The sequence below is a fragment of the Ranitomeya imitator genome, chromosome 2, assembly GCF_032444005.1.
Source record: "Ranitomeya imitator isolate aRanImi1 chromosome 2, aRanImi1.pri, whole genome shotgun sequence".
Classification (NCBI taxonomy): Eukaryota; Metazoa; Chordata; class Amphibia; order Anura; family Dendrobatidae; genus Ranitomeya; species Ranitomeya imitator.
The window spans coordinates 630,302,302-630,587,081 of NC_091283.1; the positions used below are offsets into that span (position 1 = coordinate 630,302,302).

General features: G+C 43.7%; 4 protein-coding genes across 15 annotated transcripts; 2 read left to right on the plus strand and 2 right to left on the minus strand.

Moving 5' to 3' along the window:
- Window positions 1-5,423: 5,423 nt before the first annotated feature.
- LOC138665248 (zinc finger protein 585A-like) lies at window positions 5,424-42,360 on the minus strand. Of its 7 annotated transcripts, XM_069752554.1 has the most exons (12): window positions 42,041-42,360; window positions 15,138-15,292; window positions 13,875-13,999; window positions 13,571-13,750; window positions 12,043-12,166; window positions 11,857-11,948; window positions 11,367-11,495; window positions 11,060-11,251; window positions 10,853-10,976; window positions 10,667-10,752; window positions 9,192-9,294; window positions 5,836-7,815 (listed from the first exon to the last, which is right to left on the minus strand). In XM_069752554.1, the coding sequence occupies exons 3-12, from the start codon at window positions 13,938-13,940 to the stop codon at window positions 6,485-6,487; spliced, it is 2,427 nt and encodes an 808-aa protein (XP_069608655.1). In that variant the 5' UTR covers window positions 13,941-13,999; window positions 15,138-15,292; window positions 42,041-42,360; the 3' UTR covers window positions 5,836-6,484. The 7 variants fall into 7 exon arrangements, with proteins under 7 accessions (XP_069608657.1, XP_069608655.1, XP_069608660.1 ...); XM_069752556.1 differs by lacking the exon at window positions 15,138-15,292 and having other exon boundaries at window positions 5,424-7,815; window positions 11,872-11,948; XM_069752559.1 differs by lacking the exon at window positions 15,138-15,292 and having other exon boundaries at window positions 11,320-11,495; window positions 11,872-11,948.
- Window positions 42,361-42,505: 145 nt separating this feature from the next.
- Window positions 42,506-74,731, plus strand: LOC138665247 (zinc finger protein 271-like). 6 transcript variants are annotated; one of them, XM_069752546.1, is made up of 14 exons: window positions 42,506-42,668; window positions 48,765-49,000; window positions 54,133-54,263; window positions 54,349-54,484; window positions 54,579-54,676; window positions 54,848-54,962; window positions 58,843-59,003; window positions 59,508-59,684; window positions 59,770-59,893; window positions 64,228-64,340; window positions 64,437-64,518; window positions 68,078-68,175; window positions 69,565-69,673; window positions 72,571-74,731. In XM_069752546.1, the coding sequence occupies exons 4-14, from the start codon at window positions 54,388-54,390 to the stop codon at window positions 74,256-74,258; spliced, it is 2,862 nt and encodes a 953-aa protein (XP_069608647.1). In that variant the 5' UTR covers window positions 42,506-42,668; window positions 48,765-49,000; window positions 54,133-54,263; window positions 54,349-54,387; the 3' UTR covers window positions 74,259-74,731. The 6 variants fall into 6 exon arrangements, with proteins under 6 accessions (XP_069608647.1, XP_069608648.1, XP_069608651.1 ...); XM_069752547.1 differs by having other exon boundaries at window positions 42,506-42,643; XM_069752550.1 differs by lacking the exon at window positions 54,349-54,484.
- A 17,760-nt stretch (window positions 74,732-92,491) lies between these two features.
- LOC138666763 (zinc finger protein 850-like) lies at window positions 92,492-239,297 on the minus strand. Its single transcript, XM_069754938.1, has 20 exons — window positions 239,158-239,297; window positions 190,547-190,667; window positions 190,251-190,436; window positions 190,042-190,165; window positions 189,803-189,915; window positions 182,250-182,355; window positions 178,632-179,965; window positions 139,205-139,267; window positions 137,752-137,928; window positions 136,273-136,396; window positions 136,084-136,181; window positions 135,920-135,995; window positions 135,715-135,812; window positions 135,212-135,323; window positions 130,170-131,176; window positions 96,177-96,206; window positions 94,656-94,722; window positions 94,262-94,546; window positions 93,633-93,742; window positions 92,492-93,548 (listed from the first exon to the last, which is right to left on the minus strand). Exons 2-20 carry the CDS (start codon window positions 190,622-190,624, stop codon window positions 92,580-92,582), a joined length of 5,157 nt encoding a protein of 1,718 aa, XP_069611039.1. The 5' UTR covers window positions 190,625-190,667; window positions 239,158-239,297; the 3' UTR covers window positions 92,492-92,579.
- On the plus strand, window positions 104,906-106,272 carry LOC138665274 (uncharacterized). The gene is made up of 2 exons (XM_069752602.1): window positions 104,906-105,206; window positions 105,341-106,272. The coding sequence occupies exons 1-2, from the start codon at window positions 105,091-105,093 to the stop codon at window positions 106,071-106,073; spliced, it is 849 nt and encodes a 282-aa protein (XP_069608703.1). The 5' UTR covers window positions 104,906-105,090; the 3' UTR covers window positions 106,074-106,272.
- Window positions 239,298-284,780: the final 45,483 nt, after the last annotated feature.

Here is a 284,780-nt window from a genome sequence, read left to right on the forward strand (position 1 = left end):
TGGCCCCTGAAAATAGACAAACAGAGACCTCCCTTTCCTACACTCCCTCGTGGCTGATATATATTGGGTGAAACATCTCTTCACATCTAGTGTGTGCAAGGTTTTTCCCCTTTTTATTTATTTATTTATTTATTTTATTTTTATTTTTTTTTTGGGGGGGTTTGGACAAAAGCATGGTAAGGATATCTCCTAGGATCTATGGAAGCGTGATGCCACTTTAGGAAGGGAGGATGGATCAGTTTTAAGGACTACGCGGTCCTTTTATATCTGGGTTAGAGGCAGATAAGCTGATAGAGCCTGAAAGTCACGGATCCTGCAAGTCGAGGTTAGTGCTACCAGTAGGAAGGTTTTCAGGGAAACTATTTTTAAGGAAGCCTGTAATAAGGGTTCAAAAGGTGCTTGGTTAGTGCAGAAGGTACTACGTTCAGATCCCAGGAAACGTAGTATGATGTACAACTGGCCTAGATCTAGTTAAAGCTTTAACAAACCTTTAAATCTAGTGGTTCCCTTCCCAGTCACAGTTATAAAGGGCACCCAATGCTGCGACTTGAATTTTTAGATTGCTCGTTGTCAAGCCTTTCTCTAATCCTTTTTGGAAGAATTCTAGTATTTCCTGAACTGGGGTCTCTCCCGATAAGCTGATACCTGAATTAGAGAGGAATCTTTTCCAGACTTTGCCATACGCTCTGGTAGTTACTCGATTCCTACTGGTTAACAGAGTTCAGACTAAATTTGGAGAAAACCCTTTCCTGGTCAAAAGTTTCCTCTCAAATTCCAGGCTGCCATATGCAAGTTTTTTTTTTTTTTTGTGTGTGTATGGTTTATTGGCCCCTGGCGCAGAAGATTCTGGATATCTGGGAGGACCCAAGGGTCTGTTACCGACATCAGGCGTAGCCATGGGAACCGCGTTCTTTTTGGCCAAAAAATGGGCTATCATGATCATCTTTGCTCTGTCGTCCTGGATTTTCCTCAGGACTAACGGAATCAATGCTATCGGGGGAAAGGCGTATGCTATTTGGAAATTACAGGGAATTAGAAAGGCGTCTAGGGTCACTGGATTCCCCCGTGGATCTATTGGACAGAAGTTCTCTGTTTTCTGGTTTTGACTGTTCTCGAATAGATCTATATCCGGGGTCCCCCAACGGTCCACTATGTGATTGAATATTTGCTGGCTTAATTCCCATTCCCCTTGTTTTAGCTGTGTTCTGCTAAGAAATCTGCTGTCTGATTTTCTGTCCCTTTGATATGAAGGGCTGATAGGGAGGATAGGTTAGATTCTGCTTGTAAAAGAATGGATTTCGTTACTTCCATCAGGGATTGGGACCTCGTACCCCCCTGGTGATTCAAATACGCCACTACCATCCTGTTGTCTGTCAGTACCCTTACGTGATGGGAACGGAGGGAAACTAAGAAATGGTTTGGCGCATATTTACTGCCACAAAACTCTTTCATGTTTGAAGTGACGAGCTTTCCCCCTCTGACCATGGGCCCTGGGCAATTTGATCTTTTAAGTGAGCTCCCCAACCCCATGGAATTGCATCCGTGGTGAGGGTTACTGAGACCGGCCATATCCATGGAACCCCCCTGGCGAGATTGGTCGAGTCTATCCACCAGGCTAGGGAAGTCATTGTTTGCGAGGAGATTTTCAAGCGTTTTTCTAAATCTCCCTCTAGGCGGGATTTCCCACTGGAGATCTCTGGAATGATACTGAGCCCCCTGGACCGCTGGGATGCAGGCTGTCATCAATCCTAATATGGACATTGCTTTCCTTAAAGAAATGACTGGAGAATGTTATAAGTGCTCCACTAGTTGTGTCATGTTGGAAATTTTTAACTCTGTTAGACGACTCTGGTTTTTTTTGTTTTTTTTGAGTCTATTATTGTCCCCCAGTACTGCTGTACTTGTGTTGGGATAATTTTGGATATCTCTAGGTTCAAAAACCAACCCAGATTTGATAGGGCTGTCGTCACTTTGTCCGACTGCCGACTGCAATGGCGAGAGGATCTGCCCATCACTAGGAGGTCGTCCAGATAAGGAACAATTAACCCATCTTGTTCCCTTATGTGAGCCATCACTTCTGCCATTAATTTTGTAAACACCCTCGGGGCTATGGCAAGACCAAAGGGGAGAGCTTTGAATTGATAATGCCTCAGTTCCCCTCGCATCACTACCGCCACTCAGATATTTTCGGTGATCCGGATGGATCGGCACATGGTAGTATGCGTCTTTTAGGTCTATTACAGTCATAAAGCAAAACGGATGAAGGGTTCTGACACATGAGTTTATTGTTTCCATCTTGAAGCTGTCTATCACCAGGTATTTAATTTCTTCAGGTTTATTATTGTCCTGAAAGTCCCATCTGGCTTTGCCCATAGAAAAAGAGGGGAGTAGAAACCTGTTGTCTCCTCCTGCTGTGGGACCTCCTGTAGGACGTTCTTTAAAAAGGAGACTGTAGACTTACTTTTGAACGGCCAGCTGTTTGATCTCTGATTCCCTCTGTGGTGTTGCGACAAATTGATGATGTGGCATCGTATGGAAATTTAACTTCAGACCCGTCTTAATTATGTTTAAAGACCATGTGCTTACTGATTTTTTTTTTTTCCTTTTCCCAGGCTTGGAGAAAGTATGTCAGTCTCCCTCCTACCTGAGGCGCACCTTTATTGGGGCCACTTATTATCCAGGTAGCGAGTAAATTTGTGGAGCAAAGTGGCCACACTTCCTCTTCACTGCCTCTTCCCTGCACATTCGTACAAGGCCCGCCGACCCCGGATTGTGCCTTTAGGGAGAACCTCCACCTACAACCGCGGCAGGGCCCCCCGCTGCCTGAATTCGGCCAGATGGTCCCCGGTATCCCGCGACGTCAGGTAACTGTGGATTCCCCGTCAGGGACAGGAAACCGAACTGAGGTGGAAGAGAGGTCCCGCCTTTTTAACCTGTGGGTTTCCTGTCCCTGAGGGCGGATCCCTCTCTCTCCGTGGTGCCGTCATGGGAGTAAGAGAAAATATATATTTTATATTCTGCTCTGTGATTCACTATTTTTTTGGGAAGATATATTGATGTGTATACAGTAGTGATGAGCGAATATGTTCTAATAAGATGTTATCTGAGCATACTCATGTGCCGAGTGTCTGCGGAGTGCTCGAAAAATATGTTTGAGTCCCCATGGCTGCATGTCTCGCATCTCCTGTTGGGCAGCTGCAACACATGGAGGCATTGGATGTTTCTTGGGCAATCCCTGCATGTGTTGCGGGTGTCTAACAGCTGTGAGACATGCAGCCGCAGGCACTCAAACATATTTTTCGAGCTCGCCGCAGACACTCTGTTAGCACACGAGCATGTTCGCTTGTTACTAGTACACGCAGTCCCAGGTTCCCCTATGCGATTTAGTCATGGCCAAAAGTATTGACACCACTGCAATTCTGTCAGATAATACTCAGTTTCTTCCTGAAAATGATTGCAAACACAAATTATTTGGTATTATCATCTTCATTTAATTTGTCCTAAATGAAAAAACACAAAAAGAATTGTCCTAAAGCCAAATTCGTATACATAAAAAAGGGGGTGGACAAAAGTATTGGCACTGTTCGAAAAATCATGTGATGCTTCTCTAATTTGTGTAATTAACAGAACCTGTAACTTACCTGTGGCACCTAACAGGTGTTGGCAATAACTAAATCACACTTGCAGCCAGTTGACCTTGTGTGTACCACAATGAGCATGGAGAAAAGAAAGAAGACCAAAGAACTGTCTTAGGACTTGAGAAACCAAATTGTGAGGAAGCATGAGGAATCTCAAGGCTACAAGTCCATCTCCAAAAACCTGAATGTTCCTGTGTCTACCGTGCGCAGTGTCATCAAGAAGTTTAAAGCCCATGGAACTGTGGCTAACCTCCCTAGATGTGGACGGAAAAGAAAATTTGACAAGAGATTTCAAAGCAAGATTGTGCGGATGTTGGATAAAGAACCTCGACTAACATCCAAACAAGTTCAAGCTGCCCTGCAGTCCGAGGGTAGAACAGTGTCAACCCGTACTATCCGTCGGCGTCTGAATGAAAAGGGACTGTATGGTAGGAGACCCAGGAAAACCCCACTTCTTACCCCGAGACATAAAAAAGCCAGGCTGGAGTTTGCCAAAATTTACCTAAAAGAGCCTAAAACGTTTTGGAAGAATGTTCTCTGGTCAGATGAGACAAAATAGAGCTTTTTGGGCAAAGGCATCAACATAGAGTTTACAGGAGAAAAAAAGAGGCATTCAAAGAAAAGAACACAGTCCCTACAGTCAAACATGGCGGAGGTTCCCTGATGTTTTGGGGTTGCTTTGCTGCCTCTGGCACTGGACTGCTTGACCGTGTACATGGCATTATGAAGTCTGAAGACTACCAACAAATTTTGCAGCATAATGTAGGGCCCAGTGTGAAAAAGCTGGGTCTCCCTAGGAGGTCATGGATCTTCCAGCAGGACAATGACCCAAAAGACACTTCAAAAAGCACTAGAAAATGGTTTGAGAGAAAGCACTGGAGACTTCTAAGGTGGCCAGCAATGAGTCCAGACCTGAATCCCATAGAACACCTGTGGAGAGATCTAAAAATGGCAGTTTGGAGAAGGCACCCTTCAAATATCAGGGACCTGGAGCAGTTTGCCAAAGAAGAATGGTCTAAAATTCCAGCAGAGCATTGTAAGTAACTCATTGATGGTTACCGGAAGCGGTTGGTCGCAGTTATTTTGGCTAAAGGTTGTGCAACCAAGTATTAGGTTGAGGGTGCCAATACTTTTGTCTGGCCCATTTTTGGAGTTTTGTGTGAAATGATCAATGTTTTGCTTTTTGCTTCATTCTCTTTTGTGTTTTTTCATTTAAGACAAATTAAATGAAGATAATAATACCAAATAATTTATGTTTGCAATCATATTCAGGAAGAAAATTGAGTATTATCTGACAGAATTGCAGGGGTGTCAATACTTTTGGCCATGACTGTATATACTGCAGACCTCCCACTGCTTGAGTTCTATGTTACATAAGCAGTGATTAATTTCCATCTTTAAAGAAACCTGCAGAGCTATATTCTTCGGTGTTCAGTACAACTTAATGCTGTGATCAGTTCTTTACAAAACTTATCGCAAAGAGTCAACTGTACTCTAGCCCGACACAAAACTGGAAAATCAGTTACGAACAGTAACATCATCTGTATCACCGCCGGATCAGAGAGAAGCCACTCCGGCCATCACATTATAGGTGAGCTCACTGTTTGGCCAAATATAGCAGGATCATTTTTAGGTTTATAATTCTGAAAGGCCTGAGAATGCTGTTATAAATATCCAACTGACCATTGGCATAAAAAAGGTTTCTCTCCCTGATACATAACATGATTACACTGGGTTGTTTTTGTTTTTTTCTTAAAAATAAAATTTAAATAAAACAAAAGGAAATTTCTGTGATTTAAATTTTCTTTTTTTCACTGCGTTTTTATTTTTAAGTAGCTAAAAATGCCACAGCAGTCCCAGTCCTCAGCCATGACAATTGTCATTACTAGGGCTTTACTAAATTAAAGGGGTTATCTAATCTAATTCGGTAAGTCTGCTGTCGCTCTGTGTGTCTGCAGACATGAATCCCCCAGGGCAAGTTCTGTGCGCTGCGAGGATTCCCCAGTTTCTAAACCGGGACCGGAGGGCATGTTTGCGTTAGGCTGGGATCACACATACGCGAGATACGGCCGAGTCTCGCAGGTGAAAACCCAGCTCTGGCGCCCGCACCCCAGAGCGGAGCATGCAGCCGCACAGCAAAATATGGAGTTGCACGCTCCGCTCTGGAGTGTCGGCGCCAGAGCTGGGTTTTCACCTGCGAGACTCGGGCGTATCTCACGTATGTGTGTTCCCGGCCTTATACATCGGCCAGAACCCTTCTAGTGGGTGTGGAATACTCCATACACTTGCATGGAACGAGGCCGTGCCCACTGGAAGGCTGCATCACTAGACTGGGATCGGCCTTGCTCAATACAAGATGTATGGAATGAGGCCTCGCCCACTAGACTGGCTCTGGCTGCTAGTATGCATAATGCCCATGTACCCACCAGTCCCAGCTAAGGAACCGGTGAATCCTTGCAGAGAACAGTGTGTGCGCAGGGGGAATTCATAAGTCTGCAGTCACACAGAGTGACTGCAGACTTCTCAATTTAGACTGAACAAGCATTTTAAGCAGCAGTCACCAATGGAGGGATCAGCACCGATTTGAGCACTGTGAGCAAAATGATCTTAAGGTGAACGTTATAACCACATCATATGTCTTCTCTTGTGCCTAGTTATCTCTGATCCTTAGTATGAAGTTAAGGTGGGGCATTATGCTTTTTTTGTGGCCATCTAGAAGACCATCTTAATGAAAGTCATGCAAAATTACTGTAAGTTAGTAACAGGTTAAATGTATAATAGACCGGGTTAACATAATGATTGCGGTATTAAAAATTTAGCTTGTAAAAATCCAAACCGACTTCCCATTACAGTTTATGAGTCTTCTCATGTCGTCTAAGATTCCGTTTCTGTGCATAAGATTTTCCACATTCAGAACATGAAAACTGATTTTCACCTGCGTGAAATTTCTGATGTGCAATAAGCTCTGGTTTCCATGTGAAACCTCTTCCACAAATTAAACAGGAGAAATGTTTCTCAGTCAAGTGGATTCTCAGATGTGTTCTGAAACCAGATTTATCTGCGTAGAATATCCCACATTCAGTGCAGGAAAATGGTGCCTCCTCATCGTGAATTTTGCGATGTTTGATAAGGCCAGAATTCTCTCTAAATAGTTTTCCACATTCAGAACAAGAATACGGTTTCTCCCCGGTGTGAATTCTCATGTGTATTGCAAGAAGGGACTTGATGGCAAAACATTTCCCACACTCTGTACACAGAAACGGCTTTTCCCCCGTGTGAGTTCTTTTATGCCGTACAACTTCTGATTTGGTTGCAAACGGCTTTCCACAGAAAAGGCATGAAAATGGCTTCTCACCTGTGTGAATTCTCTGGTGTTGTGTAAGGACCGAAGAATTGGTAAAACTTTTTCCACATTCAGAACAAGAAAATGGCTTTTCTCCTGTATGTATTCTTTGATGTAATACAAGATGAGTTCTGCGTGCAAAGCACTTTCCGCACTCACAGCAAGCATATGGTCTCTCTCCAGTGTGAATCCTCTCGTGCTGAACAAGTTTGGATTTGTGAGAAAACACTTTTCCGCACTCAGGGCATGAAAATGGCTTCTCTTTCGTGTGACTTCTTATATGATCGATAAGACTGGCTCTTATCACAAACTCTTTTCCACATTCAGAACAGGAATACAAATTGACCCCTGTGTGTATCCTTTGATGTATAACTAGACTTGACTTCTCAGCATAACATTTTCCACACTCTGAACAAGAGAATGGCTTCTCTCCTGTGTGATTCCGCTCATGTCTTACAAGGTGATGTTTGTTTGTGAAGGATTTTCCGCAAGTAGAACAAGGAAATGGCTTCTCACCCGTGTGAAGTCTCAAGTGCGTCACAAGATGACGTTTGTGAGCAAAACATTTCCCACATACAGAACAAGGAAATGGTTTTTCTCCGGTGTGAATTCTTTCATGTTCCACAAGGTTCGATCTATACGGAAACCATTTGCCACACTCAAAGCATGAAAATCTCTTTTTTATTGCATGAATTTTCTCAGGTTCATCAAAACTAGCCTTATTTTCCAAACAAATGCCATAATCAGAACACCGAAACTGCAACTTTGTGTGCATTTTCTGATGTTCAATACTGTTCATATTCACAGATATAGTCTTGATGTTGGGTTGACCTGCTGAATACACACACAAAAAAAATATTATTCAATACATTTTCCACTGATAAAAAACATAAAATGTCAATGTTATCTACACTAGTCCTGTGCAACCCTTACCCCTCATAATTATTAGAATAGGCTTGCAATTCCTTTATTCCACCTCATTGAGGTGCACAGGAGTTTGAATAGCGAGTTGAGAGTCAGTCAAGTTGTGTACCACTGCTCTATTCACAGTCGATGGGGCTGACATAACCAAACACTGCACTTGTCTGTCTCATTTAGACCTATAGATTCATTCAGATTGACCGCCATTACATTCAAATTACCGTATTTTTCAGACTACAAGACTCACTTTTTTCCCCAAATTTTTTTGGGGGGAAATGGGGGTGCATCTTCTAGTCGGAATATACTTACAAATACTGTGGTGGCAGCAGGAGTCAGGCGATTCTGTGGCGGTCCCGGTCCAACGCTGCAGGGCCATGATCACACTCCCTTCCCAGGCTGATGCGGCGGTGGTGCCCTGTGGTGTGGCGGTGGTGCTCTGTGGTGCGGGGGGCTCCGCCGGCATATTGTGAAAGCTCAGGGGCCCCGCACATCCATTGCTGCGATGTGGTGACCTCCGAGATCTCAATCTGTGAATGCGCTGTCCCCGGCGGCTATTTTCCCAGAGGCCACCGCATTGCAGCAATGGATGTGTGGGGGCCTCCTAGCTTTCACAAAATGCCCCCGCAACAACACTGAACCTGCCGCACCAGCCACAGATGGGATTTCCCGGAGGCCACCGCACCAGCCTGGGATGGGAGTCATGTCGCCGAACCACCGAACACCCTCTGTGACCACGCTCCACCAGCGCTGCCAATCCCCAAACGAACATGCACAACATCTTCATTAACTGATACATATCTGGCATTTGTATTACTAAAGTAACAGGAATAACTTTCATCAGTTGACCTGGCTACAGCCAATCCCAGATATGTTGAAATCATAATTAGCTTATTAAAAAAAACATAATTAAAGACCTTCCTAAAATTTCAGAAAACAGTTCCTCCAAATTGGTGATACATTTAATGTATATTCACAGTGTTATTTTAACTTTGCTTTTAAAACGGATTCTTCTGAAAAATCCATGTTAACAAAAAAAAAAAACCTTCAAAACGCTTAATAAGTTTCCTTACTGATTTTCATAAACCAACCTCCTATTGTGCACACAGTGCTGACTTTTTTCGACATGTTATAGAACATCAATAGAAACCTTACCTTGAAGAGTATTTGAAGCAGAATTCTAGTCAAAATTGGCATACAAAAAGTCGGTGTGAACCCTCCCTTACAAAAATTATACAACTGCAATGCAAGATAAATGTAGAATAAGGAGAATCTTCTGTTTTAAAACTCACCTGGGCTGATAGCATTAGGATATTTCTCACCATCATATTGCTGGCCAACCTCAAATTCTTCATCTTCTGGATCTTCAATTTTAATAATAATTAGTTCTTCATACTAGAATAATCAAAGCAGAAACTATGGTGTGAACTTACGGGTTATCATCCATCGTCATGATCACAACGCTCCTCAGTCATCGGACTTTCTGCTTGGTGAGGGTGGGGTATTCCTTCTTGGTTGACTGTTTGAACCAGCAGCATGGTTGGGCCACTGTCCCAAGTACTATATGGCCATATGAACACCTTTTCCTCTACCGGAGGAGCGCAGCGGCACTGAATCTGGTCAGATCCAGCAATTCATCCAGTGCAGAGCAGCGCTTACATGCTCTATACCAAAGATCTTCTAAGCACTGTGCTCTTTGCCTAGGAGACCAGCCACTACTTATAGAGTGTGGTAACCTATGCAACGAACAGTAAACAATACAATTAAAAATCCCTTTGTCCTTCAGAACAAAAATAGTTTTTTACAAGAACTTTGAAATTTCAAGATCTTGAAGACCCTTGATGGTGGTTGCATTCTTGCATATTTTGGCTAAAATATATAAAAAATACATCTTTGTGGGATGCAACCACATACTATAGATTTGTGGGGAAAAATAAGATATTTGTTCTTTTGGGGTGCATTACACAGTGCAGGACAGCCTGCCTGATCCAATAGTATGGGCATGACCAATAGGCGTCTGTATGGTGCACCACACATATTTCTGTGATGGCCACCTCACACAAGCCTTATCTGCAAGCCTTATTATCTATAAGCCTTATTATCTATAAGCCTTATTATACCAAGCAACCGTACCCCTCATGAATGGTAGGAGTGTGAGTGATTATTCATCGGTATTTTGCAAATATGCTGCCTACGCCTTTTATTCCTGTGGTCCGGCTCCATTCTGCAGCGCATTAGTTATGTCACCTGGTATTGGCACATATGGCTTTTTTTCTGTGATTTTTTCCCCCCCATTTGATGTCCTTCTGCAAATTTAGGCTATGTGCACACGTTGCGGTTTTTGCTGCGGTTCCGCAGCGGTTTTGACGCTGCGGATCCGCAGCAGTTTTCCATGCGGTGTACAGTACAATGTTAACCTATGGAAAACAAAAACCGCTGTGCACATGCTGCGGAAAAAAAACGCGCGGAAACGCTGCGGTTTATTTTCCGCAGCATGTCAATTCTTTGTGCGGAATCCGCAGCGGTTTGGCACCTGCTCCAGATTAAAAATCCGCAGGTGTCTAAAACCGCAGTGGAAACCGCACAAAAAAACGCGATAAATCCGCAGTATTTTTTGCACTGCGGATTTAATCAAATCCGCTGCGGAAAAATCTGCAATGGAATCCGCATCGTGTGCACATGGCCTTAACCGTTTTATAATATTGAATAAATAAACAAAACAAACAATCCCTTTAAATAAAGACTTCACTTTTTTAAGTTCTATTACCTGGTTCTGCAAACCCTCTTCTGAACAATCTGGGACATGCAGAGTGCAGGGATGTCTTTCTTGTGAATTAGTCTTCCATGGTCCATCTAAAATAAATAGTGACTAAATATAAGTACAATCAGATGATGGTGTTCCCAAAGTGACCTTCAAGACTCTTAATCATGAACTAAAGTCTCCTCCTCTTACCCGGTGATGTTGGAGGCTGCTGGTCCTCCATCATGACGTCCATGTACAGATCCTTGTATCCTGCTATATACTCCCACTCCTCCATGGAGAAATGGACAGTGACATCCTGACACCTTATAGGAACCTAACACAATGATACAGTCATCATCCAGACACATCATGCCTTGTGTTACTGTATAACGCCCCAGTATTCCCAGCAGCGCTCACCTCTCCAGTCAGCAGCTCAATCATCTTGTTGGTGAGGTCCAGGATCTTCTGATCATTGTATCTCTCAGGTATCAGTGAGTGAGGTGGAGGCTCCATGATGGGGCTGTGGCTCCTGTTCCATCCCCCCGACACATGTTGACAGCTTCTAAGTGTCACATATTCTCCAGATGTCTTCTTCACCGCTGTATAATCCTGTGCATGAAGACAAACATTAGTGAATAATACTATGTATTTCCAGCATCAGATCTACAGTCATGTACCTGTTTTATCAATAGACATAAGAAGGGCGTCATGCCTCACAATTCACCTCTCCAGATAGCTGCTGGAAGACCTCCCGAACAAGGCTTAGTAACTTCTCAGTCATGTGATCGGCATGTTTTTCACTAACAAGCAATATTTCTGGTTTCATTGAGATTGGAAGACTCCAAAGTGGCTTCTGGGAATGTGAAAGAAAACAAACGGTTATTAGTCTGGAGCCATCATTCACTACTATTGACAATATAACATACCAGTTTTCTGAAGTTATGGGATGTCCACAGCATCAACAACACATTCAATAGCTAAGCAATAAAATATTGTAAGGAAATGGTTACTAGCCCTCTTTGATCCAAACAACAAACTGACCACTAGATGTTTCTTATCCCAAAACAATGGTCACCAGATCAAAATCATTACCAGTCTGAGACAATATTGGATTTTACTGATACAAACAAGAGCTTAAAGGATTTTTGGGATCAGGTATAAAATTATGCAGGAAGTATAATACAGGGACTCCTAATTGGGTGCAGTATACACACTGCAGATCCATGTACCGGATGATCCTGTGCCCAATTCGTGGAATACAGAGGACTAGGACATCTCCCTGGTGATCTTCTCACAATGGATCCATCTGTAGGAAGCACATATTGTGGTCGAATTCCTTGTTTATTGGTGTTAATCAAATAGGGGTATTGAGCATATCCTCAAAACTACTCTTCTCTTACCTGGTAAAGTTGGGGTTTGGTGGTCCTCCATAATGATGTCCTTGTACAGATCCATGTGACCTTCTACATACTCCCACTCCTCCATGGAGAAATGGACAGTGACATCCTGACACCTTATAGGAACCTGACACACAATGACATGTAATCAATCATCATCCAGACACATTGAAGGGAGTCTGTCACCCCCAAAATGGCAATTAAACTACATAAACATTTTTTTGTAGCCCATATTTAAATCATACTAGGTATGAAATGAGGGCACTTCAATGTACTGTCTCGCCTTCCTATTTACATTACTAGTGATGAACAAGCGTGCTTGGATAAGGTGTTATCCGTGCATGCTCGGGTGTTAATAGAGTATCTTTGGCGTGCTTGAATAATATATTCGAGTCAACGTGGCTGCATATTCCACAGCTGCAACACATGCAGGGATTGCCTAACAAGCGAGTAATCTCCGCATGTGTTGGGGCTGTTGAAGAGTCGCGAGACATGCAGCCACAGGAACTCGAACACCTTATCCGAGCAAGCTCGCTCATCAGTAGCCGATACCTTACGGCGATTGACATTCCTCTAAAGAGGAGAGCAAACGCTGCGTCATCATTTCACGTGTCAGCGCACCGACACTGAATGACGGTGGTGGAGCGTTCACAGCATTAGTGCGGGCATGCATCCAATGTGGCTATGGGCATTCTCTGATGCCCGAATCCTGCCTGCAGCAGCTGTGTCCGGAAGTGTCGCGAACAAGCAGCTTCAGTGAGGACAAGGTGTTCTGACTCTACGCTTGCGTCAATCATCATAATGAACCAACCGCTCCATTGTGTACGCCCGCACTGACATATTGAGGCCACCACCGCACTCATGCAGTGTCAGTGCATTCACAGAAATGTAAAGTTACATCACTCAACGTTCACTCTCAGCTTCAGAGACATGTCAATCATTATAAGGTAACATTTATTATTGAAAGGTGTAATGGTGCACCAAGGCATAGGCCACACCAAGGCTGCATCGAAGCACCCTTACTTGCATATCAAGTAAAAGTGGATTTTCAATAAATTATTAACTGACATTTTACATGCCTGGTATGATTTGAATAAAGGTCAACGCCCTTATAGAAAGGTTTAGGCAGCTTAATTGACATTTTAGGGTTGACAAATTCCCATCTTCAGAAATCAGTGTTGCTTGCATTTATTAAAAAAAAAACAACCCACACTTTTGGGGTTCACAAATTACTTTTGTTTACAGGATGCCGCCTAGGAGACCAACCACCTTTGCTGTATAACTGCAGTGGCTGAGAATGTGAAACACAAGCTCTTTTCTATTGAGCATTGGTGGTCGGTCTCCAAGGATGCAAGCTGTAAACAATAGAAATGTTACTTTTTCAAAAACGGCTGCAAGTTTTATGAAACCGTAAAATGCAGAAGTGCTTGTTTTCACAAGTGCTAGCGAACAATATCCATCTGTGAAGATGGGAATAATCTTTAACCATTGTGTTACTGTATAATGCCCCAGTATTCCCAGCAGCGCTCACCTCTCCAGTCAGCAGCTCAGTCATCTTGTTGGTGAGGTCCAGGATCTTCTGATCATTGTATCTCTCAGGTATCAGTGAGTGAGGTGGAGGCTCCATGATGGCGCTGTGGCTCCTGCCCCATCCTCTGTATATGTAGGATGCCACACACTCTTCAGATGTCTTCTTTATTACTGTGTCTTCCTACATGTGGAGATGGACCATGATAAATCTTATATAGAGATACCTTTAAATATCCCGTCATATCCCTGTTAATTAAATGGAAATTAAAGGGATATCATGTGACAGAATTGCCTGAATCTCTCACCTCTTTGGTCAGTAGGGTCAGGATCTCCTGCGTGAGGTTTAACATCCTCTCAGTCATTTTATGCATGCTTATGCTCAGTAGTTGGAGACTGCATACCAGGAGAGGTCAGCACACAAGATCCAGTTCTGGAATAACATTAATGGGGATTATATAATAATATATATAATATAGAGCAGGTTAAGCTCCATCTACATGTACACCGGGTTCCAAATTATTATGCAGATTGGAATAAAGTGTCAGAGATGTAACTTTGTTTTTTTAAATAAACTTATTTATAGTATCTTAACTCAAAGTACTTTGGATCACTGAAACCAATCTCAAATACCTGTGATAACTAGTTTGCTAGGTGACCCCAATTAACCCCTTAACGACCACCGATACGCCTTTTAAAAGGTGGCAGTTAAGGGTACTTATTCCTCAGAATCACTTCTTAGTGGCGCTGAGCAATAAGGGTATAGCGCCACCCCCCCTCCCAGCATCGAAAAATCTCCAGGGTCATCTGAGACCCAGGAGAACATGATGAAGGACGGTTTTTATGGTCCCCTGTCACATGATCACCATTATTCACCAAATAACGGCGAGCACAAACAAAAATAAAAAAAAAAGATGATTTACAATATATTTCTCTCTCCACTGATGTGATCTAGCATATCAGAGAAGAGAGACATGGGGTTCCCCATGATCCCCTGGTACCTCTGCCGTCCCCAGGCGCTCCTGCTCCGTCCCCCCCGCGTCATCTTCCTGGAAGAAAATGGTGGGCGCATGCTCAGTGCGCCCGCTGAGATCTGCCGGCCGCTACCCAGCAACAACAGGAAATTTATCCTTTTTATCACGGTGATAGGGTCTATCACAGTGATCAAAATTAATTTTTTTTTTAAAAATGTAGTAAATTAAGTCCCCTTTACAGTTTTGCACACATTATCATCACTGTCCCCGATGGGGCTCACAATCTAAATTCCCTATCAGTATGCCTTTGGAATGTGGGAGGAAACCGGAGTACCCAGAGGAAACCCAAGCAAACGTGGGGAGAACATTCAAAGTCCTTGCAGATGTTGTCGAATGTGGGATTAGAACCCAGGACTCCAGCGCTGCAAGGCTGCAGTGCTATCCATTGAGCTGCCCCATTTATTTATATAGCACCATTAATTGCATGGTGCTGTACATGAGAAAGGGATTACATACAAACTTATAGATATTTACAGTACACAAATTTACGATGACAGACAGTACAGAGGGGAGAGGACCCTGCCCTTGTGGACTTACATTCTACGGGATACTGGGGAAGAGACAGAAGGTCGGGGATGCGGTGGCTCTGGTGGTAATGCGGCAGCTCGGGCAGTTGGTGAGGCGGCAGCTCGGGCGGTTGGTGAGGCGGCAGAATGGTTTTTGCAGGCTGTAGGCTTTCATGTAATGACCATCTAATGATGACATATTTAGTATGACGACCTAATGTTATCAAATTCTGTGACGCACTTATCTATTCAAAATGCTCACTATACACCTGGATAAAGTCCTTGGGGGGTGTGGTTTCCACAATAAAAAATTGGGGGCGAAAAGATCATTTGTGAAAAAATATAATTTTTTATTTTTACGGCTCTACATATAAACTTCTGTGAAGCACTTGGTTGGTCAAAGTGCTCCCCACACATGTAGATAAGTTCCTTAGGGGATCTACTTTCCAAAATGGTGTCACTTGTGGGAGGTTTCCACTGTTTAGGCAAATCTGGGGGTTTCCAAACACAACATGGTGCCCGTCATCGATTCCAGCCAATTTTGCATTCAAAAAGTCAAACGGTGCTCCTTCCCTTCCGAGATCAGCCATGCTCCCAATCAGTGGTTTACCCCCACATATGGGGTATCTGCGTACTCAGGAGAAATTGAACAACAAATTTTGAGGTCCCTTTTCTTCTGATACCCTCGTGAAAATTAAAAAAAAAAAAAAAAAAAGTTTGGGTCGGAAGTAAATTTTTTGTGTAAAAAAAGTTAAATGTTAATTTTTTCCTTCCACATTGTTTTCGTTCTCGTGAAGCACTTGAAGGGTTAGTAAAGTTCTTGAATGTAGTTTTGAGCACCTTGAGGGGTGCAGTTTTTAGAATGGTGTAACTTTTGGGTATTTTCTATCATGTAGACCCCTCAGTCACTTGAAATGTGATGTGATCACTAAAATAAAATTGTTTTGTAAATTTGGAAAAATGAGAAATCGCTGGTCAAATTTTAACCCTTCTAACTTCCTAATGAAAAAAAAATATCTTTCAAAAATTGTGCTGATGTAAAGTAGACATGTGGGAAATATTATTTTGTGTAACACCTGATTTATGAGCATAAAAATTAAAAAAGTTTTAAAGTTGCAACATTTTCCAAATTTACGTTTATTTGTGAGAAAAATGGAAATCACATCAAAGAAATGTTACTACTATCATAAAGTACAATATGTCATGACAAAATAATCTCAGAATCAGTGGGATGCGTTGAAGTGTTCCAGAGTTATTACCACATACACTACCGTTCAAAAGTTTAGGGTCACCTAGACAATTTTGTGTTTTCCATGAAAACCCATACTTTTATTAAATCAAATGAATTGAAAATCTAGTCCAGACATAGACAAGGTTTGAAAAAAAAAAGATTATTTGAAATAATAATTTTCTCCTTCAAACTTTGCTTTTGTCAAAGAATGCTCCCTTTGCAGCAATTACAGCATTGCAGACCTTTGGCATTCCAGCAGTTAATTTGCAGAGATAATCTGGAGAAATTTCACCCCATGCTTCCAGAAGCCCCTCCCACAAGTTGGTTTGGCTTGATGGGCACTTTTTGGGTACCATACGGTCAATCTGCTCCCACCACAGCTCAATAGGGTTGAGATCTGGTGACTGCGCTGGCCACTCCATTACAGATAGAATACCAGCCGCCTGCTTCTTCCCTAAATAGTTCTTGCATAATTTGGAGGTGTGCTTTGGGTCATCGCCCTTTTGTAGGATGAAATTGCCTCCAATCAAGCGCTGTCCACAGGGTATGGCATGGCGTTGCAAAATGAAGTGATAGACTTCCTTATTCAATATCCCTTTTACCTTGTACAAATCTCCCACTTTACCAGCACCAAAGCCATCCCAGACCATCACATTACCTCCACCATGCTTGATAAATGGTGTCAGGCACTCTTCCAGCATCTTTTCAGTTGTTTGGCGTCTTACAAATGCTCTTCTGTGTGTTCCAAACACCTCAAACTTGAATTTGTCTGTTCATAACACTTTTTTCCAATCTTCCTCTGTCCAATGTCTGTGTTCTTTTGCCCATATTAATATTTTCCTTTTAATAGCCAGTCTCGGATATGGCTTTTTCTTTGCTACTCTGCCCTGAAGGCTAACATCCCGGAGAGTCGCCTCTTCACTGTAGACGTTGACACTGGCGTTTTAAGTGTATTATTTAATGAAGCTGCCAGTTGAGGACTTGTGAGGCTTCGATTTCTCAAACTACAGACTCTAATTTACTTGCACTTGTCTTTTTGCTCAGTTGTGCAGCGGGGCCTCCCACTTCTCTTTCTACTCTGGTGAGAGCCTGTTTGTGCTCTCCTCTGAAGGGAATTGTACACACCCCGCTGTAGGAAATCTTCAGTTTCATGGCAATTTCTCGCATGGAATAGCCTTCATTTATAAGAACAAGAATAGACTGTCGAGTTTCACATGAAAGTTCTTTTTTTCTGGCCATTTTGAGAGTTTAATGGAACCAACTCTCCAGATTCTAAACTAGCTCAAAGGAAGGTCAGGTTTATAGGTTCTCTAATCAGCCAAACTGTTTTCAGCTGTGCTAACATACTTGCATTAGCCTTCTTACACAGTTAGCAAACACAAAGTACCATAAGAACACTGGAGTGATGGTTGTTGGAAATGGGCCTCTATATACCTATGATGATACTGCATTACAAATCAGATGTTTGCAGCTAGAATAGTCATTTACCACATTAACAATGTATAGAGTGCATTTTTGAATCATTTAATGTTAGCTTCATTGGAAAAAACTGTGCTTTTCTTTCAAAAATAAGGAAATGTCTAAGTGACCCTAAACTTTTGAACGGTAGTGTAAAGTGACAGTGGTCAGAATTGTAAAAGATTAGCCTGGTCAGGAAGGTGAAAACAGGCTTTGGAGTGAAAGGGTTAATCAGGAGCTACCATTGCAAAATATTAGTCTTACCGAAGTCTGAAGAGAGAAGGCAGCAGCAAAACGAATGCCAATGGTGACACCCAGATCAGACCTGTTGGCAAGTCTAAAATTTTCATACCAGAGTTACATCATGAAATGAAGGATATAAGGTTGCACATAGAACGCGGTCCCATAAGAAATATGAATAACATTTTGCACTCAAGATTGTGGCTAAAACCTTATGTTTATTGTAGGCCATTACGTTTCAAAGGAATGGTCCAGGATTTTTAAAAGTTGGGCTAATGATGTGAAATAATAAAGAAAAACACTACTCATCTATTGCGATGAGGTCTTATACATCATACACATGATTGTTACTGTGATTGGCTGCAGTGTTTGCGTAGATGACAGATGTGACGTCATTGCTATAGGGATATGTATAGGGGGTTTAGCTAGAGGAGTAATATTTGTTTAAACCTGTTCCGATTCTTGGCCCAGTTTTGAAAAATCCTGGATAAACTCCCCAGAGTCACATGAAACATTTTAGAACCGAATATAGGGAAAACACAAGTAGATGGAGGTGCCAGGATCGCTCTGCATCCTATAAAGGAAGGAGAAAGGATAACAGGAGTGATACATTGAATGGTCCGCACAGTGAAGGAGAGGTGATAAGAGGAATACTCCCGATTAGTGATGGGCGAATCCGAACAGTAAAGTTTGGGGTCCGTACTGAACACCTAATGTTTGTGCACGGATATCGACAGGGCTGTGGAGTCGGTAAGCCACTGTTGCAACTCCGACTCCTGGATTTTATCAGGTTCCGACTCCGGCTCCTTCATAAATGGCCAATTTGTAACAATAAATTTACTGTTGTCAAATATTAACATCGTGATTATTCAGTTTCTCACCATCATATAAGTAATCAGACCACTTAGAGCAAAAACTATATTTATTAGAATATAGCAAATAACTTTGAGAGAGAGAGAGAGAGAGGGAGAGAGAGAGAGACAGAGACAGAGAATAATAATAAATTATAATCTTTATTTGTAGATAGTGCTAACATGCAGAAATAGATATATAGAGAGAGAGAGAGAGACAGAGAGAATAATAATAAATTATAATCTTTATTTGTAGATAGTGCTAACATGCAGAAATAGATATAGAGAGAGAGAGAGAGAGAGAGAGAGAGAGAGAGAGAGAGAGAGAGAGAGAGAGAGAGAGAGAGAGATATATTACACAGTACAGACCAAAAGTTTGGACACACCTCATTCAAAGATTTTTCAGTATTTTCATGACTATGAAAATTGTACATTCACACTGAAGGCATCAAAACTGTGAATTAACACATGTGGAATTATATACTTAACAAAAAAGTGTGAAACAACTGAAAATGTCTTATATTCTAGGTTCTTCAAAGTAGCCACCTTTTGCTTTTATGACTGCTTTGCACACTCTTGGCATTCTCTTGATGAGCTTCAAGAGGTAGTCACCGGAAATGGTCTTCCTACAATCTTGAAGAAGTTCCCAGAGATGCTTAGCACTTGTTGGCCCTTTTGCCTTCACTCTGCGGTCCAGCTCACCCCAAACCATCGCGATTGGGTTCAGGTCTGGTGACTGTGGAGGCCAGGTCATCGGGCGTAGCACCCCATCACTCTCCTTCTTGGTCAAATAGCCCTTACACAGCCTGGAGGTGTGTTTGGGGTAATTGTCCTGTTGAAAAATAAATGATGGTCCAACTAAACGCAAACCGGATGGAATAGCATGCCTCTGCAAGATGCTATGGTAGCCATGCTGGTTCAGTATGCCTTCAATTTTGAATAAATCCCCAACAGTGTCACCAGCAAAGCACCCCCACACCATCACACCTCCTCCTCCATGCTTCACGGTGGGAACCAGGCATGTAGAGTCCATCCGTTCACCTTTTCTGTATCGCACAAACACACGGTGGTTGGAACCAACGTTCTCAAATTTGGACTCATCAGACCAAAGCACAGATTTCCACTGGTCTAATGTCCATTCCTTGTGTTCTTTAGCCCAAACAAGTCTGTTCTGCTTGTTGCCTGTCCTTAGCAGTGGTTTCCTAGCAGCTATTTTACCATGAAGGCCTGCTGCTAAGTCTCCTCTTGACAGTTGTAGAGATGTGTCTGCTGCTAGAACTCTTTGTGGCATTGACCTGGTCTCTAATCTGAACTGCTGTTAACCTGTGATTCCCGAGGCTGGTGACTCGGATAAACTTATCCTCAGAAGCAGAGGTGACTCTTGGTCTTCCTTTCCTGGGGCAGTCCTCATGTGAGCCAGTTTCTTTGTAGCGCTTGATGGTTTTTGCCACTGCACTTCGGGACACTTTCAAAGTTTTCCCAATTTTTCAGACTGACTGACCTTCATTTCTTAAAGTAATGATGGCCACTCGTTTTTCTTTACTTAGAATTTGTATTATGGCAAGAAAAAAGCAGCTAACAGTCTATTCAGTAGGACTATCAGATGTGTATCCACCAGACTTCTGCACAACACAACTGATAGTCCCAACCTCATTTATAAGGCAAGAAATCCCACTGATTAAACCTGATAGGGCACACCTGTGAAGGGAAAACCATTTCAGGTGACTACCTCTTGAAGCTCGTCAAGAGAATGCCAAGAGTGTGCAAAGCAGTCAAAGCAAAAGGTGGCTAATTGGAAGAACCTAGAATATAAGACATAATTTCAGTTGTTTCACACTTTTTTGTTAAGTATATAATTCCACATGTGTTAATTGATAGTTTTGATGCCTTCAGTGTGAATGTACAATTTTCATAGTGATGAAAATACAGAAAAATCTTTAAATGAGAAGGTGTGACCCAACTTTTAGTCTGTAATATCTATATATATAATTGTCTAAGGGTTTTTCCGTCCGTCTGTCTGTCTGTCCTGGAAATCCCGGCTCTCTGATTGGTCGAGACCGCCAGGCCTCGACCAATCAGAGACCGGCACAGCATCGACGTAGAAATCCCGCGTCTCTGATTGGTCGAGGCCGCCAGGCCTCGACCAATCAGCAACGGGCACAGCAACAATGATGTCATAAAGGACGTAGACATCCCGCGTCTCTGATTGGTCGAGGCCGCCAGGCCTCGACCAATCAGCAACGGGCACAGCGACGATGATGTCATAATGGTTGCCATGGTGACGATGATGTCATAAAGGTTGCCTCGACCAATCAGCAACGGGCACAGTCTGCCGCGAATTCTGGAATCATCATTGTCCATATATTACAGGGACATGCATATTCTAGAATACCCGATGCGTTAGAATCGGGCCACAATCTAGTATATATATATATATATCTCGTATATACTCGAGTATAAGCCGACCCCCCTAATTTCGCCACAAAAAACTGGGAAAACTTATTGACTCGAGTATAAGCCTAGGGTGGAAATGCAGCATTTACCGGTGAATTTCAAAAATAAAAATAGATCATTATTTCCCCATAGCTGTGCCCCATATAGTGCTCTGCACCGTTCATATTTCCCCATAGCTGTGCCCCATATAGTGCTCTGCACCGTTCATTTTGTCCCATAGCTGTGCCCCATACTGTGCTCGGCACCGTTCATTATTGTCCCATATCTGTGCCCCATATACAATGCTCTGCAGCGTTCATTTTGTTCCATAGCTGTGCCCCATACTATGCTCTGCACCGTTCATTGTGCCCCATAGCTGTGCCCCATATACAGTGCTCTGCACCGTTCATTGTGCCCCATAGCTGTGCCCCATATACAGTGCTCTGCACAGTTCATTGTGCCCCATAGCTGTGCCCCATATACAGTGCTCTGCACCGTTCATTGTGCCCCATAGCTGTGCCCCATATACAGTGCTCTGCACCGTTCATTGTGCCCCATAGCTGTGCCCCATATACAGTGCTCTGCACCGTTCATTGTGCCCCATAGCTGTGCCCCATATACAGTGCTCTGCACAGTTCATTGTGCCCCATAGCTGTGCCCCATATACAGTGCTCTGCACCGTTCATTGTGCCCCATAGCTGTGCCCCATATACAGTGCTCTGCACCGTTCATTGTGCCCCATAGATGCTCCACATAAATCTGTGCCGCTGCTTCTGCTGCAATAAAAAAAAAAAAAAAAAACCACACTCACCTCTCTTGCTTGCAGGTCCCAGCGTCCGGTCCCGGCGCCTCCATCTTCCCGGCGTCTCTGCTCTGACTGATCAGGCAGAGGGCGCCGCGCACACTATATGCGTCATCGCGCCCTCTGACCTGAACAGTCAGAGCGCAGACGCCGGGAAGATCGAGGCGCCGGGAAGATGGAGCGACGCCCGGCGGCTGGAACGCGGACAGGTGAATATTACATACTTACCTAGTCCCAGCGATCCTGACGCTCCCTCTGCCTGGTCTTCGGTGCCACAGCCTCTTTCTCTAGCGGTCACCGGCACCGCTGATTAGAGAAATGAATACACGGCTCCACCCCTATGGGAGGTGGAGCCGCCTATTCATTTTTTTAATGAGCGGTCCCACGTGACCGCTGAAGAGGGGAAGACGCTGCAGCACAGAAGACCGTGGGACGGCAGGGACAGCGCCAGGATCGCCAGGACTAGGTAAGTATACCTCAGTGCCCTCTCCCCCTCACCCGCCGACCCTGCCACCCACCTTGACTCGAGTATAAGCCGAGAGGGGCACTTTCAGCCCAAAAATTTGGGCTGAAAATCTCGGCTTATACTCGAGTATATACGGTATATATATTTATATTTAATACAGCACTAGATAGCAGAAAAGCCGGTAATTCAATTGCTGGCTTTTGCTATCTCCTTATCAAATCCGACAGGATATGAGACATGGTTTACATACAGTAAACCATTTCATATCCCTTATTTTTTACATATTCCTCACTACTAATGTTAGATTTATCTGTGTGCAAAATTTGGGAGCTCTAGGTGTTAAAATAAAGGGTTAAATGACGGAAAAAACTGGCGTGGGCTCCAGCGCAAATTTTCTCCGCCAGAGTGGGAAAGCCATTGACTGAAGGCAGATATTAATAGCCTAGAGAGGGACCATGGTTATTGCCCCCCCCCCCAGCTAAAAACATCTACCCCAGCCACCCTAGAAAAGGCACATCTGTAAGATGCAAATATTCTGGCACTTAGCCTCTCTCTTCCCACTCCTGAGTAGTGGTGGGATATTGGGTAATAAGGGGTCAATGTCACCTTGCAAATGTAAGGTGATATTAAGCCTGATTAATAATGGAGAGATGTCAATAAGACACCAATCCCTTATTAACCCCTTTCTGACCTTAGACGTACTATCTCGTCGAGGTGACCTGGGCCTATCTGACCCTCGATGGGATAGTACGTCATAGCGATCGGCCACGCTCACGGGAGGAGCGGGGCCGATCGCGGCTGGGTGTCAGCTATCGCAGCTGACATCCGGCACTATGTGCCAGGAGCTGTCAGGGACCGCCCCGTCACATTAACCCACGGCACACTGCGATCAAACATGATTGCAGTGTGCCTGCGGTATAGGGAAGCATCGTGCAGGGAAGGGGCTCCCTGCGGGCTTCCCTGATACCCTCGGAGCAACGCGATGTGATCGCGTTCCTGCGAGGGTCTCTTACCTCCTCCTCCCTGCAGCAGGCCCGGATCCAAGATGGCCGCGGCATCCGGGTCCTGCAGGGAGGTGGCTTCACTGCGCCTGCTTAGAGCAGGCGCCGGGAAGCCAGGAGAAGTGCACGTCAGATCGCTGATCTGACACAGTGCACAGCAAAGTGTCAGATCAACGATCTTGCACTATAACATGATGCCCCCCCCTGGGGCAATGTTATAGTGTAAAAAAAAAATTCACTTGTGTAAAAAAAATCCCCCCCCCCAAAATAATCTTCCTATAAATACATTTCTTTAAATAAACAAAAAAAACAATAAAACTACACATATTTAGCATTGCCGCATCTGTAAGGACCCCACCTATAAAACTATATCACTAGTTAACCCCTTCAGTGAACACCGTAAAAAAAACCTGAGGCAAAAAACAACGCTTTATTCTCATACCACCAAACAAAAAGTGGAATAACACACGATCAAAAAGACTGATATAAATAACCAAGGTACCGCTGAAAACGTCATCTTGTCCCGCAAAAAACGAGCTGCCATACAGCATCATCAGCGAAAAAATAAAAAGTTATAGTCCTCAGAATAAAGCGATGCAAAAATAATTATTTTTTCTCTAAAATAATTTTTATCGTATAAAAGCACCAAAACATAAAAAATGATATAAATGAGGTATCACTGTAATCGTACTGACCCGAAGAATAAAACTGCTTTATCAATTTTACCAAACGCGGAACGGTATAAACGCCTCCCCCAAAAGAAATTAATGAATAGCTGGTTTTTGGTCATTCTGCCTCACAAAAATCAGAATAAAAAGCAATCAAAAAATGTCACGTGCCCAAAAAAGTTACCAATAAAAACATCAACTCGTCCCGCAAAAAACAAGACCTCACATGACTCTGTGGACCCAAATATGGAAAAATTATAGCTCTCAAAATGTGGTAATGCAAATATCGTAGTTACTTACCGATAACGGTATTTCTCTGATCCCATGACGGCACCACGGAGAGAGAGGGATCCGCCCTCAGGGACTGGAAACCCACAGGTTAAAAAGGCGGGACCTCTCCTCCACCTCAGTTTGGTTTACAGAGCCTTGCAGGGAATTTCTGCTGTAACTTAATTGGTTATTTATACACAAAAAAAATCATAACTGTACATATATAACTTATATAAACTCCTTTTTTTTTTTTTTTTGACACCTCGTGACTTAAAATATTAGTAGTGTGGACACCCATACGTGAAGGGAGGGAATATACGGGCGCCGTCATGGGATCAGAGAAATACCGTTATCGGTAAGTAACTACGATATTCTCTTACCCCATGACGGCACCACGGAGAGAATTTCAAAGAATGAGTATTTAGGGTGGGACTACTGCCTCAAGAACTCTCCTACCAAAAGTTAAGTCTGAGGGAGAGGATAGATTAAGCTGATAGTGCTTGAAGAATGTAGAGGGGGAAGACCAAGTGGCTGCTCTACATATTTGATCTATTGATGCTCCACCACGTTCTGCCCAAGAGGTTGCCACCGACCTGGTTGAATGGGCCTTAATTGTGTCTGGAGCTTGTTCCCCGGATGAGGTATATGACATCTTGATGGCATCTCTTACCCACCTTGCCAACGTGGCTTTCGATGCTTTGTGACCCTTATTTGGTCCCTGAAAGCAGATAAACAGAGCCCTCCCTTTCCTACACTCCCTTGTAGCTGATAGTGTGTTAGACATCTCTTTACATCTAGTGTGTGTAGAGCTTCCTCTTTTTTGTTTTTAGGATTAGGGCAAAAAGATGGTAAAGCTATCTCTTGAGCTCTGTGGAATTTTGACGCCACTTTAGGGAGGTAAGAAGGGTCAGTTTTAAGGATTACTCTGTCATCTAATATTTGGGTTAGAGGTGGGTAAGCTGATAAGGCCTGCAGATCACTAATCCTGCGAGCTGAGGTTAGGGCTACCAACAAACAGGTTTTCAAAGATATTATTTTTAATGAAGCCTGAGATAAAGGTTCAAACGGTGCTTTAGTGCTGAAAGGACTAGGTTCAGATCCCAAGGAGGAGCAGTGAGATGTATAACTGGTCTGGACCTAGTAGATGCTCTAATAAACCTTTTTACCCAGTGATTCCCCGCCAAATCCTGGTTATAAAGGGCACCCAATGCTGCAATCTGAACTTTCAGAGTGTTTGTTGCTAGGCCTTTCTCTAATCCTTTTTGAAGAAATTCTAGAATTTCTTGAATTGGGATCTGTTCTGATAGGATAACCCCTGAAGTGGAGAGGAACTTTTTCCAGACTTTACCGTACGCTCTGGTAGTTATTGGTTTTCTACTGGCCAGCAGGGTAGAAATTAGATTTGAAGAAAACCCCCTTTTTGTTAACAGTTCCCTTTCAAAAGCCAGGCCGTCATATGTAAACTTTTTATTTGTGGGTGATTTACTGGCCCTTGATGCAGAAGGTCTGGGATATCTGGGAGTACCCATGGATCCGCTATGGACATTAGGCGTAGCCATGGGAACCATACTCTTTTCGGCCAGAACGGGGCTATCAATATCACTTTGGCTCTGTCCTCCCTTATTTTCTTCAAGACTAAGGGAATAAGAGCTATCGGAGGAAAAACGTAAGCTAGATGGAAATTCCATGGAATTAACAACGCGTCTATAGCCACTGGACTCCTCCGAGGATCTATCGAGCAGAAGGCCTCCGTTTCCCGATTTTGGTTGTTTGCAAATAGATCTATATCCGGGGCCCTCCAACGATCCACTATGCGTTTGAATATTTTTGTATTTAACTCCCATTCCCCCTGTTTTAATTGAGTTCTGCTTAGAAAATCTGCAGTTTGATTTTCTGACCCTTTTATGTGAAGGGCTGTCAGGGAGGACAAGTTGTCTTCTGCTTGTGACAGGATGAGATTTGTTACTTTCATTAGGGATTGAGACCTCGTCCCTCCCTGATGATTTAAATATGCTACAACCACCCTGTTGTCTGTCAGTACTCTCACGTGGTGAGAACGGAGGGATGTTAAAAAATGATTGACGGCGTACTGAACTGCTAAAAGTTCTTTCATGTTTGAAGTAAGGTCTTTTTCTTCCCTTGACCAAGGACCTTGGGCAATTTGACTGTTTAGGTGGGCCCCCCACCCCCAAGGACTTGCGTCTGTGGTCAGGATTACAGAGACCGGCCACACCCATGGAACCCCCCTTCTGAGATTGGACGGATCCGTCCACCAAGCTAACGAAGCTTTTGTCCGAGAGGATATTTTTAATTGCTTTTCTAAATTTCCTCCTGCGTGGGGTACCGCCTCTAGTATTTCCCACTGGAGATCTCTCGAGTGGCTGAGCCCACTGGACCGCTGGGATACAGGATGTCATTGACCCCAGTATGGACATGGCTTTCCTTAGAGTGATCAGAGGAGAGAGACTCAAATGATCCACTAGGTGTATCATGTTGGATACTTTTTCTTCCGGCAGACGACACTCTTGCTTTGTTGAGTCTATTACTATCCCCAAGTACAGCTGCACTTGGGACGGGATAAGCCTGGACTTTTCCAGGTTCAAAAACCATCCTAGATTCAATAGGGCTACCATCACTCTGCTTAGTTGCTGGCTGCAATGTAGAGAGGAACTGCCCATCACTAGGAGGTCGTCCAGATAAGGCACAATCAATATGTTTTGTTCCCTTATGTGGGCCATTACTTCCGCCATTAAATTTGTAAACACCCTCGGGGCAATGGCTAGACCAAACGGAAGAGCTCTGCATTGGTAATGTTTTAGTCTCCCTTGTATCATCACTGCCACTGAGGTATTTTCGGAACTCCGGATGGATTGGCACATGATAGTATGCGTCTTTTAAGTCTATAACAGTCATGAAACAAGACGGGATAAGGGATCTGACACATGATTTTATTGTTTCCATTTTGAATTTTTCTATTACCAGGTATTTGTTTAATTGTCTCAAATTTATTATTACCCTGAAAGTTCCGTCTGGCTTCGTTCGACGAAAGAGCGGAGAATAAAACCCCCTCGTCTCTTCCTGTTGCGGAACTTCCTGTATAACTTTCTTTTCCAGAAGACTGAGAACTTCTCTCTGGATACTCAGCTGCTCGATCTCCGACTTTCTTTGTGGTGTTACCACAAACTGATTGTGTGGTATTGTGTGAAAAGTTAGCTTTAGGCCCGTCTTTATGATGTTTAAAGTCCAGGCACTTCCAGAAATTTTTTCCCAGGTTTGAAGAAAGTGGGTCAGTCTCCCTCCTACCTGGGGGGCACCCTCATTGTGGCTGTTTTTTATTATCCGGTTTGTTAAACATGAAACCTCCTCTTTTGAATTTTCTGTCTTCCCACCCCTCCTTTTGGTTTTTTTGGGGGGCGTCTTTGTGTGAACCTTCTCCCTCGAAAGGGCCGCCTATAGGACTAATTTGGGAATCCTGGAAAGGCTTTCTTTTTATCTACCGCTTTTTCGAGGACATCGTCTAGGGTGGGACCAAACAAATATTCACCTTCGCACGGTATAGAACATAACTTGGCTTTAGTTTGCAAATCCCCCGGCCAGCACTTCAGCCATAGTGCTCTCCTGGCCGCATTTGAGAAAGAAGCTGATCTTGCCATTAGTCTAACCGAGTCTATTGAGGCATCTGCTAAGTATGCAGAGGCACCTCTCATCGCTGACACGGAGTCCAATATAGACTCTCTCGGGGTTTTATTTTTTAATTGAGTTTCTAAGTGGTCTAGCCAGACCATCAGCGCTCTAGCTGTACAAGAAGCAGCTATACCGGGTTTTAGCCCCCCGCTGGCGGCCTCCCAGGACCCTTTTAAGAAGACATCGGCCCTCTTATCCATAGGATCCTTGAGGGTCCCCATATCCTCAAAAGGCAGGGCGAATTTTTTAGAGGCTTTCGCAATAGCGACGTCTAATTTTGGCGCCTTTCCCCATGAGGCGCAGGCTGGGTCATCAAATGGATATTTTCTTTTAGGTGTTAACAGTACTTTTTTATCCGGTCTCTTCCACTCCTTTTTTATTAGGGCTTGTATTTTTTCGTTTAATGGGAACACTCTGTATTTCTTTTGTTCCAGGCCACTAAACATAAGATCTTGCACAGATTTTTTGGAACGAGTGTCTGCCAGACCCATAGTCGCCCTAACCATTTTTACCAGCGCATCCGTTTCGTCTATTGGGAAACAGTTGCGGCCGCTTTCTGAAGATGCGGAGGAGGACGCTGAAGCTGTAGAGCTATCTGAATCATCACTCGTGCTATCTTCCTCGCTGGAGCTGTAATCTGGAGTTTTTTCTTTACGTTTTCTTTTACGGCTTTTTAGTGCGTCTGCCACTTGGGTTTTAATTAAGTCTTTTAGTTCAGACGTGAATCTCGGAGTCTCCTCATTAATGGTGTTCTCAATACATAACGCACAGAGTTTTTTAACCCATGAATCCGACAGATCTGCTGAACAAAGCGGGCACACTCTATGCTTACTTTTCACCTGGCATTTCTTTCCCTAAGAAAACAATAAATCCCTATTAGAATATATACTTTCACGGAGTGTCACTTACCCTCCTAACGTGAGGAAGATACCGGTTCGGGTCTTGAGGACGCCTCCTCCACTTGAACCACCGTTTTCCTCCTGGATCCACCAGAAGCTCTGCTGCGCTGGGATCCTGAGCTGCTGCGCTGTGTAGGTCTTTGCGAAGAACGGCGCTCCTTCGGGTTTTTTGTCACAGGGGCCTGTGAAATTCTTCCACCGACTGCTCTATTCCACTCATGGTGGTATCTTCTGAGCAGCGGTATGCCCCTTCCCTTCCGGATATATACTAACAGTGCGGCGCAAGGCAACTTCCGGATTACCCAGAGGTATCCTGCGCCGCCCCGGAAGTGACCCCCGCGCCTGCACAGTAAGTCGCGCTGGACCTCGCGCGCGCTCCATTAGCTGCTGCCTCACAGAAGGGACGGAGGGATCCCCGCAGCCGCCGCTGCCCATACTAGAGCCTCCTGTTGGTGACCGGCGTCACCTCCTTCTGCGAGCTCCTCAGACCGGCGGTTTTACCCAGGTAACCGCCGCTACCTATTACCGGCTGTCTGTAAGAAAGAGAAGAGGCAGACTTGGCTCCTCTTCACTGCCCCATCTCCACACATATCAACAGGGCCCGCCGACCCCGGAATGTGTCCTCAGGGAGGATATCCACCTGGAACCGCGGCAGGGCCCCCCGCTGCCTGTATTCGGTCCGATGGTCCCTGGAATCCCGCGACGAACGGTGAGCTGTGGGTTCCCCGTCAGGGACAGGAAACCGAACTGAGGTGGAGGAGAGGTCCCGCCTTTTTAACCTGTAGGTTTCCTGTCCCTGAGGGCAGATCCCTCTCTCTCCGTGGTGCCGTCATGGGGTAAGAGAAAAACATATTTTTTGCAATAAAAAGCGTCTTTCAGTGTGTGACGGCTGTCAATCACAAAAATCCGCTAAAAAAAACCATTATAAAAGTAAATCAAACCCCCCTTCATCACCCCCTTATAGTTAGGGAAAAAAATTTAAAAAATGTATTTATTTCCATTTTCCCGTTAGGGTTAGGGTTGGGGCTAGGGTGAAAGCTACAGTTAGGGTTGGGGCTAAAGTTAGGGTTGGGGCTACATTTACGGTTGGGAATAGGGTTGGGATTAGGGTTAGGGGTGTGTCAGGGTTAGAGGTGTGGTTAGGGTTACCGTTGGGATTGGGGTTAGGGGTGTGTTTGGATTAGGGTTTCAGTTATAATTGGGGGGTTTCCACTGTTTAGGCACATCAGGGGCTCTCCAAACGCAACATGGCTTCCGATCTCAATTCCAGCCAATTCTGCGTTGAAAATGTAAAACAGTGCTCCTTCCCTTCCAAGCTCTCCCGTGTGCCCAAACAGGGGTTTACCCCAACATATGGGGTATCGGCGTACTCAGGACAAATAGGACAACAACTTTTGGGGTCCAATTTCTCCTGTTACCCTTGGGAAAATACAAAACTGGGGGCTAAAAAATAATTTTTGTGGGAAAAAAAAGATTTTTTATTTTCACGGCTCTGCGTTATAAACTGTAGTGAAACGCTTGGGGGTTCAAAGTTCTCACAACACATCTAGATAAGTTTCTTGGGGGGTCTAGTTTCCAATATGGGGTCACTTGTGGGGGGTTTCTACTCTTTACGTACATTAGGGGCTCTGCAAACGCAATGTGATGCCGGCAGACCATTCCATCTAAGTCTGGATTCCAATTGGCGCTCCTTCCCTTCCAAGCCCTCCCATGCACCCAAACGGTGGTTCCCCCCCACATATGGGGTATCAGCGTACTCAGGAAAGATTGGACAACAACTATTGGGGTCCAATTTCTCCTGTTTCCCTTGGGAAAATGCAAAACTGAAACTAACAAATAATTTTTGTGGGAAAATTTATTATGTTTTATTTTACGGATCTGCATTATAAACTTCTGTGAAGCCCTAGGTGGGTCAAAGTGCTCACCAGACATCTAGACAAGTTCCTTAGGGGTCTACTTTCCAAAATGGTGTCACTTGTGGGGGGTTTCAATGTTTAGGCACATCAGTGGCTCTCCAAACGCAACATGGCGTCCCATCTCAATTCCAGTCAATTTTGCATTGAAAAGTCAAACGGCGCTCCTTCCCTTCCGAGCTCTCCCATGTGCCCAAACAGTGGTTTACCCCCACATGTGGGGTTTCGGCATACTCAGAACAAATGGCACAACAACTTTTAGGGTCCAATTTCTTTTCTTACCCGTGGGAAAATAAACATTTGGGGGCAAAAAGATCATATTTGTGAAAAAATATGATTTTTTATTTTTACGGCTCTGCATTATAAACTTCTGTGAAGCACTTGGTGGGTTGAAGTGCTCACCACACATCTAGACAAGTTCCTTAGGGGGTCTACTTTCCAAAATGGTGTCACTTGTGGGGGGGTTTCAATGTTTAGGCACATCAGTGGCTCTCCAAATGCAACATGGCGTCCCATCTCAATTCCAGTCAATTTTGAATTGAAAACTCAAACGGCGCTCCTTCCCTTCCGAGCTCTGCCATGCGCCCAAACAGTGGTTTACCCCCACATGTGGGGCATCGGCGTACTCAGAACAAATGGCACAACAACTTTTGGGGTCCAATTTCTTTTCTTATCCTTGGGAAAATAAAACAAATTGGAGCTTAAGTAAATTTTTTGTGAAAAAAGTTAAATGTTATTTTTTTTTTTAAACATTCCAAAAATTCCTGTAAAACACCTGAAGAGTTAATAAACTTCTAGAATGTGGTTTTGAGCACCTTGAGGGGTGCAGTTTTTAGAATGGTGTTACACTTGGTTATTTTCTATCATATAGACCCCTCAAAATGACTTCAAATGAGATGTGGTCCCTAAGTCCCTAAAAAAAATGGTGTTGTAAAAATGAGAAATTGCTGGTCAACTTTTAACCCTTATATCTCCCTAACAAAAAAAAATTTTTGTTCCAAAATTGTGCTGATGTAAAGTAGACATGTGGGAAATGTTACCTATTAATTATTTTACATGACATATCTCTGTAATTTAAGGGCATAAAAATTCAAAGTTGGAAAATTGCAAAAGTTTCAAAATTTTCCCCAAATTTCCATATTTTTTCACAAATAAACGCAAGTTATATCAAAGAAATTTTACCACTATCATGAAGTACAATATGTCACGAGAAAACAATGTCAGAATTGCCAAGATCCGTTGAAGCGTTCCAGAGTTATAACCTCATAAAGGGACAGTGGTCAGAATTGTAAAAATTGGCCTGGTCATTAACGTGCAAACCACCCTTGGGGGTAAAGGGGTTAATCCAATAGTAAGAAAGGGTTAAAAAAAACAGACACACATAATAAAGTTTTTTTATGAAATAAATACACATGGAGTTTTAACATCTTTAGGCTATGTGCACACGTTGCGGATTGGGGTGCAGAATTTTCTGCACAAAATCAGCATCTCCTGGCAGAAACCGCAGGTGCAGATTTGCCGCGGATTTTACCACTGCGGATTTCTATAAAGGAAGGGTGCAGAAATGCTGCAGATCCGCACAAAACTAGTGACATGCACTTCTTTTAAATCCGCAGCGTTTCTGCATGGATTTTTCCGCACCATGTGCACAGCTTTTTTTTTCACTATTGATTTATATTAAAAATCCGCTGCAGATCCGCACTAAATCCGCATCGTGTGCACACAGCCTTATTGTACGATCAATCCAACTGATGACCCTTGTCATCTGAAAAAAAGGGAAAATAAAAAAGCAACAATATCCCATACCTGTCCGCCGTACAGTCATGTCCCATGATGTAAAGCCATCTGAAGAGGTTAAATAATTTTACAACCAGGAGCCTGCTAATGCAGCTGCCCCTGGCTGTCAAAACTGGGGAATGAATGGAATGCAGGGGAACGTAGCTTCGTAAACTTCCGGTGATGCTCCCCCTTGGTGGTATTAACTCATATGAACTGTAACGTGGGAATTTTTCTGAATATTTTCCCACGCTAGAGTTCATATGAGGTTATGCCACCAGGGTTATTTAACCACTTCAGATGGATTTACAGCGTGGGACATGACCGTAAAGGCGGACAGGTATGGGATATTGTTCCTTTTTTATTTTAATAATAAATAAAATTATTTAACCACAGTGCTCGGACAAGCGGTAACTATCTTAAAGCCGATCAGAGCCCATGTTTGTCGTGCTATCACGCAGGTGATGGCATCACAAACAATGGATGTTTGGGCCCCCCATTCATCAGAATTCATACTATTTTGGTACCCAAACTGAACTTTTATAAATTTTTGGCCTAACTTGCCGGATCCGAACATCTACGGCTAAACTACTCCCAAGTAAAACATGGAATGGGCTGCACAGTGAAGGAGAGGGGATGATGGGGCTAATACTCCTGTGTAATACTTGGAATTGGCCGCACCATGCAGGAGGGGATGATGGGGGTAATACTCCTGTATAATATATGGAATTGGCCGCACTGTACAGGAGAAGGGATGATGGGGGTAATACTCCTGTGTAATACATAGAATTGTCAGCACTCTACAGGAGAGGGGATGATGGGGGTAATACTCCTGTATAATATATGGAATTGGTCGCACTGTACAGGAGAGGGGATGATGGGGGTAATACTCCTGTGTCATACATAGAATTGTCAGCACTCTACAGGAGAGGGGATGATGGGGGTAATACTCCTGTGTCATACATAGAATTGTCAGCACTGTGCAGGAGAGGGGATGATGGGGGTAATACTCCTGTGTAATACATAAAATTGTCAGCACTGTACAGGAGAGGGGATGATGGGGGTAATACTCCTGTGTAATACATAGAATTGTCAGCACTGTACAGGAGAGGGGATGATGGGGGTAATTCTCCTGTGTCATACATAGAATTGTCAGCACTGTACAGGAGAGGGGATGATGGGGGTAATACTCCTGTGTCATACATAGAATTGTCAGCACTGTGCAGGAGAGGGGATGATGGGGGTAATACTCCTGTGTCATACATAGAATTGTCAGCACTGTACAGGAGAGGGGATGATGGGGGTAATACTCCTGTGTCAGTCATACATAGAATTGTCAGCACTGTACAGGAGAGGGGATGATGGGGGTAATACTCCTGTGTCAGTCATACATAGAATTGTCAGCACTGTACAGGAGAGGGGATGATGGGGGTAATACTCCTGTGTAATACATAAAATTGTCAGCACTGTACAGGAGAGGGGATGATGGGGGTAATACTCCTGTGTCATACATAGAATTGTCAGCACCGTGCAGGAGAGGGGATGATGGGGGTAATACTCCTGTGTAATACATAGAATTGGCCGCACCGTACAGGAGAGGGGATGATGGGGGTAATACTCCTGTGTCATACATAGAATTGTCAGCACTGTGCAGGAGAGGGGATGATGGGGGTAATACTCCTGTGTAATACATAGAATTGGCCGCACCGTACAGGAGAGGGGATGATGGGGGTAATACTCCTGTGTCATACATAGAATTGTCAGCACTCTACAGGAGAGGGGATGATGGGGGTAATACTCCTGTGTCATACATAGAATTGTCAGCACTGTGCAGGAGAGGGGATGATGGGGGTAATACTCCTGTGTAATACATAGAATTGTAAGCACTGTACAGGAGAGGGGATGATGGGGGTAATACTCCTGTGTCATACATAGAATTGTCAGCACCGTACAGGAGAGGGGATGATGGGGGTAATACTCCTGTGTCATACATAGAAATGGCAGCACCGTACAGGAGAGGGGATGATGGGGGTAATACTCCTGTGTAATACATAGAATTGGCCGCACTGTACAGGAGAGGGGATGATGGGGGTAATACTCCTGTGTAATACATAGAATTGTCAGCACTCTACAGAAGAGGGGATGATGGGGGTAATACTCCTGTGTAATACATAGAATTGTCAGCACTGTACAGGAGAGGGGATGATGGGGGTAATACTCCTGTGTAATACATAGAATTGTCAGCACTGTACAGGAGAGGGGATGATGGGGGTAATACTCCTGTGTAATACATAGAATTGTCAGCACTGTACAGGAGAGGGGATGATGGGGGTAATACTCCTGTGTAATCTATGGAATTGGCCGCACCGTACAGGAGAGGGGATGATAGGGGTAATACTCCTGTGTAATACATAGAATTGTCAGCACTGTACAGGAGAGGGGATGATGGGGGTAATACTCCTGTGTAATATATGGAATTGTCAGCACTGTACAGGAGAGGGGATGATGGGGGTAATACTCCTGTGTAATATATGGAATTGTCAGCACTGTACAGGAGAGGGGATGATGGGGGTAATTCTCATGTGTCATACATAGAATTGTCAGCACCGTACAGGAGAGGGGATGATGGGGGTAATAGTCCTGTGTAATATATGGAATTGTCAGCACTGTACAGGAGAGGGGATGATGGGGGTAATACTCCTGTGTCATACATAGAATTGTCAGCACCGTACAGGAGAGGGGATGATGGGGGTAATAGTCCTGTGTAATATATGGAATTGTCAGCACTGTACAGGAGAGGGGATGATGGGGGTAATACTCCTGTGTAATATATGGAATTGTCAGCACTGTACAGGAGAGGGGATGATGGGGGTAATACTCCTGTGTCATACATAGAATTGTCAGCACCGTACAGGAGAGGGGATGATGGGGGTAATACTCCTGTGTAATATATGGAATTGGCAGCACCGTACAGGAGAGGGGATGATGGGGGTAATTCTCATGTGTAATATATGGAATTGGCAGCACCGTACAGGAGAGGGGATGATGGGGGTAATACTCCTGTGTCATACATAGAATTGTCAGCACTGTGCAGGAGAGGGGATGATGGGGGTAATACTCCTGTGTAATACATAGAATTGTAAGCACTGTGCAGGAGAGGGGATGATGAGGGTAATACTCCTGTGTCAGTCATACATAGAATTGTCAGCACGGTACAGGAGAGGGGATGATGGGGGTAATACTCCTGTGTCATACATAGAATTGTCAGCACTGTGCAGGAGAAGGGATGATGGGGGTAATACTCCTGTGTAATACATAGAATTGTAAGCACTGTGCAGGAGAGGGGATGATGAGGGTAATACTCCTGTGTCAGTCATACATAGAATTGTCAGCACGGTACAGGAGAGGGGATGATGGGGGTAATACTCCTGTGTCATACATAGAATTGTAAGCACTGTGCAGGAGAGGGGATGATGGGGGTAATACTCCTGTGTAATATATGGAATTGGCAGCACCGTACAGGAGAGGGGATGATGGGGGTAATTCTCATGTGTAATATATGGAATTGGCAGCACCGTACAGGAGAGGGGATGATGGGGGTAATACTCCTGTGTCATACATAGAATTGTCAGCACTGTGCAGGAGAGGGGATGATGGGGGTAATACTCCTGTGTAATATATGGAATTGTCAGCACTGTACAGGAGAGGGGATGATGGGGGTAATACTCCTGTGTCATACATAGAATTGTCAGCACTGTGCAGGAGAGGGGATGATGGGGGTAATACTCCTGTGTAATACATAGAATTGTCAGCACTGTGCAGGAGATGGGATGATGGGGGTAATACTCCTGTGTAATACATAGAATTGTCAGCACTGTGCAGGAGAAGGGATGATTGGGGTAATACTCCTGTGTAATACATAGAATTGTCAGCACTGTACAGGAGAGGGGATGATGGGGGTAATACTCCTGTGTAATACATAGAATTGTAAGCACTGTGCAGGAGAGGGGATGATGGGGGTAATACTCCTGTGTAATACATAGAATTGGCCGCACTGTGCAGGAGAGGGGATGATGGGGGTAATACTCCTGTGTCATACATAGAATTGTCAGCACTGTGCAGGAGAGGGGATGATGGGGGTAACACTCCTGTGTCAGTCATACATAGAATTGTCAGCACTGTGCAGGAGAGGGGATGATGGGGGTAATACTCCTGTGTCAGTCATACATAGAATTGTCAGCACTGTGCAGGAGAGGGGATGATGGGGGTAATACTCCTGTGTCAGTCATACATAGAATTGTCAGCACTGTGCAGGAGAGGGGATGATGGGGGTAATACTCCTGTGTAATACATAGAATTGTCAGCACTGTACAGGAGAGGGGATGATGGGGGTAATACTGTGTCATACATAGAATTGTCAGCACTGTGCAGGAGAGGGGATGATGGGGGTAATACTCCTGTGTAATACATAGAATTGTCAGCACTGTGCAGGAGAGGGGATGATGGGGGTAATACTCCTGTGTAATACATAGAATTGTCAGCACTGTACAGGAGAGGGGATGATGGGGGTAATACTCCTGTGTAATACATAGAATTGTCAGCACTGTGCAGGAGAGGGGATGATGGGGGTAATACTCCTGTGTAATACATAGAATTGTAAGCACTGTGCAGGAGAGGGGATGATGGGGGTAATACTCCTGTGTCATACATAGAATTGTCAGCACTGTACAGGAGAGGGGATGATGGGGGTAATACTCCTGTGTAATACATAGAATTGTCAGCACTGTGCAGGAGAGGGGATGATGGGGGTAATACTCCTGTGTAATACATAGAATTGTCAGCACTGTACAGGAGAGGGGATGATGGGGGTAATACTCCTGTGTAATACATAGAATTGTCAGCACTGTGCAGGAGAGGGGATGATGGGGGTAATACTCCTGTGTAATACATAGAATTGTCAGCACTGTACAGGAGAGGGGATGATGGGGGTAATACTCCTGTGTAATACATAGAATTGTCAGCACCGTACAGGAGAGGGGATGATGGCGGTAATACTGTGTCATACATAGAATTGTAAGCACTGTGCAGGAGAGGGGATGATGGGGGTAATACTCCTGTGTCAGTCATACATAGAATTGTCAGCACTGTGCAGGAGAGGGGATGATGGGGGTAATACTCCTGTGTCAGTCATACATAGAATTGTCAGCACTGTGCAGGAGAGGGGATGATGGGGGTAATACTCCTGTGTCAGTCATACATAGAATTGTCAGCACTGTGCAGGAGAGGGGATGATGGGGGTAATACTCCTGTGTAATACATAGAATTGTCAGCACTGTACAGGAGAGGGGATGATGGGGGTAATACTGTGTCATACATAGAATTGTCAGCACTGTGCAGGAGAGGGGATGATGGGGGTAATACTCCTGTGTCAGTCATACATAGAATTGTCAGCACTGTGCAGGAGAGGGGATGATGGGGGTAATACTCCTGTGTCAGTCATACATAGAATTGTCAGCACTGTGCAGGAGAGGGGATGATGGGGGTAATACTCCTGTGTAATACATAGAATTGTCAGCACTGTACAGGAGAGGGGATGATGGGGGTAATACTCCTGTGTCATACATAGAATTGGCAGCACTGTACAGGAGAGGGGATGATGGGGGTAATACTCCTGTGTAATACATAGAATTGGCAGCACTGTGCAGGAGAGGGGATGATGGGGGTAATACTCCTGTGTAATACATAGAATTGGCTGCACTGTACAGGAGAGGGGATGATGGGGGTAATACTGTGTCATACATAGAATTGTCAGCACTGTGCAGGAGAGGGGATGATGGGGGTAATACTCCTGTGTAATACATAGAATTGTCAGCACTGTGCAGGAGAGGGGATGATGGGGGTAATACTCCTGTGTAATACATAGAATTGTCAGCACTGTACAGGAGAGGGGATGATGGGGGTAATACTCCTGTGTAATACATAGAATTGTCAGCACTGTGCAGGAGAGGGGATGATGGGGGTAATACTCCTGTGTAATACATAGAATTGTCAGCACTGTACAGGAGAGGGGATGATGGGGGTAATACTCCTGTGTAATACATAGAATTGTCAGCACCGTACAGGAGAGGGGATGATGGGGGTAATACTGTGTCATACATAGAATTGTCAGCACTGTGCAGGAGAGGGGATGATGGGGGTAATACTCCTGTGTCAGTCATACATAGAATTGTCAGCACTGTGCAGGAGAGGGGATGATGGGGGTAATACTCCTGTGTCAGTCATACATAGAATTGTCAGCACTGTGCAGGAGAGGGGATGATGGGGGTAATACTCCTGTGTCAGTCATACATAGAATTGTCAGCACTGTGCAGGAGAGGGGATGATGGGGGTAATACTCCTGTGTCAGTCATACATAGAATTGTCAGCACTGTGCAGGAGAGGGGATGATGGGGGTAATACTCCTGTGTAATACATAGAATTGTCAGCACTGTACAGGAGAGGGGATGATGGGGGTAATACTCCTGTGTAATACATAGAATTGGCAGCACTGTGCAGGAGAGGGGATGATGGGGGTAATACTCCTGTGTAATACATAGAATTGGCTGCACTGTACAGGAGAGGGGATGATGGGGGTAATACTGTGTCATACATAGAATTGTCAGCACTGTGCAGGAGAGGGGATGATGGGGGTAATACTCCTGTGTAATACATAGAATTGTCAGCACTGTACAGGAGAGGGGATGATGGGGGTAATACTCCTGTGTAATACATAGAATTGGCAGCACTGTGCAGGAGAGGGGATGATGGGGGTAATACTCCTGTGTAATACATAGAATTGGCAGCACTGTACAGGAGAGGGGATGATGGGGGTAATACTCCTGTGTAATACATAGAATTGTCAGCACTGTGCAGGAGAGGGGATGATGGGGGTAATACTCCTGTGTAATACATAGAATTGTCAGCACTGTGCAGGAGAGGGGATGATGGGGGTAATACTCCTGTGTAATACATAGAATTGGCAGCACTGTGCAGGAGAGGGGATGATGGGGGTAATACTCCTGTGTAATACATAGAATTGGCAGCACTGTACAGGAGAGGGGATGATGGGGGTAATACTCCTGTGTAATACATAGAATTGTCAGCACTGTGCAGGAGAAGGGATGATGGGGGTAATACTCCTGTGTCATACATAGAATTGTCAGCACTGTGCAGGAGAGGGGATGATGGGGGTAATACTCCTGTGTAATACATAGAATTGGTCGCACTGTACAGGAGAGGGGATGATGGGGGTAATACTCCTGTGTAATACATAGAATTGTCAGCACTGTGCAGGAGAGGGGATGATGGGGGTAATACTCCTGTGTAATACATAGAATTGGCAGCACTGTGCAGGAGAGGGGATGATGGGGGTAATACTCCTGTGTAATACATAGAATTGGCAGCACTGTACAGGAGAGGGGATGATGTGGGTAATACTCCTGTGTAATACATAGAATTGTCAGCACCGTGCAGGAGAGGGGATGATGGGGGTAATACTCCTGTGTAATACATAGAATTGGCAGCACCGTACAGGAGAGGGGATGATGGGGGTAATACTCCTGTGTAATACATAGAATTGTCAGCACCGTACAGGAGAGGGGATGATGGGGGTAATACTCCTGTGTAATACATAGAATTGTCAGCACTGTGCAGGAGAGGGGATGATGGGGGTAATACTCCTGTGTAATACATAGAATTGTCAGCACTGTGCAGGAGAGGGGATGATGGGGGTAATACTCCTGTGTAATACATAGAATTGTCAGCACTGTGCAGGAGAGGGGATGATGGGGGTAATACTCCTGTGTAATACATAGAATTGGCAGCACTGTACAGGAGAGGGGATGATGGGGGTAATACTCCTGTGTAATACATAGAATTGGCAGCACTGTACAGGAGAGGGGATGATGGGGGTAATACTCCTGTGTAATACATAGAATTGGCAGCACTGTACAGGAGAGGGGATGATGGGGGTAATACTCCTGTGTAATACATAGAATTGGCAGCACTGTACAGGAGAGGGGATGATGGGGGTAATACTCCTGTGTAATACATAGAATTGTCAGCACTGTGCAGGAGAGGGGATGATGGGGGTAATACTCCTGTGTAATACATAGAATTGGCAGCACTGTACAGGAGAGGGGATGATGGGGGTAATACTGTGTCATACATAGAATTGTCAGCACTGTGCAGGAGAGGGGATGATGGGGGTAATACTCCTGTGTCAGTCATAGAATTGTCAGCACTGTGCAGGAGAGGGGATGATGGGGGTAATACTCCTGTGTCAGTCATACATAGAATTGTCAGCACTGTGCAGGAGAGGGGATGATGGGGGTAATACTCCTGTGTCAGTCATACATAGAATTGTCAGCACTGTGCAGGAGAGGGGATGATGGGGGTAATACTCCTGTGTCAGTCATACATAGAATTGTCAGCACTGTGCAGGAGAGGGGATGATGGGGGTAATACTCCTGTGTCAGTCATACATAGAATTGTCAGCACTGTGCAGGAGAGGGGATGATGGGGGTAATACTCCTGTGTAATACATAGAATTGTCAGCACTGTACAGGAGAGGGGATGATGGGGGTAATACTCCTGTGTCATACATAGAATTGGCAGCACTGTACAGGAGAGGGGATGATGGGGGTAATACTCCTGTGTAATACATAGAATTGGCAGCACTGTGCAGGAGAGGGGATGATGGGGGTAATACTCCTGTGTAATACATAGAATTGGCAGCACTGTACAGGAGAGGGGATGATGGGGGTAATACTCCTGTGTAATACATAGAATTGGCAGCACTGTACAGGAGAGGGGATGATGGGGGTAATACTCCTGTGTAATACATAGAATTGGCAGCACTGTACAGGAGAGGGGATGATGGGGGTAATACTCCTGTGTAATACATAGAATTGGCTGCACTGTACAGGAGAGGGGATGATGGGGGTAATACTCCTGTGTAATACATAGAATTGGCAGCACTGTACAGGAGAGGGGATGATGGGGGTAATACTCCTGTGTAATACATAGAATTGGCAGCACTGTACAGGAGAGGGGATGATGGGGGTAATACTCCGTGCAGTAAACCTAATGGGCCGCAGAGCGGGTCTGAATGGATGATACTATGGGCCTCCACGGGGAGAGGCTGCAGAAAGTAAGCAGGAGCCGCGGTCACACCAGCCACAAACATGGTCTCCGCACGTTACCTTTTGTATGTAATCCTTCCATCTTCCCTGCGGTAATAACCGAGGAGTGCGAACACCGACCAGCAGGAGGCGCCCTCAGCACCTACCAGCAGCCGCACACATCTCATACACAGCGCACTCCGAGTGGGACTGCTCCAATCTCCACTAATCTAATCGCATTGAGTTGTCATTATGTATGGACTACAACTCCCGCCGTGCATTGCACCACAAAGTTCTGCTTGAGAGAAAGGAGGAAGATTGATGGCACCGCGCCTGCCGGGAAATGTAGTCCAGATGCACGGTGAAATCAGCACTTAGAAGACACCCTGAACTACCATTCCCAATAATGCCAATGATAGTGATACGTCACGGCAGTGCTCTGAGGACGAGGCTTGGAACGCAGGCCGAGGATTTGCTGTGGTAACGTCGTCCTGAGGAGATTTATTCACAATTCCTGTAGTCGTCATGGCTCATGCGACTGTTGTGATCTAGGTGCATCCAAGATGAGAGAGAGACACGCCCCACAGCCGAGGCCACGGTCCTCCGACTGATCACGTGGTCGGTGACATCATCAACATCCTTAGGCCGTTTCCCAGATTTCCGGGTTGAGATCCGGGGCTCCCGGTGAGTCGCTGAGGACGGGCTCGGGGTACGTTATCATGTATTGTGTGTTCCGTCCCCTGCAGTGCTTGTCCCCGCCAGCCTGTCTGCGCTCTTCTGGGCAGTACCCCGGGTAGCTGAGGGCGGTGTGCGGATGCCGGGCGGACCGGGGGCCCTTTATCCTCTGGAGATAACTGTCTGACATGGGAATGCCCCCTGAGGTGACACATTACTTACCTCACGAGTGTCCCCAGCCTGTCTTGCTCCCCAAAAGTCTAAAATGTCCTTACTGCTTATATATCTGGTTTTCCAGTGGAACTTCACTGTGAGCAGAGGTGTGGGGTGAATGATGTACGTCCTGTGTCCGCACCATACAGTCACCATGCTGGGGAGTATGTACTGAGCGCCAGGCAGACGTCTGCCCTGCCGCTGCGTGTAACCCTCTGTACATCTACCCTGCCGCTGCGTGTAACCCTCTGTACATCTACCCTGCCGCTGCGTGTAACCCTCTGTACATCTACCCTGCCGCTGCGTGTAACCCTCTGTACATCTACCCTGCCGCTGCGTGTAACCCTCTGTACATCTACCCTGCCGCTGCGTGTAACCCTCTGTACATCTACCCTGCCGCTGCGTGTAACCCTCTGTACATCTACCCTGCCGCTGCGTGTAACCCTCTGTACATCTACCCTGCCGCTGCGTGTAACCCTCTGTACATCTACCCTGCCGCTGCGTGTAACCCTCTGTACATCTACCCTGCCGCTGCGTGTAACCCTCTGTACATCTACCCTGCCGCTGCGTGTAACCCTCTGTACATCTACCCTGCCGCTGCGTGTAACCCTCTGTACATCTACCCTGCCGCTGCGTGTAACCCTCTGTACATCTACCCTGCCGCTGCGTGTAACCCTCTGTACATCTACCCTGCCGCTGCGTGTAACCCTCTGTACATCTACCCTGCCGCTGCGTGTAACCCTCTGTACATCTACCCTGCCGCTGCGTGTAACCCTCTGTACATCTACCCTGCCGCTGCGTGTAACCCTCTGTACATCTACCCTGCCGCTGCGTGTAACCCTCTGTACATCTACCCTGCCGCTGCGTGTAACCCTCTGTACATCTACCCTGCCGCTGCGTGTAACCCTCTGTACATCTACCCTGCCGCTGCGTGTAACCCTATGGAGGTCGTGGTTTGGCCTTCTGTGCTCACTTCTTAAGGTACCGTCACACTAGACGATATCGCTAGCGATCCGTGACGTTGCAGCGTCCTCGCTAGCGATATCGTCCAGTGTGACAGGCAGCAACGATCAGGCCCCTGCTGTGCTGTCGCTGGTCGGGGAAGAAAGTCCAGAACTTTATTTGGTCGCTGGATCTCCCGCTGACATCGCTGAATCGGCGTGTGTGACACCGATTCAGCGATGTCTTCACTGGTAACCAGGGTAAACATCGGGTAACTAAGCGCAGGGCCGCGCTTAGTAACCCGATGTTTACCCTGGTTACCATCCTAAAAGTAAAAAAAAACAAACACTACATACTTACCTACAGCCGTCTGTCCTCCAGCGCTGTGCTCTGCACTCCTCCTGTACTGGCTGTGAGCGTCGGTCAGCCGGAAAGCAGAGCGGTGACGTCACCGCTCTGCTTTCCGGCCGCTGTGCTCACACAGACAGTACAGGAGGAGTGCAGAGCACAGCGCTGGAGGACAGACGGCTGTAGGTAAGTATGTAGTGTTTGTTTGTTTTTTACTTTTAGGATGGTAACCATGGTAAACATCGGGTTACTAAGCGCGGCCCTGCGCTTAGTTACCCGATGTTTACCCTGGTTACCGGCATCGTTGGTCGCTGGAGAGCTGTCTGTGTGACAGCTCTCCAGCGTCCAAACAGCGACACTGCAGCGATCCGGATCGTTGTCGGTATCGCTGCAGCGTCGCTAAGTGTGACGGTACCTTTAGTCACAACAGATGGGGATAAATGTTTTCACTGGATCAGACTTGTCCGTCTTCAGAGGTTCCTGTTTTTACAAGGATTATTTGTGCTGCTGTCGGATGAAAGGAAATAGGGTTCACAGTTAAAAATGTTCATAGTCTTTCACATCCTGTATAAGCGCGCAGGAAGAGGATGTTGTACTAAGAATAAAAGGTTAAGCCAAAGACCCCCAAATGCAGTTTGACCCAATGCTCCCTTATTGAGCTGGCCACAAAAATAAAACCTCCGATATGGACAATTTTGAACAATTCGGCTGACCACTGCTTGGCATCAAAACTATGAATTAACACATGTGGAATTATATACCTAATTTCGGTTGTTTCACACTTTTTTGTTATGTCTCATATTCTAGGTTCTTCAAAGTAGCCACCTTTTGCTTTGATGACTGCTTTGCACACTCTTGGCATTCTCTTGATGAGCTTCAAGAGGTAGTCACCGGGAATGGTCTTCCAGCAATCTTGAAGGAGTTCCCAGAGATGCTTAGCACTTGTTGGCCCTTTTGCCTTCACTCTGTGGTCCAGCTCACCCCAAACCATCTCGATTGGGTTCAGGTCTGGTGACTGTGGAGGCCAGGTCATCTGGCATAGCACCCTGTCACTCTCCTTCTTGGTCAGATAGCCCTAACACAGCCTGGAGGTGTGTTTGGGGTCAATGTCCTGTTGAAAAATAAATGATGGTCCAACTAAACGCAAACCGGATGGAATAGCATGCCGCTGCAAGATGCTATGGTAGCCATGCTGGTTCAGTATGCCTTCAATTTTGAATAAATCCCCAACAGTGTCACCAGCAAAGCACCTCACACCATCACACCTCCTCCATGCTTCACGGTGGGAACCAGGCATGTAGAGTCCATCCGTTCACCTTTTCTGCGTCGCACAAAGACACGGTGGTTGGAACCAAAGATCTCAAATTTGGACTCATCAGACCAAAGCACAGATTTCCACTGGTCTAATGTCCATTCCTTGTGTTCTTTAGCCCAAACAAATCCCTTCTGCTTGTTGCCTGTCCTTAGCAGTGGTTTCCTAGCAGCTATTTTACCATGAAGGCCTGCTGCACAAAGTCTCCTCTTAACAGTTGTAGAGATGTCTGCTGCTAGAACTCTGTGTCGTTGACCTGGTCTCTAATCTGAGCTGCTGTTAACCTGCGATTTCTGAGGCTGGTGACTGGGATAAACTTATCCTCAGAAGCAGAGGTGACTCTTGGTCTTCCTTTCCTGGGGCGGTCCTCATGTGAGCCAGTTTCTTTGTAGCGCTTGATGGTTTTTGCCACTGCACTTGGGGACACTTTCACAGTTTTCCCAATTTTTCGGACTGACTGACCTTCATTTCTTAAAGTAATGATAGCCACACATTTTTCTTTACTTAGCTGCTTTTTTTCTTGCTGTAATACAAATTCTAACAGTCTATTCAGTAGGACTATCAGCTGTGTATCCACCAGACTTCTGCACAACACAACTGATGGTCCCAACTCCGTTTATAAGGCAAGAAGTCCCACTTATTAAACCTGACAGGGCACACCTGTGAAGTGAAAACCACTCCCGCTGACTACCTCTTGAAGCTCCTCAAGAGAATGCCAAGAGTGTGCAAAGCAGTCATCAAAGCAAAAGGTGGCTACTTTGAAGAACCTAGAATATAAGACATAATTTCAGTAGTTTCACACTTTTTTGTTAAGTATATGATTCTACATGTGTTAATTCATAGTTTTGATGCCTTCAGTGTGAATGTACAATTTTCATATTGATGAAAATTCAGAAAAATCTTTAAATGAGGTGTGTCCAAACTTTTGGTCTGTACTGTATGCATCGGTGTTTTGTAAGCCAAACCTCCAACTCCTCAATTTTCCTGACTCCACAGCACTGCCTCACTACTAAGCATGTACATACCCCGACTCCACAGCACTACATGACTATTAAGCATGTTCATATCCCGACCCCACTGCACTGCCTCACTACTGAGCATATACATACCCCGACTCCACAGCACTACATGACTATTAAGCATGTACATACCCCGACCCCACTGCACTGCCTCACTACTGAGCATGTACATACCCCGACTCCACAGCACTGCCTCACTACTGAGCATGTACATACCCCGACTCCACAGCACTGCCTCACTACTGAGCATGTACATACCCCGACTCCACAGCACTACATGACTATTAAGCATGTACATACCCCGACCCCCACAGCACTGCCTCACTACTGAGCATGTACATACCCTGACTCCACAGCTCTGCCTCACTATTGAGCATGTACATACTCCAACCCCACAGCACTGCCTCACTACTGAGCATGTACATGCCCCAACCCCACAGCACTGCCTCACTACTGAGCATGTACATACCCCGACTCCACAGCACTGCCTCACAACTGAGCATGTACATACCCCGACTCCACAGCTCTGACTCACTACTGAGCATATATATACCCAGTCTCCACAGCACTGCCTCACTACTGAGCATGTACATGCCCCAACCCCACAGCACTGCCTCACTACTGAGCATGTACATACCCCGACTCCACAGCACTGCCTCACAACTGAGCATGTACATACCCCGACTCCACAGCTCTGACTCACTACTGAGCATATATATACCCAGTCTCCACAGCACTGCCTCACTACTGAGCATGTACATGCCCCAACCCCACAGCACTGCCTCACTACTGAGCATGTACATACCCCGACTCCACAGCACTGCCTCACAACTGAGCATGTACATACCCCGACTCCACAGCTCTGACTCACTACTGAGCATATATATACCCAGTCTCCACAGCACTGCCTCACTACTGAGCATGTACATGCCCCAACCCCACAGCACTGCCTCACTACTGAGCATGTACATGAAGTGCAGCACAGATTCATGTCAACTAAAGGCCGAGATCCTTAGATCAGGAACAGAACAGACATCTATAGGAGATTTCATAACTTTCCCAAATTCTTAAAGGGAACCTGTCACCCCGAAAATCGTGGGTGAGGTAAGCCCACCGGCATCAGGGGCTTATCTACAGCATTCTGTAATGCTGTAGATAAGCCCCCGATGTTACCTGAAAGAGGACAAAAAGACGTTAGATTATACTCACCCAGGGGCGGTTCCGCTGCTGGTCAGGTCAAACGGGCGTCTCCGGTCCGCTGCGGCGCCTCCCATCTTCATTACAAGACGTCCTCTTCTGGTCTTCATGCTCCGGCGCAGGCATACTTTGCTCTGCCCTGTTGAGGGCAGAGGATAGTACTACAGTGCGCAGGCGCCGGAAAGGTCAGAGGCCCGGCGCCTGCGCACTGCAGTACTTTGTCTGCCCTCAACAGGGCAGAGCAAAGTATGCCTGTGCCAGAGCCGTGGCTGAAGATCAGAAGAGGACGTCTTGTAATCAAGATGGGAGGCGCCGCAGCGGACCGGAGACGCCCATCCGACCGGACCAGCAGCGGGACCGCCCCTGGGTGAGTATAAACTAACGTCTTTTTCTCCTCTTTCAGGTAACATCGGGGGCTTATCTACAGCATTACAGAATGCTGTAGATAAGCCCCTGATGCCGGTGGGCTTACCTCACCCGCGAATTTCGGGGTGACAGGTTCCCTCTAAGAAAAAACATTTACTGCGCATCCTGCATTGTACTACTGAACCCAATTTATTTATTTTAGGAGTCCATTTTATACTGACTCTAACTCTACAAAAAAGGACGCAGTCTCCACAGCCCTGGTATTCATCATGGTCCATTACAGTGATATTCCATAAAATTAGGATCTCATTGTGTTATAAAATTAACTTTAACCCCTTTCTGATCAGGTTTATTTTTTGTAACAAAAAATGTTCCTCTTCTTTTTGTAAGAGCAATAACTTGTTTTCATCTTTGACAAAGATACAAGTACAAAACTTGTTCTTTATTTTTGCAAGAGGAGTTGTAGTTTTGAATAACACTTCGCTTTACCATATACTGTACTGATAAATATGGAAAGAGACATTCTAAATTGGGTGACTTCTTGTTTTGTTTTTTTTTTGTTTGTATTCTGTCTTTACAACATTTATTTTGCTATAAAAATGACTTGGTAACTCGATTCTACAAGTCAGTATGATTTACGGTGATAACGGATTTATACGGTTTTGTCTGTTTAAACAATAGTCATATATTAGACATGTTTATTAATAATACTTACTTATTTATTCTTATATAGTGCCACAGTGCCGTACAGACCTCATCATCACTGTCCCCCACTGGGGCTCACAATCTAGATTCCCTATCAGTATGTCTTTGGAGTGTGGGGGGAAACCGGAGAACCCAGAGGAAACCCACGCAAACACGGGGAGAAAATACAAACTCCTTGCAGATGTTGTCCTTGGTGGGATTTGAACCCAGGGCTCCAGCGCTGCAGAGAGTGCTGTGGATTTGGAAGCGGTGTCCATTTTTGTGGTCGGTATAAAATGTACTGACTCAGACTCCTAAAATGTATAATACATTGGGTCCAGTGCAGAATATGCTGTAAATGTTTCCGTAAGAATTTGGGGAAGTTGTCCTATATGTCTATAAATGTCTGTTCTGTTCCTGATCTAAGGATCAGCTTCCAATCTGGGAAAGGGGCAATTGTAGATCAAGCCAATCTGTGAGACAGCACCTACCGTACTTTATGATTGAGCGATTGTTTGAGTTGAAAACCTTTCTTGTAGACATTTCCAACCCTCAGTTAACACTACATGAAGGTTAATGAACACAGGTGGCTGAATTGACGTAATTGTTCATCACTAGTGATGAGCAAATGTGCTCGGATAGCGTGTTATCCGATCATGCTCGAGTGTTATCTGAGTATCTTGTGCGTGCTTGGATAATATATTCGAGTCCCTGCTTCTGCGTATTTTGCAGTGGTAGACAACAGCAACACATGCAGGGATTGCCAAACGGACAATCCGTGCATGTGTTGCTGCTGTCTACTAGCTGCTAGTCTCCCTTTATTGAAGCAAGAAACTATTGAAGCTAGTAAATATATTGCATACAATGTTATCCAGTTAAATGGATAGGTTTGCGGGTTGCCGCTGGCCTATGGGTTCTGGTGTCGGCTTTGTGGCAACTGTCTGACATGTGCATTGGTAAGCTCCTGTGATGGAGGTGCAGTCCCCGATAGGCACTTGTTTCAGAATGTTGGTAGACAAGCCCCAGGCCATGTCAAGAGTCCTGACCAATGTTCTTATGAGCTCAGTTCTGATGAGCAGCCTCCTCGGGGGCCTGTTTGTGTAGCTCGGGATGACCCAACAAGCAAAAGTTCAGATGCCCTAGGGTGCAAAAACCGTTATAAAAATCAACCTGTTCCCACTTTTAGGGGAATATTGTTTTAGCTAACTAACACAAAAAAACCCTTCTAAAATATAACTTTTATTTAGTGTTACAATAAAATACCGTATGTATTTACCCAAGACAAAGGTGAAAGTGCAATGTGAAAAGGAAATAAATCTATGTATAAGAATTAGAAAAATGGCTGGTGTGAACAGGAGGTTGGCTAATGTATTGTATAGAGAATTAGCCCTAGACATTCCTGCCCACTGCAGTAATTTATTAGATGTAAACTAATGTCTTAAATTGGGCTGTCGCCAGAGCCCAGTTTATAACTAATAGACATTAAAAAATCACTGACAAGCGGTGACTACGTCCAGCAGCCTCACCCAAAGGACACCGGTCCTCTGCCATGTGCCAATGTGTATACATCTCCTTATGGACCCAGTCATGGGAGAAACGCGTCGAGATCCTGTTTGGCAACACCTTTAAACCCTGAGCTGTGCATCTCAACAGCTAAGTTATCGCACTTTATATTGCTGCTATCTTATTCCTGCATTGTGCAGGCCATGTGACTTGTCTGTTTGGGCCCTGGGATATTTTAGGCAATTATGCTTGTGCTATTAATGAGCAGTTTAGTCTGTGTGCTCATTAATGAGCAGTTTAGTCTGTGTGCTCTCACTCGCTTTCTCTTTTCTCTCTTTTTCTTTCTTTCTCTCTCCCTCTCCCTCTCCCTCTCCCTCTCCCTCTCCTCTCCTCTCTCTCTTTTTTTTTTCTCTCTTCTCTCCTTTTCTCTCTTCTCTCTTTCTTTCTCTCTCTTTTTTTCTTTTTCTCTCTCTCTTTTCTTTCTCTTTCTTTCTCTCTCTCTTTTTTTCTCTTTTTCTCTCTCTCTTTTCTCTCTCTTTCTTTCTCTCTCTCTTTTTTTCTCTTTTTCTCTCTCTCTCTTTCTCTCTCTCCTCCTCTCTTCTCTCCTCTCTCTTCTCTCTATATATTCTATATATATAATTGTCTAAGGGTTTTTCTGTCTGTCTTTCTGTATGTCTTTCTGTCTGTCCTGGAAATCCCGGCTCTCTGATTGGTCGAGGCCGCCAGGCCTCGACCAATCAGCAACGGGCACAGCGACGATGATGTCATAAAGGACGTAGACATCTCACGTTTCTGATTCAGCGACGGGCACAGTATCGACGTAGATGTCATAATGGTTGCCATGGCGACGATGTCATAAAGGTTGCCTCGACCAATCAGCGACGGGCACAGTGTGCCGCGAATTCTGGAATCATCATTGTCCATATACTACGGGGACATGCATATTCTAGAATACCCGATGCGTTAGAATCGGGCCACAATCTAGTCTATATATATAATTGCCTAAGGGTCTTTCTGTCTGTCTGTCTGTCTGTCTGTCTGTCTGTCTGTCCTGGAAATCCCGGCTCTCTGGTCGAGGCCGCCAGGCCTCGACCAATCAGAGATCGGCACAGCATCGACGTAGAAATCCCGCGTCTCTGATTGACACTTCTATATTGATCAGTCCTCCCGATACCTCTATATTGATCAGTCCTCCTGACACTTCTGTATTGATCAGTCCTCCTGACACTTCTATATTGATCAGTCCTCCTGATACCTCTATATTGATCAGTCCTCCTGACACTTCTATATTGATCAGTCCTCCTGACACTTCTATATTGATCAGTCCTCCTGATACCTCTATATTGATCAGTCCTCCTGACACTTCTATATTGATCAGTCCTCCTGACACTTCTGTATTGATCAGTACTCCTGACATTCTATATTGATCAGTCCTCCTGACACTTCTATATTGATCAGTCCTCCTGACACTTCTATATTGATCAGTCCTCCTGATACCTCTATATTGATCAGTCCTCCTGACATTCTATATTGATCAGTCCTCCTGACATTCTATATTGATCAGTCCTCCTGACACTTCTATATTGATCAGTCCTCCTGACACTTCTATATTGATCAGTCCTCCTGACACCTCTATATTGATCAGTCCTCCTGACACTTCTATATTGATCAATGGGTTGTCTAATTGTCTAAGGGTTTTTCCGTCTGTCTGTCTGTCTTTCTGTCTGTCTGTCTGTCTGTCTGTCCTGGAAATCCCACGTTTCTGATTGGTCGAGGCCGCCAGGCCTCGACCAATCAGCGACGGGCACAGTATCGACGTAGAAAAGCCCACGCCTCTGATTGGTCAAGGCCGCCAGGCCTCGACCCATCAGCGACGGGCACAGCAACGATGATGTTATAAAGGACGTAGACATCCCGCGTCTCTGATTGGTCGAGGCCTGGCGGCCTTGACCAATCAGAGACGGGCACAGCGACGATGATGTCATAAAGGACGTAGAAATCCCACGTTTCTGATTCAGCGACGGGCACAGTATCGACGTAGATGTCGTAATGGTTGCCATGGCGACGATGATGTCATAAAAGTTGCCTCGACCAATCAGCGACGGGCATCTGGAATCATCATTGTCCATATACTACGGGGACATGCATATTCTAGAATACCCGACGCGTAAGAATCAGGCCACCAACTAGTGTATGTATATGTGTGTGTATGTGTGTATATATATATATATATATATATATATATATATATATATATATATATATATATATATATATATATATATATATATATATATATATATATATATATATATATATATATATATATATATATACATATATATATATATATATATACATATACATATACATACTAGTTGGTGGCCTGATTCTAACGCATCGGGTATTCTAGAATATGTGTTTAGGTATGTATATAGCAGCCACACAGTATATAGCACAGGCCACGTAGTATATAGCAGGCAAATACTACGTGGCCTGTGCTATAAACCAGAGGTCCCCAACTCCAGTCCTCAAGGCCCACCAACAGGTCATGTTTTCAGGATTTCCTTAGTCTTGCCCAGGTAATAATTGCATCACCTGTGCAATGCAAAGGAAATCCTGAAAAGATGACCTGTTGGTGGGCCTTGAGGACTGGAGTTGGGGACCTCTGCTATAAACTATGTGGCTGATATATACATACATATTGTAGAATACCCGATGCATTAATATAGGCCACGCAATATATAACAGTGGGCACACAGTATATAACACAGGCCACGCAGTATATAACACTGGCCACGTAATATATAGCACAGCCCACGCAGTATATAGCAGCCACGTAGTATATAACACTGGCCGCGTAATATATAGCACAGCCCACGCAGTATATAGCAGAGACGTAGTATATAACACTGTCTATGTAGTATATAGCAGCCACGCGGTATCTAACACAGCCCACGTAGTATACAGCAGTGTGGGCACCATATCCCTGTTAAAAAAAATAATTAAAATAAAAAATAGTTATATACCCTCTGGGATCCAGCGAAGCTCCGGCGATACTCGCGCGGCTGCCGCCATCTTCCGTTCCCAGGATGCATTGCGAAATTACCCAGATAACTTAGCGGTCTCGTGAGACCGCGAAGTCTTCTGGGTAATTTCGCAATGCATCTCAGGGAACGGAAGCTGGCGGCAGGTGCAAGCGCATCGTCGGACGACGGAGGGTGAGAATAGCAGGTTTTTTGTTTTTTTATTATTTTTAACATTAGATCTTTTTACTATTGATGCCGCATAGTACCAAGAACCAAGATGACTTATTATATCTGTCTGAGGAAGAGAGGAGGGGAAAGGGAAAAGTTGGAGCTTGACACGCTGAGACATGCATTTGTGAGCCGCTACAAATGAATATAACTGGTGGGTGCCGTACCTGCTGGTGATTTCAGCTGAAGTGAGAAAGGAGGAAGGGAATTTCCAGCACGTCCATCCAGTGTAGGTAAAATTTCCAAGTTTATTAGAACATTTTAAAAAACAGTTTTTAAAAAAGAAGCGAGAAAGACTCTCTGCCCGATGCGCTTCTGGCGCACCACGGCGCCCTTAGTCATTGGCTCCTATGACTAAGGGCGCCATGGTGCGCCAGAAACGCGTCAGGCAGAGAGTCTTTCTCGCTGCTTTTTTAAAAACTGTTTTTTAAAATGTTCTAATAAACTTGGATATTTTACCTACACTGGATGGACGTGCTGGAAATTCCCTTCCTCCTTTCTGACTAATTATATCTGCAACCTAACCCTAGAGATTACTTATCCGTTGCTCAGAAAGATGAGGGGGTGCTAGGAATTGTCTCTTGAGTACTGTGTAATATAGCATGACCTCCGAGATTTTGGTGATTTGTATTCATTAGGGTTTCTTTTTATGCACAGGATTATACAGTAGTGAAGAAATCCTCCAGAGGGTGTGCAACAATCCCTGTGAACCAGGGCCAAATCACACAGAGAGAGATACAATGAGCGGAAGATCCTAGACCTCGCCAACCAGATCAGTGACTGGAGAGGTGAGCGCTGCTGGGAATGCTGGGGCATTATACAGTAACACAAGGAATGATGTGTCTGGATGATGACTGTATCATTGTGTGTCAGGTTCCTATAAGGTGTCAGGATGTCGCTGTCCATTTCTCCATGGAGGAGTGGGAGTATATAGAAGGACACAAGGATCTGTACATGGATGTCATGATGGAGGACCACCAGCTCGCCTTATTACCTGAAGACGTTCATGGTAGAAGAGTGTTTTCAGGGTCAGCTAGATGCCCCTGTCTGCTGATCACATGTAAACAATGTGTTCAGTCGCAGTGTGTGTGTGTTTCTTACAGATGAATCTAGTGGTGAAAATCCACCAATGAGATCTCCCAGTCCTCTGGATTCCCATGACTGTGGCAATGAAGATCATTATGCCACAGAGGATAATCAGGTAGATAAACTTATTATAAACTCTCCCCCCCCAAAAAAAAATGACGTTACTTTTCTATGAGACAGTGTAGTTGGGCATTACCTAATCTACCCATGAATTATTGTTCTGATTTATTGTGTAACCTTACCCTGCTTTCTCTCAATATCCTCTTTATTAATCCATCCACATAAGAATCTGGAAGAAGGCTTGCTTGCTGACAAGTGTGATGCAATAGTGGGAAAAGATGAGACCTCTGTGGCTGAACCCTGTTGTAAGGAAGAGGAAACTCCTGAAGCTATAAGTCCAGGTGAATTGTAACGGCTACACATAGAGAGAAAAGTCAGTTGTTGTGTTTGGTCTTTAGAACGTTTTTTTTTCCATTACCGGTATCTTCTCTGCAAAACAAAAAAAAAAATCAAAACAAGAGTTTGCCTGTTGTAGGTGATGAAGGCTCCTGTCACCTCCAACACAGTAGTTCCCCTCTAATAATGGCATTAGATGAACATGGGCATAAGACTGTGCTCGCTTCTCGTTAGAGCATTGTTTGCTCCCGGCATATGCATCAAACATATCCACAGGGTTCCTTTCAGTCGGCAAATTTTAACTGTCCTTTTTACAACCATTATTCTGGCATATAGCCTCAATATTAAAGGTGTTGTCCCTTATTTAAACCACATGTGGTTGTGTCCTTAAGAAGGAGGTGTATATACTTTGAAACGTGTCGACAAAATGCATTTTCTTTTGTCTTTCCTTGACTCCAACCCTCACCCGAATTGGCAGCGCATGATTAGCCTCCATCTCTTCCCCCCCGACATTGCTTTTCTCATTATTGCTATAATACTTCTGTCATCATTGGGCAGAAAAGTATTCACACTCATTATTACACATAATTTATGGATATCTAAGGTTGAACAATGAATTACTTGTTTGCCCTGCAAATAATTGGCTCTCCTACAGCTGCATCAATGATAAAATGTACATCTTAGGCTGGGTTCACATTGTGTTATGGCGGTACGTTTAACGGACTACGTTACACCGCGGCATAACGCGGTGTAACGTAGTCCGTTAACGCCGCCATAGACTGCAATGTCAGACGCATCGCTAGCGCATGCCCACAATGGGCGTGCGCTAGCGATGTGCCGTCATTTGAGTGACGGACCCGAGACGCGGGCTGCAGCGTTTCTGGGTCTGTCACTGCTAGCGCAGATGGAGCTAGCAGATGCTCCATCTGCGCTAGCGCTGTGCAAAGTCGGCACTTGTGTTAGCGCAGTCCGTTTAATGTATGCGTTGAACGGACTGCACGAACGCAATGTGAACCTAGCCTTATGCTCTCAGAACATGGTGACACAGTTATGTGCAAAAGCTTTATACCGCTGTGGGAAACGATGCTTAAAGTGAAGAATGCTTTCAAGGATAAAATGCAAAGTGAATGAAAGAAAAATTCAAATCAACATTTGGTGTGACTTCTGTTTGTCTTTGAATCAGCATCAAAGCATAATTTCTTGGGGTACACTTATACACATTTTTTTTTTTTTTTTTTTTAAATTCGCCAGGAAGGTTGTTCCAAACACCTGCTACAACTGACCACCTATCTTCTGAATTCCAAACAGAGTTGATGATGTTGAGATGAGGGCTCTGTGGATGCGATATCACTTCCAGTACTCCTTGTTTTATTTTTATTTTTTTCCCCTGAAAATATTTCTTAATGACATTGGCTGTATGTTAGTAGTTGTTGTTCGGTTCTAGAATAAATTTTGGAGCCAATCGGACAACTCCGTAATGTTATTGCATGACGTAAAAGTATCTTCCTGTATTTCTCAGAATTGAGGACTTCAAGAAATGGTCAACACTGAGGATGACCACAGTGGTCGGCCAAGCTGACACACATCGGCCCTGATTCATCATTGCTAATCCTGCCTTTCTATGAAATAATTTTTAGTGGTTTTTAGTAGTTGTACTTTTATTTTTAGTCGCTATATGTCCTGTACCATTTTTTTTAAGTTGTCATGCTTTTCCATTTTTGTTTTTCTTAATCTTCCTTGACAACTTTGTTTATCCAGGTGTGACTATTACATTTTTTTTATTTTTTTTATGTTGGAGGGGGGGGGGGGGGAGGTGAAGGGGGGCACATCTCACTCCTGTCCCACTATTGAGTAAGGTTTATAGAGGAGTTTTAAATTTGGTGCATATTTGCTATTTTTTTTTTGTAAGGGATTTGCAACTTTTGTTCTTGAAAAAGTTAGACAAAATTAAATGGCATTTTTGATTTTTCACTAATTTTGGGGATGTGCGTCATTTTGACGAATCTGGCGCCAAAAGAGTCGGAGAATATCACAAGACAGAAAAAGCTGCAAATCATGAATTGGTATTTCCAATAGTTTTGGGCACAAAATACTAATTCTCCTAAATCAACGATTAAATCATCCTATCAAAAAAGCTTGGAGAATTTCTTAATAAAATCAACAATTTTTTATTAAACACAATAATTAATAAAACACAGATTGTAAGTAACACATGATTAGACAAATAAACAAAGAGGAAAGTTTTGCAAAGAGCAGTGTAGTAGGATTACATTGGTGCAAGGCAATCCCCATAGCAAAAAGATGCATATAACCCTTAGGGTGACATACTACTGAGTCAGACTTGAAGGACCACGTGTGGGAACCCCCTAATGCACGTTTCGTGTTCTTGCTTCTTCCGAAGGGGTACATCAGGGGGCCGCCATTGATTCCAGCCAATTTTGCGTTCAAAAAGTCAAACTGTGCTCCCTTGCTTCTGAGCCCTGCCGTGTGCCAAAATAGTGGATTTCCCCCACATATGGGGTATCTGCGTACTCCCGAGACATTGCACAACAAATTTTGTGGTCCATTTTCTCCTGATATCCTTGTGAAAATATAAAAAAAAATTGGTTCCAAAGTAATTTTGTTGTGAAAAAAGTAAAAGGTTCATTTTTTTTTTTCCTTCGACGTTGCTTTAGTTCTCATGAAACAAGCACCTGAAGGGTTAATAAACTTCTTGAATGTGGTTTTGTGCACCTTGAGGGGTGCAGTTTTTGGAATGATGCCACTTTTGGGTATTTTCTGTTATATTGACCCCCCCCCCCAAGTAAAATGTGAGGTTGTCCTTAAAAACAATGGTTTTGTAAATTTTGTTGGAAAAATGAGATCGCTGATCAACTTCTAACCCTTATAACTTTCTAAAAAAAAAAAAAAAAAATTCTTTCCAAAATAGTGCTGATGTAAAGTTGACATGTGGGAAATGTTAACCATTTTGTGTGACACCACTCTCTGATTTAAGGGTAAAAAAAATTAAAGTTTGAAAATTGCAAAATTTTCAAAAAATTTTCCAAATTTCCGTTTTTGTTTTTTTTTCATAAATAAATGCAAGTTATATCGAATAAATTGTACCACTAACATATGTCATGAAAGACAGTCTCAAAAACGGTGGGATTCGGTTGATGCATTCCAGAGCTATAACTTCATAAAGTGACAGTGGCCAGAATTATAAAAATTGGCCTGGTCATTAAGTACCAAATTGGCTCTGTCACTAAGAGGTTAAAATAACTGACTCCTGAATGCAATGATGGGGTAAAGTAAGAAAAACTATTTTGAGAACATTTAGGCCAAACTAGGTCTTGTCTTTTTTAAAGGGTTATTAAATGTGTCTACAATGAACACAATGTCAACACTATATTTGCATTACACTGTTGTTCAATTGAAGCCAGTGTGTTTGTATATAATATTTCGCTACGGCCCCTGATAGCTTTTGCGAGTTTCAAAAATCAGCTTGTCCCACTCCTTAAAAAAAATGTTCATCTCACCATCTGCCTTTTTTAAAGAAAAAACAATGCCCCAGTTATATTTCATTATTGGAGTGAAACTATTTGATTGTCAAGTACCAGCAAACTCAGTTGCCAGGGCATTTTGTGAAGTGGCCCCAGAACTGCCCCAATTTGTATTTACCGTATGTTGTAAGTAATGGCTTCTGTTGGTGACTTTGTCATTATCTTATGCTCTTGGTTTATATTTGATGCTGCCAGGTTCTATCCTTATTTCTTGTATATAGCAGAGCAAAGAAAAATAACTTTCCCTTACTGTCTTACAATGTTTTCTTTATTATCCAAAATTAGTATGATCTCCCATGTGGGATTGTTTCTCACTGTGTGTTTTATGCTTTCCACTATTTAGGTTCTTCTGGTGCAGACACTTTTCAGCTGAAGTCTTGTCTTCTCCACAACACAGTAGACCATTTTCTGACAGATCCCCTGAGGATGGACAAGCAGAAGAACATGCTTCCTGTCAGTATTGTAAACCTTACGTTGGAGATTCTGTACCTCCTTATCGGAGAGGTGAGGATTATTTTGCATGACATCACTAACTTGTGAATAAAACACTGGGGTGGTAAGGTGTTCTGGAAGTGTGGCCTAAAAAAACGCATTTCTTTAGACTGGCCTATCACCCCTCTTCACTTATCTAACTATCCCTGTTTGGCCCATACAACATTTTCTTCAAAATCATGACGCCCATGGCATCTGTTCTCACACCCTCCACGCATTTAATAGCACTCTATCTGTACTGTACACATACTGGCTGGCGACCAGTTCATGCAGCGTTATGGGCATACCCTATTTAGTATACAATGCCTGTATTGTCCAATATAAGCACATTTTACCATTTACCTTTCATATCTCGCCTATTTCCTCATAGATTGTAAGCTTGCGAGCAGGGCCCTCACTCCTCTTGATATCTGAGTTATGTTTATTCTGTAATGTCCTTATTGTTTGGCACTAAATAATTATATTTTTTAGTTTTAATTATATGGTGATATTAACCATAGCTTTTTCCATAAACAGCATTACACTGTAGTGAAGAAAACACAAGGGGAGTGTGTGATTCCTAGTAGTCATCAAGTGTTAGGAGGCTGTAGCAGGACCCGGAGCCCCATCCTAGAATATTTACCTCGATCACAGATAAATGATCAGAAGATCCTGGACCTCGCCAAAAAGATCATTGAACTGCTGAGTGGAGAGGTGAGCGCTGCTGGAAATACTGGGACATTATACAGTAACACAAGGGATGATGTGTCTGGATGATGACTGTATCATTGTGTGTCAGGTTCCTATAAGGTGTCAGGATGTCACTGTCCATTTCTCCATGGAGGAGTGGGAGTATTTAGAAGGACGCAAGGATCTGTACAAGAATATTTTGGTGACGGACCACAAGCCACTTGCATCCCCTGGTAAGAGGAGTTCTTATTTATAGTTGATAAAGGATGTCAAGGAGGGAACACTGGAGAGATCTCTCAGAATCTCCCCACTCCCACCAATTTGTCAAGGATCGCAGCCCTGGAAGGTCATGCAGAACCACCCGCTGTTGTCTTTGTTTCGAATAGTTCTCTGCTGCCCTGTATCGTCCAGACAATTACTCGATTAATAGAGAAGGCCACAGTTTGCTTCTACTAATAGGCTGGTTATTGGGGAACTAACAGAGAGCGTATGGTATATACAGTACAGATCAAAAGTTTGGACACACCTTCTCATTTAAAGATTTTTCTGTATTTTCATGACTTAAAATTGTACATTCACACTGAAGGCATCAAAACTATGAATTAACACATGTGGAATTATATACTTAACAAAAAAGTGTGAAACAACTGAAAATATGTCTTATATTCTAGGTTCTGCAAAGTAGCCACATTTTGGTTTGACTGCTTTGCACACTCTTGGCATTCTCTTGATGAGCTTCAAGAGGTAGTCACCTGGAATGGTTTTCACTTCACAGGTGTGCCCTGTCAGGTTTAATAAGTGGGATTTCTTGCCTTATAAATGGGATTGGGACCATCAGTTCTGTTGTGCAGAAGTCTGGTGGATACACAGCTGATAGTCCTAATGAACAGAGTGTTATAATTTTGTATTATGGCAAGAAAAAAAGCAGCTAAGTAAAGAAAAACGAGTGGCCATCATTACTTTAAGAAATGAAGGTCAGTCAGTCCGAAAAATTGGGAAAACTTTGAAAGTGTCCCCAAGTGCAGTGGCAAAAACCATCAAGCATTACAAAAAAAACTGGCTCACACGAGGACCGCCCCAGGAAAGGAAGACCAAGAGTCACCTCTGCTTCTGAGGATAAGTTTATCCGAGTCACCAGGCTCAGAAATCGCAGGTTAACAGCAGATCAGATTAGAGACCAGGTCAATGCCACACAGTTCTAGCAGCAGACACATCTCTACAACAACTGTTAAGAGGAGACTTTGTGCAGCAGGCCTTCATGGTAAAATACAGTTAGGTCCATATATATTTGGACAGCGACAACATTTTTCTAATTTTGGTTATAGACATTACCACAATGAGTTTTAAGCAAAACAATTCAGATGCAGTTGAAGTTCAGACTTTCAGCTTTCATTTGAGGGTATCCACATTATATTTGGATGAAGGGTTTAGGAGTTTCAGCTCCTTAACATGTGCCACCCTGTTTTTAAAGGGACCAAAAGTAATTGGACAATTGACTCCAAGGCTATTTCATGGACAGGTGTGGGCAATCCCTTTGTTATGTTATTCTCAATTAAGCAGATAAAAGTCCTGCAGTTGATTTGAGGTGTGGTGCGTGCATTTGGAAGATTTTGCTGTGAAGTAAACATGCGGTCAAAGGAGCTCTCCATGCAGGTGAAACAAGCCATCCTTAAGCTGTGAAAACAGAAAAAAACCCATCTGAGAAATTGCTACAATATTAGGAGTGGCAAAATCTACAGTTTGGTACATCCTGAGAAAGAAAGAAAGCACTGGTGAACTCATCAATGCAAAAAGACCTGGGCGCCCACGGAAGACAACAGTGGTGGATGATCGAAGATTAATCTCCATGGTGAAGAGAAACCCCTTCACAACAGCCAACCAAGTGAACAACACTCTCCAGGAGGTCGGCGTATCAATATCCAAATCTACCATAAAGAGAAGACTGCATGAAAGTAAATACAGAGGGTTCACTGCACGCTGCGAGCCACTCATAAGCATCAAGAATAAAAAGGCTAGACTGGACTTTGCTAAAAAACATCTAAAAAAGCCAGCACAGTTCTGGAAGAACATTCTTTGGACAGATGAAACCAAGATCAACCTCTACCAGAATGATGGAAAGAGAAAAGTATGGTGAAGGCGTGGTACAGCTCATGATCCCAAGCATACCACATCATCTGTAAAACACGGCGTAGGCAGTGTGAAGGCTTGGGCATGCATGGCTGCCAGTTGCGCTGGGTCACTAGTGTCTATTGATGATGTGACACAGGACAGAAGCAGCCGAATGAATTCTGAGGTATTCGGAGCTAAACTGTGTGCTCAGATCCAGCCAAATGCAGCCAAACTGATTGGTCGTCGTTTCATACTATAGATGGACAATGACCCAAAACAAAGCCAAAGCAACCCAGGAGTTTATTAAAGCTAAGAAGTGGAATATTCTTGAATGGCCAAGTCAGTCACCTGATCTCAACCCATTTGAGCAGCATTTCACTTGTTAAAGACTAAACTTCAGACAGAAAGGCCCAGAAACAAACAGCAACTGAAAACCACCGCAGTGAAGGCCTGGTAGAGCATCAAAAAGGAGGAAACACAGCATCTGGTGATGTCTATAAGTTCAAGACTTCAGGCAGTCATTGCCAACAAAGGGTTTTTAACCAAGTGCTAAAAATGAACATTTTATTTAAAATTATTGAATCTGTCCAATTACTTTTGGTCCTTTTAAAAACAGGGTGGCACATGTTAAGGATCTGAAACTCCTAAACCATTCATCCAATTTTAATGTGGATACCCTCAAATGAAAGCTGAAAGTCTGAACTTCAACTGCATCTGAATTGTTTTGTTTAAAATTCATTGTGGTAATGTCTATAACCAAAATTAGAAAAAGGTTGTCTGTGTCCAAATATATATGGGCCTAACTGTAGCTGCTAGGAAACCACTGCTAAGGACAGGCAACAAGCAGAAGAGACTTGTTTGGGCTAAAGAACACAATCCGACCTGTGACGCCTATGTGGCGTCATGGAGGGATCGCGTCCCTGCAGATTGGGTGAAAGTGTTAACTCCAATTTCACCCGATCTGCTTTGCCCCCACCCCCCCGTGACTACGATCGCTCTGATTGGCTGTTTCACTTTGAACATCATTTTTGAGGAAAGAAAAATGATTTTTTATTTTCATGGCTCTGCATTGTAAACTTCTGTGAAGCATTTGGGGGTACAAAGTGCTCACTAGGCATCTAGATAAGTTCCTTGGGGGGTCTAGTTTTCAAAATAGGGTTACTTGTGGGGAAGCTCCAATGTTTAGGCACACAGGGGCTCTCCAAACGCAACATAGTGTCCGCTAAAGATTGGAGCCAATTTTTCATTGAAAAAGTCAAAATGCGCTCCGTCCCTTCCGAGCCCTGTGCGCCCAAACAGTGGTTACCCCCCACATATTTGGTATCGGCGTACTCAGGACAAATTGTACAATAACTTTTGGGGTCCAGTTTCTCTTTTTACCCTTGTGAAAATAAAAAAAATTGTTGCTAAAAGATAATTTTTGTGATTTAAAAAGTTTAATGTTAATTTTTTCCTTCCATGTAGCTTCTGCTGCTGTGAAGCACCTGAAGGGTTAATAAACTTCTGGAATGTGGTTTTGAGCACCTTGAGGAGTGCAGTTTTTAGAATGGTGTCACTTTTGGGTATTTTCAGCCATATAGACCCCTCAAACTGACTTCAAATGTGAGGTGGTCCCTATAAAAAATGGTTTTGTAAATTTCGTTGTAAAAATGAGAAATCGCTGGTCAAATTTTAACCCTTAAAACTTCCTAGCAAAAAATTGCAAAATTTCCATTTTTTTCACAAATAAACGCAAAAATTATCGACCTAAATTTACCACTAACATGAAGCCCAATATGTCACGAAAAAACAATCTCAGAACCTCTAGGATCCGTTGAAGCGCTTAGTAGCACGTCACCACTGTGCTCTGCTTTACGGCCGGCGCTGACAGTCAGTGCGGTAAGCCGATGGCGGGGGATGTGACAGACATTGGAATGTGAGTATGTAGTGTTTTTTTTTTTTTTTTTACTTTTACAATAGTAACCGGGATAAATATCGGGTTACTAAGCGCGGCCCTGCACTTAGTAACCCGATGTTTACACAGGTTACCCGGGGACTTCGGCATCGTTGAAGACAGTTTCAACGATGCCGAAGTCTTTCCCCTGATCGTTGGTCGCTGGAGAGAGCTGTCTGTGTGACAGCTCCCCAGCGACCACACAACGACTTACCAACGATCACGGCCAGGTCGTATCGCTGGTCGTGATCGTTGGTAAGTTGTTTAGTGTAACGGTACCTTTACACATTCCCTAGATGTAAAACTGTGTAAGTCACATAAAGGCAGCTTAGATTGCCAGCTCTTGTTTCGTGCTGCAATTCTGTATGACAGAGGAGCGGAGAAGGGTAAATACCTCCTTTCTAGTGTGGCTTACAGATATTATTTTCTATGATAGGGGAGGAAATCTGAGGGGCACCTAGATTTTGCCCAACCACTCTGCCACGAACCATGATCAAAAATTTACACACTGTTTGTTTTCTACAGATGGATCCAGTTACAACAATGCTCCAGACAGTTGTCCCAGCACCCTGTATTCCCAGAATTGTCCAGAGGGAAATCACAGTGTCCCACAGGAACAAGAAGAAGATGGTGCTGAGGTCTCGCCAAATATTAGAAAATCATAACTGACTGGTCATTAGACCATTGATTTTTGTTTGTTATAACGATTATGATTTTTTATTTTGCCCAACTAGAGTGAAGATCTTCTTGATATCAAAGTTGAAGTTATAGATGAAGAGGAAGAGGATATGAATATGATGGCTGCCCATCAGCAACGTAAGTGGAGGGCATTTTTATTAAAGTTAGAGATTACCTGTTTTTTTTTTTGTTTTGTTTTTTTGTCACTTGTCAAAATATACACAGTGAATGCTTTCTTTGCATTCGATCGTTTTACATGTGAAGACATAATCAAAATTAAATAAAACCACCTGGCCCTGAGAGTCTTAAAATGAGGCAAATACAACCTCAGATGAACAACAAAGCATGACAAACTAGTGTTACATAAACTTTAACAAAAACGACGGTAAAATGCAAAAGCGGTTTGTGAAATATTAAGTACACTCCATGAATGAATAGATGGTTGAATTATGCTTGGCAGCAATAACTTGAAGTAACCCTTTTCTTTACAATATTGCTTAAAGGGGTTTTGCTACAAACAAAGTACATTTTCATCAATAGATCTTAGAATAATAAGTACCGCAATTGGATGTGTTAAAATCATTTCAGCACAGAAACATTTTTTTAATTTTATTTTGAAATTTTGTCTAACCATGCATTTTGCATATGCCACTTCTCCTGGACAGGGGAGGAAGGAAAATGGTATACAGGCATTAAAGCAGGGGATCACAAATGATTCTTTTCTTTTAGGTAGAATATTGTGTAAAAACGGATACCATATCTTTTGGATTTGTGAGGGAAAATTGGGGTGCATCCTATAATCTGATGTTGTTTAGTGGGGTCACAGGATGGAGGGTCGCTGCAGGAGGCTGGCAGCGTCAGGATTGGGGCGATGCTTCGGGCCCTTGAATCTCATAAGATATTGTCACTAGTGAGCAGAGTCCCCTATCCCATATATTTCCCTGCAGTGGGCATTGGGAAGATGGCTGCGGGAGGCGGCACATGTGTAGATTGAGATCTCGGGAGACTAAATCTTGTCTCTGAAAATCTCAATCTGCGCATGCGCTGTCTTCGGCGGCCATTTTCCCAATGCCCACTGCTGGGAAATCATTGGAAAAGGTGACTCCGCTCACGAGCGCCAAAATCTTATGGGGGCCCGCAGCATCGCGCCACTCCTTAGGCTGCCTTCTAAACAGCGACTCTGCCTCTTGTGACCTCTCTCCACCGCTGCCATCATCCTTGTTGAAACAGACTATGTGACGCACTACCGTTTTAGTTAAACAAATCCCTGTGTTCCACCCCAAAATATGGGGTGTGTTTTATGGTCCAGTGCATCTTTTACAGTCTGCAAAATAAGGTGTATAAATGTCTTGTTTTTTTTTTTCTTTTTAACCTCACAGAAAGAATCAGCTGTGATCTCCTGCTGCCCTGTCAGTATACTCTTTTGCGTCCTTCCATGCCCAGGAGATTAAGAATGATCACCGCCATAACACAGGACATAACAAGGGCACATTTTATAAGATATCGCGGCACAGGAACATTTTTTTTAACCCCTTCCCAACATGTGCTACATATAAGGTGCTGCAAAAGCTGTGTTTTCAAAAACCGCCATATATATACGGCACCATGATCACGTGGACTTTCGCTGAGCGCCACGCTATAAAATGTGGGTGTGAGCTTTATATGCGAGTTGACATCGTGCAGCAACGCCCACGATCTGTGCTAGCACCGATTTGCAAGCGTTCAACCCCTCTTATGCCTCTGTCAATAGTGACAACGGCATAGCGGGGCATCGCATAGGGAGGGAGATCCCTCTGTGCTCCCATCAGCAGAGTTCAAGGTGATCGCATTATGCCGATGGTCACCATGATGATCTCAGGCCGAAAGATGGCCGCAGGGTCACCCAGGGACAACGGCCTTTCAGCTCATGCTCAAAGCATGATCTTATACACCACCTACCTGAATGTCAGAAGCATTGCAGAGTATTAGAACAGTGATCTGTCAGTGTGAAGTTGATGTCCCATCCTGGGACAATGTAAAAAAAAAAAAAATTACCGGGAGTTAAGAAAAATGCAAAAAATATTTAGAAAATCAAAAAATAAAGACCAAAAAAATATTGCTCCTATAAATTTATGAAGACCCTTGTCACTTGGAACAAAGTTAAAAAAAACAAACAACAATATTCCATACCTTCCGTCGTTCAGTCTTGTCCCACGCTGTAAATCCATCTGAAGGGGTTAAATCATTTTACACCCAGGAGCCCTGCTAATGCCGCTGTGCTCGTGGCTGTAAAAACCCGGTGAATGAATGGAATGTAGGTGAATGACCTGTAGTTACCTCGAGTCGCGGTGATGCGCCCTCTGCTGGATGTCCTCATATGAATTCGAGCCTGGGAACTTTTCAGAATATTTTCCCAGGCTCGAGTTCATATATGGCAGATAGGAGCTGGGCAATAGAGAATCATAGTACCGTATGCAATCCGTATTTTCTGCACCTCTCATACTTCCGTAAAACTCGCTAGTGTGAGGCCGGCCTAATATGTTCAAATACCTCCGCCTGCATGTCTTTCGGCTGTCAAACAAATGGACATGCAGCCAGGGGGACTCGCACACTTTTCAATCACGCTGAAGTCACTCTGCTAGCGCCTGAGCGTGCTCAGATTACCCCTTCTCTGAGCATGTTCGCTCATCACTATTTGTTAGCACTAGCGCAGCTTCTTAGTCCCTAGGAGATGGCATGGTTATGCTGAGAATGGAGTTTAGAGCCGAGGCAGTGAAAGTGCACTGTCCAGCTCTGAGCATTTGCAAACCGTTTACATATCACTTGTGAAGTGGAATCCTCAGCAGTACAAGGAGCTTTTGTTTAAAGGTACCTTCACACATAACGATATCGTTAAGGATATCGTTGCAACGTCACGCTTTTTTGTGACGTAGCAACGATCCCGCTAACGATATCTGTGTGTGACAGCGACTAACGATCAGGCCCCTGCTGGGAGATCGTTGGTCGTGGGGAATGATCAGGACCTTTTTTTGGTCGCTGATCACCCCGCTGTCATCGCTAGATCAGCGTGTGTGACGCTGATCTAGCGATGTGTTCACCTGTAACCAGGGTAAACATCGGGTGTCACCGCTGTGCTCTGCTTTACTGCTGGCACTGACAGTCAGTGGAGGGAAGCTCTCGGCAGCAGCGCGTGCATTAGCAGCGCTCCTGCCGAAAGCAGTTTTAACCCGGGGGACGTAACAGACATCAGAATGTGAGTATGTACTGTTTTTTTTTTTTTTTTTTTTACTTTTACAATGGTAACCAGGGTAAATATCGGGTTACTAAGCGCGGCCCTGCCCTTAGTAACCCGATGTTTACCCTGGTTACCCGGGGACCTCGGCATCGTTGAAGACAGTTTCAACGATGCCGAAGTCTTTCCCCGGATCGTTGGTCGCTGGAGAGAGCTGTCTGTGACAGTTCTCCAGCGACCACACAACGACTTACCAATAATCACGGCCAGGTCGTATCGCTGGTCGTAATCGTTGGTAAATCGTTTAGTGTAACGGTACCTTAATAAAGGCATGGAGTCACTTATTCTTATATATATATATATTTTTTTTTCTCTTTTGTTTTACTATGTCCTGGTGTGTAAAACCATAAAATGCAAAGAGGGTGCTCTCAGTTTTCTCATGACTATACATTATATAGACATTCACTTTATATGTATTTTCTACAGATCGATCCAGTAAGCAAAATCCAAAAGAAAAATATCAAAGTCCTCTGTATTCCCAGGATGATTCAGAAGAAAATAACTTTGTCCCACAAGAACATCAGGTATTGGGCACAAAGGACGCTTAGAAACCTGTAGATAATCTGCAGGTTCTATGGATCACATGTGTGGCCTATTGTTTAATCTGATTTTTTTTTAGTTACCGTATATACTCGAGTATAAGCCGAGATTTTCAGCCCATTTTTTTGGGCTGAAAGTCCCCCTCTCGGCTTACACTCGAGTCATACCCGGGGGTCGGCAGGGGAGGGGGAGCAGGGGCTGTCTAGTTATACTTACCTACTCCCGGCGCTGCAGCTTCTTCCTGTACTGAGTGGTCACATGGTACCACTCATTACAGCAATGAATATGCGGCTCCACCTCCCATAGGGGTGGAGCAGCATATTCATTGCTGTAAATGAGCGGTAACTGTGACTGCTCAATACAGGAAGAAGATGCAGCGCCGGGAGAAGCAGGGGCCGCGCCGGGAGCAGGTAAGTATATGGGGAGGGGAGCGCTGCGCAATATTTACCTGCTCCTCGCTCCGCTGCTGCGGCTCCGTCTGCAGCGTCCTCTAGCAGTGACGCTCAGGTCAGAGGGCGCGGTGACGTAGTCAGTGCGCGCCCTCTGCTGAGCGTCAGTGCTGGAGACGGAGCCGCACGAGGAGCAGGTAAATATTGAAAGCACCGGCGTCCTGAGCGAAGAGAGGGGAGTATGTGATTTTTTTTTTTTTTTTTTTTTATTGCAGCAGCATTATATATGGAGCATCTATGGGGCCATAATCAATGGTGCAGAGCAATATATATGGGGCACAGCTTTCTGTGGAGCATCTATGGGGCAATAATGAACGGTGCAGAGCATTCTATATGACACAGATTTCTATGGAGCATCTATAGGGCCATAATGAACGGTGCAGAGCATTATATGTGGGGCACAGCTTTATATGGAGCATCTATGGGGCCATCATGAACGGTGCAGAGCATTATATATGGGGCACAGCTTTATATGGAGCATCTATGGGGCAATAATGAACGGTGCAGAGCAATATATATGGGGCACAGCTTTCTATGGAGCATCTATGGGGCCATAATGAACGGTGCAGAGCATTCTATATGGCACAGCTATCTATGGAGCATCTATGGGGCCATAATAAACGGTATGGAGCATCTATTTTTATTTTTGAAATTCACCGGTAGCTGCTGCATTTCCCACCCTAGGCTTATACTCGAGTCAATAAGTTTTCCCAGTTTTTTGTGGCAAAATTAGGGGGGTCGGCTTATACTCGGGTCGGCTTATACTCGAGTATATACGGTAGTTATTTTTTTAATTTTATTTACGGTAATACTAGGGGAAGCAATAAGAAGTTTAGTTTTACTTTCTTTCATTTTACTTAAAGGTTCTGTTTAATGTCTCCTGTTTGTTGAATTGGCCATTATTTGTTCTGAATGTTGACTTAGGGTGAAGATTTGATTGATACTAAAGTTGAACTTGTAGATGAAGATGGCATGTACGTGACGGATAATAATCAGTGTAAAGATGAGGAAATTCCTTTAGATCTCAGTCAAGGTGAGTTTAAAAAAACCTAAACCCTTTAAACCAGAGGTGTCAAACTGCATTCCTCAAGGGCTGCAAACAGGTCATGTTTTCAGGATTTCCTTGTACTGCACAGGTGATAAATTAATCATCTACACACATAATGATTACAGCACCTTGTGCAAAGCTAAGGAAATCTTGAAAACACGCATGGTTTGCGGCTCTCGAGGAATGCAGTTTGACACCCCTGCTTTAAACAGTTCTCTTTTGTCTAATGAGTTCATCAGTATATTGGTCTGTGATGGGACAACCCACCAGATGAGGTCCCTTACTCCAATCAATGGCCACCCTTTAGATATTATTTTCAATATTTTAACCATGTTATCCAGTAGCTACACAGCCTCCTGCTCTTTAGATCTTCTGCCATTTTTCACCTATTCCTACTCTAAGATCTAGGATCATAAAAGTGTATGGAGATCACTTGAAACCCCACTGCTTGGGACCTCCACTTGCCACGTATCACTTCCAGATAGAAGCTTGTATTGTGTTTGAATATTTTGTTGAGTTGAATCTGGTCGATAAGGTTTCTTTGATTTGAGGTTTTCCTTGTTAATAAATATATCAATGACACAATAAGTGTATACATAAGAAGAAAACAAAATTACATTAGTGGCAGTGTTTTCTTTTCCAATATTTTTATTTTGGTTTCATTTTAATAACATAACATGATTCGTGATTATAGGCATTGTTTGCCATTACGTAATATATAACATATAATACAATATTTGCTATTTGACATATAATCATTGTCTATAATGCTTAATTTTGTTATCAATTTTCAATTTTAAGCATTTCAAACGCTTTAACGCTTTAAAGTTATAATAGAAATACAATAAAAATAATATACTAAAATATAATAAACATTTTTAAGGTACGTATGTTATATTTGTATCTTTGAGGACAGAAGCTAGGGATAGATATTGTCCCAGTGAGACCATTTATTTGTGAATTTGACTAGCTGGTTATTCGCTAAAGCGAATGATATTTCATATGACCTATGGAGAGATAGGTTTTTCTATTATATCTGAAAATGAAGGGGGAAGATGATGTTTCCAGTTAAAAGCTATGCTGTTTTTTATTACCAGTGGTATTTGTATGATCGTGTTTCTTTTATCCGGACTAAGGTCCTCAAGGCCTAAGGAGAGCAAAGCTACAGTATTTGGGGTGTTAAGTTAGTGGCGGTGTTTTCAAAGAAACCTATCCATTTCCCAAAACTCGTAATCTGTAGACATGGAGTTAATCTGCAGGTCAGTAGCATTCTAAAGCCATGTGGCCTCGGCATTGAAAGACCGGCTACCGTGAAGAAATTATCTCCCCCTACTCCCCACAGAGGCTTTAGTCACCCCAAAGTACATAGTGAGCGGTGGCTTTAGCCATATCCTGTCACTGATTAACAGCTGGCTTAGCAGTGCATCAGTACTGAGCCGGCTGTCAGTCAGCGCTGGGGTGTGGTTACAGCTGCCGCTCATCACTGTATACTGAGCAGTGACTGAAAGCCGGAGGCTGCCAGGAGGAATAAAGTTAATTTTCTTCCAGTTGGCATGCTTTCAATACAGCGGCCACACAACTTTAGAACGCTATTAACCTTCACCTCTTGGTTTAAATAGCAGTTTGGGACATTACAGTTCCCTTTAATTGTGCCACTTTCAGATACCTGTAGCGTCTCCATTTTTCGTGACCTCAGGTTGGGTGAGGGCCTATTTTTTTGCGTGCCAAGCTGGCGGTTTTAATGATACCATTTTGGTGGAGATACAATCTTTTCATCGCCGTTCTTTCATTGTAATGCAATGTAACGGTGACCAAAAAATGTAAGTCTGGCGTTATGACTTTTTTTTTTTTTTTTTCTTGCTATGCTATTTAGCAGTCAGGTTAATCTTCTTTTTTTTTTTTTTTTTTATTGATCAGGTGATTCTTAACGCAGTGATACCAAATATGTGTATGTTTTTATTTTATTTTTTATTTTTACTCTTGGCATGGTTTAATAGTTTACAAAGGAGACTAGAAGCGGGTTGTCATGCCAACCCATCGGTGACCCGCGATCACTGATGGGCGGATCTCCAGCGTGATTTATAGCGGCATTTACGGGTTAATAGCCGCAGGTGGATCTCAATTCCACCCGTGGCTGTTGTGAGCACGTCAGCTGTTTTGAACAGCTGACATGTGGCAGGAAAGATGTGGGCTCATGGAAGTGGAGAGCAGTGGAAATTCATTGCCTTAAGTAGCGAGAACACGCGATCGCCCAGCAGTTGCTGGAAGCTGGCGCCTGCATCTAACAGTGTGTCTGCGATTAAAGAGAAATGAATGCTTACTGCCCAATATTTCTCTTTAGCAGCAGGTACGGGAGTTAGCCGCAGCCGCATGCTCCTGCATCCTGTGATCCACTGCTCTGCCGCTGTGGCTCCCCCACCTCTCCACCTCAGCCAGAGTTCATCTAGAATTCCCCAACTCCGGTCCTCAAGAGCCACCAACAGGTCATGTTTTCAGTATTTCCTTAGTATTGCACAGGTGATAATTGCATCACCTGCACAGGCAATAATTCCATCACCTGTGCAATACTAAGGAAATCCTGAAAACATGACCTGTTGGTGGCTCTTGAGGACCGGAGTTGGGGACCACTAAATTCTAGACCATAAGACGCATCGCCCCCCACCCTCTCCCCCTCCCCCCATTTTTCTCCACATTTTTGGAGGAAAAAAAGTGGATCTTATAGTCTGAAAGATACAGTACTTTGAAAATCTGTATGTCCTTACTGTCTTTGCCTTGGTTTATAATACAAAATGCAATGGAAAACATTAAATTGCATATTTTGCAAAACCTATTTACACTATGTTTTCAAAATAATAGACCATATCCCTTTTAATTTCTATTAGGTTGCCATAGCTTGGATGGTCGTCGCCTTTTATCTCCAGAAGATACTATCCCTCAAAACTTTTCTTATGAAGACCCACTATTGTTGAACATGCGTTATAGTTCAGATCTGTTCTCTGATCCCTTGTATCTTAAAGAGCCTTCTGAGAAATCCCATGTTCTTACACAAAATACAGATCAAAGGGTGTTTAAAATATTTCCATGTTCTGAATGCGGTAGACGTTTTACAAAGAAGGCAAATCTTTTCAGGCATAAGAGAAGTCACACTAGACCTTTTTTCTGTGCCGATTGTGGCAAGTCTTTTACATTCAAGTTCCGTCTGATAGAGCATCAGCGATTTCATACAGGAGAGAAACCCTTTGCTTGTTCAGAATGTGGAAAGTGTTTCATGCATAGAGAGAATCTTCTTAAGCATCAGAAAATTCACAATGGAGAGAGACCTTTTTCATGTGCAGAGTGCAGCAAATCCTTCTCACAGAAATCCTATCTGATAGAACATCTGAAATTTCACATGGGAGAGAAGCCATACTCGTGTTCTGAATGTGGGAAACCTTTTAGCAAGAAATCTATTTTAGTAAAACATTTGAGAATCCACGCCGAGCAGAAGCCATTGCTATGTTTAGAATGTGGGAAATGTTTTACTAAGAAGTCGTTGTTAATTAAACATCAAAGAATTCACACAGGACGTAATCCATATATATGTTCAGAATGTGGCAAGTGTTTTAAGAAGAAGTCCGTTCTTGTTGATCATCAGAGAACCCACACTGGAGAGAGGCCATTTCCTTGCATGGAATGTGGAAAAAGTTTTACCAAGAAATCTGTTCTTGTTGCCCATCAGAGAATTCACACAGGGGAGAAGCCTTATTCATGTTTAGAATGTGAGAAATGTTTTACCCAGAAATCGGGCCTTATTGCACATCAGCGAGTTCACGAAGGAAAGAGAAAAAGGTTTTCCTGTCTGGAATGTGGGGAATGTAAATGTACTTGTTTAGATTATGTTGACATGCAACAGGATGCTGAAAAAGAAGAAAAACCGTTTTTATGTCTGTATTGTGGCAAATGCTTTACCCAAAAAGCTGGTCTTGTAAAGCATCAGAGAATTCACACAGATGACAGGCCGTTTTCATGCTCCGAATGTGGGAAATGCTTCACCCTAAAGGATAGACTTGAGCGACATCAGAGAAGTCACTCGGGGGAGAAACCATTTTCTTGCTCTGTCTGTGACAAAGGTTTTACTCATAAATCAAGTCTTGTTGACCATCAAAGAACTCACACAGGAGAGAGGCCTTTTCCATGTTTGGAATGTGGAAAATGTTTTATTCAGAAATCTGATCTTGTAAGACATCAGAGAATTCATTCTGGGGAGAAACCATATGCATGTCCTGAGTGTGGAAAGAGGTTTATACATCGATCAGATCTTGTTGTACATCAAAGAATTCATACAGGAGAGAAGCTGTATTCTTGTGCAGAATGTGGGAGAGGTTTTACACGTAAAAGTCAGTATGAAATTCATCAGAGAAGTCACACAGGAGAGCGTCCATTTACTTGTACAGAGTGCGGAAAATGTTTTAACCAGAAATCAAATCTTGTTAGACATCAAGGGACTCACTACATTTCCAAAGCTACCCAGATGTCACTTATGGATGGAATTACCATTGATGTCCCCCACTCTCAAATTATTGTTACCTGAAGTCCACAGTGACACAGCTCTATGACTGATAAAAAAGGGAACTAGATCGAACCCATCCATTCTATTAGTCTGAAGAGAATGATGGGAATTGCTTCTTTCCCTGCCTCCATCGCGGCTGCTGTGAAAATGAAATGTATTAAGATTGCATCTTGCAGTTTTATTTTTTTTTTCAAACTCCTAAGACACAACAGACTCTTTTAAAGCATAATTTTAAACACTAAGTGAATATACACAACATGCAAACTAATTTTAAATGGGTGGGAACTTAAGTATTACTGCACCAATAAATGTTAGTTACATGGAGTTTGTCTATGACGTGTTTAAATAAATAGTATGTTTTCCTCTGCACAAGTCAATACTGACTGCTCTTCCTTCTCCTTTTTCCCCCTATATTATTTTATTTCAGCTTCCTTTTATTATGATTTTTCTGATGTCGTCTGTAAGTGATTGTAATATATGCTTGATGAAATTGATTTTTGGCTTCTTTATTTATTATATATTCTGTAAAGGCAATTTTTATTATAATGAATGTAAAGATTGTCTACAGGAGAAGACTTCCTGCATCCCAGCATGCATGTACATTAACGTTCTGTTCAATCTCTATAGAACTTTTGGATAAAGTGTTTTGACCAGTGCCGTCGTGAGGCTCCCACCGATCTACTAGTCATGACCCATCCTGTGGATAAGTGGAAACTTGTAGTGCCTGCAATACTCCTCACATCTACTATGAAGACTGGTAGATTTGAAAGATACTCTAAAGGTACCGTCACATTTAGCGACGCTGCAGCGATCTAAACAACGATCCCGATCGCTGCAGCGTCGCTGTGTGGTCGCTGGAGAGCTGTCACACAGACAGCTCTCCAGCGACCAACTATGCGAAGTCCCCTGGTAACCAGGGTAAACATCGGGTTACTAAGCGCAGGGCCGCGCTTAGTAACCCGATATTTACCCTGGTTACCAGCGTAAACGTAAAAAAACAAAAAAACACTACATTCTTACATTCCGGTGTCTGTCCCCCGGCGCTGTGCTTCTCTGCACTGACTGAGCGCCAGCCGGAAAGCACAGCGGTGACGTCACCGCTGTGCTCTGCTTTCCGGCCGGCGCTTACACAGTGCAGAGAAGCACAGCGCCGGGGGACAGACACCGGAATGTAAGAATGTAGTGTTTGTTTTTTTTTACGTTTACGCCGGTAACCAGGGTAAACATCGGGTTACTAAGCGCGGCCCTGCGCTTAGTAACACGATGTTTACCCTGGTTACCAGTGAAGACATCGCTGAATCGGCGTCACACACGCCGATTCAGCGATGTCTGCGGGAGTCCAGCGACGAAATAAAGTGCTGGACTTTCTGCTCCGACCAACGATGGCACAGCAGGATCCTGATCGCTGCTGCCTGTCAAACTCAACGATATCGCTAGCCAGGACGCTGCAACGTCACGGATCGCTAGCGATATCGTTCAGTGTGACGGTACCTTAAGTAGAATTTACATTTACATAAGATGCTCCATAGTATATGCACTGTACACTGCTCCATAAAGGTTTATGGCCCCCATAAGATGCTCCATATTATATGCCCCGTACACTGCTCCATAAAGGTTTATGGCCCCCATAAGATGCTCCATAGTATATGCCCCGTACACTGCTCCATAAAGGTTTATGGCCCCATAAGATGCTCCATAGTATATGCCCCGTACACTGCTCCATAAAGGTTTATGGCCCTCATAAGATGCTCCATAGTATATGCCCTGTACACTGCTCCATAAAGGTTTATGGCCCCCATAAGATGCTCCATATTATATGCCCCGTACACTGCTCCATAAAGGTTTATGGCCCCCATAAGATGCTCCATAGTATATGCCCCGTACACTGCTCCATAAAGACACTGCTCCATAAAGGTTTATGGCCCCCATAAGATGCTCCATAGTATATGCCCCCATACACTGCTCCATAAAGGTTTATGGCCCTCATAAGATGCTCCATAGTATATGCCCTGTACACTGCTCCATAAAGGTTTATGGCCCCCATAAGATGCTCCATATTATATGCCCCGTACACTGCTCCATAAAGGTTTATGGCCCCCATAAGATGCTCCATAGTATATGCCCCGTACACTGCTCCATAAAGGTTTATGGCCCCCATATGATGCTCCATATTATATGCCCCGTACACTGCTCCATAAAGGTTTATGGCCCCATAAGATGCTCCATAGTGTATGCCCCGTACACTGCTCCATAAAGGTTTATGGCCCCCATAAGATGCTCCATAGTATATGCCCCCGTACACTGCTCAATAAAGGTTGATGGTCCCCATAAAATGCTCCATAGTACATGCCCTCGTACACTGCTCCATTATGGTTGAGGGCCCCATAAGATGCCCCATAGTGTATGCCCCGTACGCTGTTCCATAAAGGTTTATGGCCCCCATAAGATGCTCCATAGTATATGCCCTGTACACTGCTCCATAAAGGTTTATGGCCCCCATAAGATGCTCCATATTATATGCCCCGTACGCTGTTCCATAAAGGTTTATGGCCCCCATAAGATGCTCCATAGTATATGCCCCCGTACACTGCTCCATAAAGGTTTATGGCCCCCATAAGATGCTCCATAGTATATGCCCTTGTACACTGCTCCATTATGGTTGATGGCCCCATAAGATGCTCCATAGTATATGCCCTCGTACACTGCTCCATTATGGTTGATGGCCCCATAAGATGCTCCATAGTGTATGCCCCGTACACTGTTCCATAAAGGCTTATGGCCCCCATAAGATGCTCCATAGTGTATGCCCCATATACTGCTGCGATATATAAAAAAAAATACCATTCTCACCTATCGTCGCTGTGCGCCGAGTGCTGGGGGGCCTGAGCAGGCGGGGACACCGGCGCGCTGTGGGGGTCAGGTGCCGATATCGCCGCTAGCTCAGGCCCCCGACACTTGCTATATTCACCTGGCCCTGATCCAGCGCTGCGTGCCGCTCTCTTCCGGGTCTTCTGGCTGTGACTGTTCAGTCAGAGGGCGGCGCGCATTAAGCGCGTCATCGCGCCCTCTGAACTGTGAACGTCACAGGCAGAGGACCTGGAACATGGAGCCGCACGCAGCGCTGGAACGGGACAGACAGGTGAATATAGCTCATACTCACCCTTCTGGCGCATCCCTGCAATCCGTTGGAGATCGCGGTGTGCGTTCAGTGCTTACGCATACCGCGATCTCCTGGGAGCGTCACTCTGTGGGGTCCAGACTGCGCCGGCGCTTGCGCAGTCTATAAAGGCTTCGGACAGAGTGACACTCCCAGCGTTATATTATAGATACTTATGTGCAACAATGAGGCCTAAACCAGGTCGGTCAAATTTTAGCAATTTCAATAAGGCTGTTAAATTATCTTCAAAGTCGCAAAATATAAGTTAAATGCATAGCCTTGAGAAGATCCAGTGTTGTCGTCCCTAAACCCATATGATTCAGCCTTTCATGCCCATGTACTGAATTCCAATATGTGTCAATTGATGTACAAAACCTTAGACTGGATAGATGCAGGACTTTAATATTTGTATAGAATAATATACTAATAGAATCAATACACATATAGAGGTGAAAGTTCACAAAAGAAAGGGACAGTGGCTACCTGGTCACGGGAAATAATTATGTATAGAGAAGGCCACTGCAGAGGGTGCTGTGGACAATAAACATAGGCAGTGACTGTTCGAAGTATATAAGGAAATGGGAAAAGTTGTAACGACCAAAGCAAAGTTTAAGTAGGAAAAAAAAGAACACCGCCAGAGCAGCATAGGTGCATGTTCCACAACCACTTTGAGGCCGCAGGTAGCCCTCCACGGTTCACTTATAGCATCATCCTGGTGCTGCTACATGACTTTTGCTGTTATTTAAATGCAGTACAACCAATGAAAGTGATATGGTACATGGGTGAAGCTGTGTAGCCACCAGTCCTAATGCATATATATATATATATATATGTGTGTGTATATATATGTGTGTGTGTGTGTATATATATGTGTGTGTATATATGTATATATATGTGTGTGTGTATGTATGTATATATATATATATATATATATATATATATATGTGTGTGTGTGTGTATATAGTAACATAGTTAGTAAGGCCGAAAAAAGACATTTGTCCATCCAGTTCAGCCTATATTCCATTATAATAAATACCCAGATCTACGTCCTTCTACAGAACCTAATAATTGTATGATACAATATTGTTCTGCTGCAGGAAGACATCCAGGCCTCTCTTGAACCCCTCGACTGAGTTCGCCATCACCACCTCCTCAGGCAAGCAATTCCAGATTCTCACTGCCCTAACAGTAAAGAATCCTCTTCTATGTTGGTGGAAAAACCTTCTCTCCTCCAGACGCAAAGAATGCCCCCTTGTGCCCGTCACCTTCCTTGGTATAAACAGATCCTCAGCGAGATATTTGTATTGTCCCCTTATATACTTATACATGGTTATTAGATCGCCCCTCAGTCGTCTTTTTTCTAGACTAAATAATCCTAATTTCGCTAATCTATCTGGGTATTGTAGTTCTCCCATCCCCTTTATTAATTTTGTTGCCCTCCTTTGTACTCTCTCTAGTTCCATTATATCCTTCCTGAGCACCGGTGCCCAAAACTGGACACAGTACTCCATGTGCGGTCTAACTAGGGATTTGTACAGAGGCAGTATAATGCTCTCATCATGTGTATCCAGACCTCTTTTAATGCACCCCATGATCCTGTTTGCCTTGGCAGCTGCTGCCTGGCACTGGCTGCTCCAGGTAAGTTTATCATTAACTAGGATCCCCAAGTCCTTCTCCCTGTCAGATTTACCCAGTGGTTTCCTGTTCAGTGTGTAATGGTGATATTGATTCCCTCTTCCCATGTGTATAACCTTACATTTATCATTGTTAAACCTCATCTGCCACCTTTCAGCCCAAGTTTCCAACTTATCCAGATCCATCTGTAGCAGAATACTATCTTCTCTTGTATTAACTGCTTTACATAGTTTTGTATAATCTGCAAATATCGATATTTTACTGTGTAAACCTTCTACCAGATCATTAATGAATATGTTGAAGAGAACAGGTCCCAATACTGACCCCTGCGGTACCCCACTGGTCACAGCGACCCAGTTAGAGACTATACCATTTATAACCACCCTCTGCTTTCTATCACTAAGCCAGTTACTAACCCATTTACACACATTTTCCCCCAGACCAAGCATTCTCATTTTGTGTACCAACCTCTTGTGCGGCACGGTATCAAACGCTTTGGAAAAATCGAGATATACCACGTCCAATGACTCACCGTGGTCCAGCCTATAGCTTACCTCTTCATAAAAACTGATTAGATTGGTTTGACAGGAGCGATTTCTCATAAACCCATGCTGATATGGAGTTAAACAGTTATTCTCATTGAGATAATCCAGAATAACATCCCTCAGAAACCCTTCAAATATTTTACCAACAATAGAGGTTAGACTTACTGGCCTATAATTTCCAGGTTCCCTTTTAGAGCCCTTTTTGAATATTGGCACCACATTTGCTATGCGCCAGTCCTGCGGAACAGACCCTGTCGCTATAGAGTCACTAAAAATAAGAAATAATGGTTTATCTATTACATTACTTAGTTCTCTTAGTACTCGTGGGTGTATGCCATCCGGACCCGGAGATTTATCTATTTTAATCTTATTTAGCCGGTTTCGCACCTCTTCTTGGGTTAGATTGGTGACCCTTAATATAGGGTTTTCATTGTTTCTTGGGATTTCACCTAGCATTTCATTTTCCACCGTGAATACCGTGGAGAAGAAGGTGTTTAATATGTTAGCTTTTTCCTCGTCATCTACAACCATTCTTTCCTCACTATTTTTTAAGGGGCCTACATTTTCAGTTTTTATTCTTTTACTATTGATATAGTTGAAGAACAGTTTGGGATTAGTTTTACTCTCCTTAGCAATGTGCTTCTCTGTTTCCTTTTTGGCAGCTTTAATTAGTTTTTTAGATAAAGTATTTTTCTCCCTATAGTTTTTTAGAGTTTCAATGGTGCCATCCTGCTTTAGTAGTGCAAATGCTTTCTTTTTACTGTTAATTGCCTGTCTTACTTCTTTGTTTAGCCACATTGGGTTTTTCCTATTTCTAGTCCTTTTATTCCCACAAGGTATAAACCGCTTACACTGCCTATTTAGGATGTTCTTAAACATTTCCCATTTATTATCTGTATTCTCATTTCTGAGGATATTGTCCCAGTCTACCAGATTAAGGGCATCTCTAAGCTGTTCAAACTTTGCCTTCCTAAAGTTCAATGTTTTTGTGACTCCCTGACAAGTCCCCCTAGTGAAAGACAGGTGAAACTGCACAATATTGTGGTCGCTATTTCCTAAATGCCCAACCACCTGCAGATTTGTTATTCTGTCAGGTCTATTAGATAGTATTAGGTCTAAAAGTGCTGCTCCTCTGGTTGGATTCTGCACCAATTGTGAAAGATAATTTTTCTTGGTTATTAGCATGTGTGTATATATATGTATATGTGTGTGTGTGTGTGTGTATGTGTATGTATGTATATATATATATATATATATATATATATATATATATATATATATATATATATATATATATATATATATATATATACTAGACTGTGGCCCGATTCTAACGCATCGGGTATTCTAGAATATGCATGTCCCCGTAGTATATGGACAATGATGATTCCAGAATTCGCGGCAGACTGTGCCCGTCGCTGATTGGTCGAGGCAACCTTTATGACATCATCGTCGCCATGGCAACCATTATGACATCTATGTCGATACTGTGCCCGTCGCTGAATCAGAAACGTGAGATGTCTACGTCCTTTATGACATCATCGTCGCTGTGCCCGTTGCTGATTGGTCGAGGCCTGGCGGCCTCGACCAATCAGACGCTGGATTTCTACGTCCTTTATGACATCATCATCGCTGTGCCCGTTGCTGATTGGTCGAGGCCTGGCGGCCTCGACCAATCAGAGACGCGGGATTTCTACGTCGATGCTGTGCCGGTCTGTGATTGGTCGAGGCCTGGCGGCCTCGACCAATCAGAGAGCCGGGATTTCCAGGACAGACAGACAGACAGACAGACGGAAAAACCCTTAGACAATTATATATATAGATATATGTGTGTATATATATGTATATGCGTGTGTGTGTCATGGCCAAAAGTATTGACACCCCTGCAATTCTGTCAGATAATACTCATTTTCTTCCTGAAAATGATTGCAAACACAAATTATTTGTTATTATCTTCATTTAATTTGTCTTCAATGAAAAAACACAAAAGAGAATGAAGCAAAAAGCAAAACATTGATCATTTCACACAAAACTCCAACAATGGGCCAGACAAAAGTATTGGCACCCTCAGCCTAATACTTGGTTGCACAACCTTTAGCCAAAATAACTGCGACCAACCGCTTCCGGTAACCATCAATGAGTTTCTTACAAAGCTCTGCTGGAATTTTAGACCATTCTTCTTTGGCAAACTGCTCCAGGTCCCTGATATTTGAAGGGTGCCTTCTTCAAACTGCCATTTTTAGATCTCTCCACAGGTGTTCTATGGGATTCAGGTCTGGACTCATTGCTGGCCACCTTAGAAGTCTCCAGTGCTTTCTCTCAAACCATTTTCTAGTGCTTTTTGAGGTGTGTTTTGGGTCATTATCCTGCTGGAAAACCCATGACCTCTGAGGGAGACCCAGCTTTCTCACACTGGGCTCTACATTATGCTGCAAAATTTGTTGGTAGTCTTCAGACTTCATAATGCCATGCACACGGTCAAGCAGTCCAGTGCCAGAGGCAGCAAAGCAACCCCAAAACATCAGGGAACCTCCGCCATGTTTGACTGTAGGGACAGTGTTCTTTTCTGTGAATGCCTCTTTTTTTTCTCCTGTAAACTCTATGTTGATGCCTTTGCCCAAAAAGCTCTACTTTTGTATCATCTGACCAGAGAACATTCTTCCAAAACGTTTTAGGCTTTTTTAGGTAAGTTTTGGCAAACTCCAGCCTGGCTTTTTTTTTTGTCTCGTGGTAAGAAGTGGGGTTTTCCTGGGTCTCCTACCATACAGTCCCTTTTCATTCAGACGCCGACGGATAGTACGGGTTGACACTGTTGTACCCTCGGACTGCAGGGCAGCTTGAACTTGTTTGGATGTTAGTCGAGGTTCTTTATCCAACATCCGCACAATCTTGCGTTGAAATCTCTTGTCAATTTTTCTTTTCCGTCCACATCTAGGGAGGTTAGCCACAGTGCCATGGGCTTTAAACTTCTTGATGACACTGCGCACGGTAGACACAGGAACATTCAGGTCTTTGGAAATGGACTTGTAGCCTTGAGATTGCTCATGCTTCCTCATAATTTGGTTTCTCAAGACCTCAGACAGTTCTTTGGTCTTCTTTCTTTTCTCCATGCTCAATGTGGTACACAAGGACAGAGGTTGAGTCAACTTTAATCCATGTCAACTTGCTGCAAGTGTGATTTAGTTATTGCCAACACCTGTTAGGTGCCACAGGTACGTTACAGGTGCTGTTAATTACACAAATTAGAGAAGCATCACATGATTTTTCGAACAGTGCCAATACTTTTGTCCACCCCCTTTTTTATGTTTGGTGTGGAACTATATCCAATTTGGCTTTAGGACAATTCTTTTTGTGTTTTTTCATTTAAGACAAATTAAATGAAGATAATAATACCAAATAATTTGTGTTTGCAATCATTTTCAGGAAGAAACTGAGTATTATCTGACAGAATTGCAGGGGTGTCAATACTTTTGGCCATGACTGTATATCCCATGTACTTCTGTGGCTCCCCAGGGGTCTTGTTGCCAAAATGGCATTGCCTTCCTCACAGGGGGGAGGTTATGTCATGCCTGGAAGCAAAGAGGGATCCCTTAATTAGGTAATACTGACATGCAACACCGTCCTGGCTCCAGACCAGAAGGGGGAGCTCTAAGCCAATTGCAGGGGAGCTTCCCTATAAAATTCTGGCCTGGGGGCAGGGTTTGGCAGTCTGTTAGTGTGTAGGGACAGTGAGAGGAGCCTGGGGTCTGGAGGCATGGTTAGTGAGTTTAGTGAGAGACCGTGAAGGGAGAGGAAGCATGTGAGGAGAGTCTGGAAGTGGAGCTGCGACTGAGCTCACCCCAGGAGTGCCACCTGGAAAAGCCTCATGCTGCCTGCCATGCAGGTAGTGTTTCACTAAGTGGACAGACTGAGAGAGGGACTTGAGAACTACAAGCATCAGGAACCCAGAGAGCAGCGCGGTAGGGACCCTTCCAACCTCACCTGGCTAGGGGAATTCTGAACTGCTTCCAGGCTGCCTGGATCTCTAATATCACCTGTTACCTGTGTTCCGGACTGCACCTACATTTAAAGGTAAAGAAACTACAGTCCCAATTATTCCTGTGCCCCAACATCCACAACCCCTCATAGACTGGTCTGGTAGCCCTGGGGCCCCCCACTCTGCCTGTGTGGAGTAGAACCATCACAGCTGTATCACCATCGGCCCCAGCAGACTCCCTAAGCAGTGTTGGCCATTTATAGCCAAATACCACAGGTGGCATCACGAACAATCCCCTACTAACATTTCCCTCATCCCATTTATTGCACGCCCAGGGCCACAGATCGGATCCGTTGCTCCAGTGACCAGCCCTTTAAGAACCGTCCGAGTACCCCGTGGCCCTAGCGGGTGTTTTACTTCCACCTTAGATCATTGCTGACCTACTATCTTCGTTCCAATCTATCTTACACTCTGAGCTCTCCAAAATGTCAGATTGCTCATTGCTGGCCACCTTAGAAGTCTCCAGTGCTTTCTCTCAAACCATTTTCTAGTGCTTTTTGAAGTGTGTTGTGGGTCATTGTCCTGCTGGAAGACCCATGACCTCTGAGGGAGACCCAGCTTTCTCACACTGGGCCCTACATTATGCTGTAAAATTTGTTGGTAGTCTTCAGACATGGTCAAGCAGTCCAGTGCCAGAGGCAGCAAAGCAACCCCAAAACATCAGGGAACCTCCGCCATGTTTGACTGTAGGGACCATGTTCTTTTCTGTGAATGCCTTTTTTTTTTTTTTTTTCTCCTGTAAACTCTATGTTGATTCCTTTGCCCAAAAAGCTCTACTTTTGTCTCATCCGGCCAGAGAACATTCTTCCAAAATGTTTTAGGTTTTTCAGGTAAGTTTTGGCAAACTCCAGTCTGGCTTTTTTATGTCTCGGGGTAAGAAGTGGGGTCTACCTGGGTCTCCTACCATACAGTCACTTTTCATTCAGACGCTGACGGATAGTACGGGTTGACACTGTTGTACCCTCGAACTGCAGGGCAGCTTGAACTTGTTTGAATGTTAGTCGAGGTTCTTTATCCAACATGCGCACAATCTTGTGTTGAAATCTCTTGTCAATTTTTCTTTTCTATCCACATATAGGGAGGTTAGCCACAGTGCCATGGGCTTTAAACTTCTTGATGACACTGCGCACAGTAGACACAAGAACATTCAGGTCTTTGGAGATGGACTTGTAGCCTTGAGATTGCTCGTGCTTCCTCACAATTTGGTTTCTCAAGTCCTCAGACAGTTCTTTGGTCTTCTTTCTTTTCTACATGCTCAATGTGGTACACAAGGACACAGGACAGAGGTTGAGTCAACTTTAATCCAGGTCAACTGGCTGCAAGTGTGATTTAGTTATTGCCAACACCTGTTAGGTGCCACAGGTAAGTTACAGGTGCTATTAATTACACAAATTAGAGAAGCATCACATGATTTTTCGAACAGTGCCAATACTTTTGTCCACCACCTTTTTTATGTTTGGTGTGGAATTATATACAATTTGGCTTTAGGACAATTCTTTTTGTGTTTTTTTTTCATTTAATGCAAATTAAATGAAGATAATAATACCAAATAATTTGTGTTTGCAATCATTTTCAGGAAGAAAATGAGTATTATTTGACATAATTGCAGGGGTGTGAATACTTTTGGCCATGACTGTAGCGCCAACATATTCCGCAGCGCTTCACAGTTTAACAGTTTCAAACATAACAGTCATAAGTAACAACGTTAACATTACAATAATTAAAGCGAAATAAGACGACCCTGCTCGTGAGAGCTTACAACCTACAATGAGGTGGGGGAGATACAAAGTACAGGTGTGTATTTACAATGATGGTCCAGCCATCTTCAGTGGGCGGGGGATAGATGGAGATAGTGAAAGGGCTACACACAAACATAAAATGACTTTGATTAGTGAACGTGGTAGGCCGCTCTGAACAAATGTGTTTTGAGCGAGCGCCTAAAACTTTGCAAATTGTGGATGGTCCTAATATCTTGGGGTAGAGCATTCCAGAGGATTGGCGCAGCCCGGCAGAAGTCTTGGAGTCGGGAGTGGGAGGTACGGATTAGTGCAGAGATTAGTCAAAAGTCATTTGCAGAGCGCTCCGGTCAGTTAGGCCGATAGAAATGAAGGAGGAGATGTAAGGGGGTGCCGCACTGTGGAGAGCTTTGTGGGTGAGAACAAGTACTTTGAATTGTATCCTGTAATGAATGGGCAGCCAGTGTACCGACTGGCGAAGAGCGGACCCGTCCGAGTAATGATTAGCCAGATGGACGACCCTGGCTGTTGCATTAAGGATGGACTGGAGAGGGGAAAGTCGCGTGAGGGGGAGGACAATTAATAGAACGTTACAGTAGTCCAGGCGGGAGTGGATCAGGGCGACAGTGAGGGTTATTGTTTCCATGGTGAGAAAAGGGCGGATTCTAGAGATGTTCTTTAGGTGTAAGTGGCACGAGCGGTTGAGATTGTAATTGGGAGGTGAAGGAGAGATCGGAGTCAAACATAACACCCAGACAGATCACCTGCTGCCGAGGTGTTATTATGGTGCTACCCACAGAGAGGGAAATGTCAAATTTAGGGAGGTTAGTAGATGGCGGGAGCAGAAGTAGTTCAGTTTTGGAGAGGTTGAGTTTCAGATGGAGAGCAGACATGATGTTAGAGACTGCAGACAGTCAGTGGCGTTCTGTAGTACAGCAGGGGTAAGGTCAGGGGATGATGTGTATAGTTGTGTGTCATCAGCATAAAGATGGTACTGAAAGCCAAATCTGCTGATGGTCTGTCCAATTGGGGTTGTGTAGAGGGAGAAGAGAAGGGGGCCAAGGACTGAGCCCTGAGTTACCCTGACAGTGAGAGGAAGAGGAGATGAAGTGGAGCCAGTGAACAGAACACTGAAGGAGCGGTCAGAAAGATAGAACCAGGAGAGAGCAGTGTCCTTAATGCCTAGTGACTAGAGCCTAGAGTAGGAGAGAGTGGTCAACAGTGTTGAAAGCTACAGAAAGGTCGAGAAGAATGAGCAGAGAGTGGTCACCATTATGTTTTGCTGTCAGAAGGTCATTGGTCACTTCGAGGAATGCAGTTTTTGTCGAATGAGGGGGGCGGAAACTGGACTGTGAAAGGTCTAGGAGGGAGTGGAGAGGTAACGGGTAAGGCGGGAGTATATCAAACGCTCCAAGAGTTTAGAGATGAAGGGGAGATTGGAGACTGGTCTGTAGTTGTGCAGGATGGGTCGAGAATGGGTTTCTTTAGTAATGATAGAGTGTTTGAAGGAGGAGGGGAAAATGCCAGAGGAGAGATTAAAGATTGTAGTTAGGTGAGTTGTGACGACTGGAGAGACAATGGAGGACGTGTGAGAGAATGAGGTCGGTGGTGCATGTAGTCAGGAGAGGAGCCTGGAGTCTTCTTCTGTGATGGGATCGAATGTGGAGTGAGCCAGGGGAAATGCAGGGAGGGATGGGAGTCACTGAACTTGGTGGGAGTGGATTTCCTGATGGATATTGTCTATTTTCTCTATAAAGTTGGAGGCCAGGTCATTAGCACAAATGTCTGATAGGGGCTTGTGCTTTAAGCCATTTTATCTCTCAAGAGGGTAAAGGTACCGTCACACTGAACGATATCGCTAGCGATCTGTGACGTTGCAGCGTCCTGGCTAGCGATATCGTTCAGTTTGACACGCAGCAGCGATCAGGATCCTGCTGTGATGTCGTTGGTCGCTGCAGAAAGTCCAGCATTTTATTTCGTCGCTGGACTCCCTGCAGATATCGCTGAATCGGCGTGTGTGACGCCGATTCAGCGATGTCTTCACTGGTAACCAGGGTAAACATCGGGTTACTAAGCGCAGGGCCGCGCTTAGTAACCCGATGTTTACTCTGGTTACCAGCGTAAAAGTTAAAAAAACAAACACCACATACTTACCTTCCGCTGTCTGTCCCCGGCGCTGTGCTTCTCTGCACTGGCTGTGAGCGACGGCCAGTCGGAAAGCACAGCGGTGACGTCACCGCTCTGCTTTCCGGCCGCTGTGCTCACAGTCAGTGCAGGAAAGCACAGCGCCGGGGACAGACAGCGGAAGGTAAGTATGTAGTGTTTGTTTTTTTTACTTTTACGATGGTAACCAGGGTAAACATCGGGTTACTAAGCGCGGCCCTGCGCTTAGTAACCTGAAGTTTACCCTGGTTACCGGCATCGTTGGTCGCTGGAGAGCTGTCTGTGTGACAGCTCTCCAGCGACCAAACAGCGACGCTGCAGCGATCGACATCGTTGTCGGTATCGCTGCAGCGTCGCTGAGTGTGAAGGTACCTTAAGAAAGCCTCCATTAGATCTGGCGTCTCCGTTTCTTACCCTCTTGAGAGATAAAATGATTCTCTCCAACTTCGGGTGAGATCTACCCATATTGATGGGCTTTACAAATAATGCAAATTTGCACATGCTGGCGCCTGATGATAACTGAGCTTGATGCAAAAATATAATGACCTCACTATACTGATTAAAGGGGATGCTCATGACAAAGATTTATGGGGCAGCATAATCCCAGCTTTTCTATGTACAGATGCATGTTTTTGGTAATGATTTGATTGAAAAGCCTCCTTTTTGCTGCTATAATCCAATGACAGTGGCTAACTAGTAAGACATGCTTACTTAGTAACTTCTAAAGGGTTGCAATTATATGGTTTGGACATATTAACCAATAATTGGGTCAACAGCCATGACAAGTCACTATGGATACATATGTGGGATAGATAATCCATGGTATAAAGAGACGGCATACCGGGATATGCGCATAAACCACAGAAGAGTATCTCACTAATTCTATATGGCTAATTGACAGTTACAGGCATCTCCATATATTACAAGAGTACTGGTTGTTACACCCACTACCTGTACTGAAAATCTGGCATGTTTATTGCATCTAGTATGGTATTTGCCACTAGAATGAGCTACTAGCTCAGCATATATGGTCAACGGAATAGTGACCAATTAGCACTGTCAGTAATTTTTGTATTTCTTTCCTTTCCCCGTTTCTGTGTTGGTAAGTGTTCACAATTGCACAAGGGTCCTCTCCTTTCCCCTGTTTTTCATGTGTTGTATGTGAATTGATTTTTATATATACCCAGTAAAGGTTAAGTTTTATATTTTCATCCAATTGCTAATAGTATAACTGCTATATAGAATATACGGTACTTAGAAAATGAAAGTACTTAGGCGTAACTTTCTTTGATGGGATCCTAACGTAATAATTATTAAAGATGGCTCTCCTGGGCTAAAGGCCTACAAATTTAAAGGGCAAGTAATTAATTAGCACTGAATCCTACCTGCCCTTTAATTTTCTAGGCTATTAGCTCATAGTCCAAGTGTTTGCATAAACAGCCCCCTACAGAAGATGCTGTATTCTTTTGTTTGTTTTACTACAGTGCTGTTGGTCAATCCAAAAGGTTAATAGACCTGGATAAGTAAAAGTGAGGTTTTCTCTTTCTTCATAGAATATCTACCGTATATACTGGAGTATAAGCCGACCAGAATATAAACCGAGACCCCTAATTTTGCCACAAAAAATTGGGAAAACTTAATGACTCGAGTATAAGCCTAGGGTGGAAAATGCAGCAGCTACAAAAATAAAAATAGATACCAATAAAAGTAAAATTAATTCCGACATCAGTAGGTTAAGTGTTTTTGAATATCCATATTGAATCAGGAGCCCCAAATAATGCTACATACAGTTCATGATGGGCCCCATAAGATGCTCCATACAGATATTTGCTCCATATAATGCCGCACATGGCGCCATACAGATATTTGCCCCATATAATGCTTCACATGGCCCCATAAGATGCTCCATACAGATATTTGCCCCCATATAATGCTTCACATGGCCCCATAAGATGCTCCATACAGATATTTGCCCCATATAATGCTTCACATGGCCCCATAAGATGCTCCATACAGATATTTGCCCCATATAATGCTGCACATGGCCCCATAAGATGCTCCATACAGATATTTGCCCCATATAATGCCGCACATGGCCCCATAAGATGCTCCATACAAATATTTGCCCCATATAATGCCGCACATGGCGCCATACAGATATTTGCCCCATATAATGCTTCACATGGCCCCATAAGATGCTCCATACAGATATTTGCCCCATATAATGCCACACATGGCCCCAAACAGATATTTGCCCCATATAATGCTTCACATGGCCCCATAAGATGCTCCATACAGATATTTGCCCCATATAATGCCACACATGGCCCCAAACAGATATTTGCCCCATATAATGCTGTACATGGCCCCATACGGATATTTGCCCCATATAATGCTGCACATGGCCCCATAAGATGCTCCATACAGATATTTGCCCCATATGCTGTTGCTGCGATTACAAAACAAATCACATACTCACCTCTCAGGCCCCCGGCACTTGCTATAGTCACCTGCTCCACGTTCCACCGACGGGCGCCGCTGTGTCTTATCCGTCCTCTGCACTCACGTTCAGGCAGAGGGTGGCGCACACACTAATCGCATCATCGCGCCCTCTGACCTGAGCATCACTGCAGAGGACGGGGAAGACGCAGCAGCAGCCGGCTGAACGGGGAGCAGATGAATATCGTGCACTGCGTTATACTTACCTGCTCTTGGCGCGGTGTCCCTGGTTCTCCGGTGCCGGCAGCTTCTTCCTGTATTAAGGGGTCACATGGTACTGCTCATTACAGTAATGAATATGCGGCTCCACCCCTATGGGAAGGGAGTCGGGTCCATATTCATAAGTGTAATGAGCGGCACCATGTGACCGCTCACTACAGGAAGAAGCTGCTGGAGAACCAGGGACACCTCGCCAGAAGCAGGTGAGTATTATTACACAGCTGCCGCTCCCCCTTCCCTGCCGACTCCTGGGTATGACTCGAGTATAAGTCGAGAGGGGCAATTTCAGCCTAAAAAAATGGGCTGAAATTCTCGGCTTATACTCGAGTATATACGGTATGTGTGCAGAATTATTATGCAACTAAATGAAAAATATAAATTTTCTTTATTTTTACCTGTTAAAGTGAGAATAACCAAACAACTGTAAATGTACAAAAATACATTTCTGACATTTAAAAAAATATATCAGTGCCCGGTATAGCCCCATTATTTTCAATAACAGTCATAACCTTTCCATCTATGGAGTGTCAGTTTCTTAATCTGTTGTCACAACTTTTTGGGCAGCACCAACCACAACCTCCCATACACTTATGTACCGTTTTCATTTACAGTAAATCTCCAGTTTAAAGGAGAACCTGTCACTTAAAAAAAACGCTAGTAACCTACTGATATTTGGTTAATTTCCAGGTTAATAGCATTCTGAACCTGCCCAGCACTCTCACTTTGAACTTTATTCCCCCTGGCAGCATTCAGGATTAACCTTATATCTGCAGGTTAATAGCGTTTTTCACATGACAGCTTCCTTTTAAGGGCCCACAAGTGCTCAATAGGGTTTATGTCAGGCCATGTCATTATTATTTCATCTTTAAGATTGTTACTGGCAGCCAAGTGGAGACTTTGATGCATGCGATGGAGCATTGTTCTTCATAAATATCATGGTTTTCTTGAAAGTTGCAGACATTTTCCTGTACCATTGCTTGAAGAAAGTGTCTTTTAAAGGGAACCTTTCCCCCGCCCCCCCAGACAGAAACGCCTCCCAGCCGTCACTCAGGACCTCTGCCCGCCGTGCGCCGCCTCCTCTTTCTTCATTAGCGTCCCCGGCGCCTGCGCTGTAAGTTCGAAGGGCAGCGCAACTGCGCATGCTCGAAAGACAAAACAGCGCAGGCGCCGGGGACGCTAATGAAGAGGAGGCGGCGAACAGAGGCCCTGAGTGACGGCTGGGAGGCATTTCTGTCCGGGGGAAAAGACATGCCCCCAGGGCTATTTCAATGTATCAGGGACAAATTATAAAAGCGATTATTGCAGAGTTTGCCGGGACCCGAACTACAAGAGCCACCTTGACAGAATGCAGCATTAGTGCTGCACAAGGTGGCTCTTTTAGTTAAAAACGCCTGACAGGTTCCCTTTAAAAACTGGCAATAGGTGTGCAGGTTAACTTTGAGACCACCTTCAACCCATAAAGGTCCAACTAACTCATTTTTAATAATCCCAGCTTATAGCAGTACCCCATCTCCACCTTTGTGACGTCTGAGTTGAAGTGGTGGTCTGTGCCTGTTACTGATCCAGCCATGGGCACATCCATCTTGTCCATCAAGACTCCATCTCATCAGTCCATGAAACCTTTGAAATATCTGTCTTCTTGTCCCAATCTTGATGGTTCAACTCCTCTGTCTTGTACAGTTGTGTTCGGGTTTCAGCCTTCGTTACCCTGGCCAGGTCTCTGACCATTGAACACCTTGTACTCTGGACAATCCAGGCAGGTTGCAGTTCTGGAACATGACAGCACTGAAGGATAATGGCCTACTCGTCGCTACACATTTGATTCTTCTATCTTTGGCAGTTAGATATGCTTCTTTATTTTTTACTCAACACATTTTTTGTGACTTGACTATTTGCAACAAATTTTTTTGTAAAAATGTTTACATTTCAGAATCAGTTAAATCGTTTTGGGCCCATCTTGCCGGAGGAAAGAAAGCTGCCTAATAATTCTGCACACCTTGACTAAGGATGTTGTATCCTTAGGTCACACCCTCCCTCATTATACAAATACACATCACCTGATCTGCTTCATCCAATAAGCATTCAGGATTATACAGCGTGGAGTTGGACAATCTGCATAAAACTGATGCTATGGCCACCGCCAGGAAATTTTCAATTAGTACGAAATGGTTTTTTTTTCTACTTTCTGCTGTGTAAATCTGGGATGCATCATTCAGTAAGGTACATCCTATAATACAAAACATACGGTGACATATTTAGTGTGATCGTGTTAACATTTTAATCCATAGCATTTCTTTTACTCATGAGTTTTCTTAAGTAGTGAGTGACAAATGGAGGGAACAGTGACTACTGTTACTTTTCACAACCTTTCTGATGTTCAACAAGGTTAGCCTTCCTTGTATAACATTTCCCACACTGAGAACAGGAAAATGGCTTCTCCCCCGTGTGAATTCGCTGATGTGTGACAAGGTTAGATTTTGATGTAAAACATTTCCCACAGTTAGAACAGGAAAATGGTTTCTCCCCAGCATGAATTTTCTGATGTTCATCAAGGTTACACTTCTTGGTAAAACACTTCCCGCACTCGAGGCAGGGAAATGGCTTTTCCCCTGTGTGGACTCTCTGATGTTTGACAAGGTTATACCTCCATGTAAAGCACTTCCCACATTCAGAACATGAATAACACTTCTGTGCTGTGTGAAGGCTCTGATGCTGCATTAAATCAGATTTCTGAGTGAAACGTTTCCCACACACAGTACATGAAAACAGTCTCTTGCCAGTGTGATGACTCCTCTCATGTCGAAAAAGTTCAGATTTTCTTGCAAAACATTTTTCACACTCAAAACATGAGAATGGCTTTTCCCCTGTATGAATTCTCTGGTGCTCAACAAGATTGGACTTTTTTGTAAATGATTTCCCGCAATCTAAGCATGAAAATGGCTTTTCACCAGTGTGAATTCTCTGGTGTTGAATGTAGTCACATTTCTGGGTAAAACATTTTCCACATTCAGAACATGGAAATGGCTTCTCCCCTGTGTGAATTCTCTGATGTCGGATAAGATTTGCCTTTTTTTTAAAGTACTTTCCACATTCAGAACAAGGATATAGGGTTCCACGAAAGTTATCTGTGCTTGTATTAAGAGAATGTTCCTCTTTATTTGAGGAATCAAATGGTGGATCTCTACTGTGAAGAGTTTGGGGCATATTTGTGCTGATGTCGACTGGAATCTCTTCCTCTTTGAGCTGCACATCACCTTCCATATCTGACATCTCCTCTTCTTCTTTAACAACTTTAACTTTAATATCAAAAAAATCTTCATCCTAAATAGATAAAAAAAGTAATGATACACAAATAATTCTGGTTTTAAACTATTGACACTTTATTGAGACTTCCATTAATGATACCTGATGATCCAGTTGGACATCAAGATTATCTTCTTCCTCTGCATCATCTGGGGAGGAAAGAGGACTTGAACATATCTCTTGAAGCTCTTTATTTCTCTTCATTGATCTAGCTAAATGAGAAACAGTAACAATACATTGCATGTGATTATTAATTGACAATATTCTTCAATATAGTCCTAAAGTGGATTGATGTAAACTGATATAAGATGCCCATGTATCAATAAGGGTAGCCAATTCATTTATTTCTACAAATTTGGCCAGACTATACATATTGCAAAAATTTGCTAAATCTTACAGAATTTAACAAAAATGAAGAAAAAAAAGTTTTCAGAAAAAAAAGTCTAAAGTAGACTCAAGTCTTTGATGAGGAACTAAAAAGGGGAATATTTCTGCAGCACAAGCTAATGGTAGAAAATGTAAAAAAAACACAATAGGTCATGATTTTACCTGTGGAAAAGATATCAAATTAACTTACATTGTAAATTACATGATCTGTTTTGATCAAAAGCAGAATTCTTATACTTGGAGAGCAGCGGTTGAGACTCGGCAAATACTATATATTTTTTTCTATAGGAGTAAGGTGTAAGATAAAGTGCTGGATTCTTATGTATAGGGCAGCCATTACTTACTTGGGCTGATCTCTACAGGACTTTCCTCTTCTTTACACTGCTGATCATCCATCACATACATCTCTTCTTCCTCCTCTTCTTCTTCCTCAATAACTTCTACTTTAATATCAATCAGATCTTCACCCTGAGAAACAAAAAAAATAATCACATGGAAAAAGTTTGCCTCAATCCCTTGGTTCTTATGTACTAAAATATAATAGAAGTCAATGTCACATACTTGATGATTTTCCTCTGAAACGAGAGGAGTGTGACATCTCTCTGATGAATTTTTCTCTGTAGTCCCACCTTCAGAAGATACAGAATACATTAATTTTACAGTACGTTTTGCTGGAAGTTGGGTGTTCCTGGGTGATATTTAAAATTTCTTCACAAGAATTGATAACCCTCTGCTTACCTAGTGACATATGATGCATATGGTTCTCCATCACAATGTCCTTGTGTCCTGCTATATACTCTCCATCCTGCATAAAGAAATGGACAGTGACATTCTGACATCTTAGGCTACTTTCACACTTCCGTCTTATGACGGCCGTCACAATGCGTTGTTTTGGAGAAAAAACGCATCCTGCAAAGTTGCCCGCAGGATGTGTTTTTTCTCCATAGACTTGCATTAGCGACGCATTGCGACGTATGGCCATACATCGCATCCGTCGTGCGACAAAGTACATCTGCGCCGGAGCTGCGGTGTGAAGACCAAAAGAGGACGTCATCTGATGAAGATGGGAGGCTCCGGACCGGACCTGAGACACCCATCGGAGCCCCTGGGTGAGTATAATCTAACCTCTTTTTCTCCTCTTTCAGGTAACATCGGCGGCTTATCTACAGCATTACAGAATGCTGTAGATAAGCCCCTGATGACGGTGAGCTTACCTCACCATCGATTTTGGGGGTGACAGGTTCCCTTTAAAAGCTGTTATAATGTCTGCCAATTCTTGACCTGCTACTGATTGTTTTCATTCTGCCTCACAAAAATCCCAGTAAGGCTCGGCACACATTTATCCTGCGCTGAGCGCTTACACCGGCGTTTCCATGTAAATCTCTGAAATACGTGATTCAGACGGAACCTCTGGCTGAAGTTTCCCTATAATGAGGCCGATGGAGGCACTGTGGATGCCGTCTTACCTGTGATCCGGTGTCCGTATTTTTAGGATTGCATAAAAGAGTGGTTGGCCAGTTTTGTGCACTGTATCAAAGGACACCGCTGAATGGAGGCCAGACTGAGTCCAGAGTAACTCTGCTGCCTCATTACAGTGAATGGATCCCTGGAGGATTCTTCTGTCATGTCACTTGGAGATTTACATGGAAACCCCAAAGTATGTGCTAAGCGCAGGGCGCCGGATAAATGTGATCCCAAACATTATGTAAAATGTTCCCAATAAAAGCTTCAACTCAATCCACAAAAAAAGCAAGTCCTCACTCAGCTCCATCCTGAGCCCAACAAACAGGCTCTCCATGCATGTGTTGTGTGGGTTGTGACTGTCACACAGCCGCGACACATGCAGCCGTGGGGCCGATCAGCTGGAGCGATCCAGGAAGCCGGGTTCCCTCTGCAGCTTATTCGGTAAGCGCTATAGCTTGCCGAATAAGGAGGGAGCTAATCAAATTCGCTCATCTCTAGTCATAACCTCCTCACCTCTGCTATATAACACATGAAAGGTTGCTAAATGCTGTCTGGCTGTGGTACAAGTGGCTCTTCTCCCAGTCACCGGAAAGAGAAGCTTTACAGCTTTTAGGGAACCATCGACATAAAATGTCATGCCGGTTACAAGGGCAGCCCTACTAACATAAGGTAATGGATGAGGAGCCTGCACAATCCTTGGGTGTTCAGTCAGTGAAGCAAGTGGCAGAATGCATGGTGGTTTGTCCTAGGACCGGACGGCATATGTATCTGCCATAGGGCTAGTCCTCCACTTACCAGGCCTGACAGAGGCGTCTTCAGCTCCATCTAGACAATCATGGCTGCCAGAGACCAGAGGGCCTGAATGTCAAGCAGATCCCTGCACAAATATAGAAAAAGCTTAGTAACGCCAGTGGTTCAATTAGGGAATTTTGAGTTAGGCTACTTTCACACTAGCGTCGTTTCCAATACGTCGCAATGCGTCGTTTAAGGGAAAAAACGCATCCTGCAAAGTTGTCTGCAGGATGCGTTTTTTCCCCATAGGCTAACATTAGCGACGCATTGACACACGTCGCAACCGTCGTGCGACGGTTGCGCCGTGTTGTGGGGGACCGCCGGCAGCAAAAAACGTTATATGTAACGTTTTTTGTTGCCGACGGTCTGCCATTTCCGACCACGCATGCGCGGCCGGAACTCAGCCCCCACCTCCCCACACCTCAAAATGGGGCAGCGGATGCGCTGGAAAAATGCATCCGCTGCCCCCGTTGTGCGGCGCATTCACTGCTAGCATCGGTACGTCAGCCCGACGCACTTCGACGGGCCGAGTACGACGCTAGTGTGAAAGTAGCCTATGTTGCACCATACCTCCCCGGCTACAGCTGTGCTACCCCCAATTGTTCTTGTTTCCCTTTTTTCTTAATTAAATAATAAATAAAATGATATATATGTAGGGTGCACAGTGCTGTGACTACTGAGGGCAGTAACCCCTTATGATTTACATTCCCTGGGGGGGAAACCTATCCAGAATCCAAATCCAGAATATCATGGTACCAATTTAGCACGGCAATTTTGACAGAACTCTGGCATAAATTACTTTAAAAAGTCTCAAAATATTTGTGAAACACATGGTTGTGCAAAAATGTTGCTAATTTTGGGATTTCCATGCCACTTTCCCTCAGCTCCAGCACGATGTGCAGCGCTGGTGTAGGGGTGACGTCACAGCCCCTCTAATTTTTTAGCAGTAAGGTGCGCGCCGCTTCATGTTTCAGTAGGGTCCGCGCCACTTCATGTATCAGTAGGGTCCCCGCCACTTCATGTATCAGTAGGGTCCGCGCCACTTCATGTATCAGTAGGGTCCGCGCCACTTCATGTTTCAGTAGGGTCCGCGCCACTTCATGTATCAGTAGGGTCCCCGCCACTTCATGTATCAGTAGGGTCCGCGCCACTTCATGTATCAGTAGGGTCCGCGCCACTTCATGTTTCAGTAGGGTCCGCGCCACTTCATGTATCAGTAGGGTCCCCGCCACTTCATGTTTCAGTAGGGTCCGCGCCACTTCATGTATCAGTAGGGTCCCCGCCACTTCATGTATCAGTAGGGTCCGCGCCACTTCATGTTTCAGTAGGGTCCGCGCCACTTCATGTATCAGTAGGGTCCCCGCCACTTCATGTATCAGTAGGGTCCCCGCCACTTCATGTTTCAGTAGGGTCCGCGCCACTTCATGTATCAGTAGGGTCCCCGCCACTTCATGTATCAGTAGGGTCCGCGCCACTTCATGTATCAGTAGGGTCCCCGCCACTTCATGTATCAGTAGGGTCCGCGCCACTTCATGTATCAGTAGGGTCCGCGCCACTTCATGTATCAGTAGGGTCCCCGCCACTTCATGTATCAGTAGGGTCCCCGCCACTTCATGTATCAGTAGGGTCCGCGCCACTTCATGTATCAGTAGGGTCCCCGCCACTTCATGTATCATTAGGGTCCGCGCCACTTCATGTATCATTAGGGTCCTCGCCACTTCATGTATCAGTAGGGTCCCCGCCACTTCATGTATCAGTAGGGTCCGCGCCACTTCATGTATCAGTAGGGTCCCCGCCACTTCATGTATCAGTAGGGTCCGCGCCACTTCATGTATCATTAGGGTCCCCGCCACTTCATGTATCATTAGGGTCCCCGCCACTTCATGTATCAGTAGGGTCCCCGCCACTTCATGTATCAGTAGGGTCCCCGCCACTTCATGTATCAGTAGGGTCCCCGCCACTTCATGTATCAGTAGGGTCCCCGCCACTTCATGTATCAGTAGGGTCCGCGCCACTTCATGTATCAGTAGGGTCCCCGCCACTTCATGTATCAGTAGGGTCCCCGCCACTTCATGTATCAGTAGGGTCCCCGCCACTTCATGTATCAGTAGGGTCCCCGCCACTTCATGTATCAGTAGGGTCCGCGCCACTTCATGTATCAGTAGGGTCCGACTCCTACAAGCTCGCCGGTCGATGCCTAGGGCCCATATGTATGCCTCCATTTCTGGTACAGGTATATAGCACTTGGTACCGAGGACTCTCAATTCTAAATATTTTACCATTTCTGATAGTAATAATGCAAAAGACCTTGTGTTGATATGGGGTCCGCGCCACTTCATGTATCAGTAGGGTCCCCGCCACTTCATGTATCAGTAGGGTCCGCGCCACTTCATGTATCAGTAGGGTCCGCGCCACTTCATGTTTCAGTAGGGTCCGCGCCACTTCATGTATCAGTAGGGTCCCCGCCACTTCATGTATCAGTAGGGTCCGCGCCACTTCATGTTTCAGTAGGGTCCGCGCCACTTCATGTATCAGTAGGGTCCGCGCCACTTCATGTATCAGTAGGGTCCCCGCCACTTCATGTATCAGTAGGGTCCCCGCCACTTCATGTATCAGTAGGGTCCGCGCCACTTCATGTATCAGTAGGGTCCCCGCCACTTCATGTATCATTAGGGTCCGCGCCACTTCATGTATCATTAGGGTCCTCGCCACTTCATGTATCAGTAGGGTCCCCGCCACTTCATGTATCAGTAGGGTCCGCGCCACTTCATGTATCAGTAGGGTCCCCGCCACTTCATGTATCAGTAGGGTCCGCGCCACTTCATGTATCATTAGGGTCCCCGCCACTTCATGTATCATTAGGGTCCCCGCCACTTCATGTATCAGTAGGGTCCCCGCCACTTCATGTATCAGTAGGGTCCCCGCCACTTCATGTATCAGTAGGGTCCCCGCCACTTCATGTATCAGTAGGGTCCCCGCCACTTCATGTATCAGTAGGGTCCCCGCCACTTCATGTATCAGTAGGGTCCCCGCCACTTCATGTATCAGTAGGGTCCGCGCCACTTCATGTATCAGTAGGGTCCCCGCCACTTCATGTATCAGTAGGGTCCGCGCCACTTCATGTATCAGTAGGGTCCCCGCCACTTCATGTATCATTAGGGTCCGCGCCACTTCATGTATCATTAGGGTCCTCGCCACTTCATGTATCAGTAGGGTCCGCGCCACTTCATGTATCAGTAGGGTCCCCGCCACTTCATGTATCAGTAGGGTCCCCGCCACTTCATGTATCAGTAGGGTCCCCGCCACTTCATGTATCAGTAGGGTCCCCGCCACTTCATGTATCAGTAGGGTCCGCGCCACTTCATGTATCAGTAGGGTCCGCGCCACTTCATGTATCAGTAGGGTCCCCGCCACTTCATGTATCAGTAGGGTCCGCGCCACTTCATGTATCAGTAGGGTCCGACTCCTACAAGCTCGCCGGTCGATGCCTAGGGCCCATATGTATGCCTCCATTTCTGGTACAGGTATATAGCACTTGGTACCGAGGACTCTCGATTCTAAATATTTTACCATTTCTGATAGTAATAATGCAAAAGACCTTGTGTTGATATGGGGGCTTGTCCTAATCTAATTATACTTGGGGGCACAAAACAAACAACGTCCATGCACCGAGTTCTAGAGCAGGCGCCGCACAGCAGCAGCATTGCCCCTTGTGACCCGCCTCATACACGGCACCGTGCAGCACCGTTAGGTATTACCTCTAGGAGCAGGCACCCGAGCCACTCTCTGGAGGCGGAACTGAGAGCACCCAATGTCCCGGGAGTCGTGTGTCTGCAGCCGGTCAACAAAGGACCACAACAAAATGTCGGCGCACCTGTTTTGTCTGTAGTCTCCGGTGACGTGCTGCAATAGTGCGGATGCGTCCTGCGCTTATTCCCTACCCGGCCAAAACGAGCAAGAGGGTCAGCTGCAAAAGACGTCTTCAGGACCACGAGAAAATGGCCGCCTCATTCTGTCCCGTGGAAAGCCTATGTCATCGCTCAGCTGAAGCCAGCACTTGGGAAAGCACAGGACTGTATCGTTGCTGAAGTAGGGTGAAGTCTGGGAAGAGGTGGTCTTTATTGAGCCCAGGCTGTTTGGACAGCTGACAGGACCATCAGTGTCAAGATATTCTAGTCACTTCCTAGTAAATGAGCCCATTGTAGGTTCTCCGGTAGCCCCAGTATTGAGTCCGGGCTGCTGCTAACCACTAGGGTGTATGGGCTCCTCCTACTATTACTGAGCTTACCAGACTATAGGACTCCTTGGTGGGGTTTTATGGTAGAATATACATTGTTGTCAGTTTAAAGGGGTTTTCCAGTGGAAGTGATTACCTATGACTTATTGATCAGCAGAAGGCGGCATTGTGTGGTGAGGCGGTTCACATACTCGACCGACTCTCCATTCATTCCCTATGAAGCCGGCGTCACAATACCGTGTTTTACGGACGTAAGAGAGGTGCTGAAAATATGGATTGCATACGGTACAATGTTTCTCTATGGCCCAGCTCCTATCTGCCGTATTTTACTGATCTGTATTATAAGGCTTCTACGGCCGTAGAAAAATCGCAGCATGCTGCGTTTGTCACCGTATTGCACAAAAAATACGCCAATGAAAGTCTATGGGGGTGAGAAAAATTCGGATTACACACGGACCAGCAGTGTGACTTGCGAGAAATTCGCAGCGGTGTTAGAGAGACAATCCGGCAATTCAGTGCGGTGTACAGTAAAATAACACTGGCAGCTTACAATAGAATAGGTAGAATAAATGTGTACACATAGAATAGGTATAAATATATATATATTTTAATATTTCATCCAGTGCGAGATAGCTTAAAAGCCGGTAATTCAATTGCCGGCTTTGCTATCTCCTTCCTAAACCCGACATGATATGAGACATGGTTTACATACAGTAAACCATGTCATATCCCCATTTTTTTTTTACATGTTCCACACTACTGTTAGTAGTGTGAATGTGCAAAATTTGGGCTGTCTAGCTATTAAATTAAAGGGTTAAATGGCGGAAAAAATTGGCGTGGGCTCCCGCACAATTTTCTCCGCCAGAATGGTAAAGCCAGTGACTGAGGGCAGATATTAATAGCCTGGATAGGGTCCATGGTTATTGCCAATCCCCCCCCCCCCCCCCCGGCTAAAAACATCTGCCCCCAGCCACCCCAGAAAAGGCACATCTGGAGGATGCGCCTATTCTGGCACTTGGCCACTCTCTTCCCATTCCCGTGTAGCGGTGGGATATGGGGTAATGAAGGGTTAATGTCACCTTGCTATTGTAAGGTGACACTAAGCCAGGTTAATAATGGAGAGGCGTCAATTATGACACCTATCCATTATTAATCCAATAGCATGAAATGGTTAAAAAATACCACACAATATTGCAAAGTATTTTAATGAAATAAACACACAGGTTGTTGTAATATTTTATTCCACTCTCAATCCACCTGAAGACCCTCGACCTGTAACAAATTAAAAATAATAAACCAACAATATCTCATACCTTCCGTCGATATGTCCCACGATGTAAATCCATTTGAAGGGGTTAAATTATCTTACAGGCAGGAGCTCTGCTATAATGCAGCTGTGCTCGTGCCTGTAAAACCCACGGGGAATGAATGGAAAGTAGGTCAATGACCTGTAGTTACCTTCATTCGCGGTGATGTGCCCTCTGCTGGATGTCCTCATATGACCTCGAGGCTGGGAAAATATTCAGAAAAGTTCCCCCGCTCGAGGTCATATGAGGACATCCAGCAGAGGGCGCATCACCGCGAATGAAGGTAACTACAGGTTATTGACCTACTTTCCATTCATTCCCAGGGGTTTTACAGGCAGGAGCACAGCTGCATTATAGCACAGCTCCTGCCTGTAAAATAATTTAACCCCTTCAGATGGATTTACATCATGGGACATATCGACGGAAGGTATGAGATATTGTTGGTTTATTATTTTTAATTTGTTACAGGTCGAGGGTCTTCAGGTGGATTGAGAGTAGAATAAAATATTACAACAACCAGTGTGTTTATTTCATTAAAATACTTTGCAATATTGTGTGTGAGTGTTTTTTTAACCATTTCATACTATTGGATTAATAATGGATAGGTGTCATAATTGACGCCTCTCCATTATTAATCTGGCTTAATGTCACCTTACAATAGCAAGGTGAGATTAACCCTTCATTACCCCATATCCCACCGCTACACGGGAATGGGAAGAGAGTGACCAAGTGCCAGAATAGGCGCATCTTCCAGATGTGCCTTTTCTGGGGTGGCTGGGGGCAGATGTTTTTAGCCAGGGGGGGGGGGGGGGGGGCCAATAACCATCGACCCTCTCCTGGCTATTAATAACTGCCCTTAGTCACTAGCTTTATCACTCTGGCGGAGAAAATTGCGCGGGAGCCCACGCCAATTTTTTCCGACATTTAACCCTTAAATTTAATAGCTAGAGCGCCCAAAATTTTGCACATACACACTACTAATAGTAGTGTGGAATATGCAAAAAAAAAAGGGATATGAGATGGTTTACTGTATGTAAACCATGTCTCATGTCGGGTTTAGGAAGGAGATAGCAAAAGCCGGCAATTGAATTACCGGCTTTTAAGCTATCTCGCGCTGTATGAAATATTAATATATATATATATATATGTGTCTCACTGATGTGTATATGTGTATGTATGTATGGGGCAGCACGGTGGCGCAGTGGTTAGCACTACAGCCTTGCAGCGCTGGGGTCCTGGGTTCTAATCCCACTCAGGACAACATCTGCAAAGAGTTTGTATGTTCTCTCTGTGTTTGCGTGGGTTTCCTCCGGGCACTCCGGTTTCCTCCCACATTCCAAAGACATACTGATAGGAATTCTAGAGTGATGATAATGTGTGCAAACTGTAAAGCGCTGCGGAATATGTTAGCGCTATATAAAAATAAAGATTATTATTATTATTATGTATATATATATATATATATATATACGGTATATATATATATAAAACAGTACATATGTTTTATGTTTTTCAGAACATGGATCCATTGTATGTCGGTTTTGCAAGCCTGCGAGAAAATCTCGCAGTACGGATGTCATACGGATTACATACGGAGGATGACATGCGCAAAATACGCTGACACACCCTGCCTACGGAGGAGATACGGACCACTATTTTGGGGACTTTTCTGCGTATTACAGCCGTAAATTATGGACCGTATTTTTATGCGCTGAGTGTGACGCCGGCCTGAGACTGCCTTTTTTTTTCTGGCAACATCATAGAAGATGACTGAAGTGTTGATTGAATATATGGTAAAGGGTTAAATGTTCCCCAATCTGCCAATCAGTGCGGGTTCAAGTGTTTGGGGCCCCCAGTAAGTTGTCACGTTTTAAAGCATCGCTGCAGCATTTGTTTTTTTCAGCGCTGGAGTGGTGTTTCTAATCTAAGGTCCCCGTTCGTAGTCTACTCACCAGAGGCGTAGCTAGGGTTTTGGTTCAGGGGGGGGCAAAGCTTCGGAGTGGGCCCCTAACCAGGTAACCTTGATAACAACTGGGTGACGCACCCTAATAGTGGAGGAGAACCTTAGAAGATGACCGCGCTGTTACTGAAAATAATCTCAATATAAAGACCAGCACTGATATTACCGCTATATGGTCAGTGGTAGATACCAGCCCTACAGAACATATAAGAGATCACAGCACAGTTACAGATAATGACTTACCGCTGATGTCCTTTCTGATGGAATAGTTCACCTTTCCTGTTTTTTCCATCTGGCCCAGACCGACATGACAACTTCTCCAGCCAGGACTCGCCTGCAGAGAATACAACAAAGACACATTTCACTGCTCATATTCCAGCCCCATCACCATCTATTCCCCACCTGCACAAACTCCTCATCCTACTGATACCCCAATACTGAGCCTCTGCTGCCGTATGTGACCCTATTACTGCCCCTGATACCCCAATACTGAGCTGCTGCTGCCGTATGTGCCCGTTACTGTCCCTGATACCCCAATCCTGAGCCGCTGCTGCCATGTGTCCCTATTACTGCACCTGATACCCCAATACTGAGCCGCTGCTGCCGTATGTGTCCCTATTACTGCACGATACCCCAGAACTGAGCCGCTGCTGCCGTATGTGTCCGTATTACTGCCCCTGATACCCCAATACTGAGCCGCTGCTGCCGTATGTGTCCCTATTACTGCCCCTGATGCCCCAATACTGAGCCGCTGCTGCAGAATGTGTCCCTATTACTGCACCTGATACCCCAATACTGAGCCACTGCTGCCGTATGTGTCCCTATAACTGCACCTGATACCCCAATACTGAGCCGCTGCTGCCGTATGTGTCCCTATTAGGCTGGTTTCACACTTGCGTTTTTGAACGCATGCGTTTTTTTAAAAAAAACGCATGGTACAAAAACGCGTGTAAACGCTGCGTTTTTTTGACGCACGCGTTTAACGCGTGCGTCAAAAAAACGCAGCGTTTACATGCGTTTTTGTATGCGTTTGCGTTTTTTTGTGCAATTTTAGAAAAAAAAAAAAAAGGTCACCAGAAACACAACCAATGGGAATAGAGAGGGCGTATGTGATTTTCTCTAAATATATTGACCCTAGGGGTACCGAAATGTTCACAGCTTGCTACTGTTTCCGGTGTCATGATGGATCTTTCAATGGAGAGTTTTTATTTCAAACTGGAGTTCAGCTTCCAAATTTTCCTTGCCTGTGTTTTTGCTTGGGAGCAAGACCGAAACCGCCAAAGATGGAGAAGGAGACAGCGTCGGCGGTTTTGGAGGCACCCCATCATTGAAGTGCGTGAAACCCGTGGAGCATATCACACGCTCTATGCGGAGCTGAATGCCAACCCGGAGAAATTCCAGGATTATACCAGAATGTCTCAGGATTCTTTCCGGGATTTACTGGCTCGTGTCGAAGTATCCATAAGGCGACAGGACACACGGCTCCGTAGAGCAATTCCACCTGAGGAACGTCTGTTAGTGACATTACGGTACGTTCCAAAACTAAACCAATGACCGTGCAATTTTTTTGTTATGACATGTTTTCTATGTGTGTTTTTTTTTTTTTTTAAACACACCATTAAGAGCCGATTTTAAATTTTTTTTTTGTTTCTTTTTCTTCTAGATTTCTTGCCACAGGAGAGAGTTTATCTTCCCTGCACTTCCAATACCACCTTGGAATCTCAACCCTCTCCGGAATTGTTGTGGACACCTGTCGTGCGTTATGGAATGTACTCCGTGAGGAGTTTATACCCGTACCCACCGTGGACATGTGGCGGGAAATATCAAAAACATTTTTGAACGTGTGTGATTTTCCAAACTGTTTAGGGGCGGTGGATGGGAAGCACATCCGCATTGTCAAACCTGCCAGAACCGGATCTGAGTTTTTTAATTATAAAAAATATTTTTCGGTAGTGCTCATGGCAATAGCGGATGCGGAGTGTCGCTTCATCGCCGTGGACATTGGAGCTTTTGGCCGTGGCAATGATTCACAGACCTTCAAGAGCTCGGATATGGGCCGTCGGGTATATGGCAACAATTTTAATTTCTCCCCTCCACAGCCTCTCCCCAACACTCAAGGCCCACCGCTGCCATTTGTTATGGTTGGGGATGAGGCCTTCCAGATGTGTGAAAATCTCCTGAAGCCATATTCTAGTAGGGACTTGGACCACACTCGAACAATATTCAACTACAGACTGACCAGGGCCAGAAGAACCGTAGAGTGCAGCTTTGGCATTCTGGTTGCTAAACGGCACATTCTTGCAACAGCCATCAATCTAAAAGTGGAAACAGTGGACGAGGTGGTCAAAGCCTTTGTGGTTCTACACAATTATATAATGGCTAAGGAGCCACATTGACCCCACATTGAACTTGATGAACCTGTTTTACACCCATTGCCAGATTTTCAGCATCACCCGATGCGGTCAACTGCAGCCGTTGGTCTTATGCGGGACCAATTTGCGGCCTATTTTGTGTCCGATATTGGACGGGTTTCATGGCAGGACAATGTTGTTTAAATGTCCTGTTGTATGTTAATGTTTACCAATTATTAAATACTGATACAAATTTTTCTAATTAATAAACTTTTGTGTCCACCATGTCTCCTGTCTTTTTCCTCTCTAAACAAAGGTTGACCAAAGATGGGCAGTAGATATGTATATCATAATTTGTAATCCAAAACCAGGAGTGGGTGATAGTTGATGAGGTAATAATTTTTATTTTTTCATCATAATTGACCTCAGTTGCACTCCCTATTTTGGTTTACAAAGAATGATATAAACACGGGCCGCATACTTATAATAATGTAACCAGATTTTATTTTATTTTTTGGTAATCTTCTTGACGTCATTGCGTCAAGACTGGCACGCTCTCTGTACCCGTCAAGTCAAGTGTAAGAAATAATGAATTAATGATGAACATATACATGATCATGAATTCAAAATTTCTTACACCTACTCAGGTGAGGATAGATAGTTAGCGTGTGCCAACCATTGTCCCATCAGTTTGTCAAACATTGTCACATAATGTGCTATATAGAATATGGTGAATATACAAGTCAGTAATCAACTAAATCGGTCAGGTGTCTATTTTGACATCTGAACGGTTCAGTTGAGTTCTGAACTTGATTTCCACCATTTTCTCTTTGTACAGTGACACTACACTAGTTAAAAATAAGAGTATGGAAATAACTACTATTTTTTTGGCCAACTCATATCTGTATACTAAAGAAACACATATAGATGTTGTCTGATATTTTATACTACTGGAGATATGTTTTGGCCAAAAGAATAAGTGTGTGACGAAGTTTATTGGTGTGTATTGAGAGCGGTGAAAGACACAATAAACCAAACATAATTGTTGCAAATAACCTTTTTTTTATTGAGGAAACACAACCAAATTTATTTTTTTGTACCGCGGCGGGTTGTACCACGCCGCCTTGGGGTTGAGTGACGTAACTGGGGGGTATTCAGAACTGAAGCCTGGCTCACCGTGGAGGAGGCAGAGGTGGCAGGAGAATGGGCAAGAAAACTTGAAGGGTCTGGAAGTTCGGGGATGGGGCTTAAAACATGAGGGGCTTGAGACACCCTGGAAGGTTGAGACACATCGGTAGGTGATGGGGGAGGAATAATCAAAGTTTTTTGTTTTTTATGCGTTTTGCCTGTTTTCCGTTGGGTTTTCCGGGTTGGGGGAAGTCTTCTTGGGCTAGGTTGTAAAGTGTGGGCGGGAGACAAGTCAGGACCCGGCTCCACAATGACACAGTCCGTCTCCATTGTGGAGCGCTCGGCAATGTCTGAGTCCAATACCATTGTAGCGGGGGGAAAGATAAAGTCCCGCCTGGGTCCTGGTGCCTCGTTGGGGGGGGGAAACAAAAACCCTCCCAGGATCCTGGTGCCTCGTTGGGGGGGGAACATAAAACCCTCCCAGGGTCCTGGTGCATCGTTGGGGGGGGGGAAACAAAGCCCATACCAGTGTCCTGCTGCATTGCTGGTGGGGGGGAACATAAAGCCATGGATGGGCCCTGCTGCATCGGGGTGGTTCCTGCCCGGAAAGGTATGGCTTGGTCCTGCTGCATCATGGGGGGCCCGATGCGATACGCCATGCCTGGGTCCTGCATGGGGGGGTGGGCCGTCCTATATGCCTGGCCTGGGTCCTGCTGCATGGGGGGGGTGTCCTGCCCGGAAAGCAACGCCTCGGTCCTGCTGCATCGGGGTGGGTCCGGTCCGATATGCCAGGCCTCGGTCCTGCTGCATCGGGGGGTGGGCCGGTCCGATATGGCATGGATGGGTCCTGCTGCATCGGGAGGGGGCCGGGCCGATAAGCCACGCCAGGGTCCTGCGTCATCGTGGTGTCAGCGGAGGAGGTCCAAGCCGGAGCAGCGGTTGTCACGGTGGTGGCGGTGGGATGTCCAACAGCACTCGTCATCGTGTTGGCGCTGTAGTGGAGTACACCTGTAGAGGGAATAGAGGTGGCCGTGCAGTGGTATGCAGCTGAGGTAGGAATGGTGTTTACTTGTGACAGTGATGGCACAGTTGGATATGCCGCCACATTACGACTCTGACTCTGCTGCATAGCCTGCACAAAAGAAACATTGCAGGCCTGCATCACACTCAGCTGGAGATCAGGGCTAAGGTGTTCCGACATGCCCTGTTGGATTTGATTAAAAAAATTATGAGCTGGCTTCTGGAGGTCGGCTTTCACTTGATCAACGCTTTTGGCGACATCCTGGATGCGGCAATTTAAGAGATTATGGGACACATCCATTCTGTCACCTAAAGCCTTGATAGCTTCGTGTAAAACCGAGCTCAAGTGCAAAAACTCGGGCATGAGGGACCTATCCGAAGCCCTCTGTCGCTGCCGGGATGAGCCCGCAAAAATGGGTGCAGCGAAAGAGGACTGCCAAAGGGGAAGACCTGATGGGCCAGCCCCCTGGTCTCCTGTGAGTGTGGAAGACCTACCTGGTGCTGCGCTGCTGGATGGCTGGGACGGGTCCGTGGCTGCCGGCTGAAGGACCGCTCCAGAACCTGTGGCGACAGTCGTGCAGTGTGTGCTGTGAAAAAAGAAAACAGAAAATTAATACCAAACTATAACAAGACGGTACATCCTGTGGAATTAAAAATGACAGATTATCTCAATGCAATACAACCGGAGGCATGTGAGAAATACTTACGTTCTCATGAGAAGGACCGGTCTCAGGAAGGCCAGCACACGGTGATATTTGTAGAGCCGGTGCCTTGCTCCGGAACCACTAGCTGCACTCTTCTCTGCACGCAGGTCCTTGTTGAAGCGGTCCTTCATGGAACGCCAACGTGTTCTTACTTTGTCCACTGTGAAATAACAATAAAATATAATGGTCAGAAAAAGGACTTTTGGCCGTGCTCTCTTGACTGTGCGTGATGACAGAAACTACGAAAAGTTTCTTTCATCACACACAGTCAAGAGAGCATGGCCAAGGTCTGTTGCTTCACACTGCCGTGCAATACTTACCAAATGCATTACGGACCCGTGGCGGGGAATTCTCCCAGCCATCCCACAACGCTTGGGCCACCTCACTCCACAAACGACGGAGAACACTATTGACGGCGTGCTGTGGATCCCGGCTGTCCCACAACGGGACTCGCTCCTGGACCAGAGTGATCAGCAGGTCATTATCAATCCGGTCGTCGTCCCGTTGTGAAACCTAAAATTAAAAGAAAATCATTTAAGTTTGCTCAACCACATTGGGAAAAAAAAAAACACGAAGATGAGAAAGGGCAGGAATATGAAAGACAACTTTCAGAAAAGGATGATACAAGAAAAATTAAAAGAAAAACAAGGGTACAGAAAGGAAGAGTCAAGAATATTACAATAAGGACAGTCTGCCTGGTATACATACCCGCTGACGTCTTCCCACTGACCCTTGACTCCGCTGCTCAGTACCTCTCTGTCCCTCAGTTGAAGTGCTCTATAAAAAAAAAAAAAAATTGTCTCATGTGTCGATGCGACAGTCAATACTTACCAAGCTGAAGGACCAAAAACTAACCTCACTGACGTGATCCACTTCTGATTGACGTGGCTGGAACTCCTCATCAGACGAAGACTCCGGAGAAGACATTCTAATGCGTGTTTAAAGAAAAAAATAGAAGAAATTAGGACATGTAGATCCAAAAAATTGAAAATGAATGCATTGGCTAGGATATACTCACATTGCTCTGTGTCTTGTCCAACAATGCGTCCGGGCAGGGTCTTGTCTTCTTTGTAGTCTGATGAGAAGTGACCAGAAACTTCCCCCAGCCTTCCTTTTATAACCCTGCTGCTATGGGGGAGGCTTATCAGTGTCTAGACAACCTTATCTACAGTTAATCCAATCTTTCAAAAAAAAAAACCGCATGCGTCAAAAAAACGCATGCAAACGCATGTCCCAAAAAACGCATGCGTCCCCATTGACTCCAATGCATTTTTTGTCCCAAAAAAACGCATGTGAACGCATGCGTTTTTTTTGGTCAAAAAAACGCCCCTCAAAATTACTACAAGTTGCATTTTGGAAAATGAACGCATGCAGTAAAAAAACGCATGCGTTCACAAACGCGTGCAAACGCGTACACCAAAAAACGCATGCGTTTTCAATGTTAAATATAGGGAAAAAAAACGCATGCGTTTTTTGGTAAAAAAATGCTGCAGACAAAAACGCAAGTGTGAAACCACCCTTACTGCTCCTTATACCCCAATACTGAGCCGCTGCTGCAGAATGTGTCCCTATTACTGCACCTGATACCCCAATACTGAGCCGCTGCTGCCGTATGTGTCCCTATTACTGCTCCTGATACCCCAAATACTGAGCTGCTGCTGCCGTTTGTGTCCATATTACTGCACCTGATACCCCAATACTGAGCCGCTGCTGCTGTATGTGTCCCTATTACTGCACCTGATACCCCAATACTGAGCCTTTGCTGCCATATGCAACCCTATTACTACAACTGATACCCCAATACTGAGCCTCTGCTGCCATATGTGACCCTATTACTGCACCTTATACCCCAATACTGAGTCGCTGCTGCCGTATGTGACCCTATTACTGCACCCAATACTGAGCCTCTGCTGCCATATGTGACCCTATTACTGCACCTGCTGTGTGGTTCTCTGTACCTTCTAAATTCTAAAGTAACCTTCTATAATATAGTAATGCCGGGTGCAAGTGCCCTAGAAAACAGTGCCAACATTTTGCCCCCTAAAAAGTAATATTGTCCTGTGTGCCCCTTTGATAGTCACAGTAACCTAAGTTCCCCTATAACAATAAGTGCCCACTTTACATTTAATAATGTCCCGAGTCTCCCTCCTGTACAGCTCCCCTATACACAGTATGATGCTCTCTTATACACAGTATAATGCCCCCTCACTGTATAGTACCACTCACACAGTATACTGACCCCTTAGTAGCCTCCAAACTGTTTGATGGCTCCAGCACTGTATAACGGCCCCTTCACTGTAATCTCCACAATGTATGATGGCCCCCATAGATAACCTCTATATAGTATAATGTTCCAGATAGTCCTCATTATAATACAAGGCAGCACCCCCATAGGCAGACCCTGTAGTATGAGACAGCACCCCCCCCATAGGATAGGCAGATCCTGTAGTATAAGGCAGCCCCCCCATGGGCAGATCCTGTATATAAGGCTGCACCCCCCATAGGAAGATCCTGTATGTAAGGCAGGACCCCCCCAACGGCAGATCCTATATATATGGCAGCACCCCCCATAGGCAGATCCTATTTATAAGGCAGCACCCCCCATAGGCAGATCCTGTATGTAAGGCAGCAGCCCCCCAGAGGCAGATCCTATATATAAGGCAACACCCCCCCCATTGGGCAGATCCTGTATATAAGGCAGCACCCCCCCAAGGCAGATCCTATATATAAGGCAGCACCCCCCCATAGGCAGATCCTGTATATGGCAGCACCCCCCAAAGGCAGATCCTATATATAACGCAGCACCTCCATAGGCAAATCCTATATATAAGGCAGCATCCCCCCATAGGCAGATCCTGTGTATAAGGCAACACCCCCCACAGGCAGATCCTGTATGTAAGGCAGCAGCCCCCCCAAAGGCAGATCCTATATATAAGGCAGTACCCCCCATAGGCAGATTCTGTATAAGGCAGCACACCTCCCATGGGCAGATCCTGTATATAAGGCAGCACCCCCCAAGGCAGATCCTATATATAAGGCACCCCCCCAAAGGCAGATCCTATATATAAGGCAACAACCCCCATAGGCAGATCCTGTATAGGGCAGCACAGCCCCCATGGGCAGATCCTGTATATAAGGCAGCACACCCCCGTAGGCAGATCCTGTATATAAGGCAGCCCCCTATAGGCAGATCCTGTATATAAGGCAGCCCCCCATAGGCAGATCCTGTATATAAGGCAGCACCCCCATAGGCAGATCCTGTATATAAGGCAGCCCCCCAGGCAGAGCCTGTATATAAGGCAGCTCACCCCCATAGGCAGATTCTGTATGTAAGGCAGCACCCCCATAGGCAGATCCTGTATGTAAGGCAGCACCCCCCAAAGGCAGATCCTATATCTAAGGCAGCACCCCCCCATAGGCAGATCGTGTATGTAAGGCAGCACACCTCCCATAGGCAAATCCAGTATATAAGACAGCCAAGAAAAAGAGGAGGGGGGAGAGGGAAGGTTAGGAGCTTGACACGCCGAGACATGTATCCGTAAGCCGTTGCAAATGAATGTAGCTGGTGGGTGCCATACCTGCTGGTGATTTCAGCTGAAGTAGAAGGAAGGAAAAGGGAATATCCAGCACGTCCATCCAGTGTAAGTAAAATATCCAAAATTTATTAGAGCATTTTAAAAAACAATATTAAAAGAGAGAGAGAGAGAGACCCTCTCTGCCTGACGCGTTTCTGGCGCGGCGCACCACGGCGCCCTTAGTCATGGGAATATTGTTTTTTAAAATGCTCTAATAAATTTTGGATATTATACTTACACTGGATGGACGTGCTGGATATTCCCTTTTCCTTCCTTCTATATAAGACAGCACCCCCATAAAAAAAACACAATACTCACCTTTCTTCTTCCTTGTTCCAGCGGCACTCCCTGATCCCGCTCATCTGACAGTGGGCGCCGGGCGGTGACGTTATCGCGCCCGCTGTCAGACGATGTGGGGGATGATGGGAGGAGCGCAGCGCTCCTTCCCTCATCACCATGGTCAGCTGTATCGGCTAGATAGATGCCGATACAGCTGACCTTGCGATGATGGCGGGAGGGCCTACTGCTGGCACCGGGCCCCCCGCCTCCTCATGGGCCCCATAGCGGCAGAGCAGGGAGATTGATTCTCCCTGCTCTGCCGCAGAATGTAACTGTAGCGTAGCTCCAGGTGGGCCCCCTCAGAGCGAGGGGCGATTGCCCCCTCTGCCCCCCCCGGTAGCTACGCTACTGCTACTCACCCTCCGCCATCTTTACTTTCTATCAGCTCCGGTCTCTGCGCCGCCACATTGTGATTGCAACTTCTTACTGTCCGGAAGTCAGAAGTAACATCACAAGTTCTCAGTACAAGTCTATGAGACCCAGAACGAGGCTCTCAGACTTGCATTGAAAAGGGAATTCCTGCTCTCTCCATGAAACACAGGTCAAAAACTGCAGGAGACCGACTGGAGCAGCAAAGAGAACAGATGAAGGTAAGTATAAGACAAGGGTAAGGGAACTTACATTAGAAGCACCACTCCAGCGGTAAAATAATTCATCAAGAGCGGCATTTTCAATACCATTATTAACAAAGGGAGTAAGATGCCCCAAATTTATTAGGAGGCGTGCACCTCTTAAATGATTTTGGCCCATCTTTCAACCACTGTTCGCCACATCGAAAAATGTCCACCGGCCACAGACTGTTACATTTTTCTTGTAAGTTACAGCACTTTTGTTGCTTAAATTATAAGGAATCTATTGAGGGCTTTTGGCACCCCGTACCGTCCGAACCATTAGAAAAGTTGTCCAGGACTTCCGTAAAAACGAATGTCACAAAAAAAAATGTACACAACTGCTTGTGACAGTTTTCTATCAAAATTCTGGCTGAACACTGCTTGATGGATCAACCCAATTGACTTCAGAATGGCAAGAGCCATAGGGATTTCTCTTTTCTGATATACTTCACTATGCAGCTTACTATTTGCACCACTGTCTAGTTTTGCGTTGACTGGGATCTGTGGGTGTCACTGTGTTTCAAAATAATTTTTGACAGAGAGAAGAAACAGAAAAAGAAAAAGATAAGTAAGCACCGCTTAATCCCTTAATGACCGGAGCTTTTTTCGTTTCCATTTTTTGCTCTCTTCTTCCCAAATCCATAACTTTATTTTACCGTCAATATGGCCATGTGAGAGCTTGTTTTTTGCGGGACGAGTTGTACTTTTGAACAACACCATTGGTTTTAGCATCTTGTGTACTTGAAAACGAGAAAAAAATTCCCAGTGCGGTGAAAGTGCAAAAAAAAAGTGCAATCAACACTCTGCTGGTTGTTCCTGGAGCGTGGGAACTTTCCTAGAAAGCTCCCAGGCTCGAGTTCATATGAGGACAACCAGCAGAGGGCGCCTCACCGCAAATGACGTTAAATATAGGTCATTGACCTACTTTACCTTCATTCTCCGGGGTTTTGCAGGCAGGAGCAGCGCTGCATTAGCAGAGCTCCTGGCTGCAAAATGTTTTAACCCCTTCAGATGGATTGACATCGTGGGACCTTACAGATCTTCGGAAGGTATGTATATTGTTGGTTTATTATTTTTACTTTGTTACAGAGCGAGGGTCTTTAGAAGGATTGAGCGTAGAATAAATTATTACAACAACCTTTGTTTTTATTTCAATAAAATAATTTTTAATAATGTGCGTGTGTTTTTTTTAACCCTTTACTAGTATTGGATTAATAATGGATAGGTGTCATAATTGATGCCTCTCCATTATTAATTTGGCTTAATGTCACCTTACAATAGCAAGGTGGCATTAACCCTTCATTACCCCATATCCCACCGCTACACGGGAATGGGAAGAGAGTGGCCAAGTGCCAGAATAGGCGCATCTTACAGGTGTGCCTTTTCTGGGGTGGCTGGGGGCAGGTGTTTTTAGCCAGGGGGGGCCAATAACCATGGACCCTCTCCAGGCTATTAATATCTGCCCTCAGTCACTGGCTTTACTACTCTGGTGGAGAAAATTGTGCGGGAGCCCACGCCAATTTTTTCCGCCATTTAACCCTTTAATAGCTAGAACGGCCAAATTTTGCATATACACACTACTAACATTAGTAGTGTGGAATATACAAAAAATGGGGATATGAGATGGTTTACTGTATGTAAACCAGGTCTCATATCATGTTGGGTTTTAGGAAGGAGATAGCAAAAGCCGGCAATTGAATTACCGGCTTTAAAGCTATCTAGCGCTGTATGAAGTAATAATATATATACATATACAGTGGGGCAAAAAAGTATTTAGTCAGTCAGCAATAGTGCAAGTTCCACCACTTAAAAAGATGAGAGGCGTCTGTAATTTACATCATAGGTAGACCTCAACTATGGGAGACAAACTGAGAAAAAAAAATCCAGAAAATCACATTGTCTGTTTTTTTATAATTTTTTTTTGCATATTATGGTGGAAAATAAGTATTTGGTCAGAAACAAACAATCAAGATTTCTGGCTCTCACAGACCTGTAACTTCTTCTTTAAGAGTCTCCTCTTTCCTCCACTCATTACCTGTAGTAATGGCACCTGTTTAAACTTGTTATCAGTATAAAAAGACACCTGTGCACACCCTCAAACAGTCTGACTCCAAAACTCCACTATGGTGAAGACCAAAGAGCTGTCAAAGGACACCAGAAACAAAATTGTAGCCCTGCACCAGGCTGGGAAGACTGAATCTGCAATAGCCAACCAGCTTGGAGTGAAGAAATCAACAGTGGGAGCAATAATTAGAAAATGGAAGACATACAAGACCACTGATAATCTCCCTCGATCTGGGGCTCCATGCAAAATCCCACCCCGTGGGGTCAGAATTATCACAAGAACGGTGAGCAAAAATCCCAGAACCACGCGGGGGGACCTAGTGAATGAACTGCAGAGAGCTGGGACCAATGTAACAAGGCCTACCATAAGTAACACACTACGCCACCATGGACTCAGATCCTGCAGTGCCAGACGTGTCCCACTGCTTAAGCCAGTACATGTCCGGGCCCGTCTGAAGTTTGCTAGAGAGCATTTGGATGATCCAGAGGAGTTTTGGGAGAATGTCCTATGGTCTGATGAAACCAAACTGGAACTGTTTGGTAGAAACACAACTTGTCGTGTTTGGAGGAAAAAGAATACTGAGTTGCATCCATCAAACACCATACCTATTTTAAAGCATGGTGGTGGAAACATGCTTTGGGGCTGTTTCTCCGCAAAGGGGCCAGGACGACTGATCCGGGTACAGTGGGGCAAAAAAGTATTTAGTCAGTCAGCAATAGTGCAAGTTCCACCACTTAAAAAGATGAGAGGCGTCTGTAATTTACATCATAGGTAGACCTCAACTATGGGAGACAAACTGAGAAAAAAAAATCCAGAAAATCACATTGTCTGTTTTTTTTTAACATTTTATTTGTATATTATGGTGGAAAATAAGTATTTGGTCAGAAACAAAATTTCATCTCAATACTTTGTAATATATCCTTTGTTGGCAATGACAGAGGTCAAACGTTTTCTGTAAGTCTTCACAAGGTTGCCACACACTGTTGTTGGTATGTTGGCCCATTCCTCCATGCAGATCTCCTCTAGAGCAGTGATGTTTTTGGCTTTTCGCTTGGCAACACGGACTTTCAACTCCCTCCAAAGGTTTTCTATAGGGTTGAGATCTGGAGACTGGCTAGGCCACTCCAGGACCTTGAAATGCTTCTTACGAAGCCACTCCTTCGTTGCCCTGGCGGTGTGCTTTGGATCATTGTCATGTTGAAAGACGCAGCCACGTTTCATCTTCAATGCCCTTGCTGATGGAAGGAGGTTTGCACTCAAAATCTCACGATACATGGCCCCATTTCATTCTTTCATGTACCAGGATCAGTCGTTCTGGCCCCTTTGCAGAGAAACAGCCCCAAAGCATGATGTTTCCACCACCATGCTTTACAGTAGGTATGGTGTTTGATGGATGCAACTCAGTATTCTTTTTCCTCCAAACACGACAAGTTGTGTTTCTACCAAACAGTTCCAGTTTGGTTTAATCAGACCATAGGACATTCTCCCAAAACTCCTCTGGATCATCCAAATGCTCTCTAGCAAACTTCTGACAGGCCCGGACATGTACTGGCTTAAGCAGAGGGACACGTCTGGCACTGCAGGATCTGAGTCCATGGTGGCGTAGTGTGTTACTTATGGTAGGCCTTGTTACATTGGTCCCAGCTCTCTGCAGTTCATTCACTAGGTCCCCCCGTGTGGTTCTGGGATTTTTGCTCACCGTTCTTGTGATCATTCTGACCCCACGGGGTGGGATTTTGCGTGGAGCCCCAGATCGAGGGAGATTATCAGTGGTCTTGTATGTCTTCCATTTTCTAATTATTGCTCCCACTGTTGATTTCTTCACTCCAAGCTGGTTGGCTATTGCAGATTCAGTCTTCCCAGCCTGGTGCAGGGCTACAATTTTATTTCTGGTGTCCTTTGACAGCTCTTTGGTCTTCACCATAGTGGAGTTTGGAGTCAGACTGTTAGAGGGTGTGCACAGGTGTCTTTTTATACTGATAACAAGTTTAAACAGGTGCCATTACTACAGGTAATGAGTGGAGGAAAGATGAGACTCTTAAAGAAGAAGTTACAGGTCTGTGAGAGCCAGAAATCTTGATTGTTTGTTTCTGACCAAATACTTATTTTCCACCATAAAATGCAAAAAAAATGATAAAAAAAACAGACAATGTGATTTTCTGGATTTTTTTTTCTCAGTTTGTCTCCCATAGTTGAGGTCTACCTATGATGTAAATTACAGACGCCTCTCATCTTTTTAAGTGGTGGAACTTGCACTATTGCTGACTGACTAAATACTTTCTTGCCCCACTGTACATGAAAGAATGAATGGGGCCATGTATCGTGAGATTTTGAGTGCAAACCTCCTTCCATCAGCAAGGGCATTGAAGATGAAACGTGGCTGGGTCTTTCAACATGACAATGATCCAAAGCACACCGCCAGGGCAATGAAGGAGTGGCTTCGTAAGAAGCATTTCAAGGTCCTGGAGTGGCCTAGTAAGTCTCCAGATCTCAACCCTATAGAAAACCTTTGGAGGGAGTTGAAAGTCCGTGTTGCCAAGCGAAAAGCCAAAAGCATCACTGCTCTAGAGGAGATCGGCATGGAGGAATGGGCCAACATACCAACAACAGTGTGTGGCAACCTTGTGAAGACTTACAGAAAACGTTTGACCTCTGTCATTGCCAACAAAGGATATATTACAAAGTATTGAGATGAAATTTTGTTTCTGACCAAATACTTATTTTCCACCATAATATGCAAATAAAATGATAAAAAAACAGACAATGTGATTTTCTGGATTTTTTTTTCTCAGTTTGTCTCCCATAGTTGAGGTCTACCTATGATGTAAATTACAGACGCCTCTCATCTTTTTATGTGGTGGAACTTGCACTTTTGCTGACTGACTAAATACTTTTTTGCCCCACTGTATATATATATATATATATATATATATATATATATATATATATATATATATATATATATACACACAGTATATATGTTTGGGTTTTTTTACACATGGATCCCTTGTATAGCCGTATGTCGGTTTTGCAAGCCTGCGAGAAAAACACGCAGTACGGATGCCATACGGAGGATGCCATGCGCAAAAAACGCTGAAACACCCTGCCCTGGGGACTGTATTGTCTTACGCTGAGTGTGACGCCGGCCTAAGTGGGATGAAATAGTGAAAGAAATGCAATTCTTCCATAGTGTTACAAAACCAATTTTTTTTTAGTTTTAGGGATCACATCCAATTAAAGTGGCTTTGAGGGCCTATATGACAGAAATTACCCCAAAGTGACACCATTTTAAAAACAGCACCCCTCAAAGTACTCAAAACCACATTCAAGAAGTTTCTTAACCCTTCCGATGCTACGCAGGAATGAAAGCAATTTAGAAGCAAAACAATTTTACTTTTTCCCACAAAAAGTTTGCTTTGGCTCTAATTTTTTATTTTCACAAGGCTAACAGGGAAAAATGGACTAAACAATTTGTTGAGCCATTTATCCGGAGTACACTCATATGTGCGGGAAAACTATTGTTTGGACAGCAGGGCTCAGAAAAGAAGGAGCATCATTTGACTTTTGGAGTGCAAAATTGGCTGGAATAGATAGGAGACGCCCATGTCGCGTTTGCTGAGTCCCTGTTGTGCCAGTGGAAACCCTCAACAAGTGACCCTATTTTGGGAATTACACCCCTAAAGGAATTTATTTAGAGGTGTGGTGAGCATACTGAACCCACAGGTGCCTCACAGAATTTATAACGTTGAGCGTTAAAAATTAAATAAAAATGTTGATTTTGTCCGAAATTTTCCATTTTCACAAGGGCAACAGGAGAAAATGGACCATACAATTTGTTGTGCGATTTCTTCTGTTACAGCAATACCCCATATGTGGTGGAAAACTACTGTTGGGTGGAAGGCAGGGCTCGGAAGGGAAGGAGCAGCATTTGACTTTAATGCAAAATTAACTGGAATAGATAGCGGAGGCCATGTTATGTTTGCAGAGCCCCTGATGTGCCTAAACAGTGGAAACTCCCCCCAACTGATCCCATTTAGGCGAGTAGTGAGCATTTCTAAAGGTACCGTCACACTAAGCGACGCTGCAGCGATACCGACAACGATGTCGATCGCTGCAGCGTTGCTGTTTGGTCGCTGGAGAGCTGTCACACAGACAGCTCCCCAGCGACCAACGATGCCGGTTCCCTGGCAGGGCCGCGCTTAGTAACCCAATGTTTACCCTTGTTACCAGCGTAAAAGTAAAAAAAAAAAAACACTACATACTTACCTTCCGCTGTCTGTCCTTTCCTCTGCACTGTGTAAGCACAGCGGCCGGAAAGCACAGCGGTGACGTCACCGCTGTGCTCTGCTTTCCGGCTGGCCGGCGCTCACAGTGCAGAGAAGCGAGCGCCGGGGACAGACAGCGGAAGGTAAGTATGTAGTGTTTGTTTTTTTTTTACTTTAACGCTGGTAACCAGGGTAAACATCGGGTTACTAAGCGCGGCCCTGCGCTTAGTAACCCGATGTTTACCCTGGTTACCAGTGAAGACATCGCTGAATCGGCGTCACACACGCCGATTCAGCGATGTCTGCAGGGAGTACAGCGACGAAATAAAGTTCTGGATCTTTCTGCAGTGACCAACGATGGCTGTTATGGACCTGGTGGTTAGGAGCACCCGGAACGACCTGATGGTTAAACTCTCACAGGACAAGCTCTGGGAAGTGGGAACTCTGCTGACCGCAACCCCTAATCCTATCACACAACTAGAAATAGCCGTGGAGCGTACCTAACTCGGCCTAGATGCCTCTTCACAGCCTAAGAGCTAACTAGCCCTAGAAATAGAAAATAAAGCCTACCTTGCCTCAGAGAAATTCCCCAAAGGAAAAGGCAGCCCCCCACATATATTGACTGTGAGTTAAGATGAAGTCACAAACACAGAAATGAAACAGATTACAGCAAAGGGAGGCCCGACTTACTAAACAGACAGAGGATAGGAAAGGTATCTTTGCGGTCAGCACAAAAACTACAAAAGACCACACAGAGTGTGCAAAAAGACTTACACACCGACTCACGGTGCGGAGGTGCCACTCTACATCCCAGAGCTTCCAGCTAGCAAGGCAAAATCATTATAGCAAGCTGGACAAGAAAACAATGAACAAATAATTAACTAGCAGGGACTTAGCTTCTGCTGGAGTAGACAGGTCACCAGAAAGATCCAAGAGCGAACTGAACCAGTACAAGAACATTGACAGCTGGCATGGAGTAACGATCTGAGTGGAGTTAAATAGAGCAGCCAGCCAACGAATAAACTCCATCACCTGTGGAAGGAACCTCAGAAGCCGCAGCTCCACTCACAGCCACCAGAGGGAGTCTATGGACAGAACTCGCCGAAGTACCATTCATGACCACAGGAGGAAGTTCGATAACAGAATTCACAACAGATGGCACAGCAGGATCCTGATCGCTGCTGCCTGTCAAACTGAATGATATCGCTAGCCAGGATGCTGCAACGTCACGGATCGCTAGCGATATCGTTGAGTGTGACGGTACCTTAACCCTCAGTCAATTCACAAATTTGTGTAACATTGGACTGAGTAAATGAAAAATTAACATTTTTTTCCACTAAAATGTTACTTTGGCCTAAAGTTTTTAGACGCAAGTTTAATTCCTGGATTCGTTGATGCTACTCGGGGAGCTATGGGATTAATTTCTAGTTCCGATCTGTCTCCTGTTTAAACTCCTGAACCTCGGACTCTGACTGTCCGTTAAAGTTTTTCTTCTCTGCTTCTGTATTGTGCTATCTGCTCATGCTTGATTATTGTATTCCTGTTGTCTGACTGCAGCCTGTTTTATGACCGTTCCTTGTCGTCTCAGGGAAGGCAGAGAGGACAGGCTACAGAAGAGGAAAGCACATGAGGAAATAAGTGCAGGATAGAAATTGTGCTGATAATGAAGACAGTGGTACCCTGAACACACAGCTCACATCCAGTATGTATTCCAAGAGACACTCGCACAAGACAAAATGCCGTTTGCAGCCTCCTCCACATTTACATATTTGGAGGGTTGAAAATTAATAGGGAATTGAAGATTGCAGACTGGAACATTGATCGTTTTATTAATTAAAGGTAACCACTAACAAAAGTAAAAATATTTTTTTCCATTTTAAAAGTGACTATAGTCACTGAGCCCTTCACTAGGATTCATACTTTTCTTCCACCTTTCTGCCATGGTTGAACCTGGACTCAATAATTAGGAGGGATATCAATATACTGTTGGTCATATAGTGTATTTTGGGATTATATACCATGCTTGATAATAGCCTCACCCAAGATAAGAGTAAAGAAAAGAGAAATAGCCTTGTGGCTTTTGCACTTATGAAGAAATAAAATCATTCTTCTTGTATATAATAAACCATTTTGTCTGTGTATCTTGCTTTGTATTAAACAGGAAGAAAATACTTCAAACAAATCTGTGAATTTATTTTTCCAATTGAAAGTGGAGAATGTCCTTTTACTAAATCTAATAGTAGCTATGGCAATGAACTGAGTAGCATAGATGACTATATAGGAGTGAGCTATAGAGAAAGGTTTCAATAGGTGGGTCTGGATTGGCTCTCTTTAGTTATTTTCCACTTGTGTTATAGACTGGCTGCTTGTCTTCCTCTAAGCATTAAAGGGAATCTGTTAGCACGTTTTTACTAATGGAAGTAGTGGTATGGTTCTATGGGCGCTTGAATGCAAATAAAAATTCCGCCAATATCGCTGATTGGTTGCGCCCGGCCGGCCATGACCAATCAGCAAAGCGTGGTTCAAATCCTGAGCCAATTCGAGGCCGGACTGCGTCAATATTGCTGAATGGTCGCGGCCGGCCGGGTGCGACCAATCAGCGAAGCGTGGTTCAAATCCCGGGCCAATTCGTGGCCGGACTGCGCCTGTCGCTGATTGGTCGCGGGCAGCTGGCGAGACCAATCAGCGACGCGGACTTTCCGTTACAGACAGACAGCATTAGATGATTATATAGTAGATACACGCTTTGCTGATTGGTCATGGCCGGCCGGGCGCAACCAATCAGCGATATTGGCGGAATTTTTATTTGCATTCAAGCGCCCATAGAACCATACCACTACTTCCATTAGTAAAAACGTGCTAACAGATTCCCTTTAATGCTTAGAGGAAGACAAGCAGCCAGTCTATAACACAAGTGGAAAATAACTAAAGAGAGCCAATCCAGACCCACCTATTGAAACCTTTCTCTATAGCTCACTCCTATATAGTCATCTATGCTACTCAGTTCATTGCCATAGCTACTATTAGATTTAGTAAAAGGACATTCTCCACTTTCAATTGGAAAAATAAATTCACAGATTTGTTTGAAGTATTTTCTTCCTGTTTAATACAAAGCAAGATACACAGACAAAATGGTTTATTATATACAAGAAGAATGATTTTATTTCTTCATAAGTGCAAAAGCCACAAGGCTATTTCTCTTTTCTTTACTCTTATCTTGGGTGAGGCTATTATCAAGCATGGTATATAATCCCAAAATACACTATATGACCAACAGTATATTGATATCCCTCCTAATTATTGAGTCCAGGTTCAACCATGGCAGAAAGGTGGAAGAAAAGTATGAATCCTAGTGAAGGGCTCAGTGACTATAGTCACTTTTAAAATGGAAAAAAATATTTTTACTTTTGTTAGTGGTTACCTTTAATTAATAAAACGATCAATGTTCCAGTCTGCAATCTTCAATTCCCTATTAATTTTCAACCCTCCAAATATGTAAATGTGGAGGAGGCTGCAAACGGCATTTTGTCTTGCGCGAGTGTCTCTTGGAATACATACTGGATGTGAGCTGTGTGTTCAGGGTACCACTGTCTTCATTATCAGCACAATTTCTATCCTGCACTTATTTCCTCATGTGCTTTCCTCTTCTGTAGCCTGTCCTCTCTGCCTTCCCTGAGACTGTAAATACTTTAACTCTCTTCACGCAGAAGATCTATGTAAAAGAAGCTTGGAAACTGATGTGGGCCTAGGCTATGACAGATGAGCAGTGGTCAGATATTGTGTCCTATACAATGACTCTTTCTGCATCACACACATTATCATATTTATTCCTTTTTCATAGGGTTTACAAAATAAGACTTTTGATCCAATTCTAACAGTCCTAGATGAGAATTAGAGATTTTATGCACGTTTTGGTGCTCAGTTATATATGAGGTATATGGTATGGGTATTGTGGCACATCGTCTCACTCAGCTGCTCAAAGAGGTAGTCGGAAGGGAAGTAGTGACGTTTTGAAATGCAGACTTTGATGGAATGGTCTGCGGGCGTCATGTTACGTTTGCAGAGCCCCTGATGTGCCTAAACAGTAGAAAACCCCCAATTCTAACTCCAACCCTAACCCCAACACACCCCTAATTCTAATCCTAACCACAAACCTAACCCTAACACCCCTAATCCCAATCCTTACCCCAACCCCTAACTTTAGCTCTAACCCTAATGGAAAAACTGGGGTGGGAGGGGGTGATCACCGGGGCAAGAGGGAGATCAGTGGGGCAGATCCACAGAGCAGGGGGGAGATCCACAGGGCAGGGGGAGATCAGAGGGTGATCACTGGGGCAGGGGGTGATCACCGGGGGCAGCCAGGCGCAGGGGACTGAGGAGATACAGCAGCAGATGGAGCCGGCGGCAGCAGCAGGGAGGGTGATCACCAGGGCAGGGGAAAGGGAGCGGACAGCTGGGGGAGTGGAGGGCAGCAGAGGGGAGTGCCTGGCGGCAGCGATCGCGGTGAGTAGGTGGCAGGGCAGGAAGCAGGCACTTCGCTGTTCAGCTTCCACGGACAGCATGAAGCTGGACAGCGAGGCAGCCATCGTTTACTCCGCCCCTCCACATCTGAATGGAGAGATAGCGTCACATGGATTCTAGCTCCAATTAGATCTGAGGGTGGGGACAAAGAGAGCACCGGAAGTGATCGTAGCCACAGAGGGGCAAAGCAACCCCCCCTGAGCTCAAGTACAAGTCCCCCTGTACCTGCAAGTTGGGTGACATTTGAGTTTGAGCTAAATTTCAGAGAATATGGGGTCTTTGGGCAGATACACCTGTTCTCCCTTCAAGCCATTACAAAGGACCCCATTTGATGCTACGCATGGTCTCTTATTTTCAGGTGGATTCTTACAACTACAATTTATCAGTCAAACCAAATTACTAGTTCTGCATCTTCAGCTTTGCTACAATGGATTTTGTCATCTTCTCAAAATGTACCAGTACTGTAACCATGTAAATTATGTATATTGCACAAAGACCATCTACTTTTGTGATCAAAAGCAATTGGGGATTGGATCGGAGACCCCGAGGCACGCCGCGGTGTCCCGATCGCTGCCATGGAGACTCGATGTTGTCACGATGACATCTGGGATTCCAGAGCTGAGAGACTTCCTGTCATGCGCAGTGATGATCAGGAAGTCTCTCAGGTCAGCTTCTACAGCATGCAGATCTGTATGCTATAGAAGCGATCAGCCTGCACAAAATGATTGTCCCATGGTGGGACAAAGTGTAAACGCAAGAATTAAATAAGAAAAATTAAATAATTGTAAAAATATAAAAAAAAAAAAAAAGAACAATAATTTATTCTATAAATATTTGCATAAAAAATCTAAGTAATAAAAGTACACATATTTGGTATCGCCGTGTCTGTAATGACCCGATCTATAAAACTGTCCCACTAGTTAACCCCTTTAGTCAACACCATAAGAAAAGAAAAAAAAGGCAAAAAACAATGCTTTATTATCATATCGCCGAACAAAAAGTGGAATAACACGCGATCAAAAAGACGGATATAAATAATCATGGTACTGCTGAAAACTTCATCTTGTCCTGCAAACAAACAAGCCACCATACAGCTGCTCCATCAGTGGAAAAATAAAAAAAGTTATAGCTCTCTGAATAAAGCGATGCAAAATATTTTTTTTTTTGTATAAAATGGCTTTTATTGTATAAAAGTGCCAAAACATAAAAAATTATGAGGTAGTGCTGTAATCGTACTAATCCAAAGAATAAAACTGCTTTATCAATTTTACCACACGTGGAACGGTATAAACACCCCCACCACCCCCCCAAAAAAATTCATGATTTGCTGTTTTTTGTTTATTCTGCCTCCCAAAAAGCGGAATAAAAAGCGATCAAAAAATGTCATGTGCCCGAAAATGGTACCAATAAAAACGTTAACTCGTCCCGCAAAAGACAAGACCTCACATGACTCTGTGGGCCAAAATATGGAAAAAATTATAGCTCTCAAAATATGATGATGCAAAAACTATTTTTTGCAATAAAAAGTGTCTTAGGCCATGTTCACACGTTCCTGATTTCCCTGCTGTTTTTTCTGCACTAAAAACCGCAGCTCTTGGCAGAAAACGCATGTCCTTTTTTTGGTGCGTTTTTTGATGCGTTTTTTTATGCAGTTTTCTATGCAGAGTCTGTGTGTTTTCTAGGAAGTTTTTTAGGGTTAAAATGGCTGAAAATACCCGAACCCTACCCCTACCCCTACCCCTATTCTAACCTTAGTGGAAAAAAAAAAAAAAAAATTCTTTATTTTTTTATTGTCCCTACCTATGGGGGTGACAAAGGGGGGGGTCATTTACTATTTTTTTTATTTTGATCACTGAGATGTAACCCATCTCAGTGATCAAAATGCACTTTGGAACGAATCTGCCCAGGGAGAAGACGGACGGACACCGGGAGGCCGGGTAAGTATAAGGGGGGGGAGATGAGGGCACGGGGGGGGGGGGCGTCGGAGCACGGGGGGTGGCAGCCACACTGCAGCGGTTCTGCACCACAAACCGCAGAAAACCCGCAGATATTTTTTTCATCTGCGGGTTTTACTGCGGGTTTGACCTCACAATGGAGGTCAGTGGGTGCAGAACCGCTGCAGTTCCGCAAAAAGAAGTGACATGGTACTTCTTTTTTACCGCGGCTATTCAGCGCGGCTTTTTTTGCGATTTTCCGCAATGTGGGCACAGCAGTTCCTGTTTTCCATAGGGTACATTGTAATGTACCCTGCATGGAAAACAGCTGCGGACCCGCAGCGGGAAAATCGCGGCGGTTCCGCATTAAAAAAAGGATGGTGTGAACATGGCCTTAGTGTGTGACAGTAGCCAAACATAAAAATCTGCTATAACGCCTCTTTCACTCGTCCTCATATTTCCGGTATCACAGATGTCAGTGTCCGTGTGTGTAATACTTGCGGAACGCGTGTGACATGCGTGTGCCGCATCAGTACCACAAGGACAGGCACCACGGAAGAAGTGTTACAGTAAGCGCTGTTGCCCGATGCTTGGTGCTGAACACTGCTCTCATCATTCTTCCCTGCTCTGCCGGCAGAGAATGATGAGTGCCGTGTTCAGCACCCGGCGCCGGGGAACAGCGCTTACTATAACGCTTCTTCCCCAGCACCGATGCGTGTCACATGGATGACATCCATATGTGTTTTAATGCGTATGCACATGTGCTGGATGTTTTTTGGCCCATGCTGACGTTAAAAAACGGACATATCAGCGTGTTTTGCCCACGAACACACGGTCCGTGGAAACGCACTGACATGTGCACAGACCCATTCACTTGAATAGGCAATTAGCGCTCCGTTCTTCCTGAGTCTCTCCGCATGGCTGCCCACTGGTATAAAATTCTGTGACACACCCATGGTATCAATATGATCACTGCACTCCTAGATGAATTCATTGACAGGTATAATTTGTAAAACGGGGTGACTTATGGGGGTTCTGCTGTTTTGGCACCTCACGGGCTCTTCCAGTGGGTCATGGCACCTGATACCATAACAGTAAAATCTGGGGCTCCTTCCCTTCTGAGCACTGCCATGTGCCCAAATAGTGGTTTACCCCCACATATGGGGTATCAGCGTACTCAGGACCAATTGCAAAATAACTCTTGGGGTCCAATCTCTTCTGTTACCCTGGGGAAAATAAAAAATTGGGGGCGAAAAGATCATTTTTGTGGATAAAATTATTTTTAATATTTCGGCTCTACGTTATAAACTTCTGTGAAGCACTTGGGGGTTCAAAGTGCTCACCACACATCTAGATAAGTTCCTTGGGTGTCTAGTTTCTAAAATGGGGTCACTTGTGTGGGTTTCCACTGTTTAGGCACATTAGGGGCTCTCCAAATGCGACATGATGCCTGCAGACCATCCCATCAAAGTCTGCATTCCAAAACATCACTACTTCCCTTCCAAGCCCCGACGTGTGCCCATACAGTAGTTCTCTCCCACATATGAGGTATCAGTGTACTCAGGACAAATTGGACAACAACTTTTGGGGTCCAATTTTTCCTGTTACCCTTGGGAAAATAAAAAATTGGGGACTAAAATATGTTTGTGGAAAAAATGCTTTTTTTTATTTTCACGCCCGGGCATTATAAACTTTAGTGAAACACCTGGGGGTTCAAAGTTCTCACCACGCATCCTTGGGGGGGTCTAGTTTCCAAAATGGGGTCAATTGTGGGGGGGTTTCCACTCTTTAGGCACATCAGGGGCTCTCCAAGCGCAACACGACATCTGATCTCAATTCCAGCCAATTTTGCATTGAAAAAGTCAAACAGTGCTCCTTCCCTTCTGAGCTCTGCCATGCACCCAAACAGTGGTTTACCCCAACATATGGGGTATCAGCGTACTTGGGACAAATTGCACAATAACATTTGGGGTCCAATTTCTCCTGTTACCCTTGGAAAAACTAAAATTGGGGGTGAAAAGGTCATTTTTGTGGAAACAAATATTTTTTAATTTTACGTCTCTACGTAATAAACTTCTGTGAAGCCCTTGGGGGTTCAAAGTGCTCACCACACATTTAGATACATTTCTTGGGGGGGGGGTCTAGTTTCCAAAAAGGTGTCATTTGTGGGGGGTTTCCACTGTTTAGGCAAATCAGGGGCTCTCCAAATTCGACATGGCTTCCAATCTCAATTCCAGCCAATTTTTGCGATGAAAAAGTCAAATGTCACTCCTTCCCTTCCAAGCTCTGACATGCGCCCAAACAGTGGTTCCTCCCCACATGGGGTATCAGCATACTCAGGACAAATTGCACAATAACTTTTGGGGTCCAATTTCTCCTGTTACCCTTGGGAAAATACAATTTAGATCTGAAGTAATTTTTTTGTGAAAAAAGTTAAATGTTCATTTTTTTTTTTAAACATTCCAAAAATTCCTGTGAAGCACCAGAAGGGTTAATAAACTTTTTGAGTGTGGTTTTGCACACCTTGAGGGGGTGCAGTTTTTAGAATGGTGTCACTTTTGGGTATTTTCTATCATGACTCCTCAAAGTGACTTCAAATGTGAGGTGGTCCCTAAAAAATAAAATGGTGTTGAAAAATCGCTGGTCAACTTTTAACCCTCATAACTTCCTAACAAAAAAAATGTTGGTTCCAAAATTGTGCTGATATAAAGTAGACATGTGGTAAATGTTACTTTTTAAGTATTTTGTGTGACATATCTGTGTGATTTAAGGGCATGAAAATTCAAAGTTGGAAAATTACGAAATTTTCAAAATTTTCACAATATTTTCATTTTTTTCACAAATGAACGCAAGACATATAAAAAAAATGTTACAACTGTCAGGAAGTACAATATGTCACGAGAAAACAATGTCAGAATCACCAGGATCCGTTGAAGTGTTCCAGAGTTATTTCTTCAAAAAGGGACAGTGGTCAGAATTGTAAAATTTGGCCTGGTCATTAACATGCAAACCACCCTTGGGTGTAAAGGGGTTTAAAAAAAGAAGCTTCTGAAAGAACAACAGTTCATCTGCAAATCAGTACACCATACAAACTCATAAAGAAAGTCCACCGGGTGCTGAAGCGTATTGAAATTCTCCTATTAACAGATGTTAGGGCTTGTGTACATGTTGCAGATTTGATACAATAACCTGAAGCAATCCTGATGCCAACAAAGTGAATGAGAAACCTAAAGTGTCATGCACAAGTTGAGTATTTTTGACTTGCAGATTTGGTGCAGAAAAAAATCTGTAGCATGTCAGCTCTCTGTACGTTTTTTCCAGCGTTTTTCTCCATTGATGTCACTGGAATCAGTCAACAACGCATCAAAAACACGCTTTTTTGCAGCTGCGTTTTTGCTTCCAATATATACAGAAATGGTGCCGAAATTTCTGCATTCATTTACTCAATATATGCACATAGCCTTAAACTGCCTCCCGAAGTTACTCCAGTAATTGATAAGATGAAAAACCTGTTTAAAGTTTGACTTTTGTCAAGTTTGATAGCGGTTACAAATAGCACTTTTACCACCAATACCCTCATCTTTAATTCTGTTTTAAAGATTTAAAGCTCCAATATTTGTGTGCCTTTACCCTTAGGAGGGCACATTCACACTGCGTTCAGGCATCCGTTCAGTGGCTCCATCGGGTCTTATATCTGAACTCCCTGCATAACTGGATCATAGACTATAATGGTGCTGACAGAGCTAATGTGCACTAGAAAAGGTAATCTTGTTTTGTTCCACGCCCACCCCTTTCCCTTCACACAGCACAAAGGTATTTATTAGATGAGCCAGTTAATGCCATATAGGGAACCAAATCACCCTATATCATTACAAAGGTTTCTTGGGTTAAGGAGTGAACCAGCCATTTGAGTTTTGTCCTCAAATATCCAGAAATTAGGAATTTGGGGCCTTTGTGTAGAGTTTAACTTATTTAATTATCTCCCAGATAATGAAGAGAATAACTTTTCACAAGTGCCAGTTCTCTGATGTTCAATAAGGTTAGCCTTTTGTTTATAACATTTACCACACTTAGGACAAGAATATGGTTTCTCTCCCGTGTGAATTCTTTGATGGGTTACAAGGTTAGACTTTTGTGTAAAAGATTTCCCACAATGATTACATGAAAATGGCTTCTCCCCTGAGTGAATTCTCTGATGCTCAACAAGATTTGACTTTTTCATAAAACCCTTCCCACACTCAGAACATGAAAATGGCTTCTCCCCTGTATGCACCAGCTGATGTTTAACAAGATTGGACTTCCTAGTAAAACTCTTCCCACACTCAGGACAAGAAAACCAATTCTCAGCTGCATGAACAATCTGATGTTGAATAAAATCAGATTTATGTGTAAAACTTTTCCTACACACAGAGCAGGAAAACAACCTTTTGTTTGCATGATGAGTTTTTTGATGTCTAAAAAGTTTGGATTTCCTTAGAAAACATTTATCACACTCTAAACATGGAAATGGCTTCTCCCCCGTGTGAATTCTCTGATGTTCAACAAGATTAGATTTCCGCCTAAAACATTTGCCACACTCAGAACAGGAGAACGGCTTTTCTCCTGTGTGGACTCTCTGATGTTGAATAAAATCACATTTCTGGGTAAAACATCTCCCACATTCAGAACATGAAAATGGCCTCTCGCCCGTGTGGATTCTGTGATGTCGAATAAGACTTGTTTTTGATTTAATGTATCTCCCACACACATTACATGAATATAATTTTCCTGCTTTGTGATGTACACCTTTTTTTTCAATACATGCAAGATCAATAGAATGTTTCTTATCAGGTAAGGTATCACATGACAAGACTCGACTGAAAAGTTCTGGGAGCATATTTGGAGTAATGTTTTGTCTTGAAGAATCTTGTATAAAATTAACATCTCTTTCACAATCTGGAGATAAAATAACTTGTCCATTTGAGATATTTCTGATGTTCATTAGTCCTGTTAAATGATGAAAAAAATAGAAAGTGATGCTGAATCCCAGAACATAAACTTTTATTTTAGAAACTACAGTCAAGTCTCAGTAAACTAAGCTTTGTATACATTAATAAAGTAAGGAACTACAGATTAGAGAAGGATTCGGTTTAGGATATCTTAGCTGTATATCTGCTGTGGTGGAAATGGATAATTCATCAATATTTGGGTTTGCCAAGTGTCACACTACATAAAGAATATGCGAAGATTTTAGTTTTCATAAAAATTATGAAAAAGTTACAAAAATCTAAAAGTAAAATTCTGGGCAGCAGCCAGGCTACAGACAAAGGGCTGTATGTCAAGGTGTTCAATGTGGAGCCATGAAATGAAAACCATCTTCAATACTGAGAGATATATTTGAACATTACATTGAATATATTTTTATATCTACCTATAGATATTTTTTAGCATAACTGGGAAGGACAGCTTTAACCCCTTAATGACCCCAGCTTTTTTCGGTTTTGCATTATTGTTTTTCGCTCACCTTCTTTCCAGAGCCGTAACTTTCTTATTTTTCCGTTAATATCGCCATGTGAGGGCTTATTTTTTGCGGGACGAGTTGTACTTTTGGACGACATAATTAGTTTTAGCATGTCGTGTACTACAAAACAGGAACAAAAAGGTGACATTAACCCTTCATTACCCCATATCCCACCACTACACGGGAATGGGAAGAGAGTGGCCAAGTGCCAGAATAGGCGCATCTTCCAGATGTGCCTTTTCTGGGGGGGCTGGGGGCTGATGTTTTTAGCCGGGGGGGATGGGAACAAAAAAACCGTGGACCCTCTCCAGGCTATTAATATTTGCCCTAAGTCACTGGCTTTACTACTCTGGCGGAGAAAATTGCGCGGGAGCCCACGCCAATTTTTTCCGCCATTTAACCCTTAAATTTAATAGCTACAGCGCCCAAATTTTGCACATACACACTACTAACATTAGTAGTGTGGAATATGCAAAAAAATGAGGATATGAGATGGTTTACTGTATGTAAACCATGTATCATATCATGTCGGGTTTGGGAAGGAGAAAGCAAAAGCCGGCAATTGAATTACCGGCTTTAAAGCTATCTAGCGCTGTATGAAATATTAATATATATACATATATGTGTCTCAATGACATATATATATATATACATATATATATATATATATATATATATATATATATATATATATATATATTCTATTGTAAGCTGTCAGTGTGATTTTACTATACACCACGCTGAATTGCCGGCTTTTCTCTCTAACACCGCTGCGTATTTCTCGCAAGTCACATTGCTGGTCCGTGTGTAATCCGTATTTTTCTGGCCCCCATAGAATTTCATTGACGGATTTTTTGCGCAATACGGTGACAAACACAGCATGCTGCGATTTTCTACGGCCGTAGAAGACCGTATAATACGGATCAGTAAAATATGGCTGATAGGAGCAGGGGCATAGAGAAGCATTGTACAGTATGCAATCCGTATTTTCAGCACCCCTCTTACGTCCGTAAAACACGGTAGTGTGACGCCGGCCTAATGGTCACACAGGATGCTCCATACTGTATAATGGCCACACAGTGTTCCATACTGTATAATGGCCACACATTCGGCTCTGCTCCGTACACCTCGTACACATTCAGCTCCGCCTCATACACCTCATACACACTGCTCCGCTCCGTACACATCATACACATTCAGCTCCACTCCATACACCTCATACACACACGGCTCTGCTCTATACACCTCATACACACACGGCTCCGCTCCATACACCTCATACACACACGGCTCCGCTCCATACACCTCATACACATTCTGCTTCGCTGCATACACCTCATACACACACAGCTCCGCTCCATACACTTCGTACACACTCAGCTCGGCTCTGTACACCTCATACACACGGCTCCGCTCCATACACCTCGTACACACTCAGCTCCGCTCCATACACCTCATACACACTCAGCTCGGCTCTGTACACCTCATACACACGGCTCCGCTCCATACACCTCATACACACGGCTCCGCTCCATACACCTCATACACACGGCTCCGCTCCATACACCTCATACACACTCAGCTCGGTTCTGTACAGCTCATACACACGGCTCCGCTCCATACACCTCGTACACACTCAGCTCCGCTCCATACACCTCATACACATACGGCTCCGCTCCATACACCTCATACACACCCGGCTCCACTCCATACACCTCATACACACACGGCTCTGCTCCATACACCTCGTACACACTCAGCTCCGCTCCATACACCTCGTACACATACGGCTCCGCTCCATACACCTCATACACACACTTACCATGGCAACCAGCACAGCAGAGTCCTGCAATCCATGGAGGTCCCAATCATGTGACCTCTGACTCCTCCCCTCCTGTGACCTCATCACAGGTCCTGTTTGCACAGAGCAGCCAATATGTGGTGTGCTACTCTGCGGGTGGAGGAATGACCGGCTGATATTGAACACCATGGGTTGTGAGCAGGGGCGCGCGCACTGCACTAGTGACAGCAAATGTCAGGGATTATGGAGAGTCGGCACCAGGTGTTCTGACCGCCGCTCTGCCGCCCCCTGTCTTTCAGTGAGGACTGCCGCCTGAAGCAAAGGGCTCAACTTGCCCCATGATAGCGGCGCCCCTGGGCGGATGGATCGCGATTCCACCCGCCACTATTGCGGGCACATGTCAGCTGTACAAAACAGCTGACATGTCCCGGCTTTGATGCGGGCTCACCGCCGAAGCCCGCATCAAAGCGGGGGTTCTGTCCTCAGATGTACTATTCCATCCGAGGACAGAAAGGGGTTAAAGGGAACCTGTCAGCAGGATTATGCACAGTAACCTACAGACAGTGTCAGGTCAACACCGTTATACTGATTACAATGATACCTTGGTTGATGAAATCCGTCTTGTGGTTGTTGTTTAATCTTTATTTTCAGTTTTTAGTTAATGATATGCTCGTGCTTCGGGCGGCCTGTTGGGTCTTCATGTGGTGCTCTGATTAGCTATTCATAATGAAGACTGTTGACTGATCACTGATCCCTCACTGACCTGCCCCCTAGTTTACATACTGAATATTATATATACAAATTGAATTTAAAAACAGCAAAACTCTTCTGCAGGCAGGCACCGGCCATGGCACCTGCGCTGCAGTATAATCACATGTTTAATGTGTTTATAATTAATATGGTTGAGGTAATCCTGATAATCAAAAAAAAAAACCCATTTGCAAATGATGTTCGGCATAAACCCACTGCTGTGCTGCCATAAGATGAACAGGAAGCACTTATTTATGTACAGAGTCACAATATACTGAAAACGTAGAACTCTTGTCCCAAAATTTATAGTATAGGGACACCCTCTAAGGGCATTTTTGTACATTAATGTATGTATTTTTGTGTAAAAATCATTTTTGGCATTAGGGTTTCATTACATATTACCAGTACAGAGTAAGTATTAGAACGAGGTGTGTCAGGGAGCTTTGTCTGATGGCTGGGTCTTTTAGCCCTTATCCAGAATTATCTTCTTAGCTGATTTACTGCTAAAGATAACCAAACAATGTTAATCTTACATTCAGCAATGCTGACCATTTGGATGTCATGTGCACCGTCATATAGGAATAAATCCAGAATTTTAACACTATAAATCGGCTTTATGAAAATACCTTATGGTTAGTTAATGGCTTTATTACACTGTCTGTGTTTTGCACTAAACAGTGAGACCAGTATTAACCAGAAGACACGTCTTTCTTCTCTTCCCATACTTATCTGGTCTGATAAAAAGCAACTGTCCTTTAAAAATTGCTTGCCTGTTGGAAAAGTGGCCATTTTTGGTACAGCTGTGAATTTGCTGTGATTTGACCATTATTAAACAATGATGTAATAATTGAATGATAATAGAAAGGCTGGAGGTCGCTACCCCACCACTGGACAGACTCTCATCCATAATGTCCACTGTAGTTGATATAGAGACAAAACATGACAACCTTTTATCTTGGTCATTACTCACCTGGACAGATATCTACTGAAGTTTCCTCCTGCTTACATTGCCCATCATCACTCGTATACATCTTCTCTTCTTCTTCTATAACAACAACTTTAATATTAAGCAGATCTTCATCCTAAATAGAAACAAAGGTTTAAAGGGACTGTTAGCACAGAAGGACCGTTCAAACCAAGTACAGGTGCTCGGTCAACCTTGGCTTGGCCAAACATTTAAGTGCAGCTTCCCAACTATTTTCAATCTACAGTATCTCCATACCTCCCCCTCTTTTTTGATTGACAGTTCTGGCTTTATGGAGCCAGAGAAAGGTGTAGGTAGATGGAAAACAAGTAGTTGGGAAGGTGCACTTAAATGTATGGCCACACTATGGTGCACCAAGAGCCTGTACTTGGTTTGAACGGTCATTCTTTGCTGCCGGACTCCCTCTATAACCTTTTATAATCTTTATATAATAAATAATACTTAAATAAGGAAAGCTTGCTATATGAGAAAACCTTTAGGCCAACTACCCGTGCATCCTGTAGGACACTGTGATTTTCTGCAGGACAGTTCGCAGAATACAGAGAACTGGAACATCTCTCTGGTGGATTTCTCCTGCAGGATCCATCTATAGAAGACACACAGTGACTCAATGCATTATTCATATGTGTGATTACATAGTGGGTGTAGCTTGGTGACCCTCAAAACTGATACTACAAATCAAACCCTCCTTACATTGCTGATCAGCTATCACGTAAGTATCCTTTTCATCATCTATAACATCAGCTTTAATATCAACCATATTGTCCACCTAAACAGATAAAATCAAATCATTAAACATAGCTATGGTTTATTGTATAGACTTGTTTGATATTTGGGGAGACCTCCACTATTTTTACCTGTTGATCCCATGGAATATATAGACTTTTCTCTGTGCAATCCTGGGAATACAGAGGACTGAGACATCTTTCTGGTGGAGTTCTCTTACTGGATCCTTCTGTGGGAAAAACACACATATAGTGACTGAATACACTAAGGTTAAATAACCGAAGCTGCTCTGTTTACAATCAATTAAAATCCCCACTTACTTGGTGATGTGCGGGTTTGCTGCGTCTCCATCATGACGTCCTTGTACAGATCCTTGTGTCCTTCTATATACTCCCACTCCTCCATGGAGAAATGGACAGTGACATCCTGACTCCTTATAGGAACCTGACACACAATGATACAGTCATCATCCAGACATCAAGAACTAAAGTGACTACTCCCACGTATCAGACTGGTAAGGTAGGGCGCTGGTCTCTGAACATTGACCTCACAGCGTCTTTAGGGTGATCACAGCAGCAGACCTATTAATTGGCTTGCAATTATTCATTGATCCTTGAGTGGTTTAAACATATTTCCACCCCCAGACAAAGCTAATTTGCGAGGAGGGCTCTTTATCTAGTTAGCAGTTTATTGGTTATTTGTATTTTTTCATACTTCATCCCTTTATCTATCTGGCAAGTCCCCTCAAAAAAGTATAAAAGGAATAGAAGTATACAAAGAGGTTTTCCCAAAATTGCAAGTTATTCCCTATCCAACGAGTAGTGGATTACTCAGTGATCACTGGGGGCCCATCCTCTGGGCACACCAGTAATGGTGAGGATGGAACTCTGTAGCTCTGGTTTGAATGGGACAGAGGTACGCATCCTTGACCTCCACTCCATTCATTGTCTATGGAGCAAGCAGAGTAAAGAGTTTGGCTATATCCAGTAGTCCCTTTGAATGGAGCTTAAAGGGACACTGTCACCTGAATTTGGAGGGAACAATCTTCAGCCATGGAGGCGGGGTTTTGGGGTTTTTGATTCACCCTTTCCTTACCCGCTGGCTGCATGCTGGCTGCAATATTGGATTGAAGTTCATTCTCTGTCCTCCGTAGTACATGCCTGCACAAGGTTATCTTGCCTTGCGCAGGTGTGTACTATGGAGGACAGAGAATGAACTTCAATCCAATATTGCAGCCAGCATGCAGCCAGCGGGTAAGGAAAGGGTGAATCAAAAACCCCAAAACCCCGCCTCCATGGCTGAAGATTGTTCCCTCCAAATTCAGGTGACAGTGTCCCTTTAAGCCATGCATGCATATCTCGGCTCCATTCAAGACGAGCCCTATTCTCGGGTTTCCAAAGTTCGATTGTATACATTTCTGGGGATCCCACTGGTTGGAACCCAGCCATCTGGAAGTTACCCTCTATTCTTTGGATAAGGGAAAACTTGCAATTTTGGGAAAACCCCTGTAATTATTTTCTGGGCATACTATACCATACGCACTTTATTTGTTTATATGATCTGTGGTTCCATTTGATTCTTCAGCTTGGCGGGTTATATTTAAGAAATAAATACGGTGGCTTAGTGATTAGCAGTATAGTTCTCCGGTTTCCTTCCACATTGCAAATACATACTGATTGAATATTTAAATTATGAGCCTCATGAGCGACAGTGATGAAGATATCTGTAAGTTCTGTGCAAATTATTGGCGCTATATAAGTGAGTTAAGAAAAAGACCCAGAATTCCCAGCGGCACTCACCTCTCCAGTCAGCAGCTCAATGATCTTGTTGGCGAGTCTGAGGATCTTCTGATCATTGTACTCAAAGATCAGTGAATGAGGTGGAGTCTCCATGATGGGGCTCTGTGTCCTGCTCCATGTTCCCAATATGCAGGGGGCCACACACTTATCAGAGGTCTTCCTTACAACGGTGTAATCCTGTGTATGATGGAAAATCCTGATAAATATTAACCCATTACCGACCTAGTACGTATATTTTATGTCATAGGTTGCTAAGGACTGTATGAAGCGGGCTCAGGAGCTGAACCTGCTTGATATCAGGTAGATGCTAGCTGTTTAACATAGCTGGTATATGCCTAAAGCTACAATGCAAATTTACCTATAACTACCACGGTATCACAGAGAGCCAATGAGTTACTATGGCAGGTGGGGGTCTACTGAAGGCCCTCGTAACTTCCAATCTGTAGTGGAGTTTCACAGAGTTTGTTTAGGATTTCATTGGAGAACTGAAATTTCACTATATACTGCAATACTGTGGTATAATGTATGAACAATAAAATGATTGCAGAGTCAAGTTCCCTAAGGAGATTTAAAAAATAAAGAAATACGTTTTCAAAAATATAATATACATAAAATCTTAATTCGTCTCCTTTAAAAATAAATAATATAAAAAAAATCTAGTATTGCCATGCTAGAGAAAGTGATATCTATTAAAATATAAAATTAACAAAACCATGTGTTAAACTCCAGTGAAAAAAAATTGAAATGCAAGAAGTGATGTTTATCAGTCACAGTACTTCTCTAAAAAAAATGCAATTGAAAGTGATCAAAATGTCACATGGACAAAAAAAAAAAAAAAAAGTTACTGGTCTCAAAATTACATTTTTTTTAAAAAACAAAATCCTTAGGTTTTTTTTTAACCACTTCAGCATAAAAAACCTTAGCATCGATGTAATCATATCGACCTAGAGAATTAAATTGCCAGGTAATTTTACTGCACAATGAATGTCATTATAACAAAACGAAAAAAGAAAAAAAAGTTGGAATTGCATTTTTTATTGCCATTTTACCTTAACTTTGTTTTGTTTGTTTTCCCATTTTTGCAGTACATTATATGGTAAAATGAATAGTGTGATTCGATACAACTGGTCCCACAAAAAAAACAAGATATCATACAGCTATGTTGAAAGAAAAAAAAAAAAGTAATGGCTCTTGGAACAAGGGAAGCGAAAAACTAAAGCGAAAAAATGAACAATCGCTAGATCTTTTAAAGGTATTAAGACATATTACTAGAATACTGTATTTTCTGGCGTATAAGACTACTTTTTAACCCCTGAAAATCTTCTCAAAAGTCGGGTATCGTCTTATACGCCAGGTGTCGTCTTGGGTACATTCCACCAACTGCTTCATGTCAATCTGACAGCAGTAGCCGTAAATGAAGTCATGTGACATTGTGCGTCCCAAAATCCCTCACCTCTCCAATCAGCAGGTAGATGATCTCCAGGGTGAAATCTAATATCTTCTCGGTCACCTGACTCTTGTCCATTATCACTCATGGATCTGTCACGGACAAGTCGGCCAATTGCAGTCATGTGGTCTCTTAAATCAATCTATAAATGATAGAGGTAATGAGTTTTTTTTATGAATAAGGGATAATTCTCCATGATAATCCAAACAAACAATCTCACCATCAATTGAAACAATATAATCAGAACAGAAAACATCACGTGTGTAAAGGTGGGCAAATCTGCCTGCTAAGATAAATCAACAGAACACTCCGAACAAGGAATATAATATGGGCTGCGTTATATACCACATGGCTGTTATATACTACGTGGGCAGTGTTATATACTGTGTGGGCTGCGTTATATACTACATGGCTGCTATATACTATGTGGGCTGTGTTATATACTATGTGGGCTGCGTTATATACTACATGGCTGCTATATACTATGTGGGTAGTGTTATATACTATGTGGGCTGTGTTATATGCTGCGTGGCCTGTATTAACGCATCGGGTATTCAAGAATATGTCGTGGCCTGTGCTATATACTATGTGGCTGCTATATAGATACATATTCTAGAATACCCGATGCGTTAGAATCGAGCCACCATCTAGTGCTACAATATATTCCCAAGGTTTCTTTAAGTGAGGCTAAAAGGGTGTCACAGCTATATTTAGTTTTTAGAGTGTACAGGACCCCGTTATGGATGATGAAGGCAGGTCTGAGAGGAAACTCAAAATGTCCAAGGTGTTCTGAGGAAGGAGCTGACCTTCTACACATGATGTGGTCGTGTTCTCGCCTTCAGCCCTTTTGGGTGAAAGTGCTCAATCTGATTCATACATGCTAGCCACCTTAGGGAGAGACCCAAGTTGGGCTAAATGTAGCGGGACGAAAGAGACCGAAAAGCCCTCTACTTAAAGGAAATACATAGTGGATGCTTTCCTGAAACGGAAAGTACTTGCAAGCAGCATAATACAAAGAATAGCAGGTTTACCCAGAATCCTTTGCAGTAGGCGGAGCTATGCAAATCATCTCTTTCCACCCCTGTCTAATCCACAGCGCTTGGAACCGCCAAGCGTGCAATGCTGCGGATTAGTTTCTAAATTTACACAGCCAACCAATTCCTACCTGTGGACACGTGTTTCGGGCTTTAGGCCCTCATCAGCACAGGGTAGGAATTGGTTGGCTGTGTAAATTTAGAAACTAATCCGCAGCATTGCACGCTTGGCGGTTCCAAGCGCTGTGGATTAGACAGGGGTGGAAAGAGATGATTTGCATAGCTCCGCCTACTGCAAAGGATTCTGGGTAAACCTGCTATTCTTTGTATTATGCTGTTTGCAAGTACTTTCCGTTTCAGGAAAGCATCCACTATGTATTTCCTTTAAGTAGAGGGCTTTTCGGTCTCTTTCGTCCCGCTACATTTAGCCCAACTTGGGTCTCTCCCTAAGGTGGCTAGCATGTATGTATCGCTTGCTCACCGAGCCCCACTCCATACAGCCAACCAATTCCAGCCCTGTGCTGATGAGGGCCTAAAGCCCGAAACACGTGTCCACAGGTAGGAATTGGTTGGCTGTGTAAATTTAGAAACTAATCCGCAGCATTGCACGCTTGGCGGTTCCAAGCGCTGTGGATTAGACAGGGGTGGAAAGAGATGATTTGCGTAGCTCCGCCTACTGCAAAGGATTCTGGGTAAACCTGCTATTCTTTGTATTATGCTGCTTGCAAGTACTTTCCGTTTCAGGAAAGCATCCACTATGTATTTCCTTTAAGTAGAGGGCTTTTCGGTCTCTTTCGTTCCGCTACATTTAGCCCAACTTGAGTCTCTCCCTAAGGTGGCTAGCATGTATGTATCGCTTGCTCACCGAGCCCCACTCCATACAGCCAACCAATTCCAGCCCTGTGCTGATGAGGGCCTAAAGCCCGAAACACGTGTCCACAGGTACAATCTGATTCAAGAAGTGATGGGGGTAAATATTGTGCGTAACCCGCTGACTTCCCTCCTGGGATGTATGGATGATATTGCTATGGATTAATGTGGAAGGTTGGCTATTGCAAGATTGCTATATGCTGCTAGGACGCTTATTGCGATGCATTGGTTAGATGAAAAACCACAAGTCAAAAATGAATTTGTGAACAAAATAAAAATGATCGTTCTCATGGATAGGAATATCTACATTAACCCCTTTCTGACATTGGACGTACTATTCCGTCCATGTGGGGTGGGCCCTAATTCCCAAGGACGGAACAGTACGCCCAGCGCGATCGGCCGCGCTCACGGGGGGAGCGCGGCCGATCGCGGCTGGGTGTCAGCTGACTATCGCAGCTGACATCCGGCACTATGTGCCAGGAGCGGTCACGGACCGCTCCCGGCACATTAACCCCCGGTACACCGTGATCAAACATGATCGCAGTGTTCCGGGGGCATAGGGAAGCATCGCGCAGGGAGGGGGATCCCTGCGGGCTTCCCTGAGATGATCGGTACAAGGCGATGTGCTCACCTTGTACCGAGCATCTCCTCCCTGCAGGCCCCGGATCCAAAATGGCCGCAGGGCTACTTCCGGGTCCTTTAGGTAGTACTTCTGGGTCCAAACTAGGTTCTGGTAACCAAGCAGCAGGGCACGCCAGATCGCTAATCTGACACAGTGCTCTGCAAAGTGTCAGATCAGCGATCTGTCACTATACAGTGATGTCCCCCCGGGACAAAGTAAGGAAAAAAAAAAAATTTAGATGTGTAAAAAAAAAAAAATTAAAAAAATTCATAAATAAAGAAAAAAAATATATATATATTATTCCCATAAATACATTTATTTATCCAAATTGAAAAAAAAACAATAAAAGTACACATATTTACTATCGCTGCGTCCGTAACGTCCCAACCTATAAAACTGTCCCACTAGTTAACCCCTTCAGTGAACACCTTAAAAAATAAAAAAGAGGCAAAAAACAACGCTTTTTTATCATACCGCTGAACAAAAAGTGGAATAACATGCGATCAAAAAGATGGATATAAATAACCATGGTACCGCTGAAAACGTCATCTTGTCCCGCAAAAAACGAGCCACCATACAGCATCATCAGCGAAAAAATAAATTATTTTTTCTATAAAATAGTTTTTATCGTATAAAAAGCGCCAAAACATAAAAAATAAATAAATGAGGTATCGCTGTAGTCGTACTGACCCGAAAAATAAAACTGCTTTATCAATTTTACCAAACGTGGAACGGTATAAACGCCCCCCAAAAGAAATTCATGAATAGCTGGTTTTTGGTCATTCTGCCTCATAAAAATTGGAATAAAAAGCGATCAAAAAATGTCACGTGCCCGAAAATGTTACCATTAAAAACATCAACTTGTCCCGCAAAAAACAAGACCTCACATGACTATGTGGACTCAAATATGGAAAAATTATAGCTCTCAAAATGTGGTAACGCAAAAAATATTTTTTGCAATAAAAAGCGTCTTTCAGTGTGTGATGGCTGCCAATCATAAAAATCCGCTAGAAAACCCGCTAGAAAAGTAAATCAAACCCCGCTTCATCACCCCCTTAGTTAGGGAAACATAAAAAAAATTAAAAAAATGTATTTATTTCCATTTTCCCGTTAGGGTTAGAGTTAGGGTTGGGGCTAAAGTTAGGGTTAGGGTTACATTTACAGTTGGGATTAGGGTTAGGGGTGTGGTTAGGGTTATGGTTGGGATTAGGGTTAGGGGTGTGTTGGGGTTAGGGTTTCAGTTAGAATTGGGGGTTTCCACTGTTTAGGCACATCAGGGCTCTCCAAACGCGACATGGCGTCCGATCACAATTCCAGCCAATTCTGCGTTGAAAAAGTAAAACAGTGGTCCTTCCCTTCCGAGCTCTCCCGTGCGCCCAAACAGGGGTTTACCCCAACATATGGGGTATCAGCATACTCAGGACAAATTGTTACCCTTCGGAAAATAAAAATTTGGGGGGCTAAAAAAAACATTTTGTGGGAAAAAAATGTTAATTTTTTTAAAAAACATTTCAAAAATTCCTGTAAAACACCTGAAGGGTTAATAAACTTCTTGAATGTGGTTTTGAGCACCTTGAGGGGTGCAGTTTTTAGAATGGTGTCACACTTGGTTATTTTCTATCATATAGACCCCTCACAATGACTTCTAATGTGATGTGGTCCCTAAAAAATATTGGTGTTGTAAAAATGAGAAATTGCTGGTCAACTTTTAACCATTATAACTCCCTAACAAAAAAAAATTTTGGTTCCAAAATTGTGCTGATGTAAAGTAGACATGTGGAAAATGTTACTTATTAATTATTTTATGTGACATATCTCTGTGATTTAAGGGCATAAAAATTCAAAGTTGGAAAATTGCAAAATTTTCAAAATTTTTGCCAAATTTCCGTTTTTTTCACAAACAAATGCAAGAAGAGTTGTGGACAGCTCTCCAGGCAGAGTTTGAACAATGGCTGTCTCCACTGAACCTGGATCCAGGGAAGGCAGTGTCTGTTAACGGTGCAAATCTGGTGGCGGCCCTATGGCGAGGCAATGGCAATGTCACACACGTGCCTTGCATGACTCACATCCTGAACGTGGTGGTACAGCGATTTCTCTGCCACTATCCTGGATGAGCGCCTGCAGAAAGCACATAAGCTGTGTGCTCACTTCCGCCGTTCGCACCCCTCAGGTCATTGACTTGCATTGATGCAGAGGTCTTTGTCCATGCCATAGGTTGATATGCGATGTGGCAGCAGCAACGAGCCCTGATGCAGTATGTCATGTCGTGTAGCCTGGGCCAACACAGTACGGACGTGGCACATATCACATTTATGGAGTGGGCACAGATTAAGGACCTTTGCACACTTCTGCACAGTTTTGAAATGGCTACTAAGATGGTTAGTGCTGACGATGCCATCATCAGCATCACTATTCCAGTCATCTACATGGGACAACATTGTCTCAAAGTTCCAGACTATTGTCACACAGGCGGGTGCCAAGGCAACGCAGCATGTTTATTCTTTGTGTGGAATCGCGGGGATTCCACACACATAGGAATGCATTGATCCGCTTACTTTCCGCATGTGGCTATGCCCACCATGCGGGAAGTAAGCGGATCATGTGCGGTTGGTATCCAGGGTGGAGGTGAGGAGACTCTCCTCCAGGCCTTGGGAACCATATAATTGCTAAAAAAAAAAATTAAAATTAAAAAATCGTGATATTCTCACCTTCCGGCGTCCCCGGCAGTCTTCCTGCTCCTTGCGATGCTTGCGTTTCCAAGGATGCTTTGCGGCAATGACCTGTGATGATGTGTGGTCTTGCGAGACGGCTATGTCATCTGGGGTCATTGCCGCTAGGCATTACTGGGAACTCGAGCATCGCGAGGAGCGGGAAGACTGCCGGGGACGCCGGAAGGTGAGAGTATCACGATTTATTACTTTTTTGTATTATTTTTAACGTTAGATCTTTTTACTATTGATGCTGCATGGGCAGCATGAATAGTAAAAAGTTGGTTACACTTGTCAAACACTATGTTTGACAAGTGTGACCAACTTGTCAATCGGTTTTCCAAGCGATGCTACAGATCGCTTGGAAAACGCTAGCATTCTGCAAGCTAATTACGCTTGCAAAACGCTAGTGTTTAGCGGGAAAACGCATGCCAATTCTGCATGCGTTCTTCCCACGGCAGGGAGTTCCGGAATTGCCACGGAAATTTCCACGGCAATTCCGGACGTGTGCACACAGCCTTAGAGAGGTTTTGCCCAGGACAGCAGTGAGGCACACAGTGTACACCACAGTGCTAGACTTCCAACCACAGGCACATCAATTCGTCAACACCAAAACCGAAGCAGCAGCAGCAGTAGTGTAAGTGGCATAAGCAATTTTTGTGAGTCCATTTACATTTTTTAGACCAGCTTGTGCACTATCACAACAGAGTTGCTGCATTTTAGCTCCTATATTGGGTGTTTCCCATGCGAGAAATACTGGTGCCTTTGATCGGCGATCAGATTGTTACCGCCAGCCGTCACTGTGGGATCACACTGTCAGCGTGAGTCCGCAGTTTGTGACTTTGACCGGCGGTAAAAAGCTTACCGCCGGTCACAGACGTCGATTGATGAGACTGTTATCCCCATCAGCCTACACCTGTCGCTGATAACAGCGAAAGCAGGCACCGCTAATGAGCGTAGTCATCAGCCCGCACCTGTGCTCAAAATAAAAGTTAAAATAAATATAAAAAACAGTTATACTCATCTTAACACCTAATCCCTGAAGCCCTAGTCCTCTGAAAAAAAATTCAAAAATGAAAAACACCGATGCTCACCTTAATGCCTAATCCCCGTTGCTCATGTCACCTGTAAAAGAAAAAAAAAGATAAACCACCATATCCCTTACCTATCCACCATAATCCATACTGTCTCACGATGATTCGGATCACTTATAGAGCAGTCACATCAGCTGGTGCGACTACTCTACCAGGCTGCTGGTTGGCTGCACACTGATAGCAGCGAACTGCGGTGATAAATTTCACAGAAGTTCATCAGCTGGTGAGCCCCCGATGATCTCACTTACAGCACCACCGCTGAGTGAGAAAGTGTCGTCAGTGAGTTAATTGGCATTCATCAGCTAATAAACTCCAGTGACCTTTCTAACCGCAACACACGGACACAGTGTCAGTGTGAGCCTGCTGTCCTTGAGAGCAGTCACATCAGTGATGCGATTGCTCTCAAGGTCATTAGGATCGTCGTGGAACATTATGGATTATCTCTACACTGTGGACATGTGAGTATTATGTTTGTTTGTTTTTTTGTTGTTTTTTTTTTTTACAGGGGACAAGGGCATCAGGATTAGATGCTAAGGTGAGTATAATGCATTTTTTATTTTTAAATAAATGTGTAAAACCATGTGGTCATTTATTTTAAATAAAGGAGTTTATTCTGGGTGTTTTTATTATGTCTCTCCATTACTAAAGCCTGGGCTTCATGTCTTCTGCCAATACAAGGCTGACATGAACCCCCAACCCCAATACCCCACTTGCCACCGCATCAGGGCAAGTGGAAAGAGTGAGGCTAAGTTACAGATTTGGCGCATCTTATTGATGCGCTATATCTGGGGCGGCTGAGAGCGGATGTTTTTAGTCTGGGAGGGGGCCAATAACATGGCCCTTTCCAAGGCCACAGCTGTCTGGCCTTTGCTGTGTAGATATAGGGGGACCCTACATCAATTTTTTTCTGAGGCACCCCTGGAAACCAAAAGACCGCTCAAACAAATAATATTTAGGATCCTAGAACCAACCAAAAAAAAACAAAAACAACAAGGATCCCTAAAATGTAACTTTTATTAATTAAAGCTAAAATCTGTTTGTTCCAAATTTAGAAAGATTGGTGTATAAATACAAGACAATATGAACACAGGACAAGAACCCGATATGGACTAACAGACCCTGTCAGATGCCCTAATACTGGTCCCTACCTAACAGCGGAGGTTGGCACCCTAAGTTTTAGCGGTAGGTGCCCCCGCTCCTCGACGGCTGGCCCTGATAGCCCTATACAGACCCGGTGTTCCCTAAAAAGACGTAGAAAACAGTACCAGTGTATTCAATACCCAAAAATTGAAAAAAATCTAAAAACTAAAAAAATGCAAAAAATATAGCAGAAAAAAAATAAAAAAAACTTAAAGCAAAAAAACACAAAGTTTGTTATTTGCCCCCAAAAGAGAATCCCTGATAGGGAATAATAGAAAAAAATCACAACAACTCATTGGGTAGACACACAATACCAATGCCTCATTTATCCAAAATGTAAAATGGCAAAGGGCCACTCCACCTGATTCTCATAGCATTACTGTCAACCCTGTGGTTAAATATGTCCAAAATTATTATAACTGGTCAAATGACCCCTAGGTATATTAAATACCCCCAAAAGCACAAGATAACAAAAGCATCCCAACACAACAGGAGACCCCAGAGCATACTCCTCAAAACCAACCATATAGAAACCACCCATCTTAAAGGGACTCTGTCACCTGAATTTGGAGGGAACAATTTTCAGCCATTGAGGCGGGGTTTTCGGGTGTTTGATTGACCCTTTCCTTACCCGCTAGCTGCATGCTGGCTGCAATATTGGATTGAAGTTCATTCTCTGTCCTCCATAGTACACGCCTGAGCAAGGCAAGTGAGCGCGGCCGATCGCGGCTGGATGTCAGCTGCCTATCGCAGCTGACATCCAGCACTATGTGCCAGGAACGGTCATGGACCGCCCCCGGCACATTAACCCCCGGCACACCGCGATCAAACATGATCGCGGTGTGCCGGCGGTATAGGGAAGCATCGCGCAGGGAGGGGGCTCCCTGCGTGCTTCCCTGAGACCCCCGTAGCAACGCGATGTGATGGCGTTGCTGCGAGGGTCTCTTACCTTCCTCCCTGCAGCAGCCCCGGATCCAAAATGGCCACGGCATCCGGGTCCTGCAGGGAGGGAGGTGGCTTACCAAGTGCCTGCTCAGAGCAGGCGCTTGGTAAGCCTGCAGCGCTGTAAGTCAGATCGCTGATCTGACAGAGTGCTGTGCAAACTGTCAGATCAGCGATCTGTGATGTCCCCCCTGGAACAAAGTAAAAAAAAATTCCACATGTGTAAAAAAATTAAAAAAAATAAATAATTCCTAAATAAAGAAAAAAAAATATTATTCCCATAAATACATTTCTTTATATAAACAAAAAAAACCAAACAATAAAAGTACACATATTTAGTATCGCCGCATCCGTAACGACCCAACCTATAAAACTGTCCCATTACTTAACCCCTTCAGTAAACACCGTAAGAAAAAAAAAAACGAAGCAAAAAACAACGATTTATTATCATACCGCTGAACAAAAAGTGGAATAACACGCGATCAAAAAGACAGATATAAATAACCATTGTACCGCTGAAAACGTCATCTTATCCCGCAAAAAACGAGCCACCATATAGCATCATCAGCAAAAAATAAAAAAGTTATAGTCCTCAGAATAAAGCGATGCAAAAATAATTCTTTTTTCTATAAAATTGTTTTTATCGTATAAAAGCGCCAAAACATAAAAAAATGATATAAATGAGGTATCGCTGTAATTGTACTGACCCGAAGTATAAAACTGCATTATCAATTTTACCAAACGCAGAACGGTATAAACGCCTCCCCAAAAGAAATTCATGAATAGCTGGTTTTTGGTCATTCTGCCTCACAAAAATCGGAATAAAAAGCGATCAAAAACTGTCACGTGCCCGACAATGTTACCAATAAAAAGGTCAACTCGTCCCGCAAAAAACAAGACCTCACATGACTCTGTGGACTCAAATATGGAAAAATTATAGCTCTCAAAATGTGGTAACGCAAAAAATATTTTTTGCAATAAAAAGCGTCTTTCAGTGTGTGACGGCTGCCAATCATAAAAATCCGCTAAAAAACCCGCTATAAAAGTAAATCAAACCCCCCTTCATCACCCCCTTAGTTAGGGAAAAATTAAAAAATTTTAAAAATGTATTTATTGCCATTTTCCCATTAGGGTTAGGGCTAGGGTTGGGGCTAGGGTTGGAGCTAGGGTTAAGGCTACAGTTAGGCTTGGGGCTAAAGTTAGGGTTTGGATTACATTTACGGTTGGGAATAGGGTTGGGATTAGGGTTAGGGGTGTGTCAGGGTTAGAGGTGTGGTTAGGGTTACCGTTGGGATTAGGGTTAGGGGTGTGTTTGGATTAGGGTTTCAGTTATAATTGGGGGTTTCCACTGTTTAGGCACATCAGGGGCTCTCCAAACGCGACATGGCTTCCGATCTCAATGCCAGCCAATTCTGCGTTGAAAAAGTAAAACAGTGCTCCTTCCCTTCCGAGCTCTCCCGTGTGCCCAAACAGGGGTTTACCCCAACATATGGGGTATCAGCGTACTCAGGACAAATTGGACAACAACTTTAGGGGGCTAATTTCTCCTGTTACCCTTGTGAAAATACAAAACTGGGGGCTAAAAAATAATTTTTGTGGGAGAAAAAAAGATTTTTTATTTTCACGGTTCTGCGTTATAAACTGTACTGAAACACTTGGGGGTTCAAAGTTCTCACAACACATCTAGATAAGTTCCTTGGGGGGTATAGTTTCCAATATGGGGTCACTTGTGGGGGTTTCTACTGTTTAGGTACATTAGGGGCTCTGCAAACCCAATGTGACGCCTGCAGACAATTCCATCTAAGTCTGCATTCCAAATGGCGCTCCTTCCCTTCCGAACCCTCCCATGCGCCCAAACGGTGGTGCCCCCCCCCCACACATATGGGGTATCGGCGTACTCAGGACAAATTGGACAACTTTTGGGGTCCAATTTCTCCTGTTACCCTCAGGAAAATACAAAACTGGGGGCTAAAAAATAATTTTTGTGGGAAAAAATTTTTGTTTTATTTTTACGGCTCTGCATTATAAACTTCTGTGAAGCCCTTGGTGGGTGAAAGTGCTCACCACACAACTGGATAAGTTCCTTAGGGGGTCTACTTTCCAAAATGGTGTGACTTGTGGGGGTTTCAATGTTTAGGCACATCAGTGGCTCTCCAAATGCAACATGGCATCCCATCTCAATTCCTGTCAATTTTGCATTGAAAAGTCAAATGGCGCTCCTTCCCTTCCGAGCTCTCCCATGCGCCCAAACAGTGGTTTACCCCCACATATGGGGTATCAGCGTACTCAGGACAAATTGTACAACAACTTTTGGCATCCAATTTCTTCTCTTTCCCTTGGGAAAATAAAACAAATTGGAGCTGAAGCAAATTTTTTATTTAACCCCTATCTGACCTCGGACGGGATAGTACGTCCGAGGTCAGATCCCCTGCTTTGATGCAGGGCTCCGCGGTGAGCCCGCATCAAAGCCGGGACATGTCGGCTGTTTTGAACAGCTGACATGTGCCCGCAATAGGTGCGGGCAGAATCGCGATCTGCCCGCACCTATTAACTAGTTAAATGCCGCTGTCAAACGCAGACAGCGGCATTTAACTACCGCATCCGGCCGGGCGGCCGGAAATGACGTCATCGCCGACCCCCGTCACATGATCGGTGGTCGGCGATGCGTCTCCATTGTAACCATAGAGGTCCTTGAGACCTCTATGGTTACTGATGACCGGTGGCTGTGAGCGCCACCCTGTGGTCGGCGCTCACAGCACACCTCCATTTCTGCTACATAGCAGCGATCAGCAGATCGCTGCTATGTAGCAGAGCCGATCGTGCTGTGCCTGCTTCTAGCCTCCCATGGAGGCTATTGAAGCATGGCAAAAGTAAAAAAAAAAAGTTAAAAAAAATGTGAAAAAAATAAAAAAATATAAAAGTTTAAATCACCCCCCTTTCGCCCCAATCAAAATAAATCAATAAAAAAAAAAATCAAATCTACACATATTTTGTATCGCCGCGCTCAGAGTCGCCCGATCTATCAATTAAAAAAAAGCATTAACCTGATCGCTAAACGGCGTAGCGAGAAAAAAATTTGAAACGCCAGAATTACGTTTTTTAGGTCGCCGCGACATTGCATTAAAATGCAATAACGGGCGATCAAAAGAACGTATCTGCACCAAAATGCTATCATTAAAAACGTCATCTCGGCACGCAAAAAATAAGCCCTCAACCGACCCCAGATCATGAAAAATGGAGACGCTACGAGTATCGGAAAATGGCGCAATTTTTTTTTTTTAGCAAAGTTTGGAATTATTTTTCACCACTTAGATAAAAAATAACCTAGTCATGTTAGGTGTCTATGAACTCGCACTGACCTGGAGAATCATAATGTCAGGTCAGTTTTAGCATTTAGTGAACCTAGCAAAAAAGCCAAACAAAAAACAAGTGTGGGATTGCACTTTTTTTGCAATTTCACCGCACTTGGAATTTTTTTCCCGTTTTTTAGTACACGACATGCTAAAACCAATGATGTCGTTCAAAAGTACAACTCGTCCCGCAAAAAATAAGCCTTCACATGGCCAAATTCACTGAAAAATAAAAAAGTTATGGCTCTGGGAAGGAGGGGAGTGAAAAACGAACATGGAAAAATGAAAAATCCCAAGGTCATGAAGGGGTTAAACATTCGAAAAATTCCTGGGAAACACCTGAAGGGTTAATAAACTTCTTGAATGTGGTTTTGAGCACCTTGAGGGGTGCAGTTTTTAGAATGGTGTCACACTTGGGTATTTTCTATCATATAGACCCCTCAAAATGACTTCAAATGAGATGTGGTCCCTAAAAAAAATGATGTTGTAAAAATGAGAAATTGCTGGTCAACTTTTAACCCTTATAACTCCCTAACAAAAAAAAATTTTGGTTCCAAAATTGTGCTGATGTAAAGTAGTCATGTGGGAAATGTTACTTATTAATTATTTTGTGTGACATATCTCTGTGATTTAATTGCATAAAAATTCAAAGTTGGAAAATTGCTAAATTTTCAAAATTTTCGCCAAATTTCCGTTTTTTTTCGCAAATAAACGCAGGTAATATCAAAGAACTTTTACCACTATCATGAAGTACAAAGTGTCACGAGAAAACATTGTCAGAATCACTGGGATCCGTTGAAGCGTTCCAGAGTTATAACCTCATAAAGGGACAGTGGTCAGAATTGTAAAAATTGGCCTGGTCATTAACGTGCAAACAACCCTTGGGGGTAAAGGGGTTAATAGCCTGGAAACCTTTGGCTATTGGCTCCTTCCCAGAATCTGAACATCGGCTTTCCCTCTCCTGGGTATGAAAATTATGTGCGAGCCCACACAATTTATTTGATTTTTTTATTTATTAAAAAAAATGAATGTCAGTGTGGGAGCCTGCCAATATGAACTCTAATATCCCCATGCGTGTCACCGCCGCCAAGTATCGCGGTTCACAGAGAGTTCTGCCAGATGCGGTTTGGTTACAGCCCATATATGTTCATTCTGTGAATGCTCCTACATAGGCTGGTGACAACATGGGACATCGTTTTAACCCATGTATTCCTGTCCAACCTAGGTGGGTATATTTGGTTAATTTAAATAATTAAAGAATGTGTATTTTATTTCTAATAAAGTATTTTATTCTTGGTGTGTTATTTACTAAACCTGTAAGTCTGTAAGTAAAGCGTTATGAGGGTTTCTTGGCCGACACCTCTTCATTACTAAACTTAGGGCTACAGCTGCTGACACCAACCCATAATCCCATTACCCTAACCCTGCTGTGACTGAGCCAGGGCATCAGGAATATCCTGGGCTAAGTGCTAGAATTGGCGCTTCAAATATTAAAGGGAATCTTTCACCCCAAAAACCGTATATGAGCTAAGGCCACCGGCATCAGGGGCTTATCTACAGCATTCTGTAGTCAGAAAGGTCAGAGAGGCCCGATGCCTGCGCACTGCAGTTCCTTGCTCTGCCCTCAACAGGACAAAGTACGCCTTCGCCAAAGCTGCGGCAGGAAGACAAGAGGACGTCATATGAAGATGGGAGGCCCCAGACCCACACCTCGACGCCCATCGGACCAGACCCCCCCCCCCCCCTTGGTGAGTATAATATAACCTGTTTTTCTTACCTTTCAGGTTACATTGGGGGCTTATCTACAGCATTACAGAATTCATTACAGAATGCTGTAGATAAGCCACTGATGTCAGTGGCCTTAGCTCATATATTTTGGGGTGAGATTCTCTTTAAATGCCATTTCTGGGGCAGCGAGCTGAGCGCTGGGACAGGGCAAATAAGCATGAAAAACAAGGTGTTGAATAAGGTAATTACATCACAAATTTTTTTCTGTTTTGAAATATCTTTACTTAGCTCCAAAATAATTAATTGCTGTACAAAAAGCATAAAAGCACGTGTTTTCTGTTGCGCTTTTGCCGCCAACAAATTCCTAGAGATGCAGAAATTTCTGCAATTAAATATTCAACGTGTGCACATAGCCTTAGGCAATCCCCACGTGTGTTGTGGCTGTCTAGCAGGCGCAAAACATGCAGCCACGGGGACTTGAACATATTATCTGAGCACATTCGCTCATCACTAGAAGCTACATAAAGATAAGAAAGTTCTGGCGGCTCCGACAACAAATAATCCACAGGTCCCAAGTAGAGATGAGCAGGATGCACAGATAACGTCGCACTGGCCCTGGGTGATCAAAACCCGCACCGGGACACTGGAAGGTTAGAGATTCGCAGCCTCCCTTCCAGCAGCCAGGTATCACTGACCTGGACTAGAGACCCGGGAATCCATCCGCTCATCTCTAATCCCAACTGTCCGGATTTGGGTCTACGCCTGCAGTCTTAGACGTCTGCTGAATGTCCCTCACTATTAGCGCCCCTCTACCACACTCTATCCCTTACTACCAGCCAGGGGAGAAAATGGACGGGGGTCAAAATTCCCTACGCGCACTGCATTATTGGTCCTTCTTTCTGCTCAAAAGTTGGGAGGTATGGATTTATCAGCCAGCCATTAATGGCCTCACTAATAGCAGCCACAGTGAATACTCCAGCCTGTGATTTCCATCATTCCACCACTAGTTCTTCATTGTGGTACAATTTGAACATTGTGGAGTGATGTACAATATCAAATTGTATTGTGGTACCGTGTTAGCCAGAAAAATCAATGTGAATATTTTTCTATTTTTCTGCCCAATGATGACAGAAGTAGTCTAGGAGTGATACCTTTATTGGCTAACCTGAAAATAATATGTTTGCAAGATTTCAGAGCACAGTGGCTCCTTCTTCAGTCAAGATTACAAAACATTGAGGAGTGTAACACCTGATCCCAGACACTTCTGCCCTGTGCCCAGCCTGGGAGAAGGCTAGCGCCATATACACACATGTAATCACACCCCCCTCGGCTTCCACCTCTTACCTGAAAAAACGTCAAGCAAATATCACGCATCTGTGTTTTACTTCTGGCAAATGAATATAGGACAAGGACCTTTCAGTGAGCAGCAGGACCCTTGATGATGTCATGACCATGTGATCAGTCACCTGTGTAGGAAGAGTCAGGCTGTAGGTTCCAGATTGAAGCTTCATCCTGGTTGTGGGTAGAGATGAGTGAATTTGTTCAGGTTCCCTCTTATTCGGCAAACTATAGCGCTTATCAAATAAGCTGCAGAGGAAACCGGCTTCCTGGATCGCTGGCTGATCAGCTGTTCGGCTCCGCAGCTGCATGTGTCAGGGCTGTGTCACAGCCTGTTTGTTGTGCTCTCCATCCATATGTTGTGACTGTCACACAGCGCCCACACATGCAGCTGATCAGCTGGCGCATCCAGGAAGCTGATGTAAATAGGTTAGGGAAGGGAGCAACCAAAAGGTGCCGGATTTGTAGGGGGGATCATATCAGCCGATAGTGCTCCTCCAAAGGCCAGAGATTTATCCACCTTTGTGGGCCTCTGCTCTGCTGAGTGGACATGCTGCTTCTTCCTTCTGAGCGTCCAATGCCATGTTCACGATGGCGTGAAGTCGTCTGTGAATTTTCATGCTGCTGCACCTTTTGCTGCTACTTGTGCTGCCATTCTGGCTCCTGTGACTCCTAGACTTTCATTTTTCCCTGTGGGGCCGTTGGAGCTATAGGCACATTTCTCTCCTGAAGACACAAAAGAGAATGGTAAAACCAAAAACACTCAGTTTGAAAAAATGTTTGCAGTAATCCGCAAGTGCTAGTAAAAGATGTAAATAACAGGGTATTTGGTTGATACGTTTTTTGCAAAAAATGTATACTAAGCTGCTCTACCAATCTTCACGGTATACCCATATCAGAGCAGTCCTAACTAATGTATGCAATCCCTATCTGATGTATTTAAAAACCTGATCATCTGTATATTACCTGTGTGAACAGGGTTCAGAGAGGAAAAATCCATGTGTGCATACAGGGCAGAACAGCTTTTGTGCAGCTAGCCCAAGAGGAGTGGTGGAACTCCCCAGTCTTGTAGACACAAGAGAACAATCATGGAAACAGGAACACATGGGCTACTTGCACAGTGAACAAGTCTGTAAGAACATATTCACACACCACCAAGAAACCTGAAGACACAAAAGAGAATGGTAAAACCAAAAACACTCAGTTTGAAAAAATGTTTGCAGTAATCCGCAAGTGCTAGTAAAAGATGTAAATAACAGGGTATTTGGTTGATACGTTTTTTGCAAAAAATGTATACTAAGCTGCTCTACCAATCTTCACGGTATACCCATATCAGAGCAGTCCTAACTAATGTATGCAATCCCTATCTGATGTATTTAAAAACCTGATCATCTGTATATTACCTGTGTGAACAGGGTTCAGAGAGGAAAAATCCATGTGTGCATACAGGGCAGAACAGCTTTTGTGCAGCTAGCCCAAGAGGAGTGGTGGAACTCCCCAGTCTTGTAGACACAAGAGAACAATCATGGAAACAGGAACACATGGGCTACTTGCACAGTGAACAAGTCTGTAAGAACATGTTCACACACCACCAAGAAACCTGAAGACACAAAAGAGAATGGTAAAACCAAAAACACTCAGTTTGAAAAAATGTTTGCAGTAATCCGCAAGTGCTAGTAAAAGATGTAAATAACAGGGTATTTGGTTGATACGTTTTTTGCAAAAAATGTATACTAAGCTGCTCTACCAATCTTCACGGTATACCCATATCAGAGCAGTCCTAACTAATGTATGCAATCCCTATCTGATGTATTTAAAAACCTGATCATCTGTATATTACCTGTGTGAACAGGGTTCAGAGAGGAAAAATCCATGTGTGCATACAGGGCAGAACAGCTTTTGTGCAGCTAGCCCAAGAGGAGTGGTGGAACTCCCCAGTCTTGTAGACACAAGAGAACAATCATGGAAACAGGAACACATGGGCTACTTGCACAGTGAACAAGTCTGTAAGAACATGTTCACACACCACCAAGAAACCTGAAGACACAAAAGAGAATGGTAAAACCAAAAACACTCAGTTTGAAAAAATGTTTGCAGTAATCCGCAAGTGCTAGTAAAAGATGTAAATAACAGGGTATTTGGTTGATACGTTTTTTGCAAAAAATGTATACTAAGCTGCTCTACCAATCTTCACGGTATACCCATATAAGAGCAGTCTTCAGGTTTCTTGGTGGTGTGTGAACATGTTCTTACAGACTTGTTCACTGTGCAAGTAGCCCATGTGTTCCTGTTTCCATGATTGTTCTCTTGTGTCTACAAGACTGGGGAGTTCCACCACTCCTCTTGGGCTAGCTGCACAAAAGCTGTTCTGCCCTGTATGCACACATGGATTTTTCCTCTCTGAACCCTGTTCACACAGGTAATATACAGATGATCAGGTTTTTAAATACATCAGATAGGGATTGCATACATTAGTTAGGACTGCTCTGATATGGGTATACCGTGAAGATTGGTAGAGCAGCTTAGTATACATTTTTTGCAAAAAACGTATCAACCAAATACCCTGTTATTTACATCTTTTACTAGCACTTGCGGATTACTGCAAACATTTTTTCAAACTGAGTGTTTTTGGTTTTACCATTCTCTTTTGTGTCTTCAGGTTTCTTGGTGGTGTGTGAACATGTTCTTACAGACTTGTTCACTGTGCAAGTAGCCCATGTGTTCCTGTTTACATTTCTCTCCTGGCAGACTACCACTTTCTAAAGCAGGATCAGACAACAGCATGTCTAGCTCCATCCACGAAAATTACTTCCGGTCATCTGACCCTGGTGACCGCGTCATAAGGAAGTTCGTCCCTGTGCATGAGCAGTAGCAGACAATAGGGAAAAAGGGGGGACCTGGGGGCACTACTAATAATTAGATATGGGATCACTGACCACACGCTAGAAACATGTTATTAAAAAGAGAAAAAAAGGTAGCGTGTATAAGGAAGGATCACCAAAATCAGTATAGCAAAAAGGTGTATATATAAATTTATTGAAACATATCAACAAAAGGCAAACAACCAAACAATTAAAAAACAATTAAAAAAACGTAAGGTTAACAACCATATGGGGCATTGTAGGTGCCCCCCAAGGAAAGCACCAACCTCCACTAAATGTGCCGGAAGTATATTATGGTAAACTACACTGAACAGCAGAGGTCATAAAGTGTTGGACAGGATTATCGTACATAGAAATCTAAAAAAAACTCAACACAGGATGCAATATGCCCGAATGGCCAAATACAATATATGCACAAAATATATAGTATCAGACAAACAGGATAAAAAACTGCAGGCTGACAAATGACAAAGAATGTGATAGTGCACAAAACCCCAAACTCTCCCTAAAGATAGTTCAATGAGGAAGGACAAATTAGTCCAACATCAAAAGGAGGAATGGGACTGCAGAGAACCTGTTAGATCCTGAAATAAGAGTCACCCAGTCATGGTAGTGGAGGAGGGGGAGACACCCCACGCGTATCGCCACACAGCGTGGCTTCCTTAGGGAAAAGTGGGATCAGCCAACGGCCCGTCCCTCCCGGCGTCATCCAGCTCCATCCCCAGAAATTACTTCCGGTCATCTGACCCTGGTGACCGCGTCATAAGGAAGTTCATCCCTGCGCATGATTAGGAGATGCTGGCAAGTCACCAATGTGGCGCTGCAGCTGTGCTCCTTTCATTCACCCATGAAGGCCCACTGGACCCACTATTCACACTTCAGGACCCCGCACCAGTCAAGGCAGGGGCAACCCCACTGCCTTAAGCCGGCGTCACACTACCGTGTTTTACGGACGTAAGAGAGGTGCTGGAAATATGGATTGCATACGGTACAATGCTTCTCTATGCCCCTGCTCCTATCAGCCGTATTTTACTGATCCGTATTATACGGTCTTCTACGGCCGTAGAAAATCGCAGCATGCTGCGTTTGTCACCATATTGCGCAAAAAATACGCCAATGAAAGTCTATGGGGGTGAGGAAAATACGGATTACACACGGACCAACAGTGTGACTTGCGAGAAATACGCAGCGGTGTTAGAGAGAAAAGCCGGCAATTCAGTGCGGTGTGTAGTAAAATCACACTGACAGCTTACAATAGAATAGGTAGAATAAATGTGTACACATAGAATAGGTATATATATATATATATATCTCTCATTGAGATATATATATATATAAATATATATATAATATTTCATACAGCGCTAGATAGCTTTAAAGGCGGTAATTCAATTACCGGCTTTTGCTATCTCCTTCCAAAACCCGACATGATATGAGACATGGTTTACATACAGTAAACCATCTCATGTCCCCATTTTTTTGCATATTCCATATATATATATATATATATATATATATATATATATATATATATATATATATATATATATATATATACAGTACATGTTAGGATGTTTTTGGGAACACATGGATCCCTTGTATATCTGTATGTCGGTTTTGCAAGCCTGCGAGAAAATCTCGCAGTATGGATGCCATACAGATTACATACGCAGGATGCCATGCGCAAAATACGCTGACACACCCTGCCTACGGAGGAGATACGGACCACTATTTTGGGGACTTTTCTGCGTAATACGGCCGTAAATTACGGACCGTATTTTTATACGCTGAGTGTGACACCGGCCTTAGTCAACATGGTCAGGCCTGGAATACCAACGTCCATCTTCTTTCCTTGAGGTATGCCCACTGAAAGGTGAAATGGATCATGATTAACAAGAAGCTCTCCAGTAGACTTATATTATAGATAAGGTCACTTTTATGAGAAGGCCTGGATACAATGAATGCAATATTCGAAGAATATGCAATTACTCTACATAGCGAACTCATGAACTAAATAGGGGATTACCCCTGAGGAGTTGGTAAACGGAGTACTATGCTCTCTAAATTTCCATTGCTACTTAGTCTTGTCTTTTTAACTTCCATCCTGTTCTTTCATTCATTTTGTTGTTTGGTTACTTCCTGTGCTCTGGCTCAGATGGTGGTGAATAGAAAGCAGGGTGTAGGAAGTACTTCAGGACCATGGACTTATTTTATTTCCTGTTATACTGTACTGATGATCTAATGTGTATATAATAAACACCCACAGGGCTGCCATCAGGAATTTCAGGGCCCCAGCAACATTTTGGGGCCCCTTTGAGACTCCACCTCCCCCCTCAAACTTTCCACAGTCCCACCAGCCATTCTTGGAAAAACTCCACTTCTGCACCACGTACTCACCAATCACACATTAACAGTTACCATCAAACACCATATTACATACATAGCCATCAGATTTTATTTTGGCCAAAAGATTTTTTATTTTTTAAGGCTGCCACCAAAACAAGGTAGACTCTTTTGGCAGAGCAATACTCTAACTTATTAAATATTTCTTAAAATATCCTATACTCTTTTTAGGTGCATTTGTATTTTTCTTTAACCTTCGTCCGGCTGAGTAGATACAATTGTAACTATTCCGTTTTAAAATTGCAATACCTTTTTTTTTTCGAAAAGCCATAGAGGGCTGAAATTTCGTGACATCTCTGCAGTTTTGGTCCAGAATATATTGGCCAAATTTCAATAAAATATATATGAAGGTACAATTGTACCTCTGCAGCCTGTTAACGTTGTAAAATTATGCAGCCTGACGAAGGTTGTGTCACATACATTTATAAAATTACCAATAATACCACATACAAGGGACAAATACTGTTACACCATGACCAGACCACATAGTGACGGAATACCACATACAAGGGACAAATACCACCACACCATGATCTGATCACATATCACCACCACAAAGTAACTGAATACTACAATACTGATATTAGTATTGTGGATTTTTTATTAATCACCATAACTGCCATTATACACAGGAGCACTGTACATAGTATATACTGTAAGTGTACAGGTAATACAGTGATCACCTGTGACATTATACACAGGGGCTCTGTATATAGTGTACAGGTAATACAGGGATCACCAGTGACATTATACACAAGAGCTCTGTACATAGTGTTCAGGTAATACAGGGATCACCAGTGACATTATACACAAGAGCTCTGTATATAGTGTCAGTGTACATGTAATACAGGGATCACCAGTGACATTATACACAAGAGTTCTGTATATAGTGTAAGTGTACAGGTGATAGATTGACTCACTAGTTACATCTGTAGTTGAAGTCCTTCATCTTCGCTTTTTTTTTTCTTTATCCAGTATAAACCGCCAGAACTCGTCTCTGCATAAAATAACGCAGTTATGTAGAGGACCACTTCTTCTACAGCACATTCTCCACTTTCCCCAACTTCTACACTACACAGCTGAATACAGATGTGCATCCACCATTAATATATAATTAGTTATTATTAGTGATTAGAGATGGGTGGACACCTGGATGTTCGGCCGAACAGTTACAAAAAGTTTGGGTACCAAAACAGTAACCAGACCCGGACCCCATTCACTTGAATGGGGGGCCTGAACATCCCGTTTGTCACGCTGTTATGTGCATGACAGCATGGCAAACATTTCTGATCGGCGGTAAAATCATCACCACTGATCAGTGAATACGCAGCTGTGATCAGAGGTATAAAGTTTACCTCCGGTCACTGGTGTCAGCTGATGGGACTATTGCTCCCATCAGCTGATGCTAATAACAGTGAGAGCAGGAGCGACTGATGAGAGTATTCATCAGCCTGTGCCTGCACTGTAAATAAGAATAAAACAAAGTAAAACACTGTATGGGTTCCCCTGAATATTTGATAACCAGCCAGGCAAAACTCACAGCTAGGGTCTGCAACCCTCAGCTATCAGCAAGGCTGGTTATCATGAACAGAGAGGTCCCCGTGCCATATTTTTTAATTTAAATAATTTTGACAACCAGCCAAGCTAAAGCAGACAGCTGGGGGCTGGTTTTCTCAGGCTGGTAAGGTGACATGGATATTGGCCTCCCTCAGCCTAAAAATAGCAGCCTGCATCTGCCCAGAAAAGGCACATCTATTAGATGCGCCAATTCTGTCGCTTTGCCTGGCTCTTCCCACTTGCCCTGTAGCAGTGGGGTTCATGTCACATTTGTATTAGACCAGAAAAAGAAAAAAAGTGAGCGGCACAGCTCGACTTTGTGACATCAAGCTCACAGATTACTGATGGAGAGGCTACACCGCTACAGGGCAAGTGGGAAAAGCCGGGCAAAGTGCCAGAATTGGCGCATCTAATAGATGTGCCTTTTCTGGGAGGCTGTGGGCTGCTATTTTTAGGCTGGGGGGGGGCTAATATCCATGGCCCCTTACCAGCCTGAGAATACCAGCCCCCAGCTGTCTGCTTTAGCTTGGCTGATTGTCAAAATGGTGGGACCCCACGCCTTTTTTTTTTATTACAATTGTGGCCAAAAGTATTGACACCCCTGCAATTCTGTCAGATAATACTCAGTTTCTTCCTGAAAATGATTGCAATCACAAATTCTTTGGTATTATTATCTTCATTTAATTTGTCTTAAAATGAAAAAAACACAAAAGAGAATGAAGCAAAACATTGATCATTTCACACAAAACTCCAAAAATGGGCCAGACAAAAGTATTGGCACCCTCAGCCTAATACTTGGTTGCACAACCTTTAGCCAAAATAACTGCGACCAACCGCTTCCAGTAACCATCAATAAGTTTCTTACAATGCTCCGCTGGAATTTTTGTTATGGCTGGCAATCAGGCAACACAGCGTGCAGTAATCAGCGCACATACAGAGATCTGGCAAAAACCCAAAACAATAGGACGAGCTCTGAGACGTGGAATCTCTGTAGACTGCAGTACCTGAACTGTCCTCACACAACTGGAAGCAGCAGTGGATTGCGCCTATCACTACCTATGCAACTCGGCACTGCCTGAGGAGCTGACTAGCCTGAAGATAGAAATACAAGCCTGACTTACCTCAGAGAAATACCCCAAAGGAATAGGCAGCCCCCACATATAATGACTGTTAGCAAGATGAAAAGACAAACGTAGGAATGAAATAGATTCAGCAAAGTGAGGCCCGATATTCTAGACAGAGCGAGGATAGCAAAGAGAACTATGCAGTCTACAAAAAACCCTAAAACGAAAACCACGCAAAGGGGCAAAAAAGACCCACCGTGCCGAACTAACAGCACGGCGGTGCACCCCTTTGCTTCTCAGAGCTTCCAGCAAAAGATAATAACAAGCTGGACAGAAAAAACAGAAAACAAACTAGAAGCACTTATCTAGCAGAGCAGCAGGCCCAAGGAAAGATGCAGTAGCTCAGATCCAACACTGGAACATTGACAAGGAGCAAGGAAGACAGACTCAGGTGGAGCTAAATAGCAAGGCAGCCAACGAGCTCACCAAAACACCTGAGGGAGGACGCCCAGAGACTGCAATACCACTTGTGACCACAGAATTCACAACAGTACCCCCCCCTTGAGGAGGGGTCACCGAACCCTCACCAGAACCCCCAGGCCGACCAGGATGAGCCACATGAAAGGCACGAACAAGATCTGGGGCATGGACATCAGAGGCAAAAACCCAGGAATTATCTTCCTGAGCATAACCCTTCCATTTGACCAGATACTGGAGTTTCCGTCTAGAGACACGAGAATCCAAAATCTTCTCCACAATATACTCCAATTCCCCCTCCACCAAAACAGGGGCAGGAGGCTCCACAGATGGAACCATAGGTGCCACGTATCTCCTCAACAACGACCTATGGAATACATTATGTATGGAAAAGGAGTCTGGGAGGGTCAGACGAAAAGACACCGGATTGAGAATCTCAGAAATCCTATACGGACCAATAAAACGAGGTTTAAATTTAGGAGAGGAAACCTTCATAGGTATATGACGAGAAGATAACCAAACCAGATCCCCAACACGAAGTCGGGGTCCCACACGGCGTCTGCGATTAGCGAAAAGCTGAGCCTTCTCCTGGGACAAGGTCAAATTGTCCACTACCTGAGTCCAGATCTGCTGCAACCTGTCCACCACATAATCCACACCAGGACAGTCCGAAGACTCAACCTGTCCTGAAGAGAAACGAGGATGGAACCCAGAATTGCAGAAAAATGGAGAGACCAAGGTAGCCGAGCTGGCCCGATTATTAAGGGCGAACTCAGCCAACGGCAAAAATGACACCCAATCATCCTGGTCAGCGGAAACAAAACATCTCAGATATGTTTCCAAGGTCTGATTGGTTCGTTCGGTCTGGCCATTAGTCTGAGGATGGAAGGCCGAGGAAAAAGATAGGTCAATGCCCATCCTACCACAAAAGGCTCGCCAGAACCTTGAGACAAACTGGGAACCTCTGTCAGAAACAATATTCTCAGGAATGCCATGTAAACGAACCACATGCTGGAAGAACAAAGGCACCAAATCAGAGGAGGAAGGCAATTTAACCAAGGGCACCAGATGGACCATTTTAGAAAAGCGATCACAGACCACCCAAATGACAGACATCTTTTGAGAAACGGGAAGGTCAGAAATGAAATCCATCGAAATATGTGTCCAAGGCCTCTTCGGGACCGGCAAGGGCAAAAGCAACCCACTGGCACGTGAACAGCAGGGCTTAGCCCTAGCACAAATTCCACAGGACTGCACAAAAGCACGCACATCCCGCGACAGAGACGGCCACCAAAAGGATCTAGCAACCAACTCCCTGGTACCAAAGATTCCTGGATGACCGGCCAGCACCGAACAATGAAGTTCAGAGATAACTTTACTAGTCCACCTATCAGGGACGAACAGTTTCTCGGCCGGACAACGATCAGGTTTATTAGCCTGAAATTTCTGCAACACTCTCCGCAAATCAGGGGAGATGGCAGACACAATGACTCCTTCCTTGAGGATACTCGCCGGCTCAGATAACCCCGGAGAGTCGGGCACAAAACTCCTAGACAGAGCATCCGCCTTCACATTTTTAGAGCCCGGAAGGTATGAAATCACAAAATCAAAACGAGCAAAAAATAACGACCAACGGGCCTGTCTAGGATTCAAGCGCTTGGCAGACTCAAGATAAGTAAGGTTCTTATGATCAGTCAAAACCACCACGCGATGCTTAGCACCCTCAAGCCAATGACGCCACTCCTCGAATGCCCACTTCATGGCCAGCAACTCTCGGTTGCCCACATCATAATTACGCTCAGCAGCAGAAAATTTCCTGGAAAAGAAAGCACATGGTTTGAACACTGAGCAACCAGAACCCCTCTGTGACAAAACCGCCCCTGCACCAATCTCAGAAGCATCAACCTCGACCTGGAACGGAAGAGAAACATCAGGTTGACACAACACAGGGGCACAGCAAAAACGACGCTTCAACTCCTGAAAAGCTTCCACGGCAGCAGAAGACCAATTAACCAAATCAGCACCCTTCTTGGTCAAATCGGTCAATGGTCTGGCAATGCTAGAAAAATTACAGATGAAGCGACGATAAAAATTAGCAAAGCCCAGGAATTTCTGCAAACTTTTTAGAGATGTCGGCTGAGTCCAATCCTGGATGGCCTGAACCTTAACCGGATCCATCTCGATAGTAGAAGGGGAAAAGATGAACCCCAAAAATGAAACTTTCTGCACACCGAAGAGACACTTTGATCCCTTCACAAACAAGGAATTAGCACGCAGTACCTGGAAAACCATTCTGACTTGCTTTACATGAGACTCCCAATCATCTGAGAAGATCAAAATGTCATCCAAGTAAACAATCAAGAATTTATCCAGATACTCACGAAAAATGTCATGCATAAAAGACTGAAAAACAGATGGAGCATTGGCAAGTCCGAACGGCATCACCAGATACTCAAAATGACCCTCGGGCGTATTAAATGCCGTTTTCCATTCATCTCCCTGCCTGATTCTCACCAGATTATACGCACCACGAAGATCAATCTTAGTAAACCAACTAGCCCCCTTAATCCGAGCAAACAAGTCAGAAATCAATGGCAAGGGATACTGAAACTTAACAGTGATCTTATTAAGAAGGCGGTAATCAATACACGGTCTTAGCGAACCATCCTTCTTGGCTACAAAAAAGAACCCTGCTCCCAATGGTGACGACGATGGGCGAATATGTCCCTTCTCCAGGGACTCCTTCACATAACTGCGCATAGCGGTGTGTTCAGGTACGGACAAATTAAATAAACGACCCTTAGGGAATTTACTACCAGGAATCAAATCGATAGCACAATCACAATTCCTATGCGGAGGAAGGGCATCAGACTTGGACTCTTCAAATACATCCTGAAAGTCCGACAAGAACTCTGGGATGTCAGAAGGAATGGATGACGAAATAGACAAAAATGGAACATCACCATGTACTCCCTGACAACCCCAGCTGGTTACCGACATAGAGTTCCAATCCAATACTGGATTATGGGTTTGTAGCCATGGCAACCCCAACACGACCACATCATGCAAATTATGCAGTACCAAAAAGCGAATAACTTCCTGATGTGCAGGAGCCATGCACATGGTCAGCTGGGCCCAGTACTGAGGCTTATTCTTGGCCAGAGGTGTAGCATCAATTCCTCTCAACGGAATAGGACACCGCAAAGGCTCCAAGAAAAATCCACAACGTTTAGCATAATCCAAATCCATCAGATTCAGGGCAGCGCCTGAATCCACAAACGCCATGACAGAATATGATGACAAAGAGCACATTAAGGTAATGGACAAAAGGAATTTGGACTGTACAGTACCAATAACGGCAGAGCTATCGAACCGCCTAGTGCGTTTAGGACAATTAGAAATAGCATGAGTAGAATCACCACAATAGAAACACAGTCTGTTCAGACGTCTGTGTTCGTGCCGTTCTACTTTAGTCATAGTCCTGTTGCACTGCATAGGCTCAGGCTTACTCTCAGACAATACCGCCAGATGGTGCACAGATTTACGCTCGCGCAAGCGACGACCGATCTGAATGGCCAAGGACATAGACTCATTCAAACCAGCAGGCATAGGAAATCCCACCATTACATCCTTAAGAGCTTCAGAGAGACCCTTTCTGAACAAAGCCGCTAGTGCAGATTCATTCCACAGAGTGAGTACTGACCATTTTCTAAATTTCTGACAATATAGTTCTACATCATCCTGACCCTGGCATAAAGCCAGCAGATTTTTCTCAGCTTGATCCACTGAATTAGGCTCATCGTAAAGCAATCCCAGCGCCTGGAAAAATGCATCAATATTACTCAATGCAGAATCTCCTGGTGCAAGAGAAAACGCCCAGTCCTGTGGGTCGCCGCGCAAAAAAGAAATAATAATCAAAACCTGTTGAATAGGATTACCAGAAGAATGAGGTTTCAAGGCCAAAAATAGCTTACAATTATTTCTGAAGCTCAGGAACTTAGTTCTGTCACCAAAAAACAAATCAGGAATCGGAATTCTTGGTTCTAGCATCGATTTCTGATAAATAGTATCTTGAATCTTTTGTACATTTACAACGAGATTATCCATTGAGGAGCACAGAGCCTGAATATCCATGTCCACAGCTGTGTCCTGAAGCACTCTAATGTCTAGGGGAAAAAAAAGACTGAAGACAGAGCTAAGAAAAAAAAATGATGTCAGGATTTCTTTTTTCCCTCTATTGGAAATCATTGAATTGGCTCCTTGTACTGTTATGGCTGGCAATCAGGCAACACAGCGTGCAGTAATCAGCGCACATACAGAGATCTGGCAAAAACCCAAAACAATAGGACGAGCTCTGAGACGTGGAATCTCTGTAGACTGCAGTACCTGAACTGTCCTCACACAACTGGAAGCAGCAGTGGATTGCGCCTATCACTACCTATGCAACTCGGCACTGCCTGAGGAGCTGACTAGCCTGAAGATAGAAATACAAGCCTGACTTACCTCAGAGAAATACCCCAAAGGAATAGGCAGCCCCCACATATAATGACTGTTAGCAAGATGAAAAGACAAACGTAGGAATGAAATAGATTCAGCAAAGTGAGGCCCGATATTCTAGACAGAGCGAGGATAGCAAAGAGAACTATGCAGTCTACAAAAAACCCTAAAACGAAAACCACGCAAAGGGGCAAAAAAGACCCACCGTGCCGAACTAACAGCACGGCGGTGCACCCCTTTGCTTCTCAGAGCTTCCAGCAAAAGATAATAACAAGCTGGACAGAAAAAACAGAAAACAAACTAGAAGCACTTATCTAGCAGAGCAGCAGGCCCAAGGAAAGATGCAGTAGCTCAGATCCAACACTGGAACATTGACAAGGAGCAAGGAAGACAGACTCAGGTGGAGCTAAATAGCAAGGCAGCCAACGAGCTCACCAAAACACCTGAGGGAGGACGCCCAGAGACTGCAATACCACTTGTGACCACAGAATTCACAACAAATTTTAGACCATTCTTTTTTGGCAAACTGACCAGGTCCCTGATATTTAAAGGGTGCCTTCTCCAAACTGCCATTTTTAGATCTCTCCACAGGTGTTCTATAGGATTCAGGTCTGGACTCATTGCTGGCCACCTTAGAAGTCTCCAGTGCTTTCTCTCAAACCATTTTCTAGTGCTTTTTGAAGTGTTTTGGGTCATTGTCCTGCTGGAAGACCCATGACCTCTGAGGGAGACCCAGCTTTCTCACACTGGGCCCTACATTATGCTTCAAAATTCGTTGGTAGTCTTCAGACTTCATAATGCCATGCACACAGTCAAACAGTCCAGTGCCAGAGGCAGCAAAGCAACCCCAAAACATCAAGCAGCTTAAACTTGTTTGGATGTTAGTCGAGGTTCTTTATCAAAAATCCGCACAATCTTGCGTTGAAATCTGTTAATTTTTCTTTTCCGTCCACATCTAGGGAGGTTAGCCACAATGACATGGGCTTTAAACTTCTTGATGACACTGCGCACGGTAGACACAAAAACATTCAGGTCTTTGGAGATGGACTTGTAGCCTTGAGATTGCTCATGCTTCCTCACAATTTGGTTTCTCAAGTCCTCAGACAGTTCTTTGGTCTTCTTTCTTTTCTCCATGCTCAATGCGGTACACACAAGGACACAGGACAGAGGTTGAGTCAACTTTAATCCATGTCAACTGGCTGCAAGTGTGATTTAGTTATTGCCAACACCTGTTAGGTGCCACAGGTAAGTTACAGGTGTTGTTAACTACACAAATTAGAGAAGCATCACATGATTTTTCGAACAGTGCCAATACTTTTGTCCACCCCTTTTTATGTTTGGTGTGGAATTATATCCAATTTGCCTTTAGGACAATTCTTTTTGTGTTTTTTCATTTAAGACAAATTAAATGAAGATAATAATAACAAAGAATTTGTGTTTGCAATCATTTTCAGGAAGAAATTGAGTATTATCTGACAGAATTGCAGGGGTGTCAATACTTGTGGCCACAACTGTATTTAAATGAAACTTTATACCTCCAATCACAGCCGCGAGCTCATGCGTGAGAACCACGGCTGCTGACCGGCGGTGATGATTCTACCTCCGATAAGAAGTGGTGTTTGCTGCGCTGTCATGCACATGACAGTGCAAAAAACATCAATATTCAGGGGCCAAACCCAAACAGTAACACTGACTTCCTGGTGAAGTTCGTTTTCAGTGTCCGTGCCAGAACACTAGGTGTTCAGTATGAACGTTGAACTTTACTGCTCGGGTTCGCCTATCCCTATTAGTGATGAGCAAATGTGCTCGGATACAGTGTTATCCGAGTATCTTGAAGTACTCGGATAATATGTTCAAGTCCCTGCGGCTGCATGTTTTGCAGTTGTTAGCCAGCCGCAATCCATGCAGGGATTGCATGTATGTTAGACAATCCCTGCTTGCATTGCAGCTGTAACAGCCGCAAAACATGCAGCCGCATGGACTTGACGTTATCTCATCACTAGTTATTATACAATCCACCACTGGCCCACCTAACTATAAATAGCCACTTTCCCCACCCAATAAATTATAATATATTTATAATTATAAATATAAATTAGTTAGCACTCGTTCTCTTTCCCCCCAATTCATTACCAGTCACACTCCTGCATCCTCAACACCCTCCACCTCCCCCGATTCATTATATTTACATGCCACAATTCATTATGTCATGTCCTCTCTATCTTCCACCCTCAATTCAATATTTACTCCCCAACCCCTAATTCATTATCATTTGCTTTACTCCATTCTCAATTCATCATTTGCTCTCCTCCCACCCTCAATTCATCATTTGATGTACTCCACCGTCAATTCATCATCATTTGCTCTCCTCCCACCCTCTATTATAATTTGCTGTACCCCACCTTCAATTCATCATTTGCCCTCTCCACTACCCACCTTCATTTAATTTGCTGTCCCGTCTCCCCTCAATTCATTTGCTGTTCCAAACCCCAATTTATCATCATTGGCACTCCCCCATCTCAATACGTCATCATTCACGGTCTCCCATCCCACACCCTCAATTCATTACTTGCTCCCCTCAAACCCATTTGAATTAGAAAGTTTTTCATACTTACCTCTCATACGAGATCCTGCAGCTCCACTTCTGGTATCCCAGCGTGTGGTGCATGTACGTGCTGGCGTGTCACAGAAGAGATGGAGAGACTCCATTAGAGTTCAGTTTTGACGGCAGTGGAGCTTCAAGAAGACTCCCTGCGCCAAGATGTGCGTCACCGAACGATAATTTATTATACTATCGGGCCCAGTGTACAGAAGCACAAGATGGGGGGCCCGGACTGATCTGGGCCTCCCCTCTTTATTTCTGCTCACTGAGCCCCATATAGCAGTAAGGGCAGTAAAGCCCTGATAGCAGCCCTGCACACACATTTGTATGCATATTTTTTTTATTTTGTCCACACATCGCTGCCAAATTTGATATTGCTTATTATGTCTTGAACACGTATGTTTTCCTTTTATCCGCTTTTCTATTTTCCACTGTATGATGGTTCAATAAACTCTTTGAAATACAAAATGTGTTTGCATGTTGTAACATTAACCCCTTAGAGACTGAACCAATTTTGTGCTTAATGACAAAGCCAATTTTTACAATTCTGACCACTGTCATTTATGTGGTTATAACTCGGGAAGCTTCAACGGATCCCACTGATTCCGAGACTGTTTTTTCGTGACATATTATACTTCATGTTAGTGGTAAAATTTCTTCTATATGACTTGCGTTTATTTATGAAAAAAACGGAAATATGGCAAAAATTTTGAAAATGTTGCAATTTTCAAACTTTGAATTTGTATGCTCTTAAATCAGAGAGATACGTCACACAAAATACTTTATAAATAACATCCCCCACATGTCTACTTTACACCAGCACAATTTACACCAGCACAACTATTTTTTTGTTAGGACGTTATAAGGGTTAAAAGTTGACCAGCGATTTCTCATTTTTTCCAACAAAATTTACAAAACCAATTTTTTTAGGGACCACCTTGCATTTGAAGTGACTTTGGGGGGATTAATATAACAGAAAATAACCAAAAGGGACACCATTATAAAAACTGCACCCCACCACACTCAAGAAGTTTATTAACCCTTCAGGTGCTTCACGAGAACTAAAGCAATGTGGAAGGAAAAAATGAACACGTTTTTTCACAAAATATTTACTTTGGAAACAATTTTTTTTTTTTTCACAACGGTATCAGGAGAAAACGGACCACAACATTTGTTGTGCAATTTCTCCTAAGTAAGCCGATACCCCATATGTGGGGGAAAGCCACTGTTTGGGTGAATGCCAGGGCTCAGAAGGGAGGGAGCACCATTTGACTTTTTGAACGCAAAATTGTCTGGAATCAATGGTGGCGCCATGTCACATTTGGAGACCCCCTGATGTACCTAAACAGTGGAACCCCCCTAATTCTAACTCCAACCCTAACCCCAACACGCCCCTAACCACAAACCTAACCCCAACACACCCCTAACCCTATACCCAACCGTAATCCCAACCCTAACTTTAGCCCCAACCCTAATGGAAATTAATATATATATTTTTAATTTTATTATTTTTCCCTAACTAAGGGGGAAATGGGGGCGTGTCCTAGCTGGCCATGTGAGTGGAAGCAGGGAAGAGTGCTCCTGCTGCCAGAAGGACAAAAATCCTGCTTTAACCCCGATTTTCGGGTAAACTCACCTAAATCCGGCTGGCTGAAGGTCCGGAGAGTGCAGCGGTGCGGAGCAGCGGGTCCGGAGTCGGCAGCGATGACCAGGAGGCGGCAGAAAGACGCTGGCAGCAGCGATGCAGGAGCCGGCCAAGATGGCTCCGATGCTAGGGAGGACGCCGAGAAGGAGAACGCCGCATGTCAGCGGCGCATGGAGGTGGCCGCAAAGCTGCAGCAGTATGCCAGAGTGGAGGCTGCTGAGGAGGCAGAACCAGGATCTGGAGCTGACCAGGAGGAGGAGGAAGCAAGCACAGCCGAGCAGCATGAGGTACAGAGGGGGAAGGAGAGAGGCAGCATGGCTGGGGCTAGTGGGGGACCTGGAGGCATATCACAGGGAGAGGAGCCGACCCTTAGAGATGTTATCACACTGATCTCTTCATGTCAGCAATCCCTGAACTCCCTAGCCCAGCAGATGCAGGAAGTTAAAGGGGACACGGCACAGATTAATGCGGCTCTGCAGAAAATGGACAAACGTATAGGAGTGGTGGAGGAGAGGGTGAGCACGGCAGAAGATCACATAGTTAAGCTACAAAAAGCTGAAAAGAAGTTCGCCCAAGCAATAGCCGAGCTCGCTGCCAAAAATGAGGATCTGGAAAATAGATCCAGAAGAAATAATATACGTATAGTGGGGCTGCCTGAAAAGACTGAGGGGAAAAATCCCACTGAGTTTGTGGAGAACTGGATGTTGGAGAAGATTGGGAGCACAGTGTTGACAAAAGTTTTTGCTGTTGAACGAGCTCATAGGGTCCCGCCGCAGCCCCCTGCCCCAGGAGCAAATCCCCGTACCATGCTTGCTAAAATACTGAACTACAGGGACAGAGACATTATTCTCAGAAAGGCTAGAGAGATGGAAGATCTGACGGCTGGAGGTCAGAAAATTGCCATTTATCCGGATTATTCCGCTGCGGTTCAGAAGCAGCGGATGAAGTTTACTGGAGTCAAGCGGCGACTGAGGGAGCTGGGAGTGCAGTACTCAGTGATGTTTCCCGCCAAGCTGAGACTGGTGGCCTTTAATAAGACACATTTCTTCCTGACACCGGAGGACGCTACCCAGTGGCTTGACACCAATGAGAAAAAGCTGAAAGGAGTGGGCGACTGACATGTCGACGAGATCTGGCTGGAAATTGGTTTCTCTGTTGTTGGCGGAGAGTTTTGCGCTTGTTAGCGTCGGTTAAAAAAGTTGAGCAACTGCTGAGGGTTCTGCTAGGCCATGTTGAGGACTGGCCGGAGGGGACAGTACTGTCTACCAAATGTGGGGGAGGAGGGCTATGACGGATATTGTAAATTGGTTTGCTATTTTTCTTATATGTCATAGAAGTGCTATGATAAGTTATAATAAAGTTAAAGTTAGGGGAAATTATGTTTAGTGTGGCAGCGGGACGCGAATGGAGAGGGTTAAGTGAGGGAGAGTGTTCGCAGTGGGCAGTGGAGCCCCACTCTTGCTGAGAGGAAAAATGCGTTACACTGTGGGGGTTAGGGGGTAAGTTGGGAGGAGGTAGGGGGGCGGGAAGGGGTAGGGGGGATGGGAGGGGTGGGGCAGCTCATACTTGGGAAATTGGATATTATGAGAAATGATGAGCCACAGGGGGGGAGAATGTATTAAAATATTGAGTTGGAATATGAGAGGTCTGGCGGATAAAACACGGCGAACGGCAAGTTTGCAGTATGTCCGAGAGCAGAAGGTCTCAATGATATGCCTGCTGGAGACGCATTTAGTGCGGGAGAGGGTGAACGTACTGAGTAGGCGCTGGATACAGAAAGCGTATCATTCTACTTTCTCGACGTACTCTAGGGGGTGTGTCTGTGTTGATTCCTGTTGGGGTGCAATATGAGGAGGTAGCGGTAAAAGAAGATTTGGATGGTCAGTATGTGGTGGTGAAATGTAAAATGAATGGAGTATTGATATGTATAGTGGCAATGTATATTCCGCCCCCATACTCAAGCAAGAAGATAAGAGGTGCTGGAGAGGGTAGAGCGCTGGGGACCGTTACCATTACTAATTATCGGCAACCTTAATAATATATGTGATGACTTTTGGGACAAGAACAAAAACCCCCAGAGTAGGACGGCGGGACATACCACTACGTTTGGGACTTATGTCGGGGAAGTGGGCATGGTTGATTTATGGAGAGTTAGGCATATCGGGGAAAGGGCGTATTCATGCTACTCACCAGCTCATGGTACGCTGTCTAGGATTGATCTGGCACTGGGTAACCGATTATTAGATACGATGGTGGGGGATGTGAGATATTTACCTAGGGCTCTCTCAGACCATAGTGCAGTTGAAGTGGAATTTAGACCAGTGGGGACACGGAACGGGAGCAGAAGGGAGTGGAAAATTCACCCTAATTGGCTACACAGTATAGATTTGGAGAAGATTAAGAAGGAATTAGTGGAATTTTTTGAGATAAATGAGGGAAGTGTAGATGTGCTTACTGTGTGGGAAGCCATGAAAGCGTACTTGAGAGGGCTGTTGTTTAGGGATATTAGCAGGTGTAAGCGGAAATCGAGAGAGGTAGAGAGGTTGGCGATAGATGGGCTGAGGATGAGATGGTAATAATGGGTACTTTGGAGGCTGGGAGGAGGTTGAAAGCAGCTCAAAACCAGCTAGAGGCGGTCTTGCTGAGTAAGGCTGAAAGGAAGAGGGAATTCATGAATCTGGCCTATTATCAGGAGGGTGAATCAGTGGGTCATTTGCTGTCGCTGGTGGCATCTGCCCAGAGAAATACTTCCTTTGTTCACTCTTTGGTGTCTGGGAGTGGTGTTGCTGTTTCGGAGACTTCAGAGATTTTGGAGACTTTTGCAGATTTTTACGCAGACTTATACTCCTCTCGGGTAGATGGGTCAATGGAGGACACGGTGGCGTTCCTTGAGGAGTTGGAGCTCCCGAGGCTGAGTGACAGGGATAGGGAGGATTTGGAGGCTCCCATTACGGAGGAGGAACTGGGACGGGCATTGCAGTCGATGGCTAATGGGAAGGCGCCTGGCGTAGACGGATTTCCTGCTGAAATTTATAAAAACTTGGGGGAAGTGTTGATCCCTAAATTGAAGGTGGTCTTGGAGGAGGCTAGGATTGGCGGAAGGCTGCCGGCATCTATGCGGGAGGCCACAATAGTGGTGATTCCAAAGGAGGGAAAAGACCTGACACAGCCGGACTCATACCGACCAATTTCTTTACTTACTATTGACGTTAAACTCCTGGCTAAGGTGTTGGCGATGAGGTTGACAAGTGTTATTTCTGGCCTGGTACACTCAGATCAATCTGGCTTTATGCCTGATAGGTCAACTGCGATCAACTTGCGAAGACTGTATGTGAACTTGCAACTCAGAGCTGATAACTGTGGCCAGAGAGTTATTGCATCTTTAGATGCTCACAAGGCGTTCGATAGTGTGGAGTGGGGGTATCTCTGGCAGGTGTTGCGAAGAATGGGGTTTGGACCGCAGTTCATATCCTGGATTCAATTAATGTACTCGATGCCGATGGCTAGGGTTAGGGTAAATTGAGAGTTGTCACGGACCATACAATTGGCTAGAGGGACGAGGCAGGGGTGTCCGCTTTCCCCCCTTTTGTTTGCTCTAGCAGTGGAGCCGCTGACTGCTACGCTTCGACGGTCTGATGAGATGACGGGATTAAATATGGGGTGATTGAAGAAAGGGTGGCGTTGTATGCGGACAACATTTTGTTGTTTCTGGCTGATCCAGTTGCATCTTTGGAGGGAGCCATTGGGATTATTGAATGATTTGGATCAGTGTCGGGGCTTAGGATAAACTGGAGTAAGTCTATCTTGTTTAAGGTGGACGATGTGGATGGGGAACCATTGGAGGATGGGCGACTGGGGGTGACGAGTAAATTTAAGTACCTGGGAATATGGGTATCTATGCCGGTCACTGACTATATACATGAGAATCTGACTCCAATCTTGGGTGCCCTCAAGGCAAAAGCGGATGCATGGCTTAAGTTGCATTTGCCTGTGGTAGGTAGGGTGAATCTTATCAAAATGATTCTGATGCCGAAAATACTGTATATTCTCCACAATGCACCGGTCTGGATACCACGTGGGAAATTTAGACAGATCAACTCTCTGTTTAGGAATTTGATTTGGGGGAGGCAACATCCGCGTATTAAACTGGAGACACTTCAGCGACCCAAGGATGATGGGGGTCTGGCATTGCCTAACCCTGAATTGTACTTCCTTGCAGCCCAGAGTCAGCATCTAAGGGGCTGGGCGCATGAGGGGTCATCTGGAGCGGTACAGCGGTTGATGGAAGTGGTGACAAAAAGAAGGCCAGTGGTACAATGTTTGGAGGATGGATCCTTGGAGAGTTTGGGGAAGCTATACCCGACTTTGCTGTTGATACGCAAGCTGTGGAGTAGATTGAGGCACGTACGTGGGATCACGGACTTGACTAGATACTCGCCGTTATGGCATAATAACAATATGATAGAATTTGAGGCATTAGGGGTATTGATAGAATGGTTGGGCAAAGGGATTCAGTATGTGTATCAAATAATTGAACAAGGTGAACTGAAATCATTTTCCCAATTGCAGGCGGAATTTGACCTTGGGACTGCAGGGGAGTATCAGTATTTGCGGATGAGGCATGCCTTTGGAGCTCAGAGTAGGAACAGAGGTATTAGGATTCAAAGGGATATAGTACTGGAGTATGTGTGTAATGACGGGACGACTGGAGGAGTCATATCCACTCTGTACAGGGATCTGTTGCACACTTTCCTATTGGGGTTTCCAATAATGGCGAGAGCTAAATGGGAAAGAGATCTGGGCCCAATGGATAACGAGACTTGGGAGTCGGTGTTGGAATGGATCCCAAAACTGTCGCTGAGTGAACCGTATAGACTGTCACAGCTTTATGTGATACACAGAGTTTATAGGTCTCCGATGGTGCTATATAAGGCAGGATTGCGTAATGACTCTGAATGTCCGAGGTGTAGGTCTACGGATGCAGACATTTTCCATATGACGTGGACATGTCCGAGGTTGGCTGCCTTCTGGGTGGTAGTTTTAAGTCGTATGGAAGGTGCGTATGGATGCACGGTGCCAAGGGATCCAGTTGTCTGTTTGTTGGGATGCGTGGATGAGATTGGGGTGGATAAACACCTAAAGATAGCTATAGCTAGATTGTTGTACATGGCTAGGAAGGTGATAGCTAGAAACTGGATTAGGGAAGAGCCGCCGTCAAGAGGAGAATTCCTCCAGTACGTAAAACAGGGCCTGACACTAGAAAAAGGGATTTATAAGAAGAAAGGGAAAACTGAAACGTTCAATAAAATGTGGTCTCCATGGATTGCTATGGGGTAGTAATGTGAAGTGTGGCTTATACGAGTGGTTGAGGGATTAGATAACTATTGTTTTAATGATGGTAGTAATTAACAAGATGAGCTGCTTTGTGGGGTGGGGGAGGGGGGCTTTGGGACCGAAGGGGGTTGTCTGAAGGGGGAGGGGGGGAATACTCTGTATTGAAAATGTAAATGAAATATGTTAATTGCCTTGTTATTCTCAATAAAAATTTATTTGAGTTAAAAAAAAAAAACTAAGGGGGAAATAAAGGGGGGTTTTAGTTACTATTTTGTTTATTTTGATCACTGTGATAGGGTCTATCACAGTGATCAAAATGAACCAATAGGCAAAATTCCCTATTGTTGCCGGGTGCTGGCCAGCAGATCTCAACGGGTGCACTTTATACAGGGCCCTCTTCAGGTCACCTCACAGATTTTCAACTGGAAGTCTGGGCCATTCCAAAACTTTGACCATCTTCTGCCAAAGCCACTCTTTTTTATTTTGTAGATATGCTTGTAAGACTGACAGGTGAAAATCCTCTTCCGTTTTTTAGAAAATTCTTGAAGGTGTTGTTGCAAAATTTACTGATATTTGGATATGATCATAATTCTCTACACCTTGACTAAAGCCCAATTTCCAGCTACTGAAAAACACACTGCTGGCTCCACCATGCTTCACTGTGGGTTTTATATTCTTTTGGTGATGCCGTGTTGGCTTTACAATAAACATACCTTTTGGAATTATAGACAAAAAAAAAAAAAAATCAACCTTGCTCTCATCAGACCATAATTTGGTTTCCCATGTGCTTTTGGCAGACTTGATGCAGGTTTTGGCAAAACACATCCAGGCTTGGATGTCTTTCCTTATAAGAAAAGACTTACATTTTGCCACCCTACTACAAGTCAGACAAATCAAGAATACAGGAGATTGTCGTCACACGCAGTACAAATTCAGTACTTGCCAGAAATGCCTGCAGCTGCTTTAATGGTGCTTTACACCTCCTGGAAATCTCGCTGGTCAAATTTCTTCTTGTCTTTTCATCACTTTTTGAGGGACGTCCATTTTTAGGTAATGTCATAGTTGTGCTAAATTTAAGCCACTTCTTGATGACCAACCTCACAGTGTTCCATGGTACATTTAATGACTTTTACTTTTTTTAACCTTTCTCCCGACATAAGTTTTAACAATAAGAGAGCATAATGTCATAAAAATCCTATCAGAACAGGTAAACTTTATAAGGGGTTAATCGGAATCACTGTAAATGAACGCAGATGTACTGACTCCAACATACATTTAAATGGGATTAGCTAATCCCGAACACAACCACATCCCCAATGATAAGAGAAACATCACACTAGTGCAATAACTTTTTTTTGGCTATTTTTATTTCCCCTATCAAAATGATTTCAACTTATTTGTACTTGTATTTTTTTTTTTTTTTTTAGACATGACTTTTAGCCAGGCATTTTAGCAGGGGGGGGGAGGGGGGGCTAGACTTTTTATATCCACTGTATAGCTGACAAGGAAAATGAGCAGTTGAAAGATTTTACAAATTTAATTGCAGCAAGGGTAGTAGCCTATGACATGTTTATGAACAACATTAAATCAATGTATAATTGTCTATGTTGATTATATGACCGTATGCATCCGTTTGCAAATACTGTAGCTGAAATACCTCAACTCAATAACTCAAAAGGGTTTTTATATACTTTTGGCCACATATTGTGTTCTTTAAAATAACGATAATATCTAGAACTTGGAAAAATATTTAAATAAAAAGATTATTATAATTTTAATTAAGGAAGACATAAAACCGAAAAAAAAGTAATGATTATTGTCTACTGTACATTTGATATGGAACCTGAAGATAATGGATATATACAGATTTTGAGATCAGTATTAACCCCCCAAAAAAATTATGCTTAGATGCTTATACTCATCTTGCTTCCAAGTCAAACAATGTGAGATTTCTAAGTCTACCATTCTTTTCCCTTTAGAGCATTTAAGCAGTGTCTTTTTCATGCGATATCAGTTATGGTTAACATGTTTCAGAATATGGAGAGATATCACTAGGAAGAAGAACCATGTGAATATTATCCCTATCACAAGCCTTCTTTGATGAATAGGATTTGGTAGAAATCCAGGGACAGTAGCTGTTTTCTCACATAGATGCAGATGGCTTTCCAAACTTACAAACTTTCTGATGATCAACAAGGTAAGCTTTCCGTGTATAACACTTTCCACACTGAGAACAAGAAAACGGTTTCTCTCCCATGTGAGATCGCTCATGTTGTACAAGGACTGATTTGTGTGAAAACCGCTTTTCACACATTGAGCAAGAAAATGGCTTCTCCCCTGTGTGAATACTATGATGTTCAATTAGACTGGCTTTCCGTGTAAAACATTTCCCACATTCAAGGCAAGTAAATGGTTTTTCTCCTACATGACTTCTCTCATGTTGGACAACAGCTGTTTTGTGTGAGAACAGTTTTCCACATATAGAACATGAAAATCTTTTCACTCCCATATGGATCCTCTGATGTTCAACAAGGTTAGCCTTCCGAGAGAAAAATTTCCCACACTCCAGACAAGAAAATGGCTTTTCTCCAGTATGAATTTTTTGATGCGTAACAAGGTTAAACTTCAACATGAAGCATTTACCACAATCAGAACAAGAGAATGGTTTTTCCCCAGCATGAATTTTCAAGTGTTTATCAAGTTTACACTTTTTCACAAAACTTTTTCCACAGTCAGAACATGAAAATGGCTTCTCCCTTGTGTGAACTCTCTGATGTTTTACAAGGTTAGACCTTCTTGTAAAGCATTTCTCACACTCAGAACATGAAAAACACTTCTCTCCTGTATGAATGCTTTGATGTTGAATAAAATCTGATTTTTTTGAAAATCTTTCCCCACACTTAGTGCACAGAAACAGTTTATTGTCTGTGTGGTAAGTTCTCACATGTCTAAAAAGTTCAGATTTTCTGGCAAACCATTTTTCACAATCTAGACATGAAAATGGCTTTTCTCCTGTGTGAATTTTTTTATGTTGAGCAAGAGTAGACTTCAACCTAAAGCGTTTTCCACATTCAGAGCATGAAAATGGCTTCTCCCCTGTGTGAATTCTCATATGTTGAATAAAACCACTTTTTTGGGTAAAACATTTCCCACATACAGAACATGGAAAAGGTTTCTCTCCTGTATGAATTCTCAGATGCCGAAGAAGATTTGCTCTATTTTTGAAGTACTTCCCACATTTGGAACAAGGATAATATTTATCATCTCCGTGATCTGTACTTGAAACAATGAAAGAACTATCCAGTGAATGTTCCTGAACATACGGATTAAATAACAAATTGCTACTTGGCAGGATAGCGGATATATCAGGTGTAAAAAAATGCTGTCCTTCAAATTCTTGTGTAAAGTTGTTAACTATACTTTTACAATCTGGAGGTAACACCAGACGTTCACCTATGGCTTCTGTGGTGCTCAATAAACCTGTTGAATGAAAAACAAAACAGAAATTAAATTTGTACGAATGCTACCTCAATAAAAAAAAAAAAAAAAAAAATCATCTAAAAGCCATTAAGTCAGAAAACCTATTGAAGTCCTGTCTAAATGGCAAAACATGTATTCCCTCAATTACAGACGTTATACACAGAGTAATTAACAATAATATGTTTGAATATGCAATCAGAAATTACTAATTTTTAACTTGAAATGGTCCATATGGAACTCGATAGATCTTCATAAATAGGAGTCCTTAAAAATAAAACTTGATCAAAGTACCGTATATACTCGAGTATAAGCCGACCCGAGTATAAGCCGACCCCCCTAATTTTGCCACAAAAAACTGGGAAAACTTATTGACTCGAGTATAAGCCTAGGGTGGAAATGCAGCATTTACCGGTGAATTTCAAAAATAAAAATAGATCATTATTTCCCCATAGCTGTGCCATATAGTGCTCTGCACCGTTCATATTTCCCCATAGGTGTGAACCATATAGTGCTCTGCACCGTTCATTGTGCCCCCTAGCTGTGCCATATACGGTGCTCTGCACCGTTCATTGTGCCCCATAGATGTGCCATATACGGTGCTCTGCACCGTTCACTGTGCCCCATAGCTGTGCCATATACGGTGCTCTGCACCGTTCACTGTGCCCCATACATAGCTGTGCTGTGCCATATACGGTGCTCTGCACCGTTCACTGTGCCCCATAGCTGTGCTGTGCCATATACGGTGCTCTGCACCGTTCACTGTGCCCCATAGCTGTGCTGTGCCATATACGGTGATCTGCACCGTTCACTGTGCCCCATAGCTGTGCTGTGCCATATACGGTGCTCTGCACCGTTCACTGTGCCCCATAGCTGTGCTGTGCCATATACGGTGCTCTGCACCGTTCACTGTGCCCCATAGCTGTGCTGTGCCATATACGGTGCTCTGCACCGTTCACTGTGCCCCATAGCTGTGCTGTGCCATATACGGTGCTCTGCACCGTTCACTGTGCCCCATACATAGCTGTGCTGTGCCATATACGGTGCTCTGCACCGTTCACTGTGCCCCATAGCTGTGCTGTGCCATATACGGTGCTCTGCACCGTTCACTGTGCCCCATAGCTGTGCTGTGCCATATACGGTGCTCTGCACCGTTCACTGTGCCCCATAGATGTTCCACATAAATTTGTGCCGCCGCTGCCGCAATAAAGAAAAAAAAACACATACTCACCTCCCTTGATTGCAGCTCCCGGCGTCTCGTTCCGGCGCCTCCATGTTCCCGGCGTCTCTGCTCTGACTGATCAGGCAGAGGGCGCCGCGCACACTATATGCGTCATCGCGCCCTCTGCCTGAACAGTCAGAGAGCAGAGACGCCGGGAAGATGGAGGAGCCGGCCGGGAAGATGGATCGGCGCCCGGCGGCTGGAACGAGGACAGGTGAATATGCTATACTCACCTAGTCCTGGCGATCCTCGCGCTGTCCCCTCCTGTCTTCGGTGCCGCAGCTTCTTTCTCTATCAGCGGTCACCGGCACCGCTGATTAGAGAAATGAATAAGCGGCTCCGCCCCTATGGGAGGTGGAGCCGCTTATTCATTTCTGTAATGAGCGGTCCCACGTGACCGCTGAAGAGAGGAAGAAACTGCAGCGCCGAAGCCCGTGGGACGGCAGGGACAGCGCGAGGATCGCTGGGACTAGGTAAGTATACCCCAGCGCCCTCAGCCCCTCACCTGCCGACCCCACCGCTACCGTGACTCGAGTATAAGCCGAGGGGGGCACTTTCAGCCCAAAAATTTGGGCTGAAAATCTCGGCTTATACTCGAGTATATACGGTATGTATAGTGGGAATCTATACCATTTATTTTTGATTGACTAGACTTTAAAGTTGTTTTTTTCTGCAAATACTGTATAAGGTGCAAAAGGTTCAGTTGACCTTTTATGTATATGTACCGTATTTATGTTCCCATGTCCCTCCTATCTACATTCTGTTTCTCCCTGCCCCTTTCCTCCAATTTGTCTTGTTACATTTACTATTTCTATGTATATTCCCTCATGTCTGTATTGTAACCCTTCCCTATAAAATTAATTTGAAAGAAAACGTATTGAAGTCCTGAAGCAAAAGACATATGAACAATGCCAAAACAGTGAATACGACAACCTAAAACCACCAACAGGCATTTTTTTCAAACTAAGTAGATGCATCGTTTTGATAAACTGAGGTTTATGGAAGTTAATGTTAATACAATAACATAATTATCATTTGTCTGTTCTCATAATACTCATCACTCACCTGGGCTGATATATACACTGTCTTCCTCCTCCTTAAATTCGTTAGTCATCATGTCATTCTCATCTTCCTCAATAACTTCAACTTTAATATGAATCAGATCTTCATCCTGAACAAACAAAACCCATACATAAATTTATGTACCTGATCTTGTACCCATTGAGGACAGCACAAACAGGTCACAGAAACTTTTTTTTAATCTACATATTTCTAGAACCAGAATTTTAGCATGTTTCCATCAATATTGCCATATAAGAGCTTGTTTTTGTCAAAAAATATGTGTTTTTAAGAGATAGCCTGACAAAACCACTGACAGTGTTATAAAGAGAATGGCGAAAGTAACGTGAACACATCTAAGTTGAGAATACAAGTTGCATGAAAAACACAAGTTAAAGACGCTGTCCACTACTTTATCCGACACACCTGCCGATCAGCTTTTCCCGGCATCTGCCACCGGGTGGAACTTTGACGTGCAAGCCGGTGGTGTAATTCACTTGTGCTGCTGATAACACTCAAGGCAGAGATCAAATCGAAAGTTTAATGTTACAGGTTTTTAAAAAAGTCAACACGTTTCAAGGTTCTATATGACCTCTTCATCAGGACAAAAAACAAAAAAGGATAGCAGTCACGAAAGTTCATCTTATAAGCGGTCAGGTTTTGAAAAAAAACCACCAACCCGGCCACATGACCGAATAGAGTTCAAAGAGTTAATCTGGATTCATGTGGGTGTTCGGCGTATGTAACAAAACTTATACAGATTATTAATACATTTATATACAGGGTGGGCCATGTATATGGATACACCTAAATAAAATGGGAAGGGTTGGTGATATCAACTTCCTGATTGTGGCTCATTAGTATATGGGAGGGGGAAAACGTTTCAAGATGGGTGGTGACCATGGTGGCCATTTTGAAGTTGGCCATTTTGGATCCAACTTTATTTTTTCCACTGGGAAGAGGGTCATGTGACACATCAAACTTACTGAGAATTTCACAAAGAAAACAATGGTGAGTTTATTCTTTCATGTGTTATTTACAATATTCTCTGTGTTTACTGCCACTGACATGTTGCAGAGGTTAACACGTGAGGAGCGGATAGAGATAGTGTTGATGTCTGCTGCAATGACCCGGGTACTGCATTCACCAGATTTCAATGCAAGACACCCTACGCAAGAAAACTGTCATCATTCCCATTTTATTTAGGTGTATCAATATAAATGGCACACTCAAAAAAGCTTGCCTCATCACTGAACATAATGTTCTGTGTAAACTGAGGGTCCTGTTCCAATTTTTGTTTTGCCCATTCTGCAAGTTCAGCACGCCGGTCTGGCATCAGTCGAACATCCCTTCGGTGGATATTAGCTACTGACAAATGGCACCCTTACAAAATCCAGCTGCTGCAGCATTTCAATGAGGATGACCCAGATCGGCATGCTGAATTTGCAGAGTGGGCAAAACAAAAATTGGAACAGGACCCTCAGTTTACACAAAACATTATGTTCAGTGATGAGGCAAACTTTTTTTTGGGCGGGCCATTTATATGGATACACCTAAATAAAATGGGAATGATGACAGTTTTCTTGTGTAGGGTGTCTTGCATTGAAATCTGCAATGACCCAGGTACTGCATTCACCAGACCAACACAATTTCTATCCGCTACTCATGTGTTAACCTCTGCGACATGTCAATGGCTGTAAACAAAGAGAAACTTATAAATAACTCACGAAAGAATAAAGTCATGTTAAAACCAAGCACACCATTGTTTTCTTTGTGAAATAATCAAAAAGTCTGATGTGTCATATGACCCTCTTCCCATTGGAAAAAATTAAGTTGGATCCAAAATGGCCAACTTCAAAATAGCCACCTTCAAAATGGCTGCCATGGTCACCACCCATCTTGAAAAGTTTTCCCCCTCCCATATACTAATGTGCCTCAAACAGGAAGTTGATATCACCAACCATTCCCATTTTATTTAGGTGTATCCATATACATGGCCCACCCTGTAGATTTTATTCAAACTATAAATAAATTAGATTAAAACATTAAGAAAATTTATTAAAATGGAACTTCTCAATTGTGGAGCTGCTTAGTCTTCTGATAGTGGCCGCGACAGGGTACTGCACATCCACTTCCTATTGATGTGAATACGAGGCGGCTGTGCAGTACCCTGCCGTGGTCACTATCGGAAGAAGGAGCAGCTTCGTAATTGAGAAGTTCTGGCCGGTGGCCGATGACAACACTGAGAACAGCTGACCGATGAGAATGTCAGGTGTTGGACCCCAAACAATCCAACATTGATGACCTATTAGATGGAACTGTGATGTGCATGGAAGGGAGGTAATATGCAAATGAACATCGGAGGAATAGTTTTCTTCTAGGCACTGCACAACACAGCCTGGAAGAACTAATTAGCAAAAAAAGATTGAAAAGTCTATTACTTAAGCGCTTCATTGAGGAACACCGGTAACCATGGGTGTATGATGCGGTCACTAGAAGGCTGACACTAGCCAAAAAAAAAAAAAAATTTGGTCCTTCTCAGTAGTATAGACCCACCAACAGACACAAAGCTAGTCAGTTTAAGCTTAGTGTCTATAGCACTAATGTTCCCATTAATCTTTTTCACTTTTCTCTTTTAGGTTCTTCAAGGGCAGAAGGTCGGACCCTATCCACTGCCACTTAAGTGTCCAGGGTGATTCACGGTGGTCGGTCCTTGCCTTATTTCCCACCCCAGCCCTCTCCTCGGAGCAGGCTGGGAAGAAGATGGTGGTCCCTATCCCAGGTGACCTTACCCCTTCTCATGAGTCAACACAATCTTCCGCACTGTCAAGGACCATGGCTGTGCGGGAAGTAGGACGTCTTATCAATACCAGGAAGCCCCTTCCTTTTCTGAAGGCGGGCCTCTGATGCCATCCTCAAGAATGCAAAGAAGAAACCGGGACTTACTCATCAGGTACTGTCCCTCTTCCTTCACATGCGCTGGGGGTGCATAAGAGTTCCTGCCGATGCTCTGAGCGGCGCCCTTTTCAGATATTCCCTCCCCAGCTGCACTGATAATCGTACCCTTTCTGCCCACCCTCTCTTCTCCTGTCATCGCACAGCAACCTTGGCGCTCTTGCTTCTTTCAAATGCCCCAGTCACAGCATGTGTTTCATTTTAAGCCGTCCCATGGCCAGCCCATCCAATCATTAGCGTACCTTGGGCATGCCCATTCCCTGTCCACCTATCTCACGTCTGTTAGCCAAGACGGTCTTAAGGATATCTCCTCCCTTAAGGATTCTACTGACAGACAGGTTGAGGCTTAAGCCATATCCGCCTTCGAGGCTGCTGGCGCATCCCTCTGCCCTGTATTTACTTCCACGTAGGTGACTAAATCAGTTTCCGCCTTCCCTCCCGACAAGCTGGCCGACCTTGATCGCTCAAGTGGGGAAGTACCTGCTCACCGCGTCTTTAAACACTGCTAGCTGCTCTGTGTTACTAGTAATATCGTCACGATTTGGAGAGTTCTCTGGCTCAAGCCCTGGAAGGCGGAGTCAGCCTCCAAGAAGTCGCTCACTAACTTTCCCTTTCAAGGTGCGAGACTCTTTGGCGCCAAACTGGAACAGATAATTTGACACTACAGGGTTAAGAGCAACTCCCTTCCTCAACCCAAGCGCCCCTTTCCAAGGAGACGCTCTTTTCAATTTTGTCCCTTTCAGCAAATTCTCTCCACAGGAACCCTCTCCCAGCAGGAATGTCCACCCGCTCAGCGGGAGAGACGTAAGCCATCGTTTAAACAAGCTACTAACCCGATCCAATAGATTCTCTTCAGCATGATGAGTGATCCCCACTTGGAACTCCACCCAGAGTGGGTGGCTGTCTTCTCTTCTCGGACACATGGCTGTCGGTAGTTGATGACGCCTGGGTCAAAGAGATCGTGACTTCCAGCTACAAGCTAGAATTATCATCCCCTCCCAGAAAATGGTTCTTCATGTCTCATCCACCAAGACTTCCAGCTCAGGTCCCAGGTTTCTTTCAAGCCATCTCCTCTCTCCTCCCAGCAGGAGTCATCGTCCCTGTTCCCTCCCAAGAACATTTTTCCAGTTTCTATTCCAATCTTTTCATTGTCCCAAAGGACGGTTCTCTGTTTAAATCCTGGATCTCAAGCGTGTGAACAGAACACCCGCCTCTGCTATTTCCAAATGGCGTCTCTCCCGCTTGGTAATCGCCTCAAAAGGAACCCGAGCAATTTCTCTACTAGATGGATATTCAGGATGTGCATCTCCACAATCTGATTTGTGCGCCTCAGATTTCTCAGATTTGTGGTTCAGGGAAGTCATTATCAGTTCACAGCTCTGCCCTTTGGTCTGGCCTCTGCTCCCAGAATGTTCACGAAGGTGATGCGTCAGTCAAGGCCATCCTGCATTCCAGGGGATTGTCATTATCTCTTACCTGGACAACCTTTTAATCAAGGGGCTTTCCTTCAGAGACTGTTGTCAGTCTTCAGATTACCCTGGACACTCTTGCCCTGCTGAATAGTCAACAAGACGTCTTTGCTGATTCCGGTGCAAAAAAAAATTACTTTACTGGGGATGCTGTTCGACATCAACCGTGCCAAATTCTCTCTCCTCGTAGGGAATGAAGAAGCAAGATAAGTGAAAGCAGTCAGAGGGGAGCGCAGAGGAATTGACCCAGGGAAGGGGAGATGAAAGGGAGTTGTCGAGCACCACTGCAGCTCCAGCTGAATACCTCCAAAGGAGGATAAGAATGTGTGTCAAACAGAAATCAGTCCCAGGAGCGCTCAAGGAAATTCAGACAACATATGTCGTTTGCCACAACGCGTTTCAACGGTAAACACCGTCTTCTTCCTTCGGATTCATGCAGACCATGGCCGCTGGAGCCCTCAGGAAGCTACCCTACCAATCTTCGAGATCAGGGCAATCTACATCTCCCTTCTGCACTGACAGGACCCCCTCACAGGCCACCTGGTTCGCATCCAGTCAGACAACGCCATGGGCGTGACATACATAAACCACCAAGGCAGAATGTGAAGCAGATCTCTTCTGGCGGAGATTTCCAGGATACGAGTCTGGGCTGAAAATCATGTAACCGCAATCTCCACGGTTCACATTCAGGGAGTAAAAAGTTGGGCCAGGGTCTCTCCTCCGGCGAGTCGTCCCTCAACCTTGTAGTGTTCGACCAGATTTGTCAGAAATGGGGCACCCCCGACGTAGATCTGATGGGAGTCTCGGATGAATGCTACTGGTGCCTCGCTTCATAGCCATGTTGCGACCTTTGGGCGATTGGTCAGGATGCCCCGGTCCTGTTTTGGTCTCTATTTCGCCTTCCATATCTCTTGCCAGCTCTCCCCTTGATTCTGAGAGCCATCAAGAAGATCAAGTCAGATGGAGTACCAGTACTTCTGGTGGCTCCGGACTGGCAAAGATGGGCCTGGTACGCAAAGCTGGTAAACATGCTCGCAGACACTCGCTGGAAACTTCCAGACCATCCGGATTTCCTTTTGCAGGTTTGCATCTTCCACCAAAATTCTCATTCGCTGAATTTAATGGCATGGTGGTTGAGATCGGCATTTTGAAGGAAGCAAGTTTTTTTTACCTCGGGTCATACATACCATGTTCATTGGGAGAAAGCTCGTGTCTTCACGCATTCATCATCGAACCTGGAGGGACTATTTTCACTGGAGTGAAGACAATCCGTCCTCTCCCATGTCCTTCTCACTTACATCCATCCTGGCTTTTCTCCAGTCTGGTCTCAATTCCAAGCTTTCTCTCGGCACTCTTAAGGGCCAAGTCTCTGCTCTATCAATCCTGTTTCAGAGGGGTGTGGCATCTCAGCCCCAGGTCAAGACCATCCTCAAGGGCGTTGATCATCTGGTACCACCATATCAGCCACCAGTAGATCAATGGGACATCAACTTGCTCCTATGTGCCATTCAGCATTTTCTATTCAAACCCATACAGGACATTACAACTTCCCTTCTTTCCTTTTTGGTGGCCATCACATCTATCAGGCGAGTTTCAGAACTGGAAGCTCTCTCCTGTCGTTCTCCTTTTCTCGTTCTCCATAAGGACAAGGTTGTCCTCAGACCGGATCCTTCATTCCTTCCCAAGATAGTTTCCCTCCTTCTACATCAATGAGTATATTGTTCTGCCTTCCTTTTGCCCCTCACTTGTTCATCACCTGGATGAACCAGTCTTATGTCATGCCCAAAAAGTTTAAATATCAACACATTAAAAGGCCCACAACATTTTTATGTTTTTATCCATGGACCTGTATGAAGGCTACTTTTTTTTCTCTTTAAAGGCACAACATGTGAATTTTATTGCTATCATTTAGGGGAAACATGACTTTGATCACTTTTTTCATGCTTTTTTTGGGTGTGGGGAAGCAGGATACCAATTTTATAAACTAGTTTGTCTTCCTATAAGAAAACATTGTTTTGTTTCCTTTGATTTTAGTTTTATGCTACATTTTGTTTCACAATGTTTTAGACCCATGAAGGAACTTAAACATACAATTGTTTCAATAGCAAAATACACTCACTGCAGACATAAGGGCCTGTGTTAGGCTCCCCTGCTGCCAACAGTTAACCAAAACTTCCCATCATGTTGTCATCGATAGGCTGACAAAGAGCCTTCTTGCTCTGTTAAAAGTCCTTAGATATCACGATCACAAATGACAACAGCATCTAAAGGATTTAAAGGTCAAGTATTTAACTTTAATGTACGGGTGACTAGGACCCGTAGAAGCGCTGTGTAAGCGTGAAATTAATGTCATCCCTAGAACCACCGCTCTACACCAGCTCACTGCCTGTATGTCCCATCACCTGGATTAAAGGACTTTTATACTTCAGAATGTGGCGAGGCTGCGCTTTTTCTCGTCAGCATATTTATGAACTTTATGTGAGCACCACTGTTACTTCTGCTGTGCTGCACATAGTTCTCTATAGAGGGAGGATTGGCAATCGTGATAAATACATTGGTGCCTGTGCAGCTTAATCATGTGATTTTTATACACAATGACCCAAAGAATACTGCCAAAACACTCAAGTGGTTTATGGGGAAAAGTGTAAATGTTTTGGAGTGCCCTACTCAAAGCACAGCCCTTAATCCAATTGAGAATATGTGGTCAAACTTGAAGATTGCTGTTCACCGGAGGAAACCATTTAACTTGAAGGAACTGGAGCAGCTTTGCCTTGAGGAATGGGCACAAACCCAAGTGGCAAGATTTGGATAAGTCTCTGAGCTTTCCACAGCGACCTGCAGCTGTACAAAATACAGAGCTTGGGGGGGGGGGGGATGAATATTTCTGCAGATTGAAGCTTACAGTTTTGTCCCATTTGTTGTCTGCTTCAGAATAAATAGAAAACAAAATGTTCTCAGTTGTAGGCATGTTCTTTACATGAACTGATGCAAACCCTTAAAAAAAAAAAAAAAAAAGTAAAACTCCAGGTTGTAAGGTAGCAAAAAAAGAAAAAGGGGGTGAATATTTTCAGAAACCACTGTATGTATGCTTCATGGTGGTTAAAGTGGTGGTGGAAAAGATAAAAAACCTCAAACCTCAGTTTGGGTTACATGAACATCTTGAAGCTCACAGTGATCTTCCTCTGCAGAATCTTGAGAACACAAGGGATTAACACATTTTTCTGGTAGATGTCTGTTGCTGGATTCATCTGAAGAAAAAAAAAAAAGAAACACATTGACTTAAGACACGTGACAATAATATAGTTATGTGATTATCAGGTTATGTAGATGACCGTCAAAACTGCTCTTCACCATCAACAAGACTCTGGATTTACCTGGTGATACGATGGACTGGTGGTCCTCCATCATGACGTCTTTGTACAGATCTTTGTGTCCTTCAATATACTCCCACTCCTCCATGGAGAAATGGACAGTGACATCCTGACACCTTATAGGAACCTGACACACAATGATACAGTCATCATCCAGGCACATCATCCCTTGTGTTACTGTATAATACCCCAGTATTCCCAGCAGGGCTCACCTCTCCAGACAGCAGCTCAATCATCTTGTTGGTGAGGTCCAGGATCTTCTTATCAGGATATTCGGTTGTCAGGGAGCGAAATGGAGGCTCCATGATGGGGTTCTGGGTCTTGCTCCATTCTCCTAGCACATACGAGCAGCTGGTGGTCACACATTGACCGGGAGTCTTCTTCACTACTGTGTAATCCTGAGTGTGGTGGCAAACAATGACATACATTTCAACATCCACATGTCCATTTTCAACCATGTTGCTTACAGTTAAGAGTGAGGTCATGTGAAATTTCCAGAAACCCTCACCTCTCCAGTCAGCAGATAGATGATTTCCAGTGTGAGGTTCAATATACTTTTGGTCATGAGATTTTTCTCTTTTTCCATTCTCAGCAAATCATTTCATCCATTTAGGACTCTCCCGTACTCACTAGATGCAAAGAAGAATCAGACAAGAAATATTTTAGATAAACTTGCTATAAAAACATAATACAAAGATCATACTGCTGAAATCAAAGATCTTGAACCCCCATTGCAAGTCAGCCTGAAATGTACAAACTTTCTAATAACTGCAATAAACTAAACAAGATCTCTAAACAAAAAGTAATATAACAAGTAAATGTCTTAACTACTGAAGGCTCAGAATTATTCAGTCCCTTCTTGACAATCATCTTACTTAGCAGAGCATCTTAGCCTGTTATAACCAGCTGTAAATGATGTATCATAAGACATCAGGTCCTGGCAGGATTCCTGAGGAATCTTAGCTCATTTCTCTAAGGAATTGGCATCCAGCTCACTAATATTCTTGTATTTGATGGTGAAACCGCCTTTTTAAAATCACACCAAAGTTTTTTTTCTCTTGGAAACAGGTCAGAAAACTGCAATTGCCACTCTAAAATCTTCCAGGATTTCTTCTAAAACCAAGCTTTGTTGGATGTTGAGTAATGCTTGAGATTAATGTTCTGTTGGAAGGTCCAATGATGCCCCAGTATCATTTCTTGATAGACTCCATTTTCCCCTTCATACACTGCAGATTTTCAGTGCTAAAGGAAGAAAAGCAGCCCCAGAAGATCACATAGCCATCGCCATGTTTCACTATAGGTATTACAGAGCCACCACCATGCTTCACTGTGGGCAGGGTGTTCTTTTCAGTGTATACTTCATTCTTGCTCGAGACATAGGTCTGAAAAGATCCAGTTTACCGTAATTTTATTGCTTGACAGAACAGAATCCACAAATTTCTGCATATTTATGTGGTTTGGAACATATTGAAGCCAACTTTTCTTGCACTTTTGAGTCTGTACATGACTAAGGCCTCACTATAGGCCGAAATATGTTGCACTAGATGTCCATTGGTTTGATCTGACTGCATATAACTGCTTTTTTTTTTTTTAAAAATTAACGATTTCTCAATAAATTAAAGTCTTATACAAATAAGACCTTTGAGGGTGCAGTGGATTCTACATCACCGGGTCACATATCTTTTTTCTGGATTTGAGTCTGTAAAGGTGTATGTCAGAGTTTGGCATGGACACCATCAGTATTTAGTATGCAGCTTAGGGTATGTTCACACTGCGTCTTTTTCCGCCGTTCGTTTTAGTAGGTGCCCTCAAAAAATGGCGGAGAAAGCACAAAAAAAAAAAAACTATTAAAAAGAACTGTCCACTTAATTTGTATTGGAAAAAGACTTACTGTTAATACGTTCTGGTTTTTGAACGTCTTAAGCGCATCAAGCTTTCAAGGACGCCAAGTGATTAAAATAAGTAACTTGCACATTCTTCAGGCAATTTCTGCTAGGAAGACACTTCGTACTCGACAGAACAAACGTCAACTGGAAGGTTCTAAAAGACGTCAGTGATCTTGAGCAATCTGCGAGCATGTCTGCTTTAAAAAAAGAAAAAATATATATAGCATTTTCTTTACGGTTTAAAGGAATTCAAAGACAGTCTGGAAACTGCCGTTAGAAAGGTGACGAAAAAAAATGATTAAACGGAAGACGCTTTAAACAAAAAAAAAACGACACTTCAGGTTCACAAAACTCCCCCCAAAAAGTGGCGATTTCTAAAGCATCTTCTGCTTGAAAAAACTGATGTTTTTGATAGCCCAAAAAAGACGCAGTGTAAACATACCATTATTAGGCAAACTGAAACCTCAGTGTCTGCTGCAACCTATTCTTGCTGTGGGTCTTTACCAGTCACAATGGTTTTTGACCACTTGCCTCTTCAGGAATCTGGTGGCAGCTGGTGATGGCTCTTATTGCCACGTCCACGTAGTGTAAACTGCGCTCCTTTAACTTTTAGCTTGTGGCCATTCTCTGTTATTTCTATCGTATTGGGACTTTATAGCCCAACAGTATATGCATGCTGCCCTCCAGATATGATGTGACTTCAAATGTGGCAACTGCAGCCTGTGATTGACTGCGATGGTTGCATGTGACTAGACATCATTGCAGAAAAAGCCAATGTTTGGGACCCCTGTTCAGCACGATAAATTTTTACATAGGCTCCATTCATGGCCCCCATAAAGTATGATTGTGACGACAACATTTTTCTTAACCCCCAAGGGTGGTTTGCATGTTAATGAGCCGGCTAATTTTTACAATTCTGACCACTGTACCTTTCATGAGGTAATAACTCTGGAACGCTTCCATGGATCCCGGTGATTCTGACATTGTTTTCTCGTGACATATTTTACTTCAAGTTAGTGAAAAAATTTCTTTGATATGACTTGCGTTTATTTGTGAAAAAAAAAAGGAAATTTGGCGAAAATTTTGAAAATTTCACAACTTTTTAACTTTGAATTTTCATGCCCTTAAATCACAGATATGTCACACAAAATACTTAAGTACGGTAACATTTCCTACATGTCTACTTTACATCAGCACAATTTCAGAACCAAAATTTTTTTTTTGTTAGGAAGCTATAAGGGTTAAAAGTTGACCAGCGACTTCTTATTTTTACAACACCATTTTGTTTTTATTTTAAGGGACCACATCACATTTAAAGTCACTTTGAGGGGTGTACATGACAGAAAATTCCCAAAAGTGAAACAATTCTAAAAACTGCACCCCTCGAAAACACATTCAAGAAGTTTAACCCTTCAGGTGCTTCACAGGAATTTTTGGAAGGTTTAAAAAAAAAAAAAAAAAAATTAACATTTAACATTTTTTTCCACAAAAAAATTACTTCAGATCCAATTTGTTTTATTTTACCAAGGGTAAAAGGAGAAATTGGCCACCAAACGTTGTTGTGCCATTTGCCCTGAGAACGCAGATACCCTATATGTTGGAATAAACCACTGTTTGGGCGCATGGCAGAGCTCAGAAGGGAAGGAGCGCCGTTTGACTTTTCAATGCAAAATTGGCTGGAATTGAGATAGGACGCCATGTCGTGTTTGGAGAGCCCCTGATGTGCCTAAACAGTGGAAACCCCCCACAAGTGAAAACCATTTTGGAAAATAGACCCCCTAAGGAACTTCTCTAGATGTGTGGTGAGCACTTTGAACCCCAAGTGCTTCACAGAAGTATATAATGTAGAGCCATAAAAATTAAAATCTTTTTTTTCTTCACAAAAAATGATCTTTTTGCCCCCAATTTTTTATTTTCCCGAGGTTAAAAAGAGAAATTGGACCCCAAATGTTGGTGTGCAATTTGTTCTGAGTATGCCAATACCCCATATGTGGGGGGAAACCACAGTTAGGGCGCATGGCAGAGCTCTGAAGGGAAGGAACGCTGTTTTGGAATGCAGACTTAGATGGAATGTTCTGCGGGCGTCACGTTGCGTTTGCAGAGCCCCTGATGTACCTAAAACAGTAGAAACCCCCCACAAGTGACCCCATTGTGGAAACTAGACCCCCTAAGGAACTTATCTAGATGTGTTGGGAGAACTTTAAACCCCCCAAGTGTTTCACTAACGTTTATAATGCAGAGCCGTGAAAATAAAAAAAATCTTTTTTTCCCCCCACAAAAACTGTTTCTTAGCCCCCAAATTATTATTTTCCCATGGGTAATTGGAGAAATTGGACCACAAAAGTTGTTGTGCAACTTATCCAGAGTACGCTGATACCTCATATGTGGGGGTAAACCACTGTTTGGGCGCACGGGAGAGCTCGGAGGGAAGGAGCACCGTTTTACTTTTTCAACGCAGAATTGTCTGGAATTAAGATCCGACATCGTGTTGTGTCCATGGAGAGCCCCTGATGTGCCTAAACAGTGGAAACCACCCCCAATTCTAACTCCAACCCTAACCCCAACACACCCCTAAGCCCAGTCGTAAACGTAATCCAAACCCTAACCCCATCTCTAGCGCTAACTTTAGCCCCAATCCTAACCCTAATGGGAAAATGGAAATAAATACATTGTTATTTTATTATTTGACCCTAACTAAGGGGGTGATAAAGGGAAGTTAGAAATACTTTTTATAGGGGGTTTTTGTTCGGCAGCTGTCACACACTAAAAGACGCTTTTTATGGCAAAAAAATAGTTTTTGACTCACCACATTTTGAGAGCTATAATTTTTCAATATTTTGGCCCAGAGTCATATGAGGTCTTATTTTTTGCAGGGTTGACGTTTTTATTAGTACCATTTTTGGGCACATGACTTTTTATCGCTTTTTATTACAATTTTTGGGAGGCAGAATGAAGAAAAACCAGCAATTGATGGAAAGCAGATAAGACATCATGGGGCATTTATACCGTTCCAGCAGGCGCTGACAAGCCACCTCCCTGCAGGACCCCGCGGCCATCTAGGATATGGGGGCCTGCAGGGAGGAGACGCTAGGAGCAATGCGATCACATAGCGTTGTTCTGAGGGTCTCAAGGAAGCACGCAGGGAGCCCCCTCCCTGCGTGATGCTTCCCTATGCCACCGGAACGCTGCGATCTTGTTTGATCGCAGTGTTTCGGGGGTTAAAGTGCCGGGAGCGGTCCGTTAACTCTCCTGGCACATAGTGCTGGGTGTCAGCAAGGTCCAGGGCAAGGTGCATGGCTAGTCAAGGCTTAGGTACGAGACAGTGCACTGGGGAAAGGATCCATTTAGAACGGTAGGTAGCGCAGGTTTCAGAATAAGGAAAGTGTTGAGGGGGTAACAATCTTTCCACCCTCCCTAACGTCAGGGCTTCGCATTACCAGCCTCAACACACTGGGCATCTCCCAGCCCTGGTGTGACACATACCCCCACAGTACCCTCCACATGAACAGGATGATGACCCCACAATTCGGCACCACCAGCAAAGTAGGATGCCCCACAGTGATGTCTTTACAGTTTGTCCATACACACAATGAGCCGCCCTCTCGTGACCGTAGCAGTATGTCTACCTCCACAGCTCCCCACAATGTGATGGCTCTCACAGTATGACAACCCCAACAGTCATTTATATATTACTAGATGGTGGCCCGATTCTAATGCATCGGGTATTCTAGAATATGTATGTCCACGTAGTATACAGCACAGAGCCACGTAGTATACAGCACAGAGCCACGTAGTATACACCATATCCCTGTCAAAAAAACAAAAAAAAAAAAAGAATTAAAATAAAATATAGTTACATACTCACCTCCTGGACCCTCCGTATCGAAGCGGCCGGTTCCCGAAGCTTGGCGCGCGGTCCGGTCTGAAGATTGCATTGCGGTCTCGCGTGATGATGACGTAGCGGTCTCGCGAGACCGTACATCATCTCACGAGACCGCAATGCATACAGCGGTCACCGGGGCGTCGCGCGGAGCGGAAAAGACCGGTTCCTGATCCGGAGGGGCCACCGGAGGGAGAGTATGTAACTATTTTTTATTTTTATTATTTTTAACATTAGATATTTTTACTATTCATGCTGTATAGGCAGCATGAATAGTAAAAAGTTGGTCACACAGGGTTAATAGCAGCGTCAACCGAGTGCGTTACACCACGGTCAACGCTGCCATTAACCCTGTGTGAGCGCTGACCGGAGGGGAGTATGCGGACGCACTGACTGCGGGGAGGAAGGAGCGGCCATTATTTTCCGGACTGTAGCCGTCGCTGATTGGTCGCAGCAGCTATGACAGGTAGCTGCCGAGTACAGTCAGCGAATGAATAACTGTGACAGAAGGACAGACAGACAGAAGTGACCCTTAGACAATTATATAGTAGATGATGCAATCATGGTTCCTTTAAACACTCACACAGTACCTCAAAACAAATATGATGCCCCAACGAAGCCAAATCACCTCCACAGCGCTCCACATAGGAAGCAGTCCGAAGCTCTGAAAAGCAGGAGCAATGTTATGACACCATGGTGCCTGCTGGGATGAAACTTGACCCCAGTCTGCTCCTCCTGTATAATAACAGAAAGGACACCACAGTCTGCTCCCCTTGTATAATAATAATAATAACAGACAGGACACCACATTCTGCTCCTGCTGTATAATAATAATAATAATAACAGACAGGACACCACAATCTGCTCCTCCTGTATAATACTAATAATAACAGACAGGACACCACAGTCTGCTCCTCCTGTATAATAATAACAGACAGGACACCACAGTCTGCTCCTCCTGTATAATAATAATAATAACAGACAGGACACCACAGTCTGCTCCTCCTGTATAATAATAATAATAATAATAATAATAATAATAATAATAATAACAGACAGGACACCACAGTCTGCTCCTCCTGTATAATAATAATAATAACAGACAGGATACCACAGTCTGCTCCTCCTGTATAATAATAATAATAACAGACAGGACACCACAGTCTGCTCCTCCTGTATAATAATAATAATAACAGACAGGACACCACAGTCTGCTCCTCCTGTATAATAATAATAATAACAGACAGGACACCACAGTCTGCTCCTCCTGTATAATAATAATAACAGACAGGACACCACAGTCTGCTCCTCCTGTATAATAATAATAACAGACAGGACACCACAGTCTGCTCCTCCTGTATAATAATAATAATAACAGACAGGACACCACAGTCTGCTCCTCCTGTATAATAATAATAACAGACAGGACATCACAGTCTGCTCCTCCTGTATAATAATAATAACAGACAGAACACCACAGTCTGCTCCTCCTGTATAATAATAATAATAATAACAGACAGGACACCACAGTCTGCTCCTCCTGTATAATACTAATAACAGACAGGACACCACAGTCTGCTCCTCCTGTATAATAATAATAATAACAGACAGGACACCACAGTATGCTCCTCCTGTATAATAATAATAATAACAGACAGGACACCACAGTCTGCTCCTCCTGTATAATACTAATAACAGACAGGACACCACAGTCTGCTCCTCCTGTATAATAATAAAAATAATAATAATAATAATAACAGACAGGACAACAGTCTGCTCCTACTGTATAATAATATTAATAACAACAGACAGGACACCACAGTCTGCTCCTCCTGTATAATAATAATAATAATAATAATAATAATAATAATAACAGACAGGACACCACAGTCTGCTCCTCCTGTATAATACTAATAACAGACAGGACACCACAGTCTGCTCCTCCTGTATAATAATACTAATAACAGACAGGACACCACAGTCTGCTCCTCCTGTATAATAATAATAATAATAATAATAACAGACAGGACAACAGTATGCTCCTCCTGTATAATAATAATAATAATAATAATAATAATAATAATAATAATAACAGACAGGACACCACAGTCTGCTCCTCCTGTATAATACTAATAACAGACAGGACACCACAGTCTGCTCCTCCTGTATAATAATAATAATAACAGACAGGACACCACAGTCTGCTCCTCCTGTATAATAATAATAATAACAGACAGGACACCACAGTCTGCTCCTCCTGTATAATAATATTAATAACAGACAGGATACCACAGTCTGCTCCTCCTGTATAATAATAATAACACAGGACACCACAGTCTGCTCCTCCTGTATAATAATAATAACACAGGACACCACAGTCTGCTCCTCCTGTATAATAATAATAATAATAATAACAGACAGGACACCACAGTCTGCTCCTCCTGTATAATAATAATAATAACAGACAGGACACCACAGTCTGCTCCTCCTGTATAATAATAATAATAACAGACAGGACACCACAGTCTGCTCCTCCTGTATAATACTAATAACAGACAGGACACCACAGTCTGCTCCTCCTGTATAATAATAATAATAACAGACAGGACACCACAGTCTGCTCCTCCTGTATAATAATAATAATAACAGACAGGACACCACAGTCTGCTCCTCCTGTATAATAATAATAATAACAGACAGGACACCACAGTCTGCTCCTCCTGTATAATACTAATAACAGACAGGACACCACAGTCTGCTCCTCCTGTATAATAATAATAATAATAATAACAGACAGGACAACAGTCTGCTCCTCCTGTATAATAATAATAATAACAGACAGGACAACAGTCTGCTCCTCCTGTATAATAATAATAATAATAATAATAATAACAGACAGGACACCACAGTCTGCTCCTCCTGTATAATAATATTAATAACAACAGACAGGACACCACAGTCTGCACCTCCTGTATAATAATAATAATAACAACAGACAGGACACCACAGTCTGCTCCTCCTGTATAATAATAATAATAATAATAATAATAACAGACAGGACACCACAGTCTGCTTCTCCTGTATAATAATATTAAAAACAACAGACAGGATACCACAGTCTGCTCCTCCGGTATAATAATAATAACACATGACACCACAGTCTGCTCCTCCTGTATAATAATAATAACACAGGACACCACAGTCTGCTCCTCCTGTATAATAATAATAATAACAGACAGGACACCACAGTCTGCTCCTCCTGTATAATAATAATAATAACAGACAGGACACCACAGTCTGCTCCTCCTGTATAATAATAACAGACAGGACACCACAGTCTGCTCCTCCTGTATAATAATAATAATAACAGACAGGACAACAGTCTGCTCCTCCTGTATAATAATAATAATAATAATAACAGACAGGACACCACAGTCTGCTCCTCCTGTATAATAATATTAATAAAAACAGACAGGACACCACAGTCTGACCTCCTGTATAATAATAAAAATAATAACAACAGACAGGACACCACAGTCTGCTCCTCCTGTATAATAATAATAATAATAACAGACAGGACACCACAGTCTGCTCCTCCTGTATAATACTAATAACAGACAGGACACCACAGTCTGCTCCTCCTGCATAATAATACTAATAACAGACAGGACACCACAGTCTGCTCCTCCTGTATAATAATAATAATAATAATAACAGACAGGACAAAAGTCTGCTCCTCCTGTATAATAATAATAATAATAATAATAATAATAATAATAACAGACAGGACACCACAGTCTGCTCCTCCTGTATAATAATAATAATAATAATAATAATAATAATAACACACAGGACACCACAGTCTGCTCCTCCTGTATAATAATAATAACAGACAGGACACCACAGTCTGCTCCTCCTGTATAATAATAATAATAACAGACAGGACACAACAGTCTGCTCCTCCTGTATAATAATATTAATAACAACAGACAGGATACCACAGTCTGCTCCTCCTGTATAATAATAATAACACAGGACACCACAGTCTGCTCCTCCTGTATAATAATAATAACACAGGACACCACAGTCTGCTCCTCCTGTATAATAATAATAATAACAGACAGGACACCACAGTCTGCTCCTCCTGTATAATAATAATAATAACAGACAGGACACCACAGTCTGCTCCTCCTGTATAATAATAATAACAACAGACAGGACACCACAGTCTGCTCCTCCTGTATAATAATAATAATAACAGACAGGACACCACAGTCTGCTCCTCCTGTATAATACTAATAACAGACAGGACACCACAGTCTGCTCCTCCTGTATAATAATAATAATAACAGACAGGACAACAGTCTGCTCCTCCTGTATAATAATAATAATAATAATAATAATAACAGACAGGACACCACAGTCTGCTCCTCCTGTATAATAATATTAATAACAACAGACAGGACACCACAGTCTGCTCCTCCTGTATAATAATAATAATAACAGACAGGACACCACAGTCTGCTCCTCCTGTATAATACTAATAACAGACAAAACACCACAGTCTGCTCCTCCTGTATAATAATAATAATAATAACAGACAGGACACCACAGTCTGCTCCTCCTGTATAATAATAATAATAATAATAATAATAATAATAACAGACAGGACACCACAGTCTGCTCCTCCTGTATAATAATATTAATAACAGACAGGACACCACAGTCTGCTCCTCCTGTATAATAATAATAACAGACAGGACAACACAGTCTGCTCCTCCTGTATAATAATAATAATAATAATAACTGACAGGACACCACAGTCTGCTCCCCCTGTATAATAATAATAACAGACAGGACACCACAGTCTGCTCCTCCTGTATAATAATAATAACAGACAGGACACCACAATCTGCTCCTCCTGTATAATAATAATAACAGACAGGACACCACAGTCTGCTCCTCCTGTATAATAATAATAATAACAGACAGGACTCCACAGTCTGCTCCTCCTGTATAATAATAATAATAATAACAGACAGGACACCACAGTCTGCTCCTCCTGTATAATAATAATAATAACAGACAGGACACCACAGTCTGCTCCTCCTGTATAATAATAATAATAACAGACAGGACACCACAGTCTGCTCCTCCTGTATAATACTAATAACAGACAGGACACCACAGTCTGCTCCTCCTGTATAATAATAATAATAATAACAGACAGGACACCACAGTCTGCTCCTCCTGTATAATAATAATAATAATAATAACAGACAGGACACCACAGTCTGCTCCTCCTGTATAATAATAATAATAACAGACAGGACACCACAGTCTGCTCCTCCTGTATAATAATAATAATAATAATAACAGACAGGATAACACAGTCTGCTCCTCCTGTATAATAATAATAACAGACAGGACACCACAGTCTGCTCCTCCTGTATAATACTAATAACAGACAGGACACCACAGTCTGCTCCTCCTGTATAATAATAATAATAACAGACAGGACACCACAGTCTGCTCCTCCTGTATAATACTAATAACAGACAGGACACCACAGTCTGCTCCTCCTGTATAATAATAATAATAATAATAATAATAATAACAGACAGGACACCACAGTCTGCTCCTCCTGTATAATAATAATAACACAGGACACCACAGTCTGCTCCTCCTGTATAATAATAATAATAACAGACAGGACACCACAGTCTGCTCCTCCTGTATAATAATAATAATAATAACAGACAGGACACCACAGTCTGCTCCTCCTGTATAATAATAATAACAGACAGGACACCGCAGTCTGCTCCTCCTGTATAATAATAATAACAGACAGGACACCGCAGTCTGCTCCTCCTGTATAATAATAATAATAATAATAGACAGGACACCACAGTCTGCTCCTCCTGTATAATAATATTAATAATAACAGACAGGACACCACAGTCTGCTCCTCCTGTATAATAATATTAATAACAACAGACAGGACACCACAGTCTGCTCCTCCTGTATAATAATATTAATAATAACAGACAGGACACCACAGTCTGCTCCTCCTGTATAATAATATTAATAACAACAGACAGGACACCACAGTCTGCTCCTCCTGTATAATAACAGACAGGACACCACAGTCTGCTCCTCCTGTATAATAATAATAACAGACAGGACACCACAGTCTGCTCCTCCTGTATAATAATAATAACAACAGACAGGACACCATAGTCTGTTCCTCCTGTATAATAATAATAACAGACAGGACACCACAGTCTGCTCCTCCTGTATAATAATAATAACAACAGACAGGACACCACAGTCTGTTCCTCCTGTATAATAATAATAACAGACAGGACACCAGTCTGCTCCTCCTGTATAATAATAATAATAATAACAGACAGGACACCACAGTCTGCTCCTCCTGTATAATAATAATAACAGACAGGACACCACAGTCTGCTCCTCCTGTACAATAATAACAGACAGGACACCACAGTCTGCTCCTCCTGTATAATAATAATAACAGACAGGACACCACAGTCTGCTCCTCCTGTATAATAATAATAATAATAATAGACAGGACACCACAGTCTGCTCCTCCTGTATAATAATAATAACAGACAGGACACCACAGTCTGCTCCTCCTGTATAATAATAATAATAATAATAGACAGGACACCACAGTCTGCTCCTCCTGTATAATAATATTAATAATAACAGACAGGACACCACAGTCTGCTCCTCCTGTATAATAATAATAACAGACAGGACACCACAGTCTGCTCCTCCTGTATAATAATAATAATAACAGACAGGACACCACAGTCTGCTCATCCTGTATAATAATAATAATAATAATAATAATAATAATAACAGACAGGACACCACAGTCTGCTCCTCCTGTATAATAATAATAACAGACAGGACACCACAGTCTGCTCCTCCTGTACAATAATAACAGACAGGACACCACAGTCTGCTCCTCCTGTATAATAATAATAACAGACAGGACACCACAGTCTGCTCCTCCTGTATAATAATAATAATAATAATAATAAGCCGGATTACGTACCGGTAATGCTCTTTTAATGAGTCCACGACAGCACCCCACATGAGAGAGAGGGATCCGCCCATAGGAACAGGAAACCTACAGAATAAAAGGAGGCGGTCCCCTCTCCTCCTCAGTTTAGTTACAGAGTATAAAAAGGGGAACCGCAAAAGTGTTAGTATTCATTCTTATTCAGTCACATAAATTTCTTAACTCTATACAACCATTATTTGTGACCTTAAAGGAAAGAGCTGTGCATAATTTAGGGAGGGTAATACATGGGTGCTGTCGTGGACTCATTAAAAGAGCATTACCGGTACGTAATCCGGCTTTTTACCCTTCGCCACGACAGCACCCCACATGAGAGATTTTCAGAGAGTCATTATTTGGGTGGGATTACTGTATTAAGAACAGCTCTACCAAAGGTCAGATCAGAAGACGTGGACAGATCAAGTCTATAATGGTTGTAGAAGGTAGAAGGTGTAGACCAAGTTGCAGCCTTACATATTAAATGGATCGGTACATCTGCTTGTTCCGCCCAGGAGGAAGCCATGGCTCGTGTTGAGTGCGCTTTTATACCCACTGGAGGAATCTCGCCTTTTGACGTATAGGCCAAGCAGATAGCCTCTCTGATCCACCGAGATATGGTAGCTCTCGTGACCCCATGTCCTTTCTTGTGGCCCTGAAAGGAGATAAACAGAGCCCTACTCTCCCTCCATGTCTGACACCTTTCTATATAAGTCAGGATGGCTCTTCTGACATCTAAGGTGTGGAACTTATGATGTTCTGGAGTTACAGGTGAATCAAAAAAGGAAGGGAGAAATATTTCTTGTGACCTGTGGTAGGTGGACGCTACCTTAGGGAGGTATGAGGGGTCTGGTTTCAGGACTATCCGATCATGAAATATCAGTAAGAAAGGTGGGTCTACTGATAGGGCCTGGATGTCACTAACCCGTCTAGCTGAGGTTAGGGCTACTAGTAAGGCTACTTTATATGTTAGGATTTTTAAAGGTATTGAATCTAATGGTTCAAATGGAGAGCTTGTTAAGGCCTCTAATACTAGATTTAAATCCCACGGAGGTAGACGGGGAATATGGACCGGTTTACTACGTTCACAAGATTTTATGAATCTGGAGATCCACCTATTAGCTGCTATATTGCATCCATATAGGGCTCCTAATGCCGAGACCTGAACTCTTAAGGTATTTACAGATAGTCCTAACTCTCGGCCTTTTTGCAAGAACTCTAGGATAGGTGTGAGTGGAACTTGCTTAGTGAACGGTACCGTGTAAAAGTCTAAAAATTTATTCCATACCCTACTATATATTAGGGTGGTAGATCTTTTCCTGCTCAATAAGAGGGTGTTTACTAGTTCTGTTGAGAACCCTCTGGAACTTAATAGTTGCCTCTCAAATTCCACGCCGTCAAGTGAAGACCTTTCACTTGCGGGTGGAAAAAGGGGCCTTGGTACAGCAGCTCCTTGTCTGATGGGAGGATCCAAGGATCGCATAGGCACATGGTCTGGAGACAAGAGAACCATGGTCTTTTCGGCCAGAATGGTGCAATGAGGATTACTCTTGCCTGTTCCCTCCTGATCTTTCTGATCACTAGAGGAATCAGAGACATTGGAGGAAAGGCATATGCCAGTCTGAACCGCCAAGGATGGTGGAGAGAGTCCAACATATCTGGGTGATCCCTGGTGTTCAGGGAAGCGAACCTTTGTACTTGCCGGTTGTCTCTTGTGGCAAATAGGTCGATTTGTGGTATCCCCCATGCTTCTGTTATCCTTCTGAATATGGATTTGTTTAAGGTCCATTCTCCTTGACGCAACTCGTTTCTGCTGAGGTAGTCTGCCCTGATGTTCTCTACACCTTTGATGTGCAGGGCTGTTAAGGATGTTAGATGAGCCTCTGCCAGCTGAAAGATGTTTGCAGCTATGGTCATCAGACTTCCTGACTTTGTACCACCCTGACGGTTCAAGTATGCCACTGCGGTGGAATTGTCTGAGTAAATTCTTACATTTGTTCCATGAATCTGCGGAAGAAAATGATATAAGGCACATTCTATTGCTTTTAACTCCTTCCAGTTGGAGGAACATATTAATTCTGTCTGATCCCAAGTATTTTGGGCCAGATTGTCTTCCATATGTGCTCCCCACCCAATAGGGCTGGCGTCGGTGGTAATTATTTTAGACGGGTCTATTATCCATGGCACACCCCGTGATAGGTGGTCCATGTCTAGCCACCAGGATAGCGATTCTAAGACATTACTGGAAAGAGTTATTCTACTTTCTAAATAACCGTCTTTCCCCTGAGCCGACAATACTTCGTACTGCAATTGACGGGTATGGAATTGTGCCCAAGGTACAGCAGGGATACATGATGATAATGACCCCAGTAAGGACATGGCCTTTCTTAGTGTCATGTAGGGTTTGCGTATTGCGTCTGATACCTTTGATTGTATAGTCAACCTCTTTGACTGAGGAAGAAAGCATTTCTGACTTACGGAGTCTAGCTGGATTCCTAGAAATGTCTGAACGGTTTCTGGATTCAGCCGAGATTTTTCGAAGTTGACGATCCAACCTAACTCCTGTAGGGACGAGATCGTATTAGATAAACGAGTTTTACATTGAAGTGCAGAGCTTCCTACCACTAGAAAGTCATCTAGGTAGGGTATTATCAAGGTATCTCGTTGGCGTAGATGAGCCATCACTTCTAGTATCACCTTAGTGAAGACGCGGGGAGCCATAGAAAGCCCAAATGGCATTGCAACATATTGAAAGTGACGAACCTTTCCCTCCAGGGTGACTGCTACCCTTAGGTACTGCTGATGTTCGGCATGTATGGGAAGATGGTAATAGGCGTCCTTTAAGTCTATTCCGGCCATGACACACCTAGGGAATAAGAGTTTTATGGTAGAACTAATGGATTCCATTTTGAAGGTATGATTACGCAGGAAAGAATTTAATTTTTTAAGATTTATGATGGTTCTAAATGAACCATCTGGTTTATTAATCAGGAATAAAGGGGAGTAGAACCCTTTCCCTTTTTGATCCTGGGGAACTTCAATCAGGACTTTCTTAGATAGAAGAGATAGGATCTCTATTTCTAGAGCCCTCTGTTGGTCCTGACCTTTTGGAGATGTTATTATGAAGGAATCCCAAGGGATTCGATCAAATTCTAATTTAAGGCCGTATTGCACAATGTCCAGAATCCACTGGCTGGATGTTATCTGTCCCCATTGGGGAAGAAAAAATTTTAATCTGCCGCCTACTTCCTGGTTAGCGGTATTTACGTCTCGGATTATGGGACCCGCTAAAAAAGGCACCTTTTTGCTTTGGGTCCTTCGACTCCCATCGCTCTCTTTGTTCAAGCGGCTTGTTCCTAGTAAAGGGGCGTCTCCTGAAGGCTCTCCTGTAGGATGGAAGATACTGGTTAGGGAAGCCTTTCTTCCTTTCACCTGCTTTATTCAGGAGTTCATCCAGCGTCTTCCCAAAAAGGAACTCACCCTGACAGGGAATCGCACAAAGTTTCGCTTTAGCTTGTGCGTCCCCCTTCCAATTCTTTAGCCAGAGTGCACGCCGGGCTGTGTTGACTAGGCCGGCTGACCTGGCTGCAAGACGTAGCGAGTCCACTGAGGCATCAGCTAGGAATGCTACTGCTTCTTTAATTTGAGGCAATTTCAGCAGGATAGATTCCCTCGAAGTTTTGCCTCTAATCTGTTCCTCCAATTGCTCCGTCCATACTAGTAGAGATCTTGCAGTACAGGTACTAGATATGGCGGGCCTGAACGCCCCCGTATTGACTTCCCATGACCTCTTTAGTAAAGCTTCTGCTTTACGGTCCAGCGGGTCTGTTAGGACCCCTGAATCCTCCACTGGTAGGACCGACTGTTTGGTTGTGGAGGCTACCGCAGCATCAACTTTTGGCACCTTTGACCAGGTGTTTAGGTCTTCATCGCTGAAGGGATAGCGCCTTTTAGAGGATGATGGTAAAAACCCTCTATTCTGCTTGTCCCACTCCTTTTTGACAATATCTTTGATGGTTTGTATGACGGGGAAGGACCTACGTTTCTTCTGTCCTAACCCCGCAAACATTATGTCCTGTGCTGATTTCTTTTCTTTCCCATCTGGGCACCCCATCGTGCTCCTGACAGATTTTATTAAATTGTCCACATTACTGTTGGGAAGACAAAGTCCCCCTTCAGTCTCGGATGAGCTCGGCTGAGATCCCTCTTCGTCTGAAGAAATACATACACCCTCTGACTCCGAACTAACCGGAGACCGGGACCTGCTAGGCTGACGGGTACTGGCGCTACTTGTCTGCGCCAAACCCTGCATCTCTTCTCGGATAATAGCTCTGACATCTGAGGGAGTCATGATATTTTCCTGCCGTAGAGTTTGCATGATACACTCTGCACACAGTTTTTTGGCATAATCATCCGGGAGGGGCTGCGTACATAAAGCACACTCTTTATGCTTAGATTTGTGTGTCCTTTTCTTAGTCTAGAGGAAGGATACAGGAGGAACATATATCAGCATATAGGAAGAGACTCTTTCAAAAACTCACCCAGTGAAGCTGACAGGTACCGGTTCTGGAGGCGGAATTCGTTTGGTGGTAGAACTCTTCTCTGGAGGTCGGCCACCACTCTTTGTGCTGCTCCTCGTGCTTCTCTCCCTGCTGGGAGAGCGCTGTTGCACTGCGGGCAGGTGCGCTTCGTCGGCCGGTGAAGCCATTTCACACACACCGGCCCGACGCTAGCGCTGCATTTTTAAACTTGCCGCCCATTCTCCTGCCTCCCCGGACCAACCCGGAAGTGCTCCCGCGACTTCCGGGTTAGACGCGCCGCTCTCACCACCATGCGGCCGCCAGAGGCTATTAAGCCGGCCGCTGCAGCGCGCGCGTCCTCACAGTGCCGGCCGGACCTACGGTGACCGGACCCGGACCGTGGATGTTTGGCCAGACGAGGGGGGAGGCTGCAAGCAGGGGCTCCCCCGCCGCTGCTTCTGGTACCGCAGCCCCTGCCGTTCCCACAGAAACCGGCGCAGGCGGGTGCATGGCCCAGGGATCCTCTTCATCTGTAGGTAAGCCGGGTCCCTGTAGGAACAGGAAACCTAAACTGAGGAGGAGAGGGGACCGCCTCCTTTTATTCTGTAGGTTTCCTGTTCCTATGGGCGGATCCCTCTCTCTCATGTGGGGTGCTGTCGTGGCGAAGGGTAAAAATAATAATAACAGACAGGACACCACAGTCTGCTCCTCCTGTATAATAATAATAATAACAGACAGGACACCACAGTCTGCTCCTCCTGTATAATAATAACAGACAGAACACCACAGTCTGCTCCTCCTGTATAATAATAATAATAACAGATAGGACACCACAGTCTGCTCCTCCTGTATAATAATAATAACAGACAGGACACCACAGTCTGCTCCTCCTGTATAATAATATTAATAACAACAGACAGGACACCACAGTCTGCTCCTCCTGTATAATAATAAAAACAGACAGGACACCACAGTCTGCTCCTCCTGTATAATAATAATAACAGACAGGACATCACAGTCTGCTCCTCCTGTATAATAATAATAACAGACAGGACACCACAGTCTGCTCCTCCTGTATAATAATAATAATAACAGACAGGACATCACAGTCTGCTCCTCCTGTATAATAATAATAATAATAACACAGGACACCACAGTCTGCTCCTCCTATATAATAATAATAACCTACAGGACACCACAGTCTGCTCCTCCTGTATAATAATAATAATAATAATAACAACAGACAGGACACCACAGTCTGCTCCTCCTGTATAATACTAATAACAGACAGGACACCACAGTCTGCTCCTCCTGTATAATAATAATAATAATAATAATAATAATAACAGACAGGACACCACAGTCTGCTCCTCCTGTATAATAATAATAATAATAATAACAGACAGGACACCACAGTCTGATCCTCCTGTATAATACTAATAATAACAGACAGGACACCACAGTCTGCTCCTCCTGTATAATAATAATAATAATAATAATAATAATAATAATAACAGACAGGACACCACAGTCTGCTCCTCCTGTATAATAATAATAACAACAGACAGGACACCACAGTCTGCTCCTCCTGTATAATAATAATAATAACAGACAGGACACCACAGTCTGCTCCTCCTGTATAATAATAATAATAATAATAATAATAATAATAATAATAATAATTATAACAGACAGGACACCACAGTCTGCTCCCCCTGTATAATAATAATAATAACAACACAGGACACCACAGTCTGCTCCTCCTGTATAATAATAACAGACAGGACACCACAGTCTACTCCTCCTGTATAATAATAACAACAGACAGGACACCACAGTCTGCTCCTCCTGTATAATAATAATAATAACAGACAGGACACCACAGTCTGCTCCTCCTGTATAATAATAATAACAGACAGGACACCACAGTCTGCTCCTCCTGTATAATAATATTAATAACAACAGACAGGACACCACAGTCTGCTCCTCCTGTATAATAATAAAAACAGACAGGACACCATAGTCTGCTCCTCCTGTATAATAATAATAATAACAGACAGGACACCACAGTCTGCTCCTCCTGTATAATAATAATAACAGACAGGACACCACAGTCTGCTCCTCCTGTATAATAATATTAATAACAACAGACAGGACACCACAGTCTGCTCCTCCTGTATAATAATAAAAACAGACAGGACACCATAGTCTGCTCCTCCTGTATAATAATAATAATAACAGACAGGACACCACAGTCTACTCCTCCTGTATAATAATAATAACAGACAGGACATCACAGTCTGCTCCTCCTGTATAATAATAATAACAGACAGGACACCACAGTCTGCTCCTCCTGTATAATAATAATAATAACAGACAGGACATCACAGTCTGCTCCTCCTGTATAATAATAATAATAATAACACAGGACACCACAGTCTGCTCCTCCTATATAATAATAACCTACAGGACACCACAGTCTGCTCCTCCTGTATAATAATAATAATAATAATAACAGACAGGACACCACAGTCTGCTCCTCCTGTATAATACTAATAACAGACAGGACACCACAGTCTGCTCCTCCTGTATAATAATAATAATAATAATAATAATAACAGACAGGACACCACAGTCTGCTCCTCCTGTATAATACTAATAACAGACAGGACACCACAGTCTGCTCCTCCTGTATAATAATAATAATAATAATAATTATAACACAGGACACCACAGTCTGATCCTCCTGTATAATACTAATAATAACAGACAGGACACCACAGTCTGCTCCTCCTGTATAATAATAATAATAATAATAATAACAACAGACAGGACACCACAGTCTGCTCCTCCTGTATAATAATAATAATAATAACAGACAGGACACCACAGTCTGCTCCTCCTGTATAATAATAATAATAATAATAATAATAATAATAATAACAGACAGGACACCACAGTCTACTCCTCCTGTATAATAATAATAACATACAGGACACCACAGTCTGCTCCTCCTGTATAATAATAATAATAATAACAGACAGGACACCACAGTCTGCTCCTCCTGTATAATAATAATAATAATAATAATAATAACAACAACAGACAGGACACCACAGTCTGCTCCCCCTGTATAATAATAATAACAACACAGGACACCACAGTCTGCTCCTCCTGTATAATAATAACAGACAGGACACCACAGTCTGCTCCTCCTGTATAATAATAATAATAACAGACAGGACACCACAGTCTGCTCCTCCTGTATAATAATAATAATAATAATAATAATAATAATAACAACAGACAGGACACCACAGTCTGCTCCTCCTGTATAATAATAATAACAGGCAGGACACCACAGTCTGCTCCTCCTGTATAATAATAATAATAATAATAATAATAATAACAGACAGGACACCACAGTCTGCTCCTCCTGTATAATAATAATAATAATAACAGACAGGACACCACAGTCTGCTCCTCCTATATAATAATAATAACAGACAGGACACCACAGTCTGCTCCTCCTGTATAATAATAATAATAACAGACAGGACACCACAGTCTGCTCCTCCTGTATAATACTAATAACAGACAGGACACCACAGTCTGCTCCTCCTGTATAATAATAATAATAATAATAATAACAGACAGGACACCACAGTCTGCTCCTCCTGTATAATAATAATAATAATAATAACAGACAGGACAACAGTCTGCTCCTCCTGTATAATAATAATAATAATAATAATAATAACAGACAGGACACCACAGTCTGCTCCTCCTGTATAATAATATTAATAACAACAGACAGGACACCACAGTCTGCACCTCCTGTATAATAATAATAATAATAACAACAGACAGGACACCACAGTCTGCTCCTCCTGTATAATAATAATAATAATAATAACAGACAGGACACCACAGTCTGCTCCTCCTGTATAATAATATTAAAAACAACAGACAGGATACCACAGTCTGCTCCTCCTGTATAATAATAATAACACAGGACACCACAGTCTGCTCCTCCTGTATAATAATAATAACACAGGACACCACAGTCTGCTCCTCCTGTATAATAATAATAATAACAGACAGGACACCACAGTCTGCTCCTCCTGTATAATAATAATAATAACAGACAGGACACCGCAGTCTGCTCCTCCTGCATAACAATAATAATAACAGACAGGACACCACAGTCTGCTCCTCCTGTATAATAATAATAATAACAGACAGGACACCACAGTCTGCTCCTCCTGTATAATACTAATAACAGACAGGACACCACAGTCTGCTCCTCCTGTATAATAATAATAATAACAGACAGGACACCACAGTCTGCTCCTCCTGTATAATAATAACAGACAGGACACCACAGTCTGCTCCTCCTGTATAATAATAATAATAACAGACAGGACAACAGTCTGCTCCTCCTGTATAATAATAATAATAATAATAATAACAGACAGGACACCACAGTCTGCTCCTCCTGTATAATAATATTAATAAAAACAGACAGGACACCACAGTCTGCACCTCCTGTATAATAATAAAAATAATAACAACAGACAGGACACCACAGTCTGCTCCTCCTGTATAATAATAATAATAATAATAATAATAACAGACAGGACACCACAGTCTGCTCCTCCTGTATAATACTAATAACAGACAGGACACCACAGTCTGCTCCTCCTGCATAATAATACTAATAACAGACAGGACACCACAGTCTGCTCCTCCTGTATAATAATAATAATAATAATAACAGACAGGACAAAAGTCTGCTCCTCCTGTATAATAATAATAATAATAATAATAATAATAACAGACAGGACACCACAGTCTGCTCCTCCTGTATAATAATAATAATAATAATAATAACACACAGGACACCACAGTCTGCTCCTCCTGTATAATAATAATAACAGACAGGACACCACAGTCTGCTCCTCCTGTATAATAATAATAATAACAGACAGGACACCACAGTCTGCTCCTCCTGTATAATAATATTAATAACAACAGACAGGATACCACAGTCTGCTCCTCCTGTATAATAATAATAACACAGGACACCACAGTCTGCTCCTCCCGTATAATAATAACACAGGACACCACAGTCTGCTCCTCCTGTATAATAATAATAATAACAGACAGGACACCACAGTCTGCTCCTCCTGTATAATAATAATAATAATAATAACAGACAGGACACCACAGTCTGCTCCTCCTGTATAATAATAATAATAACAGACAGGACACCACAGTCTGCTCCTCCTGTATAATAATAATAATAACAGACAGGACACCACAGTCTGCTCCTCCTGTATAATACTAATAACAGACAGGACACCACAGTCTGCTCCTCCTGTATAATAATAATAATAACAGACAGGACAACAGTCTGCTCCTCCTGTATAATAATAATAATAATAATAATAATAATAATAACAGACAGGACACCACAGTCTGCTCCTCCTGTATAATAATATTAATAACAACAGACAGGACACCACAGTCTGCACCTCCTGTATAATAATAATAATAACAACAGACAGGACACCACAGTCTGCTCCTCCTGTATAATAATAATAATAACAGACAGGACACCACAGTCTGCTCCTCCTGTATAATACTAATAACAGACAAAACACCACAGTCTGCTCCTCCTGTATAATAATAATAATAATAACAGACAAGACACCACAGTCTGCTCCTCCTGTATAATAATAATAATAATAATAATAATAATATTAATAACAGACAGGACACCACAGTCTGCTCCTCCTGTATAATAATAATAACAGACAGGACAACACAGTCTGCTCCTCCTGTATAATAATAATAATAATAATAATAATAATAACAGACAGGACACCACAGTCTGCTCCTCCTGTATAATAATATTAATAACTGACAGGACACCACAGTCTGCTCCTCCTGTATAATAATAATAACAGACAGGACACCACAGTCTGCTCCTCCTGTATAATAATAATAACAGACAGGACACCACAATCTGCTCCTCCTGTATAATAATAATAACAGACAGGACACCACAGTCTGCTCCTCCTGTATAATAATAATAATAACAGACAGGACTCCACAGTCTGCTCCTCCTGTATAATAATAATAATAATAACAACAGACAGGACACCACAGTCTGCTCCTCCTGTATAATAATAATAATAACAGACAGGACACCACAGTCTGCTCCTCCTGTATAATAATAATAACAGACAGGACACCACAGTCTGCTCCTCCTGTATAATAATAATAATAACAGACAGGACACCACAGTCTGCTCCTCCTGTATAATAATAATAATAACAGACAGGACACCACAGTCTGCTCCTCCTGTATAATACTAATAACAGACAGGACACCACAGTCTGCTCCTCCTGTATAATAATAACAACAGACAGGACACCACAGTCTGCTCCTCCTGTATAATAATAATAATAATAATAATAATAACAGACAGGACACCACAGTCTGCTCCTCCTGTATAATACTAATAACAGACAGGACACCACAGTCTGCTCCTCCTGTATAATAATAATAATAACAGACAGGACACCACAGTCTGCTCCTCCTGTATAATAATAATAATAATAATAATAATAACAGACAGGATAACACAGTCTGCTCCTCCTGTATAATAATAATAACAGACAGGACACCACAGTCTGCTCCTCCTGTATAATACTAATAACAGACAGGACACCACAGTCTGCTCCTCCTGTATAATAATAATAATAATAATAATAATAATAATAATAATAATAATAACAGACAGGACACCACAGTCTGCTCCTCCTGTATAATAATAATAATAATAATAACAGACAGGACACCACAGTCTGCTCCTCCTGTATAATAATAATAACACAGGACACCACAGTCTGCTCCTCCTGTATAATAATAATAATAATAACAGACAGGACACCACAGTCTGCTCCTCCTGTATAATAATAATAATAATAATAACAGACAGGACACCACAGTCTGCTCCTCCTGTATAATAATAATAACAGACAGGACACCGCAGTCTGCTCCTCCTGTATAATAATAATAACAGACAGGACACCGCAGTCTGCTCCTCCTGTATAATAATAATAATAATAATAGACAGGACACCACAGTCTGCTCCTCCTGTATAATAATATTAATAATAACAGACAGGACACCACAGTCTGCTCCTCCTGTATAATAATATTAATAACAACAGACAGGACACCACAGTCTGCTCCTCCTGTATAATAATATTAATAATAACAGACAGGACACCACAGTCTGCTCCTCCTGTATAATAATATTAATAACAACAGACAGGACACCACAGTCTGCTCCTCCTGTATAATAACAGACAGGACACCACAGTCTGCTCCTCCTGTATAATAATAATAACAGACAGGACACCACAGTCTGCTCCTCCTGTATAATAATAATAACAACAGACAGGACACCACAGTCTGCTCCTCCTGTATAATAATAATAACAACAGACAGGACACCACAGTCTGTTCCTCCTGTATAATAATAATAACAGACAGGACACCAGTCTGCTCCTCCTGTATAATAATAATAATAACAGACAGGACACCACAGTCTGCTCCTCCTGTATAATAATAATAACAGACAGGACACCACAGTCTGCTCCTCCTGTACAATAATAACAGACAGGACACCACAGTCTGCTCCTCCTGTATAATAATAATAACAGACAGGACACCACAGTCTGCTCCTCCTGTATAATAATAATAACAGACAGGACACCACAGTCTGCTCCTCCTGTATAATAATAATAATAACAGACAGGACACCACAGTCTGCTCATCCTGTATAATAATAATAATAATAATAATAAACAGACAGGACACCACAGTCTGCTCCTCCTGTATAATAATAATAACAGACAGGACACCACAGTCTGCTCCTCCTGTACAATAATAACAGACAGGACACCACAGTCTGCTCCTCCTGTATAATAATAATAACAGACAGGACACCACAGTCTGCTCCTCCTGTATAATAATAATAATAATAATAATAATAACAGACAGGACACCACAGTCTGCTCCTCCTGTATAATAATAATAATAACAGACAGGACACCACAGTCTGCTCCTCCTGTATAATAATAATAATAACAGATAGGACACCACAGTCTGCTCCTCCTGTATAATAATAATAATAACAGACAGGACATCACAGTCTGCTCCTCCTGTATAATAATAATAATAACACAGGACACCACAGTCTGCTCCTCCTATATAATAATAATAACCTACAGGACACCACAGTCTGCTCCTCCTGTATAATAATAATAATAATAATAACAACAGACAGGACACCACAGTCTGCTCCTCCTGTATAATACTAATAACAGACAGGACACCACAGTCTGCTCCTCCTGTATAATAATAATAATAATAATAATAATAATAATAATAATAACAGACAGGACACCACAGTCTGCTCCCCCTGTATAATAATAATAATAATAATAATAACACAAGACACCACAGTCTGCTCCTCCTATATAATAATAATAATAATAACAGACAGGACACCACAGTCTGCTCCTCCTGTATAATAATAATAATAATAATAACAGACAGGACACCACAGTCTGATCCTCCTGTATAATACTAATAATAACAGACAGGACACCACAGTCTGCTCCTCCTGTATAATAATAATAATAATAATAATAATAATAATAATAATAACAGACAGGACACCACAGTCTGCTCCTCCTGTATAATAATAATAACAGACAGGACACCACAGTCTGCTCCTCCTGTATAATAATAATAATAACAGACAGGACACCACAGTCTGCTCCTCCTGTATAATAATAATAATAATAATAATAATAACAACAGACAGGACACCACAGTCTGCTCCCCCTGTATAATAATAATAATAACAACACAGGACACCACAGTCTGCTCCTCCTGTATAATAATAACAGACAGGACACCACAGTCTACTCCTCCTGTATAATAATAATAATAATAACAGACAGGACACCACAGTCTGCTCCTCCTGTATAATAATAATAACAACAGACAGGACACCACAGTCTGCTCCTCCTGTATAATAATAATAACAACAGACAGGACACCACAGTCTGCTCCTCCTGTATAATAATATTAATAACAACAGACAGGACACCACAGTCTGCTCCTCCTGTATAATAATAAAAACAGACAGGACACCATAGTCTGCTCCTCCTGTATAATAATAACAGACAGGACACCACAGTCTACTCCTCCTGTATAATAATAACAACAGACAGGACACCACAGTCTGCTCCTCCTGTATAATAATAATAATAATAACAGACAGGACACCACAGTCTGCTCCTCCTGTATAATAATAATAATAATAACAGATAGGACACCACAGTCTGCTCCTCCTGTATAATAATAATAACAACAGACAGGACACCACAGTCTGCTCCTCCTGTATAATAATAATAACAACAGACAGGACACCACAGTCTGCTCCTCCTGTATAATAATATTAATAACAACAGACAGGACACCACAGTCTGCTCCTCCTGTATAATAATAAAAACAGACAGGACACCATAGTCTGCTCCTCCTGTATAATAATAATAATAACAGACAGGACACCACAGTCTACTCCTCCTGTATAATAATAATAACAGACAGGACATCACAGTCTGCTCCTCCTGTATAATAATAATAACAGACAGGACACCACAGTCTGCTCCTCCTGTATAATAATAATAATAATAACAGACAGGACATCACAGTCTGCTCCTCCTGTATAATAATAATAATAATAACACAGGACACCACAGTCTGCTCCTCCTATATAATAATAACCTACAGGACACCACAGTCTGCTCCTCCTGTATAATAATAATAATAATAACAGACAGGACACCACAGTCTGCTCCTCCTGTATAATACTAATAACAGACAGGACACCACAGTCTGCTCCTCCTGTATAATACTAATAACAGACAGGACACCACAGTCTGCTCCCCCTGTATAATAATAATAATAATTATAACACAGGACACCACAGTCTGCTCCTCCTATATAATAATAATAATAACAGACAGGACACCACAGTCTGCTCCTCCTGTATAATAATAATAATAATAATAACAGACAGGACACCACAGTCTGATCCTCCTGTATAATACTAATAATAACAGACAGGACACCACAGTCTGCTCCTCCTGTATAATAATAATAATAATAACAGACAGGACACCACAGTCTGCTCCTCCTGTATAATAATAATAACAGACAGGACACCACAGTCTGCTCCTCCTGTATAATAATAATAATAATAATAACAGACAGGACACCACAGTCTACTCCTCCTGTATAATAATAATAACAGACAGGACACCACAGTCTGCTCCTCCTGTATAATAATAATAATAATAACAGACAGGACACCACAGTCTGCTCCTCCTGTATAATAATAATAATAATAACAACAACAGACAGGACACCACAGTCTGCTCCCCCTGTATAATAATAATAACAACACAGGACACCACAGTCTGCTCCTCCTGTATAATAATAACAGACAGGACACCACAGTCTACTCCTCCTGTATAATAATAATAACAGACAGGACACCACAGTCTGCTCCTCCTGTATAATAATAATAATAACAGACAGGACACCACAGTCTGCTCCTCCTGTATAATAATAATAATAATAATAACAACAGACAGGACACCACAGTCTGCTCCTCCTGTATAATAATAATAATAGGCAGGACACCACAGTCTGCTCCTCCTGTATTATAATAATAATAATAATAATAACAGACAGGACACCACAGTCTGCTCCTCCTGTATAATAATAATAATAATAATAATAATAACAGACAGGACACCACAGTCTGCTCCTCCTATATAATAATAATAACAGACAGGACACCACAGTCTGCTCCTCCTGTATAATAATAATAATAATAATAATAACAGACAGGACACCACAGTCTGCTCCTCCTGTATAATACTAATAATAACAGACAGGACACCACAGTCTGCTCCTCCTGTATAATAATACTAATAATAACAGACAGGACACCACAGTCTGCTCCTCCTGTATAATAATAATAACAGACAGGACACCACAGTCTGCTCCTCCTGTATAATAATAATAATAATAACAGACAGGACACCACAGTCTGCTCCTCCTGTATAATAATAATAACAGACAGGACACCACAGTCTGCTCCTCCTGTATAATAATAATAATAATAACAGACAGGACACCACAGTCTGCTCCTCCTGTATAATAATAATAACAGACAGGACACCACAGTCTGCTCCTCCTGTATAATAATAATAATAATAATAATAATAATAATAATAATAATAATAACAGACAGGACACCACAGTCTGCTCCTCCTGTATAATAATAATAACAGACAGGACACCAGTCTGCTCCTCCTGTATAATAATAATAACAGACAGGACACCAAAGTCTGCTCCTCCTGTACAATAATAACAGACAGGACACCACAGTCTGCTCCTCCTGTATAATAATAACAGACAGGACACCACAGTCTGCTCCTCCTGTATAATAATAATAACAGACAGGACACCACAGTCTGCTCCTCCTGTATAATAATAATAACAGACAGGACACCACAGTCTGCTCCTCCTGTATAATAATAATAACAGACAGGACACCACAGTCTGCTCCTCCTGTATAATAATAATAATAACAGATAGGACACCACAGTCTGCTCCTCCTGTATAATAATAATAACAGACAGGACACCACAGTCTGCTCCTCCTGTATAATAATAACAGACAGGACACCACAGTCTGCTCCTCCTGTATAATAATATTAATAACAACAGACAGGACACCACAGTCTGCTCCTCCTGTATAATAATAAAAACAGACAGGACACCACAGTCTGCTCCTCCTGTATAATAATAATAATAACAGACAGGACACCACAGTCTACTCCTCCTGTATAATAATAATAACAGACAGGACATCACAGTCTGCTCCTCCTGTATAATAATAATAATAACAGACAGGACACCACAGTCTACTCCTCCTGTATAATAATAATAATAATAACACAGGACACCACAGTCTGCTCCTCCTATATAATAATAATAACCTACAGGACACCACAGTCTGCTCCTCCTGTATAATAATAACAGACAGGACACCACAGTCTGCTCCTCCTGTATAATAATAATAACAGACAGGACACCACAGTCTGCTCCTCCTGTATAATAATAACAACAGACAGGACACCACAGTCTGCTCCTCCTGTATAATAATAATAACAGACAGGACACCACAGTCTGCTCCTCCTGTATAATAATAATAATAACAGACAGGACACCACAGTCTACTCCTCCTGTATAATAATAATAACAGACAGGACACCACAGTCTGCTCCTCCTGTATAATAATAATAATAACAGACAGGACATCACAGTCTGCTCCTCCTGTATAATAATAATAATAACACAGGACACCACAGTCTGCTCCTCCTATATAATAATAATAACCTACAGGACACCACAGTCTGCTCCTCCTGTATAATATTATTATTATTATTATTATTATTATTATTATTATTATTAACAGACAGGACACCACAGTCTGCTCCTCCTGTATAATATTAATAACAGACAGGACACCACAGTCTGCTCCTCCTGGATAATAATAATAATAATAATAATAATAATAATAATAATAATAATAATAACAGACAGGACACCACAGTCTGCTCCCCCTGTATAATAATAATAATAATAATAATAATAACACAGGACACCACAGTCTGCTCCTCCTATATAATAATTAGAACAGACAGGACACCACAGTCTGCTCCTCCTGTATAATAATAATAATAATAATAATAATAATAATAACAGACAGGACACCACAGTCTGATCCTCCTGTATAATACTAATAACTGACAGGACACCACAGTCTGCTCCTCCTGTATAATAATAATAATAACAGACAGGACACCACAGTCTACTCCTCCTGTATAATAATAATAACAGACAGGACACCACAGTCTGCTCCTCCTGTATAATAATAATAATAACAGACAGGACACCACAGTCTGCTCCTCCTGTATAATAATAATAATAATAATAATAATAATAATAATAACAGACAGGACACCACAGTCTGCTCCCCCTGTATAATAATAATAATAACAACACAGGACACCACAGTCTGCTCCTCCTGTATAATAACAGACAGGACACCACAGTCTACTCCTCCTGTATAATAATAATAACAGACAGGACACCACAGTCTGCTCCTCCTGTATAATAATAATAATAACAGACAGGACACCACAGTCTGCTCCTCCTGTATAATAATAATAATAATAATAACAACAACAGACAGGACACCACAGTCTGCTCCTCCTGTATAATAATAACAACAGGCAGGACACCACAGTCTGCTCCTCCTGTATAATAATAATAATAATAATAATAATAATAACAGACAGGACACCACAGTCTGCTCCTCCTGTATAATAATAATAATAATAATAATAACAACAGACAGGACACCACAGTCTGCTCCTCCTATATAATAATAATAACAGACAGGACACCACAGTCTGCTCCTCCTGTATAATAATAATAATAATAATAACAGACAGGACACCACAGTCTGCTCCTCCTGTATAATACTAATAATAACAGACAGGACACCACAGTCTGCTCCTCCTGTATAATAATACTAATAATAACAACAGACAGGACACCACAGTCTGCTCCTCCTGTATAATAATAATAATGACAGACAGGACACCACAGTCTGCTCCTCCTGTATAATAATAATAACAGACAGGACACCACAGTCTGCTCCTCCTGTATAATAATAATAACAGACAGGACACCACAGTCTGCTCCTCCTGTATAATAATAATAACAGACAGGACATCACAGTCTGCTCCTCCTGTATAATAATAATAACAGACAGGACACCACAGTCTGCTCCTCCTGTATAATAATAATAACAGACAGGACACCACAGTCTGCTCCTCCTGTATAATAATAATAATAATAATAATAATAATAATAATAATAACAGACAGGACACCACAGTCTGCTCCTCCTGTATAATAATAATAACAGACAGGACACCAGTCTGCTCCTCCTGTATAATAATAATAATAACAGACAGGACACCACAGTCTGCTCCTCCTGTATAATAATAATAATAACAGACAGGACACCACAGTCTGCTCCTCCTGTATAATAATAATAACAGACAGGACACGACAGTCTGCTCCTCCTGTATAATAATAATAATAATAATAACAGACAGGACACCACAGTCTGCTCCTCCTGTATAATAATAATAACAAACAGGACACCAGTCTGCTCCTCCTGTATAATAATAATAATAACAGACAGGACACCACAGTCTGCTCCTCCTGTATAATAATAATAACAGACAGGACACCAAAGTCTGCTCCTCCTGTATAATAATAATAACAGACAGGACACCACAGTCTGCTCCTCCTGTATAATAATAATAACAGACAGGACACCACAGTCTGCTCCTCCTGTATAATAATAATAATAACAGATAGGACACCACAGTCTGCTCCTCCTGTATAATAATAATAACAGACAGGACACCACAGTCTGCTCCTCCTGTATAATAATATTAATAACAACAGACAGGACACCACAGTCTGCTCCTCCTGTATAATAATAATAATGACAGACAGGACACCACAGTCTGCTCCTCCTGTATAATAATAATAACAGACAGGACACCACAGTCTGCTCCTCCTGTATAATAATAATAACAGACAGGACACCACAGTCTGCTCCTCCTGTATAATAATAATAACAGACAGGACATCACAGTCTGCTCCTCCTGTATAATAATAATAACAGACAGGACACCACAGTCTGCTCCTCCTGTATAATAATAATAACAGACAGGACACCACAGTCTGCTCCTCCTGTATAATAATAATAATAATAATAATAATAATAATAATAACAGACAGGACACCACAGTCTGCTCCTCCTGTATAATAATAATAACAGACAGGACACCAGTCTGCTCCTCCTGTATAATAATAATAATAACAGACAGGACACCACAGTCTGCTCCTCCTGTATAATAATAATAATAACAGACAGGACACCACAGTCTACTCCTCCTGTATAATAATAATAACAGACAGGACATCACAGTCTGCTCCTCCTGTATAATAATAATAATAATAACACAGGACACCACAGTCTGCTCCTCCTATATAATAATAATAACCTACAGGACACCACAGTCTGCTCCTCCTGTATAATAATAATAATAATAATAATAATAACAGACAGGACACCACAGTCTGCTCCTCCTGTATAATATTAATAACAGACAGGACACCACAGTCTGCTCCTCCTGTATAATAATAATAATAATAATAATAATAATAATAACAGACAGGACATCACAGTCTGCTCCTCCTGTATAATAATAATAACAGACAGGACACCACAGTCTGCTCCTCCTGTATAATAATAATAATAACAGACAGGACATCACAGTCTGCTCCTCCTGTATAATAATAATAACACAGGACACCACAGTCTGCTCCTCCTATATAATAATAATAACAGACAGGACACCACAGTCTGCTCCTCCTGTATAATAATAATAATAATAATAATAACAGACAGGACACCACAGTCTGCTCCTCCTGTATAATAATAATAACAGACAGGACACCACAGTCTGCTCCTCCTGTATAATAATAATAATAACAGACAGGACACCACAGTCTGCTCCTCCTGTATAATAATAATAATAATAATAATAATAATAATAACAGACAGGACACCACAGTCTGCTCCTCCTGTATAATAATAATAATAACAGACAGGACACCACAGTCTGCTCCTCCTGTATAATAATAATAACAGACAGGACACCACAGTCTGCTACTCCTGTATAATAATAATAATAACAGACAGGACACCACAGTCTGCTCCTCCTGTATAATAATACTAATAACAGACAGGACACCACAGTCTGCTCCTCCTGTATAATAATAATAATAACAGACAGGACACCACAGTCTGATCCTCCTGTATAATAATAATAATAATAACAGACAGGACACCACAGTCTGCTCCTCCTGTATAATAATAATAACAGACAGGACACCACAGTCTGCTACTCCTGTATAATAATAATAACAGACAGGACACCACAGTCTGCTCCTCCTGTATAATAATAATAATAATAACAGACAGGGCACCACAGTCTGCTCCTCCTGTATAATAATACTAATAACAGACAGGACACCACAGTCTACTCCTCCTGTATAATAATAATAATAACAGACAGGGCACCACAGTCTGCTCCTCCTGTATAATAATAATAACAGACAGGACACCACAGTCTGCTCCTCCTGTATAATAATAATAATAACAGACAGGACACCACAGTCTGCTCCTCCTGTATAATAATAATAACAGACAGGACACCACAGTCTGCTCCTCCTGTATAATAATAATAATAATAATAACAGACAGGACACCACAGTCTGCTCCTCCTGTATAATAATAATAATAATAACAGACAGGACACCACAGTCTGCTCCTCCTGTATAATAATAACAGACAGGACACCACAGTCTGCTCCTCCTGTATAATAATAATAACAGACAGGACACCACAGTCTGCTCCTCCTGTATAATAATAATAACAGACAGGACACCACAGTCTGCTCCTCCTGTATAATAATAATAACAGACAGGACACCACAGTCTGCTCCTCCTGTATAATAATAATAACAGACAGGACACCACAGTCTGCTCCTCCTGTATAATAATAATAATAACAGACAGGACACCACAGTCTGCTCCTCCTGTATAATAATAACAGACAGGACACCACAGTCTGCTCCTCCTGTATAATAATAATAACAGACAGGACACCACAGTCTGCTCCTCCTGTATAATAATAATAACAACAGACAGGGCACCACAGTCTGCTCCTCCTGTATAATAATAATAATAATAACAGACAGGACACCACAGTCTGCTCCTCCTGTATAATAATAATAATAATAACAGACAGGGCACCACAGTCTGCTCCTCCTGTATAATAATAACAGACAGGACACCACAGTCTGCTCCTCCTGTATAATAATAATAACAGACAGGACACCACAGTCTGCTCCTCCTGTATAATAATAATAATAACAGACAGGACACCACAGTCTGCTCCTCCTGTATAATAATAATAACAGACAGGACACCACAGTCTGCTCCTCCTGTATAATAATAATAATAATAATAATAATAACAGACAGGACACCACAGTCTGCTCCTCCTGTATAATAATAATAATAATAACAGACAGGACACCACAGTCTGCTCCTCCTGTATAATAATAATAATAATAACAGACAGGACACCACAGTCTGCTCCTCCTGTATAATAATACTAATAACAGACAGGACACCACAGTCTGCTCCTCCTGTATAATAATAACAGACAGGACACCACAGTCTGCTCCTCCTGTATAATAATAATAACAACAGACAGGACACCACAGTCTGCTCCTCCTGTATAATAATAATAATAACAGACAGGACACCACAGTCTGCTCCTCCTGTATAATAATAATAACAGACAGGACACCACAGTCTGCTCCTCCTGTATAATAATACTAATAACAGACAGGACACCACAGTCTGCTCCTCCTGTATAATAATAATAACAACAGACAGGACACCACAGTCTGCTCCTCCTGTATAATAATAATAATAACAGACAGGACACCACAGTCTGCTCCTCCTGTATAATAATAATAACAGACAGGACACCACAGTCTGCTCCTCCTGTATAATAATAATAATAACAGACAGGGCACCACAGTCTGCTCCTCCTGTATAATAATAATAATAACAGACAGGACACCACAGTCTGCTCCTCCTGTATAATAATAATAATAACAGACAGGACACCACAGTCTGCTCCTCCTGTATAATAATAATAACAGACAGGACACCACAGTCTGCTCCTCCTGTATAATAATAATAACAGACAGGACACCACAGTCTGCTCCTCCTGTATAATAATAATAACAGACAGGGCACCACAGTCTGCTCCTCCTGTATAATAATAATAACAGACAGGACACCACAGTCTGCTCCTCCTGTATAATAATAATAACAACAGACAGGGCACCACAGTCTGCTCCTCCTGTATAATAATAATAACAGACAGGACACCACAATCTGCTCCTCCTGTATAATAATAATAATAATAACAGACAGGGCACCACAGTCTGCTCCTCCTGTATAATAATAACAGACAGGACACCACAGTCTGCTCCTCCTGTATAATAATAATAATAACAGACAGGACACCACAGTCTGCTCCTCCTGTATAATAATAATAACAGACAGGACACCACAGTCTGCTCCTCCTGTATAATAATAATAATAATAATAATAATAATAATAATAATAACAGACAGGACACCACAGTCTGCTCCTCCTGTATAATAATAATAATAATAATAACAGACAGGACACCACAGTCTGCTCCTCCTGTATAATAATAATAATAATAATAACAGACAGGACACCACAGTCTGCTCCTCCTGTATAATAATACTAATAACAGACAGGACACCACAGTCTGCTCCTCCTGTATAATAATACTAATAACAGACAGGACACCACAGTCTGCTCCTCCTGTATAATAATAACAGACAGGACACCACAGTCTGCTCCTCCTGTATAATAATAATAACAACAGACAGGACACCACAGTCTGCTCCTCCTGTATAATAATAATAATAATAACAGACAGGACACCACAGTCTGCTCCTCCTGTATAATAATAATAACAGACAGGACACCACAGTCTGCTCCTCCTGTATAATAATACTAATAACAGACAGGACACCACAGTCTGCTCCTCCTGTATAATAATAATAACAACAGACAGGACACCACAGTCTGCTCCTCCTGTATAATAATAATAATAATAATAACAGACAGGACACCACAGTCTGCTCCTCCTGTATAATAATAATAATAATAATAACAGACAGGACACCACAGTCTGCTCCTCCTGTATAATAATAATAACAGACAGGGCACCACAGTCTGCTCCTCCTGTATAATAATAATAATAACAGACAGGACACCACAGTCTGCTCCTCCTGTATAATAATAATAATAATAACAGACAGGACACCACAGTCTGCTCCTCCTGTATAATACTAATAATAACAGACAGGACACCACAGTCTGCTCTTCCTGTATAATAATAATAATAACAGACAGGACACCACAGTCTGCTCCTCCTGTATAATAATAATAATAACAGACAGGACACCACAGTCTGCTCTTCCTGTATAATAATAATAATAACAGACAGGACACCACAGTCTGCTCCTCCTGTATAATAATAATAATAACAGACAGGACACCACAGTCTGCTCCTCCTGTATAATAATAATAATAACAGACAGGACACCACAGTCTGCTCCTTCTGTATAATAATAATAATAACAGACAGGACACCACAGTCTGCTCCTCCTGTATAATAATACTAATAACAGACAGGACACCACAGTCTGCTCCTCCTGTATAATAATAATAACAGACAGGACACCACAGTCTGCTCCTCCTGTATAATAATAATAATAACAGACAGGACACCACAGTCTGCTCCTCCTCTATAATAATAATAATAACAGACAGGACACCACAGTCTGCTCCTCCTCTATAATAATAATAATAACAGACAGGACACCACAGTCTGCTCCTCCTCTATAATAATAATAATAACAGACAGGACACCACAGTCTGCTCCTCCTGTATAATAATAATAATAATAACAGACAGGACACCACAGTCTGCTCCTCCTGTATAATAATAATAACAGACAGGACACCACAGTCTGCTCCTCCTGTATAATAATAATAATAACAGACAGGACACCACAGTCTGCTCCTCCTGTATAATAATAATAATAACAGACAGGACACCACAGTCTGCTCCTCCTGTATAATAATAATAATAATAACAGACAGGACACCACAGTCTGCTCCTCCTGTATAATAATAATAACAGACAGGACACCACAGTCTGCTCCTCCTGTATAATAATAATAATAACAGACAGGACACCACAGTCTGCTCCTCCTGTATAATAATAATAACAGACAGGACACCACAGTCTGCTCCTCCTGTATAATAATAATAATAATAATAATAATAATAATAACAGACAGGACACCACAGTCTGCTCCTCCTGTATAATAATAATAATAATAACAGACAGGACACCACAGTCTGCTCCTCCTGTATAATAATAATAATAATAACAGACAGGACACCACAGTCTGCTCCTCCTGTATAATAATACTAATAACAGACAGGACACCACAGTCTGCTCCTCCTGTATAATAATAACAGACAGGACACCACAGTCTGCTCCTCCTGTATAATAATAATAACAACAGACAGGACACCACAGTCTGCTCCTCCTGTATAATAATAATAATAATAACAGACAGGACACCACAGTCTGCTCCTCCTGTATAATAATAATAACAGACAGGACACCACAGTCTGCTCCTCCTGTATAATAATACTAATAACAGACAGGACACCACAGTCTGCTCCTCCTGTATAATAATAATAACAACAGACAGGACACCACAGTCTGCTCCTCCTGTATAATAATAATAACAACAGACAGGACACCACAGTCTGCTCCTCCTGTATAATAATAATAATAACAGACAGGACACCACAGTCTGCTCCTCCTGTATAATAATAATAACAGACAGGACACCACAGTCTGCTCCTCCTGTATAATAATAATAATAACAGACAGGGCACCACAGTCTGCTCCTCCTGTATAATAATAATAATAACAGACAGGACACCACAGTCTGCTCCTCCTGTATAATAATAATAATAACAGACAGGACACCACAGTCTGCTCCTCCTGTATAATAATAATAACAGACAGGACACCACAGTCTGCTCCTCCTGTATAATAATAATAACAGACAGGACACCACAGTCTGCTCCTCCTGTATAATAATAATAACAGACAGGACACCACAGTCTGCTCCTCCTGTATAATAATAATAACAGACAGGACACCACAGTCTGCTCCTCCTGTATAATAATAATAACAACAGACAGGGCACCACAGTCTGCTCCTCCTGTATAATAATAATAATAATAACAGACAGGACACCACAGTCTGCTCCTCCTGTATAATAATAATAATAATAACAGACAGGGCACCACAGTCTGCTCCTCCTGTATAATAATAACAGACAGGACACCACAGTCTGCTCCTCCTGTATAATAATAATAATAACAGACAGGACACCACAGTCTGCTCCTCCTGTATAATAATAATAACAGACAGGACACCACAGTCTGCTCCTCCTGTATAATAATAATAATAATAATAATAATAACAGACAGGACACCACAGTCTGCTCCTCCTGTATAATAATAATAATAATAACAACAGACAGGACACCACAGTCTGCTCCTCCTGTATAATAATAATAATAATAACAGACAGGACACCACAGTCTGCTCCTCCTGTATAATAATACTAATAACAGACAGGACACCACAGTCTGCTCCTCCTGTATAATAATACTAATAACAGACAGGACACCACAGTCTGCTCCTCCTGTATAATAATAACAGACAGGACACCACAGTCTGCTCCTCCTGTATAATAATAATAACAACAGACAGGACACCACAGTCTGCTCCTCCTGTATAATAATAATAATAATAACAGACAGGACACCACAGTCTGCTCCTCCTGTATAATAATAATAACAGACAGGACACCACAGTCTGCTCCTCCTGTATAATAATACTAATAACAGACAGGACACCACAGTCTGCTCCTCCTGTAATAATAATAATAACAACAGACAGGACACCACAGTCTGCTCCTCCTGTATAATAATAATAATAATAACAGACAGGACACCACAGTCTGCTCCTCCTGTATAATAATAATAACAGACAGGACACCACAGTCTGCTCCTCCTGTATAATAATAATAATAATAACAGACAGGACACCACAGTCTGCTCCTCCTGTATAATAATAATAACAGACAGGACACCACAGTCTGCTCCTCCTGTATAATAATAATAATAACAGACAGGACACCACAGTCTGCTCCTCCTGTATAATAATAATAATAATAATAACAGACAGGACACCACAGTCTGCTCCTCCTGTATAATACTAATAATAACAGACAGGACACCACAGTCTGCTCTTCCTGTATAATAATAATAATAACAGACAGGACATCACAGTCTGCTCCTCCTGTATAATAATAATAATAACAGACAGGACACCACAGTCTGCTCCTCCTGTAATAATAATAATAACAACAGACAGGACACCACAGTCTGCTCCTCCTGTATAATAATAATAATAATAACAGACAGGACACCACAGTCTGCTCCTCCTGTATAATAATAATAACAGACAGGACACCACAGTCTGCTCCTCCTGTATAATAATAATAATAATAACAGACAGGACACCACAGTCTGCTCCTCCTGTATAATAATAATAACAGACAGGACACCACAGTCTGCTCCTCCTGTATAATAATAATAATAACAGACAGGACACCACAGTCTGCTCCTCCTGTATAATAATAATAATAATAACAGACAGGACACCACAGTCTGCTCCTCCTGTATAATACTAATAATAACAGACAGGACACCACAGTCTGCTCTTCCTGTATAATAATAATAATAACAGACAGGACATCACAGTCTGCTCCTCCTGTATAATAATAATAATAACAGACAGGACACCACAGTCTGCTCTTCCTGTATAATAATAATAATAACAGACAGGACACCACAGTCTGCTCCTCCTGTATAATAATAATAACAACAGACAGGACACCACAGTCTGCTCCTCCTGTATAATAATAATAACAACAGACAGGACACCACAGTCTGCTCCTCCTGTATAATAATAATAATAACAGACAGGACACCACAGTCTGCTCCTCCTGTATAATAATAATAATAACAGACAGGACACCACAGTCTGCTCCTTCTGTATAATAATAATAATAACAGACAGGACACCACAGTCTGCTCCTCCTGTATAATAATACTAATAACAGACAGGACACCACAGTCTGCTCCTCCTGTATAATAATAATAACAACAGACAGGACACCACAGTCTGCTCCTCCTGTATAATAATAATAACAGACAGGACACCACAGTCTGCTCCTCCTGTATAATAATAATAATAACAGACAGGACACCACAGTCTGCTCCTCCTGTATAATAATACTAATAACAGACAGGACACCACAGTCTGCTCCTCCTGTATAATAATAATAACAACAGACAGGACACCACAGTCTGCTCCTCCTGTATAATAATAATAATAATAACAGACAGGACACCACAGTCTGCTCCTCCTGTATAATAATAATAACAGACAGGACACCACAGTCTGCTCCTCCTGTATAATAATAATAATAATAACAGACAGGACACCACAGTCTGCTCCTCCTGTATAATAATAATAACAGACAGGACACCACAGTCTGCTCCTCCTGTATAATAATAATAATAACAGACAGGACACCACAGTCTGCTCCTCCTGTATAATAATAATAATAATAACAGACAGGACACCACAGTCTGCTCCTCCTGTATAATACTAATAATAACAGACAGGACACCACAGTCTGCTCCTCCTGTATAATAATAATAATAATAACAGACAGGACACCACAGTCTGCTCCTCCTGTATAATAATAATAACAGACAGGACACCACAGTCTGCTCCTCCTGTATAATAATAATAATAACAGACAGGACACCACAGTCTGCTCCTCCTGTATAATAATAATAACAGACAGGACACCACAGTCTGCTCCTCCTGTATAATAATAATAATAACAGACAGGACACCACAGTCTGCTCCTCCTGTATAATAATAATAATAATAACAGACAGGACACCACAGTCTGCTCCTCCTGTATAATAATAATAATAACAGACAGGACACCACAGTCTGCTCCTCCTGTATAATAATAATAATAATAACAACAGACAGGACACCACAGTCTGCTCCTCCTGTATAATAATAACAGACAGGACACCACAGTCTGCTCCTCCTGTATAATAATAACAGACAGGACACCACAGTCTGCTCCTCCTGTATAATACTAATAACAGACAGGACACCACAGTCTGCTCCTCCTGTATAATAATAATAATAATAATAATAATAACAGACAGGACACCACAGTCTGCTCCTCCTGTATAATAATAATAATAATAACAGACAGGACACCACAGTCTGCTCCTCCTGTATAATAATAATAATAATAACAGACAGGACACCACAGTCTGCTCCTCCTGTATAATAATACTAATAACAGACAGGACACCACAGTCTGCTCCTCCTGTATAATAATAACAGACAGGACACCACAGTCTGCTCCTCCTGTATAATAATAATAACAACAGACAGGACACCACAGTCTGCTCCTCCTGTATAATAATAATAATAACAGACAGGACACCACAGTCTGCTCCTCCTGTATAATAATAATAACAGACAGGACACCACAGTCTGCTCCTCCTGTATAATAATACTAATAACAGACAGGACACCACAGTCTGCTCCTCCTGTATAATAATAATAACAACAGACAGGACACCACAGTCTGCTCCTCCTGTATAATAATAATAATAACAGACAGGACACCACAGTCTGCTCCTCCTGTATAATAATAATAACAGACAGGACACCACAGTCTGCTCCTCCTGTATAATAATAATAATAACAGACAGGGCACCACAGTCTGCTCCTCCTGTATAATAATAATAATAACAGACAGGACACCACAGTCTGCTCCTCCTGTATAATAATAATAATAACAGACAGGACACCACAGTCTGCTCCTCCTGTATAATAATAATAACAGACAGGACACCACAGTCTGCTCCTCCTGTATAATAATAATAATAACAGACAGGACACCACAGTCTGCTCCTCCTGTATAATAATAATAACAGACAGGACACCACAGTCTGCTCCTCCTGTATAATAATAATAACAGACAGGACACCACAGTCTGCTCCTCCTGTATAATAATAATAACAACAGACAGGGCACCACAGTCTGCTCCTCCTGTATAATAATAATAACAGACAGGACACCACAGTCTGCTCCTCCTGTATAATAATAATAATAATAACAGACAGGGCACCACAGTCTGCTCCTCCTGTATAATAATAACAGACAGGACACCACAGTCTGCTCCTCCTGTATAATAATAATAATAACAGACAGGACACCACAGTCTGCTCCTCCTGTATAATAATAATAACAGACAGGACACCACAGTCTGCTCCTCCTGTATAATAATAATAATAATAATAATAATAATAATAATAATAATAACAGACAGGACACCACAGTCTGCTCCTCCTGTATAATAATAATAATAATAATAACAGACAGGACACCACAGTCTGCTCCTCCTGTATAATAATAATAATAATAATAACAGACAGGACACCACAGTCTGCTCCTCCTGTATAATAATACTAATAACAGACAGGACACCACAGTCTGCTCCTCCTGTATAATAATACTAATAACAGACAGGACACCACAGTCTGCTCCTCCTGTATAATAATAACAGACAGGACACCACAGTCTGCTCCTCCTGTATAATAATAATAACAACAGACAGGACACCACAGTCTGCTCCTCCTGTATAATAATAATAATAATAACAGACAGGACACCACAGTCTGCTCCTCCTGTATAATAATAATAACAGACAGGACACCACAGTCTGCTCCTCCTGTATAATAATACTAATAACAGACAGGACACCACAGTCTGCTCCTCCTGTATAATAATAATAACAACAGACAGGACACCACAGTCTGCTCCTCCTGTATAATAATAATAATAATAATAACAGACAGGACACCACAGTCTGCTCCTCCTGTATAATAATAATAATAATAATAACAGACAGGACACCACAGTCTGCTCCTCCTGTATAATAATAATAACAGACAGGGCACCACAGTCTGCTCCTCCTGTATAATAATAATAATAACAGACAGGACACCACAGTCTGCTCCTCCTGTATAATAATAATAATAATAACAGACAGGACACCACAGTCTGCTCCTCCTGTATAATACTAATAATAACAGACAGGACACCACAGTCTGCTCTTCCTGTATAATAATAATAATAACAGACAGGACACCACAGTCTGCTCCTCCTGTATAATAATAATAATAACAGACAGGACACCACAGTCTGCTCTTCCTGTATAATAATAATAATAACAGACAGGACACCACAGTCTGCTCCTCCTGTATAATAATAATAATAACAGACAGGACACCACAGTCTGCTCCTCCTGTATAATAATAATAATAACAGACAGGACACCACAGTCTGCTCCTTCTGTATAATAATAATAATAACAGACAGGACACCACAGTCTGCTCCTCCTGTATAATAATACTAATAACAGACAGGACACCACAGTCTGCTCCTCCTGTATAATAATAATAACAGACAGGACACCACAGTCTGCTCCTCCTGTATAATAATAATAATAACAGACAGGACACCACAGTCTGCTCCTCCTCTATAATAATAATAATAACAGACAGGACACCACAGTCTGCTCCTCCTCTATAATAATAATAATAACAGACAGGACACCACAGTCTGCTCCTCCTCTATAATAATAATAATAACAGACAGGACACCACAGTCTGCTCCTCCTGTATAATAATAATAATAATAACAGACAGGACACCACAGTCTGCTCCTCCTGTATAATAATAATAACAGACAGGACACCACAGTCTGCTCCTCCTGTATAATAATAATAATAACAGACAGGACACCACAGTCTGCTCCTCCTGTATAATAATAATAATAACAGACAGGACACCACAGTCTGCTCCTCCTGTATAATAATAATAATAATAACAGACAGGACACCACAGTCTGCTCCTCCTGTATAATAATAATAACAGACAGGACACCACAGTCTGCTCCTCCTGTATAATAATAATAATAACAGACAGGACACCACAGTCTGCTCCTCCTGTATAATAATAATAACAGACAGGACACCACAGTCTGCTCCTCCTGTATAATAATAATAATAATAATAATAATAATAATAACAGACAGGACACCACAGTCTGCTCCTCCTGTATAATAATAATAATAATAACAGACAGGACACCACAGTCTGCTCCTCCTGTATAATAATAATAATAATAACAGACAGGACACCACAGTCTGCTCCTCCTGTATAATAATACTAATAACAGACAGGACACCACAGTCTGCTCCTCCTGTATAATAATAACAGACAGGACACCACAGTCTGCTCCTCCTGTATAATAATAATAACAACAGACAGGACACCACAGTCTGCTCCTCCTGTATAATAATAATAATAACAGACAGGACACCACAGTCTGCTCCTCCTGTATAATAATAATAACAGACAGGACACCACAGTCTGCTCCTCCTGTATAATAATACTAATAACAGACAGGACACCACAGTCTGCTCCTCCTGTATAATAATAATAACAACAGACAGGACACCACAGTCTGCTCCTCCTGTATAATAATAATAACAACAGACAGGACACCACAGTCTGCTCCTCCTGTATAATAATAATAATAACAGACAGGACACCACAGTCTGCTCCTCCTGTATAATAATAATAACAGACAGGACACCACAGTCTGCTCCTCCTGTATAATAATAATAATAACAGACAGGGCACCACAGTCTGCTCCTCCTGTATAATAATAATAATAACAGACAGGACACCACAGTCTGCTCCTCCTGTATAATAATAATAATAACAGACAGGACACCACAGTCTGCTCCTCCTGTATAATAATAATAACAGACAGGACACCACAGTCTGCTCCTCCTGTATAATAATAATAACAGACAGGACACCACAGTCTGCTCCTCCTGTATAATAATAATAACAGACAGGACACCACAGTCTGCTCCTCCTGTATAATAATAATAACAGACAGGACACCACAGTCTGCTCCTCCTGTATAATAATAATAACAACAGACAGGGCACCACAGTCTGCTCCTCCTGTATAATAATAATAATAATAACAGACAGGACACCACAGTCTGCTCCTCCTGTATAATAATAATAATAATAACAGACAGGGCACCACAGTCTGCTCCTCCTGTATAATAATAACAGACAGGACACCACAGTCTGCTCCTCCTGTATAATAATAATAATAACAGACAGGACACCACAGTCTGCTCCTCCTGTATAATAATAATAACAGACAGGACACCACAGTCTGCTCCTCCTGTATAATAATAATAATAATAATAATAATAACAGACAGGACACCACAGTCTGCTCCTCCTGTATAATAATAATAATAATAACAGACAGGACACCACAGTCTGCTCCTCCTGTATAATAATAATAATAATAACAGACAGGACACCACAGTCTGCTCCTCCTGTATAATAATACTAATAACAGACAGGACACCACAGTCTGCTCCTCCTGTATAATAATACTAATAACAGACAGGACACCACAGTCTGCTCCTCCTGTATAATAATAACAGACAGGACACCACAGTCTGCTCCTCCTGTATAATAATAATAACAACAGACAGGACACCACAGTCTGCTCCTCCTGTATAATAATAATAATAATAACAGACAGGACACCACAGTCTGCTCCTCCTGTATAATAATAATAACAGACAGGACACCACAGTCTGCTCCTCCTGTATAATAATACTAATAACAGACAGGACACCACAGTCTGCTCCTCCTGTAATAATAATAATAACAACAGACAGGACACCACAGTCTGCTCCTCCTGTATAATAATAATAATAATAACAGACAGGACACCACAGTCTGCTCCTCCTGTATAATAATAATAACAGACAGGACACCACAGTCTGCTCCTCCTGTATAATAATAATAATAATAATAACAGACAGGACACCACAGTCTGCTCCTCCTGTATAATAATAATAACAGACAGGACACCACAGTCTGCTCCTCCTGTATAATAATAATAATAACAGACAGGACACCACAGTCTGCTCCTCCTGTATAATAATAATAATAATAATAACAGACAGGACACCACAGTCTGCTCCTCCTGTATAATACTAATAATAACAGACAGGACACCACAGTCTGCTCTTCCTGTATAATAATAATAATAACAGACAGGACATCACAGTCTGCTCCTCCTGTATAATAATAATAATAACAGACAGGACACCACAGTCTGCTCCTCCTGTAATAATAATAATAACAACAGACAGGACACCACAGTCTGCTCCTCCTGTATAATAATAATAATAATAACAGACAGGACACCACAGTCTGCTCCTCCTGTATAATAATAATAACAGACAGGACACCACAGTCTGCTCCTCCTGTATAATAATAATAATAATAATAACAGACAGGACACCACAGTCTGCTCCTCCTGTATAATAATAATAACAGACAGGACACCACAGTCTGCTCCTCCTGTATAATAATAATAATAACAGACAGGACACCACAGTCTGCTCCTCCTGTATAATAATAATAATAATAACAGACAGGACACCACAGTCTGCTCCTCCTGTATAATACTAATAATAACAGACAGGACACCACAGTCTGCTCTTCCTGTATAATAATAATAATAACAGACAGGACATCACAGTCTGCTCCTCCTGTATAATAATAATAATAACAGACAGGACACCACAGTCTGCTCTTCCTGTATAATAATAATAATAACAGACAGGACACCACAGTCTGCTCCTCCTGTATAATAATAATAACAACAGACAGGACACCACAGTCTGCTCCTCCTGTATAATAATAATAACAACAGACAGGACACCACAGTCTGCTCCTCCTGTATAATAATAATAATAACAGACAGGACACCACAGTCTGCTCCTCCTGTATAATAATAATAATAACAGACAGGACACCACAGTCTGCTCCTTCTGTATAATAATAATAATAACAGACAGGACACCACAGTCTGCTCCTCCTGTATAATAATACTAATAACAGACAGGACACCACAGTCTGCTCCTCCTGTATAATAATAATAACAACAGACAGGACACCACAGTCTGCTCCTCCTGTATAATAATAATAACAGACAGGACACCACAGTCTGCTCCTCCTGTATAATAATAATAATAACAGACAGGACACCACAGTCTGCTCCTCCTGTATAATAATACTAATAACAGACAGGACACCACAGTCTGCTCCTCCTGTATAATAATAATAACAACAGACAGGACACCACAGTCTGCTCCTCCTGTATAATAATAATAATAATAACAGACAGGACACCACAGTCTGCTCCTCCTGTATAATAATAATAACAGACAGGACACCACAGTCTGCTCCTCCTGTATAATAATAATAATAATAACAGACAGGACACCACAGTCTGCTCCTCCTGTATAATAATAATAACAGACAGGACACCACAGTCTGCTCCTCCTGTATAATAATAATAATAACAGACAGGACACCACAGTCTGCTCCTCCTGTATAATAATAATAATAATAACAGACAGGACACCACAGTCTGCTCCTCCTGTATAATACTAATAATAACAGACAGGACACCACAGTCTGCTCCTCCTGTATAATAATAATAATAATAACAGACAGGACACCACAGTCTGCTCCTCCTGTATAATAATAATAACAGACAGGACACCACAGTCTGCTCCTCCTGTATAATAATAATAATAACAGACAGGACACCACAGTCTGCTCCTCCTGTATAATAATAATAATAACAGACAGGACACCACAGTCTGCTCCTCCTGTATAATAATAATAATAACAGACAGGACACCACAGTCTGCTCCTCCTGTATAATAATAATAATAATAACAGACAGGACACCACAGTCTGCTCCTCCTGTATAATAATAATAATAATAACAACAGACAGGACACCACAGTCTGCTCCTCCTGTATAATAATAACAGACAGGACACCACAGTCTGCTCCTCCTGTATAATAATAACAGACAGGACACCACAGTCTGCTCCTCCTGTATAATACTAATAACAGACAGGACACCACAGTCTGCTCCTCCTGTATAATAATAATAATAATAATAATAATAACAGACAGGACACCACAGTCTGCTCCTCCTGTATAATAATAATAATAACAGACAGGACACCACAGTCTGCTCCTCCTGTATAATAATAATAATAACAGACAGGACACCACAGTCTGCTCCTCCTGTATAATAATAATAACAGACAGGACACCACAGTCTGCTCCTCCTGTATAATAATAATAATAACAGACAGGACACCACAGTCTGCTCCTCCTGTATAATAATACTAATAACAGACAGGACACCACAGTCTGCTCCTCCTGTATAATAATAATAACAGACAGGACACCACAGTCTGCTCCTCCTGTATAATAATAATAATAATAATAATAATAACAGACAGGACACCACAGTCTGCTCCTCCTGTATAATAATAATAACAGACAGGACACCACAGTCTCATCAATGTCACCCTCCGTTGCCTCTTTCTGAGCACACATACCGTCATTACTCTCCGTCTGTGCGTTTCTAGCCTCATTGTCATTGTGCCACCCCCGCCACAAACGTGATTAGTATGTTCCGTCACGCTTTGTTCATCCTCATCTTGGGGGTTGTAGTAGCCTGTTCTGTTCTTTGCTCTTTTGCCGTCTATAATTGGACTACAACTTCCAGCATGCATTGCGTTCCCTGATTTCTTGAAGAATACAGACACAAGCGTTTGTCTCCATCTTGAGGCCGCAGTGGGAGTTACATATCGCTTGCAGTATAAGAGAAGGCAGCAGGGAAAAAGGCGAAACTTTCGTTATAAAGGACTGAGAGTCTCATGATTATTAATTTATAATAATTAGCAGAGCCTTTTTAGCCACCGCTGTGTGCACATGACGTCATTGTCGGCCATAGTCTTGTGGTCCAGGAGCAGGACAATTAGTATCGCAGCTATTGGGCATGGTTAGACATTCACAACAGTAATCGAACAGATGGAAATACAAGGGCAAACGGCTGCCAATTATCTCGTGGTTCAAAATACTAGCTCCCAATAAAACACTACAAATCACAGCATCGCCAGCTGCATCATCTTTTGTTTGATAAGATTTGTGTCATTTTCTGCTGGAAGAAGTGATGGCATCATTAATGATGTAACATTATTATGTAAAGCAGGGTGTTGGCTGGAGAGAATAATGGGGCAGAGCATGTATCCTGTGAGCATATCCTCTACTTATACTAGGAGATCGCTCTGGGGCCAGGGCCACTTTGTGCAATTTCCGGCTGGGGTTTTCTGGTAATTCCATATGATCATCCACAAGAGTATCATGCACCAAATAGAAGCCATGCCGCTAGGTGGTGGTACTAGGAGGCCACTGCGCTTTTAGTATTTTCCTCCTGCACTGACTCCACATATCTGGTGCAAAGGGAAAATGACATTATTGGGATGCGGCAATGGCGCCTATAGTCGTCGACTCGTCGGGCTAGGATCGGTGACAGAATGGCGGGACTAGGAGCAGTGCAGGGATTTGCTACAGCAAAGCCTTTTTGCAGCTCACTCTCTGGTCACATGCAGCCTAAATACACTGTCAGATACGGCCCCCCATGAGAACGCTGTCAGATACGGCCCCCCATGAGAACGCTGTCAGATACGGCCCCCCATGAGAACGCTGTCAGATACGGCCCCCCATGAGAACGCTGTCAGATACGGCCCCCCATGAGAACGCTGTCAGATACGGCCCCCCATGAGAACGCTGTCAGATACGGCCCCCCCATGAGAACGCTGTCAGATACGCCCCCCCATGAGAACGCTGTCAGATACGCCCCCCCATGAGAACGCTGTCAGATACGCCCCCCCATGAGAACGCTGTCAGATACGCCCCCATGAGAACGCTGTCAGATACGCCCCCCCATGAGAACGCTGTCAGATACGCCCCCCCATGAGAACGCTGTCAGATACGCCCCCCCATGAGAACGCTGTCAGATACGCCCCCCCATGAGAACGCTGTCAGATACGCCCCCCCATGAGAACGCTGTCAGATACGCCCCCCCCATGAGAACGCTGTCAGATACGCCCCCCCATGAGAACGCTGTCAGATACGCCCCCCCATGAGAACGCTGTCAGATACGCCCCCCCATGAGAACGCTGTCAGATACGCCCCCCCATGAGAACGCTGTCAGATACGCCCCCCCATGAGAACGCTGTCAGATACGCCCCCCCATGAGAACGCTGTCAGATACGCCCCCCCATGAGAACGCTGTCAGATACGCCCCCCCATGAGAACACTGTCAGATACGCCCCCCCATGAGAACACTGTCAGACATGCCCTATGTGTTACAGACTCACCTGGTTGGAGTAGTGATATTGCAACCACTAGGGGCAGCACCGGGCAAGTAGCGTAGTCTGGAAAAGCCAAGGAGTCGATATACAGGAACAGCAATGTAGTTTGAAGGAATAAGTAGGAATTGTAGTCAAGGAAGCCAGAGGTCATTTACCAGGAGCAGTAGTGTAATTTGAAGGAATACAAGTGGAAGGACACTTGATTAAAGGCAGGTACCTCAATAATCAGGCAAGGAACTGAGAGCAAGGCCAGGTTTAAATAGGGTGTGCAATCAGAATGAGCCAATCAGGAACTCAGGATGGTAACCAACAGGAAACTCAGGGAGGAGACATCAGCAACAACATAGGTTCAAGAATTTGGATGAGCACAAATATTCCTGCTGAACTGAATAGCTCAGAAGTAAGAGCTGCCGACTGGTGCATGAGAGCTGCTAGGTTCAAATCCTGACACTGCAAGAATGCTGTCTGCCATACTTCCTGAGAAAGCTGTCAGCCATGGCTCCTTATAAAGCCACGTCAATATTTTACCTCAGTATTTATAAGACAAAATCAGGACTGGAACAATCAGGGGAAAAGAATAATAGAAACACGTCACCACTAGTGATGAGCGAATATACTCGTTGCACGGGTTTCTCCGAGCATGCTCGGTTCCTGACGGTAATTTGCGACCCCCGCCTGCTCATATTCCTTCCGGGTCAGAGTCATTACTTCCAGCTAGTGGATCGCAAAAGCGTTCCACCATGCGCAGGCGCTGTCAACTTCCGGGTAGGATCACTATATATTCCTAAGACTAGTGTTAGAAGATTTGGAGAGGATTGGCACTATGGGTGGTAAACACCGTTCTAATTTATCAAAAGCAGAAAGGGAGGTGCTTGATGGTCTGGCTACCAATAAGAACTGTATCTTTAAACCCTCTGACAAAGGGGGGTCTTGGGTCTTAACCAGTATCAGGTAATGTGTAATAACATTCTTAGGGATACATCAACATACAAACCATTGAAAAAGGACCCTACGGGGGAATTTTTGAATGCTCTAAAGGTATTATTGACTGAGGAAAAAAATGCTGGCCTAATATCAAGAAATAAGTATGACTTTATGTTGCCTGGTTTCCCAGTGGTGCCCATATTTTACTCATTACCAAAGGTGCACAAAGGCCTCAATGCGCTAAAGGGTCGCCCAATAAGGGCCGGGATTGACTCAATTACTCAGAATGTAAGTGTTTATGTCGATAGAGTATTAAGACCTTTTGTTACTTCGTTGTCCTCATATATAAGGGATTCCTCGGATCTCCTCAAGCTGGAAGATATTGTTCTTAGTGATGTATTTTTTGCCTCCATTGATGTGGAGGCTTTATATAGCAATATTCCGCATGATAAGGGACTACAGGGGGTTAATTTTTTCTTGAGATCAAGGGGCACACACTTGTCCCGACACAATGTGTTACTGGACTCCTTGAATTTGTACTCAAACATAACTGTTTTGCGTTTGGGGGCGGGTTCTTCCACCAGCTCAGGGGTACTGCTATGGGGAGCCCTTGTGCTACCACGTATGCAAACTTATTCCTGGGCTGGTGGGAGGACTAGTCAGTTTTTTGGGGAAGATGATGCCTACTGGTGGAAACCCCAGATATTATTCTGGGGTAGGTACATAGATGATGTACTAATTCTATGGTCAGGTGATGCGGCATCCTTCTCCAATTTTGTGGATGAACTAAAGGATATTGAGATCGGAATTAGGCTCACCTATGAGTTCAAATATAAATCTATTAATTTCTTGGCTCTAAAAATCTCTAGGAGCACTAGAGATTGTATTATTACTGAAACCTTCTACAAGCCCACGGCCACTAATGTTTTGTTACATTGGGAGAGTCATCATCCAGAAAACTTGAGGAGGGGTAAACCGAAAGGCCAATACTTGCGTATAAAAAGAGATTGTTCCACTGATTCTAGTTTTTTCCGCCAGGCGAGAGATCTAAGAGATAAATTTGTGGATAGGGGATACCTGTTAGGGGTCCTTAATGAGGTCTTTAAATTTTCAGGCACTAAGGAAAGAACCTCATTGCTTGTCAAAAAAACGAGAGAGGAGGATATGAATGTTCTTAGAATTATAGGTACATTCGATGACCAAGCACACAAGGTTAAAAATGTGGTTCAGAAGTATTGGGGTATCCTAAAGATGGATCCTGACTTTGTGATATAATCCCTGATGTTCCATTTATCACATATAGTCAGGGCTGCCACTAGAAATTTCGGGGCCCCATACTGGCAAAATTTTCGGGGCCCCCTTGAAACTCCGCCCAGGCTCCACCCCAGCCCCGCCTCCAGGCTCCACCCCACGAACTGTCCACAGTCCCACCGCTCTCTCTTGGAAAATCTCCACTTCTCACCTATCACACATTAACAGTTCCCATCACCAGATAAAATGTAATGACCAGAGGTCCGAATAAGATCCAGTGAGTCACAAACCGAGACCAAGGCAGAAATCTCCAACAGTATTTACTCAAAAGCAAAATAATAAAGGTAATATGGAGAATATTAAGGCAGATGCACCCCAAAGATACACTAGCTCAGCAGCAGCTGAAATCACTGTGCCACTCCAAGGTCTCCTGAGAACTGTATACTACAACAGACTAGTAAGAAATTTACCTAACAGGGCAACTAAAAACAGGAAACAAGTGTAAATTGAATGTAGTGTTATCAAGGGAGCCCCTGGAACGGCACACTGAGTATAACTTACACAACTCTAATATAAGATACACCTCTAAAGTAACAATTAAACACTCAGAGCAGAGATACCCGGGTATCTATAACTATGGTACCGTATCCTGAGATGGATTTACTCTCAGGCAGGAATCCGCACAGGCTGCAGCCAGTCCATATTTTCAGCGCCAATAAGTTACAGCAAGCTCCTCTTGTCTTGTCGGCCGATGCCGAGCCCAAACGCCGGGGACTTAGTTAGTGGTCTCACGATGTTGTCTCTGCTTCTGTAGCTCCTAGGAATGCTTCCACGACAACCCGTCCGTCTCTGTATCAGCAGTCTGCCCAGACTTATTTCTCCACTCAATGCACAGGGAATCCACAGACTTCCAAATATGTACTGGGTTTTTAGTAAAGTCTCAGTCTTTTCTTAGATAAAGGGTTAGTTCTTCTCCAGGAAACGTTAGCAACAAAAGTCTCTCAAAAGCTTCTTTTCCTCCAAACACACTCGCAGTAAATCCACACACAGTCTCTTTTTAAGATATCACAGCAGCTTCTGCCTTTTCTTCCCGCCTTTCTCTCTCAGCTCTCACTTCCTTGTTTCACTTTACACACAAGACACCAGACCCCACCCCCCAGCACACATTGTCTCCGGGAGTTTTGCAGGGTCTGTCCTCTGCTGCAGCAGGCAAAAACCACAGGGTCCTAGTGCCCTCTCAGTGGGACTACAGTTCACTCTCTTACACACACATATAGCCGGCAGCTTTTGTTTTGGCCAAAAGATTTTTTAAGCCGCCACCATAACACGGTAGACACTTTTGGCCGGGCCCTACTCTACTGTAACCTACTAAATATTTGTTAAAATATGCAATACAATTTAGGTATATTTTTATTTATTTTTCAATTTCTAAAATGACCTATAATACTACATACAAGGAACAAATACCACAGCACTATGACCAGATGACATATTACCACCACAGTGATCGAATAATATAAAATACAAGGAACAAATACCGCTACACCATGACCAGACCGCATATTACCACAAATGACTGAATACTACAATACTGATCAGTAATATAAAAAAAATCCCACAATACTATCACCAGCAGTGCCATTATGCACAGGAGATCTGTAATTAGTAAGCAGTGTCTGTGTACAGGTAATACAGTGATCACCGGTGACATTATACACAGGAGCTCTGTATATAATGTATAGGTAATACAGTGATCACTGGTGACATTGTACACAGGACCTCTGTATATAGTATACAGTGTATAGTGTCAGTGTATAGGTAACACTGACTCACCAGTGACGTCTCTAGGTGAAGTCCTTCATCTTTCATCCAGCACAGACCGCCATCACTTCATACAGCCAGGACTCGTCTCTGCAGGAAATAAAACAGTTATCTCGAGTTCCGCTTGTAGAACACATTACTTAATTTTCCCAACTTCTACATTACACCACATGAAGAAGGCAACATAGTATCACTCTACACAGTAACAGAACCGCCCCCCCATTTAAAACAGTATACTCAAAAAATAAAATAAATAAATCACTGCAATAATAATATCCCTTAATTAGCCCCTATGGTAATATTCGCCATCCTAGCCCCCGCAGCTGCAACGTGCACTCGCCGGCGACTGACAATGACGTCAGACGCCAGCGACCTGCACGCTACGGCTGGCGGCTGTTAACTATTGACGTGCGGGCGCGGGCCCGCATGTCAATAGCGTACAGCTGTAGCGCCGGCCGCCGCTAAGGGCCCGGTTCAGCCTGCGGCTGCCGGTAGGGGCCCGGTGAGCAGGTAAGAGGGCCCCCTCTGCTCACCGGGCCCCATACGCCAGTCACGGCTGTAATGCCCTGATGGCGGCCCTGCATATAGTAGAGGGAGATCGATCCGTGACCAATTGGTGCATAGTGCCTTTTTTCCTCAGAAAAAGTCTCCTACCTAGTTGGAGAAAAGGCAGAATGGCACTTTTAAATGTGGTAAATGTAAATTTTGCAAATACGTCTCTAGAAGTCGTACCTTTGTTAGCTTTTGCACAAAGAAGGTGTATGAGATGAGGCACTTTGCTAATTGCAAGACAGAGGGCGTTGTCTACCTCTTCCAGTGCAGTTGCCCTATGGATTAAGTGGGCAAAACGAAACGTGAACTGCGCAGAAGGGTAGGCGAACATATAGGGAACATTTTGAATGGACGGGATACCCCCATTTCTAACCATGTGAGGGGTGTACATGGAGGTGATCTAAACTGTTGTAGTTTTTCCGTGATTGAAGTGGTGACACCATCAGTGAGTGGAGGGGATTGGGATCGACTAATTCTCCAAAAAGAAGCGAAATGGATTTTTCCCATGAAAAGTATTAAACCACAGGGCTTAAATGATCAATTGCAATTTGGCTGCTTTGTGTGAAAGGTCTTGAGCCCATTACCCTAAAAAATAGTCTCGTATGGATTTTAAATCCCTTGACCCATTGTCCCAAAATAGGGTTTGGTCATTATCTTATATTATTATTATTATATTTTTTCATTAGGTTTATTTACACGATCTAAGTTATATAAGGGGATGAATGTACTGTAGTGGTGTACTGGCGTAGTTTTTTGTGCATTAATGTGCCGTAATGAATAGGGTATCTTGTAATTTCTAAGTAAGTGCCTCTAAGCACCTGCGTACCGAGGAATGAGGTGTTATGACCCCAATGGCGAGGGTCTCAGAGGAACGTGGAAGTCTGCAAGATACAAAAATCCAGCTCATAGGGCAGTGGTAACTGGGTTGACCATATATCTACTCCTAACGCCAACACTAGAAGTAGCCGGGGGTCATACCTACGTTGATCCTAGATGACTCGCGCCAGCCGGAGAATCTAAATACCCCTAGTAGAGGAAAACAAAGACCTCTCTTGCCTCCAGAGAAAGGGACCCCAAAGCAGGATAGGAGCCCCCCACAAATAATAACGGTGAGGTAAGAGGAAATGACAAACACAGAAATGAACCAGGTTTAGCACAGAGAGGCCCGCTAACTAATAGCAGAATATAGAAAGGTAACTTATATGGTCAACAAAAAACCCTATCAAAAATCCACACTGGAAATTCAAGAACCCCCGAACCGTCTAACGGTCCGGGGGGAGAACACCAGCGCCCTAGAGCTTCCAGCAAAAGTCAGGATACAGATTAGGAACAAGCTGGACAAAAATACAAAACCAAAAACAAATAGCAAAAAGCAAAGTAAATGACTTAGCTGAATAACCGGACCAGGATCAGTAGACAAGAGCACAGCAGATTAGCTCTGATAACTACGTTGCCAGGCATAGAACTGAGTGTCCAGGGAGCTTATAAAGCAACGCCCCTAACTAACGACCCAGGTGCGGATAAAAGGAAAGACAGAAAAACCAGAGTCAAAAAACTAGTAACCACTAGAGGGAGCCAAAAAGCAAATTCACAACAGTACCCCCCCCTTAGTGAGGGGTCACCGAACCCTCACCACGACCACCAGGGCGATCAGGATGAGCGGCATGAAAGGCACGAACTAAATCGGCCGCATGAACATCAGAGGCGACCACCCAGGAATTATCCTCCTGACCATAGCCCTTCCACTTGACCAGGTACTGAAGTCTTCGCCTGGAGAGGCGAGAATCCAAGATCTTCTCCACCACGTACTCCAACTCGCCCTCAACCAACACCGGAGCAGGAGGCTCAGCAGAAGGAACTACAGGCACAACGTACCGCCGCAACAAGGACCTATGAAATACATTGTGAATAGCAAACGACACAGGAAGATCCAGACGAAAAGATACAGGATTAAGGATTTCCAATATCTTGTAAGGACCAATAAAACGAGGTTTAAATTTGGGAGAGGAGACCTTCATAGGAACAAAGCGGGAAGAAAGCCATACCAAATCCCCAACGCGTAGTCGGGGACCCACACCGCGGCGGCGGTTGGCAAAGCGCTGAGCCCTCTCCTGTGACAACTTCAAGTTGTCCACCACATGATTCCAGATCCGCTGCAACCTATCCACCACAGAATCCACCCCAGGACAGTCAGAAGACTCCACATGACCTGAAGAAAAGCGAGGATGGAAACCAGAGTTGCAGAAAAAAGGCGAAACCAAGGTGGCGGAACTAGCCCGATTATTAAGGGCAAACTCAGCCAACGGCAAGAATGTCACCCAATCGTCCTGATCAGCAGAGACAAAACACCTCAAATAAGCCTCCAAAGTCTGATTGGTTCGCTCCGTCTGTCCATTAGTCTGAGGATGGAAAGCAGAGGAAAACGACAAATCAATGCCCATCCTACTACAAAAGGATCGCCAGAACCTGGAAACGAACTGGGATCCTCTATCTGACACAATATTCTCAGGGATGCCGTGCAAACGAACCACGTTCTGGAAAAACACAGGAACCAGATCGGAAGAGGAAGGCAGCTTAGGCAAAGGAACCAAATGGACCATCTTGGAGAAGCGATCACATATCACCCAGATAACAGACATGCCCTGAGATAGCGGAAGATCAGAAATGAAATCCATGGAGATATGTGTCCAAGGTCTCTTCGGGACAGGCAAGGGCAAGAGCAACCCGCTGGCACGAGAACAGCAAGGCTTAGCTCTAGCACAAGTCCCACAGGACTGCACAAATGACCGCACATCCCTTGACAAAGAAGGCCACCAAAAGGACCTGGCCACCAGATCTCTGGTGCCAAAAATTCCCGGGTGACCTGCCAACACCGAGGAATGAACCTCGGAAATGACTCTGCTGGTCCACTTATCCGGAACAAACAGTCTGTCAGGTGGACAAGACTCAGGCCTATCAGCTTGAAATCTCTGCAACACACGTCGCAGATCCGGAGAAATAGCTGATAAGATAACTCCATCCTTAAGAATACCAACAGGATCAGCGACTCCAGGAGCATCAGGCACAAAGCTCCTAGAAAGAGCATCGGCCTTCACATTCTTTGAACCTGGTAAATACGAGACAACAAAATCAAAGCGGGAGAAAAACAATGACCAGCGGGCCTGTCTCGGATTAAGGCGTTTAGCAGACTCGAGATACATCAGATTTTTGTGATCAGTCAAGACCACCACACGATGCTTAGCACCCTCGAGCCAATGACGCCACTCCTCAAATGCCCACTTCATGGCCAACAACTCCCGATTGCCCACATCATAATTTCGCTCGGCAGGCGAAAACTTCCTAGAGAAAAAGGCACAAGGTTTCATAACAGAGCAACCAGGGCCTCTCTGCGACAAAACGGCCCCTGCTCCAATCTCCGAAGCATCCACCTCAACCTGAAAGGGAAGTGAGACATCGGGCTGGCACAAAACAGGCGCCGAAGTAAACCGGCGTTTCAACTCCTGGAAAGCCTCCACGGCAGCAGGAGCCCAGTTAGCTACATCGGAGCCCTTCTTGGTCATATCCGTCAAAGGTTTCACAACGCTAGAAAAATTAGCGATAAAACGACGGTAGAAGTTAGCGAAACCCAAGAACTTCTGAAGACTCTTAACTGACGAGGGCTGAGTCCAATCAAGAATAGCTCGGACCTTGACCGGGTCCATCTCCACAGCAGAAGGGGAAAAAATAAACCCCAAAAAGGGAACCTTCTGTACACCAAAGAGACACTTTGAGCCTTTGACAAACAAAGAATTTTCACGCAAAATTTTAAAGACCAACCTGACCTGCTCCACATGCGAGTCCCAATCATCAGAAAAAACCAAAATATCATCCAGATAAACGATCAAAAATTTATCCAGATACTTCCGGAAAATGTCATGCATAAAGGACTGAAAAACTGAAGGCGCATTGGAGAGCCCAAAAGGCATCACCAAGTACTCAAAATGACCTTCGGGCGTATTGAATGCGGTTTTCCATTCATCACCTTGCTTAATGCGCACAAGGTTGTACGCACCACGAAGGTCTATCTTGGTGAACCACTTGGCACCTTTAATTCGGGCAAACAAGTCAGACAACAGCGGCAGAGGATACTGAAATTTGACAGTGATCTTATTTAAAAGCCGATAATCAATACAAGGCCTCAAAGATCCATCCTTTTTAGCCACAAAAAAGAATCCTGCACCAAGAGGGGAAGAAGACGGACGAATATGTCCTTTCTCCAAAGACTCCTTGATATACGAACGCATAGCGGTATGTTCAGGTACCGACAGATTAAAGAGTCTTCCCTTAGGAAATTTACTGCCTGGAATCAAATCTATAGCACAGTCACAGTCCCTATGAGGAGGCAATGCACTGGACCTGGACTCGCTAAAGACATCCTGATAATCAGACAAATACTCCGGAACTTCCGAAGGCGTAGAAGAAGCAATAGACACAGGCAGGATATCCCCATGAATACCACGACAGCCCCAACTAGAAACTGACATAGCCTTCCAGTCCAGGACGGGATTATGGGTCTGTAACCATGGCAGCCCTAAAACAACCAAATCATGCATTTTATGTAAAACAAGAAAACGTATCACCTCGCGGTGTTCAGGAGTCATGCACATGGTAACCTGTGTCCAATACTGCGGTTTATTTGCTGCCAATGGCGTAGCATCAATACCCCTAAGAGGAATAGGATTTTCTAATGGTTCAAGAGTAAAACCACAGCGCTTAGCAAATGACAGATCCATAAGACTCAGGGCAGCACCTGAATCTACAAACGCCATGACAGGATAAGACGACAGTGAGCAAATCAAAGTTACAGACAGAATAAATTTAGGTTGCAAATTTCCAGCGGTGAACGGACCAACAACCTTAGCTATACGTTTAGAGCATGCTGAGATAACATGTGTAGAATCACCACAGTAGTAGCACAAGCCATTCCGGCGTCTATGAATTTTCCGCTCATTTCTGGTCAGGATTCTATCACATTGCATTAAATCAGGTGTCTGTTCAGACAACACCATGAGGGAATTTGCGGTCTTGCGCTCCCGCAATCGCCGGTCAATTTGAATAGCCAGTGCCATAGCATCATTCAGACCTGTGGGAATGGGAAAACCCACCATAACATCTTTAATGGCATCAGAAAGACCATTTCTAAAATTAGCGGCCAGTGCACACTCGTTCCAATGTGTCAGCACGGACCATTTCCGAAATTTTTGGCAATACACTTCAGCCTCGTCCTGCCCCTGAGACATAGCCAGCAGGGCCTTTTCTGCCTGAATCTCAAGATTGGGTTCCTCATAAAGTAAACCGAGCGCCAGAAAAAACGCATCAATATCAGCCAATGCCGGATCTCCTGGCGCCAGCGAAAAAGCCCAATCTTGAGGGTCACCCCGTAAGAACGAAATAACAATTTTTACTTGCTGAGCGGAGTCTCCAGATGAACAGGGTCTCAGGGACAAAAACAATTTACAATTATTCTTGAAATTCCTAAACTTAAACCTGTCTCCGGAAAACAGTTCAGGAATCGGTATCTTAGGTTCTGACCCAGGACTTCTGATAACATAATCTTGTATGCCCTGCACACGAGTAGCCAGCTGGTCCACACTTGTAATCAAGGTCTGGACATTCATGTCTGCAGCAAGCATAAGCCACTCTGAGGTAAAGGGGATGAAGAAAAAAAAAAAAAAAAAAAAAAAATGAGAGAGGAGAAAAAAAAAACTCAGAATCTTCTTTCTTATAATCCCTCTTTTGCAATGCATTAAACATTTAATATAGGCCTGGCAAACTGTTATGACCCCAATGGCGAGGGTCTCAGAGGAACGTGGAAGTCTGCAAGATACAAAAATCCAGCTCATAGGGCAGTGGTAACTGGGTTGACCATATATCTACTCCTAACGCCAACACTAGAAGTAGCCGGGGGTCATACCTACGTTGATCCTAGATGACTCGCGCCAGCCGGAGAATCTAAATACCCCTAGTAGAGGAAAACAAAGACCTCTCTTGCCTCCAGAGAAAGGGACCCCAAAGCAGGATAGGAGCCCCCCACAAATAATAACGGTGAGGTAAGAGGAAATGACAAACACAGAAATGAACCAGGTTTAGCACAGAGAGGCCCGCTAACTAATAGCAGAATATAGAAAGGTAACTTATATGGTCAACAAAAAACCCTATCAAAAATCCACACTGGAAATTCAAGAACCCCCGAACCGTCTAACGGTCCGGGGGGAGAACACCAGCGCCCTAGAGCTTCCAGCAAAAGTCAGGATACAGATTAGGAACAAGCTGGACAAAAATACAAAACCAAAAACAAATAGCAAAAAGCAAAGTAAATGACTTAGCTGAATAACCGGACCAGGATCAGTAGACAAGAGCACAGCAGATTAGCTCTGATAACTACGTTGCCAGGCATAGAACTGAGTGTCCAGGGAGCTTATAAAGCAACGCCCCTAACTAACGACCCAGGTGCGGATAAAAGGAAAGACAGAAAAACCAGAGTCAAAAAACTAGTAACCACTAGAGGGAGCCAAAAAGCAAATTCACAACAATGAGGTATTTACTGTGGGGTACATTATTGTTCCACAATCCAAAAGATATTAATAACTTAGACCAGTGTAAACGATTGTGCACCGTACAAATTCCTCTGGTCAACCTCTTCTGGTATATGTTTAGGGCGCCTGCGCATGGTGGAGCGCATACTGCGAGCCACAAACTGTTTATCGTGCAGTATAAGGCAGTCATGTGATCCTACCCAGAAGTTGACGTCGCCTGCGCACGGTGGAACGCTTTTGCAATCCACTAGCTGGAAGTAGTGACTCTGACCTGGAAGGAATATGAGCAGGCGGTGGTCGCAAATTACCGTCAGGAACCACGAGTCTGATGTGAGGATGTATAAAGTCCGGTTAGCAAACTGAGTGCAAGGCTGATAGTAACCTGCGGGTCTAGGATGGACATTGCTCTCCACTGCGGTCTAGGGCACACTACTCCAGTGTGTTTCATCCCGTTTTTCTATTCAGATAAGTCTTTTCTATTCAGATTGTTACACTATATTGCTATATAAGTATGTCTCCTGAGGAAACAATCTCGGGGAAATGCGTCGAGATGAACATACTTAGAGTATTGATACTAAGAACTTTATGTGGATTTGTATTGAATCGTCACGAGTGTGGGAGTTTCTTAGGGCACTGTTGCCTTGTACCTACATCAGTTTGTCAGGGTGCATTAGGGCCAGATGACGGGAGCGGGGGCGCCATTTGTGCAGGATTGTAGGGTGCCAACCCCTGCAAGTATGTAGGGTGTATTTAGGCATAATGCTGTAGATAAGCCCCTGATGTATCCTGAAAGGAGAAAAAGAGGTTAGATTATACTCACCCAGGGGTGGTCCCGGCCCGGTTCTGGTCCGATGGGCGTCGTGGTCCGGTCCGGGGCCTCCCATCTTTTAAGATGATGTCCTCTTCTTGTCTTCACGCTCCGGCGCAGGCGTACTTTGCTCTGCCCTCAACAGGGCAGACAAAGTACGCCTGCGCCGCAGCGTGAAAACAAGAAGAGGACGTCATTGTAAGAAGATGGGAGGCCCCGGACCGCGACGCCCACCGCAGCGGAACCTCCCCTGGGTGAGTATAACCTAACCTCTTTTTCTCATCTTTCAGGATACATCGGGGCTTATCTGCAGCATTACGGAATGCTGTAGATAAGCCCCTGATGCCGGTGGCCGCAGCTCATCTTCGATTTTGGGGGTGATAGGTTCCCTTTAAGCCTTATGCATGGAGGTAATCTTCAGTGATTCATCTTGTGCATAACATTGTCATCATATTTATAGCTCTGGCAAAAATTAAGAGACCACCACATCAAAACCCTGTCATGGGCAGCCCAATCTCCAGACCTGAACCCCATTGAAAACGTATGGAATGTAATCAAGAAGAAGATGGAAAGTCACAAGCCATCAAACAAAGAAGAACTGCTTACATTTTTTGTAACAGGAGTGGCATAAGGTCACCCAAAAGCAGTGTGAAAGACTGGTGGAAAGCATGCCAAGATGCATAAAAGGTGTGATTAACCCCATTCTGTCATTAGACGTACTGTTCCGTCCATGTGGGTTGGGCCCTACTTCCCATGGACGGAATAGTACGTCATAGGCGATCGGCCGCTCTCATGGGGGGAGCTCGGCCGATCGCCGCCAGGTGTCAGCTGATTATTACAGCTGACATCCGGCACTATGTGCCAGGAGTGGTCACGGACCGCTCCTGGCACATTAACCCCCAGCACACTGTGATAGGGAAGCGGCGGCATAGGGAAGCATCGCGCAGGGAGGGGGCTCCCCGCGTGCTTCCCTGAGGCCCTCGGAGCAACGTGATGTGATCGCGTTGCTCCATGGGTCTCCTACCTCCTCCTCCCTGCAGGCCCCGGATCCAAAATGGCTGCGGGGGGCCTTCCGGGTCCTGCAGGGAGGTGGCTTGCAAGCGCCTGCTCGGAGCAGGCGCCGGCAAGCCTCCTTCAGTGCCTGTGTGATCGCTGATCTGACACAGTGCATTGCAAAGTGTCAGATCTGTGATCTGTCACTGTAACATGATGTCCCCCCCGGGTCAATGTTACAAAGTAAAAAAAAATATTTACAAGTGTAAAAAAAAAATCCTAAATAAAGAAAAAAAAAAAAAAAAAATTATATATATATATATATATACAGTATGTATATATACTAGATGGTGGCCCGATTCTAACGCATCGGGTATTCTACAGTCATGGCCAAAATTGTTGAGAATGACACCAAAATTATATTTTCACATGATCTGCTGCCCTCTGGTTTTTATTAGTGTTTGTCTGATGTTTATATCACATACAGAAATATATATTGACAGTTAGAATGAGTTAATGCAGCAAGTCAATATTTGCAGTGTTGACCCTTCTTCTTCAAGACCTCTGCAATTCTCCCTGGCATGCTCTCAATCAACTTCTGGACCAAATCCTGACTGATAGCAGTCCATTCTTGCATAATCAATACTTGCATTTTGCCAGAATTTGTTGGTTTTTGTTTGTCCACCCGTCTCTTGATGATTGACCACAAGTTCTCAATGCGATTAAGATCTGGGGAGTTTCCAGGCCATGGACCCAAAATCTCTATGTTTTGTTTCATGAGCCATTTAGTTATCACCTTTGCTTTATGGCAAGGTGCTCCATCATGCTGGAAAAGGCATTGTTGGGCGCCAAACTGCTCTTGGACGGTTGGGAGAAGTTGCTCTTGGAGGACATTCTGGTACCATTCTTTATTCATGGCTGTGTTTTTAGGCCGATTCCCTTGGCTGAGAAGCAACCCCACACATGAATGGTTTCAGGATGCTTTACAGTTGGCACAAGACAAGACTGGTGGTAGCGCTCACCTCTTCTTCTCCGAATAAGATGTTTCCCAGATGTCCCAAACAATCGAAAAGGGGATTCATCAGAGAAAATGACTTTGCACCAGTCCTCAGCAGTCCACTCCCTGTACCTTTTGCAGAATATCAGTCGGTCCCTGATCATCAATAGTAAAAAGTTGGTCACACAGGGTTAATAGTTGCGTTAATGGAGTGCGTTACACAGCGGCATAACGCGGTCCATTAACGCTGCCATTAACCCTGTGTGAGGGCTGACTGGAGGGGAGTATGGAGCGGGCACTGACTGCGGGGAGGAAGGAGCGGCCATTTTTCCGCCGGACTGTGCCCGTCGCTGATTGGTCGTGGCAATGGTCGTGGGCGTTTTGCCACGACCAATCAGCGACTTGGATTTCCATGACAGACAGAGGCCGCGACCAATGAATATCTGTGACAGTCAGACAGAAAGACAGACAGACGTAAGTGACCCTTAGACAATTATATAGTAGATATATATAGTTCCAATACATTTCTTTGTCTAAATAAAAAAAAAACTATAAAAGTACACATATTTAGTATCGCCGCGTCCGTAACGATCCGACCTATAAAACTGTCCCACTAGTTAACCCATTCAGTGGTCACCGTAAAAAAAAAAAAAAATGAGGCAAAAAACGCTTTATTATCATACCGCCAAACAAAATGTAGAATAACACGTGATCAAAATGACGGATATAAATAACCATGGTACCGCTGAAAACGTAATCTTTTCCTGCAAAAAATGAGCCGCCATACAGCATCATCAACGAAAAAATTAAAAAGTTATATCCGTCAGAATAAATCGATGCAAAAATAATTATTTTTTATATAAAATAGATTGTATCATATAAAAGCGCCAAAACATAAAAAAGATATAAATGAGGTATCGCTGTAATCGTACTGACCCGTAGAATAAAACTATATCAAATGTGGAATGGTATAAACGCCCCCCCCCCCAAAAGAAATTCACGAATTGCTGGTTTTTGTTCATTCTGCCTCACAAAAATCAGAATAAAAAGCGATCAAAAAATGTAATGTGCCCGAAAATTGTACCAATAAAAACGTCAACTCGTCCCGCAAAAAACAAGACCTCACATGACTCTGTGGACCAAAATATGGAAAAATTATAGCTCTCAAAATGTGGAGTAGCAAAAACTTTTTTTTGCAATAAAGAGCGTTTTAGTGTGTGACAGCTGCCAATCATAAAAATCTGCTAAAAAACCCGCTATAAAAGTAAATAAAACCCCCTTTCATCACCCCTTAGTTAGGGAAAAATAATAATAAAAAAAGTATTTATTTCCATTTTCCCATTAAGGTTAGGGCTAGGGTTGGGGCTAAAGTCAGGGTTAGGGTTGGGGCTAAAGTTAGGGTTAGGGCTACAGTTAGGGTTGGGGCTACAGTTAGGGTTGGGGCTACAGTTAGGGTTGGGGCTACAGTTAGGGTTGGGGTTGGGGCTACAGTTAGGATTAGGGTTGGGGCTAAAGTTAGGGTTAGGGTTGGGCTACAGTTAGGGTTGTGGCTAAAGTAAGGGTTAGGGTTGGGGCTAAAGTTAGGGTTGGGGCTAAAGTTAGGGTTAGGGTTGGGGCTAAAGTTAGGGTTAGGGCTACATTTAGTGTTAAAGTATTGGTTAGGGATGGGGCTAAAGTTAGGTTTAGGGCTACAGTTAGGGTTGGGGCTAGAGTTACGGTTAGGGTTAGGGCTAAAGTTATGGTTTGGATTACATTTATGGTTGGGATTAGGGTTAGGGGTGTGTCAGGGTTAGGGGTGTGGTTAGGGTTATGGTTGGGATTAGGGTTAGGGGTGTGTTGGAGTTAGGGGTGTGGTTAGGGTTGGGATTAGGGTTAGGGGCGTGTTGGGGTTAAGGATGTGGTTGGGATTAGGGTTAGGGGCATGTTCGGGTTAGGGTTATGGTTAGGGTTGGGATTAGGGTTAGGGGTGTGTTGGAGTTAGGGGTGTGGTTAGGGTTGGGATTAGGGTTAGGGGCGTGTTGGGGTTAAGGATGTGGTTGGGATTAGGGTTAGGGGCATGTTCGGGTTAGGGTTATGGTTAGGGTTGGGATTAGGGTTAGGGGTGTGTTTGGGTTAGGGTTTCAGTTAGAATTGGGGGGTTTCCACTGTTTAGGCACATCAGGGGCTCTCCAAATGCGACATGGCGTCCGATCTCAATTCCAGCCAATTCTGCATTGAAACAGTAAAACATTGCTCCTTCCCTTCCGAGCTCTCCCGTGCGCCAAAACAGGGGTTAACCCCAACATATGGGGTATCAGTGTACTCAGGACAAATTGGGCAACAACATTTGGGGTCCAATTTCTCTGCCTACCCTTGGGAAAATAAAAATTTGGGGGCTAAAAACTCATTTTTGTGGAAAAAAAAGATTTTTTATTTTCACGGCTCTGTTATAAACTGTAGTGAAACACTTGGGGGTTCAAGGTTCTCACAACATATCTAGATAACTTCCTTGGGGGGGTCTAGTTTCCAATATGGGGTCACTTGTGGGGGATTTCTACTGTTTAGGTACATCAGGGGCTCTGCAAACGCAATGTGACGCCTGCAGACCATTCCATCTAAGTCTGCATTCCAAACGGCGCTCCTTCCGTTCCAAGCTCTGCCATGCGCCCAAACAGTAGTTTTCTCCCACATATGGGGGTCACAGCGTACTCAAGACAAATTGGACAACAACTTCTGGGGTCCAATTTCTCCTGTTACCCTTGGGAAAATACAAAACTGGGCTACAAAATAATTTTTGTGGAAAAATATGATTTTTTATTTTTATGGCTCTACATTATAAACTTCTGTGAAGAACTTGGTGGGTCAAAGTGCACACCACACATCTAGATGAGTTCCTTAGGGGGTCTTCTTTCCAAAATGGTGTCACTTGTGGGGGTGTTTCTACTGTTTAGGCACATAAGGGGCTCTACAAACGCGACATGGCGTCCTATCTCAATTCCAGTCAATTTTGCTTTGAAAAGTCAAATAGCGCTCCTTCCCTTCTGAGCTCTGCCATGCGCCCAAACAGTGGTTTACCCCCACATATGGGGTATCAGCATACTCAGAAAAAAATTGTACAACAACTTTTGGGGTCCAATTTCTCCTGTTACTCTTGGTAAAATAAAACAAATTGGAGCTAAAGTAACTTTTTTGTGAAAAAAAGTTAAATGTTCATTTTTTTTAAACATTCCAAAAATTCCTGTGAAACACCTGAAGGCAGGGCCGTATTTAGAGTTTCCGCTGCCCTAGACACTTTTAGTACTGCCTCCCCCATTGGTGAGTATGACACTATCGGCAGTGACTTTGGCAAAAATCGCTGATATGAAAGTAGCCTTTTGCAGCAGATCCGGCAGTTTTACCGCATCTGCCATGTAACGGATCACTTACGGCAACAACGTTCGGCCTCATTCATTCCCTATGGGGCTTGCGGACATGTACGGCACTTGCGGTTTTGCCGCGATCCGGCAAATGTGGTACTTGCAGCAATGAAAAAAAACACTGCTAGCAGTGTTTTTTGTCTCACCGCAAGTGCAAAACCGCAAGTGCCGCACATGTCCACAAGTAGCCATCACTATCTGTTCCCTGTTCCTGCACCTTGCTAGCTCATCCCTCTCTGACCTAAAACTACACTATAAAGCTTTAGAAAAACAATTTATTAACTGATATATTCCTATGATAATGAGGGCTCCAGGCTACGGCATAGACTGGGATGGGCAGTCTCCATTGTCTATAAGTGCACACCCTCAGCCCCTGCCTCACTGCCTGTGCTGCACTGTGTACAGACCTTCCTCCACCGGACCCGGTAATCGCCACTCGCAGTAGCATACCGGCAGAGGTGTATCTAGGGTTTCTGGCACCAGGGGCAAGAATTCATTTTGGCGCCCCCCTTCCCAAGGACATATGTGATTTGCACACTTAGTCATGTACCCACGAGCTCCTCTCCCTAATACTCTCAATGTTCAGTAAAAAAACAGAGAAGCAGAAGAGAAGCTCGTTGTCACAGGACCATAAGTATCAAAGTCACATATGAGTGAAGTGTCCATGTGACGACTACTGGAACCTGCAGAGCTGAATCCTGACATTGCAGGCTTCTGAAATCTCACAAGTAATGCACTGCACACTTTTATGATTCTCCCTTGCCGGTGGACAGTCATGTCAGCAGAAGCATGTGATTTGTATACTTCTGATCACATTCCAACTAGACATGCCCGGCCTCACTCAGTTAATTTTCATTGAGTGAGGCCACAGATGTCTAGTCAGCACGTGACGGCATGTATGTAAATTGCCAGCACGAGAGAATCCTGACAGCATGCAGTGCGCACTGAGAATTCAGAAGTCTGCAGTTACAAAGAACCTGCAGCCTCATTACAAACCTGGACATCCCCTTTAATGCTCCTAACAAATAAAAACACGAGAGTTAGTTAGTTAGTATCACAAATAACATTTACATCCAGGTACCTGATAGATGACGTAGTCTCTGGAGTCGTTCTTTTCTTCATCTTGTCCAGACCCCATGATGAGTTTTGTCATCTACAGCCGTCTCTGCAGACTTCCATCTTCTCCGCTCTTTTGCAGAAAATCTCCACATGATGCCCTTAAAGATACAAGTGTCATAATAATGCTCCTGAATAAAAAATTGCCCCTCTCTATACTGTCTGCACAAAATATGACCCCCACACTGTCCCTCTTATGGTACATGCTCTTCACACTGTCCTCTCACACTGTGTCCTCCCTATGGCGCCCAGTATTTATACTGTACTCTCATCACACTCCCCCTCCTTGGTATACTATCTCCTCCTGGCTGTGCCCTTACACTGTCCCCCCTTTCTACGCCGCCACTACTGTTTCTATTCTGTGCCCACTCACTTTTCTGCCCCCATACTGTCTCCTCACACTATTCCCCTACCTCCTCATACTGTCCCCTCTCACATCCCCCCTGGTCACCATACTGTCTCCTCATATATTTACCCCCTCACTTTCTATACTGCCTGCTCACCTGACTCCCCATACTGTGTCTGCACACATCCCATCACCCTCACTCCCCGTACTCTGTCCACATCCATTTTTCACATCGCTACTCATACTGTGTCTGCATACATTCCCCCGTTCGCTCCTCATACTGTCTGCACCCATCCCCCCATATTGTTTTCTCATATATGCCCCTCATTCCCCCATACTGTTTCCTCATAAATGCCCCCCATTCCCCATTACTGTATCCTCATACATGCCCCCTATCCTCCCATCCTGTATGCATGGCTCGGCACCCTCATCCTCCCATCTTGTATGCATGGCTCCCCCATCCTCCCATCCTTGAAGGCATGGCTCGGCTCCCCCATCCTCCCATCTTGTATGCATGGCTCGGCTCCCCCATCCTCCTATCTTGTATGCATGGCTCGGCTCCCCCATCCTCCCGCCCTGTATGCATGGTTCCCCCATCCTCCCACCCTGTATGCATGGCTCGGCTCCCCCATCCTCCCGCCCTGTATGCATGGCTCCCCCATCCTCCCACCCTGTATGCTCGGCTCCCCCATCCTCCCACCCTGTATGCTCGGCTCAACCATCCTCCCACCCTGCTCGGCTCCCCCATCCTCCCATCCTGTATGCATGGCTCCCCCATCCTCCCATCTTGTATGCATGGCTCGGCTCCCTCATACTCCCATCTTGTATGCATGGCTCGGCTCCCCCATCCTCCCACCCTGTATGCATTGCTCGGCTCCCTCATACTCCCATCTTATATGCATGGCTCGGCTCCCCCATCCTCCCACCCTGTATGCTCGGCTGGGCTCCCTCATACTCCCATCTTGTATGCATGGCTCAGCTCCCCCATCCTCCCACCCTGTATGCATGGCTCCCCCATCCTCCCACCCTGTATGCATGGCTCCCCCTTCCTCCCACCCTGTATGCTCGGCTCCCCCATCCTCCCACCCTGTATGCTTGGCTCCCCCATCCTCCCATCCTGTATGCATGGCTCGGCTCCCCATCCTCCCACCCTGTATGCATGGCTCGGCTCCCTCATACTCCCATCTTGTATGCATGGCTCGGTTCCCCCATCGTCCCACCCTGTATGCGTGGCTCCCCATCCTCCCACCCTGTATGCGTGGCTCAGCTCCCTCATACTCCCATCTTGTATGCATGGCTCAGCTCCCCCATCCTCACACCCTGTATGCATGGCTCCCCCATCCTCCCACCCTGTATGCATGGCTCCCCCATCCTCCCACCCTGTATGCATGGCTTTCCCATCTTCCCATCCTGTATGCATGTCTCCCCCATTCTCCCATCCTGTATGCATGGCTCGGCTCCCCCATCCTCCCACCCTGTATGCTCGGCTCCCCATCCTCCCACCCTGTATGCTCGGCTCCCCCATCCTCCCACCCTGTATGCATGGCTGGGCTCCCTCATACTCCCATCTTGTATGCATGGCGCAGCTCCCCCATCCTCCCACCCTATATGCATGGCTCACCCATCCTCCCACCCTGTATGCATGGCTCAGCTCCCCCATCCTCCCACCCTGTATGCATGGCTCCCCCATCCTCCCACCCTGTATGCTCGGTTTCCCATCCTCCCACCCTGTATGCTCAGCTCCCCCATCCTGTATGCATGGCTCGGCTCCCCATCCTCCCACCCTGTATGCATGGCTTGGCTCCCTCATACTCCCATCTTGTATGCATGGCTCTGTTCCCCCATCGTCCCACCCTCTATGTGTGGCTCCCCATCCTCCCACCCTGTATGCGTGGCTCGGCTCCCTCATACTCCCATCTTGTATGCATGGCTCAGCTCCCCCATCCTCCCACCCTGTATGCATGGCTCCCCCATCCTCCCACCCTGTATGCATGGCTTTCCCATCCTCCCATCCTGTATGCATGTCTCCCCCATTCTCCCACCTTGTATGCATGGCTTCCCCATCCTCCTACCCTGTATGCATGGCTCCTCCATCATCCTTCCCCATCCTCCATCGTCCTCATCCATCCTCTCCTGTCATACTCACCTTTCTCTCACAGCGCGGCGCTGAACTTCCCGGCATCTCTGTCCTGCCGCAGCGTCCGTCTTCCTTCCTGTATGACAGCGGTCACGTGGTACTGCTCATTAAGGTGATGAATATGCATCCATATTCATCACCTTAATGAGCTGTACCAGGTGACCGCTGAGGACAGGATGAGCTGCCGGCACCGCTGGAGGAGGGCGAGTATGATGTCTACAGGCAGGGGGGGGAGGGAGGTAGGTGGGAGGGGCAGGTGGTTGACCCCGGACTTCATAATAATAAAAAAAAACTTTGCTCAAGTGCGCCCCCCACATCTTGGCACCTGTTATGCTGTGCTATCAGGCAACACAGTGTGCAGTAATCAGCGCACATACAGTGATATGGCAATAACCCAAAAACAATAGAACAAGCTCTGAGACGTGGAATCTCTGCAGACTGCAATACCTGAACCTATCATCACACAACTAAAAGCAGCAGTGGATTGCGCCTAACACTACCTATGCAACTCGGCACTGCCTGAGGAGCTGACTAGCCTGAAGATAGAAATACAAGCCTGACTTGCCTCAGAGAAATACCCCAAAGGAATAGGCAGCCCCCCACATATAATGACTGTTAGCAAGATGAAAAGACAAAACGTAGGAATGAAATAGATTCAGCAAAGTGAGGCCCGATATTCTAGACAGAGCGAGGATAGCAAAGAGAACTATGCAGTCTACAAAAAACCCTAAAGCAGAACCACGCAAAGGGGGGCAAAAAGACCCACCGTGCCGAACTAACGGCACGGCGGTGCACCCTTTGCGTCTCAGAGCTTCCAGCAAAAGAGAATAGCACAGCTGGACAGAAAAAACGGAAACAAAAACAAAGTAACACTTATCTAGCAGAGCAGCAGGCCACAGGAAAGATGCAGTAGCTCAGATCCAACACTGGAACATTGACAAGGAGCAAGGAAGACAGACTCAGGTGGAGTTAAATAGCAAGGCAGCCAACGAGCTCACCAAAACACCTGAGGGAGGAAGCCCAGAGGCTGCAATACCACTTGTGACCACAGGAGTGAATTCAGCCACAGAATTCACAACAGTACCCCCCCCTTGAGGAGGGGTCACTGAACCCTCACCAGAACCCCCAGGCCGACCAGGATGAGCCACATGAAAGGCACGAACAAGATCTGGGGCATGGACATCAGAGGCAAAAACCCAGGAATTATCCTCCTGAGCATAACCCTTCCATTTGACCAGATACTGGAGTTTCCGTCTAGAGACACGAGAATCCAAAATTTTCTCCACAATATACTCCAATTCCCCCTCCACCAAAACAGGGGCAGGAGGCTCCACAGATGGAACCATAGGTGCCACGTATCTTCTCAACAACGACCTATGGAATACATTATGTATGGAAAAGGAGTCTGGGAGGGTCAGACGAAAAGACACCGGATTGAGAATCTCAGAAATCCTATACGGACCAATAAAACGAGGTTTAAATTTAGGAGAGGAAACCTTCATAGGAATATGACGAGAAGATAACCAAACCAGATCCCCAACACGAAGTCGGGGACCCACACGGCGTCTCCGATTAGCGAAAAGCTGAGCCTTCTCCTGGGACAAGGTCAAATTGTCCACTACCTGAGTCCAGATCTGCTGCAACCTGTCCACCACAGAATCCACACCAGGACAGTCCGAAGACTCAACCTGTCCTGAAGAGAAACGAGGATGGAACCCAGAATTGCAGAAAAATGGAGAGACCAAGGTAGCCGAGCTGGCCCGATTATTAAGGGCGAACTCAGCCAACGGCAAAAATGACACCCAATCATCCTGGTCAGCAGAAACAAAACATCTCAGATATGTTTCCAAGGTCTGATTGGTTCGTTCGGTCTGGCCATTAGTCTGAGGATGGAAGGCCGAGGAAAAAGATAGGTCAATGCCCATCCTACCACAAAAGGCTCGCCAGAACCTCGAGACAAACTGGGAACCTCTGTCAGAAACAATATTCTCAGGAATGCCATGCAAACGAACCACATGCTGGAAGAACAAAGGCACCAAATCAGAGGAGGAAGGCAATTTAACCAAGGGCACCAGATGGACCATTTTAGAAAAGCGATCACAGACCACCCAAATGACCGACATCTTTTGAGAAACGGGAAGGTCAGAAATGAAATCCATCGAAATATGTGTCCAAGGCCTCTTCGGGACCGGCAAGGGCAAAAGCAACCCACTGGCACGTGAACAGCAGGGCTTAGCCCTAGCACAAATCCCACAGGACTGCACAAAAGCACGCACATCCCGTGACAGAGATGGCCACCAGAAGGATCTAGCCACTAACTCTCTGGTACCAAAGATTCCTGGATGACCAGCCAGCACCGAACAATGAAGTTCAGAGATAACTTTACTAGTCCACCTATCAGGGACGAACAGTTTCTCGGCCGGACAACGATCAGGTTTATTAGCCTGAAATTTCTGCAACACTCTCCGCAAATCAGGAGAGATGGCAGACACAATGACTCCTTCCTTGAGGATACTCGCCGGCTCAGATAACCCCGGAGAGTCGGGCACAAAACTCCTAGACAGAGCATCCGCCTTCACATTTTTAGAGCCCGGAAAGTACGAAATCACAAAATCAAAACGAGCAAAAAATAACGACCAACGGGCCTGTCTAGGATTCAAGCGCTTGGCAGACTCGAGATAAGTAAGATTCTTATGATCAGTCAATACCACCACGCGATGCTTAGCTCCCTCAAGCCAATGACGCCACTCCTCGAATGCCCACTTCATGGCCAGCAACTCTCGGTTGCCCACATCATAATTACGCTCAGCAGCAGAAAATTTCCTGGAAAAGAAAGCACATGGTTTCAACACTGAGCAACCAGAACCTCTCTGTGACAAAACCGCCCCTGCTCCAATCTCAGAAGCATCAACCTCGACCTGGAACGGAAGAGAAACATCTGGTTGACACAACACAGGGGCACAGCAAAAACGACGCTTCAACTCCTGAAAAGCTTCCACGGCAGCAGAAGACCAATTAACCAAATCAGCACCCTTCTTGGTCAAATCGGTCAATGGTCTGGCAATGCTAGAAAAATTACAGATGAAGCGACGATAAAAATTAGCAAAGCCCAGGAATTTCTGCAGACTTTTCAGAGATGTAGGCTGAGTCCAATCCTGGATGGCCTGGACCTTAACCGGATCCATCTCGATAGTAGAAGGGGAAAAGATGAACCCCAAAAATGAAACTTTCTGCACACCGAAGAGACACTTTGATCCCTTCACGAACAAGGAATTAGCACGCAGTACCTGGAAAACCATTCTGACTTGCTTCACATGAGACTCCCAATCATCAGAGAAGATCAAAATGTCATCCAAGTAAACAATCAGGAATTTATCCAGATACTCACGGAAAATGTCATGCATAAAAGACTGAAAAACAGATGGAGCATTGGCAAGTCCGAACGGCATCACCAGATACTCAAAATGACCCTCGGGCGTATTAAATGCCGTTTTCCATTCATCTCCCTGCCTGATTCTCACCAGATTATACGCACCACGAAGATCAAGCTTAGTAAACCAACTAGCCCCCTTAATCCGAGCAAACAAGTCAGATATCAATGGCAAGGGATACTGAAACTTAACAGTGATCTTATTAAGAAGGCGGTAATCAATACACGGTCTTAGCGAACCATCCTTTTTGGCTACAAAAAAGAACCCTGCTCCCAATGGTGATGACGATGGGCGAATATGTCCCTTCTCCAGGGATTCTTTCACATAACTGCGCATAGCGGTGTGTTCAGGCACGGACAAATTAAATAAACGACCCTTAGGGAATTTACTACCAGGAATCAAATTGATAGCACAATCACAATTCCTATGCGGAGGTAGGGCATCAGACTTGGGCTCTTCAAATACATCCTGATAATCAGACAAGAACTCTGGGACCTCAGAAGGGGTGGATGACGAAATAGACAAAAATGGAACATCACCATGTACTCCCTGACAACCCCAGCTGGTTACCGACATAGAGTTCCAATCTAATACTGGATTATGGGTTTGTAGCCATGGCAACCCCAACACGACCACATCATGCAGATTATGCAGTACCAGAAAGCGAATAACTTCCTGATGTGCAGGAGCCATGCACATGGTCAGCTGGGCCCAGTACTGAGGCTTATTCTTGGCCAAAGGTGTAGCATCAATTCCTCTCAACGGAATAGGACACCGCAAAGGCTCCAAGAAAAATCCACAACGTTTAGCATAATCCAAATCCATCAGATTCAGGGCAGCGCCTGAATCCACAAACGCCATGACAGAATACGATGACAAAGAGCATATCAAGGTAATGGACAGAAGGAATATGGACTGTACAGTACCAATGACGGGAGCTATCGAACCGCCTAGTGCGCTTAGGACAATTAGAAATAGCATGAGTGGAATCACCACAGTAGAAACACAGCCTGTTCAGACGTCTGTGTTCTTGCCGTTCAACTTTAGTCATAGTCCTGTCGCACTGCATAGGCTCAGGTTTACTCTCAGACAATACCGCCAGATGGTGCACAGATTTACGCTCGCGCAAGCGACGACCGATCTGAATGGCCAAGGACATAGACTCATTCAAACCAGCAGGCATAGGAAATCCCACCATGACATCCTTAAGAGCTTCAGAGAGACCCTTTCTGAACCAAGCCGCCAGTGCAGATTCATTCCACAGAGTGAGTACTGACCACTTCCTAAATTTCTGACAATATACTTCTACATCATCCTGACCCTGGCATAAAGCCAGCAAATTTTTCTCAGCCTGATCCACTGAATTAGGCTCATCGTAAAGCAATCCAAGCGCCTGGAAAAACGCATCAACATTACTCAATGCGGGGTCTCCTGGCGCAAGAGAAAACGCCCAGTCCTGTGGGTCGCCGCGCAAAAAAGAGATAATAATCAAAACCTGTTGAATAGGATTATCAGAAGAATGAGGTTTCAAGGCCAGAAATAGCTTACAATTATTTTTGAAGCTCAGGAACTTAGTTCTGTCACCAAAAAACAAATCAGGAATAGGAATTCTTGGTTCTAGCATAGATTTCTGATCAATTGTATCTTGAATCTTTTGTACATTTATAACGAGATTATCCATTGAGGAGCACAGAGCCTGAATATCCATGTCCACAGCTGTGTCCTGAAGCACTCTAATGTCTAGGGGAAAAAAAAAAAAAAAAACTGAAGACAGAGCTGAGGAAAAAAAAAAAATGATGTCAGGACTTCTTTTTTCCCTCTATTGAGAATCATTGGGTGGCTCCTTGTACTGTTATGCTGTGCTATCAGGCAACACAGTGTGCAGTAATCAGCGCACATACAGTGATATGGCAATAACCCAAAAACAATAGAACAAGCTCTGAGACGTGGAATCTCTGCAGACTGCAATACCTGAACCTATCCTCACACAACTAAAAGCAGCAGTGGATTGCGCCTAACACTACCTATGCAACTCGGCACTGCCTGAGGAGCTGACTAGCCTGAAGATAGAAATACAAGCCTGACTTGCCTCAGAGAAATACCCCAAAGGAATAGGCAGCCCCCCACATATAATGACTGTTAGCAAGATGAAAAGACAAAACGTAGGAATGAAATAGATTCAGCAAAGTGAGGCCCGATATTCTAGACAGAGCGAGGATAGCAAAGAGAACTATGCAGTCTACAAAAAACCCTAAAGCAGAACCACGCAAAGGGGGGCAAAAAGACCCACCGTGCCGAACTAACGGCACGGCGGTGCACCCTTTGCGTCTCAGAGCTTCCAGCAAAAGAGAATAGCACAGCTGGACAGAAAAAACGGAAACAAAAACAAAGTAACACTTATCTAGCAGAGCAGCAGGCCACAGGAAAGATGCAGTAGCTCAGATCCAACACTGGAACATTGACAAGGAGCAAGGAAGACAGACTCAGGTGGAGTTAAATAGCAAGGCAGCCAACGAGCTCACCAAAACACCTGAGGGAGGAAGCCCAGAGGCTGCAATACCACTTGTGACCACAGGAGTGAATTCAGCCACAGAATTCACAACAGTACCCCCCCCTTGAGGAGGGGTCACTGAACCCTCACCAGAACCCCCAGGCCGACCAGGATGAGCCACATGAAAGGCACGAACAAGATCTGGGGCATGGACATCAGAGGCAAAAACCCAGGAATTATCCTCCTGAGCATAACCCTTCCATTTGACCAGATACTGGAGTTTCCGTCTAGAGACACGAGAATCCAAAATTTTCTCCACAATATACTCCAATTCCCCCTCCACCAAAACAGGGGCAGGAGGCTCCACAGATGGAACCATAGGTGCCACGTATCTTCTCAACAACGACCTATGGAATACCGTATATACTCGAGTATAAGCCGAGATTTTCAGCCCAAATTTTTGGGCTGAAAGTGCCCCCCTTGGCTTATACTCGAGTCACGGTAGCGGTGGGGTCGGCGGGTGAGGGGGTGAGGGCGCTGAGGTATACTTACCTAGTCCCAGCGATCCTCGCGCTGTCCCTGCCGTCCCACGGGCTTCGGCGCTGCAGTTTCTTCCTCTCTTCAGCGGTCACGTGGGACCGCTCATTACAGAAATGAATAAGCGGCTCCACCTCCCATAGGGGCGGAGCCGCTTATTCATTTCTCTAATCAGCGGTGCCGGTGACCGCTGATAGAGGAAGAAGCTGCGGCACCGAAGACAGGAGGGGACAGCGCGAGGATCGCCAGGACTAGGTGAGTATGTTATATTCACCTGTCCACGTTCCAGCCGCCGGGCGCCGATCCATCTTCCCGGCCGGCGCCTCCATCTTCCCGGCGTCTCTGCTCTCTGACTGTTCAAGCAGAGGGCGCGATGACGCATATAGTGTGCGCGGCGCCCTCTGCCTGATCAGTCAGAGCAGAGACGCCGGGAAGATGGAGGCGCCGGAACGAGACGCCGGGAGCTGCAATCAAGGGAGGTGAGTATGTGTTTTTTTTTCTTTATTGCGGCAGCGGCGGCACAAATTTATGTGGAACATCTATGGGGCACAGTGAACGGTGCAGAGCACCGTATATGGCACAGCACAGCTATGGGGTACAGTGAACGGTGCAGAGCACCGTATATGGCACAGCACAGCTATGGGGCACAGTGAACGGTGCAGAGCACCGTATATGGCACAGCACAGCTATGGGGCACAGTGAACGGTGCAGAGCACCGTATATGGCACAGCACAGCTATGGGGCACAGTGAACGGTGCAGAGCACCGTATATGGCACAGCACAGCTATGGGGTACAGTGAACGGTGCAGAGCACCGTATATGGCACAGCACAGCTATGGGGCACAGTGAACGGTGCAGAGCACCGTATATGGCACAGCACAGCTATGGGGCACAGTGAACGGTGCAGAGCACCGTATATGGCACAGCACAGCTATGTATGGGGCACAGTGAACGGTGCAGAGCACCGTATATGGCACAGCACAGCTATGGGGCACAGTGAACGGTGCAGAGCACCGTATATGGCACAGCTATGGGGCACAGTGAACGGTGCAGAGCACCGTATATGGCACATCTATGGGGCACAGTGAACGGTGCAGAGCACCGTATATGGCACATCTATGGGGCACAATGAACGGTGCAGAGCACCGTATATGGCACAGCTAGGGGGCACAATGAACGGTGCAGAGCACTATATGGTTCACACCTATGGGGAAATATGAACGGTGCAGAGCACTATATGGCACAGCTATGGGGAAATAATGATCTATTTTTATTTTTGAAATTCACCGGTAAATGCTGCATTTCCACCCTAGGCTTATACTCGAGTCAATAAGTTTTCCCAGTTTTTTGTGGCAAAATTAGGGGGGTCGGCTTATACTCGAGTATATACGGTACATTATGTATGGAAAAGGAGTCTGGGAGGGTCAGACGAAAAGACACCGGATTGAGAATCTCAGAAATCCTATACGGACCAATAAAACGAGGTTTAAATTTAGGAGAGGAAACCTTCATAGGAATATGACGAGAAGATAACCAAACCAGATCCCCAACACGAAGTCGGGGACCCACACGGCGTCTACGATTAGCGAAAAGCTGAGCCTTCTCCTGGGACAAGGTCAAATTGTCCACTACCTGAGTCCAGATCTGCTGCAACCTGTCCACCACAGAATCCACACCAGGACAGTCCGAAGACTCAACCTGTCCTGAAGAGAAACGAGGATGGAACCCAGAATTGCAGAAAAATGGAGACCAAGGTAGCCGAGCTGGCCCGATTATTAAGGGCGAACTCAGCCAACGGCAAAAATGACACCCAATCATCCTGGTCAGCAGAAACAAAACATCTCAGATATGTTTCCAAGGTCTGATTGGTTCGTTCGGTCTGGCCATTAGTCTGAGGATGGAAGGCCGAGGAAAAAGATAGGTCAATGCCCATCCTACCACAAAAGGCTCGCCAGAACCTCGAGACAAACTGGGAACCTCTGTCTGAAACAATATTCTCAGGAATGCCATGCAAACGAACCACATGCTGGAAGAACAAAGGCACCAAATCAGAGGAGGAAGGCAATTTAACCAAGGGCACCAGATGGACCATTTTAGAAAAGCGATCACAGACCACCCAAATGACCGACATCTTTTGAGAAACGGGAAGGTCAGAAATGAAATCCATCGAAATATGTGTCCAAGGCCTCTTCGGGACCGGCAAGGGCAAAAGCAACCCACTGGCACGTGAACAGCAGGGCTTAGCCCTAGCACAAATCCCACAGGACTGCACAAAAGCACGCACATCCCGTGACAGAGATGGCCACCAGAAGGATCTAGCCACTAACTCTCTGGTACCAAAGATTCCTGGATGACCAGCCAGCACCGAACAATGAAGTTCAGAGATAACTTTACTAGTCCACCTATCAGGGACGAACAGTTTCTCGGCCGGACAACGATCAGGTTTATTAGCCTGAAATTTCTGCAACACTCTCCGCAAATCAGGAGAGATGGCAGACACAATGACTCCTTCCTTGAGGATACTCGCCGGCTCAGATAACCCCGGAGAGTCGGGCACAAAACTCCTAGACAGAGCATCCGCCTTCACATTTTTAGAGCCCGGAAAGTACGAAATCACAAAATCAAAACGAGCAAAAAATAACGACCAACGGGCCTGTCTAGGATTCAAGCGCTTGGCAGACTCGAGATAAGTAAGATTCTTATGATCAGTCAATACCACCACGCGATGCTTAGCTCCCTCAAGCCAATGACGCCACTCCTCGAATGCCCACTTCATGGCCAGCAACTCTCGGTTGCCCACATCATAATTACGCTCAGCAGCAGAAAATTTCCTGGAAAAGAAAGCACATGGTTTCAACACTGAGCAACCAGAACCTCTCTGTGACAAAACCGCCCCTGCTCCAATCTCAGAAGCATCAACCTCGACCTGGAACGGAAGAGAAACATCTGGTTGACACAACACAGGGGCACAGCAAAAACGACGCTTCAACTCCTGAAAAGCTTCCACGGCAGCAGAAGACCAATTAACCAAATCAGCACCCTTCTTGGTCAAATCGGTCAATGGTCTGGCAATGCTAGAAAAATTACAGATGAAGCGACGATAAAAATTAGCAAAGCCCAGGAATTTCTGCAGACTTTTCAGAGATGTAGGCTGAGTCCAATCCTGGATGGCCTGGACCTTAACCGGATCCATCTCGATAGTAGAAGGGGAAAAGATGAACCCCAAAAATGAAACTTTCTGCACACCGAAGAGACACTTTGATCCCTTCACGAACAAGGAATTAGCACGCAGTACCTGGAAAACCATTCTGACTTGCTTCACATGAGACTCCCAATCATCAGAGAAGATCAAAATGTCATCCAAGTAAACAATCAGGAATTTATCCAGATACTCACGGAAAATGTCATGCATAAAAGACTGAAAAACAGATGGAGCATTGGCAAGTCCGAACGGCATCACCAGATACTCAAAATGACCCTCGGGCGTATTAAATGCCGTTTTCCATTCATCTCCCTGCCTGATTCTCACCAGATTATACGCACCACGAAGATCAAGCTTAGTAAACCAACTAGCCCCCTTAATCCGAGCAAACAAGTCAGATATCAATGGCAAGGGATACTGAAACTTAACAGTGATCTTATTAAGAAGGCGGTAATCAATACACGGTCTTAGCGAACCATCCTTTTTGGCTACAAAAAAGAACCCTGCTCCCAATGGTGATGACGATGGGCGAATATGTCCCTTCTCCAGGGATTCTTTCACATAACTGCGCATAGCGGTGTGTTCAGGCACGGACAAATTAAATAAACGACCCTTAGGGAATTTACTACCAGGAATCAAATTGATAGCACAATCACAATTCCTATGCGGAGGTAGGGCATCAGACTTGGGCTCTTCAAATACATCCTGATAATCAGACAAGAACTCTGGGACCTCAGAAGGGGTGGATGACGAAATAGACAAAAATGGAACATCACCATGTACTCCCTGACAACCCCAGCTGGTTACCGACATAGAGTTCCAATCTAATACTGGATTATGGGTTTGTAGCCATGGCAACCCCAACACGACCACATCATGCAGATTATGCAGTACCAGAAAGCGAATAACTTCCTGATGTGCAGGAGCCATGCACATGGTCAGCTGGGCCCAGTACTGAGGCTTATTCTTGGCCAAAGGTGTAGCATCAATTCCTCTCAACGGAATAGGACACCGCAAAGGCTCCAAGAAAAATCCACAACGTTTAGCATAATCCAAATCCATCAGATTCAGGGCAGCGCCTGAATCCACAAACGCCATGACAGAATACGATGACAAAGAGCATATCAAGGTAATGGACAGAAGGAATATGGACTGTACAGTACCAATGACGGGAGCTATCGAACCGCCTAGTGCGCTTAGGACAATTAGAAATAGCATGAGTGGAATCACCACAGTAGAAACACAGCCTGTTCAGACGTCTGTGTTCTTGCCGTTCAACTTTAGTCATAGTCCTGTCGCACTGCATAGGCTCAGGTTTACTCTCAGACAATACCGCCAGATGGTGCACAGATTTACGCTCGCGCAAGCGACGACCGATCTGAATGGCCAAGGACATAGACTCATTCAAACCAGCAGGCATAGGAAATCCCACCATGACATCCTTAAGAGCTTCAGAGAGACCCTTTCTGAACCAAGCCGCCAGTGCAGATTCATTCCACAGAGTGAGTACTGACCACTTCCTAAATTTCTGACAATATACTTCTACATCATCCTGACCCTGGCATAAAGCCAGCAAATTTTTCTCAGCCTGATCCACTGAATTAGGCTCATCGTAAAGCAATCCAAGCGCCTGGAAAAACGCATCAACATTACTCAATGCGGGGTCTCCTGGCGCAAGAGAAAACGCCCAGTCCTGTGGGTCGCCGCGCAAAAAAGAGATAATAATCAAAACCTGTTGAATAGGATTACCAGAAGAATGAGGTTTCAAGGCCAGAAATAGCTTACAATTATTTTTGAAGCTCAGGAACTTAGTTCTGTCACCAAAAAACAAATCAGGAATAGGAATTCTTGGTTCTAGCATAGATTTCTGATCAATTGTATCTTGAATCTTTTGTACATTTATAACGAGATTATCCATTGAGGAGCACAGAGCCTGAATATCCATGTCCACAGCTGTGTCCTGAAGCACTCTAATGTCTAGGGGAAAAAAAAAAAAACAACTGAAGACAGAGCTGAGGAAAAAAAAAAATGATGTCAGGACTTCTTTTTTCCCTCTATTGAGAATCATTGGGTGGCTCCTTGTACTGTTATGCTGTGCTATCAGGCAACACAGTGTGCAGTAATCAGCGCACATACAGTGATATGGCAATAACCCAAAAACAATAGAACAAGCTCTGAGACGTGGAATCTCTGCAGACTGCAATACCTGAACCTATCCTCACACAACTAAAAGCAGCAGTGGATTGCGCCTAACACTACCTATGCAACTCGGCACTGCCTGAGGAGCTGACTAGCCTGAAGATAGAAATACAAGCCTGACTTGCCTCAGAGAAATACCCCAAAGGAATAGGCAGCCCCCCACATATAATGACTGTTAGCAAGATGAAAAGACAAAACGTAGGAATGAAATAGATTCAGCAAAGTGAGGCCCGATATTCTAGACAGAGCGAGGATAGCAAAGAGAACTATGCAGTCTACAAAAAACCCTAAAGCAGAACCACGCAAAGGGGGGCAAAAAGACCCACCGTGCCGAACTAACGGCACGGCGGTGCACCCTTTGCGTCTCAGAGCTTCCAGCAAAAGAGAATAGCACAGCTGGACAGAAAAAACGGAAACAAAAACAAAGTAACACTTATCTAGCAGAGCAGCAGGCCACAGGAAAGATGCAGTAGCTCAGATCCAACACTGGAACATTGACAAGGAGCAAGGAAGACAGACTCAGGTGGAGTTAAATAGCAAGGCAGCCAACGAGCTCACCAAAACACCTGAGGGAGGAAGCCCAGAGGCTGCAATACCACTTGTGACCACAGGAGTGAATTCAGCCACAGAATTCACAACAGGCACCCTAGTCACGTGCCTTGTGGCAAATACGACCCTGCCTGAAGGGTTAATAAACTTCTTGAATGTGGTTTTGAGCACCTTGAGGGGTTCAGTTTTTAGAATGGTGTTACACTTGGGTATTTTCTATCATATAGACCCCTCAAAGTGACTTCAAATGTGACTTAAAAAAAAATGGTGTAAAAATGAGAAATTGCTGGCCAAATTTTAACCCTTATAACTCTGTAACAAAAATTAATTTTGGTTCCAAAATTGTGCTGATGTAAAGTAGACATGTGGGAAATGTTACTTATTAGGTATTTTGAGTGAAATAACTCTGCAATTTAAGGGCATAAAAATTCAAAGTTGGAAAATTGCGAAATTTTCAAAATTTTCGCCAAATTTCCGTTTTTTTTTTCACAAATAAACGCAGGTAATATCAAAGAAATTTTACCACTAACATGAAGTACAATATGTCACAAGAAAACAATGTCAAAATCACTGGGATCCATTGAAGCGTTCCAGAGTTATAACCTCATAAAGGGACAGTGGTCAGAATTGTAAAAATTGGCCTGGCCATTAACGTGCAAACCACCCTTGGGGGTAAAGGGGTTATTCCATAAAATATTGATTTCTGAACTCTTCCTGAGTTAAAACATTAGTATTGTTGTTTCTAAATGATTATGAACTTGTTTTCTTTGCATTATTTGAGGTCTGAAAGCACTGGGCTTTTTTTTTTTTTGACCATTTTTCTTTGTCTGAAAAAAAAAATACAAAATGTATTGCTTAGAAATTCAGAGACTTGTCAGAAGTTAATAGACTAGAAGAACAATTTACATTTTACTCAAAAATATATCTATAAAGAGAAAAATCAGACAAACTGAACATTTTGCAGTGGTCTCGTAATTCTTGCCAGAGCTGTATATATCTCAGGATGTAACTAGAGAAAAGTTACATAAAGTTCTGGTTCGGGTACCAGAACAGGACCCGGTTCACTGGAATGGGGGGGCTCGAACATCCGGTGTTTACCACACTGGCATGTACATGACAGCACGGCAAACACTGCTTCTGATCGGTGGTAAAATCACCGCCGGTCAGACAGCCACGGCTCTCATGCTGTCAAAAGACCACGTGAGCGCTGAGCTGTGATCAGAGGTATAAAGTTTACCTCTGGTCACTGGTGTCAGCCTGAGAATAACAGCACCCAGCTGTCAGCTTCAGCAAGGCTGGTTATCAAGAATAGATGGGTTCCCACGCCGTATTTTTTAATGACCGTATATACTCAAGTATAAGCTGACCCGAGTATAAGCTGAGGCACCTAATTTTGCCACAGAAAACTGGGTAAGCTTATTGACTCGAGTATAAGCTGGGTATGCATTGTTCCCTCATCTCTGTCCTGCTATGTGTGGCTCCTCCGTCCTCCCCCTTGTATGCATGGCCCGGAGTCCTCCCCCTTGTAAGCATGGCTTGGGGTCCCTGTCATACTCACTCTCCTCGCGCGGTCGCTGCACGTCCCTGCATCTCTGTTCCGATGCGGAAGCTCTTCCTGTGCTCAGTGGTCACGTGGTACCGCTCATTAAGGTAATGAATATGCGCTCCACGCCTAGGGACCACATGACCACTGAGCACAGAAAGAGCTGCCGCATCGCGACAACAGCGATGCAGGAACGTACAGCAACAGTGCAAGGAGGGTATGGTGTTACAGTCGCTGGCTCCTGCTGCTGCTCTGCCGCTTCCCCTCCCCCGCTGGCTTTCTGAACAATGACTCATGTTTAAGCTGAGGGGGGCGTTTTCAGCACAAAAAAATGTGCTGACAATCTCAGCTTATACACGAGTATATACAGTATTTAAATAATGGTTCCCGTCTTGACAACCAGCCAAGCTAAAGCAGACAGCTGGGTGTTGGTGTTCTCAGGCTGGTAAGTGAACATGGATATTGCCCCCCTCTCAACCTAAAAACAGCAGCCCGCAGCCACCCAGAAAAGGTGCATCTATTAAGTGCGCCAATTCTGGCCCTTTGCCTGCTCTTGCCCTGTAGCGGTGGCAATTGGCGTTAATATTTGTATTGTCAGGTGACATCAAGTCCATGTAATACCAATGGAGAGTCGAAACTGCATTGTGTGCACATAGCCTAAACGTTTACTTCTTGGTATGTGGCTTTGACAAAACTTTGTTATACTTGGTGCTGATTACATGCGCCATTGATGCGTTTCCTCTGCAGAAATTCACTAAACTGCATTTTTTACTTGTGGATGTACCGCATTTAATGCAAGTCTATGGGTAAATCCACACAGAAAACTCCGCGTACCCGCAAGAAAAACTAACATGTTGTAGATCTGAAACATGCACCGCCGGACAGTTTACACTGCGTGACAAAGAAGCACAGTGTGTACGAGGTTTCTAGAAATCCCAGCCACTTTGCTGGAACTGTAAGACACAGTAAAAATATGCAGCATCAAAAACGCATTGTGGGAACGTGGATTAACAGGAGGAAAGGCATAAACATTAGTGATGAGCATGTATACTCGTTACTCGAGATTTCACGGCGGTCCTCCAAGTATTTGTTAGTGCTCGGAGATTTAGTTTTCTTGCCGCAGCTGAACGATTTACATCTACTAGCCAGCATAAGTACATGTGGGAGTTGCCTGTTTACTAGGGAATCCCCACATGTAATCAAGCTGGCTAATAGCTGTAAATCATTCAGCTGTGGCAATGAAAACTAAATCTCCGAGCACTAAAAAATTCTCGGAGGACACCCGAGCATGCTTGGGAAATCTCGAGTAACGAGTATATTCGCTCATCACTAATAAACATGCTTGTGACAAGTAAAAACATTGCACTGGTATTGCTGTAGTCAAGTGGGTGGCAGACTTTCCTCTGCTCCTAGCATTCACATGGTATGCCTTTCAGCTAACCCTTTACCTTTACTTTTCCACCACCCAAACCACTCCATATACCAGATCTCTGCCCTTCCCCAATAACTTCCCTCTCCAACATCACTGAAGGAGAACTTACTTGCCTCCTTTCCAAATCACACCTCACCACCTGCGCACTTGTCCCCATCCCTTCCCACCTGCTCCCCAACCTCACTAACACGCTCATTCCAGCCTTAACCCATCTCTTCAACCTATCTCTATCTTCTGGTACTTTCCCCTCTGCCTTCAAACATGCCACCATCACACCCATCCTCAAAAACGCTAACCTTGACTTAACTGCTATGCCAAGCTATCACCCCATATCACTGCTCCCGTTTGCTTCCAAACTCCTTGAGCAGTATGTCCATGGTCAACTTTCCTCCCACCTCTCATCTAACTCTCTCCTTGTCAACCTCCAATCTGGCTTCCGCCCCCACCACTCAACCGAGACTGCTCTGACCAAAATTACTAATGACTTATACAGCCAAAGCTAACAGACAGTTCTCCATCCTCCTCCTTCTCGATCTGTCCTCTGCTTTCGACACAGTCAACCACCTCCTACTGCTACAGATTCTTTCTTCCCTCGGCATCAAAGGCCTTGCCCTGTCCTGTATTGCCTCATACCTTTCCGACCGCACTTTTAGCGTTTCCCACACCCACACCACCTCCTCATCCCGCCCTCTCTCTCTGTTGGAGTCCCTCAAGGCACTGTCCTAGGGCCCCTACTTTTTTCCATCTATACCCTTGGCCTAGGACAACTCATAAAGTTTCATGGCTTCCAGTACCACCTATATGTGGACGACACTCAGATCTACCTCTCTGGCTCAGATGTCGCCTCTCTTCTGTCCAGAATCCCGGAGTGTCTGTCAGATATATTCTCCTTCTTCAACTCTCGCTTCCTAAAACTCAATGTAGACAAAACCGAACTCATCATCTTTCCCCCATCTCACGTATCCCACCTACTTGAACTGTCTATTATAGTAAACGGCATCACGCTCTCTCCCTCACCTGAAATCCGCTGCCTCGGGGTAACTCTCGATTCTGCCCTGTCCTTCAAACCGCACGTTCAAACCCTTGCCACCTCCTGTCACCTCCAACTCAAAAATATTGCCAGAATCCGTCCCTTCCTCAGCCCACAATCTACTAAAACTCTTGTGCATGCCCTCATCATCTCCCGCCTCGATTACTGCAACACCCTCCTCTGTGGCCTCCCCGCTAACTCCCTTGCACCACTCCAGTCTGTCCTCAACTTTGCTGCTCGGCTAATCCACCTCTCTCCTCGCTACTCCCCTGCTTCACCCCTCTGCAAATCCCTCCACTGGCTCCCAATTTCCCAACGAATCCAGTTCAAACTACTAACACTGATCTACAAAGCCATCCACAACCTGTCCCCTCCCTATATCTCTAAACTAATCTCCCACTATCTTCCCTCACGTAATCTTCGATCCTCCCAAGACCTCCTACTCTCCTCAGTTATTCGTTCCTCACACAACCGCCTCCAAGATTTCTCCCGAATATCCCCCATCCTCTGGAATTCCACGCCTCAACACGTCCGATTATCCACCACCCTCAGATCCTTCAGACGGAACCTGAAAACCCATCTTCAGGAAAGCCTACAGCCTGCAATAACCATTCTGCCGCCTCACCAACCGCCCGAGCTGCCGCCATGTCATCGACCACCCGAGTTGCCGCCATGTCACCGAGCACCCGAGCTGCCGCCACGTCACCGACCACCTGAGCTGCCACCATGACCACCCGAGCTGTTGCCACGACCACCCGAGCTGCCGCCTCACCACCACCAGTGCTGCAGCACACCAACCTCCTGTATCTTCCCATTATCCTGAAGAATGTAAGTCCGCAAGGACAGGGTCCTCTCCCCTCTGTACCAGTCTGTCACTGTAAATTTGTTTACTGTTAATGATATCTATAACCCTGTATGTAACCCCTTTCACATGTACAGTACCATGGAATTAATGGTGCTATATAAATAAATAATAATAATAACCCCAGCTTACCCCAGTGTTATTTATGACCTTGTTTACTTTGGCTTGATTGTATGCATCTGGTCCACTCTTAATTCTCTGACCAAGATGAACAGAGACCACTCCTCTCTGCTTCACACCTGAATGCACTTAGTTGTACATATATTGCAAAGCACAAGTCTGCAATGACTTCAGTCTGCTGTGTGATTCCTATAAGTGTGTCCTAGAAGTGTGAAGATTAATGTAGAATTAAAACCAGAATTGAACCAGAAGGGAACTGAAGGTACCTGGACACAGTCACTGTAAACAATGTTTCTGTTTGTTTTCACTTTCACCCCTATAATTCTTCACTTTCTGCAAACTCCCTTAATCCCTACACCTAGTAAGGAACTGTTCATCTCTTCTTCATTCCTCCCCATCCATCTCACTTCCTCCTATGAACTGTTCCTCAACATACAATCCTCTGTTTCCAAGCACAGACAGCCACCTAATGCCCTCTCCTGCTCCCACCTTCTAACACTTTCTCTGCTTCTTCTCACTGCTGGTGATATCTCTCCAAATCCTGGTCCTCCTCACTACATCCCCACAGTCAGTTCTACCTCCCATCCACGCACTATCACAAATTTCCGTAACCTCTCTAACCTTATACCCATTCGCCCAGCCCCCACTTCCCCAGTCCCACTAACAGGAGCTCTATGGAACACTCGCTCTGTCTGCAACAAGCTTTCCTACATCCATGATCTTTTTATTACTCACAAACTTTCCTTCCTCGCCATCACCGAAACCTGGCTCACCCCTTCTGACACAGCCTCTCCTGCTGCACTTTCGTATGGTGGCTTCCACCTTTCTCACACACCCCGCCCCAGCAGCAAGCATGGCGGAGGAATTGGTTTTCTCCTGTCAGATAACTGCTTCTTCACCCCAATCCCACTGCCACCCTCCCCTCCTTTGAGGTGCACTCTGTGCGCATCTACTCCCCCTCTAACCTCCAACTGGCTGTCATTTACCGCCCCCCAGGGCCAGCCACCACCTTCCTTGACCACTTCACCACCTGGCTACTTCATTTCCTTTCTGCGGATATCCCCACTATCATCATGGGCGACTTCAACATCCCCATTGACACTTCCTTCTCAGCTGCCACTAAACTTCTATCTCTCACTTCCTCCTTTGGCCTCACTCAATGGTCTTCTGCAGCCACTCACAAAGATGGTCACACACTGGACCTCATCTTCACCCGCCTCTGCTCCCTATCTAACCTCTCTAACTCACCTCTTCCTCTTTCTGACCACAATCTACTCACATTCTCTTTTCTCTCCACTCCTTGTCTACAATCCCCACCCCACAAACTTGCACACCCTCGCAGAAATCTTAAACACCTCGATCTACACTCACTCTCTGAATCCCTCCTCCCTCTCACAGACATAAGTTCCCTACACAATGCGGATGACGCTGCCGCTCTATATAACACTACAATAGCTGTAGCTTTGGAATCTCTTGCCCTTCTCACAAATACCAAAGCTCGCAAAATCAACAGACAGCCCTGGCACACCAGCCTGACCAAAGAACTGAGGCGAGCTTCCAGGGCTGCTCAGTGGAGATGGAAAAGATCCCACTCCAACGAGCACTTCATCGCATTCAAACAGTCCCTCACTACTTTCAAGACCACACTCGCCACAGCAAAACAAACCTACTTCTCATCTCTCATATCCTCCCTGTCTCACAACCCTAAACAGTTATTCAACACCTTCAACTCTCTCCTCCATCCCCCAGCACCTCCTCCCTCCCCACTTATCTCAGCTGAAGACTTTGCCTCATTTTTCAAGCAGAAGATTGAGAACATCAGTTTTAGTCAACAACCCCCAGAGCCCTTCCTCCAAACTACCCAGCCCTCCACCTCCAAAACCAACTTCTCCACTATTACAAATCAACACTCTACTCTCAAGATCGCATCTCACCACCTGTGCACTTGACCCGATCCCTTCCCACTTCATCCCAAACCTCGCCACGGTCTTCATCCCAACCCTAACCCATCTCAACCTATCACTAACAACTGGTGTTTTCTCCTCAAGCTTTAAACATTCCTCAATCACACCTATCCTCAAAAGCCCTCTCTTGACCCATCCTCTGTATTGAGCTATCACCCTATATCACTTCTCCCCTATGCCTCAAAATTACTGGAGCAACACGTCCATCTTGAACTGTCCTCCCATCTATCTTCCTGCTCCCTCTTCGACCGCTTACAATCAGGCTTCCGGTCACACCACTCCACTGAAACTGCCCTAAGGTTACAAATGACCTATTAACCACCAAGAGCAAGTGACACTACTCTATCCTCCTCCTCCTGGACCTGTCCTCTGCCTTTGACACAGTGGACCATTCCCTATTACTACAGACCCTCTCATCTCTTGGCATCACAGACTTGGCCCTATCCTGGATCTCATAAAGGCACAGATGATTGGCCTCGGGGAGACCAAAACATCCAACACCACGGAGACACCATCACGTGTTTCTCAACGCAGTGATTCCAGAACACTGCCCCCATCCCTTATGGGAAATATGCAGATGCATGTAAAGAAGCTGCGGAGACACCATCACGTGTTTCTCGACGCAAGCAGTGAATAGCCAGGCCTTTCCCCGGGAAGGAACAACCACGGGAAGGCCAGCATCCTATGAAGGAAAGCCACCTATGCCAAGCATGGTATCCATCCACAGACAGCTGTTTCGGGGTTTTTGCCCCTCATCAGTGTGGAGTAGGAATCTGGCTATTAGGAGCAATGTCTAGTAAAAAGGCTATAAAGGCACAGATGATTGGCCTCGGGGAGACCAAAACATCCAACACCACGGAGACACCATCACGTGTTTCTCAACGCAGTGATTCCAGAACACTGCCCCCATCCCTTATGGGAAATATGCAGATGCATGTAAAGAAGCTGCGGAGACACCATCACGTGTTTCTCGACGCAAGCAGTGAATAGCCAGGCCTTTCCCCGGGAAGGAACAACCATGGGAAGGGCAGCATCCTATGAAGGAAAGCCACCTATGCCAAGCATGGTATCCATCCACAGACAGCTGTTTCGGGGTTTTTGCCCCTCATCAGTGTGGAGTAGGAATCTGGCTATTAGGAGCAGTGCCTAGTAAAAAGGCTATAAAGGCACAGATGATTGGCCTCGGGGAGACCAAAACATCCAACACCACGGAGACACCATCACGTGTTTCTCAACGCAGTGATTCCAGAACACTGCCCCCATCCCTTATGGGAAATATGCAGATGCATGTAAAGAAGCTGCGGAGACACCATCACGTGTTTCTCGACGCAAGCAGTGAATAGCCAGGCCTTTCCCCGGGAAGGAACAACCACGGGAAGGGCAGCATCCTATGAAGGAAAGCCACCTATGCCAAGCATGGTATCCATCCACAGACAGCTGTTTCGGGGTTTTTGCCCCTCATCAGTGTGGAGTAGGAATCTGGCTATTAGGAGCAGTGTCTAGTAAAAAGGCTATAAAGGCACAGATGATTGGCCTCGGGGAGACCAAAACATCCAACACCACGGAGACACCATCACGTGTTTCTCAACGCAGTGATTCCAGAACACTGCCCCCATCCCTTATGGGAAATATGCAGATGCATGTAAAGAAGCTGCGGAGACACCATCACGTGTTTCTCGACGCAAGCAGTGAATAGCCAGGCCTTTCCCCGGGAAGGAACAACCACGGGAAGGGCAGCATCCTATGAAGGAAAGCCACCTATGCCAAGCATGGTATCCATCCACAGACAGCTGTTTCGGGGTTTTTTGCCCCTCATCAGTGTGGAGTAGGAATCTGGCTATTAGGAGCAGTGCCTAGTAAAAAGGCTATAAAGGCACAGATGATTGGCCTCGGGGAGACCAAAACATCCAACACCACGGAGACACCATCACGTGTTTCTCAACGCAGTGATTCCAGAACACTGCCCCCATCCCTTATGGGAAATATGCAGATGCATGTAAAGAAGCTGCGGAGACACCATCACGTGTTTCTCGACGCAAGCAGTGAATAGCCAGGCCTTTCCCCGGGAAGGAACAACCACGGGAAGGGCAGCATCCTATGAAGGAAAGCCACCTATGCCAAGCATGGTATCCATCCACAGACAGCTGTTTCGGGGTTTTTGCCCCTCATCAGTGTGGAGTAGGAATCTGGCTATTAGGAGCAGCGCCTAGTAAAAAGGCTATAAAGGCACAGATGATTGGCCTCGGGGAGACCAAAACATCCAACACCACGGAGACACCATCACGTGTTTCTCAACACAGTGATTCCAGAACACTGCCCCCATCCCTTATGGGAAATATGCAGATGCATGTAAAGAAGCTGCGGAGACACCATCTCACCATCATCTGGATCTCGTCATACCTAACTGACCGGACATTCAGCGTCTCCCACTCACACACCACCTTCTCACCTCGCCCCCTATCTGTTGAGTCCCACAAGGTTCAGTCCTAGGGCCCCTGCTCTTCTCCATTTACACCTTTGGCCTGGGACAGCTCATAGAATCTCATGGCTTTCAGTATCACCTTTATGCTGATGACACACAGATCTACATCTCTGGACCAGATATCACCTCCCTACTAACCAGAATCCCTCAATGTCTATCCACTATTTCATCCTTCTTCTCCGCTAGATTTCTAAAACTTAACATAGACAAAACAGAATTCATCGTCTTTCCCCCATCTCACACGACCCCTCCCCCCCAATTAACCTATCCATTACAGTAAACGGCTGCCCACTCTCCCCAGTCCCACAAACTCGCTACCTCTGGGTAATCCTTGACACTGATCTCTCCTTCATACCGCATATCCAAGCCCTTTCCACTTCCTGCCGCCTTCAACTCAAAAATATTTCATGGATCTGTACATTCCTAAACAAAGAATCTGCAAAAACCCTAGTCCATGCCCTCATCATCTCCCGCCTCGACTACTGTAACCTCCTGCTCTGTGGCCTCCCCTCTAACACTCTCACACCTCTCCAATCTATTCTAAACTCTGCTGCCCGACTAATCCACCTGTCCCCCCGCTATTCCCCGGCCTCTCCCCTCTGTCAATCCCTTCACTGGCTCCCCATTGCCCAGATTCTCCAGTCCAAAACCCTAACCATGACATACAAAGCCATCCACACCCTGTCTCCTCCATACATCTGTGACCTCGTCTCCCGGTACTTACCTACACGCAACCTCCGATCCTCACAAGATCTCGTTCTCTACTCCCCTCTTATCTCCTCTTCCCACAATCGTATACAAGATTTCTCTCGCGTATCACCCCTACTCTGGAACCCTCTACCACAACACATCAGACTCTCGCCTACCATCGAAACCTTCAAAAAGAACCTGAAGACCTACCTCTTCAGACAAGCCTACAACCTACAGTAACCACCGATCGATCAAACCGCTGCATGACCAGCTCTACCCTCGCCTACTGTATTCTCACCCATCCCTTGTAGATTGTGAGCCCTCACGGGCAGGGTCCTCTCTCCTCCTGTACCAG

Excerpts from the sequence above, each read along its gene's own strand:
- LOC138666763 (XM_069754938.1), bottom strand. The coding sequence starts at position 190,624 with ATGGAAAAAGAGAAAAATCTCATGACCAAAAGTATATTGAACCTCACA. Across the intron at positions 131,177-135,211 it reads TTCAGTAGATATCTGTCCAG|GACTAATGAACATCAGAAAT; the intron begins GTGAGTAATGAC and ends ATCATTTAACAG. Across the intron at positions 96,207-130,169 it reads TCTCTTCATTATCTGGGAGA|ATGGAGCTGAAGACGCCTCT; the intron begins TAATTAAATAAG and ends ATGATTGTCTAG.
- LOC138665247 (XM_069752546.1), top strand. The coding sequence starts at position 54,388 with ATGGAGGAGTGGGAGTATATAGAAGGACACAAGGATCTGTACATGGAT. Across the intron at positions 54,677-54,847 it reads ATGCCACAGAGGATAATCAG|AATCTGGAAGAAGGCTTGCT; the intron begins GTAGATAAACTT and ends CATCCACATAAG. Across the intron at positions 54,963-58,842 it reads TCCTGAAGCTATAAGTCCAG|GTTCTTCTGGTGCAGACACT; the intron begins GTGAATTGTAAC and ends TCCACTATTTAG.
- LOC138665248 (XM_069752552.1), bottom strand. The coding sequence starts at position 13,940 with ATGCATAAAATGACTGAGAGGATGTTAAACCTCACGCAGGAGATCCTG. Across the intron at positions 11,949-12,042 it reads CCAAACCCCAACTTTACCAG|ATGGATCCATTGTGAGAAGA; the intron begins GTAAGAGAAGAG and ends TGCTTCCTACAG. Across the intron at positions 11,252-11,366 it reads TCCAGCAGCTATCTGGAGAG|GATTATACAGCGGTGAAGAA; the intron begins GTGAATTGTGAG and ends CTTCATGCACAG.
- LOC138665274 (XM_069752602.1), top strand. The coding sequence starts at position 105,091 with ATGTCTCAGGATTCTTTCCGGGATTTACTGGCTCGTGTCGAAGTATCC. Across the intron at positions 105,207-105,340 it reads CGTCTGTTAGTGACATTACG|ATTTCTTGCCACAGGAGAGA; the intron begins GTACGTTCCAAA and ends TTTTTCTTCTAG.